The sequence below is a fragment of the Pseudonaja textilis genome, chromosome 17, assembly GCF_049901715.1.
Source record: "Pseudonaja textilis isolate UNSWEBS1 chromosome 17, rPseTex1.2, whole genome shotgun sequence".
NCBI classification, from domain to species: domain Eukaryota; kingdom Metazoa; phylum Chordata; class Lepidosauria; order Squamata; family Elapidae; genus Pseudonaja; species Pseudonaja textilis.
Genome location: NC_142006.1, coordinates 2,998,515 through 3,275,916, shown reverse-complemented (window position 1 = coordinate 3,275,916; position 277,402 = coordinate 2,998,515). Strand labels below are relative to the sequence as shown.

At 46.7% G+C, this 277,402-nt stretch overlaps 12 protein-coding genes, 1 long non-coding RNA gene and 1 other non-coding gene across 51 annotated transcripts in view; 8 read left to right on the top strand and 6 right to left on the bottom strand.

The window, feature by feature from the left end:
- URM1 (ubiquitin related modifier 1) overlaps window positions 1–10,003 on the bottom strand; it is a 15,197-nt gene extending 5,194 nt beyond the window's left edge. Inside the window, exons 1-2 of the mRNA XM_087914734.1 lie at window positions 9,942–10,003; window positions 6,161–6,231 (exon numbers count right to left, since the gene is read on the bottom strand). Of these exons, the coding sequence (XP_087770860.1) occupies window positions 6,161–6,231; window positions 9,942–9,976 (106 nt within the window). The 5' untranslated portion in view covers window positions 9,977–10,003. The remainder of the gene's footprint in view (window positions 1–6,160; window positions 6,232–9,941) is intronic.
- A 2,901-nt stretch (window positions 10,004–12,904) lies between these two features.
- SLC27A4 (solute carrier family 27 member 4) lies at window positions 12,905–40,074 on the bottom strand. 4 transcript variants are annotated; one of them, XM_087914580.1, is made up of 14 exons: window positions 39,891–40,074; window positions 33,047–33,161; window positions 32,552–32,718; window positions 28,482–28,876; window positions 27,171–27,329; window positions 26,145–26,214; window positions 25,931–26,022; window positions 24,777–24,886; window positions 22,789–22,998; window positions 21,568–21,694; window positions 20,606–20,743; window positions 20,224–20,388; window positions 18,544–18,690; window positions 12,905–16,883 (listed from the first exon to the last, which is right to left on the bottom strand). In XM_087914580.1, the coding sequence occupies exons 3-14, from the start codon at window positions 32,710–32,712 to the stop codon at window positions 16,726–16,728; spliced, it is 1,932 nt and encodes a 643-aa protein (XP_087770706.1). In that variant the 5' UTR covers window positions 32,713–32,718; window positions 33,047–33,161; window positions 39,891–40,074; the 3' UTR covers window positions 12,905–16,725. The 4 variants fall into 4 exon arrangements, with proteins under 4 accessions (XP_087770706.1, XP_087770705.1, XP_087770709.1 ...); XM_087914579.1 differs by lacking the exon at window positions 39,891–40,074 and adding an exon at window positions 38,207–38,541; XM_087914583.1 differs by lacking the exon at window positions 39,891–40,074 and adding an exon at window positions 36,633–36,709.
- On the top strand, window positions 39,537–39,630 carry TRNAR-UCU (transfer RNA arginine (anticodon UCU)). The gene is made up of 2 exons: window positions 39,537–39,573; window positions 39,595–39,630. It is a non-coding gene; the product is annotated as a tRNA-Arg (tRNA).
- Window positions 40,075–43,646: 3,572 nt separating the features above from the next.
- Window positions 43,647–65,441, bottom strand: COQ4 (coenzyme Q4). Its single transcript, XM_087914586.1, has 8 exons — window positions 65,317–65,441; window positions 53,659–53,761; window positions 52,286–52,450; window positions 51,334–51,430; window positions 49,515–49,617; window positions 48,096–48,225; window positions 44,975–45,068; window positions 43,647–43,988 (listed from the first exon to the last, which is right to left on the bottom strand). The coding sequence occupies exons 2-8, from the start codon at window positions 53,744–53,746 to the stop codon at window positions 43,826–43,828; spliced, it is 840 nt and encodes a 279-aa protein (XP_087770712.1). The 5' UTR covers window positions 53,747–53,761; window positions 65,317–65,441; the 3' UTR covers window positions 43,647–43,825.
- TRUB2 (TruB pseudouridine synthase family member 2) lies at window positions 55,236–64,838 on the top strand. 2 transcript variants are annotated; one of them, XM_087914584.1, is made up of 8 exons: window positions 55,236–55,406; window positions 56,655–56,786; window positions 57,749–57,823; window positions 58,244–58,305; window positions 59,200–59,281; window positions 59,432–59,504; window positions 62,500–62,636; window positions 63,873–64,838. In XM_087914584.1, exons 1-8 carry the CDS (start codon window positions 55,277–55,279, stop codon window positions 64,139–64,141), a joined length of 960 nt encoding a protein of 319 aa, XP_087770710.1. In that variant the 5' UTR covers window positions 55,236–55,276; the 3' UTR covers window positions 64,142–64,838. The 2 variants fall into 2 exon arrangements, with proteins under 2 accessions (XP_087770710.1, XP_087770711.1); XM_087914585.1 differs by lacking the exons at window positions 62,500–62,636; window positions 63,873–64,838 and adding an exon at window positions 60,417–61,175.
- Window positions 59,055–71,495, bottom strand: SWI5 (SWI5 homologous recombination repair protein). 9 transcript variants are annotated; one of them, XR_015739763.1, is made up of 7 exons: window positions 71,410–71,495; window positions 69,524–69,832; window positions 69,346–69,394; window positions 67,989–68,104; window positions 67,013–67,107; window positions 65,317–65,450; window positions 59,055–59,259 (listed from the first exon to the last, which is right to left on the bottom strand). XR_015739763.1 is itself a non-coding variant. In XM_087914587.1 (6 exons), exons 2-6 carry the CDS (start codon window positions 69,739–69,741, stop codon window positions 65,386–65,388), a joined length of 543 nt encoding a protein of 180 aa, XP_087770713.1. In that variant the 5' UTR covers window positions 69,742–69,832; window positions 71,410–71,495; the 3' UTR covers window positions 65,038–65,385. The 9 variants fall into 9 exon arrangements, 8 of the variants coding, with proteins under 8 accessions (XP_087770713.1, XP_087770718.1, XP_087770715.1 ...); XM_087914587.1 differs by lacking the exon at window positions 59,055–59,259 and having other exon boundaries at window positions 65,038–65,450; XM_087914592.1 differs by lacking the exon at window positions 59,055–59,259 and having other exon boundaries at window positions 65,038–65,450; window positions 67,022–67,107.
- Window positions 71,496–71,725: 230 nt separating this feature from the next.
- On the top strand, window positions 71,726–104,022 carry GOLGA2 (golgin A2). 7 transcript variants are annotated; one of them, XM_026712416.2, is made up of 28 exons: window positions 71,726–71,798; window positions 75,894–76,016; window positions 78,150–78,230; window positions 82,192–82,290; window positions 84,138–84,178; window positions 84,303–84,366; window positions 85,182–85,241; window positions 85,727–85,807; window positions 87,436–87,474; window positions 88,637–88,699; window positions 88,852–88,945; window positions 89,274–89,380; window positions 90,658–90,716; window positions 90,863–91,004; window positions 92,258–92,350; window positions 92,482–92,589; window positions 92,678–92,768; window positions 93,496–93,845; window positions 95,119–95,232; window positions 96,264–96,488; window positions 97,475–97,574; window positions 97,668–97,753; window positions 98,041–98,194; window positions 98,543–98,610; window positions 99,725–99,827; window positions 100,766–100,872; window positions 101,434–101,605; window positions 102,256–104,022. In XM_026712416.2, the coding sequence occupies exons 1-28, from the start codon at window positions 71,751–71,753 to the stop codon at window positions 102,501–102,503; spliced, it is 3,120 nt and encodes a 1,039-aa protein (XP_026568201.2). In that variant the 5' UTR covers window positions 71,726–71,750; the 3' UTR covers window positions 102,504–104,022. The 7 variants fall into 7 exon arrangements, with proteins under 7 accessions (XP_026568201.2, XP_026568202.2, XP_026568205.2 ...); XM_026712417.2 differs by lacking the exon at window positions 78,150–78,230; XM_026712420.2 differs by lacking the exon at window positions 82,192–82,290.
- A 1,131-nt stretch (window positions 104,023–105,153) lies between these two features.
- On the bottom strand, window positions 105,154–186,277 carry DNM1 (dynamin 1). 15 transcript variants are annotated; one of them, XM_087914575.1, is made up of 23 exons: window positions 185,805–186,276; window positions 177,992–178,065; window positions 175,525–175,674; window positions 174,504–174,707; window positions 172,832–172,930; window positions 169,482–169,642; window positions 168,342–168,484; window positions 167,054–167,189; window positions 165,066–165,133; window positions 158,936–159,074; window positions 151,024–151,110; window positions 150,654–150,724; window positions 149,720–149,771; window positions 147,330–147,341; window positions 145,800–145,913; window positions 122,587–122,696; window positions 122,377–122,488; window positions 120,870–120,881; window positions 119,745–119,915; window positions 117,650–117,891; window positions 115,331–115,549; window positions 110,568–110,605; window positions 105,154–107,119 (listed from the first exon to the last, which is right to left on the bottom strand). In XM_087914575.1, exons 1-22 carry the CDS (start codon window positions 185,963–185,965, stop codon window positions 110,584–110,586), a joined length of 2,559 nt encoding a protein of 852 aa, XP_087770701.1. In that variant the 5' UTR covers window positions 185,966–186,276; the 3' UTR covers window positions 105,154–107,119; window positions 110,568–110,583. The 15 variants fall into 15 exon arrangements, 12 of the variants coding, with proteins under 12 accessions (XP_087770701.1, XP_087770700.1, XP_087770696.1 ...); XM_087914574.1 differs by lacking the exon at window positions 110,568–110,605 and having other exon boundaries at window positions 105,154–105,799; XM_087914570.1 differs by lacking the exons at window positions 120,870–120,881; window positions 158,936–159,074 and adding an exon at window positions 162,156–162,294 and having other exon boundaries at window positions 185,805–186,275.
- LOC148124517 (uncharacterized) lies at window positions 132,712–133,613 on the top strand. The gene is made up of 2 exons (XR_015739762.1): window positions 132,712–132,819; window positions 133,146–133,613. It is a non-coding gene; the product is annotated as an uncharacterized LOC148124517 (long non-coding RNA).
- A 7,341-nt stretch (window positions 186,278–193,618) lies between the features above and the next one.
- Window positions 193,619–215,183, top strand: CIZ1 (CDKN1A interacting zinc finger protein 1). The gene is made up of 15 exons (XM_087914564.1): window positions 193,619–193,964; window positions 197,487–197,593; window positions 201,211–201,374; window positions 202,433–202,550; window positions 203,431–203,485; window positions 204,528–204,625; window positions 205,566–205,633; window positions 207,883–208,059; window positions 209,276–209,400; window positions 209,505–209,589; window positions 210,282–210,395; window positions 210,521–210,685; window positions 211,965–212,034; window positions 212,715–212,836; window positions 214,539–215,183. Exons 1-15 carry the CDS (start codon window positions 193,858–193,860, stop codon window positions 215,022–215,024), a joined length of 2,061 nt encoding a protein of 686 aa, XP_087770690.1. The 5' UTR covers window positions 193,619–193,857; the 3' UTR covers window positions 215,025–215,183.
- A 549-nt stretch (window positions 215,184–215,732) lies between these two features.
- BBLN (bublin coiled coil protein) lies at window positions 215,733–218,478 on the bottom strand. The gene is made up of 2 exons (XM_026712508.2): window positions 218,224–218,478; window positions 215,733–216,760 (listed from the first exon to the last, which is right to left on the bottom strand). Exons 1-2 carry the CDS (start codon window positions 218,315–218,317, stop codon window positions 216,567–216,569), a joined length of 288 nt encoding a protein of 95 aa, XP_026568293.2. The 5' UTR covers window positions 218,318–218,478; the 3' UTR covers window positions 215,733–216,566.
- Window positions 218,479–219,608: 1,130 nt separating this feature from the next.
- PTGES2 (prostaglandin E synthase 2) lies at window positions 219,609–228,243 on the top strand. Its single transcript, XM_026712229.2, has 7 exons — window positions 219,609–219,877; window positions 221,305–221,502; window positions 222,909–222,964; window positions 224,474–224,623; window positions 225,380–225,580; window positions 226,004–226,121; window positions 226,611–228,243. The coding sequence occupies exons 1-7, from the start codon at window positions 219,635–219,637 to the stop codon at window positions 226,749–226,751; spliced, it is 1,107 nt and encodes a 368-aa protein (XP_026568014.2). The 5' UTR covers window positions 219,609–219,634; the 3' UTR covers window positions 226,752–228,243.
- Window positions 228,244–230,263: 2,020 nt separating this feature from the next.
- On the top strand, window positions 230,264–252,227 carry ODF2 (outer dense fiber of sperm tails 2). 3 transcript variants are annotated; one of them, XM_026712225.2, is made up of 21 exons: window positions 230,266–230,559; window positions 232,512–232,587; window positions 233,733–233,895; window positions 235,161–235,286; window positions 235,696–235,866; window positions 237,300–237,466; window positions 238,503–238,632; window positions 239,611–239,742; window positions 240,934–241,008; window positions 241,998–242,069; window positions 242,215–242,331; window positions 243,271–243,456; window positions 244,488–244,597; window positions 245,244–245,379; window positions 245,756–245,866; window positions 246,598–246,702; window positions 247,150–247,308; window positions 248,267–248,367; window positions 249,135–249,297; window positions 249,618–249,743; window positions 251,014–252,227. In XM_026712225.2, the coding sequence occupies exons 3-21, from the start codon at window positions 233,755–233,757 to the stop codon at window positions 251,185–251,187; spliced, it is 2,502 nt and encodes an 833-aa protein (XP_026568010.2). In that variant the 5' UTR covers window positions 230,266–230,559; window positions 232,512–232,587; window positions 233,733–233,754; the 3' UTR covers window positions 251,188–252,227. The 3 variants fall into 3 exon arrangements, with proteins under 3 accessions (XP_026568013.2, XP_026568010.2, XP_026568011.2); XM_026712226.2 differs by having other exon boundaries at window positions 230,313–230,559; window positions 235,164–235,286; XM_026712228.2 differs by lacking the exon at window positions 233,733–233,895 and having other exon boundaries at window positions 230,264–230,559.
- A 1,236-nt stretch (window positions 252,228–253,463) lies between these two features.
- Window positions 253,464–273,518, top strand: GLE1 (GLE1 RNA export mediator). Of its 4 annotated transcripts, XM_087914562.1 has the most exons (17): window positions 253,479–253,617; window positions 255,571–255,792; window positions 256,631–256,750; window positions 258,301–258,449; window positions 259,688–259,748; window positions 261,638–261,892; window positions 263,195–263,429; window positions 264,962–265,074; window positions 265,493–265,562; window positions 267,334–267,476; window positions 268,078–268,268; window positions 268,908–269,037; window positions 269,910–270,014; window positions 270,818–270,900; window positions 271,235–271,298; window positions 272,063–272,160; window positions 272,443–272,529. In XM_087914562.1, exons 1-16 carry the CDS (start codon window positions 253,519–253,521, stop codon window positions 272,129–272,131), a joined length of 2,109 nt encoding a protein of 702 aa, XP_087770688.1. In that variant the 5' UTR covers window positions 253,479–253,518; the 3' UTR covers window positions 272,132–272,160; window positions 272,443–272,529. The 4 variants fall into 4 exon arrangements, with proteins under 4 accessions (XP_026568270.1, XP_026568268.1, XP_087770688.1 ...); XM_026712485.2 differs by having other exon boundaries at window positions 253,464–253,617; window positions 263,198–263,429; window positions 272,063–273,518; XM_026712483.2 differs by having other exon boundaries at window positions 253,464–253,617; window positions 272,063–273,518.
- The last annotated feature ends 3,884 nt before the right edge of the window (window positions 273,519–277,402 follow it).

Sequence of the window (277,402 nt, the reverse complement as noted above, 5' to 3'; positions counted from 1 at the left end):
TCCATTTATTGTTTATCTATCATCTATCAATCAATCATCTATCATCCATCTATCTTCTATCATCTATTTATCTATCATCTATCATTTCTCATCCAATTATCTATCATCTATTTATCATTTTTCATCTATCTATCCATCTATTATCTATTTATCTATCATCTCTCTATCATTTCTCATCCATCTATCATCCATCTATCTTCTATCATTTATTTATCTATCATCTATCATTTTTCATTCACCTATCTAGGAAGGAGGAGGGGAGGAGGAAGAAGGAGGAGGGGAGGAAGAGGAGGAGAAGGAGGAAGAAGAGGAGGAGAAGAAGAAGGAGGGGAGGAGAAGGAGGAGGAAGTAGGAGGAGGGGAGGAGGAAGAGGAAGAGGAGGAGGAGGAGGAAGAAGAGGAGGAAGAAGGAGAAGAAAGAAGGAAGGAGAAGGAGAAGGAGGAGGAGGAGGAGGAGGAGGAGGAGGAGGAGGAGGAGGAGAAGAAGAAGAAGAAGAAGAAGAAGAAGAAGAAGAAGAAGAAGAAGAAGAAGAAGAAGAAGAAGAAGAAGAAGAAGAAGAAGATGTACCGCCTAGCTGGTGAGCAGGCCATTGGGAGGGGTGTTGACGCTTCCCTCCACTCTTGAATGGGCTGCTCAGACACTTTCCCTGGGGGTGGGATGGGGTGGGGCCCCTGGAGCCCTCCCCTAGGCCTTCCCCCCCTCCCCCCAGGAGAAGATCATTTGTCAAAGTGACCACAGCCAAGCTTCAATTTGCTGAGGTCACTACCTCCGACCAATTGTCATCCCGTCGCCATGACAAAGCGCCTCCCCCCCCCCGCCCCGCTCCACCCATTCTCCCTGAACGCTGTGGCTCCTCTTCGGATTGATAGATGACTTATTCTCCATGTTTAAAAAGTAATAATGGGGGGTGGGTGGGGGGGAGGAGGAGGAGGAGACGCACTCGGTCTGGGAGAAGCCAAATGTGGCATGGCTGGATGGAAGAGGAGGGCAGAAGGACGGGCTCAGGGAAGGTCAGAAGCCGAAATGAGGTAGCCCTGGGATGGTCTTTCTCATTTGTATCCCCCGCCATCCCCCCCACCCTCCAGAAACCTTAAATACATCATGCAGGGCTGGGGGAGGCCGTAGGCAGTGGGAAGAACCCACCCTAAGTGTCCTTTGATAGTGAGCTGGTCAGCGTATAAATTTAACAAATAAAACTTTGAAGAAAATCAGATTTGTTTTCTTAAGTTTTCGCGGGTACTTATAGGTCTGGTATTCAGCTTTGTTCGGGTATTTCCCACGTCATTCTAGTTGTGCTTTTAAAGTTGCAGCAACCTTTCGGCAGAATATCATCTGCCATCATTCAGGCTTCGGTATTGTGTTCGTCTTGTGAGTCAGACGTTGCTACAACTTTAAAAGCACAACTATAATGACGTGGGAAAATACCCGAACAAAGCTGAATGCCATACAAAATCAGATCTGTTTCAACTCTGAATCAAGGCTGCCAGGCCCTCTTCCTTAGGGGATCTCTGCGTAAATAAAATAACATCCATGTGAGCCGGAGGAGGAGGAGGAGGAGGAGGGAAGAGGAAAGAAGAAAGAGAAGAGGAAGAGGAGGAGAAAAGAAGAGGAGGAGGAGGAGGAGGAGAGGGGCAGGGGGAGAAAGAGAAGAGGAGGAGGGGGAAGACAGGAGGAGGAAAGAAGGAAAAGAAAGAGAAGGAGAAGGAAGAGGAGGATCAAAGAAGAAGAGAAGAGGGGGTGGAGGAAGAAAGAAGGAGAAGAAAGAGGAAGAGGAGGAGGAGGAGGAGAAAGGGGAAGAAAAGGAGGAGAGCCCAGGAGGATGTTTCGTCTTCCTTGAGTGCGCATCAAGAGGGACGAAGGAGAGCAAGAGAGCCGTCCAGCCAGTCTCAGCTGCCGCCTGATCTGGATTCAAATTCTCTCCAGGGAACGAAGCGAAATTTCGCGCCCTCGGCAAGCCAGCCAAGATGCCAAGTTGGGCATCTGTTACGTTTGTCAAGATAGGAGAGCTATGGAAATTAGAGGCAGCCCCCTGAGACCGGGGTTGTCCCTCCTTCCCTCCTGAGCTTACTCTCCCCCACGCTGGAAGCCTCAGCGGGGGTCTCCGAGGCTCAGCCACGGCAGCTCCGCCAAATTCAAGTCAGGGAAACGGCTCCGCCAAATTCAAGTCAGGGAAACGGCTCTGCATCCACGGAGCTCTGGGAACCAAGGGCGACCCTGTGAACTTTGATGGCTGGCCCTCTCAACTTCTATTCCCCCGTGCCGTAAAATGGGAATAAGGAATCTGGGATTGTTCTAAGGAAGACACCCAGCCGCTCCCCACCTTTCAATCGTGAAAAAGAAAAAAATCCAACAAAATGAGTGACATCCGTGCAAAAGAACCAGGAGGGTGGAGTCCTTGGTGCTCTTCTGAGCGTGGTTGTTTGCTTGCGGATGGTTCACACTGGCGCTGATGATGTTCTCTAGGTGGGTCATGAAACGTGTGCAAGAAAGCCACGCAGCTAAGAGAGCACCAAGGACCCCACAGTCCTCCTCCTCCTTTATTCCCCTTTCTTCCTTCTTTCCTTCCTTTTCTTCCTTCCTCCTCCCCACAAACATCTGGCACTGACGATGTTCCCTACTTGGATCATGGAACATCTGCAAGAGAACCACCAGGCTCAGAGAACACCAAGGACCTCTCAGTCCTCCTCCTTCCTTCTTCTTTGCTTCCTCTTCCTCCTCCTTCCCCTCCCCAAAACCCCACTCCCTTCTAGCATGAATGATGTTCCCTAGTTGGGTCGTGAAACGCCTGCAAGAAAACCACCAAGCTCAGAGAGCATCGAGGACCCCTCCTCTTCCTCTTCCTCCTCCCCTCCCCAAACCCTTCGAGCAAAATGAGGACAGTTCAACCCTGAGCTACCAACATTCTCTTCTATCAGAAACAGGGATGCTTTGGCTGGAGAAAGAAAAGCCTGCAATCAAGCCAATTTAATCCAGGTTGATAAAAACTTCTGAATCATTTCATTCAAGAAATCTGAGGGGGTTCAGCGAATTAAAAAAAAAAAAACCTCGATGCTTTTGCATGCATGAATTTAAAAATATCTATCTATCTATCTATCTATCTATATCTATCTATCTATCTATCTATCTGCAGTATCTATCTATCGATCGATCTATCAATCATCTATCAATCTATCTATCATCTATCTACAGTATCTATCTGTCTGTCTGTCTGTCTGTCTGTCTGTCTGTCTATCATCTATCTACTCTATCTATCTATCTATCTATCTATCTATCTATCTATCTATCATCTGCAGTATCTATCTATCTATCTATCTATCTATCTATCTATCTATCTATCTATCTATCTATCATCTATCTACAGTATCTGTCTGTCTGTCTGTCTGTCTGTCTATCATCTGTCTGTCTGTCTATCATCTGTCTGTCTGTCTGTCTATCTGTCTATCTATCTATCTATCTATCTATCTATCTATCTATCTATCTATCTATCTATCTATCTATCAACTATCTGCAGTATCTATCTATCTATCTATCTATCTATCTATCTATCTATCTATCTATCTATCTATCTATCTATCCATCCATCCATCCATCCATCCATCCATCCATCCATCTATCTAGCCATCGGTCTGTCTGTCAGTCCGTCCATCCATCCATCCATCTCTTGGCCCTGTCTTTAAAGAGAGTTCTTCTCCCGACAAGAGTCATGAATGCAGAAATGTCTCTCCTTGCTTCCGAGATCTAGCGGTGATGAGCGCTTTGAAATAAGATTTAGGATGATTAATCTGAGAGAGCAGCCGGCCAGCCCCAAACCCAATGTAGTCCACATTAAAGTCTCTCTTGGTTTCTCACAACTATGGAGTGGAGCGGGGAAGGATTTTGTGCGTCCGGGAGAAGCCCCTCCACAAAGCAAATTCCGCCTCACCCCAGCTTTGCAAGGGGTCAAATTTAAACTCTGACCATCCCAGAAGTTTCTACCCCTCTCTCTTGCACACGCACAGGCACACACCTCCCCTCTGCCGTGATCTTCAAGAAAAGACAAATGGGGGGCCTTTAAAGGCAAACAGCTCCATTCTGAAACTATTACCCCTCCTCCTTCCCCCCCCCCAAAAGTAAAATAATAATAATCAAAAAAAGATCAGGACAATGTCACCCAGCTTCTCAGCAGTCATCTGAAAAGGGGAGAGAAAGGCAAGGGAGAGGACTGGCGAAGGAGGGGAAGGGGGGAGGGGAGGGGAGAGAGAGAGAGAGAGAAAGGGGAAGGGAGATTTACAAATGAAAGGCATCAAGAATGGAGCAGTTTGTGGGATAAAGTTGGAGGGATAAAGCCGCAGGGCCCTTACAGATGTGCGCAGGGGGGCAGGGGCGGCCCATTGTTTAATTAAGCAGAAAGTAGCTCTTTTCAAAAGCAATTTTGCACAGGACACACACACACCCACACACACACCCTCCCTTCCACCCCCACTTTCTGCAAACACAGCTCCTGGGGAGGGAGGGAAGGCTGCCCGGGAGAAAGGAACAGCTGGCAGTGTGAACTGTGCAAACCCAAAAGTTGTGTAGTTTAAAGGTCTGCAGAAACCACCCGTCCCCTGTACTTTCAACTTTTCACTGGGGGGGAGGGTCACCCCTCCAAAGGGGTGCAGATTGGGGAGGGGGTTAAGGAAGGTGCGGGGAAGGGGGGGGAATTTTAATAGTTGGTCCCTTCCTTCTGCCTTGCGTTCTCCAGGCACAGGGCTGTGGATCTGTTCCTTCGTCCTCTGCTGGAGGGGAGAATCTCTCATAGGAACTTCCCAAGTTTTGTTTCGTTTTTAATCCTCCTCTGCCGCTCCACCCACTCCACCCCACTTCTCTTTTCCTGCTCCCTTCTCTATGCAGGGACATCCTGTCCTGAGCTGCCGCTTTCATTCGATACACCTTGCTGCTCGGGCAACTCCGGCGGGCCCAGCTCAGGAGATCTGGAAAAGGCCTGGATTTTTTTTTAAAAAAACCACAACAAACTGGATAAAAACCAGGATAACGAAGGGCACACGTGGTCTCTTTCTCCGCCAGCTATATGATACTTTACTGCCACAAACCATGGTTTGCAACCCAGAGTCCAGAAAACTCCCCTTGCGTGGTAACGGACCATGGTTTGCAACCCAGAGTCCAGAAAACTCCCCTTGCGTGTTAACGGACCATGGTTTGCAACCCAGAGTCCAGAAAACTCCCCTTGCATGGTAACGGACCATGGTTTGCAACCCACAGTCTAGAAAACTCCCCATGCATGTTAACAGACCATGGTTTGCAACCCACAGTCCAGAAAACTCCCCATGCATGTGTCGCTCAGCCGGAGAAAGCTGGAAGGTCCTGAATTCCTTCAGCGCTCTTGACCAGAAAACAGTCTAAACTAAAATCGGCTTCATATTTTTGTCAGAATTCAAGAATGAATTCTCTAAACATGATGAGAAGCAAACGGAAAATCTTTTTTAGGTAAGCTTTTACTACATCCCTGAAGGTTCCTCTGTGGAAAAAAAAGGATTCTCCCAGCAACTTCAAAATAATCTTCAGTTCAATCAATCAATCAATCAATTAGAACAGAGTTGGAAGGGACCTTGTAGGTCATCTAGTCTGGGATTATCAGAGAAAGTTTTCTACAGCATCTCAAGAACCCTCTGGGCATCTTAGAATCAGATTTTTTTTTAAAATCATTTCACTTTGTGAAGGATTGTCATTATGAACATGAAGATGGTAAAAGGTTAAAGGTTCCCCTCGCACATACATGCTAGTCGTTTCCGGTGCTCATCTCCATGACAAAGCCAAAGAAGAGCCAGCGCTGTCCGAAGACGTTTTCGAAGGCGCACGGAGGAACGCTGTTCCTTCCCACCAAAGGGGTCCCTATTTTTCTACTTGCATTTTTGACATGCTTTCAAACTGCTAGGTTGGCAGAAGCTGGGGCGAGGAACGGGAGCTCGCTCCGTGACGCGGCGCCGGGGGGGTGTCGAACCGCCGAACTGCCTGATCGACAAGCTCAGCGTCTGAAATTGTCTGTGTGGTTTCGAAAGGTGGCTTTCGTTCTGCTTTTCCAAGTGTTGGCATAAGTTTATGCGTTAAGGCTGCTGAGGGAGGTTGTTATTTAAATAAATAAGCATCTGCAAGGACTTGTTATCAGTCAGTCAATACTCACAAGGTTCAGACTGGCCGGGCAAAGTCACCTGATGTTTTCTTACCCCATCAAACAGGAGTTCTGCTCCACCTCTGAAATTCAAAGGGGTGGGGTGAGAGAGAAACATAATTGTACAAGGCTGGTTTGGGAAGCATTAACGTTTTTAAAACTAAAAATCCAGGAGGAACTTCCACACAGAGAGCCTGCGCTCCTGGAAAGCTGAAAGGAGAATTCACTGAGGCCCAGAATCCTTTGGTTCTTTCTTTGACCCTTGTGTTAATGGCTCCCATTTTCTCTATTCTGAGTTTAAACAGTTTGCTTGGGAGTCTCAGAAAGCCTAGGGCCTGGCTCAGCCTCAGTTTTGGGGCTCAGCTGTCAAAAACACCCCACTTCACATAGACAAGGATAGTGGCCAGGTTTTAAGATATTGTTGGGCCTATTTAAAATGTATTCCTTGAGCCAAGATTAACAGGAAGTAGGCATCACCCAAACCACAAAAGCACCACTACACAATAAGTTTCAAAGATGTCATTTCTTTTTCATTTCCCTGCTTCTTAAGCCGGGGGTTGGGCTAGATGACCTCCAAGGTCCCTACCCACTGTTCTTCTTTACACCCAAGCTTTTAGCTTCAACGTTTGCAGAAGACCCAGCTAAGGAATATGAAAACTTCAAAAGTGGAATAGTCTCAGTATCTTTAAACCCAGGGATGTGAAGGAAGAGTTTTGGCTGTATTTTTTCTGAGAACACAACACTTTCTTTGTGAGGCTATGATTTCTGGGTAGTTGCGCTCCTCAAAGAAAGCTGTTGGTCTTGTCCAATTTTTCTCCCCCACCCCACCCCCCAGCCCTCCAAATTGTTATCTGAAAACTGAAAATAGCAATTATTAAACGTTAAGACAAACCTAGAGATTCATGGCGAACGGCAGCTTGAGCAGTGGCTGCTTCCTTGCCGTGAAAACAAGCTCACACTTTGTGTGTTCCCACAAACAGTGAGATGGCAGATAAGGTCTTTTCTGTAACATGCTAGCGGGGAGAAACTCAGCTGCAACACTCACACATAGAGAGGCCATTTAGACTTTTCCAGGAAAGGAAGGGAGCGGGCGAGAGTGACTACACACAGGCCATTCTGGAGAGTAAGAAGGGTATCAGTGTCTCCAGGAGGAAGATGCAGGTGGGTTTATCTCAAAAGGAAGCCCTCTGTCTTTCCTACCCATCCTATGAGACTTATGGTCTAAGGCATCTAAGCCCTGATCTATGGACTGGCACCCATCCGCGGGATGCAGGCAGGATGCAAAACCTCACCCCCTCCGGTCCACGGAAAAACCTTTCTCCGTGGAACCAATCCCTGGTGCCCCAAAGGTTGCTTAAACCTGGGCTTTATATGAGATGAACATAGAAAGGTCGGATTTCAACTCACACCAGACCTAGCTTGACCTACAGGCGGGGATGATGGGTCGTGCAGTTCCACAGTCCCTGGAGGACAGGTTTCACAAAAGGGGAATCTGATTAACCCTATTTTATGACATTATTTTATAATGCTGAGAAGGTTAAACTCTTATCCAGGATTGCTTAAAAAACCAACACATTCCACATTCATAAATGTGAAAAGTACTATCTATCTATCTATCTATCTATCTATCTATCTATCTATCTATCTATCATCTATCTATCTATCTATCATCCATATTTCAAACATGCCTCTTTAGGTAGTAACAGCTTAAGATGTGCACAGCCCATATTTAATTAATTCTATACAGTAGAAGCAACAGAAGCAGTACTGGCCAACTGGGTGATTTAGAAAGAGCATGAATAAGAACTATAGTACCAAAGAGCTAATCTTGATATATACTGGTCTGCTTTATAAGGGATAATTCTCTATTCTGTGAAAGTCAACAGAGAGTCTGAAGGTCTAAATCTTTTAAATTATGTGTTCTTCTTTAAATGCCTATAATACTTTCTCATCGCTGTACATATCTGTTTCAAATACATTAAAATACATCTTGAATTTTGGGGCTTTTTGATATAAATTGCTGTTATTCTGAGGAAAGCACTGCATCTCACAAAAACTCTTAGTCAAAAATGTTCAATTCAATTCATTTTCAGTTCAACATAGTGCCTCTTTCTCTATTTAATATGAAGAGATTCCACCCGCACTATCTTCATAGTGGAAAGACTGAACGCTAAATACTAAAAGCAAATTCTTAAGCCTAGGTTTTTTTTTAAAGTATATCTATAGCTCAGAGAAAGGAACTTTTAGTGTGGGTCAACTATATATTACTGGTAATATGTACTATGGTGTCTATCTATTATTATATGAAAACTTTTGAATCTTAAAAGCCACATATAAAGGAACCAATGTGGATAATAATGAGAAAACAACATTCTCTGCACATTCGTATTTATTTTTTATGGCTACTTCAAACGTCCTGCTACTCTTTTAAAGAACCCTGAATTCTGGAGGCATGGACTAACTCTCAAGACAGAAAGTAAATAAATACATATGACGGTCCGTGTTTTTTTTAACAGTTTACCCAATTCTCCAAGATGTTCCACTGTAGCCAAAAATTCTTATCTTATCAAACCTTCCAACAAGATCTTGGAAAAATCTGACATTTCCAACCCAAAGACATGAAAACATATGCCATTTGGATCTGTTAACCTTGCCCTTACTTTTTTTTTTTAAAAAAATGGCACTTTATACATTATTTTATACAAAGTCTCTTTCCAGATTCTGGTTAGATCTAAATTTAAATCTAAAGGCAAATTAAACTCTCTTTGTCATTCTACTTGGGTAGGGGGTGGGTCCATTTCCCCCATCGCCTTTAAAGTTTTATAGCTGGAAGAGAATCACACAATCAGGAGGCTTGCGAGTTCGATCCTAGGTAGAGGCTAATATTTGGAATACACTCTCCTGCTCAAGCAGGGGGTTGGACTAGATGATTTCTCCAAGGTCCCTTCCAACTATGTTATTCTATGTGTCTATGACTTCCCACTCAGGCCTCCTTGGTTTCTAAAATGGCGAGGATGAAAACTACAAAATGGCTTGCAATGGAAGGGCAGTGGGTGTTTTATTTTTATTTTATTTTGCCTAGAAGGGACCCAGGCAGAATAACCTTCATATCACAACTCCCTCCTCCCCCTTTCTCCCATATCTTATTTCCGCCCCCCAAGAAAGAAAGGAAGTCAATACATTATCCCCTTACCCCTTTGGGCTGGACCACCCACCCACCTCTTTCTGATATCCTCAGGACTTTATCCCCTAAAGATGCTTTAAATATGAGGGGGAGGCAGGAACCCACCCACGAATATATTATTTATTTAATGAACTATATTTCTATGCCACCCTATAAGGTGGCGTTATTGTTGTTGTTATTATTATTATCGTTGTTGTTGTAACTTTATCGTTTTTTTGCAGGTGGGGGCAATCCACCCTCAATGAAAACCTTAGCCAGGCGACCAGCCTTGCCAACGCCCGTTGAGTTCTGGCTTGGCCTGGCTGGGAAGGATGGGACTTGTAATCCAAGACAGTCAAGAGGCCCTAGAAGAAGCCACATAGGGGGAGACATTAAAAGGGGGTGGTGGTGTTTTATTTCAGGGGGTCCCCCCAGGCCACCTCCCCCTTTCCTGGGTAATAAGAAGGGTTCAGCTACCCCCCCCACCTCACCCCCGCCCCTTTCCCAAGCTCCTCCCTCGCCCTCCAAGCCCCCCACTGCCCAAGCCCCCTCAATCCCACGAGTGACCCCCAAAAAATGCCGCCTCCCCCCTTGTTTTCTCCCACCCTCCAAGCCCGGGTCTTCCCTCACCCGAACTCCAGCTGGACAGACAAGGGCGCCGCCATCTTGCCTCAGGGAGCCACGCTGCCCACACCGGAAGCGTCGCTCCGCATCCGGGTTAGGCCGCGGTTGCCTGGCAACGCGGGCGAGGACGCGTGGAAGGGGGGGAAACCATAGAGAGGCCAAGGCGGCACTCAGTCTCTATGATCGGCTCTTTTCTCTCTCTTTCTCTCCCCCCGCCTTTCCCGCCCTTGGAGAAGTGATGGATTACAGCTCCCATGATACTGGGCAGACTGTGGGTGGATGATGGGGTTGCAGTCCAGCGCTTCTGGAAGGGAGAGTTTTAAATCGGCAAAGGGTCTCCCCCACCTTTGCAAGTGATTAATGGGGAAAAGAGCAATTCATAATACCCCTGATGGTGTTAAACTGGGACAGACAATACACATTTATTTGATAAATGTGCATAAACAATGAAAAATGCAGCACGCACCTTGATATATGTGGATTAAACTGATCTCCTGGTGTAATTTCTGTACATCTACGGCTCGTGGCTCATTCTCACTAAAAACCCAAGAAAGAGAAGGGAAAAGAGAAGGAAGAGAGGGAAGGAAAAAGAAAAGTGAACAAAGGAAGGAAGGAAGGAAGGGGAAGGGAAGGAAAGGGAAAGAAAAGGGAAGGAAGGGGAAGGGAAGGAAAAAGAAAAGTGAACAAATGAACGAAGGAAGAGGAAGGAAAGGGAAAGAAAAAGAAAAGTGAAGAAAGGGGAAGGGAAGGAAAAAGTAAAGTGAAGGAAGGAAGGAAAGAAGAGGAAGGGAAGTGAATGGAAGAAAAATGAAAAGTGAACGAATGAATCAATGAAGGGAGGAAGGGGAAGGAAAGGAAAGGAAAAAATGAATGAGTGAGTGAGTGAATGAATGAATAATGGAAGGAGGAAGGGAGGGAGGAGAAGGAAAGGAAAGGAAGAAGAAAACAGAGAAGGAAAGGAAAGGAGAAGGAAGGGAGGAAAAAGGAAGGGGAAAGAATGGAAGGGAAGAAAGAGAAGCAAGGAAAAAGGGAAGGAAGGGAGAAGTCCAGAGAGTTTACAAGGGAGCCCCCTCAGAAAAGGCCCAATTAATCTCCAATCAAGCTTCCACCCACAGCTGCCAGGGCCCTTCACCCCGACAAGCCAGCCCGCCAAGCCAGCCGTGGGGCAGGGGCGGAGGCCTCCAGAGCTCTTGCAGGAGCAGCCATGACAATGGGGGCTTCCTGGCCCCGGGGCGGGAGGATGGGCCGAAGAGGGAGGGGGAGCTTTGTTTCCTTTCGCCAGCCTCTCGGAGGATCTGCGCTCCCTTCTGCAACTCAGAACAAGGGGTGGGAGGAGAACCAGCCCAGCCACTGACGCTGCCCCCACCCGCCCCCAGGAGAAAGGTCAGAGGGAGTGAAGCTTTCTTCTCCCCATTCATGTGGAAATGGGGTGTCGCACAGAGATCAAGCAGGCAGAGGCCATCTCTGAGCTGGGGTTAAACTGCCACCAAGAAAAGAATGCAAGCTAGAGACCCTTGCCTGTCTATCACCCTCCCATGGCTTGCTAGAAAGAAAAAAAAACAACCCTTCCAGGTGCATTGGAGCTCCCTTGGCCTGGAAGGAGAGGGGACTGCACTGTGCACATACACACATACACACACACACTGGCAGCGTCCTCGGAAAGCCACCAAACAAAGGCCGGAGGGCGTCCAAACAATGCCAGACCCCTGCCTCAGCCTTCAATAGGCCCCTCTAAGTGAGCATTTAACCTTTGGAGTCCCTGAAAGTGATCTTTAAAAGATGTTGGCCTCCCTCATTATCCGTCTCGGCAAAGGCCATTTGGCTGGCTGCAGCCTCCCGAGGAACAACGCACCGAAACGAACTCAAAAGCCGCTTTCCTGATTCAAGGTTTGAGTCTTGGCCCAACGGCACGGAGAAATAAAGGAGGGGAGCTGGAGCACTTTAGGGGGTTCCCCGCCCCTCAAAACAAAAAACAAACAAACGAAAGCCTATCTACCAAAACATCCTGGCCGAAAAATGTACTGGTGGGACAGCTCAACTCCAGAAGCTGTGGGTGCTCCCATCACTGGAGGTTTTGAAGAAGAGATTGGACCACTATTTGTCTGAAATGGTGTCCGGTTGGACCTCCAAAGGTCCCTTCCAACTCTTTATATTCTATTTAAGAATATTCTGCTTTGAAAAGGCCTGGGGGCTCTACTGCTGATCTCCCAAGGCAGAGAAGAGCAACAAAGATGATTAAGGCTAAAACAGATGAAGGATGGTTGCAGGAATTGGCTATGCCCAGTCTCGTGAAAAGAAGGACTTGGGGGGGACAGGATAGCAGCCTTCCAATGTTTGAAGGGCTGTGAGAAAGAAGAGGGGGTCAAGCTCTTCTCCAAAGCACCTGAGGACAGGACAAGAAGCGATGGGTGGAAACCAATCCAAGATAGAAGAATTGAGGAGGCATTTCCTGATAGTTAGAACAACGAATCACCAATGGAATGGCTTGCCCTCAGCAGTTGTGGGTGCTCCATCGCTGGAGGTTTTGGGGAAAGAGACTGGATAAGCATTTTTCTGGGGTGCGGGGTTGGACTAGAAGACCTCCAAAGTCCCTTCCTGCTCTGTTATTCTGCATTCTGTAGGGGTGCAGTTTGTTTTTTTTCTTTACTTTGCAGAACGCCACCGCAGGTTTGATTGGTGGTTCCTTCCTGGTGCACACTCCCAATTTTTCCTGCCTGGCTTTTTAGGATGATGTCAGACCACCTCTAAGCAAACCGCGGGCAGGAAGGCACACAGGAATCCTCTCTGTGCATCTCAAACAGGGTGCGGGGACGAGTTTGTGCGTTTGCACGCACACAGGGCGCCAGGCATGGGGGTATCCCCTCTGTCCTCTCATCCTTCCATGACTGTCCACCCTGGTTTATTAGCAGCTTTTAGGACTTTGAGGCAAGGCAACGATCTGCAATAGAGGGGAAAACGGTACGAAAACCTCAACAGAAGGAAGCGCTCGTGTTTTATTAGACATTTGTCAGCCAACGGGCACGTTTTCCCCTCTCAATTCTTCTGCAGCCGCCCCAAATATTTTCAGACCTTTCCAGATTGTAATCAACACACCAAAGGAGATATACACACCCAGAACACAAGAAACAAAGAGGGGGCGGCGAGTTGTGCAGCAGTGCATAGAAACCAGGACCATGGACAGTAGTACATCTGGATGCCAGTTTGGTCCTCTGCAAAATGGTTTTAAAAAAATAATAATTAAAAAGCTGGGACAAACTGCAAACAGGGCTCCCCTCTCCTTGGGGGGGGGGGTGGTAATTAACCCCCCAAAAGACCCCCTTGGGGCAGCGTCCAGGGAGGGAAAGCACGGTCACTATACTGGCCAGCAAAACCAAAACCTTCTCTTCTTGGACAGGGGAAGATCCCTTTTGCAAGCCGTGAGGGTTGGATTCCCATGGAAAATGGACTTTTGCAGAGGAAGACCGCAGGGAGGTTGCGATCGGGCGATCGGTCATGCCTCCATTCAGAACATAATTAAGAGCTGTCTTGGAGCGGGGGGGGAGGTTGCAAGTGCCTCTTCCCCAAATACGTCCCTTCTTAGGCCCCCCTGCAACATTCCCTGAGTCGGTGCTGCAACAACACCCATTGAAAAAAAAAATATATAAAAAATCATTTGGCCGATAACACAGAACACAGATCGACGTAGAAAGACGACGAGGGTCGCTGGCCCAAAGCCAGGTCCTCCAAAGCCATTATTGCTTGCTTTTTGGGGGGGTGGGGTGGGGGGGGAAGGAAAGGGAGTTTTGAAATGACATGAGGCATCCTCAGGAAGGGAGGAGGGGTTTTTTTCCCCGCCCAGCCCACAACGCTATCCGCAGCATCTTTTCAAACCTCCTATCCTGCGTGGCTGCTAAGCCTTGTGGGAAATTCAGTTGGTGGGATGGTTTACAAAGAAACTGGGGAGGGATTTATGCGCCGGAAACAAAATTCCTTGGTGGCCAAGAAAGAATTCTATTCTATTCTATTTGCAAGGTTCGTGCGGACTTCATTTCCAGGAAGACCATAAGAGGGTGTCACACGCCTCTGGAAACAGAATGCTGCCTGCATAATTATTATTTTTTTTAAAAAAAAACCATTTATAGAAACCGGTTTGGCCAGTCTAGTCCTCTCCATTCCAAACCTGAAGCTGAGCAGAGACCTCCAAAATTGCAGAATATCAGGAGGGGCGCCTGTTTAGCGTCGGTTTCGCAGGGATTCGACTAGACACCCTATAATTCTGTTTCCTGATGCATTGGACCTGTGGCACTCTTCACAAAGCGCATGCTCTGTCTGTTGCTGCAGCTCGGAGTCTCCCTCATGCGAGCAAGCATGAGAGAGAGAGAGAGATCTCATCGCATTTTTTAAAAATACAGCAGGATCCTCCTCGAAAAGCTACCGATCTCAAAAGTTTGGGAAGCTTCTGGCGGAATATCATCAGTTCCAGCCTGAGTTTTCGCACCGCATCAAAAGGGAGGGGGGGAAAAAAGGAGAGGGGAAGCTAATTTGAGCTGGACTTTCAGACGGTTTAAGAGCAGTACAGAATATCAGATCATAAATCTCAAACTTCTGAAAAGCAGCAAGGCCGGAAGGTTCCCGCTAGGAAGGTTTGGAACGGGGAAAACTGGACAGGCAAGCAATTGCTCAGGGCACAATTAGCCCGTCATAGCATTTTGCTCCTGGTTTTTATTTTATTTTTTTAAAAAGCCCTTTTTGGTTTTTAAAAAGTCAAAGAACAGAAGAAACATGGGCGTGCATTAGAAACCAACCCGAGGCCAAACTGGATTCACGCGTCCAGGCCTGGGTGTATTTCTGTTCTGACTCCAAGGGGGAGGTCGAGCAGCTGACAGGGAGTGGGAGTGTGGCTCCGGCGGCTGTGGATGAAACTGGGGAAGGGCACAGTCTAGCTGGACATTCAGCCCAGGCCCATCCCCTCTTCATCCTTGGGCACCCAGGGAGGAACGGATAAGGGAGCAACATGGGTTATAGGGGAGAAAAGGGCCCTGATTCCCTTCATTAGCTGCAGCTGGGAAAACAGGATAAAAGGGGTGTTTGCGCACAGCACCTTGCTGGAAGCAAAGCGTGAATTATCTTTGTTTGTCGAGGCTTATCTGGGTTCTGGCATCCTCCCAACTGTGTGTGTTTTGTTATCTTTTGGAAGTCTGCAATTTCTTATCCTGCCCTGTCTCGTTAATTGCTGCAGCATGGTTTGTGTTGGTTTTTTATTTATAATCTATATGTACTTTGGGTTCGGACTGAATTTCTTCCCTTTAAAGACTGTTCTTGGGAGAGTTTTTTGCTCCAGCCGAATGATAACTGGACATTGGGGGCCAAGTTGGAGGAATTAAAGGGACTTTGCCTACTTTGGGGACTTTGTTCCTTTTTGTGCCACGCCCCTTTGGGTCATCCCAGTATTGCATTATTACACTGGGGGAAAAAAAACCCAATGCTTTTTGTTTGCTCTTTCAGCGAGTGTGTGAAGGTCTGACTTTGGAAGGCAAATCCACCCTCTTCCTCCATTTCGGAAGACAGCCCCGTGTGATTAAAAGGTGGATAAATTAAGTGCCAAAAATAAAATAAAATCATCCTGGGGAAAAAAAAACCAGAGTTAGGATGGATAAGCCAGGCTGGCCTGTTTTGTGCTTTTGCAAATAGCAACCCGTAAAAATGAAAAGGAAAAACTAGAGAAAACCCCTATAAAATAAATATAGGAATGGCTGATCAAGCAGAGAAAAGACAGTGCAAGGTCGCCCCCTGGAGGTAATTCCCAACACCGCAGTTCCTTGGTGGTTTAAGATGCTTGGTTGGGGGGAGGGTATCATCCCAACCATCATCCTAAGTCGGGGAGCGTGATGAGCTTTGGAGTCCGAGCTAAGGGATCAAGAAAGTTAGTCCTTGCAAGAAACCCCCCCCCCCCTTATTTTTCCAACATGAGAAAAGAAAGCCATATATCAGTGGTGGCTAACCTTTTGGGGCTCCTGTGCCCAAAATTGCACGTGCATTAGCGCGCGCACACTTGCATGCCAGCACCCAAAATGCAATGTGCCCCCCCCACGCCCCCTGCGCATGCACACACAAACCCCCCTGCCTGCACTGCACCTCACAGCTGATTTTTTTTTGGCTGGTTTGAGGCCTTTTTCGGCCTCCCAGAAGCTTGGAAAAAGCCTACGCAAAGGCTTTTCAGGCCGAATAATAGGCCCGTTTTGTCACTTCTGGAATTACAGTAAGTGACGAAACGGGCCTACCGTTTGTCCAGAAAAGCCTTGCAGAGGCTTTTTCCAAGCCTCTGGGAGGCCGGCAAAGGCCTCAAACCAACTGAAAAATCAGCTGTGAGGCACGCACATGCGCAGTGCGGTAAGTTTGGCTGCGGCTCGCATGCCAGCACAAATGGCACACGTGTCGTAGGTTCGCCATCACTGCCATATATCATCATCTGTGCTTCAGTAAAGATGACGCTAGGCAAAATCATCCTCACTGCTGGAAATCACACAATTAAAACAAAACAAAAAACCCCTAATTTTTGCCTTTTTCAGGAAACGCTAATGGTAATTTACCCGTTCCCCCCACCACCACCACACACACCTCTAGTTTGGCATCACATCAAGAGGTGATTGGTAACAAGGGCGGTGGGGGGGGACCCGAACCCAGAAACTGACTTGGTCATTTCCAGTTTTCCAACCCCGTTGTAATCCCAGTCCTCGTACCAAAGGATGTGATGAGTTTCCGAGAGGGAAGAGAAATGTCCTTTCGATGTCTCACACCCACCCGCCCCTTTTTACAGTTTGATTTGTCCCGACTGGATTTTTCCAAAGGTTTCTTCGTCCAAGGGCTTATACCGGCATTCTCGAGGGTCCAAGTAAAATAATTTATCTTTCACCACCGTGGGATCGTATCCTTCTTTCCGCAGTTCGACCTTCTGGAACTTGAAGGTGCCTAAGAGGAAAGTGGCAGGGGAAGGAGGAGGAGGAGGGGGAGAAAAAGAAAGACACAGACGCATTAAGGGATATAGCACCCTTTGGGTAAGTTTCCCTCTGCTTTTGGCAACGCGAAGAAAACTAAACTGACAATCTTTCCCCTGCTCACGATGTATCTTTTAAAGGGAAGTTGTTGGGGTTTTATCTTTCATCTAGCAGAGTGAGAAACGAAGGAAAGAAGAAAGAAAGAAAAAGAAAGAACAAAGGAGGAAGAAAGGAAGGAAGGAAGGAAGGAAAGAAGAAAGAAAGAAAGAAAGAAAGAAAGAAAGAAAGAAAGAAAGAAAGAAAGAAAGAAAGAAAGAAAGAAAGAAGAAGGAAGGAAGGAAGGAAGGAAGGAAGAAAGAAAGAAAGAAGAAAAGAAAGAAAGAAAGAAAGAAAGAAAGAAAGAAAGAAAGAAAGAAAGAAAGAAAGAAAGAAAGAAAGAAAGGAAGGAAGGAAGAAGAAAGAAAGAAAGAAAGAAAGAAAGAAAGAAAGAAAGAAAGAAAGAAAGAAAGAAAGGAGGAAGGAAGGAAGGAAGGAAGGAAGAAAGAAAGAAAGGAGGAAGGAAGGAATGAACGAAGGAAGGAAGGAAGAAGAAAGAAAGAAAGAAAGAAAGAAAGAAAGAAAGAAAGAAAGAAAGAAAAAAAGAGGAATTATTCTGATGTTCTGGCCAGGGGAGGGATTCATATTTCTTAACAACTGGTTCTGGGGGTGTGGCTTGGTGGTCATGTGACTGGGTGGGCATGGCTTGTATGTAAATATTATAAATATTATAAATATTTATGTAAATATTGATTATTTTTTTTATAAAAAAGAGCAACTTTTATCCAAAAGCAGGCAAAGCAGGCAGGCAGATTGAGTTGCTTACAGAATCACAGATTCACTTAGAGATCTATCTATCTGCAATCGGCTACCTGAGTCTGTCACATAAAATTTACTTGCAAGCAAACTCACAAAATTAATTCACAACACACCATGTATGTAAATATTGAACTTTTTATAAAAACAAAAAAGAGCAACTTTTACCCAAAAGCAGGCAAAGCAGGCAGGCAGATTGAGTTGCTCACAGAATCACAGATTCACTTAGAGATCTATCTATCTGCAATCGGCTACCTGAGTCTGCACTGAAAAGCTTCAGTCCTAAGGAAGGTTCGGCTCTGCTTTTAGATTAGCTAGAAAGCAGTGAGTGGGTGGGGAGCGGCCAGCCAGTGGAGCGATTTGCCGGTTCTCCGAACTGGGGACAATCGTGTGTGTAGCGTTTGCAAGAAATCATCAGCTGTGCCGCCTGGACAGCTGACAAGCGCTGCGCTGGGGTGCGCAGCATTTGAAAATCCCCGTTTCCTGCTTTTTCAACCTCAGCTGTGCCGCGCAAAGAAGCTGAGGAGGGAAAAGCAAGGAATAAAGGACAGCCTAGAGCCCGGGCCGGCAGGTGGGCCAAACACCAAACCGGTTCGGCGTCAGCTGCCTCTTCACAACTCCAGGTTCTATAGAACCAGGCCGAACCAGTAGCATCCCACCCCTGGTTCTGGCCCTTAGGAGCAAACTAGCCATCTCCGTCATGCAACGCCCAATTGTACAACGGTGCACCTGATGCAAACCAACATGGGAGCTTGTTTCAACGGCCCGCGGAGGGGACTCACTTGTCTGGTGCACTTCCTTCAGCAACCGCAGGAACACCGGCCGGGCGTAAGCGGGCAGCGATTTCTTCATTTCTGCAGCAAAGCTCTCCAAGTTGCAGGTGTGCTCCTTATCTACCACGGCCGCCATGCCAGCTTTCCCTTCCGTGCCTAAAAAATAATAATAAAAAATACAATAAAACCCCCACCAGGCCGTCAAAATTCTCTTTGACTGAGGAAGGGGTCGATGGAGTAATAACCCAACCCGTCTTCCAGGGGGTGGGTGTAAAAAATATCAGCAAGGGGTGCTCTGCTCAGTTGCTGTGTAGGCAGGGCCATGGTGGGTGTGGCCTAGTCGGCCTCCTGCACCGTGGTGGTGGGGGGGGGGGGCATTTTTTTTCCTCCCCGGACTCCGGAGGCTTTCCTTGAATCTCTGGGAGGATGAAAATGGCCTCCCCGGGCTCCGGAGGCCCATTTCCAGCCTCCCCAAACTTCCGGGGGGGCTGTTTTTCACCCTCCCCCAGTCTCCGTGCGTACCTGCACTTACTTGCACCCAAAACAGGCCACGTGGGGACTCCTTGGAGGGGTGGGTGTGGGCCCACCCAGGAGTGGGATTTCGGGGTTCTCTGAACTGCGCAGAATCTTAGCTAGGGGCTCCCTGAACCCCCCGCAAACCGCCAGCAGCCCCCTCCACCACCTCCCAATCCACCCCCCAACTCCGTCCCTCCCTGTGAGTCTTGGGGTTTTCAGGTTTGATTTTAACATTTTTTTTTGGTTTTGTTTTCACAAAGATGTAACCCTAGGGTGAGGCGGGCGGCCCCAATAAATTTTTTATAAATAGATAAATGAACGAATGACTCAATAAATACATCAGTCAATCAATAAGTCAGCAAGCAAAAAGTAAGTAAATCAATAACAAACAATTAAAGAAATGAAGAAGCGAATAAGTAAATCAATAAGCAAGTAAAAAGCAGGTAAATCAATAAGCGAATGAATAATTCAATAAATGGATCAATAAATAAGGACAAGTAAATCAGTGAATAAATGAATTAGTATAAGTAAATAAATGAATGAATAAGTAAATCCAAAAGCAAGTAAAAAGGAAGTAAATAAATAAATAGTATAAGTAAATAAATAAATTAAAGAAAGAAAGAAAAAATAAATGAATTAGAAATCAATAAGCAAGTAAAAAGTAAATAAATAAGTAAATCAATAAATTAGTGTAAGAAAATAAATAAGCTAATTCATTAATTAAATAAAGAAAATAAATGAATAAGGAAATTAATAAGCAAGTAAAAATAAATAAATAAATAAATAAATGAATAATTGAATAAGTAAATTAATTAAAGAAATATGTAAAGAGTAAGTAAATAAATAAATAATAAGCAACTAAATAATTAAACAATTGAATAAACAAAGTAAATGCTAAGTAAGTAAATAATTAAATGGACAATTAAATAAATAAGTAAATTGTTAAATAAATAATTGAATACATAAATAAAGTAAATACTAAGTAAATAAATAAACAGACAATTAAATAAGTCAGTGAGTAAGTAAATAAAGTAAGTAAGAAAGAAATAAAATATATATTTGGGAGGTCTCTTATGTGAGGTGAGACCGATTGTGAGGGTGTGTGTGTGAAAAACCGCCATTCCTCACTTCCAATCCACCCCGCCCCGGTTGTCCTTGGTGGTCCCCACTGACCTGGCACGGCCACGCCGTACACCACCACGTCCGCCATGTTGAGGAGGCGGCTGAGGGTGCCCTCCACCTCCGTCGTGGAGACGTTCTCGCCCTTCCAGCGGAAAGTGTCCCCGGTCCGGTCTCGGAAATACAGGTAGCCCAGTTCGTCCATCACCAGGACGTCACCTGAGGGACGACACCCACGAGGGCCGCGTTGGAAAGCGCACAGCAGGCCTCGCCTTCTTGATCACTGGGGCGTCCTCGGCTTATGGCCACAAGGGAGCCCAACTGTGGCTGAGTGGGCCTGGTTGTGGAGGGAACCTGGCCTGCCATTTTACCACCTTTTTTTTTCCCGTCTAGTGAGAATTATTATACCCCAAAAGAAGAACAGAGGAAGGTTCACCTGAGAGGTAGGCAGAGTCGCCTTTGGTGAAGACATCTCGGGCTATTTTCTTGTTGTTGGCCTCGTGGTTGAGGTAGCCATCAAAACGCTGCAACGGGTCGCTTTGGACGATGCGCCCCACCAGCTGGCCGGGTTCCCCTGGGGACAAAGAGGAAGGAAGAAGGCTGGATTTGAGATTTTTTCGGGATTCTGGGGGTCCACCAGGCCCTTGGAGGTCTTCTGATGCTTGCAGCAGAACGTGAGGTTGAAGGCATCTAAGAAGCTTCCGCCATCAGCGTCAGCGTTCCAGAACGCCTCCACTCCAACAAATAACTCCGAGGCAGGCATCCTCTCAAAAGTTCTGTTTTATTTGGATAGTAAACTGTCACATCTGAGAAATACCGAATCTGAAAGTTCCGTGTTTCCTTGCAATAAGTAAAAAATTACAAATTCACCCCCTGCACCCATCATCGCATCACACGCCCCAATCACCATCCGTCCCAACTTGAGACGTCCTCTCACCCAGGTGCAGAAATAACATGACCTTGACGTAGAAGAAAAATGCTATTATGTCTAGCCACATACGCTCCAAGAAATTCCCCCCCTCCCATTCCCCTAGGCTCAAGAATTTAACTTCAGCTTCAAAACTTGGGGAGGACGCCACAAAAGAATACACACAAGAGGACTAACAATAGCATTCACAATACGAAGAAATAAAGAAAAAAAAAGGAAACAAGAATTCGCACTGCAAGACAAACTTAAGAATTTGGAAATGAAGTTACAAAAAAAGATCCACAAGATAAAAAATAAAAAATAAATAAAAGGAGAAAGAGCTTTGATCGTATCTTCCGGATTATCTTCCTCATTCATGGGGTGTTCTCTCATTTTTCCAATACTGTGCAAAGACCATCCTTGCAGCTCTCAAGACTAAGCAGACACTCCATTTATCATAGTCCTCCATCGCCTCCACTTCCTGGTCTCACCTGGTTTACACCTCACGCAGAGCCCATCTGGTCCCCGGATCAGCTCCATGGTGTCTTCGTTGACTTGCACCAACTTGATGGGGTAAACGTGGGGCAAGATTCTGCTGTTGAAGCCACAGGCCCCCAACTGCAGAGGGGAGAAATGTGGAGAAACGGGCTCAGAAGAAGAACAGGGAGGACTAGTGTTGTCCCCCTGGGCACAACTTCTCCTGTGGAGCCCTTGGTGCTCTCTGAGCTGGGTGGTTGGCTTTTCATGACCCAACGAGGGAAAATCCACTTCATCCTCAATGTCATTTGACTGCTCCCCTTCCTTCTCCTCCACTCCACAAAGCCTGCTTCCATCTAGCACTGATGATGTTCCCTAGTTGGGCAACGAAATGTCTGCAAGTAAACTACCAAGGTCAGAGAGCATCAAGGACCCCACAGTCCTCCTCTTCCTCCCCTCTCCCTTCTAGCACTGATGATGTTCCCTAGTTGGGTCATGAAATGTCTGTAAGAAAGCCACCCAGCTCAGAGAACACCAAGGACCCCATAGTCCTCCTCTTTCTCCCTGCAAAACCCATTCCCTTCTAGCACTGATAATGTTCCCTAGTTGGGTAATGAAACGACTACAAGAAAACCACCAAACTCAGAGAGCATCAAAGACCTCACAGTCTCCCCTCCTCCCCCCACACCTCTCCCTTCTACCACTGATGATGTTCCCTAGTAGGGCAATGAAATGTCTGCAAGAAAGCCATGCAGCTCAGAAAACACCAAGGACCTCACAGTCCTCCTCCTCTTCCTCCTCCCCCTTCCTCCTCCATTCTACGAACCCCACTCCCTTCTAGCACTGATGATGTTCCCTAGTTGGGTCATGAAATGTCTGTAAGAAAGCCACCCAGCTCAGAGAACAGCAAGGACCCCATAGTCCTCCTCTTTCTCCTCCTCTTCTCTTTCTCCTCCTCTTTCATTCTGCAAAACCCACTCCCTTCTAGCACAGATGATGTTCCCTAGTTGGGTAATGAAACGTCTACAAGAAAACCACCAAACTCAGAGAGCACCAAGGACCTCACAGTCCCCCCCTCCTCCTCCCCACCTCTTCCTTCTAGCACTGAGGATGTTACTCAGCTGGGTCATGAAACGTCTGCAAGAAAGCCACCCAGCTCAGAGAGCCCACCAAGAGCTCCCCAATTCAGCCCTGAACTCCAGAGGTTTTTTTCCTCTCTTCCTTGCTTCTCCTACCTTGTTGTCAAAGTTCCCCACGCTGCAATTGCACTCGGTGGAGCCATAAAACTCGGCAATCTGAGGGATGCCAAAACGTTCGCTGAACTCCTTCCAGATGGAGGCCCGCAGGCCGTTCCCCAGCGCCATTCGAACTCGGTGCTGACGCTCCACCTCTTTGGACGGCTGGTTCAGCAAGTACCGGCAAATCTCTCCGATGTACTGTACAATCTGAAAGGCACAAGATGCCTTCAGAAGATGCTTTCACAAGGTGGGACTTTCACGTTGCAGACGGATTGTCCTTTGGCAACACAACATGCCAGATATCGCAGTTGTCGAAAACCGAAGCATACAATTTATTGATATCATGGTATCGGGAGACACCAGAGTCGAAGAAAAAGAAGTGGGGGGAAAAAAATTCACAAAATATTGAAACTACACGATTGTGACAATGATACCCATGGTTCTCGGGGCACTTGGTACCATGTCCAAGAATTTTATAAAGCACATCAAGAAATTGCAGCAATAACACCAGCCGAACTGCAAAAAAACCTGCGCTACTCGGAACATTGTACATCTTAAGAAGATACTTGGTCGACACCTAGGATGCTGTCAGCAACTCGTATCAACCATCAGCCCCAGTCAATGATATTTGTGATCTATTTTTAAATGTTCAGTTGGCTGAGTTTCATGTTTAAAAGAATAAAAGTTTATAATAATAATTTATTGTTGGCAGCAATCCGTATCAATAATCAGCACCAGTCAATGATATCTGTGATATATTTTTAAATGTTCAGTTGACTGAGTTTCATGTTAAATAATAATAATAATAATAATAATAATAATAATAATAATAATAATAATCCCAATTGTAATTGGAGCCCTTGGTGCAATGCCTGTTTCTTTTTTCTCTTAACCTCCTGAAGTGGAGATTGCAGAGGAAGGGATTACAAGAGAGTAAAATATGCTGGCTGGGGAATTCTGGGAGTTGAAGTCCACAAGTCTTAAAGTTGTCAAGTCTGGAGACCTCTGAATTAGGATGTTTGTCTTTTAAGATTGTGTCTTAATATTTGTCTTTTAAGATTGGGCTTAGATTTATGGCTTGGATTTGTGTTTAGAAACCGCAACCCATGTCTAAACCTTTGCATAAATTTTGGAGATCAGAGACATCGGCGTGTTCCTTCAACTCGTTTGAATCTTGCATAAAACTGATTAAATTCCCCCCCACCCCACCCCGACATGACTTATTTGTTCTAGAAGCCTTGGTCTGCTTAGGTGCCTAAATAAAAAATAAAAAAATAAAATAATAAAATAAATAAAATAAAATAAAATAAAATAATTTTTAATAATAATTTTTTTTAAAAAAAGAAGTCCATGTCGGGTGAGAATTTCCCAATCATGAATGATCCGAGGTGCCAATTCTACATCAGTTCTGTCTGTTTTTGATTTAAAATTTTAAAAACCACCAAAGGGGGGGGAAACGGAGCCCGTTTATTAAATGTTTACCTTCCTTTGGGTGCCTACACCCCGGGGATATTTAAAAATCTGAACAGGAAGAAAAGCCAGGATTAAGCCGGAAGGCAAACAAGGGTCTGATGTGGCATTTGATGAACTAAGCTGCTGTTTTGCACAGCTATTAAACAGAATCTCTCTCTCTCTCCTCTCTGTTTTTTGTCTTTCTCTTTCTCTCCTCTCTCTCTCTCTCTCTCCCTCTCTCTCCTTTCTTTCTCCCTCTTTCTCCTCTGTTTTCTGTCTTTCTCTCATTCCCCCCCTCCTTTCTCTCTCTCTCCTGTTTTCTGTCTTTCTCTTTCTCCCTCTCTCTCCCTCCCCTCTGTTTCTCTCTCTGTTTCTGTCTTTCTTTCTCTCTCCTACTCCCTTCCCTTCTCTCCCTCTCTCTCCTTTCTTTCTCCTCTCTGTTTTCTCTCTCCCTCCCTCTCTCTCTCTCTCACACACACACAAATAGACCTGTGATCCCTCTTCCCTCCCGCTGAGGGTCCACCCTGCCTCACCGTGCAGTTGTACTTGACACAATCGTCCCAAAAATGAGAGGCCGAAAACTTCCTCCGGATCACCACCGTCATTCCGTGCAGGAGGCACTGCCCGACTCCGACAATGTTTCCTAAGGGAAGAATACAAGGGGATAAAAATAAATAGGGAGGAAGGGAGCAATGGATGGATGGATGGATGACGGAAGGAAGGGAGGGAGAGTGAGAGGGAGGGAGGGAGGGAGAAGAGGGAGGAAAGGAAGGAAGGAAGGAAGGAAGGAAGGAAGGAAGGAAGGAAGGAAGGAAGGAAGGAAGGAAGGAAAGAAAGGATGGATGGATGGATGGATGGATGATGGAAGGAAGGGAGGGAGAGTGAGAGGGAGGGAGGGAGGGAGAAGAGGGAGGAAAGGAAGGAAGGAAGGAAGGAAAGGATGGATGGATGATGGAAGTAAGGGAGGGAGAGTGAGAGGGAGGGAGGGAGAAGAGGAGGAAAGGAAGGAAGGAAGGAAAGGATGGATGGATGATGGAAGGAAGGGAGGGAGAGTGAGAGGGAGGGAGGGAGAAGAGGGAGGAAAGGAAGGAAGGAAGAAAAGGATGGATGGATGATGGAAGGAAGGGAGAGAGGGAGGGAGAAGAGGGAGGAGAAGGAGGGAGGAGAGGAAAGGAAGGGAGGAAAGGAGAGAGAAGAAGGAAGGAAGAAAAGGGAGGGAGGGAAGGAAAGGAAGGAGAGAAAGAAGGGAAGAAGATGGACAGAGGGAAGGATGAGATGGATGATAGATAGGTAGACAGACAGACAGACAGACAGACACGGTAGATGGATCCTTGGATCGATTTTGTATTGCAATGCTTCGGACCAAAGATCTGAGCAACCTTCCCTTCCCACCAAACATCTCTCCCTGCAAGGAGAAACCTAGCTACTCAAGGGGCAGCTTCCTCCTGCTTTAGTGGCGGCCAATTGATTTGCTCTTTCACCTTTTCAGCCCAATTCAAGGCCAGTCCGACCCTCCACCCCTCCGGCTTAGAAGGCCCAACGGAGAGATGAAGAAACATCGCAGGAGACGGACTGGCTATCAGGCCAAAATCTGACATGCACACAGCCCCCTTCCCCCCATTTTTAAAAAATTATTATTATGATGCCTTACTTGGGGGGAGCTATTTCGGGGAGGGAGGGGATTTACCTGCTGCGTGGTAGAGAGGGAGGGTGTCATAAACCACGTCGTCGGGCGTCATGCGGAAGCCGCCGTGGACCAGAGTCGCCATCCGGAAATACCTGCTCCGAGAAAGGAGAGCTCCGAGTCAGTTTGGGTGGGGGGCCAGCCCGTCTTGAGGGGGTTCTTGAGGAAACGGGGAGGCCTGAACCATGGGAGAAATCCCTTTTTTCTTTTCACTGACCTGCTGTGGACGATGATGGCTGCCTTGGGCAAGCCGGTCGTTCCGGAAGTGTAAATGTAGAAGAGTTTATCTGGAAAGAAAAAAAGAACACCATGGAGATTTTCAGGGAAGTGGGCAAAGAACATGGAGAACTTCAGGAGTTTACAAGGAAAACACGAAGAACCTCAGGAGATTAAAAGAACATGGAGAACTTTGGGAGTCTCAAAGAACATGGAGAACTTCAGGAGTTTACAAGGAAAACACGAAGAACCTCAGGAGATTAAAAGAACGTGGAGAACTTCCGAGACGTTCAGGGATTTGCAAAGGACAAGGAGTTTTTCAGAAATCTGCCTTTTGCAACCAGAATTATCTCTGGAGCACCAACTCTCCGTTGTCCCAGCCTTTCCCTTTCCCGAGCCTCGGTGGTGCAGTGGTTGAGTGCAGTACTGCAGGCCGTTTCTGCCGACTGCCAGCTGCCTGCAATTTGGCAGTTCGAACCTCACCGGGTTCAAGGTTGACTCAGCCTTCCATCCCCCCCGAGGTGGGTAAAAACCTATCATCTATCTAGCTAACTAGCTATCATCTAGCTAGCGATCCATCCATTATCTATCTCTCCATCCCTCCAGCCATCCTATATTTTATCTAAGAGCCGTGGTAGTACCATGGTTAGAATGCGGTATTGCCGTCTAACTCTGTCCACTGCCTGCAGTTCGATCCCGATTGGCTCAAGGTTGACTCATCCTTTCATCCCTCCAAGGCGGGTAAAATGTGGACCCAGGTTGTTGGGGGGACAAATAGGCTGACTCTGTAAACCGCTTAGAGAGGGCTGTGAAGCGCTGTGAAGCGGTGTATGAGTCTAAGGGCTACGGCTATTTTTTCTCTGCAGGCTGAGCAGGATCTGGGCTCTTCATGGCTCCCACCTTCATCCTCCTTTAGGGAGGGAGGACTGCATGGGACAACAATCTCCCCTCCCCCTGAATTCCAGGCTGAAGGGTGGTGCCAGGCTGGCCGTGGGGATAGAGCCACAGGTGGGCCCAGAGACCATACCTAGGAATCCCTTGTCCGGTGGGTTGGGCGGCTGGCGCTGGGCCTTCTCAACCAGAGGGTCGAGATCTTCCACCCCAGGCAAGGAGTTGACGGCCTGCCGATCGCCGGAGCAGAAGAGACGGATGGATTTCTCCAAGCAGGGCTGGATTTCCTTCAAGGCTAGGAGAAGAGACAAAAAAGAGAATTGTGGTCAGTTTGTCTGGCTACGTTTGGGAGCTCGTGGGGCATCTTGGGAGGTTTCTTGTTCTAACAACGACCCTCAAATATTGGAAGACTGCTATCCTGTCTCCCCTGGTCCTTCTCTTCTGGATGCAGTACTCTAGGTGTGATCTTACTAAGGCTTTATAGAGTGGTATTAGTACCTCCCTTGATCTTGATTATATCCCTCTGTTAATGCAACTTAGGATTGCATTGGCTTTTTTTGCCTGCCGCTGCAAACGGTTGGCTCATATTTAGCTGGTTGTCCACTACGACTCCAAGATCCCTCTCACAGTTACTGCTATTAAGCCTGCTGTCAGGATTCCAGCAGTTACCCCAATTAAATCATGAGTCTCGATCCGAACTTCCAAAACTTCAAAAGGATTTATTGGGAGTTCACATCTCCGGCACTGCCTGGGTGTAGCCGACTCTGAGACACATCATTCATTGTCACCCTTGACCCTGGTTTTCCCCCACCCCCTGGGTGTATTGTAATTCATATTCTCCAATGGGACACATCCATAGCCCAGAGTCATCGATCATGCTCTCCAGTTAGATTTTTGCGTGGCAGAAACTTCAGTCACCTAGTTACAACCTCTGAAAAACTATACATGGAATGCATTTCCGATTCCCAGCTGCCGCATTGCTCTTTCAAATCGCTTTCCCCCAGAGATGGTATTCAGCAGGTTCTGAGCGGTTCTGGAGAACCGGTAGCGGAAATTTTGAGTAGTTCAGAAAACTGGCAAAAACCACCTCTGACTGGAGATTTTACAGTATCCTTCCCCTGCCACGCCCACCAAGCCCACAGAACCATTAGTAAAAAAATTTGAATCCCACCATTGCTTTCCCCCCTCCCTTTCTGTTGGGAACTATAAAATGGCCATAAAAATGCTTTATGAGTTGACATTCGGCTCCCCTCACTTCTTGAAGGTGACCTGTACAACATAAAATGTTTCTCCTAAGTATGTGTACTTTTGATTATTCTTGCCTAAATGTAAGACTTTACTTTTCTCTACAAGAAAAGAGTCAACCAACTCTGGTTGACCATTCAGGACCAATCCAACCTCTGGTTTCTCCTTTTTTTCCCTCTTCCCCACCCTGTGGTCACCTTACCTTCAGCCAGCTCACTTCCAAATATGACCGCCTTGGCATGGGAGATTTTGATGCAGTGGACCAAGGATTCTTGCCGCACGTTGGAGTTTAGGAGAGCCGCCTCCACCCCGATCTTGGCCAGTCCGAGCCACAGGCCAACGTACTGGTTGCAGGACTCCATGAAGAGGGCAATAGCATCCCCCGAGCGGAAGCCCTGCTCGTAGAAGAAGTTGGCCACCTGGTTGGAGTAGTCATCCAGCTGGCGGAAAGTCCACGTTTCTCCCGTGCCTTGGAAGATGAGGGCTACCTTCTCCGGATGTCTCTGCACCGTCTGCTGGAAGATCTTGGGGATGGTGGTGCGGTGTTTCACATACCACCAGATCTTCAGGCGGGTTGACAGGACGGTCCTGGCGGTCCTACCAAAAACAGGACAAGGTGCTGAAGCGTCAAGGTAAACCTCTGTGGAGATTCTCAGTCATCCAGGTCACGGTTGTCCCAAAAGTGCTTTTTGAAAAGGACTTGGTTTTTCCTTGAAGAGGTGTCGCTTCTCATCCCAGAAGCTTCTTCCATTCTTCAGAAGGCAAATTGGACTTGCTTTTTCCTGGAAGAGGTTTCGCTTCTCATCCCAGAAGCTTCTTCAGTTCTTCATTAAGCTACTTGGATGAGAAGCAAAAAACGTCTTCCTGGAAAAGCCAAGAAATCTCAGTTGCCTTTTCAAGAAGCACCTTTGGGACAAGCGTCAAGGTAGACTCGAGACACCTGCATGCTAATGCAACTTTAATGCGCTGCAGTGAAGCAGTGAGCGCAGGACTGCGGGCTCCTTCTGCTGACTGCCGGCTGCCTGCAATTTGGCAGTTGGAATCTCACCAGGCTCCAGGTTGACTCAGCCTCCTCATCCTTCCCAGGTGGGTCAAATGAGGACCCAGATTGTTGGGGGGCCAGAGGCTGTGTAAACCGCTTAGAGAGGGCTGTAAAGCACTGTAAAGCGGTATATAAGTCTAAGTGCTACAGCTATTGCTATTGTTATGCAATTACAGTCAGAGAATGTTGTCAAAACATGGTAAGTTTTAAGTCTGAGATGCTTTTTCAGTTGACAGTTCTGGCCTGAACTCCGGTTTCTCTTCTTTTGCCTTGGTTATGTCTCTTTTTCAAGATTAATCCTTCTGGCCATCCTGAGAAGAGGAAGGGATGTCTCCTAGTCTTTTTCAGGTGAGAGGGGCAGGGATGGCACGGAGTCTTTTCAGACCGTCCTTCGTAGTTGGTGGTGGAAGGAGAGATTATGTTTTGTTTTGTTTCCAATATAAGGGAATCAATCTCTGTAGCTCAGGGTTGGACGGAAGAGTCCTTGAAGCTCTCTGAGTTGGGATATCTGCTTGCAAAGGTTTCACTACCCAGCTAGATAATTAGCAACTCGATAACCGGCCTAAACTAAGAAGGAATCTAAAAGAATAGAAACACCTCCTGCCTCCCTGGCAACCAAAACCCAGATAAGCAGGGACGAACCCCAGGCAAACAACCAAACAGAAAACAATTCCCTAATCAGAGAACGGCTGAGGGGAAAACTCCATGGCCACTAATCCCGGCAGGGCAGGCTGCTGTATATAAACACGGAGGAAACTCCACACTCACTGGCGCTGATGATGTTACCTAGCTGGGTCATGAAACAAGAAAGCCATCCAGCTCAGGGAGCACCAAGGACTCTACAGCCCTCCTCCTCCTCCTCCTCCTCCCCCGCTTCTCCCCAAATCTCATTCCCTTCTAGCACTGACGATACTACTTAGTTGGGTCATGAAACGTCTGCAAGAAAACAGCCAAGCTCAGAGAGCAACAAGGTTCCACAATCATTCTCATTCCTCCTCCTCCTCCCTCCTCCTCCTCTTCCTCCTCTTCCCCCCCAAACTTCTTCCATTTCTAGCACTGATGCTGCCACTTAGCTGGGTTATGAAATGTCAGCTACAGAAAGACAGATTTAGATTAAAGCCTATCTCGAAACGAAGGAAGGGTCAAGGACTTTCAACAGGACCTGGGCCAGAAAGAGTCTCGTTCTGGATTTCTCGCCTTAGCCAGGGGGTGAGTCTAGACAGCCTCAAAGGAGCCTCCCCCTCCCCCTCCAGCCTTTTTAGGGTTCAGTGAATGCAATCCTTTATTATCAACTTTGGACGAGATTGTCTCCAGATGCTGGAAACTCTGCAGAGGAAGTCACTCATCGCCAACCCCGCCAGACCTGCACCTCCAACCACAGCTTAGCAACTGTGCAACCGCGCTGCACAATCACACACAGACACATATACAGAAACCCAGACGTCTGGTTCCATGTCCAAAGCGGGTGGGGCAGCCTCGGCGGAGGAGGAGCCGTGGCAAACGCAACCTTCAGCTGCTTGATGGAGTTAAAAACGCCCTGCACAAACCCTGCCCGGCCTACACAATTTTGATTGCTGTTGTCGGCCTCCCCTGGCGTCCGCCCAACAAGAGTCAGCATGCCTTTTGCGGCGTCTGCCGATTCCCAGGGTTCAACCTCTGCAAGCGTTGCAAATTCTTGGCTTTTATTCTTCTTCTCTTTTTTTGATTTGCTGGAAAAACTGGTCGGGCCAGAAGGACGCAACGCCTTGGCATCATCGGCTTTAAGAGGGTTGTGGTGGAAATCTGGCACGCCGGGGAGAAAGATGGCCAGGGAGGGAGACTTTAATTCCTGGAAGGGACACAACACAGGTCTTCCGGGAAGATTTGGTAGCTGTCTCGAGAACGAATCCCCAGCCACATTTATTAAAAAAAAATAAAAATTGTTTAGCCGCGACAAATGAAGCCGTCGGTTCTTTCGGCTTCTCAGTCCCACCTTCCGTTTTCTGCCAAGTCTACCTCGCATGTCGGGCAGAGAGGAAAGGTTCGTATCTGCGAGCCCGTGGAACTCCCTGCCTCATGAAATCAGGTTGTCCGCCTTTTCTGACGTGCTTTGCTAACTGATTAAGACACTCCTGAAACTGTGAAGGCGTTCGACGCACCGGCGGCCCACAGTGGGGCTGATGCAATCTGCCGGCGTTTCCCGAATCAGCCTTCTGGTTTTTCCTTTTCCACTTTGCATATATTTCCCCTCCCAAATCCGAGTGTTCCCTTTGCGGAGGGAGAGTTAATCAATAAACAAAATAACCCCTGAACAGCAGGACACCGTGCTGAAGGTTTACGAGGGTGCAAAAATAAATAGCGTTTTCTCTTCTTTGCTCTTTTCCAGCAGCCAGTTGGAAAGACAGAAATAAAATGAAAAAAATGCGACCAAACAAGGGAAAGGAATGCCCCAAAGTTTAGGAGCCTGGTTTCTTTTTCAAAGTTAAATCAAGATTGTTATTACGATTATTTTTTGTCACTTTGTGCCAATTTTCTAACCCCTAATAGGGTTAGGGTTATTTTTGCTTTAACCCAGTTATCGAACAAGCTGAGTTTTTGCTTTAACCTGGTTATCGAACAAGCTAATTTTTGCTTTAACCTGGTTATTGAATAAGCTCATTTTTTGCCTTAACCTGGTTATCGAACAAGCTAATTTTTGCTTTAACCTGGTTATCAAACAAGCTAATTTTTGCCTTAACCTGATTTTCGAACAAGCTCGTTTTTTTGCTTTAACTTGGTTATCGAACAAGCTCATTTTTGCCTTAACCTGGTTATCAAACAAGTCCATTTTACGGCGCAGAAAGAATGCCGTGAAAGTTTGGCTTACAGATAGAACTTGACAGTTCATTTAGTGACCGTTCCAAGTTAGAACGGCACCGGAAAAAAGTGACTTATGACCATTTTTCACACTTACGACTGCTGCGGCAACCCCAACGTGGTCACATGGTCCAAAATTCAGCCTCTCGTATTTATAACGGTTATAGGTCACACGATCCTCTTTTTGCAACCTTCTGGCAAGCAAAGTCTACAGCAAAGCTGACAAGCGCGGGACTAGCTGAACCATGGCAGGGATTTCGTTTAACAATGGCGGAAGATCATAGGAAGGTCGTAGAACGGGGCAAAGCTGCCTTAACTGCTTCCCTTAGCCACAGAAATTTTGGGGATCCACCTGTATCCCAAAGGGAAAGGAAGGAAGAAATGCTGTGACTTACGTGGCATCTCGTTTGATGGTCTTGGCGAAAATACGGAGGAACTTCCATCCACCGGAGCCCAAGTAGAATATGAAAAGGGCTGGCACGATTTGAACCCAGGGCAGGTCAAAAAACAGGCGGAAAATGACCGAGAATGAAAGGAGGGTCACCCAACGCATCATATTGGCCTGAAAGAAAAAGGAAGTGGGGGGAAAAAAACAACAGGAAAATAAAAATCCCATTTGAAGTCGCCGGAGGTTTTCAAGAACAAACTAGGCAGCTGTTTATCTGGAGTGGTTTGAGATCTCCTGGGTGGACTAGTGGATCTCAGAGGCCCCTTTTCCAAACCCTGCTATTCTATGTTCTAAGTAAAGCCCCAAAGAGATGCAGAGAGAATAAATCCTGCGCAAATATTTATTTAAGCTGGACGAATTCATCTCTCTTTGCTACATTTGTGCCTTAAATTAATTTTAGGAAGAAGAAGAAAAAAAGTGTATTTAATTGGATCCAACGTACTGTGAGAAATGCAGCCTCCTGATCTTGGTTAATCTTCCGATTATTGAAAGTTTTCCCTCGCTTCTTTCTTCCCTTCCCTTTCTCCAAATAGAGAGGACGCTGTTCGGAGCATCACCTGATTAAAAACAAGAGTTAAAAAAAGTCCAAAGAGTTAGGCTAAAAGTCCAAAGGCATTCCAGGACACAGTTGCTGCTATTACAATAATTACAATATTTTAATTATTGTAACTCCAGTCTTCTTTGATGAGGGGAGATTCTATGCAAGATATGATCCCTCTTGAGTTTTCCCTTGGTTGCTCATCTCTGAAATAGCTACTTTTATCTCCAATCTTTATGCTGGTTATGACCGTAATAAAGATTGAGTCAAATCAATCTTTCTAATCTCAGGAGCTTCAGAAAATAGCACTGGTAAAACCTTTGGTCCCAAGCTGGGCTCAGTTCAATTTTCTGAACAGCAGATACTCACCCGTCTATTATTTACTTAGTCAAGGCCAAAAGAATTTTATTTTAAATAAAGCAGATTCAGCATACAATTCTACCTTTCCCAGCTGAACATTAACACCAAATCCACCAAGTTGGAAGTTACTGAGACTTCAGGTCAGCCAGGAAATTTTAAAATGCACAGACAGCAGAAGAAACTGGCTATGAAATTAAAGACTTTAACTTAAAAGTGTTAAGTTAAGCTATTATAGTTTAACTAAAACTATTAATGACTAAAACTACCGAGTTAAACTATTGGAATTAAGTTAAGACCGGAATAAAAAAAAAACATTTCACTGCATTTATTTGCAGTTCATTTGACTGTAAATCAAATCGAATGCTTTCCAGCACCTTCCAGAAGAAATAATGCTGCTGGAAGCCAACTTTCTGCTCCTAGAGCGGAAATTTTCAAATAATGAGTCTTCAGGTGGTTTGCAAAAAGGACAGGTAGGTGAGGTTTAATTCCAAAAGGTAAAGAATAGTACAGAATAGAATAGAAAAGAACTTGGAATAGAATAGAAACTAGAATAGAATAGAAATTGGGATAGAATAGAAATTGGAATAGAATAGAACAAGAATAGAATAGAGTAAGTATAGAAGAAACATCAAAATAGAATATAGAATAAAATAGAAATTGGAATAGACTAGAACAAGAATAGAATAGAGTAGAGTAAGTATAAGTAGAGTAGAGTAGAGTAGAAGAGACATCAAAATAGACTATAGAATGGAAGGGAAGGGAAGAGAAGAGATTACAAGAATAGAGTGGAATGAACAAAACTGAACGGAACAGAACAGAACAGAACACAACTATATTGTCACTTTAAATGTACACTAATCAGTATACGTTAAAATGAAATGTTGTTGCATTCAGCTCTCAAAAGATAACCATTACGCATATACCCACACCCACACATAGGTATAAGCAGGAAAAATGCAGAATTTAACCCTAAGTTGGAAAAAAAAATTCCACCCTGTCCAGGCTTATAACTCACATGCCCTTACAGGGAAGTCAAAAGTTCTTTACAGGATGAAAACATTTTAAAGAAAAGCGAAGGGGTGCTAGAAACTAATTGAGTATCACAGCTCTTTAGATGCCGCTAGAAAAAGTCGCATTTATAAGCAATTGGCCTGGAAGTCCCTCTTTTTGGATAAAGTCACTTTGGGCTTTGCAATCCAGCTTTCCATGGTCCTGAGAAAGGTTCCTTAATGTTTTGGGGCACCTTCCTCGCCTCGTTCTGTCTTGCAACCCGTTGCGGAGATAGGACCCAGAAGCACGCACGAAAGTCCCAATGGCAAAGGTAGGAAGGCGCCAGCTAAAATTGTGTGCCACCCACCCTAAAAAATAATTTTGCCCGGGAGGAAGAATTTTGGAGCAAAGGGGAGAAGGATTTGCAAACCTACAAAAGAGATTACAGACTTCAGCCTACGTCTGCTGGAATCTAGAGAAAAAAGATTCGCCTATCCAAAAGGGCCTTCTGATCTCCTCAGCTTCACATCTCACCACAAGAGTTTCCAGGCCAATGTTATGGATAAATAAAGAAATAAAGATTCTTTGACCCAGGACGTTCTAAAACCAAACGTTTGGGGAAATGGGTCCTCTTTTGCTGCCAATCCCAACTTGATGAAGGTTCTCAGTCATCCAGGTCATGGTTGGCCCCCAAAATGCTCTTTTCCCCCGCCCCCAACTGTACTTTTCTTTGAAGATGTTTCACTTCTCATCCAAGAAGCTTCTTCAGTTCTGACCGAAGAAGCTTCTTCTGGGGTGAGAACTGAAGAAGCTTCTTGGATGAGAAGTGAAACATCTCCAAGGAAGAACGAAGTCCAGTTGTCTTCTGAAGAACTAAAGAAGCTTCTTGGATGAGAAGCGAAACGTCTTCAACGGGAAACCAAGCCCGATTGCCTTTGGAAAATGCACTTTGGGGAGAACCCAAGCTTGAGGATGGCAGTTAGAAATCGTTTCCTTTCCTCCTCCCGAAAGAGGAACATCGAGACGGTTTTCCTCATCCCAGACTTTCTTTTTTCATCTAACATCTACCTTCCCACCTCTATGGTTTCCAACCATCTCTAGTGAGTTTTGAATCTCTCTCTCTCTCTCTCTCTCCCTCTCTTTCTCTCTCCCTCCCTCCCTCTCTCTCTCTCTCACCTGTTCACTTAGGCCACCTCAGGACCTAATCCGTAGCCACGTCCTCATCTCTGCTGCTCCCTTCAGGAATATGCTCAGGGGTTGTGATCCTTCCTCGCTTCCTTCCTTTGCATATGCTAACCAGGCGACTCGTTTTCAGCTGATTATTATTACTTTTTTCTTGCAGGATTGCTTTTGACACGGCCCGGCCGTGCCCTCCTCTCCAGATTAGATGGCTGAGGCCTTCCCATCACGCCTTCAGGCGGCGTTTCACTCTTGGGCAATCCTACCCCGTGGGCCCTTTTCATAAAACCTCCCTACTTGGCTAAGCAGAAAATTATGCCCTCTCCTACAACCCCGGCTTTCGCCAACCTCACCTGCTAACCGACTCCGAAAGCACAGTAACATCTGGTGTCTCCCACAGAGACAAATGGATCCAGGTGAAATTCTTCGCTGCTGGAAACTAAATTTTAAAATATTCTCTCCTCTCCCAGTTTGCCTCCCTTCGTACCTAGGACTCTTCGACTGCTGCTTTGAAACTGGATTTTCTGCACGTTCGTTTGCGAGCAAGGCCGGTTTCCCCTTTTAGAAATGCTTTACCGATGCATTATCTTTTAAAAATGGCAAGCGGCAAAATTGCAGTTCCTTCCCTTCCTTCTCTCAGCCCATCTTCTGGATCACCCTGCTACTATCCAGCTGTGTTCACACAACCTCCTGACCCTTTTAGCAAGAGCTAAACTTTTTTTTGAATTCATTCAACTGCCTGTTTTTCCTCCCTGTATACAACGAGCCCTAAATTCACCACCCAGACAGAGATTTTTGAAATCCACAAGGCAAGAGTCAAGTTTTCTCCGGATTCAAATGGGATCCAAACGTTTTAGCCTTGCCTGACCTGAAAAAACAACAATGACTTCGCCATGGATTCACCAAGGAAAATCTTCTGGAATTTCAAGAAGTTTTTTTTTTTTTAAACTTACTATTTTACCTGCCGTCACATTCGCCAAATAATAAGAGGAAGAAAACCCCCAGCCCCAAATCCCTCTCTCTGACCTTGCAAAAACCACAAAGAGAAGTTTGCGCTACCAACCGGCGGAAATTAGAAGCACGAGAAGCGGAATGGCTCAGAATACTTGCAAAACGTGATCTGAACTATTGAAGTGTGTTGGCCAAGACCTTCCCACTCCTTACCCTGTGCCAATTATTACTATTATTATTATTATCATTATTTTAAAGAAATCGTGGCGAGAGGAGGGGGGAAGGAAATGTCCATTTGAAGTCGCCGGAGGTTTTCAAGAAGAAACTGGACAGCCACTTATCCAGAACGGTTTGGTGGGGGGGTCTCCTGTTTGAGTAGGGGTTGGACTAGAAGACCTTGGAGGCCCCTTGCCAAACACTGTTATTCTATGTTCTGAGTCAGGCACCGAAGCGATACAGCTAGAATGAATCCAGCACCGTTTTATAACCACAAACATTCGTAACGATCTCTCTCTCTCTCTCTCTCTCCCTCTCTCTCTCTCCCCGCTTAACTAGCAAACTGGCTGGGAGGCGATGGGCTTTTTAGTCCAAGCCCGTTCAGAAGGACTGCGGAGTCAATGCTGGCTAAGCCAGGGTTGAGGGTGGGGGGGACAAGGGGCTATTTTTTTGTTTTTTTTTGCAAGCTCACCCTGCATCTTCTACTGCAGGGGTGGAGAAGCGCTTCGGTTGCCTCTTCCAGCCGTCTGATCACACCGTTTGATGCTCTGTGGCTTAAAGATGATTTAAACCCACGGGGGTGTGTGTGTGTGTGTGTGGAGAAGGTGGGGAGGTGTTTCTCCCCCCCCCCCCCGTCCCCGTTCCTTAACATATAATCCGTCCCTTTCTCCTTTCCTTCTGCCCATATTGTGGACTTGCTGGCAAAAGCTCCACGCATGGAACATTATTAACATGCACCCACAATAAATAATAATAATAATAACCACACTCTTTGCCTATGGCACTGGCAGGCAAAAACGTCCCGCCAGCTCCCGTATACATAAGAGAAACCCCTATATAGTCATCCCAATTTTTTGGGGTGGTGGTTTAGTTTTGAGGTAACCAGGGCCGGGCCAGAGGGCAGGGATTTTGCTGCAATGTTTGGAAAGAGGCAGTGTGTGTGTGTGTGTGTGTGGGGGGATTTTGGATTGTTGACTTGCCCCCAAACCCCACCCAGCTGGGACTGGGAGGACCCCTGGCCCCATTGGGGAAGGTGGGCTGATGGGGGGGACGCAACCCCAACCCAGGAAGGAGAGTCTCATTTCCTTGGAGGGGGGGGATGAAGTGAAGAGCCAGGCTGGCAGGGGTTTGACTATAAAGACTCCCCCCACCCCAATTTCAAAGAGGGGGGGGGCTTCTCCTCTTCCACCCCGTCCCCTCTTTCCAATTATACTGGGAGGAGGGAAGATAGAAGTCGGATGGAAAGGGGGGAGGGGCTTGGAGGAAATGGGGAGGGGGAGCACCCCTCCCCCTTTTGTTCCCCATGATCGTATCCTCCTGGCAGCCGGGACACCCCCCTCCCTGTGCCCTCTTCCCGCCGCCACCCACCTGCAGCCAGGGTCGGGCGTTCCCCGCATCCCGTTTGGAGGCGAATTGGGCTGCTGCTCGCCCCGATCCAGCCCCTGCGTGGCAGCGCGCCCCCCACTCCTCCCCCCAAGCTCAGGATCGGGCGCTCCTTCCTCCTCCTCCTCTTCCTCCTCCTCCTCCTCCTCCAGCTGCTTGGCAGAGCCGAAATCCGCTGAGCCACCGGCGTTTCCTTCCCGTCCCGGCTTGCACCTGCTTGGCCCAGCCTTGCCCATGCGAAGGGCGGCAGCGGCAGCGGGAGAAGGAGGAGGCGTAATTCCGAAGCAGCCTCCGAAGAGATGCTGGAAAAAGAGCCGCTCCGGCTCGGCAGAGCCCAGAGGACCCTCCAGGGGGCGCCCGCGGACCTCGCCTTCTCCCCGCAAGGCACGGCGGGAGTTGTAGTTCCTCGCCGCGTTCCCGGCCACGGGACCCTGGCGTAAAGGGGTTGGGGGCGTTAAGGGGGAGTGGGGTCTGATTGCTCCGTTTCTTCTCTTTATCTCTGTGGAAATTGTTCCGGACTTGGCGGGGCGATGCAGAATTGCACGCAGGAGGAGGGGGGAGAAACCCCTCCCCAAAGATCCCTGCTCAGGTGAGTGGGGGTGGGATGGATGATCTCTCGGTTTCTTCTCTCTCTCTCTCTGTAAATTGTTCCAGACTTGGCGGGGCGATGCAGAATTGCACGCAGGAGGAGGGGGAAGAAACCCTCCCCAAAGACCCCTGCTCAGGTGAGTGGGGGTGAGGATGGATGATCTCTCGGTTTCTTCCCCCCTCTCTCTCTCTATCTGCAAATTGTTCCGGACTTGGCGTGGCGATGCAGAATTGCACGCAGGAGGAGGGGGAGAACCCCTCCCCAAAGACCCCTGCCCAGGTGAGTGGGGGTGGGGTGGATGATCTCTCGGTTTCTTCCCCCGTGCAAATTGTTCCGGACTTGGCGGAGCGATGCAGAATTGCACGCAGGAGGATGGGGGAGAACCCCCCTCCCCAAAGACCCCCGCCCAGGCGTTTGCACCCGTGCAACGCACCGTGCACACAGCGCCCCAAGTTGCACGCGAAAAGCAACGCGGGGGTGGGTGGGTGGCAATGCATTTGGGGTCGGGGGAGAGACAGAGAGACCCTCCTTCTGCAAACGGGAAGGGGGGCGCGGCTGGCGCTGGTCCCGCGGACCCCATCGCTTCCCACGGACGCCTCCCACCCTTCCAACCCCCCCAAACTCCAGCGAGGCCAATGCAAAGCAAGGGAATGGGAAGGAAGCAGCTCCGCCGGGGCTTATGGGCCGGAGCAGAGGGCGGGCAGGCTGCGCTGCGAGACCGCGTGGGGCTCTGTGGCGCAATGGATAGCGCATTGGACTTCTAGATCAATGACGGGACGGAGTCATTCAAAGGTTGTGGGTTCGAGTCCCACCAGAGTCGGTCTTTTTTTTTTTAATATTTTATTTTATTTTTGCAGCGTTTAAAAAAAAGAAGAAAGCAAAAAAGGAAAAAAAAAAGCGCCCCGCGTTTGGGAAAGAACTTTGGGGAGGAGAAAAAGAAAACTTTGGGGAAAGTTTCCTCCTCCAGATGGCACGCTTTCTCACGGGAAGAGAAAGAGAGCTAGACCTAGACCAACCTAGCACTACGCCGCCGGTCCGATCTAAATACAGTATATAAAATCATGCATTGCAATGTCCTACCTGTCAGTGACTACTTCAGCCTCAACCACAACAACACAAGAGCACACACTAGGTACAAACTCAAGGTTAACCGCACCAGACTGGATGGCAGGAAAGACGACTTCAGCCACAGAGAGGTCGATGCCTGCAAGGCTCCATTTCATGTATTCATAACCATGTTTATACTTATACCTTGTAAGCGACTGACACATCATATAAATGAGAGAAAGAGAGCGAAAGAGAGAGAGAGAGAGAGGGAAGTAAGGTCCTCCTGACCCACTTTTTTTGCCTCTTTCTCTGCCTCCTTTTCTCCCCCCCGCGCTCCCCCACCCTCAAAGACAGGGTGGGTTGCACTACGCCAGCCGGGCACACAGAGGCAGCACCAATTGCAAGCGCTTAAAAAGCACAAATCAAAAACAGAATCAGAATAAAGCTGGAAGGGACCCTGGAGGTCTTCTAGTCCAGCCCCCTGCTCAAACAGGAAATGATCCTGTACTATTTCAGACAAAAGGCCGTCCAGTCTCTTCTTAAAAACCTCCAGTGATCCACAACTTCTTATGGCGAACTATTCCACTGGTTGATTGTCCTCCCAGTTACGACGTTTCTCCTTAATTCCAGGTGGCTTCTCTCCTAGATTAGTTTCCATCCGTTTGTTTCTTGTCCTGCCTTCTGGTGCTTTGGAGAATAACTTGACCCTCCCTCTTTCTTTGTGGCAGCCCCTCAAATACTATCCTGAGCCACAGTGACCCCAGGATTGCAGGCCCTTCTGCTGACTGTCTGTCTGTCTCTATCAACTATCTGCAGTATCTATCTATCTATCTATCTATCTATCTATCTATCTATCTATCTATCTATCTATCTACTATCTGCAGTATCTATCTATCTATCTATCTATCTATCTATCTATCTATCTATCTATCTACCTATCTACTATCTGCAGTATCTATCTATCTATCTATCTATCTATCTATCTATCTATCTATCTATCTATCTATCTATCTATCTATCTATCTATCTATCTATCTATCTATCTATCTATCTATCTATCTATCTTACTATCTGCAGTATCTATCCATCCATCCATCCATCCATCCATCCATCCATCTATCTGCTCTGGTGGCGCAGTGGTTAGAATGCAGTATTGAAGGCTAAATCTGCCCAGAACCAAGAGTTTAATCTTGACCGGTTCAAAGTTGACTCAGCCTTCCGTCCTTCCGAGGTGGGTAAAATGAGGACCCAGATTGTTGAGGGCATATAGGCTGACTCTGTAAACCGCTTAGAGAGGGCTGTAAAGCACTGTAAAGCAGTATATAAGTCTAAGGGCTATTTCTTTCTTTTTTTCTTTCTATCTACCTTTCTACCTTTCTACCGATCTTGTCTGCCTGTCTACCTACCTACCTACATGTCTGTTTGTCTATATCTATCTCTGTGTCCATCTCTGTCTCTATGTCCGTCTCTCTTTCTCTGTCTCTCTTATCAACTGTGATGGCGCAGTGGTTAGAACGCAGACTTGCAGGCTAATTCTGCTCACTGCCAGCAGTTCGATCCTGAGCGGCTTCAAGGTTGACTCAGCCTTCCGTCCTTCCGAGGTGGGTAAAATGAGGACCCAGATGGTTGTGGGGGGGCGATGGGCTGGCTCTGCAAACCGCTTAGGAAGAGCTGTGAAGTGGCACACAAGTCTAAGTGCGATGGCTATCACGTCCCCGCTAGTCCTTCTCGGCTAGCCAAACCCAAATCCTGCAACCGTTCTTCCTTAGGTTTTAGTCTCCCAGGCCTTTAATTGACCCCTTTCCCAGCATGAGAAAGGACCCAAAGCAACGGGGGAGACCCAGGTAGCGTCTAGGGAAGTTGGATGAGGGGAAGACCCTCAAGGAAGACCCCCCCAAACTGCCCATGGGGGTTTGTGGAAAAGAGAAAATTGGAAGGACGGGCATTGAGGTGGTGGTGGTGGTGGTGAGGTTGCCAACTTGCATGGCAGCCGGCAACACATACAAGGCATCAAGTTGCTTCTTCTGCATGCTGGCTGGGTTAAAAAAACATAAATACAGATAGTCCTCGACGTACAACGATTCATTTAGTGACCATTCGAAGGTACAACGGCACTAGGAAAAAAGGGACCTGGGACCCGTTTTCCACACTTAGGACCATGGCAGCATTCCCCGTGGTGACCTGATTTTCCTTTGGATCCCCAACAACTGGTTCGTTCTTACGACGGTTGTCACGCAATCCCATTTTGTGACCTTCCGGACAAGCCAATTCAACGGGATGCCAGATTCAGTGAACAACCAGGTGACCGACTTAATCGCTGCAGTGATTCACTTAGCAAATGTGTGATTCACTTAACAAACATGGCAAAAAATAGTGGTAAAACGGGGCAAAACTCACTTAACCGATTTCTCACTTAGCAACATCAATTTTAAGCTCAGTTTTGGTCATTAAGTCGAGGACTACCCGTATTGTGCTGCTACAAGGAAGAGGAAACAGTTTCACGGCTACCAGCCTACCTCTGTGTAATTACGGCCTTATGTGCAAGTATTTTGCATAGCATTTTTTAACCTTATCTAAGATTGGAATATATAATAGATTCCTTCCTGACTGAAATGCCTAAGATTGTATTCATACTCCCAAGGAAAAAAAATGTGTTTCGCTTAGGCTCACTAAAATATTTAATATTACATTAAAGTTGTCTTTGTCCCACAAAGCCAAGATTGGTTGCTGAATAAACCCCAGTGGGCTGAGTTCCCCAAACGTACAAAATTGTACAGCAAGCTACCACGGCTGGCTTTGAACTTGCGTTTTTTTTTTTAGCCCGGTGTTTGAATTTAGACGAAACTTTAATGTCTGTAAAACAACATTTCCCATGAATAAAACCATTGTTAACCAGATTATTCATAACAAAACGGACATTGTGCTCAGTTAGCCCGTTGTTTATAAAACCGTGGTTTGTTGAACGAGCACCAATGGCTTGATTCACAAGAAACAAGCCAGGTTGTTGGTTTAAAGTACGTTGTGTGAACCGGGCGTGTATAAACCATAGTTTAAAAACACAAAAACCTGTGACTTTGCTCTTTTCCAATGGAAATGGAACCAAGAGGTGCAACAGGAATCATTTCGCATTTATTTAAAAACTGGAATGAGAAACCATATATAAAGATATTTAAGAAGAAAGTTTGGAACCAGAAACCCTGCGACATAAGGTAAAATCTATTAAGTATCACCACCCTATCGCGAATATGAAAGAGAAAATACACCCCTGTTCAGAAGCAAGTGATTAGCTCTGCATATACGTACCTGCCCTATAATACAAGGGCTTGTGTAATCCAATTTATCGCTTCAATCTGCTTTACAGAGGGGATTTCTTGTAAACAACTCAAGGCAGAAATAAGGTGACTTCTGTCCTTTTCTCTAGGCTGGCCATCAAAAAAATCATCTTCACAGGAGTTTGAGCAACAAGAAGGAACGAAAATCGTTGGAAAAAGATTCAGGATCGATGGGTTGGAAGTAAGCATCCTAGACGTTGAAGGAATCTCCAATCCAAACCCACAATTGTGCGAATGAACTGTGCTAAAAGACGTCACATTATCCCTGTTTGACTTGTGAAAACTCAGCCATAAAAAACAACAACCCAAAACTCTTATGTATCTAAAGGAGCTGAGATCTACTTTCGACAGTTGTTTTTCATTGTTCGATCTTCCCCGCATTGGTGCCATCGATATCTTCTCCATTTGTTAGCGTCAAGGTTGTGATATTTCTGGGTTTGGTACTGATGCTTTTGGCTTTTTCCTTTTCTCCTTTTAAACTTTTTCTGAACAGTCCAGGGACCACTGATGAAGAAGGCAGGGCCCCAAACCCCCTAGGCTTTGTCAAGGGAGGGTTAATTCCCGGAATTTTTAATTCTGGGCTTTCCTGAAAGCGGTGGCTTCTGTCAGGTGTTCCCCTGTTCCAGCCATGGGAGCTCACACCTGGATCCCAGGAGGTGGCAGAATGCCGATTTCACGGCGAAGAGACTCTACTGTTTGTTCCCAACGCTTCTCATAATAAAAATTCAAGATGCAGGTCGCGTTTTGTCCGCTCTCAACGGCCCATGGGATGAGCTCCGCAGACAAAAGGTGCCACTTTCTGGGGAAAGGAAGGAAGGAAGGAAATAAAAAAACGGGGAAGTGGTTTATTTTATTTATTTATTTCAAAATGGGGGAGGGGGGGATTAGAAAAACTAAAGCTGCTGCGTTTTAGATTCAAAAGGTCGCCTTCGCTCCTGGAGAAGCGACCTATATAAAATCTTCTAACAGGTGGCAGCGTGTTTAATCCAATTTAATCCTAGCGATTTAACAGAGCCCTGTATTAAAATTTAGGCATTGGATGAAGATTGCAGTTGTCTAGTCTATTTTCCCAGATTGTTTTTAGGCCTGGATGGTTTAAAAACAAACAAACAGACAAACCAACTCAAACAATATTCTTTCCTCTGTTTAACTTTTGCCATGGATTGCACAGCTGCTATGATCTTACGTTTCCCCCTCCCCTACAAAGCAGTTATTAATTCTTATGCTTTTTACACAAAGCATACAGCTGCAGAAACTCCAAGATAAAAGAAGAGATAGATGGAAGATAGACAGAATTCTTTCTTGGCCAAGTGTGGCTGGACACACAAGGAACTTGTCTTGGTGCAAATGCTCTCAGTGTACATAAAAGAAAAGATACAATCGTCAAGAATCATAAGGTGCAACACTTAATGATACTCATAGAGACAGAACATCCTCATATATATTTGGGACATTCCTCATTAAGGATGCTTTTGAACCAAAACAAGGTCTTCGCAAGACTTTGCAAATTCCCATCTTTTATGCAACCTTTAATCCTCTCGGATATGTTTTTTTAAGAGTAAACCAAAACGATAATTAGAAGTTACAGTAGGCTGCTGACACCTTGAAAAAGGCAAGGCAGTAATTTTCAAGGAGCAATTGGCGAACCCGATTGATCAGTCGAGGATAAAAGTTTCATTCAAGCTCCCTTATGCAACAGGGGTGTATATGTGTCAATGGGTATCAAGGCCCAAACTGGAAGATATGCCAGCCAGCAAGCTTGCCTTTGTAAAATTCTCGACTGACCTGGTATTTAAGCGTAAAGGACCGAAGAGGGCTCCCAGAATGCACATGGGCAGGCCAGTCTGGACAGCTTCAAACCACTTCACCACCACTTCCCCTGAGAAAGAGGATCAGACAAGCAATCAGAGATCCATCTTGGAGAACAGTCGTTAAGAGAAGAACGTGGTTTGCGCCCAGCACAGGAAGAAAACGCCAGAAACTTTTAAGTCTTTGCTTTGTCTCTTTTTAGGGATAAGGAGAAGGAGGCAAAATGCTTTTGAGATTTGGGTTCTTTGGCCTGGATTGGGAAAGGAGAGGTGCTGACACAGCCATGTTGAAGACTGACTCCGAGGGAGAGGAGGAACAGCTTGACAAGGAGTGGAAGTGTGGCTCCGGAGGTTGTGGAGGAGGCTGGGGAAGGCAGAGGAAGACCCAGGCCCATCCCCTCTCCATCCTAGGGCACGTAGGGAGGAATGGAGAAGGGAGAAATGTGAATGGCATGGTCTACGGGGGAGGAAAGGGCCTTGATCCCCTTCATGGTCTGTGAGAAGTGGTTAAAAGGACGGACATGCGTATGGGCCAGTGCTGGAAACAAAGCGTGGAAACATTTCTAGTCTGTCGTTCCTCTTTGAGTTTGCTGTCCTTCCCAGGGTGTGTTCCGATATCTGCGGACATCTTCAAGCCCTTATCTCGCCTGGTTCCCTTAACTGCTTCTGTGTGGTTTGTGTGGGGTTTTTTACTTTTTATAATTTATAGGCATTTTTAGTTTAAACGGCATTTCCTCCTTTTTGTAACTGCTCGTGGGGGAATTTTTTTGTCAAGGATATTTGGAGCTTGGAAGCAAAGTGAAGGAATAAAAGGGGCTTCGCCTGTTTTCGTGGCTGTGTTTATTTTGTATCCTACCCGGGGTCATCACACATGCATAGTCCTCGCCTTAACAACGGTTCGAGGTTACAATGGCACTGAAAAAAGGGACTTACTACCATTTTTCATGGTTTCATGATTCGGTTAACAAATGGGGCCAGGAAAGTCATAAAAATGGGGCAAAAAAAGAGAGAAATTTCTCACTTAGCAACATAAAAAATTGGGCTCAACTGTGATCGTAAGTAGAGGATTTCCCATATTATCTCTTCTGGAGTCTCGTTTTCCTGGCCTAGCCTAGCTTGGAGGACCCATATTCAGTAGCCACGTTGCTGGTCAGCGTCAAAAGAATGATATAAATCTGGATTTTAATGGGGCAGAATTCTCCGTCTTCCAAGTCTCAAAGAATTATGGGAGTTGTATGCGAATACGTACAACGTTTGTAACCTTTGAGTATTGGTTGAAAATCCAGAACTCACTAGCTTCCCAAGTTTGGACCTTGAAATGTTGGTGAACTTCAACCCAGCTTCCTCTTTGGGTCTAAATTTTGCTGCCCGCACACGAAGCTCAGCTGAGTCGCGCTGTTGCCACACCTCAGCTGAGCTTCAAAACACTCCCAGCAGCTATCCAGCCTTGACTTGAGGTCAGTATCCGAGCCCTGCGCGAAGCGCACGCACACACATAAGGGCAAAATTTGGAAACCCAGCACAGGTTAACATCCAAGAGGCTAAAAAAGAGAGACTCTTAAACTGAGATAGCAAAGGGGAGCCGCCTGAAGAGGACTGGTCTCCTCGGAGACCAAGGAGAAACGAAATGGGTGTGCGTGTGAGAGAGAAAATGCCCGTGTAACAGAAAGAGGAAGGGAATGTGTGTAGAAGGGCACAAAAGATCTCACACCACCCCCATTGATCTAAAAATAAGGCATATCGAAAACCCTGCTACGAGAGAGAGACCGGGAGTGATTCATCCGCTCCGCTTTAAAAATGGCAAAGCTTTCTTGCTCCAGACTCGGCATGGATTGCTCAAAACCGTTTGGGAAAGCCCAAATCCCAGTGAGTCACAACCTTGGGCAGAGCTCGGAAGTAGGCTAAAGGTGGCTGGGCCCGAATTTCAACTCCCTCAGCCGCGGTTATCTGCAGCCCATCAGCAGTTTTCCGAAAGGGAAGGGAGAACGGCTCCGGTGGTTTACAGCAATTATAAAAGGTACCATCCTTTTCATTGGGAATTAAGGAGGAGGAAGTCATTAAGCCACCTGAAGAGGTGAAGTGGAGGAGGAGGGAGGAGAGGAGAGGAAAGGAAAGGAAAGGAAAGGAAAGGAAAGGAAAGGAAAGGAAAGGAAAGGAAAGGAAAGGAAAGGAAAGGAAAGGAAAAGGAAAGAAAAATAAGAAAAGAGAAGGAAGGAAGGAAGGAAGTTGGAAGAGAGGAAGAAAAAGGAAAGGAAGAAAGGAAGGAAGGAAGGAAGAAAGGAAAGAAAAGAGAAGAGAAGGAAGGAAGGAGTTGGAAAAGAGAGGAAGGAAAGGAAAGGAACAAGGAAAGGAAAGGAAAAGGGGAAGGAAGGAAGAGAGAGAGGGAGGGAAGGAAGGAAGGAAGAAAGAAAGGAGAGAAAAGAAAGAGAAGAAGAAGGAAGGAGTTGGAAAAGAGAGGAAGGAAAGGAAAGGAAAAGGGAAAGGAAAAAAGGAAATAAAAGAGAAAGAAAAGAGAAAGAAGGAAGGAAGGAGTTGGAAAAGAGAGGAAGGAAAGGAAAGGAAAAAGGAAAGGAAAGGAAGTAAAGAGAAAGAAAGGAAAGAAGGAAGGAAGAAGTTTGAAAGAGAGAGAGAAGGAAGGAAAAGGAAAGGAAGGAAGGAAGGAAGGAAGAGAAAAGAGAAAAGGAAAGAAGGAAGGAAGGAAGGAAGAACTTGGAAATGAGAGAAAGGAAAGGAAAAGGAGAAAGGAAAGAAAAAGAACTGTAGGGATCCAAAGATTTTGATAAGAATTGGGAAAAATAGAACCTCACATGTATTTAGAAGACAAGACTACTGGCGTTTCCAGAGAAGGGACACAACAATTGTGCAATTGTGCAAATGAAAACCGACACCACCTTGAGTATTTTAATCCAAGTCCTGAACCTGAACCTATTCTCCCTTTCGGCAAACCTCAATCCCCAGCCAGGAATGGATGCGGTCCTTTCGCAGGCGCTCCCGCTTCTCGCACCCTGCGGCTCAGGCCTCCCCAAATCCCTCGCGGAGTGAAGGCCGCAAGACGTACACCCCCTCCCCCCCCGGCTGTGAGTTAAAAGACAACTCACCAAGCATGTTGGTGGGCATGCCAAGGAGGGTGTGTAGCAGGTCGTGGACTTCCCGGTAACGCTGGATGACATAGGCCAGGTCTTCGTCGTCTATGAACCGGGCTGGCATCCTTGTGTCCGGAGAAACCCTCTGCCCGTTGGGACATTTAAAAAAAAAATAGAAAAGCAACTGTTAATTTCCTAGACGGGGAAATGTGACGACCCAGGGTGGGATACAAAAGCAACAAAGTCACACAAAAAAAACAGGTGAAGTCCCTTTAATTCCTTCGGCTTGGCTTCAAAACTCCGAATATCCTTGACCGGAGACAAAAAAAAACTCCCTCACAAAAAGGAATACATGCCATTTAAACTAAAAATACATATAAATTATAACTAGAAAAAAACACAACACAAACCACACAGAAACAATTAAGGGAACCAGGCAAGATAAGGGCTTGAAGACGTCCACAGATAGTGGAATACACACAGTGGGAAGGACAACAGAACTCGAGTAAGAACGGACAGAGTAGAAATATTTCCACACTTCGTTTCCAGCACTGGCCCATACGCATGTCCGTCCTTTTAACCAGTTCTCACAGCTGCAGCCCATGAAGGGGATCAAGGCCCTTTCCTCCCCTATAGACCACGCCATTGACGTTTCTCCTTATGCTCTTCTCCTGCGTGCCCAAGGATGGAGCGGAATGGGCCTGGGTCCTCCTCTGACTGCCCAGCCAGTCTGTGTCCTTCCCCAGCCTCCTCCACAACCTCAGGTGCCACACTTCCACTCCCTGTCGGCTGTTCCTCCTCTCCACCAAAATTTTCTCGCAGCCCACCAGTTGGCGACCGCTGGACTAGAAGACCTTTAAGTTTCTATCCCATTCTGCTAGTCTGTATTTTCTTTTTGGTACCAGTGGTTCATTTTTCAAATGTGGGGTTGCAGTGCCATCTAGTGGTTCTGAGTGGAAATTTCCCATCAAGGCAATGATTCCCACACGTTTTTGATTTTAATCACCATCCGATGAAACCACAACACTGGATTTGGGTCCCCAGTTTATGGGCCGTCCCGGTGCTGTTTTTGCAGCCGGGGGAGATCTCAATAACATCAGAACAAGTTTCGCGTGAAAGGGATGCGAAGTACTTATTTGGGGATCCCTGGCGCTCTCTGAGTTGGGTTTTTTTTTCCCCTGCAGAAGTTTCATTACCCAACTAGGTCACTTCACTAGGGCCAAAAGGGAGAGAGAACTAACTCCCCCATTTCTTCTAGCACTGATGATGTTACCTAGTTTAGGTAATGCAACGTCTGCAAGAAAACAACCCAGCTCAGAGAGGACCAAAGACCCCACATTCCTCCTCCCCCTCCTCCCTTCTAGCGTTGATGAAAACAGAAATTCACAACGCATCATAGGACAAACGCTCTTTGTAAGCTGTCACGATACCCACATTATCATCCAAAAAACGAATGTATTCTCGGCCGAAGGTCCCGTCCGGAAGCCCCCGAAGGCCAACCACATCCAGGGTGGAAAGGCGGATCCGAGGCCGTTCTCTGCAAAGGAAACCAACAGAATGAAAGGCAGCAGCTCAGCTCATGAAAGGGGATCGTGAGTATCATCTTTAGGGATGGTTCGATCTCACGGAGGCGAGATCCACTGGCCCCGATCCAGCTGAATGTCAGCTTCCCTTGGTTTTGTCGGATCTCTAGACTTAACTAGGGCAGCTGGTAAACTGCCAGCTCGATGGGGGATTTCTCAACAAATGGTTGGTTAAGCGCACGGTGCAAAGCCCACTAATATCACGAGAGCGGCCTTGGTGGTGCTGGACTTCCTACTGGGCTGGTTTTTGACCTATTCCATTTTAAATCATCCTCATCCTCATTTAATGACCCCATAATCCCTTGCCAGGTGGAGTCTGGGCAACTAAATGAAGCTGAGTGTTTACTGGCCAGATGCCCTTCCTGTTGCCAGGGCGGAGTTTTGTTCAGCAGATGTATTCTCATCCTGCCCAAGAGAGAGAGAGAAATATCTGCCTCTACCTCGGTTTGAACTCACCGCCTCCTGACTGCCATCGCACCACTAACATATACCACTTTAAATAAAAACTATAAATAAAATCCTCAGCTTTCTGCTCCCAACGGTGTAAGACGTACAACCTCGACGTACAACCACAATTGAATCCAATATTTCTGTTCCAATTGAGAGATTTTTGTCATGCCCCTGGTGGAGACTGACTCTGAGGGAGGGGAGGAACAGCTGACAGGGAGTGGAAGTGTGGCTCCGGAGGTTGTGGAGGAGGCTGGGGAAGGGCAGAGGCTGGCTGAGCAGTCAGAGGAGGACCCAGGCCCATCCCCCCTCCATCCTAGGACACACAGGGAGGAGAGGATAAGGGAGAGACGTGGTCTACTGGGGAGGAGAGGGCCTTGATCCTCTTCATGGGCTGCAGCTGTGACAATCGGATAAGAGGACTGACCTGCGTACAGGCCAGTGCTGGAAACAAAGCATGGAAATATTTCTAGTTTATTGTTCCTCTCTGAGTTTGGCATCCTTCCCAGTGTGTGTCCTGATATCTGTGGACGTCTTCCAGCCCTTATCTTGCCTGGTTTGTGTTGTTTTTTACTCTTTATAATTTAAACAGCATTTCCTCCTTCTTGTAACTGTTTGTGTGGGAGTTTTTTGTCTCCAGTATATTTGGAGCTTGGAAGAAAAGTGAAGGAATAAAAGGGGCTTCACCTATTTTTGTGACTGTGTTTATTTTGTATCCCACCCTGGATCATCACAGATTTGTTAAAGTGAGTTTTGCCCCCATTTTGTGACCTCTCTGCCAGAGAGGTTAAGTGAATCACTGCATTTGCTCAGTTAATAACCCAGTTGTTAAGTGAATCTGGCCTCCCAGATGGACTTGGCTTGTCATATAGTCGCAATGATAGATCTCATGACCCCAGGACCGGTCGTAAATATAAGTCAATAGCCAAATGGCTACAATGGTCATAAGTGTGACAAACAGTCCTAAGTCACTTTTCCCCCAATGCCTTTGTAACTTTGAACGTTCGCTAAATGAACTGTTGTAAGTCAAGGAGCCAAACCTTCGCTGGCATTCTTTTGTAAAACGATCTCATTCGATAACTAGGTTAAAGCAAAAAAAAATATGACTACCTGTAGTGAGAATGGATTCACTAATTCACACAGGGGGGCTTTTTAGGTTTATCTCCTCAAAAATCATTCATTTATCCAGGCTGCAGGTTAAAAGAAAAGAGGAACTCACTTACTGTAAGACCTGCCTTCCTTCTGGGTCGCTCTTCATCTGTTCCCAGAGATTTTGTAAAGCTATCGAACCCGTTGTCTCTCCAAGGACAGCTATCATATCTGGAAGAAGGAAGAAAAAAGGAAAGAAAAAGGAGAGAGAGAGAGAGAGAGAGAGAGTGATACAACACGGCCCTAATAGCAATAGCAATTGAGCCATGGTGATGCAGTGGTTAGAGTGCAGTACTGCAGGCTACTTTTGCTGACTGCTGTCTGCAATTTGGCAGTTCAAATCTCAATAGGCTTGAGGCTGACTCAGCCATCCATCCCTCCGAGGTGGGTAAAATGAGGATCCAGATTGTTGGGGGCAAGAGGATGATATTTTAAACTGCTTAGATAGATCGATGTAAGAGGATAGATGATAGATAGATAGATAGATAGATAGATAGATAGATAGATAGATAGTTGTAAAGGGATAGATAGATGTAAAGGGATAGATAGATGTAAGAGGATAGATGATAGATAGATAAATTTAAAAGGATAGATAGATGATAGATAGATAGATAGATAGGCAGGCAGGCAGGCAGGCAGGCAGCAATAGCACTTAGACCAGGGATGTCAAACATTGAGGGCGACATCAGGGTTGTGTTTGATTTTGGGGTGTGGGGGTGTGGCCGGGGGCATGGCCAACTTGACGTCACTCATCAAGGCTCTATTTTCAGCCGTGACGGCCTCCTGCAGCCCTCTGCCAGCAAACACAAAGCTTAGGGAGGCCACGCACAGCCCTCCCGAGCTCCATTTTCGCTGGCAGAGGCACCGCGGGCTGGTCCTTGGCTGTTTCCAGGGTAAGACCCCCCACCACGGGCCAGATCTGGCCCGCGGGCCTTGAGTTTGGCTGTAAATCAGGCCAGGTAGCTGGAAGGTGGTGGTGGAGGGAATCTTCACCATTGCCGCAACCCCGCAACCCCCGAAGCTCACCGTGGCGATAGGGGTTGTAGAGAGACATGAAGGCCGATCCGGCGGTCAGCAGGCATTTCTGCAAGAGGCTGGTGGGGATGTGGTTTGGATAGAGGGGGAAATTGTTCGCTTCAGCCAGGGGGCGCAGGAAGGCCAGGAGGGGGCTGGTGTGGCCAATTGTGCGTCCTGTACAGGGAAAACAAAGGGTTAAAGTTGAGAGGATCAGAAATAAGGTACTTCAAGACAACGGCTTGCATTTGGAAGTGGTGGGAGCTTCATCCCTGGAGGCTTTCGAGAAGAGACTGGACTGGCATCTGTCAGAAACGGGATAGGGTCTCCTGCTTGGGTGGGGGGTTGGACTAGATGACCTACAAGGTCCCTTCCGGCTCTATTCTGATTGATTGATTCAACCTAGAAATAAAAAGGAATTTTCTGACAATCAAGCCAAGGAATAGAAGTTGCCTTCGGAAGTTGTGGGAGTTTCACCACTTGAGACTTTTAAGAAGATATTAGACTGCCTTTTGTCAGACAGGGTGTAGGGTTTCTTGCCAGAGAAGAGGGTTGGACTAGAAGACCTCCAAGGTCCCTCCCAATTTGGTTAATCTGATAGACAGATAGGGAGGGAGGGGGAGAGAGAGAGAGAGAGAGAGAGAGAGAAAGAAAGAAAGGAAGGAAGGAAGGAAGGAAGGAAGGAAGGAAGGAAGGAAAGAAGGAAAGAAGGAAAGAAGGAAAGAAGTAAGTAAGTTGTGGGAGCTTCATCCCTGGAAGAAGAGACTGGACTGCCATCTGCCAGAAATTGGTATAGGGTCTCCTGCTTGGAAGGGGGGTTGGACTAGATGACCTACTGCAACAGTCGTAAGTGTGAAAAACGGTCATAAGTCACATTTTTCAATGGTCCCTCCACACAAGCAAAGTACCAGCAAAGGAGAGGAAAAAAAAAAAACTCCAGAAGTTCCAGAGACAGGAAGTCTAGTCCTCCCAAGAACGTAATAAGCGTTAACAGAGAGGCAGTTTCTGTAAGCAACACCAGAATGTTTCCTTCCTGCCTTCCTTACAGGATTAGACCAGTAATTTCTTTTAACAACCGGTTCTCCGAACTACTTAGAATGTTAACAACTGGTTCTAGCGAACTGGTAAAATCTCACCCCTGGCGTGACAGCCTCTCGAATACTGGAAGAATGCCATCATGTCATTAAAATTAAACTCCTTTAAAACGCAGCACTGCTAATGTTAACGAGTATGGGTAAGAATGCGTGACTCCTGCACAATCCGTTCCCCTGCAACCAAAGAGCATTACAAACTGCACGACAGCAAGGTGAGGGCATATCAATGTATTATTATTTTTTAAATCAGAAAGGGAGGCGTTTTGAGAACGAGGATCTGGGAAAACTTGCCTGTGAGCCAGCGGGACTCGAAAACGTTCCCCACGTTCCCCATCCAAGGCAGGAATCTCAGAGCCCCTCTGGACAGCAGCCTGTGCATGGTTGGGATTGTCCTCTGTGAGGGCAAAATTATACAAAACGAGATTTGTTGTTGTTGTTTTAAAAGCATTTTTTTTCCAGAGCAGGGCAGGTAAAGGCATTGTTGCAAGCGAAGGATGGGAATAATAAGACGTTTTTGCCAAGTTTGGACAGCGCCACCATCTGGCCAAGAAGAGCAAAAGAGAAAAGTGGAGGAAAGCGCCCTCTAGCGGCGACTTCAAAACAACCCCCTGCTCCCTGCCTTCCAAAGAAGCATTTCTGTTATTTAGTTTGTCAAGCGATTATAAGATAACAGGTATAAGTCTAAACATAGTTATAAGTATATGGAATGGATACATATAAGAAAAAATATAAAAGAAACAATAGGACAGGGACAGTAGGCACGTTGGGGGCCTTATGCACGCCCCCTACAGACCTCTTAGGAAAGGGGTGAGGTCAATAGTAGACGGTCTAAGGTTAAAGTTTTGGGGGTTTGGGGATGCAAAGCATACAAAGCAGGGAAGGAGGGTTTCGCTTGGGATTTAAGGAACGAATTGCTCCGGATTGGGATGGTGGAGTGGTGGAATCCCTTACCCCTATTTTGCAAGGCAAGAGGGAGAAAGGAGAGGGGGGGACACACAGGCATACAGGACCCCAAAAAACTGTTGCATTCAGCTGTGACAACCAACTGGGTCATCTTTCCCAGCCAGCAGAAATAAATCGGTAAAGCACTTTGTACCCCAGAAAGTAACCAGAACTTGATTATAATTTTAACTTTATTATTAAAATTATCCCGTAGATGAACACGCGGCAAGGCTCCACCTTGGACCCTTTAAGCCCGGTGGGCTTCCAACTCCCAGGTGTGGGGAGAGGGGGTGGATTCTGGGAGTTGAAGCCCTCCCCTGCCCATCTTTCAAGGGAGGGGGGAGGGCAAGGTCGAGCCTTGGGTGCCGACGGATCTGTACGCCTTTGGTGGAGGGAAGAGCTGGCGGCTCCCCACCGTTGCGTTCCAAAGCCCATCCTCCGCAGCCGTGCAAAGGCAACGGGGAGGGAGGGAACCTCGAGGGACCCGCAACGCCCCCCCCCCCCCCCCCTTTTTTTTAATGCCCGAGCCACTGACCTCCAAGGCGCCTTGCGCACCGATTCTCCGCACCGCGGAGTATTCTGGATGTAGGGACCGGTCTGTGTCTGTGTCTGTGTGTCTGTGTGTGTGTGTGTGTGTGTGTGTGTGTGTGTGTGTGTGTGTATGTCTGTGTGCGTGTGTTGGAGTTGCCCACCCGTTGCAAAGACCCCCTCCCCAACCCCGGTCTTCCAAGCAGCCCCCACTCTCGCCGCCCCCCCCACAACCCTCTTGGCACGTTGCTCCCGGGCGTTGCGCGCAGCAACCGCTTTGCGCTTTTGGCGCTTGCCTCGGCTCGTGTTCCCGGCGGGACTCTATTTGCAGTAGGGCCGAACCCGGCAGTGCTAAGCCGGGGAGGGACCGGAGAGGCGGTTGCGCCGGCCGAGGACGGGGCGGAGGTGGAGGGGGAGAGAGAGAGACAGGACGGGCGCCATGCGGGCGGCGGCGGCTGCAGCTGCGGCGGCGGCGGGCACGGCGTTGCAAGGGCTCTTCGCGGTCTACAAGCCGCCGGGCATGCACTGGAGAGCCGTCAGGGACACGGTGGAGAGGCATCTGGTAAAGGGTGAGCCGCTTTCTCTCCCCCACCCCACACCCCAAACGGCCACAGGCTTCTGCCACTCCGACCCCACCACCCCCGCTCCACACCGGTGCAGGTTCTGCAAGCGCGACGCCCGCGGGCGCCTCCTCGCCGGTGGGTGGTTTCCCCCCGCTTTTTTGCGCTTTTTGCCAAGCGCGGAGCGAGATGCCCGAGGGCGCAAATGGGCTCCTCCGCGGGGCTGGATTTCCGTTCCAGCTCCTACACACACACACACGTTACACACTAGTTACACACGCGCGCAGGATTTCTAGCTTTGGAAGGAGTAGGGGCTGCGCTGGAGGGCCACCAGCGACCCTGGTTTAGCTAGGAAGCCCGCTATAGATACATGATCAATAAAGGAGAATATGTGTAGGGCTGGGTTGAAATGAGGGGGAGTCCTTGGTTCTCTTTGAGCTGGGTGGGTTTCTCGCTGACTGTTTCATGACCCAACTAGGGAACATCATCAGTGTTACAAGGGAGTGGGTGTTTGTGGAGAGAGAGGAGGAAGGAGGGAGAAGAAAGGGAGGAGGACTGTGGGGTTTTCTCTCTGAGCTTGGTGGGTTTCTTGCAGACGTTTCAACACCCAACTAGGGAACATCATCAGTGCTAGAAGGGAGAGGGCTTTGTAGAGAGGAATGCAGACGTTTCATGACCCAACTAGGGATCATCATCAGTGCTAGAAGGGAGTGGGCTTTGTAGAGAGGAATGCAGACGTTTCATGACCCAACTAGGGATCATCATCAGTGCTAGAAGGGAGAGGGCTTTGTAGAGAGGAATGCAGATGTTTCATGACCCAAACTAGGGTACATCATCAGAAGCAGCACTAATGATGTTCTAGTTTGAGTAATGAAACATCTGCAGGAAACAACTGCAGGAAAACAACCCAGCTCAGAGAGCACCATGGTCCCCCGAGGTACAGAATCACCCTTTCCCAGAGGTTGAGAACATCTGGAGGGCTCCAAAGAAGCAGAATGGGTGGCTGTAAACTTATCGGGGAAAGCTTTGTCCAGCCAGTTGGCAGCAAGCCCTTCCTTCCCAAGAGGCATTTAGCAAAATGGAACGAGTTTCCAGAAACAGAACTGAGTTGGAAGCATCCTTAGGGGGTGTTCTAGCGAAGCCCAACCTCAAATGCCAATTCCTGGGGTCTCGAATCGGAAGAAAGTTTTGAGCAGTTCAGACCTTACAGGTTGGGATAAGAGGGGAAAAAAACATGGTTTTGTTTGCTGCTTTCAGGCTTAAACTCCTTACAGCGCCCAGAACCGCGTCAACAAATATGCTTTCAGCCCACCGTGGCTGAAAAGGAGACCGGGAAGGAATTGACCCTAACCGTTAGCCAGGTTCCGATGCTGGCTGACCATCCTCTAGGTAAGATGGCCTTGAAGAGAATTTGTGTTCTGACCCGGCCTTAGCAGAAGCGAGGAACAGAATCCTGGCCACAGAAAAAAAACCCTTTATTTACCTCTTGTGAATTAATTGCATCCACCTGCAGAAAAGTCCAGGTAAGAGTCCTTCCAAGAGTTAATGGCAGCAACAGACCTTATCAATTCCTTGCGATAATTCCTGGCCCAAAGGTTGCAAATTAAGTTCTGGCAAGCAGCGTCTGTGGCACGAAACACAAGGAAGCAAAATCTCCAGAAAGACAAAACTGTTGTCTCCTACTTATTTTCTATTTATTCCTCCAGCCAGGGAGGAGCCATTCAGTGTCCATGTGTGTTTTGCCTGAGTCTAGCTCCTTGTCCTCCGATGTTCCCCTCTCCTAACAGCTCTGTGCATACGCGCATCTGGAACAGGCTCCATCTGTTCTTCCTCCTCACTCATATCAGCCTCCAAAGGCAGCTGCCTCTCTGGTGGCTGGGAAATGTCGGGCGGCCCTGGCTCTGTCTCTGCAGTCCGATGCAGAGCCTCCATGAGAGCCTTCCCCGGTCTCCAGAACTGGCCTCCCCGACCTCCTCGTGGTCCGATTCTGCCACCAGCTCCGCCGGCAGCTGGCAAGCCACAACAGTTTGTAGAAATCGAGATCCAGACAAAACTCGGACCAGCAACGCAACCAGCCGGAAGGAGAAACATGTACCCTTTCCGGTCGTGTTTTGTTAAGTAATGTTTGCTGAATATTTTCAGTGTGTGAAATCAACCTAGCCAAACATTTTCAAAATTTGCGCTTTTTGGGCTGAACGGCGTGGTTGAGATCATCTGGCATCTTTAAAAAATACTAGCTTGGGCACTTCAAGAAAAAAAAAGAACAATTAAAGGAGGTGTTTGGGTTTTTTTTGCTTTGCACAATGGAAGCGTCCTTTCACTGTTAAAATCCACACTGGTTTTCTGTTCAGTTTCAGGACCAGTTTTTACGGAATTAAAAATTGGGGTGGGTGATCGTCTGGATATGCAATCCTCGGGAGTTTTCGGTAAGTAAAAGAAACTCTAGGTATTAAAATTCCTCAAGTGGGGAAGGAGGGGCTTGGTCAAATGTACCAGCCAGCTTTTAACAGAGCATCACTATTCTCCTGCAATTCGTTGGGCTTTTAGAAAATGTTTCCGTTAACCTGTTAAGAAGAGTTTATTCCGCTTCATTGGATTGGAGTTTTTTTTTTTAGCTTCTCCCATCTGGGGCTGATCCGGAATTTTTCTAGGATGGGGAAATTACAATTTTGCACAATTTTTTTAAAAAAATTCTTGGTCCACTTTGACTATCCAGTGCTCTGTGTTATTCTTCCTACCCGGATGAATTTAAAGTCAATTTGATCTGGCTGCTAGAATCTATTGATAGGAAGTAATGGGATTTTTTAAATTCTCAGCTGTTTGCGTTTTGTGTTTTATTCCACCAGTGCTCGGTGTTGGTTATGGCACCAAGTTGCTCAGAAAATGGTACAACGCACATCTTACCAAGGTAAGCCATTCCCTTCCATTTCTGATGTTTAGGGTTAGGATGAGGATATGAGCTGTGGTGGTGCGCAGTGGTTAGAATGCAGTATTGGCTGCCAGAAATTTGGTAGTTTGATCCTGGCTGGCTCAAAGTTGACTCAGCCTTCCATCCTTGTGAGGTGGGTAAAATGAGGACCCAGATTCTTGGGGGCAAGAGGCTGACTCTGTAAACAACTTAGAGAGGGCTGTAAAGCACTATAAAGCGGTATATAAGTCTAAGCGCTATTACTATTGCTAAAAACCTCCAGTGTTGGAGCACCCACAAATTGTGGAGGGAAGTCATTCTACTGGTTAATTGTTCTCACTGAAATTCTAAGTGTTATTGCTATCTCTCTTTCTCTCTTTTATCTCTCTCTATATATCTTTATTTTTATTTCTTATCTATCTTTATATCTATCTACCGTGTTTCCCCGAAAATAAGACCCTGTCTTATATTTTTTTGGCCACCCAAAAAGGCACCAGGTCTTATTTTCGGGGGATGTCATCCAGTAATCTCACTTTACCCATGCGCTCTGGAATTTTTTTGGAGGGGGGATGTACGGCTTATATTGGGCACACGTGTAAAAATCAAGCTAAGACTTACTTTCAGGGCAGTCGTATTTTCTACGAAACAGGGTATCTATCTACCTTTCTCTCTCTCTGTCTCTCTCCATCCATCCACTCACCCATCCAGGTAACGTCAGCAGCGCTAGAAGGGAGTGGGGTTTTCTTGCCATTTATATAAAGAAGAACAATTTCTGGCCAAAACAATAGGTTGGGCTGTTTGTCTTTTCCTGGATGACATTCCGCTTTTAGGAACTGTTGCCCTGGGTTTTTGCAATCCGCTGTGTTTGCAATCAGGATGTTTTCCTTTTCAAAGGCATACACTGTCACCGGCTTGTTCGGCAAAGCCACCGACGATTTCTCAGACACCGGCAAACTGATTGAGAGAAGCACATTCGGTAAGTGATTTGTCCAGAGGACCTAAGGTGACAGTTGGTGATTTTTTTTCTTCAGGATTGCAACTTTCTGAATTGCTTTGGGAAAAGATGGGGGAAACCAAAGGAAGGGGAAACTTAACACTTGCTTTGTCGTCTTCTTCTTCCTTGGAGATCACGTAACGCAGGAGAAGCTGGAGCGGATTGTTTCGGTGATCCAGGGATCCAATCACAAAGCTTTACTACAGTGAGTATCAAAATTGCAATTGACCGTGGGGTGGTATGCAAGCGGGCTGCCCAGAGGTAGGAACATCCAGGAAGAGAAAGGATTAAATGAAGGAGAATATTTGTAGCTCAGGGTTGAAAGGAGGGAGGTCCTTGGTGCTCTCTGAGCTTGCTGGTTTTCTGGCAGACGTTTCATGACCCAACTAGGTTATTGCATCAGTGCTAGCGATGATGATACCTAGTTAGTGTTATGAAGCGTCTGCGAGAAAAGCAAAGGATCTAGATTGGGGGGGAAACTCTCTAAAATCTCCTTTCTACCTGAGGATCGTTAACACAAAATAAGCCCACTGTGAGCAGCTTTCGAAACCGAAGACTTGAGGTGTGGTGGACTTCTTAGCGAAAGAATCTATATTGTGCACGCAAGTTTTAGACCACGTCAATTTCCCGCTGCTGGCCACTTGGGAGTTCTTCATTTATGACCATAACTGAGCCAGGAATTCACGGCTGTCAGTCACTGCAGTCGTACGAGTGAGGCCTCGCGGGATCAGATCGGAAGCCACCACTGTTTTGTTTACAACGGTCATTAAGTGAACGAATGCAGCAGCCGCTGACCGAACGCATTTCTGGGCCGGAAAGAAGGGAAAAAAAAAACACTGGAAATGGGCAAAAGCTGATGGAAAAATTGGCGAGCCGGGTGCTGAGTGCCCAAAATGCGTACCCGGGACCATGGGTGTGTACCCGTGCAGAGGTCGTAACTCTGAAAGAGTCGTTAAGTAGCTCTGAGGTAACTTCAAACATTCGTTAAGTGACCGTTCGTAAGTCGAGGACTCCCTGTCTTGAAATCCACAAACTCTGGCTGGAGAGGCAGGAAGAAGGTTGGCCTGGCGAGGTGGCAACAGCGGCTCTCACCAACCTCCTTCTGTTTTCTTCGCAGGCCGCCTCCACCCCGCGGCTTCCTCCTGCGGCGTTGCTACCGCCCGCCCAAAGAGAGCGAGGAGCCTGAGAACGAGGAGCCGCTGCGCTTCACCAAGAGCCCTGCCAATCCCCGCCACTGGACCACGCGGCAATCCATGGGCAGCGACCACCAGCAGCCCCTCTGGCGGGCCATGCTGATCAGCCTGACCTTTGCGGCTATCCTCCTCTGGTGCTTTTTGCGCTCCGAGACCGAGGCAGATCGGCGGGCCGAAGAGTTCTTGCAATTCCTGCAGAACATGCCCCAGCAGGAACTACCGCCTTCCGTCCCTTTGGGAGAGGACGAGAAGAAGCCTTAAAACTCGGGACGCGGGGGAAATCGGGAAGGAGTGCCGTTCTGCACCAAGTCAGGGATGGGCAGGGTTTCGCAAATCCCTCCTGGCAGGGCCGAAGAGGAAAAACGATCAAGAGAAACGATGGATAAAGAGTGAAGGCCGAGCTCAGAAAACGGCTCTTAAAACTAAAATAAAACGAACTGTGCCCAAGTTGGCGACAGCTGGGAATTGAAGTGGTCTTATCCCCTGCGTGGGTCCCAATTTATTTTTTTAAAAAATGTGATTTAGTTCCCCCAGATTGCAAAATTTTCTCAGTTGGGAGATGAGGCTGAACGGTGGCAAAACATCGTTTTTTTGGGAGGGGTGGATTGGGTGGGAAATGTGGTTTCAGGCCAGGAGTGACTTTCGCAGCATGTAGCAGAAATTAAAATATTCCTATGTTCGAACCGAGCGTGGAGTCTTGTAAAAAAGTTTTTAAAAAAGGTGAAACACAGGGCCAGGTGGTAACCTGTAAAGTTGCAACCGTGCCAACTTGAATTAGAATAGAATACTGCTGGAAGGGACCTTGAAGGTCATCCAGTCCAGCCCCCTGCTCAAGCAGGAAAACCTATATAACACTGCAGACTTTATAACTCGGATCGTTTTAACTGGCGGCCACTCGACAGTCGTGGCTGCCATCACCCTTTCCACAGCAAAATGTGCAGCCTGGGACTGATGGGGAAAAACAGAAGTCCAACATACACCTGGGGCACACCAGGTTAGGGAAAGCTGGCTTCTCGCAACCATAGCACACACCCTTGTTGCAACCCTTGTCGCTCTTGGCTCTCCTCCAAAAAAATTCCAGTAGCTAATTCCAATTCTAACCGCGGCTTCGCTGTTGCACTCAAAACTTGGCACGGTAAATAAAGGAAATCATGATTATTGGGGTTGTTGGGTTAAGTTAACCGGAGTTTTCCAGCAGGGAATCCAGAATCTGGGTTTGGGGGGTTGGGGAGGAGATGTGCATATTTATTTAGGGATATAAATATTGCAGATAGCCTTTGCAAACAATGCAGATGGTCTTTGACATGGGGCCAGAATTTCCGCTGGTAAATAAGGTGGCTAAGAATCCCTTTGATGTCCTTTTAGCCAGAATTGCTAAGCGAACCACTGCATTTGTTAACCGCTGTCCTCTTTAAATCCAGAAGTTTGGGGGGAAAGTGCAGAGAACAGCAACACCCAAATCCTGCAACCATTCTTCGTATGTTTTAGTCTCCAGGCCTAGAAGAAGATTAAAGCCCTGGAGACTAAAACATACGAAGCACAGGTGCGGGATTTGGGTTTGGCTAGCCTAAAGAAGAATTAGGGGTGACGCGATAGCGGTATTCCAGTATTTGAGGGGCTGCCCCCAAGAAAATGGGATCAAATTATTCTCCAAAGCACCACAGGGCAAGAAACAATGGATAGAAACTAATCGAAGAGAGAAGCAACCCGGAAGAACTTCCTAATAATGACGATTAACCAACAGCTTTGCCGTAAGAAGTTGTGGATGACTGGAGGTTTTTCAAGAAGAGACTGAACAGTTATGTGTCTGAACTGGTATAGGATCGCCTGCTTCAGCAGGGGGTTGGACTATAAGACCTCCAAGGCCGAAGGGGGAAAAGTCCCGATATGTCATGTGACACCGTGAGTTTGACCCCCCTGCTGTCAAAGGACACCGGTCCCGCATCCCGGATTGGTCTGTTCCCAAATAATTCTGCTGCTGTTTTTTTTATCTCCATCCTTTTCCAGGTGGGCTAACCTCGACCTGAAAACTCAAGAATCCTATGAGCTGGCGGTGAAAGGCCTAATTCGGCCGATGAACAAAAGTCCCCCTTTGATCACGGCAGTGCGATGCCTCCGTTTTGAACCGCCTGAATTCCAGCTGGGTATGGCCTTCTCTCTTAGTGGCGCGGTGGCCTAGAGGTGGGAGCTCTTTTGCCTCTCACAATCAGAAGGCTGTGAGTTCAATCCTAGATAGAGGCAGATATTTTCTCTCTCTGGGCACAATGAGAATTGATCAGCTGAATGTATAACTCCACCCTGGCGACAGGAAGGGCATCCGGCCAGAAAACACTCAGCTTCATTCGGTTTGCCCAGACTCCACTCCACAAGAGACTATGGGGTCATTAAAGGATGATGATGATGATTACTCTTAAGAGTAAGGCAGACTGGTGCCCTTGTTTTATTTAAAAATAGGAAATTTAAGTTCCGGAACCCTCTTTAAATCTTTAAACTTTGTTCTTGTTCACTTCAAACTGAAAAAAAAAAGATGGCTTTGGAAGGAAGGAACGAGCGGGGGGGTGGATTGCTAGCGGGGTTGCTGCAAAAATAGTCAGCATTGCTTTAGAGTTAATCAGCTTTTCTCAACCTTGGCCAACTTTAAAATGTCTGCACTTCAATTCCCAGAATTCCCCAGGCTGGGGAATTTGGGAAATTGAAGTCCAGACATTTTAAAGAAGCCAAAGTTGGGAAACGTTGAACTTAAATGATGGATACCTGGTGATTCTTCACTTTGTCCACCGTACTGAATTTTCAGCAACATCAAAGGAAGGTGAAAATACTGCAGTTATAGGCAGAACCTACGTTCTGCTAAAATTCCTGATTCATCTAGTCAAAGAAATAAAAAGGAGGCCAATAAGAATGTTTTTTTAACTCAAGAGCGAGTATTAAACCTGATTTACCAGAATTGGGCTAAAAAAGACAAAAGAATGGGAAGTTTTCCGTAAAATGCCTAAATGGCTCAGAGGTTATTTCTTTCTTAGCCAGGCCAGCCTGAAATTATTATTTTAGACAACTGGAGGGAGAGGGACACATGGCTTTTAGGGCAGAGGTCTCCAAACTTGGCAACTTTTAAGACTTGTGGACTTCAACTCCCAGAATTCTCCAGCCAGCATAGTTTACTCCCTTGTAATCCCTTCCTCTGCAATCTGCACTTTAGGAGGTTAAGAGAAAAAAGAAACAGGCACGGCTGGCTGGGGAATTCTGGGAGTTCACAAGTCTTAAAGTTGCCAAGTTTGGGGATCCCCGCTTTAAAGACACAGTCAACTCTCCAAGTGGTAATTACGAATGTACAACTTTTAAGTTTGGCTGAGCGACTGGCTTTCCTTTCCTGCCTTCCTCAGAAATTCACTGCTTGCACGAGAACCAACAGTATCTCCGCAAGATAGTTCACGAGATCGGGTTGGAGCTGAAGACCACGGCGGTGTGCAGCCAAGTGAGGCGGGTACGTGACGGTGTCTTTGTGCTGGATGATGCCCTGCTGAGGACGGAGTGGGACCTCCCGAACATCCAGAGGGCAATTTTGCAAGCCAAACAGAAAGTAGAAGCTGAACTTCACAACAGTTTTGCGCACCTGAACGCCAGGGTGGGTGGTGAAAGGGAACGGACCTGACCCAAACCTCAAAAATATTGGGAAAAGCCGTGCGAAACATCCCAGAATTCCAATGTTTAGCCTGGATGAGGAGGTTCCAAGTTGGCTCCTCTCTAAAACTGTGCACAACGTACCAAGGATATTGCAATTTAAGGGGAAGGAAGGAAGATGAGAGAAGGGAACGATGGAAGGAAGGAGATGAGAAAAGGGAAGGATGGATGGAAGGAAAGAAGATTAGAGAAGGGGTGGATGGATGGAAGGAGATGAGAGAAGGGATGGATGGAAGCAAGGAAGAAAGAGAGGATGGATGGATGGAAGGAGATGAGAGAAGGCAAGGATGGATGGAAGAAAGGAAGGAAGATGAGAGAAGGGATGGATGTATGGAAGGAGATGAGAGAAGGGATGGATGGAAGCAAGGAAGGAAGAGAGGATGGATGGATGGAAGGAGATGAGAGAAGGCAAGGATGGATGGAAGAAAGGAAGGAAAATAAGAGAAGGGATGGATGGATGGATAGAAGGAAGGAAGGGATACTGTACCCAGATCCAGCACAGTAAAATTAGTTGTGGCTGAAATTGGGTATTTCAAAGTAACAGATTGTTACTACTGTTGTATATTTCAAACACCAACCGAATTTCTATTGAAATAAGCTATCTTGTTTCTTCCTCGCACAGAAATAAACCTTCTTAGCAGATATTGATTACTAAATGGAACTCAAAAGGTTTGATCTGGTTTTTCAGTTTATGCCCACATCTGTGGAATGCAGTGTCTGGATTTGAACGCAAAAACACATCCCTTTATTTCAGCGACGGAGCTAAACCATCTCACAAATGCTCTTGAAATTTCACTTCCAAGCAAAAAAAATGCACTGTTTTTATAGACAATGTTGTTTTCTGTTCCAAAAGAGCAAAGTCCCTCACTCTTTTCAAAAGCTGTATTTGAAGAAACCTACATTTCAGAACATAGTTAAATTAACAATTCGTGATAATTTTTATGGTTTTACATTTTAGCCTGGTCAATTCTCGCAACAAGTAAGACCATTAACAATTCCTCAAGCCAGTGCAGAAAATTCTATTCTGTCCATCTCCAAATGGCAGTAGTCAATTCAACAGCTTCTTCATTAAATGGGTTTTTTTTTTGCCACCCCCAAATTAAAGCTATAGTTTCGTTAACATTTCTGGGGGAATAATGAACTTACAGTGGTTGCCTTTTTACCACGTATTATATTTCCGCTGTCTAGGTGGTGTGTCAATGTTTTACATTCCTCCTAATCATTAAGGTCCAGGTCAAATTCGGGGTAGAGGTCTTTGGTGGTGACGCCCCTGATCGCAGCTAGGAGAAAAAAACACACAAAGAAGATTGTGTAAATGACGTGGAAAGAGAAAACACAAACAAGGCAGCAATTGCTTCCACAAACTCTCTGGAATTGGAAAGTTAGTCATATTAACAGTGTTGGAAGGGATCATCTAGTCCACCCAGGCAAGAGACCATTATTAATTTATATTAAATAATAGTAATAGTAATAATAATAATAATAATAGGAAATCCTGAATTTATCAGACTTGAATACCCTGATTCTCCAAAATCCACCCTACTTGGAACAGCTTATATCCTCCGATGCTACCTGAACAGTTCCTGGGTCCTTGGTTAGGACTCGAGCTGTTGAGCTACTAACCAGCCCCAAAGTCTGTGAATCTCACTAAAGATTAAATCATCATCATCTACAAATAGAAATAGAATGACTGTGGCAAAAGCAAGCGAGGGTAGTACCAATGGTAAAAGGTGCCTTGGGTGCAGTCCCGAAACAACTGGAGCACCCCTGGAACACCATCAGTGGCATTGACAAATTTGCCATCGGTCAATTGCAGAAGGCAGCTTTGCTTGGAACAGCTTCCATCCGGCGGCGATCTCTATGACACCATCAAACATCCAGATTTGCCTATCCCAGGTTCTTGGCAAGGACTTGATAGGTAGACAAAAATGCCAAACCCAGTCTGAACATCTGGCTGACTGTGCAATGAATAATAATAATCCACCGAAACTACACAATTATGGATGAAGCATATAACAGTGATACCCATTGTCCTCGGGCCACTTGGCACCATGTCCAAAATTTTTTCCAAAACACATCAAGAAAGTGCAGCTTTCTGCAATAACACCAGCGGAACGGCAAAGAAACTGTGCTACTCGGAACATTGTATATTTTAAGAAGATATTTAGGATGCTGGCAGCAACCCGTATCAACTGTTAGCGCCAGTCAATGATATTTGTGATACATTTTTAAATGTTCAGTTGACCGGGTTTCATGTCTAATGAATAATGATAATGATAACAAAACTCTGTCTTGACCGGGTTCGTAGATTTTTGTGCATTTTCTTTTGCCCCGGGCTAATTTTTGCGACCTCGGACAGTCAGTAGAGTTCTGCACCTTTTTTTTATTTTTGTTTCCTTTGCCTTCTTTCTCCTAGACTGAGAGTATGACTGACCTGGCCCCATGCAGAACTAACACACACCGTTTCTTAGTTTGTAGCTCAGTGCTTTTAACAAGTCCACCAAACTCTCTCTCATCAAACTCAACTTTTGTTTAAAGACTAGCGTCTCTGCAACTCAGTTTTATGATTTCATGTCCCAGATTATTTTCCTTTCATTAATCCTATTATGTAAATCACTGATGTTAAAGTTGCTTAAATTTGCCCTATGAGTCTGGAGAAATTGAGAAAACCCCGACTGCTTTAAGTTACTTTTCCCCAACAGCTGCAAGTCCAGGTGTTGGTGTGCACCTTAGAGGCACCAGGAGGTGAAAGACAATGCTAAGTTATCTAAAGGAGAATGTTTAAAGTTTTTTTTAAAAATGTACCTACACCCACCCAGTACGATTCTATATTAGTCCTTACCCAATCTACCTAAAAGCATTTGTCCAGTGTCTTTGATCTCGTTGTATTCATGGAGCAGAGTAATGTGATTTTCCAGTTCCTCCAGGCTGTATCCTCTGGAAAGAAAAACCCAAGATCAGGAAAATTCAAGACAAACCAGATGTGTGATTCTTAAGAGCTGCTGGAGAAGGAACAGGATTCGAGAAAAAAATATTTATGACTCTATTTTATATGCATTCTCCCGCTTTCTAGTAACCCCAGCCTTGCTTAAATTAATAACGTGTCAACCCCATTCCTGAGGTACTGTAATTTTAAAATAGTCCACTTCATTCACTAATCTCTGGCAATCAGGCTGTGCTGGGATCAGTCAATGGTTTTCCATTCAATGGTTCCCCAGAGGCTAAAACATACGATGAATGGTTGCAGGAACTGGGCATGGCTAGTCTAGTATAGAGAAACATCAGGGGAGACATGATAGCAGTCTTCCAATATTTGAGGGGCTGCCACAGAGAGGACGAGGGGTCAAGTTATTTTCCAAAGCACCTGAAGGCCAGACAAGGAACAATGGATGGAAACTGAACAAGAGACATTCAACCTGGAAATAAGGAGAAATTTTCTTCTGACAGTGAGGACAATCAAGGACAATAGAACAGAAGTTGCCTTCGGAAGTTGTGGGAGCTTCATTCCTGGAAGCTTTCAGAAATGGTGAAGGGTCTCCTGCTTGGGTGGGGGGGTTGGACTAGATGGCCTACAAGGTCCTTTCCAACTCTTGTTCATCTATATCTGTATCTTTGTGGAAAAACAGCCTCATAAAAACACAAAACTACAGAAGAAAAAGAGGGCTTTGGAGTTGTCCAGAGCACTCCATTCTCCAAACAGTAGGTCTGGCCCACGTAAATGAACTCAACGTTCCTCTCAAGCTGCCACTCCCCACCCATGCAATACAGCAAGCTGAAACAGATCTCTTAGCGTACATAAAACATGTATAAATACACACTCGGTCTTGATCTGTGCTATTTCCTGATCTACAGCAAGTTCCTTGCGTTTTAGCTCTTCAATTTCGTGCTGCAAAATGTCCTTATCAGCAGGCGGGCAGCTCCTTGGAGAAAGAACCTGTTGGAAGAGAGAAAGACAGATAACGTGAAATGTTTTTATGATTTCAGCACTGGGGTTGATGCCAAGAGATTTTACAATCGCTTCAGAGCTATTGTGTTTCCCCTAAATAAGACCCTGTCTTATATTTTTTGCCATAAAAAAAGCACCAGGTCTTATTTTCGGGGGATGTCCTCCCGCCACTGAATAACTTCACTTGCATGGGTTGCCCCAGCCTCCTTTTCACTGTCAGGCCTTCAGGAATTTTTTTTCTGCAGCCGGCAAGGCTTCCTAAAGGCCTCTGAGGCCGATAACAGAACTCTGGATCAACCCAGAGCTTTGTTATCAGCTACGAAGGCCTTCAGGAAAGCTTGACCAACCTTGCCGGCTGCAGCACGGCAGGTATCAGGGTGGGCGAGGCCTGGCTCCAACTGTCCAAAGGTAAGTAGTAGGGCAGCTCCACCCCCTTTCCCCACCCTAGCTTAATTTTTACCTGTGCACTCGAGTGGGCGGGATCTTAATTAGGGCTTATTTTGGGGGTAGGGCTTATATTGGGCGCAAGTGTAAAAATCAAGCGAGGACTTACTTTCAGGGTAGGTTGTATTTTCGGGGAAACGGTATCGGGGTAGGGTGGGGAATGAACACCATGAAAAGCCAAAATCTACTCAGCCCTTTGTAGCATATATCTCTTGCCAAAAAAAATAGATGTTTACTCTGAAAAATGTTATTGCACCATTTCTCCAGTTTTCCTGACAATGAGACTGTCAAAATAATCATCTTTGGTTTATAAAAAAATAAGTTGAGATTCCAAGCCAACCTATTTATAAGCAAAAGATTTGCATATCTTGCAAAAAGGCTCTTAGGTTGCAACCTGTCCCACTCGCTAAAAATCCAACCCAACCAATATATCATGGGTTTATAGCTTAGCGTTTTCTAAGAAAATTAAATCAAGAGTCTCCAAAAACGTTGATTTACCTTTAAAAAATTGATACAATTCAGTTTTATGATTGCAAATAGTGATATTGAGCCAGTCAACAGGCATACTCTTATTTTGACCTGTTGAATTTAACTTTTAGTCCCACTTGGTTTACAGCCCAGTGGATCCTGGCCACGTATCAAAATCACCTACAGAAGTTTTTCTCCAGGAATCTGGGCTACAATTGTGGCTGCCAAAACTGCCTCCTACATTCCTGGAGTGTCAGACCCATCTATCAATGCACATAATATAGAGGGATAAGAAATTTGATTTTATACACACTTACAGGAGATTTAAAGCTTGCATTACAACTTCTACGGACTGTTTGAGGTGTCCTGAATTTAAAAAGAAAGAAAGAAAGGTCAAGAAAAGAATTTAAAAGTTCTTCAGATGAGTCAGAACAAACCTGAATCCTCAGGTTAGCCAAGAAATGAATTAAAGTGCAAGATTTAAACCGCTCTTACCTCCATATTAAAGGTTTGGGGGAGATTTTCCCCCTTAATCCTAGGTTATGCTTGCCCCCTTGAGTCAAAGGGGATTCATGTTCTTGTTTAGCCAGACTATTTTCCAAGCTGGTGGTAGAACTGCAATCTGGAACACCTTCCTTTTCCTTCTGCATCTGACGATTCATACAGTCGTTGGGAACAGAAAGAATAAATGGATTTTTGCAGCTCACAGTCATGCATAATTCATAAGCATCTTGTTTTGCTGGGTTGCAGTCCAGAAACTGGAGACTGTTGGCTTATTCCTTGCAGGGATGCATCTCCTCTGTTCTGTCAAAGCGGTGACATAAAAAGATCACAATTTTAAAAAAATTGGAACGATTCAAAAGTAAAACATCAGAAAACCATGGCCAACGTACAAGGGGCTAAGACATAATAGTGAAAAGGGACCGGCAAGGCAAACAGATTAAAAACCATAAACAGAAAGGTTTGTAGGAAATTGCAAGGCAAGCATTATACTAAAAACCAAATTTAGACTTTTGTTAAAACTAGGAGTTAGTGTTAGGAATAACAGAAGTTTTGGAATAGCACTGACATCCATGATAAGATGGTGCTTTAAAAGTCAATGAAGGATTTCATGGGGTTAAATCAATATTGCGGATTCCTCAACTGTTAGGCAAAAATGTTGCACCCTTACAATAAAAAATAATTTATTCGATGTATTTGCTGCCCAACTTCCACCTTTTCCATCTAAAATAGAGCTAGAAAGGACCGTAGAGGTCTTCTAGTCCAGCCCCCTGCCTCAAACAGGAGACCCTTACAGACAAGTGGCTGTCCAGTCTCTTAACACAGACCCTGCCTTTCTCGGGTTTTTCCCAGCACTTTCCTTTGTATTTGGCAAAGCACCTTGGAGATTCAACCCAGCAAGATCCAAATATTCTGCCACGCTCCATTAAGACAAGCAACCTGCAGGATAGTGCAACTTGGATTGGGGCTTTGCAAACTTGGGGAGGCTCAACTCTCGGAGGAAAAACATGTTCTTTGGTGAGGTCCCTTCCTATTCCTGTTCTTTGTGAGCCAACCTGATTGCAGAATGACTCAGTGGGAAGGAACCTGAAATACCAGCTTTGATCGCAGCCATCTGGCAGAGGTTGCCTTGCCTTGGTTAGCTAAGCCAGCTTTCAAAAGGATTGCCCCAATCATTTATTGGGGATCTCGAGCCTTTTGGGGAGCGGGGGAAAAGGTTAAAAAAGGGCATCTGCAATGCTGTGAAGATACATCTTTAGGCTGGCTTGCCCTTTGGAAAACAAAAACCACCCGTCAGATGATTCGGCAAAACCACATGCATTTAAAATAATAATATAATAATAAAATTGTGGAAAGCAACCCAACAGGTTGGACCTGATACCATTCCAAGGGAAGCCTAAAAATGAGATTTTCCCAGTCCAGCTCAGCAAGCAGCTTTCTTCACAAAAAGCTCCTGGTTTTTTGGGAAGGAGGGTATCGCAAAGCTGCAACCCCTCTCCCCTAACATTAGTCCCCCGACCTTTTCAGGGCAAGGGGACTCCAGCTCCCATCTTTCTCCTGGGGATGATGGGAGCTGGGAGTCAGACTGGGGATGATGGGAGCTGGAGTGGGAGAAACCAGAAACCAGCACAGCCTCAGAAAAAGCTCTGCTGAGTCTCTAAGCTGCTGCTCTGAGGATGATGGGCGTGGTGGCTCCAGGCAGCTAGCGGTCCCCCACCCACTACCCACCAACCCCAGGTCCCATCATCCACAGCCTGATTCTGTTGGACTTCCCCCGCCTTTTCCCTTGAGACTTTTTAAATCCTTTTTTTTTTTAAAAAAAGCCCTTTCTCATTGCATCACTATACACCAGAAGAAAGAAGAAGCACAGATTCGCGTACGTCGTTGACAAAGAAAAACGAAAAGAGCAGAAACGCCACAGAAGGTCGGCCATTAAGAGGCTGAAAGCAGAGAGGGCGCATGCGCCTCCGCCGCGCATGCGCGGAGCCATACAGACGCGTCTCCGGCCAGCTCAGCCTCGGCGGGGGGCGGCAAGGGCGGGGCTTCCTTCCCATTGGCCCAACGGCGGCGGCGCCCCGTCCCCTCTCAGCCCCCCCCCGCGCGCGTGCGCAGTAACCGCGGTGGCCGACCTGGCCCGGTTTGCGGGTGGAGCCTCGGGCCGACCCAGCCGCGTCGCGTCGCGCCGCCTGCCGGGTTGACGTGGCTGGGTCCGGGCGGGGAGATGGCGGACGACAGCAGGCGGAACAAGCTGGCGGCGGCCAAGAAGAAGGTACAAAGCGGGGGACGACAGCGGGAGGGGTGAGCGGCCGGGCCCGAGCGTCCTGAGGCGGCGAGGCCTAGTCCGGGCCGGGCCTGGCCTGGCTTCGTCGGGGACCGCCCTCCGCCTCGGGGCCCCGTGGAGGGACGCCGCCGCCCCGCACCCCTCCTGCCTTGCCTCTCTCACCGCCCTCGCTGCCAGCCCCATCCTCCTCAGACCTCCCGGCTTCCGGGGACTACAACTCCCAACCTCCCCTCCCCGCGGCCTTGATCGCTTCTGGGACCCGGGGGCGGGTGGGTGGGGCGCAGGGCCAGGCGAATGGTCCCGGAGGTCTTCTGGGGAGGGTTAGCAGTAGGGTCATCTCTCTTCCCGGAGAGCGCGGCCTTTGGAGAGGTGGGGGCTGATGGGATTTGTAGTCAAAGGTGGGGAGACCTGGGGTGGGGAGGGAAGATGTTTGGGGTAAAGGCGGGGTGTGTGTGTTAAATCAGCCCCCCGGGATCCAGGAGATCCCTTTGCAAACCAGGGAGAAAAACCACTGAAGGGGGGGAGCCTGATGGGAGTTGTAGTCAAAGGGGTGGGGGGGGCGAGTCCCGAGTTTGGGGGGGGCTTCTGTGGGTGCTTGCAGAAGTTACATTGGGGTAACGCTATCTTGTAATGGAGGCTTGCAACGAGGGAGACCCTCCCCATAAATCAGCCCCCCCCCTCTGGGATTTTAGTACATCCTTTTGCAAATCTGGGAGAAAAGAGGGGCTTGGAAAAGAGGGGAGGGGGCTTTTTTGCAAAGACACTTCCGTGCCTTCTTGGGGGACTAAAAGTTGGATGCACCCCTTCCCTTTATTTGCCCCTTTGCAAAGATGTGCCCTCGTCCCCCGTCCCCCCCCCCAACAGAGGAGGAGGAGGACAACAAACCCTAAACGTGATTTAGTAGAAGGGGTGGAATCCAAGTGGGTAGTTTGGGGGTGGGGGGTGGGGGTAAATCTGCTTTTGCTTAAAATATTTCCTTTGTTGTGGGGATTTGGGGTGAGGCCACAGAATGGCAGCTTTTTAAGCATCAGACAGAGGTAATCCTCAGCTTACGACCACATTTGACACCAGCATTCCCATGGCTAAACAAGGGGGTTGCTGAGTGAGTCACGTACAGTTTTAAGAACTTTTTTTTTTTTTTTTGCCAAGGTTGTTAATCAAATCGCTGCTTTTAAGTGAATCCGGTGGTTCCCCCATTGACTTTGATTCTGGGAAGGTATTTTAAAGTTTAGAATCTGTCCCCAAATTCCCCCACCCCTTCCCAGGCCTGAATTATTATAATTTTTGAGGGGCAGATGTTGTTTCTTCCCCCCCCCCCCCTTACATATAACCATCTCCTATACAGGTAGTCCTGGACTTATCACAGTTTGTTTACCATTCAAAGTTACAACGGCACTGAAAAAAAAGGGACTTTTAAGGGCGTTTTTTCACAGTTACGACCCTTTGCAGCATCTCTTGTGGGATCAAAATCAGGTGATTGGCAACTGGTTCATAGTTATGACCGTTGCTGTGTCCTAGGGCCATGTGACCCCCTTTTGTGACCATCTGACATGCAAAATCAATGGGGAAGCCACATTCACTTAACACCCATGTTACTAACTTATCAGCTGCCGTGATTCACTTAACAGCGGTAAGAAAAGTTGTAAAAATGTTGCAAAACTCACTTAACAAAGGTCTCACTTAGCAATGTAAATAAATGTTGGCCTCAATTTTGTGGGTCATAAGTCAGTTTTAGCTCTTGAAGATGTTCGTGGTCAAATCAGCATACCCTGAAACCTAAATGGCTTGTAAGCCAGGTGAAACGTCTTATCAGGTGAGAGTTTTGCATACCGAAAACTCCAGGCGTTTTTTCCAAATTTCCTGGATAAATGAGACGCCTGTCCATGGCACGTGCTGACTTTGTGGCGTTTAGGAAGAATGCTGCTTTCGTGAGGTGCCTTTTGGGCGGCGCTTTCTTTCTGAAATAAAGGCAGGATCATCTGGAATGCCTTGAAAACCAACCCTAGCGTGTGGTTCTAAAAACTAGCCATTGAAATTGGTTACTATAACACCGAGATAGTAAAATTTTCTCCTAGTGTGGAGATCAACTAAGATTAGCTCCCAAGCTGTTTAATCATGTGTGACCTGCGTGGGTGGCTGACTTGTCTATGCAGGGCAGCGGATTTTAGGAAATAATGAATATTTTGGCCTGGTTTTATAGAGTAGAACTCTAAAAAGCCTGGAATATTTATTTTGTTGAAGGTACAGTATGAAAAGTAGAGACTTTTTGATTCGACTCTCTGTGGGTCATAGTGAATTTCTTAACTTGCTGCCTGGCTATTGAATGTAGCTGGTGAATTTCATTCAGCTTGGTGGGTAACAACTTACCCCAATGCAAAATTATCACTGGAGGTTTTAAAGAAGAGATTGGACAGCCATTTGCTTGGAATGGTATAGGGTTGCCTGCTTGAGCCGGACTAGAAGACCTCTAAGGTCCCTTCCAACTCTGCCGTTCTGTGTTCTAACATAGGGAAGGACTAGGGGTGACATGATAGTAGCATTCTGATATTTGAGGGGCTGTCACAGAGAATAAGGGGTCAACGTAATTTTCCAAAGCACCCAAAGGCAGAATAAGAAGCATTGCATGGAAACTAATCAAGGAGAGATCCAATCTAGAACTATGGAGAACATTTCTGACAGAACAATTAACCAGTGGAACAGCTTGCCTGCAGAAGTTGTATATGTTCCAAAAGTGGAGGCTTTTATGAAGAGATTGGATAAATGTTTGTCTCAAGTGGCACAGGGTTTTCTGCTTGAGCAGCGGGTTGGACTACAAGACCTCCAAGGTCCCTTCCAACTCTGTTATTCTGTTGAGCAGTGGAACAGCTTCCCTGCAGAAGTTGTGAGCGCTCCCAGCACTGGAGCCTTTTAGAAGAGATTGGACAACATTCAGATATAGGCTCGCCTGTTGAGCAGTGGGCTGGTCTAGAAGACCTCCAAGGTCCCTTCCAACTCTGTTGTTAGGTCTGGTAAAGTTGGTGGTAAATGGAAAGAGCCCTGTCTTTTTTTCCTGTCTTGTATCAATGAAAGAGTTTAAAGTCAGCTTCAGCAAAAATTTCAAGGACAAGTTTGGTACAAGGACTTCAGACCAAAACCTTGGCTTCAAACCAAAATAAGTAAATCAGATAACAAGATAGACTATTGGGGCTCTAAGTTTAATATTTGGTTGTTGTCTGTGGCTGTGTTGCAACCTTCAGTCAAACAATGTATGAGAAATAGGTCAACAGAAGAAACCTATTAACTCTTTCATTTGGGTTTTAATTTCAGTTCAAATCTGAATTGATTGAAGGTAGAAATTGCTTCATTGTTTTAAGAACAGTAGGTTTTGATTAATTTTTGTAATTATATATAAAGAAAGATTGCACATAGAACTGGAAAAATGATTCAAATAGATATCTAGATATCTGGATGTGATTGTTTAAATACTTCTTTAAAATGTTGCTATGTGGGTTTTATCCAATCTTCAACAGACTGGTTACTGTTGGTTCCAACTATACAATACTGTATATTACAGTCTTTTGGAGTGTATGAACATAATCTAATAGCTAACAAAAAGGTTATATGAGAATATGAAGTAAATGCTTGCAAAATTTGGATTGAATCGTAGTTTCACATGTTGGGGGAAAAAAGGCTGTTTGAAGACTTATGTTGATTCCTCTATAAGCCTATTTTATAAGTTTCCAAAATATATATGGGTGTTTTTTCCTTGCCATTTTTGCTAGGAATGAAACAGGAAACTAGCTTGTGAAAGGGTGCAACCACATCAGTAGAAATGTTAAAATGTCACCTAACCGAAACTAACGGATCAGGGGATCTAACATTACAAGCAGTTTTTCAAACCGTAGGGACCCTGTAGTATCAACTCAGGGAAAATCACCTGAATAATCAGTCGATTCAATCCATTTCCTCCTCTTCCTGAGGGTACCATTTTATTTTATTTTTTTAAAAAAATACCTTTCTTTGCCATCTTTTACTTTTGCATGGAGACTGTTCCAACTTCAGCTTAGATTAATTTCAAACCTTTCAACCTTTTTTTTTCCTCAGCTGAAAGAATATCAGCAGAAAAACAGCCCTGTGTCCACAGCGGGGGCCAAAAAGAAACGGAGAGGCAAAGAAGCAAGCCGCCCAGAGACGCCTGTTAGTGATGGAGTACAGTCTCCTGAAAACGTAAGTATTCTCTTCTGCCACGTCCTCCAGTGTCTGTTGCTTCCTGGATTCTTCTTCAAGCAGAGCATGGCTGGTGCAGGAATTCTGGGAGCTGACGTCCATAGGTGATAAACGGGCTGTAATTACCTTTCTCCTGCTGCACCATAGAGAGTATCTTAGCTTACTGCACCTGTGTAGGATTTGCCACTTGCACAGTGGCGATAGGACAGCGCTCCAGAGGGTGAATATCATTGCCCAGAGGATCATGGGTTGCCCTCTCCCCTCTTTGGAAGAGCTTTATAGCTCCCGCTGCCTTAAGGAAGTTCACAACATCCTCAAAGATCCATCTCATCCTAGGCACCCTTTTTTTGAACTATTACCATCTGGCAGACGGTACAGGAGAATAATAATAAAAAAAAAAAACAAGGACAAAATAGGCTGAAAAACAGCTTCTACCCCAGGGCAGTAACTCTGTTGAATTCTACTGTATAGTGCAATATTAATGCAATATCGGGGTTTTTCAATTCAATGTATAGAATGTGAAGGATGTGTGTTTATGTTTATTTTCATAGTCATAATGTACACTGAAGGTGGTGTTTGATTTCATTGTACGAGGTGCAATGACAATAAAGTAAGCTAAACTAAACTCAGCTACCAATGCTAAGCTGCAGATTTCCAGATCTCCCCTCTACCTGTCTTGGATACCTGCTGAGATCTTGGCCATCTAGCCTTCTTCCAGATGGGAGTTTTTAACCCTGTGTTAAAATTGGATTGTAATTTTAGTATAGTTAGACCAGATGTCTCCAAACTTGGCAACTTTAAGACTTGTGGACTTCCACCTGTGCTGGCTGAGGAATTCTGGGAGTTGAAGTTCACAAGTCTTAAAAGTTGCCAAGTTTGAGGATCCCTGAGTTAGACCATGTATAATTGACAGACTGGATTTTATCATAGATTTTAGATATTTATTATTTTATACTAGAATTTTTAGTTGTATGTTTACTGAGCGTTTTTATTTGTTCTGGTCTCTGGATGTAGTAAGCTGAATGGATTGGTTGAACCTTGTGCAATCGACCCAAGGACAGGTAGTCCTCAGTTTGCAGCCACAAATAAAAGCCCCAAATTTCTGTGGCTCAGCTTTTTACGACTTTCCTCGCCACACTCGTTAAGTGCATCACTGCAGTCGTTAAGCTAGGAACGTGGTTGTTAAGGGAATCTGGCTGCCCCACTGAGTTTGCTTGTCGGAGAGTTTCAAGAGGTTGGTCACATGACCCCGGGGATGCTGCCACCGTCATAAATATGAGCCAGTTGCCAAGCGCCTGAGTTTTGACCGTGTGGCCACGGGGATGCTGGAATGGTCGTAGGTGTGAAAAATGGTCAGAGGTCACCTTTTTCAGTGCCGTGGTAGCTTAGAACAGTCACTAATGAACTGTTGTAAGTTGAGAACTACATATATGTGTTTTCTCTCTCTCCTTCTCTCTGTTTTCTGTCCCTCCTCTCTTTTCTCTCTCCTCTGTTTTCCTGTCTTTCTCCTTCCTTTCTCTCCACCCTCTCTCCTTACTTTCTGTCTTTCTTCTCCCTCTCTCCACTCCCTCTTTCTCCTCTCTCTCCTTACTTTCTGTCTTTCTCCTCCCTCCCTCTTTTCCTCCCTTCCTCTTTTTTATTTCTCCACTCCTGTTTTCTGTCTTTCTCCTCCCTCTCTCTCCACTCACTCTCTCCTCTCCCTCTTTCTTTTCTCCTGTTTTCTGTCTTTCTCGTCCCTCTCTCTCTCTACTTTCTTCTCTCTTTCTCTCTCTGTCCTCCCTCCTTCCCTCCCTCTCCTTCCCTCTCTCTCTCTCTCTCTCGTGTTAAGAAACTACATGCAAAACTATAAGAACGAACCTTTGATTTTAGAGTTGCGTCCTGGCAAGTCAGAATAAAAATGCTTCCCCTTTGAATTTGCCCTCCTAAAACGGAAAGAAATCCCCTGCCAGCGAGTTCCAACGTCTCCAGGGGCCCTTGCTTGTCCTCTTCACTTTTCCTGCCGGGCTTCTTGGTCTCGTTCCTTTCGCTTCGGGGGGACTCGACGTTCTGTCCTCTCTCTTTTTTTTTTCTTTTCTCCCATTTTTCCTTTTTCTCAGCTCTTTCTCTTCCCCCTTTTCTCTTTTGCTCCTGTAGATTGAGAACCTTCTGAAGGTGCTGGTGTCCGACTTTAACGGCTCCAATGGGGTAGCCATACCTTCCTTGGACAAGTGGAAGGTGAGGCAGCTTCCAGAATCCGTCCGGCTGGGCTTACTCTCCAATCCCTACCGCCTGCTTCCAAGCGGGGCTGAGCCCGTCGGGCCGTGTTTGGGGGCGGGTTGGTAGGCTGCAGAGCCTCTGGGAATGTCCTCGTGGCCTCGTTCGTGCAGCGTTATTTTTAACCTCCTGCTTTCCCCCTCTGTTCCTCTGTGCATGCCGTTGTTCCTTAACCAGGTTCAGATTACCAGGCCAAATGTCCCCCTGGGTTTTCCAGGCAGAGCAGCTGCTTTGAAGCACGCGCCGTCCTTGACTTATGTCCGCAGTTGAGTCCGTTAGGGGAAACATTTGTTAAGGGAATTCTGCCCTGTTTTGCTATTTCTCTTGCTGTAGTTCTTAAGTCAAGGGTCTTCAAACGTGACAGCTCTCAGGCTTGTGGATGTCAACTCCCAGAATTCCTCCTCCTCCTCCAGTCATGTTAGCTCAGGAATTCTGGGAGTTGAAGTCCACAAGTCTTGCCAAGTTTGAAGACCCTTGTGATAGATGATAGATAGATGGTAGATACATACATAGATGATTGATAGATGATAGATTGATTGATTGATAGGTAAAGAGGTAGGTACGGGGAGAGGGAGAGAAAAGATAGACAGACAGACAGACAGACAGACAGACAGATGATAGAACAGGGGTCTCCAGACTTGGCAGGTTTAAGACTTGTGGACTTCAACTCCCAGAATTCCTCCTCCTCCAGTCATGTTAGCTCAGGAATTCTGGGAGTTGAAGTCCACAAGCCTTGCCAAGTTTGAAGACCCTTGTCGTAAGTGAATGGCTCCAGCTGTCAGTCACCCAGTTAAGTGGGTGAATCCTGTGGCCCCACAACCGTCATAAATACGAACCAGTTACGAAGCCTCTGAATGTAAACCACGTGACTCTGGGGATGCTAGAACAGTTGTTGGTCTGGAAAAAATGGTCCTGATTCACTTTTTTCAATCCCGTTGTGACTCCCGATGGGGGTCACTAAACCGTTGTGAGCTGAGGACTACCTGTAAATAGCAGGAGGCATCTTGGCCAGGGAGAAACCCGCCCGCCATCCCCACCACTTTTCCAATCAACTTCCCTTCCCAGGGCGAGGTTCTCCTTAAGGAAGTGGTGTTGGTCACCGTGAGTCACCAAAAGGGCTGGAGATTCTTGCCTACCCCTCCCCTTCCCTAGAAACACCTCCCTAAAATGGGTCCATTCCTGTATATCTGGAATTCGGATTGTTCACAGGAGGGAGGGAAGAAGGATGCGTGTTTCCCATAACTCCCTACATAGGAGCCGGTTGCCAGGCACCTGAATTTTGAGCCAGTGACCTTGAGGACGTTGCAACGGCCGTAAGTGTGAAAAAAAAAAGATCCTAAGTCCCTTTTTTCCAGCAGTGTGGCAACTTTGGCCGCTCAACAAACTGAACGTCAAGGATTACCTGCGCATGTGCCAGAGGAGTAGCTTGTGTAGAGTCAATTTCCTTTTTTTTTTTCTTCAGACTTCTCTCCTTCCGGATAGAATAGAATAGAGCAGAGAAGAATAGAATAGAGAAGAATAGAATAGAATAGAATAGAATAGAATAGAATAGAATAGAATAGAATAGAATAGAATAGAATAGAATATAGGAATAGAATACAAAATAGGATAATATAGGAGTAGAAAGTAATAGAATAAAAGATAGGATAATATTAGAATAGAATAGAAGATAGGATAACATAGGAATGAATGGAATGGAAGAGAAGAGAAGATAGGATAATATAGGAATGGAATAGAATAAAAGGATAATATAAGAATGGAATCGAATCGAATGGAATGGAATAGAATAGAAGATAGGATAATATAGGAATGAAATAGAATAAAAGGATAATATAGGAATGGAATGGAATGGAATGGAATGGAATGGAATGGAATAGAAGATAGGATAATATAGGAATGGAATGGAATAGAATTCTTTATTGGCCAAGTGTTACTGGACACACAAGGAATTTGTCTTTGGGTGCATATGCTCTCAGGGTACATAAAAAGAAATAAAATATCAAGAGTCATAAGATACAACACTTAGTGATAGTCATAGGATATTAAAAAAGCAATCAAATCATACTCGGGAACAAAAACAATTACAAAAATGAAACAAAACAATCATTCCTAGCAGGTATGTGACTGTAGTAGGCGTAGCTTTCATTCCCCATGCAAATATTGCAAGACGGGGCCTGCCCCGTAAAGAGTGTGTTGGCTGCAGAGCATTCCTCTCTTCAGGAGGACAGAGCAGCTACCAGCACCATCTCCTTCCGAGAAAACACGGTTCCGGATAGCATTGATTGATGGCTGGACAACTGACCCCCTGATAGCTGATCTAACCCTCTTGTTTCGTTTTACAGTGGGGGCGGGAAGGAGCAGCTTCCTGCCTCTTCTTCCCTTGGTGATAGGCCTGCCCTAAACAGTCCAAACAGACAGTGAGGGAAGTGCAAGTAAGCCTCAACTTACAACAGTTCGTTTAGCGACCGTTCAAAGTTACGATGGCACCGGGGAAAAACTGCCCTAGGACCATTTCTCACACTTATGGCCGTTGTAGCATTCTCCTGTGGTCCCCGTGATCCAAATGTGGACACCTGACAACCGGTTCATATTTATGATGGTTGCAGCATTCCGGGGTCATGGGATGCGACCCTTTCCCAAGGGAAGTCAGGTTCATTAAACTATCAGGTGCAACAATTTGCTTAACAATTCACTTCACCAACAGTCTCGCTTAGCCATGGGAATTTTTTGGCTCGGTTATGGTCGTTAAGTCGAGGACTACCTCTTATTAGAATTGGTTAAAACAGAGAAGCTGCTGACATACAGTCTTGTTTTTTTTTTAACCAGGGAGCTATTGGCCCTGGCATTCTGTTTGAGATTGTTTCTTGCCTTGGGTCATCCGTTGAAAGACCCTGTCCAAAAGAGCATGAAACGGAGCAACATTTTCAAATCAGGAAGTCTGTGATTTTGGCAGTGTGGGATTAAATGCTCCACATTATTTTAATGGCAAACTTCATGATAGCAATATTCCAGGATTTGAGGGGCTGCCACAAAGAGGGGGGGGGTCAACTTAATTTCCAAAGCACCAAAAGGCAAGATAAGAAACAACGGGTGGAAACTCACCAAGGAGAGAAGCAACCTGGAATTAAGGAGGAATTTCCTGACAGTGAGGAGGACAGTGAACCAGTGGAACTACTTGCCACCGGAAATGGTGGGTGTTCCATCACTGGAGGTTTTTAAGAAGGGACTGGACAGCCACGTGTCTGAGATGGTATAGGGTCTCCAGCTTGAGCAGGGGGCTGGACTAGAAGACCTCCAAGGTCCCTTCCAGCTCTATTTTGATCGATTGATTCACCTGCATGATAGCAATGTCCTGTAAAGAAGGGAACGTTCTCCATTCAGGCCCCTCTCCAATTCACTCCTCCTTTTGTTCATTTAAGTGGAATTTTGTTCGTGAGTTTGTTGAGGCTGAATGCCGTTCCCCCTCCTGCGAGTTCCTTTATTGAATTCCCTGTTCATAAAATTCAGGTTTCCAGCTAGGTCTAACAGCCCAGATTCCTGGGGATTGTCCACTTAGGTTGCTTTGACAGGCAATTCTGGCAATTCCCCACCCACTTCCATGCAGGCTACTGAATCACTGATGAATTATCTTCCTTCTTTTTTTTTTTTTTTTGCTTGTTGCTGTTAAAATAAAAGGAGCAATTTTAGCCACATTTCACTTCCGCCTAACTTAGCAGCCCTCCGAAGCGGCAGGCTTAGTCTGTGGAACCTTAGCTTGGGGCATTAAGAGGATTGGGGTTTTGGGTTGGTTTTTTTTTAATATATTAGGATAATCTTTTGTGGGACAGGTTCCCAAGCGAAGCCATGCATCGCTGCCCTCATCCGCTTCCTCCCCACCCGCCCGGTGGGTTTAATCCTTGTGGTGTTGTGTGTTTTCTGACAGGCCCATAACGATGGCGACTTAGCTGCTGGCGTCTCCTTGCTGTCTAACAGCAAAGACATGTCCGCTTGTGTTGCTCCAAACCTCGAGCAGCTGTCACAGGTTGGTGAACATCCACTTCTCCCCGGTAGTCCTCGACTTACACAGTCGAGCCCAAACTTTCTTTTCCGAAGTTCTAAGGGAGATTTGCGTCCCATTTTGAAATCTTCCTTGCCACAGTCATTCAGTGAATCCCTGCAGTGGTTAACTTAGTCACCTGGTTGTTAAATGAATCGGGATACTGCAACAGTCATAAATATGAGTCAGTTGCCAAGAGTCTGAATTTCGATCCCCTGACCACGGGGATGCTGCAACTGTTGTAAGTGTGAAGATTGGACATAAATCACTTTTTTTCCAGGGCCCTTGTAATGTCGAATGGTCAATAAACGAACTGCTGTAAATTAGGGCTACCTGTCATGCCCCAGTTGTTGTCCGATTCCGAGGGAAAGGTGGAACAGCTGACAGGGAGTGGGAGTGTGGCTCGGGTGGCTGTGGAGGAAACGGGGAAGGGCACAGTCCGGCTGGGCATTCAGAGGAAGACCCAGGCCCACCTCCTCTTCATCCTAGGCCATGCAGGGAGGAATGGAGAAGGGAGCAACATGGGTTACGGGGGAGAAAAAGGCCCTGATTCCCTTCATTAGCTGCAGCTGGGGCAACAGGATAAAAGGGGCATTTGTGCACAGAATCTTCCTGGAAGCAAAGCATGCGTTATGTTTGTTTATCAAGTCTTATCTGGGATCTGGCGTCTTCCCAACTTTGTGTGTTTGTTATCTTTTGAGTTCTGCAATTCCTTATCCTGCCCTGTCTCGTTAATTGCTGCAGCGTGGTTTGTGTTGGTTTTTATTTATAAGTTATATGTACTTTGGATTCAGACTAAATTTCTTCCCTTTAAAAACTCTTGTTGGGAGAGTTTTTTCTCCAGCCAATGATAACTGGACATTGGGGGCCAAGTTGGAGGAATTAAAGGGGCTTTTGTGACTTTGTTGCTTTTGTGCCACGCCCTTTGGGTCGTCACACTACCTGTACTTGATAAGCTAGAGACAAGTTCCCCGAGGATGGGCTCCGAAAGCTTGGAAGACTAAACCTCTGGTCCCAGGGACCGACCCAGATTGGGTCCTGCAACGTTATCCTGGGAGACCACCCGCCTTCTTTTGTGAAGGTCTCTGTGATGACCTGGGGCACAGAGGCAGCAAAGGCAGCTGACAGTTCAGGCCTCCCCTTCATTGCTCCAAATTGCCCCAAATGCTCCCCATCCCAGAGCAAAGTAATCACACACACACCTCCAGCAGCCCCTGGCTGCAAGTAATCCAGCACCAAGTGGTGAGCACAACAGCTGCAAAGCAAGAAACCCAACAGGGCAAGTTGGGGAGTCCAGGAAGCAAAGGAGCAAGGCAGTTATTCCAGAAAGCCGGAAAGAATGCAAGGAATCCAGGAAAATTCAAACGTCGGCACTCAACACTCTTATGAATTCAGCGTTGGTTCCCTCCCCGCAGCGTCTCCTCAAGTCTCAGTCCCCAAGTGTGCTTTGTGAAGAGGGGCAGGGTGCTCTTCTCCCGAGTAGTTCTCGCCTTCTCTCTCAGGAGGGGATGGTCCTTGCTCATCACCTGAGCTCTGTCTCGTGTTCACTGTTTAACTTCTCTTGGTCATTCTGCCCCGCTTCCTCCCTGCCTATAAGCCGTCCCAATCCTGAAAGGCTCTGGCCTGACTGGGCCTGCTTTTCCCCATTTTCCTCCGAAGCCAACAAAGCCGCCCTCTCGGTCTCCATCGGCTCATCTTCCTCCGATTCAAGCTCTGACATGGGCATGACAGTCTCTCTGCGTCTACCTGTATTTGTTACCTGTATTTACCTCTTTGAAGTATAATCTCGTGGCTTAATCGCGCGTCTCTCTCTCTCTCTCTCTCTTCCACAGATCGGTGACACTGATCATAACACTGTGTTGGATGAAAATAGGTGAGAGATGTTTCTTTGGTTTCACTTTCTACAACAGAAAGACTTTCTCTCCGCTCTTTTCCTGGCCACCGAATAACAGACGAGCGATCCCACCTTCCTTATTAATTCCTCGTCTCTCCTTTAGGTCCCTCTCAACGACGGAGAGTCTCCGCAAACTCTCTGAGCAGTTGAATGGCATGGTCAGCCAGGTAAGAAGCCATCTTTGACTTTTGAGCTTATTTCTTTTATGTAGAATGACATCTCAGAAACAAAGCTTGGAGTTTGGGGTCTTTGGTGCCCTCCAAGCCGGGTTTGTTTCCTTGCAGACGTTTCACAACCCAACTAGGGAACATCATCAGTGCTAGAAGGTAGCACTGGGTAGAAACTTGCTCCCCTCCAGCACTGATGATGTCATCTAGTTGGGTCGTGAAACGCCTGCAAGGAAACAGCCCAGCTCACAAAGCACCAAGGACCCTAGTTCAAGTCCAGTATTCTCTTTTCTTGAAACTTATAAGGATTCCAGATGATCAGAGTTAGGGCAGCTTGACGGTGAAACAATAAAGCAGTTTTGCCATGGGGGTCTGTGGGAAACGTGGGTGAAAAACATTTTCAAAGCTTATCTCAGGGGTCTTCAAACGTGACAGCTTGAAGACTTGTGGACTTCAACTCCCAGAATTCCTCCTCCGGTCATTTTTAGCTCTGGAATTCTGGGAGTTGAAATCCGCAAGGCTTAAAACTTGCCAAGTTTGAAGACTCTTGGCTTATTCCTTTTCAGAAAAGAAAAAAAAGCATTTAAGTAGAGATTGGATCCATGAAAATAGAACGATATTGGAAGGAGAAGGGAATTGGCACAATCAGTCTGTCTGTCTTCAGGGCTCTGAAATGTCCTTCGGCTTATTATTATTATTATTATTTTTATTCTTCAATGGGCTAGAAACAGTCGTGCTCCCATACAAATTGCCTCGATCAGCCTGTGGAAACAGAATCCAGATCCTCACTGCGACCCTTAACCTTTCTTTTGCAGACTACGACTTACATCAACGGAGAAAGCATCTTGCCGCCTGCAGACATGAAAGAGATGGCGGTAGGTCCCCCCTTCCCGCTGGCCCGTTAGCCATTATTTCGTCACCAATCCCTCCAACGATGTGTCGGCCACATACTGCAGCTCCTACAATGCCTTTAAGGAACATGCCGGTTTGTGGGAATTCTGGGTTTTTCCTTCCCTGCTAGGAGAGCTTGGCTTTGAGTTCAAGAGATGTGTCCCCCTTGGCAGGGGAAAAGGCGTAGAATTTGGGCCAACATTTCAGCCCAGTCTCACAAACCGGACTTTTCAAGGTTGCATAGCTTGGTTGACTGCCTTGACGTTGAAATAGGAGTGAAGTTTTTAGGGGGGGCAGTATGTGTTTCAGAGGAAGATGGGTTTGGGGTTCATTTGTTGAGGAGAGGTTGCAGAAAACTACTGAATTTTTCCCTCTTTTTTTTAAAAAAAAACTGTTTTGCCTTTTTTCTCTCTCTCTCCTTTTCTTCTCTTCCTCTTCCACCTCTGGCTGTCTGCATGTGCCCCATCAGGCTCGTTACCAGGAGCTGGCAATAGCTTTTGACTCCAGCAATTTAACAAACAAACAACTCAGTGCAGAGATAGAGGAATTGGTAAGGAACCTAACTAGATCGACTGATTTGGCTTTGGCTGGCTGCTCTTCTCTGCTCTCTGGGCTCCTGTAAGGTCCTCCATCCTTTCGCTGTGCCACAAGACAAGGTGTGCAGTGTGCGTTACTATGAATCAATTAATTGGCATCCTTCAACAGTCACTGTCCTGTTTGGAATTCAGGAATCCCAATTAAAACTTCCGTTCAGGGTTATGTTTCCACACCCAGCCTGTGTGTGAAAAGTTCATTGGCTAATTGCTGACTGAGTATCTCCCCATTAGGTCCTACCGGGCCTAATTTGACATGGAAGTCAGCAAGCAATTCGTTCAGCCCCCACCCCCGGTTGGAGATCAAGTTGACAGGTTAATACTACTAAGAGTTTCATCATCCCTGGAAGTCAGCTCTTCAGCCCTTTAGTAGCAGAGCTGTCAGAAAGGGCCAGCTTGGAAGACAGGCAGAGATTTGCCAGGAGAGAAATTTGCCACAAAATGAAGAAGGATGGGCTGAAGAGAAGCAGCCAAGTAACTTAAGAAACCGCAGGGTTACGCCCACAAGGGGCTTTGGGGGAGAGGGAGAAGTTGTCGGTAAAAAGATCAAAGGAATCCTCGCAGATTTTAATCCTCTAGTCGTCACCGACTCGAGGGGCTGGTGCTCATCTCCCTTTCAAGGCCATCGAGCCAGTGCAGTCCAAAGACATTCCTGCGTTCACGTGGCCAGCATGATGTCTCAGAGTGCTGTTACCTTCCCACCCAAGTGGTACCTATTTATCTACTCGCCTTTGCCTGCTTTTGAACTGCTAGTTTGGGAGGAGCTGAGCCGAGGACGGGAACTCACCCCGTCGCACGGCACTCGGGTCTCAAACCTGGACTGCTAAGTTTTCCAGCCGGAAACCCAGCATCTTAACCCGCTGAGCCACCACGCCGCCCTCGAACCTATAGGCGTAAACTCAATTCATCCCCTCAAATCGGGGAGAGTGGAAACGGGTTCAGATCCTGAAACCCAAGCTCACCCCAAGATAACAGTCCCGGCTCTCCCTCATTTATCCAGTGTCGACTCTTTTCGGCAAGAGCAGATCTTTCTAGGCCCAAATGTAAGATGAGCCCGGCTTCCTGTCCTTCTCTTGTGGCACCGTGAGGAAGCCCACGTGGCTCATCTTGTCTCATGGCTTCTTGCGGCTTCTCTTCCTTCCGTGCAACTAAGGGCTGTTTTCGGGTAGCAAAAGGGGCCTTGCTGTGTTTGAAACCTTCCTCCTTGTCATGTCGCTCTCTCCAGCTTGTCTGCATGCCTTGTTTTTTATTTCCCCCCCCCCTCATTTTTTTCCCTTTGACTTCTCATTCCACCCCCCCCCCCCACTCTGCTGGGTCATGTGTCATACGCTGCCTGTATGTGGAAGTCCCAAAGTCACGTCTTTTCAGGGCCCTTGTGCTGGTCGCTAAACGAATGGTTGTAAGTGGAGGACCCCTGTACCCCCCTCCCCCGAAAGCAGTTCCGTTACAACACGGCAGAGGTTGCGATGCTTCTGCTGGTCCTGGTTTCGACACCCGAGCTGTGTTGCTCCCCACAAAAGCCTTAACACCGCATTGCCTAGCTTCAGAAGTGATCCTCGTTGTCTCCATTTTGTTCCTTGTGCAGAAACAGCAGAACCAAGACGTTGTGAACGAGTTGGAGAAGGTAATGGAGAAAGATATATTCCAGAGATACCAAAAAAATAAAATAAAAATGTTTTATTTTGCTTGCCCCCTGCCTTCTAAACATTGTTGGGAGGGTTTCAACTGCCTTACCTCTAGTTAATTTGAAGACCCTCTAACCCTGCGGACAAGTGAAATTGCATTTACCCTCCGGGGTAGAGGTGTAAAAATTGCAACCTAATTTATACGGATTGGTTTCCCTCCAGTTGTCAATCTGAACAGGTCTTTGAGGCGTGCAGAACAAAACACACTTTTGGGGGGGATTCTTCAATTCCTCACAGTTGTGCGGCTTACCATCAACTCATAGTCATCCTGTTGTTTGCATTCATTTCCTTAACGTAAAAGCTGCTGTTTGCGGCTGTATCAGCTTCTTCAAGATGCAGATAGTTCTGCATTTCTTTTGAACATCGACCGGTTAGTCTGATCAGCTGAGGGGTTTTCTCTTTCTCTTTTGAAAACCTTGTGACTTTTCATTTAGGTTTTTTTTTTTAAATTAGCACAATGTTAGCATGCATTTCCAGGCCAGATATGGATTAGCATGGAAGTGGCGCGGTGGCCTAGAGGCGCAGCTCTCACCTCGCAATCAGGAGGCTGTGAGTTCGATCCTAGGTAGAGACAGATATTTCTTTCCCTGGGGACAATGAGAATATATCTGCTGAACAAAAACTCCGCATTGGCAACAGGGAGGGCATCCAGCCAGTAAACACTCAGCTCCATTTAGTTGCCCAAACTCTACTTGGTAAGGGATTATGGGGTTGTTAAATGATGATATGGGTTAGCATGCCAGCTTAGTAGTAAAAATACAGTGGAACAGAGGCCACTTTCCAAGGATAGTTTCTCAGCCGCTTCACCAGCGTTTCTGAAAAGTTGTTTGTGGAAAGACCGTAGAAAGCTTTGAAATGCTGTGTCTGGGCCAAAGCAGTTCTAGCAATATCTGGATATAACAAAGCAGCGTTTCTCAACCGTGGCAGTTTGAAAATGGGAGGACTTCCAACTCCCTCTGTCTTCAAACTGCCAAGGTTTGAAAGGAAGCCCGTCCATCTCCAAACTGCCACGGTTGAGAAACATGGCGCTAAAGACCGGACAACAGCACGCTAAATTGACCGCCGGTCTGGCTGAAGCATAAATAAATCGTGTTTCCACAGGAGAAGAGGAGCTTTGAGCAGAAGTTTGCGAAGGAGCAAGCCACCCTACGAGAACAATTACAGGTAGGTGCCATATCACCCTCCCCTCCCTGTCCTGGCGGCCTTCTCCAACCCCCAGGAGGAAGCACCTGGTTTTGTGGGAAGCGGTGTTCCGTCACCTGCTGGCTCTCTCAATGTTCCTCGGCTCATCCCGCTCTCCCGGGCTTCCTTTAAAGGTCCACATCCAGACCATTGGCATCCTGGTCTCTGAGAAGTCCGAACTGCAGACAGCCCTCAGCCACACACAGCAGGCCGCCCGACAGAAAGCAGGTGAGCGCTCCTCTCCTGGCCGCCTTCCTTATTCAGTCACCTGGTGGCATTAGAGACCCGGCGTTCTTTTCTTTTTTCCACCTCCTGGGATCCCTTTGTCCCATCTTCAGAGAAATCCAGTCCGACAGGCTTGAATTTAAATGTATCCCAGCTGCATTTCTTTTCCTTTTTGATCCTGGGGTTAGTTGGCTATCAAATCGGGCCCACTTCTGCTTTTCTTAGCAGCCCCGGTGGTAGCTACCAAGCCTCCGGTTGGCATTATGGGGTCGACGTGCGCTTGGATGCCAGCAGCCCTAATCTTGGTTTTTTGTTTTTTTTTCCGGGACAGGGGAAGCTGAGGACCTGGCCGCCCGGCTGCAGTCATCCCGCCAGAGGATCTCAGAAGTAGAATACACCCTCTCCTCTCTCTCCCTTCAGCAGAAGCAGACCGAGAAAGTAAGCGTAGGGCCTTCCCCTCTTCTCTCCTTGCCTTCTTTGACACCGTGGCTTCCTTTTTGGTGAAGTAAGGCCTAGTTCCCTGCCCCAGATGCTTGCAAAGCAAGTAGAAATAAGCTATTATGGTCTGTTGGCCCCTCTGGCAGCCGAATCGGAGGAGGAGGAGGCGTGGAAGTCATGATCCGCATTAGGGCAACCTGAGAGCTCCAAGGGGGAAGAGAGAATGGAGCTGTCAGAGATAGAGATAGAGGCAGAGCCTGGGCTGTCAATCAGTCCTCAGATGGCGAGTCAACAGCCCCCAGGTGGCTGATGAGGAAGAGGAGGAACAGCTGGGTTCAGTGCCTGACATGCAGATGCGCAGAAGGCAGAGGAGAGGAGAGCAGTGGAAATCTATGGGCCGGTCCTTGGGAAGGAAGAGCAGCCGCAACTAGCGCGGCCCCACCCTAGCTAGGGGTTAAAAGGCAGGGGGCAGAGATGAATAGATGTGGCAGACAACTCAGACTTGTTAGCCTGCTGTGAGTAATAAAGGAAACATTTCGTTAACTGCAGAGGGTTTGTCGTGTTTGAGAGCTGTGTGTGAACATAAAGGATTATTTTTTTAAAAAAAAGCTCCGTGGATCACACACACACTTTGCCTTGCCTTTGTCAATCAGCACTCAGATCAGGATAGATTAACTCCAAGGTTAATTTCACACTAGCAATCAAGCAGTAAACAATACCCCAATCAAGAGATCTTAGTCAAAAAAAAACTTCCTTCTCCAGCTAAGACCCTTGTTTGACTCTTTAAGGACAAACGAAAGGGGCATTTAATGCAGACGGAGCTGTTAGCATCTTAGTTGCTCTGGCTATACAAGGCAAAACATTTCCATGGTGGATGAATACTGGTGAATATTCAGCTTTTCCTAGCTGAATTTTGCTTTGGCAGAAGTCAACAGGCTAACGTGCTGTCGGACTATGCATAGCAGTTTATGGGGTCTTGTTTTAATCCACCACCACCACCAAATCCATACTTTTCATTTTTTTCAAAGCAGTTAAGGGAATTGGACCAGCCAGCCAATCTGAATTATTTTATCTAACAACAACAGATGCTGGACAATTTATACAGAATCCATCATTTTGGCCGTTAAGTGCCCATCACAGGAGTGAGAATACCGCAAACTTTTGCAAACTTTCTCATTTAGAGACATTTGTTCCAGTGAAATATTTTTCTCTTTCTCTCTCTTTTTTTTAAAAAAAAAATTGCCTGTTTTGATTGGCTTTTCCTTCTTTGCCCGCAGCACAACAAAGAGCTAGCAAAGGAACGAGATAACCTCAAACTGGAAATGTATAAGCAGGGGTAAGATTCATCTGTCTTTACTTTAGCGTTTAGAGGTGAGATTTGTCGTTTTTTTTTTTTTTTTTGCTTTAGTGTGATTGTTTGCGGTATTGATAGAAATGAAGGAAGGTTTCATTTTGCTCTCTTGGGCTGCTGTCTCTCCCTAGTAAAATCAACGAAGAACTCAAACAGCAGACTTCGGAATTGTCCGAGAAACTGCGCAACCTGATCTCTGAAAATTCAGCCATGAAACTGGATGTAGAAGATTTGCACAAGAAACTGGAAATGGCAGAACTGGTGATTCAGCAGGTATCGGCGTTGTTGTGACTGCAAGTACTCTTTCAGCCATTTTGTTTATAGAGACCGTTCAAAGTTACGATGACCCCTGGGGGGGAAAAATGACTCACAGCCGGTTCTCGCACTGTGAAAACAGTTGCATCATTCGCACGATCACGGAATCCAAAACTTGTGAACTTGACAAGGGGGAAGCTGTATTTCCTTTGTGACTGTGGTGACCCAGGGTGGGATTACAAAACAAACACAGTCACAGAAAACAGGTGAAGCCCCTTTTATTCCTTCACCTTGCTTCCAAGCTCCGAATATTCTTGCCAAAAAAACTCCCACACGGTTACAAGACGAAGGGAAAAAGCAACACAAACCAGGCACGATAAGGGCTGGAGGACGTCCACAGATAACACACACTGGGAAGGACGGCAAAGTCAGAGAGGAACTATAAACTAGAGATATTTACACGCTTTGTTTCCAGCGTTCACCCGTATGCATGTCTGTCCTCTTATTCAGTTGTCACAGTTGCAGTCCATGAAGAGGATCAAGGCCCTGTCCTCCCGAGTAGACGATGTCTCTCCCTTATCCTCTCCTCCCTGCGTGCCCTAGGATGGAGAAGGGATGGGCCTGGGTCCTCCTCTGACTGCCCAGCCGGCCTCTGCCCTTCCCCAGCCTCTTCCACAACCTCCGGAGCCACACTTCCACTCCCTGTCGGTTGTTCCTCCTCTCCCTCAGAGTCAGTCTCCACCAGGGGCATCACAATGACCATTTGATGCAATTCACAAATGCAACAATTTGTTTAATAACCGTGGCAAAAAAGATAAAAATAAAATAAAATAAGGTGCGACTCATTTAACAACTGCCTTACTTAGCAATGAAGTTCTGATCCCAACTGTGCTCGTAAGTGAAGAGCTAATTTGTATTTGTACCTTTGTTTTTTCCTGCCTGGGTGTAAAACCTTGCTTTGCCACATTAAATTTTTGTGTTGTTGGATAGAGCCCATTGTTCAAGTCTGTCAAGATCTTTTTGGATCCTGATTTTTTTTTTCCTGGGGCGTTGACTCCTTGTAGTCTCCCCCCCCCCAAAAAAAAAACACACCCCTGTATGAAATAGGCTATGCTAAGCCACCTGAGTCTCCCTAATTCACTACTGTAATTAATGCACCACCTGGAGCCCACCTTGACAAATCTCTCCTGGACAAGGGGAGGAGAAGAAGGTGGATCAAAAAGGACTTGGATAATTGTGTGGTGTTGTTGTTTTTTAAACCCCTCTGCTAGTTTTCAAGCCAGCCAGGGATCTCAGATGCTACTGCTCAGCAGTTGCAGGCCGCACTGGAGGAAAGAGCCAACTTAGAAAGCCAAATAGCCCAGGTAAGGTGGATGTCCAGAGGGGATGCCTTCAAAAGAAGGCTGTGGGATTTGGCCTTGATGGCAGCTGTCAGTCATCCATCTGACTCGCACTGCCCGACTCTTATTCTCTTTCCTTCTTCCTGGCGGAGCAGCTGTCAGAATCCTTGCAGAAACTGCAGGCCGAACGAGATCAATACGTCCTGCGTCTGAAGGAGGAAGGGAACATCTGGCAGCAGCGGGTTGAGCTCCTCTCCGAGCAGGTAAGGACTATACCTGTGAGATTCTTTGGGGGATCTCTAATGGTTTTGGAGGTTGCCCTTCAAGCTGGTACACCTGGGCTTCCCGCAGGTCCGGACTCTGATGGGAGAGAAAGAAGTCAGTGAGACTCGGATTGGGGAGTTGGAGACGAACCTCTCGGAGCTGCTCAGCAGTCAGTCAGGTAAATGCCAGCGTTCGCAACTGCCTCCTTTCGGTCACCCGACTCGCCCCACCCATTTTCTAAAATTGGGGCGTGGCGGCTCAGTGACTTAATGACGCTGGAGATGGTCTTTGCTCCAAGCAGTTCAAGTCCCAGCACCGTGTGAGTTCCCGTCACTCACCTCCGCTCCTGCCCAGCTAGCCGTTCGAAAGCGTGTTCTGTGCGAGTAGATAAATAGGTACCCGTTCAGCAGGGAGAGAAGCCGGCGCTTTATGCGGATGGTTAGAATCCTGCCGGCTCTGGACCTTCTCCGTTGCAAGGCCCGTTTGCATGGCGGCTTTGGCCTCAGAGGACGCTGCAGGAAAGCCGTTCCGTTTTTCTTTCTGGTGCGGAACTAGCTTGCCCCGCTCTGGCGCACCTTGGGAAAGGCGCCAGCGTGAACCAAACAGATAGCAGCCTTAGGCAGCCGAACTACTACTCTGCACTAGCGCTGTAGTCTCCTGAGAAACGTATCATTGCCATATGCTAAAATAAATCTTCTAAATCCAGCAGTCTTTCCTTCATACGTCCCTAGCTCGGTGGAAAGATCCCTCCGCTGCAGCATGTTGGGTGCTTGCTCCTAGATGGTGCTCAGGGACCGGAGGGTGGGAAGCTCTAGAGAACCATCTAGGCTTGCCGTTAGAGTTGGCTTGATCCTAGGATGTTCGCCGTAAATAAGCCACCTTTCTTCCCCCACCGGGTTCCATAGCGGTGAAAGCCCAGGAAACTCCGCCTGCTCCTGCCACCCCGGGGCCCTCGCCAACGGAAGCGCGCCTTCAAGAGGAGTTGGCTCAACTGGAGAAGGAGAAGGAGGAGCTACTGGACCGATGGCAGACCCAGGTGCGAGACAATGGGCAGCTTAGCCAGCTCAACCAGGAGCAGGAGGAGCGGCTCCAAGAGCTGGAGAAGGCCCTACAGCGCTACAGCGAGGAGGCCGTGGACAAGCAGCAGATCCTGGAGAACATGCAGAGCGACAAAGCTACCATCAGCCGGGCCTTGACGCAGAACCGGGAGCTGAAGGAGCAGCTGGCGGAGCTGCAGAACGGATTCGTCAAACTGGTGCGTTTCTCCCTCGTCATCTCCCGAAGGCCAAGGCATAGTCCTCGGGTTATGACCGTAATTGGAGCCTCATGCCCAAAACTCCAGACAGCAGAGAGCAGGGGTAGTTTTGAGCCTTCCAAATTTAAACCCTGAATTTTGATCCCGGGGACTGTGTTTTATAACTCTGCCCGCCTATTTATAGAGGGGAAGTCTAAAAGATTCTTGCTTAGGTGTGTTACGTTTCTTCACTCCCCCCACCCCCACCCCACCAAAAAATCCCTCAAGGTAGCCACTAAATAGCAACAGCAATAGCACTTAGACTCATATACCACTTCACGGGGCTTTTACCGCCCTCCATAAGCGCTTTAACAGAGTCAGCCTCTTGCCCGCAACAATCTGGGTTCTCATTTTACTTACTTTGGAAGGATGGAAGGCTGAGTCAACCTTGAGTTGGTTAGGATGAAACTGCTGGCTAGGGGCAGAGCCTGCAATACTGCATTCTAACTACTGTACCACCACGGCTCTTAGATAAATACTAGATGGATGGATGGATGGATGGACGGGCAGACAGATGATAGATATAGACAGACAGAAAGACTGACATAGAGATAGATCAACAGCAATAGCATTTAGACTTATATACCACTTCACAGTGCCCTCTCCAAGTGATTTGCAGAGTCAGCCTTTTGCCCTCAACAATCTGGGTCCTCATTTTACCCACCTTGGAAAGATGGAAGGCTGAGTCACCCTGGAGCTGGTCGGGATTCAATCTGCCAAATTGCAGGCAGCCGGCAGGCAGCAGAAGGAGCCCGCAGTACTGCCTTCTAACCACTGCGCCACCGAGGCTCTTAAACATCTCTCATTGGTTTGATTTGGGTACAGGTAGTCCTCGACTTAACAACAGTTTGCTTAATGACCGTTCGAAATTACGACGGCATTGAAAAAAAAGTGACTTGTGACTGTTTTTCACGCTTATGACCGTTATAGCACCCCCACGGTCACGGGATGCTTGGCAACTGACTCATGTTTGTGACGGTTTCGGTGTCCTGGCGTCACAGTGATCCCTTTTTGCGACCGTCAGACAAGCCAAGTCCATGGGGGAAGTCAGGTTCACTTAACAACCACGTTACTAATTTAACAGTTGCAGCGATTCACTTAACGAATGGGACAAGAAAAGTCGTAAAACGGGGCGAAGCTCCCTTAAACACATTTTTCACTCGGCAGCATAACCTTTTTGGCTCAACGGGGGTCGTAAGTATTTCCCTCAAACCTTCCTTCCTTCTGCTTTCAGACCAACGAGAACATGGAGATCACAAGCGCCTTGCAGTCTGAACAGCACGTGAAGAAGCAGCTGGCCAAGAAATTGGGCGAACTCCAGGAGAAGCTGGTGGACTTTAAGGAGAAGGCAAGGCTCTTTGGACTTCAGAGTCCAGTCCGGCTCTTCCGCTTTTATCCTGGGAGCAAAATTATCTTCCACAGGTGGCTCTTGATTTTGGGGGGAGGGGGGGCGGGTTAGGCTGCTTAGCGCAGCTTCCTGACACGGGAATTTGGAATTTCTTGACTAAGCGGGACTCTAGCTCCTTGCTCTCAAGCCATTGGTTTCAAAAGCACCCTTGGTCGATTGTCACTGCAACCCTCCGTCTTAAATAAAGAAATAACTATTACAGAGTTGGAAGGGACCTTGGAGGTCTTCTAGTCCAACCCAGGAGACCCTATCACATTTTAGACAAATGTTTATCCAACCTCTTCTTAAAAACTTCCAGCATTGGAGCATTTACAACTTCTGGAGGCAAGTGGTTCCACTGATTAATTGTTCTAAGGGTGAGCAAATTCTACCTTAGTTCTAAGTTGCTTCTCTCCTTGATGAGTTTCCATCCGTGGCTTCTTGTCCTGCCTTCTGGTGCTTTGGAGAATAGCTTGACTCCCTCTTCTTTGGGGCAGCCCCTCAAATATTGGAACACTGCTATCATGTCACCCCCCCTGGTCCTTTCAATCAATCTAGACCTACCCAATTCCTGCAACTGTTGAGTCATCCAATTCAACTTTTGCAATGGGCCTCAGTGTTGGCCCCTTTAAGATAGGTGGGCTTCAACTCCCAGAGTTCCATGGTGGCTGGGAAGCCCTGGGAATTGAAGTCCACCTCTCTTAAAGTCGCCAAGGCTGAGCCACTCTGGTCTAGATTTTGAGGGGAAGCAAAATTGATCACCTTCAACACGAAATCGTGGCTGAGACGCCCTCAAACTGGGGAGAACTGGTTTTTTGGGGGGGGGGAAGAAGCTTGGGGAGGCAATAGGTCACCCCTTCCTTAATCAGGTTTAAGATTGATCTTAGTGATGCTGTCAGGAGAGCTTGGCCTTCTGTCCATAGTTATGGGAGATGGTGGGAAGGCGTGTTGTTGGAGTAGATCTTCGTTCACTGGGCCTTGTTCCGTCCAAGATGGATCAGAAGACCCACGAAGCTCAGGACTTCCAGGACCAGAGGGATCAGTATTTGGCCCACCTCCAGCAGTACATCGCAGCCTATCAGCTACTCACCGTTGAGAAGGAGGAGCTGCACAAGAAGTACCTCCTGCAGACCCAGCTGATGGACCGACTGCAGCACGAGGAAGTTCAAGGCAAGGTGAATGCCGAGATGCACTTCAAAGAGCTTCAGAAAGCTAAGGTGAGCCCTGCAGGTTTGACCTCTGGATTCTCTTTCGGGAAAGCCAACAGAGAGATCTGGCTAGCACTGATGAAGTTCCCTAGTTGGGTCATGAAACGTCTGCACGAAAGCAGCCAAGCTCAGAAAGCACCAAGGACCCCCATACTCCTCCTCCTCCTTTTTCCTTTCTCCTCCTCTTCCTCCCCACAAACCCCACCCCCTTCTAGTACTGATGAGGTTCCCTAGTTGGGTCATGAAACGTCTGCACGAAAGCAGCCAAGCTCAGAAAGCACCAAGGACCTCCACGGTTAGATCTAAGCTTGACAGCATCTGCACTATCCAGATTCTCTCTTAACAAGTGGAAGTTGATGGTTGCAAAGGGTTGACGTGCCTTCAGATGGCGCTCTCCGTCTTTTCTTCAGTGCAGGGATATTATTGGGCCTTTGCCAGCCATCATCTCGTGTAGGAAGTCAACCTGAGAAAGGGCTGCTAGGTTGAAAAAAAGCAATCAACTTCCAGCTTGAGTATCCAAATAAAAATCCAGTTCTGAAAAGCTTACTGTCTATTGAAAACATAGCATAGGAATGGTGAGGTAAAACTGTGAATTTCGAAGGCACTAGTTCACAGTATTATACAATGAATTTCCCAAGCCAATTCCGTAGACGGTATAAAAAGGTTCTGGTTGTTATGAGAACCATCCGCCGCCTTCTGCACACCTGTCAATCTGACCTTGGAATGTTTCCTGAGTCTGCCAAGCTCTGGTGGAACTGCAGAAGTCTCGTTTCTTCAAATTAATCCGCTCGTAGTCAACATCCCTCTTACTCCAATGACAGGTTGGAACAAAGAGGCCCGTAGCTGTCCACGCCTCTTTGACACCGACTTTGGTGAAAACAGGAAAATTTTTAGAGATTCCTAGTTTTCCTTCAGAAATGTTGCGGGAGTCATTTTTGACCTCCTGATGCGAAGTTGGAGCCGTTGTTGAAAAAGTCCTTCCTTGTCCCCAACAGAAAACCCTGGAATCCTTTTCTAAGGAGAACAAGGAGCTTCAAGCCCAGGTCACCCAACTCATGGCTGAACTGGACGAAAGGATGCTGCCCAGGGCCCAAGGTGAGTAAGGTTGGGATGGGGAAACCAAGGCCGGACCGTCCGATCCCAGCTAAGGTCATCATCCCTGCCCTCTTCTCTCGTGCGGCTTTGCAGGGGATGGCGTGGAAGCAGCCGAGTTCGTGGACTCGAGGACTTCTCAGCTCAGCATTCCGGAGGATTTTGAGAGTAAAGAGGAAATGGTGAGCCCCTCCGTTCTCCTCCCTCGCCGCTCGCGCTCACTCGGTTGCCTGGTTGGCCATCTCGAGAGCGGTGCAACAGGCACGAGGGCCACTCCAAGCCATAAGTTGCTTTTTCCAAGGCTGTCGTAATTACGGCCCGTTAAACCAACGGTTGTAAGTCGAGACGAGGACAGCCTGGGCTGGAAGGTAGCCTGGTCCTCAATCCCTGCCCCCTCGGGGCCGCAGAGTTTGAAGTGTGAAATTTAGTCGTGCCGCCCCACTCAAATCGCCTAGCCTTCCTTTCCTAGGTGGCTTTCTTGACCTCCGCCGTGTCCCAAGCGGAGGGCGAGCGCGAAGAGATCAGACACCAGCTGATGGAAAAGAAAAGGCAATGCAGAGAGCTGCTGCAGCAGATAGCTAGCCTCAAGAAGGAGCATCAGCTGCAGCTCACATCCACAGGAGGTAAGAGACCCGCACTTGGGAGGCCCACAACGGCCACTCCAGCTGGGGGAGAAGGTCTGCCTCCCCGCAAAATATCTGAGGCTAAAATTCCATAGCAAGAAGACGGGGGGCCAGAGTTTATGAGACCATTCCCCCATCCACCCCAGTCATGGTGCAATCCTGGCACACGTATTTAATGCCGGCATGTTGCTCCTAAGCTTGGGCCGAGGCTCGTGAGGAGGGGAATTAGGGGAATCACCGGAACCCTGACAGGAGACCCCACTCCCCCCTTCCCCGCCCACCTGCCTCCTCGGGCTGTGGTTCGGCGTGCTCCTGTGGCACTCTCAACTCTGCGTCTCACCCTTTCAGGCTCCGATGCTGATTCGGTTCCAGGAGAGGTTCACGAAGCCTTAAAAACCGCCATGGAGAAGCTGCAGGTGAGCCTTTCCGGGGGTGGGGAGGGGGGACCAGGACTCCGGATATTGACATTAGGGTAACTCTGGGGCCTGTGATGCTCTCTGAGCTGGGTGGGTTTTCTTGCCGACATTTCATGACCCGACTAGGTAACGCTATCAAAAGCTAGAAGGGAAGAGAGAACAAACGCCACGTCTTTCTAACATTGATGCTGTTACCCAGTTGGCGAATGAAATGTTTTCAAGAAAAACAATCAAGCTCCGCGAGCGTGAAGGACCACACAGTCGTCATTGTCCTCCTCTTCCTCCCACACCCCCCATTCCCTCCTAGTACTGATGATGTTCCCTACTTACTGTCTAACTCGTAAAACATTCCTATGCCCGTTTTCAAGTTGCCATAAACAAGGGTGGGGGGAGAGAAACCTGAAGAAGCAACAGGGCAGTTTAAAACCAGAAGTACATTCCACCCTTATCTTACAAAGGTTGTAGCCTAGGCTACCGGATCTTCTGCCTGCAAAAGTCTTTAATTGGAGAACATGATTGATGACACCCAGCAGGTGATTGTGCTCCATTGGAGAATCTGATTTATGATACACCTAGGGAGGGGGGGGGGGAGACAGGGTCACAGGTGACTCTGAATTACGTATGTCAGAGTTGGCTTCATTTAGGTCAATGCCGACATGTTGCTCCTAATAAATCCTTGGAGGTTTTTTTTTAATCTTGGCTCGAGGCTCATGATTTAATTAGGGCAATCGCCGGAACCCTGACAGCAAGGGTCACGAGACAGACCACCAAGCTCAGAGAACCCCTCAGTTCAACCGCTGAGCTACAAATATTCTTTTCTGTTATGATAACTGAATTATCTTCGCCCAGGATAAATTCCATGTGCTAGAAAGCTCCCATTTTTAAATAATCACAACTCATTGTCATTGTCCCCTGTTACCTTTCAAGAACCGCTGGGTCTCTGCTTGAAGGCCCGTTTCGAAAACCTGCTTCTCAGTGAAAGCGACGGAAGCGCTTTCCCTCCCGTAATTGATCTGTTCCCGGAAGGAAGCTCCCAGAGAAGGGTTCAAAGAACAGCTTCCTCAATTAGCATCCTTCACCCACGCAGTCTCCTTTCTCTTGCTCCACCTTGTAGCTCCGATTCACGGACCTGATGCGTGAGAAGGCAGAGCTGAAAGAGCGCGTGGAAGAACTGGAGCACCACTGTATCCAGCTGTCCGGAGAAACAGACACCATAGGTAACCCTGAAACATCTGTGCGACCGTTTTAGCCGTTAACTAAAACTAGCGTGATATCATTTTTGTTTGAACTTGGGGCCCTATCTAACACAACGAAACTCAGTGGTGAAACAAAAAGGAAGGTTCTACGTTTCGGCAAGGAAAATCAAATGCGCCGGTGTAATATAGGTGGTACTGGCCTCAATAGCAGTAACTGCTAGAGCGACCTTAAGAATCCTAGCGGGCAACCATTTAAATATGAGCCAGCCATGTGGAGCAGCCACCGCCAAAAAAGCCAAGGCAGTTCCAGGCTGCATAAACAGCAAGATGCAATCAAGATCACGTGAAGGGTTGACGCCAATTTATAAGGCCTTCATAAGGCCACACTGCATTCGATACCGCATTTTGGTCGCCATGATGTAAAGATGTTGAGACTCTAGAAAGAGTGCAGAGAAGAGCAACCCAAGATGACTAGGGGACTGGAGGCTAAAACTTATGAAGAACTTAGAGTTGAAGGAACTGGGTATGTCTAGTTTATTGAAAAGAAGGACTGGGGGTGACATGATAGCAGCCTTCCACTATCTCAGGGGGCTGCCCCAAAGAAGAGGGAGCCAAGCTATACTCCAAAGCACCTGAAGGCAGGACAAGAAGCAACAGGTGGAAATTAATCAAGGAGAGAAGCAACCTATAACTAAGGAAAAATTTCCTGGCAGAACAATTAATCAGTGGAACAATTTGCTTCCAGAAGTTGTGAATGCTCCAACACTGGAAGTTTTTAAGACGAGATTGGACAAGCATTTATCTGAAATGGTCTGCCCGAGCAAGGGGTTGGACTAGAAGACCTCCAACTCTGTTATTCTGTTCAAAGTGTTGGCCCAAGTTGGAATGGATGAAGGGAACCCCTCAGCTCTGGGCTTGTATATTTATTCCCACCCTGGTTGTCTCTCCTAACCCTGCAGGTGAATACATTGCCCTGTACCAGAGTCAGCGAGCGATTCTCAAACAGCGCCACCGGGAAAAAGAAGACTACATCAACCGCCTGGCTCAAGACAAGGAGGACATGAAGGTCAGGCCAAAATCCACGAAACCCGGGCCGTTCCCATCAGGATTGGGACCCTGTCAAGTCGAGCGCAACCCAGGCGATACCTAGACTGCATCCATCTCTCCTTTTGCCACCGTCGGTCCTTATTTAAAGCATGGTGTCTCAGTTCGGGGCTACGGACAGTAACCCCTGGAGGGCTGTGAGTCTCTGCTTTGAAGAGCTGGCCTGCTAAGGGAGAAATTAGTTCCTTTGGAGTTCTCTGTGTGTGTGTGTGTGTGTGTGTGTCCCTGTGTATCACTGTTGTGTACGTGGGTGGGTGCGTATTGCTGCTGTCTTTCTACTCCTAGAATGAAGGCCCCCTGTTCCTTCCCCAAGTAGCTTTTCGAGCGACTTAGCAGATATGCCAAGAGAAGTGCGATAGACGGTGAAGCGGAAGACTCACGAGGACTAGCCCCTTAGCATTCCTAGCTCAGCTACAGGAAGTGGGGGAAGGGGACTTCCTCACAGGGCGAAGGAAGCCTTTGGTGCACTGGGAGGCCCCCTGTGCTCTTCTCCATTTAGGCTCCTTGTTTCTTTTGGTTGCAGATGAAGTTACAGGAGCTGCACGAACTGGTGATGCGCTTGGTGGGCGAGCGGAACGATTGGTACACCAAGTACATGATAGCCACACAGGCTGGGGAGCTCCAGCCCGGGCACAAGAGGGAGGCCAGCGCTCAGGCAGATGGCGTCTTCGAACCCAACGCTCCCAGGGTGGCAGGTGAGAGGCAGGAAACCGGGGAGGGGGAAGGATTCCTTGGAAGGGCCCAATCCTGGTAAAGACCCTGCTGTAGCCCCCATACCTGGGCTCCTGTCCGCTACCCCTTCCTCCTCCCGCTCTATCATTACCTGGCAGGGGGAATTCTGGGAGTTGAAGTCCACACGTCTTAAAAGCGGCTCAGGTTGAGAAGTGCAACTTTTAAGGTGCTCAGGTCATCCTTGACTTAGACACTTTTTTTAGCGACTGTTCAAAAGGCGCTGAAAAAAACGAATCAGGACTGTTTTTCACACTTAACGACCATTGCAGTGTTCCTGCGGTCACATGATCCAAATTCAGGCGCTTGGTTCACATTTATGCCAGTCGTAACATCCCGGGGGAGGGGTGTGTCACGTGATCCCCTTTGGTGGCCTTCTAGCGATCAGAATCCACGGGGAAGCCGCATCCTCTTCGCAACCGTGAACCACAGCGACTCGCTCAACCACTGTGGCGAGAAAGGCCGTAAAGCGGGGCAAAACCCCCTTAACCGAGATCTCCTTTGCCAACCTTAAATTCTGGGGTCGTAAGTCAAGGGTTATCTGGTCAACTCCACCGCTGAAGCCCCATTTCTCTCCTCCCTCTCACTCCCCCGCCCCCCCTTTTCTGCCTTCCAGACCTGCGAGAAGTGAGCCTGGCGGACGAGGCCGAACTGGACGCCGTCCCTTCACAACCCCACCCATCCCATGGCGACCCCCAGGGCCCCCAGCCCGCTCCTCGGGACCCCACGGCCCAGCAGATCCTGCGGCTCCTCCGCGAAATCCAAAACCCGCAGAATCGGGCGGGGCCCCTCTCGGAAAGCCCGTGCATCCCCTTTTTCTATCGGGTGGACGAAAACGACGAAGTGAAACTCCTGGTGGTTTAACCGGGAAGGGACGTCAAGGGCTCCAGGGGAGTCGGGTGGGGTGGCCGGACACGTCTTGGGTGGGCCGCGCTTTTTGCGCTGGCTGCGATTCACGCCATCATCCAGTAAAGCTCAGAGTTTTACGCCACCCAACCGCCCATTGGTTCCTCCCGTTCACGGCCTGCGAAGTTTAATTCTCTCTACCAACGGTTGCGTAGCCTCTTCCCCCCCCCCACCTTCGGTTATTTCGTCTTTCTTTAGATCCGATTTTACGCCCTTCTTCTGAAATCGTCCTCTCCCTTTTAACTCGCACGATCCACTTATCCGCCCCCTGTCCTTGCCCTTCCCAAGAGTTATCCGGCTGCCTTTCTAGCGAAACACCGTCTCTTCCCCCTTGTCCCAAATCCCCTTGTTCAGTTACCACATTTGGAGGGTCTCCAGGTCTGCTTGGAGCCGGACGGTTTTTGCGGGGAGGGGAATAAAAGCTGCGGGGTTTTTTTGTGTTTTTTTTTTAAACTGGACGTACGTTTGCATTAAGAGGTGGAGGGTTTTATTTATTCTTCAAAGATGCAGTAGGCGAGCTCAGAAAAAGGAATAGACTTATTTCAACCGTCTAGATACTTTTAAATATATTTTGATGGTTGTCGGTTTCTCTCTTCTCCATGTGGAGCTAGACGAAGAATTCACTTTATTGTGAGAGTGTGAAGCAGTGAAGCGGTTTGGTTGAAGTTGGTGGTGACTTGGTGCGCGTGGCGCAAGATCCCGTTTTAGAAGGACAACGGCACGTGTGTAACCAAAAAGAAAGAAAGGATTAGGCGGCGACCCAGCGGTCTCGATTTTAGCGTGGGTTTCTGCTCCCGGGAAAGAGGCACCAGTGAAGTTGCGTTTTGCACAAGTTTTCCTCCTGGGACAGCTTGCTAGGAAAGAGTTTTTTAGGAAAGGAGTTTGAAAACCATAAGAAATTTCCGCTCCAATTTTCTAGCAAAACCGCACGTAGACTACCCACCCTCTTTCCAGGTTGTAAGGCAGAAGGAACTGGACCACCCATAAAACCTGGACAATTTTCCACCATCAGTGTTACAATTCTTCCCTCGGTGCGTGTTAGGTCAGGAGGCTGGCAAAAGTGGGCTTGCGAGCCGCTGTTGGCACAAGTGTACATATTGTATCTGTGTAATATTTTGTACATACCTTGAATAATAATAATAATAATAATAAAAAGAGAGAGAATAAAGCCACAGGCAGCATTTTTCTGGCTGCCGGAAGACTACCCTAGTAATCTTGTATGATATTTGGAAAAAATAAAATAAAATAAAATAAGAAATTAACTTTAGTTGATGTGGGTGGGGCAAAGCAGGACAGGAATGTGATTTACTGTAGAATATTATTCCATATTTATTAGGTGTGGGGTTTTCGGCGGGAAATGGGGAAAAGCAAAGCGAAGGAAGGAAAAACAAAGTGAACTCTCGCGTTCTGTTGCCGAGACAAATTATATCCTGTTATTAAAGAAATTGATCTTTCTGAATAAATCCGTTTCACTTCATCGACGTTGTATGTTGCTCTTCTGTCCATCAGAAGCATCGGAGGGGGGTGGGGGTCGTGCATCCGGAAGGGCATTATCATTTAGTGACTGTTTGAAATTACAAGGGCGCTGAAAAAAAAAAGGGTGATTTATGATCAGTCTTCTCACTTCACAGCCGTTGCAGCATCCCCATGGTCCGGGGGATCAAAATTCAGTCTTTCGGAAACTGGTTCATATTTATGACGGTCGCAGCGTCGCAAAGTCACGCGATCCCCTTTTGCCACCTTTCAAGAAGCAAAAGTCAACGAGGAAGCCGGATTCGCTTAACAACGGGGTTACTAATTTATCGACCGGGGCGATTCACTTAACAACTGCGGCAAGAAAAGTGGAGCAAAACTCACTGAACCAATGTCTGTCTTAACAACAGAAATGTTGGGCCCAATTGTCGTAATTCGAGGACTACATTATCCCCCCCCTTTTTTTTTGAAGGAAAAGAAAAAGAAAAAATTAAGTGGAAAAAAGTGGTGTTTGTGTTCATACATTCCCTTTGAGATTTTAAAGAACCATCTGTTCCTTCGGTTGTGTTACTTATGGTTGTGAAATCGCTTTAGTTGTGTGTTTGGCTGCTGTGTGCGGTGTGGGTTTTGTTTTGTTTTCCTCAAGACTGGATCTGGTGTAATTTTGGCTTGTTATTTTTTGGCATGAGAACTACTGAAAAAGGAAACTTCGGTTTAACCCACGGGAATGTGAACTGAAGTGACCCCGAGTTAATTTAGATTGATCCTCAGATCTTTGCAACTTTTATTTTGCAATCTGGCTTGTTGTAGTTAAGCTACTCCCATTAATGGCTGTGTTCACGCAACATGTTTGGTCCAGTTGCCAAGTTAAACTGCTTTGCAACGATTGCACAATGCCCCAAGTCCTACGAGCCCCCGTTAAAACGAACCAAGTTGGTCTCCTGGAACAAACTCACACGTGGTGTGAAAGACCACCGAAATGTGTTGCAAGAAAGGGACGGCAAAGAAATTGAATCAATAATAAAATAAGTGAGCAACGTGTGTTGGATTCCTGCAGTGAAGACTTTCCCCATCAAATATGACATGCGAAAGAACCGAGAGAGGATTTTATTGAAACCATGACGTCTCTCTGTTATACAGAAATAATTTATTTCAGCCAGTGAACAAGAGATGATAGGTCACACACGGCATTACAAGTACTATCAGGACTGCAAAAAAAAAAAAAATCACCCACGATTTGGGATCAATAACCCAGCTGCAGCGACTGAATTACATTTTTATTAGGTGCGTGCCTGTGTGTAACCCACACCCACACCCACAAACACACATTCTTCCTACTCGAGTATTTGCTAAAATCCAACTGGAGGCATTTAAAGGCTTTAAAACATCTGGACACCATATAGATTTAGATCTTTATATATATATGTATATATTTATAGATATTTATATAACAGTAAAGATGTGTTTCATTACTACAATATAACTCATTGGCTTTGTTTAAAGTTCCTTTTAAGCAACCAGGAAGAAAGACGGAAAAAAAAGGACCAAAAATAAAAATAAAAATACAGTTTCACTAGAGTCGTATCTGATATGTGCAAGCCACAAGCTACGACAGAACAAAGCTGTGGGGTTTTTTTTGTGTTTTTTGTTTTTAAGATGTGCGTTCGATCATTCCAGGACAGGACAGCTAAGAGGCAGATAAAAGGATGGATGAGCAGAGTTACATGTCAAACGGTGCCTTTGGACTCTCCGGACGAGAGGGACTGGCTTTGCTAGGCCGGCTGGAATTTAAAAGAAAGAAAAGAAGAAAGACAAGGGGAACAAAAAGAAGGAGAAGGATACGGGGAGGAACAAAAGAATTAAAACAACAGTTAAAATACAGAAAGGAACAGACATCAAAACTCAACTCAAACTGCTCGGATCAAGGAACGTAAATTGGAAACGGGGTTGGACTTAAATTGTGGCTTTTAGAAGGAGGAGGAAAGTGGGAGAGTTTTGTTTTTTTTCCACATTTATTCCTAAACAGGTAGGTCACAGAACCGGTGCCGAGGGATGTCCAAGTTGGTGATAAAAATGTGTATTTTCTGCCCCCCCCGTAATGAAATACGTACATCCTGCATGCAAGGAAGTGAATGGAATCACCAGAATACTCAAAGACATCAACACACGTTTGAAGAGGTCCTTGTTTTGATTTTTTTTTTTTTGTCGGAAGCCAAGCTCAAAACATTTACACAGCAAACTCTCTTTTTTTGGAAAATATCAGCTGGTCCGTTCTGGCTGAGAAGGAACTAGATCAAAGCTCGGTCTCTCGGTTGGAAGGTATCATGCCAGAAAAACTAGCTGAAGCCACCAAGTCTCCTGTTGGGTCTCTCCGAGAACGGAGGGTGACCTCTGAACGTTGGTTTTGATCGATCCGATCCGATCCTCTGGAAGTCTGCGCCATCCAGGAAGCCCTCCCAGGCCACCAAAACAGTTGGCCCTGCTTGAAAAAAAGGGGGGATCAGCCCCCCATCGGGCCCCCGTGGCTGCACCTTGAATTCAATCCCACTTCTCAAGAACATGAGAGCATTCCAGTCCAGGTCCTCTCGCTGAGTGTGGTCCTTCTCAAAAGAGTTTGCAGTACAAGACCATGGGTTTCTGTCTCTACTACGGTAAAGGGGACGAAATGGGTTACGTTGCTACGGATTAAGGGCTACAGCTGACCCAGGCAGGCAGGACACCGAACCCAAGACGAGTTGGGTACGTCGAGGCACGGATGCTCCTGTTAAGTCTGCGCTGCGGAGAACTCAACGGCATCCACGATTCATGCCCTTTGACTAGGAGGACTACTCTAGGCTCACAAGCAATACGGACGCACACTAATAGACAAAGGGCTCAATTCACTAAACGAGCATGTTGTTGTTTCTTTTTTAAAACCACATGGAGGAAGGGGCAGAAGAGCCGAGGGGATGCTGGGTTGGCAGAGTAGAGGGGAAACCCAGGCACAACAAAAACATGGGCTTGTCACCAGCTGTCTACAGGCCTTGGGTTATAAATCTAAGAGGGAAGATTCAGCTGGTCGGATTAATGTGGCTCGTGTAGGTGAAGAAGGGCCCTTCCGGCTGTGAAGGCAGAAGAGATAAAAAGAAAGCGAGAAGAGAAACACACAGACGGAGATTAGCATGGTGGCCAACTGCAATTGGTCATGCTTCTCACCACCTCATCTTGGCCAGGACCACGGATATTGTGTCCATGTCCCTGACGGCGGCGACTCATTTTAACCCCCTTTTCGCATCCAAATTGCTGATTAAAGAGAGGACGTTCTGGTGACCCTTGGATGGAATCTGGTGGTTGGTCTTCTGGATGGAATCCATCCAGGCTTTCCCAAGCCCCACCACTGGATGGTGGTCCTGGCCCCTAGATGGCTGTTGAGAAGCATGAAGCACAACAATGGCGATGTTTGTCCAAGCGCATGAAGAAAAATGTTATTTGAGATGGAGGTACCCTCTGTGAAGGCCTGTTTTTGAAGTTGACAGCTAGTCATCAACCTGATTGCTGGTCTGCACCCTCTAGGAGCTTCACCCATTCACCTGGCCCCACATGGGATTCCCCCCACACCCTCTTCAAGCCTTCCGAGCTGTGAGGACCACTCCAAGGGCATGAATGGAGTGAGATCTTTCCTGGAGGGAGAAGCAACCATCAATTATGCTTTCAACTCAAGTACAACTTGATTGGATTCACTGATGGACTGGATTCAACGTGAAATGTTGGAAAATCCAAACAGCATATTTTAGAAAGAATTATGGAAGAAAGTTAAGGCTATCTGCCTGAACAAGCCTTGACCCCCATCTCTGAAGGCTTCCAAGGCCATCTTCATTAACAAAGTGCCTCTGTCACCAATTTCCTGAAGTTGCAAAGAACTTCATGGCAATGACCATGTAATTTTCATAGGTGCAATATGAAGAGGTCTTCTGGTGTGTTTTTCAACTTCCCAGCCTAGGCTACAACCTTGGTCTTCCAAGATCAACCAAGGTTGGCTGGATGCTGTGGCCTTCATGGGCATTTCTGGTCCATCAACCTCAATTTACTTTGGGAGATGACAAATGGATTAAACGTGAACTACTTCTTCCAATGCAGCTCTGTGGACTTATAGAAGTGACCATGTGGCCTTTTCCAAGTCACCTCTAACTGATTTTCTCAGGGCTTCCCACAATCTTTGGTGGTTTTTTTTAACAGTAGGTCCCAAAAGGGCCACAGCGGAGCTTCTTCAGAAAGACCAGCTCTTATAAGGAGTCCAACAAAAACTGAGTAGCCATGCCTGAATTGAATTGGATGGACCAGAAGCCACGAATTCAAAAAGACCCTTTAGGAGAAAGACCAACTTTCACCTATTGGTGGGTTGTCATGTTGCCAGTTGAGCTACAAGCCTCTGATGTAAGATAAGGAAGGATCTAACCAGAGTTCTGGATGGTGGAATGAGATACATTGGAGATTAATGTGCCCAACCATAAACCATTGGACTCACTCTGGTTTTTTTTTTTAAACACAAGAACAAAATCTCACGCCTCCATTAAGGTCTGGAGTGCACCTGGTACGGTTTGGGCCTCTTAAAGAGGACTTTATCAGAATTTCTATGAAGGGTTTTCTTATTTCATTCCAAGCCCACTGCTTCCTTATCCAATCTCTCTCTCTTTCTCTCTCTCTCTCTCTCTCTCTCTCTGTTTTTCAAGAACTAGTTAGAAAGAACATCAACAGCAAATGCAGGTTTTATGTCATGGTATTCCTTATCCAGTTTAAAAGGAAGCGAGTGTGTTAATATTGGGGAAGATGGGGTAAATCCCTTCTCTTATTTATTTTTCTTTTGGCACATAGACATTCCAGGCACGCACACTCTCACACACAAAGATTGGGCAGGGATTTGGCAATGTGAAAATGTTCCAGTAGAGGAACACGTTCATGCAACCCTAAGCAGAAATAGATGAACCCTCTTGATGCATAACATTTATGCTGGTCATAAATGTTGACCTTGGCTGCCAATGCTACAACTGTTTGGTTGACTGTCCATATTCATTTTTCAATGCCAATTTGGACCTCCCGTTTGTAGAAAGGAGGCGCTTACGTTCTTCCCAATGTCGATGGGCTATGGTCCTTAGAGGCTCCAGCTAGTCAAACAGATAACAGGGCATGTTAGGAGCTGAAATTCATGACTAATCTGGAATAATTCTCTGTTTCTTAACTGCAGTGTTGATTGTTGGGACTTTGAGAGGGAAAAGCCGCAGCAAAGGTGAGGCTCCCAGCATCAACAAACCACATTACAAAAGAGAGAAACATTCTCAAAGATCGGAATCTTGCAACTGCCCTACCTTAAATTCACATAAATGTATGAGGTCTATTCAAGGTTTTTCCCACCATCTGTTATTCTTTCCCTCAAATTAAGTGAGAACGGTGGAGTAAGTCCCTGAAACTTTTTGAGGGTGTTAGGGTGGGGTGTCCGGAAGGCTATGCAGAAAAAATAAATAAATACAGAGTGGGGGCAGGCTCTACAGTAGAGAAAATGAAGTTGGGTATAGGAGATGTCGGAAGAAAACTCACGAGGGGAACTGTCATTGGAGGCATCGTCTATGTCTTGTGTGTGATGAACAGGGATGATGGGATATATAACTGGACAGCACCTGAGTTAGGAAAGCATCGAACCCTTATAACAGATGACACTTCCGTTAGGGAAATATCACATTGTCATCTGCAAGCCCTGGAGTTGGTGGGATTCAACTGGCCGCCTTCTTGTTCTACGTAACATTGCCACACCACGGACAAACATGGACTTGATGCTGAAGACACGACAAACTTCAGCGTTTTTAGTGATGAGAAGATACACAAGAACAGCAAAGGACCTTACGGTTCTAAAGTTCTGCCTCAGTCCTTCAAATGCCGAGACGATGGCTCTCCATCCTTCTTAAAAAGAGGAGTTGAGACCCAAACTGCCCTGGAGTGCAATCTAGAGGAATGTTCTTCCACAAATGTCACTAAAACATACATAACCCAATGTTGCTACTCTACTGCAGTCTGGGTGTACAATTAGGAGATGAATGCTGGGAAAGGCTTTAAATAAACAGAGTACACACCAGGAATCAAAGTTGTAGGAACCTAGGTTGTAGTTTTGCAATTTGGGACCCCAGAAAGCAATACTCCAGGCTGAGACAACAATAGGTGGATCAAAACTGGGGACGTCACCCATGTCTGTCTCTTCTCTGTCCCACTGCCCAGTTTTGTGGGATCTAATAGGTACCCACCACCATGGTTCTTCGTCTCCTTCCTACAAACGACGTCTTTGTGCTGCTGAAGGTTTCCCCGGTCCTCCCAACAGCCAAGAGGTTTGCAGGCCGGGTGGAGAAAGCAAGGCTATCCCCTACAGACCCCCCCACCCCCATGCTGTTCTAGGAGAGGCAGGTGTGGCACAAGGGCGAACTGGGTGGGGCGAGATGGAGAGGAAATGGGACGAGGAGACAGAAAGGTTAACCACACCGACTCGTGCATCAGCGGAGGCCGGGGTGAACACAGCGAAGAACGTACCGGTTTCTGCCAGTCCTCAAGGATCAGTGATAGTGATTCTGAAAAGACAACATGAGAGCAACAGGGCAGTTCAGACACGAAGGCAGAAGGGCGGAGAGCTTGGAGAAAAACGCAGGGACTCGCGTACCCCAACACAGAGGCCGGTGAGAAGACGCGAGCTGAGACCCATGCTGGCACTTGCCCCAAGCGCACAGAGAAGACAAAGCAGGTGGCAGTCAGAAGACACGGCTATGAACCACTGCGCAGCGGACACAGAAAGAGACAAAGGGTTCCACGCAGTTGTTGGGACTCAACACTCCCTGGGAGCATGTCAAGAGTGCACCCTCAGGCCACAAAGAGGCAACCAGCAGTGGGGTAAATGCACACACTGCATACCACAACCCTGCTTGACAAAGGCCTCATCATAGTCAAGAAGGTGACGTCTCTTGCTGTGACCCCTCAATTTGGTGTCAGCTCGGCATGGGGGTGACAGCTCACATAACCCAATGCACTTTGAGGGTCTTGGTTGTGTCGATGGAAGGGGGTAGGTCTACCCTGTGAGGGCAGTCCTTCAAAATACTCATCCCAAGTATTCCAAAACGGGAAGGCAGAAGGATCCTTCTTGGATACAGACAGATTCACACACAAACACACTGCGAAGTTTGATGTGCTTCTTCTCCATCCCACTCCGGGCGGCCATTTTTTTTTCCTCCCACAACGGGAAGAAAAAGAAGCGGGGGAGGGGAGAGAAAGAAGGACAAACAATGACAAAAATGAAGATGGTGGACTCCTAGCAAGAGGACAAGGCCATCTGGCAAGGGTGAGCCAACTTATTCTATATACAAGAGATGGCCTAAGGAGCCTTGGTGTGCCATCTCAGAGGTTGGGTTGTGGTGGTGAAGGGACGCCATATAGGAAAGGAATTACACTGGTAGTGGAGGAGGAAGAGAGAGAGAGAGAGAGAGAGAGATTCTGCTCCTACTTGATTTGGGAGATAAATCTTAAAGGTGAATTTCTTTTAGTAGATCCCTTGTGAGATAGAGTAGGCCGCAACCTCTACTGAAGGGCTTCCATCTGAGGAAAGCGGATGGAAAGCTGACTCTACTTCTCATGGAATGCCCTACCTTGGTGAAATGTTTAATCTCGTGATGACCAGCTGCAATACAATTACCTCTTGAAGCTTGTTCTACATATCTTACAAGGAGTGATTTGACCATTTGGATAAAAAATAAAATCAGCACAAAGCTGGAAGGAACCTTGGAGGTCTTCTAGTCCAGCCCCCTGCTCAAGCAGGAGACCCTATGTCATTTGAGACAAGTGACTGTCCAATCGCTTCTTCAAAACCTCCAGTGATCGAGCACCCACAACGTCTGAAGGCAAAGCTGTTCCACCGGTTGATTGTCCTCACTGTCAGGAAGTTCTCCTCAATTCCAGGTTGCTTCTCTCGTTGGTTAGTTTCCATCCCTAGTTTCTTGTCTGGTGCTTTGGAGAATAATTTGTCCCCCTCTTCTTTGGGGCAGCCCCTCAAATACTGGAAGACTGCTATCAAGACACCCCTAGTTCTTCTTTTCTCTAGACTAGCCCAACCCAAATCCTGCAAATATGGGAGGGGACCTGCAAATTCTTTTTCCATACTAGCTGGAATGTAGAGGTTCCAGAACATCTCTAGAGCCCAACGACAGAGTGACCCCCTCACATTTCTTTCATGGTACGTGGGAGAATTCGGGGAGAGGAGGATCAAGCTAACGGCAACTTCTGACATGTGACCCAAACTTTCATGGCGGGTTGTGGGGCTACAGAATGGGGCAGTTGGTTTATGTGCCTGGAGGGAGGGAGACCCATTGATTTCAGCCCCTCTGGAGTCTCCTGCCTGTATATAGAATATATAATCTGAATGAAGGGATGGAAAACAGAGAAATTGAGGAAGAGAATGGAAACAGACCCCGGAGAGGACGGACACTGAAATTCAGCCCAAATGGAAATAAAGGATTGTCCACAAGAAAGGATGAAAGGAAGAAAAAAAAAAAAAGGAACCGGAAAATGAGGTGAGATGGAGGAAAAATCAAAACAAAGCTTGCACGAAAGTAGCAGGACAAGCAAACAACCAGAGAGACGGACAAAGCAAAAGAACAAAGGAACAGAATAATCCTCTAGGCATCTGGAAAAACAAGGCACCAAATGGGAGTGCTGTGGGTTGAAACAACCATTAGCCCAACACAACGCAGCTTGTTCAGCATAAACCAGCATCTTGTTCCATTTCTAACTCATCCCCTTCTGTGCTATGGAACGTCAGGCAAAACCTCAGGCAGCCTAAGATTTGAGTATATATATAAAAAACATTTGGGAATGTTTCTACCTATTATGTATTGTAAACATTCCCAGTTGGGTACTTATATTGTTAAGTTTTAAGTTGAAAGCAAAGCTAGCCCCCATTCCCAGTTACCATGATGGTGAAAAAGTAACCCATTGCCACCACTCCTCGCATTGACGGAGCAAAGGAAACTGAAATAAGGTGACAAGAGCAGTTGGGGTCCAACTTGGTGCCTGTTTCGTTGCCAGTCCCAACTCTGGTCGCTAAGCGAGGACTCCCTCTAGTCTTCATACAGCTGATCAAAGAAGCAGCAATCAGAAAGATGCGCCTCCTTGAGATAACCCCAAACTTTGTAAGCGAGGGCAAAGAGGGAAAGGGAAACAGAAAAATTGGACGTTTGAGGCCGTGGCCTCGTTCTCTTGACTTTTCTAAAATCGCATAAGCATCGGAAGCGTTTACAAATTCTGGAGAATCCATGGCTAACTATGAGGAATAAGCAAGAGGTATGAAATTTCCCTCCTCGAGAACCAGGAAACGTTGAATTCTGCACTTACCTCTAGGAGTTTTTCTTTGCAACCAAATTATCAAAAGTGCAAAACACAGATATTGCTTTACAAAACCCTGCTTCGTCTCGGTACAGTTCAACTGAACAGCAAACCAAAAACAATTTGATGCATGTAAAGGCAAAAATCCCACCGCAAAGAGGCCTTGTTGCCACTGGATCTAGAACAATTGACTTCTCTTAAATGTGCCTGATTCCCCGGAATTGGATTACTATTTTAATTCAGCAGGACATCTGTACTCCAAGACTACAGACTTTGGGCTGTTCCCACAAAGAAACATGTCGCGGTAATACAAGGCCATTCCTGTTTTGCAGGACAGAATTCTTCTACACTTCATTGTACAATAACATATTTGGCTTTGTGTATGTGTGTGTGTATATCTTTGGCTTTTGTGTTTTTCCAGGTGGAAGTTTGCAAGATTTTCCCCAAGAAGAAAGGGTGGATCTCATCTGAAGATGAGATCATCCCACTTTAGATTCTGCCTTCTGCTTAAAACCTGACAGTTTTTTGTGGCCCGCCAGCTGCCAGCAGAGCTGGCGGCAGATTCGGAGGTGGGGGAAGAACTTGGGCCAGCTCTGGAACCTGGGGAAGGTTCTGATGGATGCTCAGCATCGAACACAGAGATAGAGCCAGGGTCGTCCAGCATTTCCCAGCCACCAGAGAGGCAACTGCCTTTGGAGTCAGAGTTGAGTGAGGAGGAGGAATAGCTGGGGCCTGTTCCAGATGCGTGTATGCGCAGAGCTGTTAGGAGAGGGGAACAACGGAGGACAATGAGCTAGACTCAGGAAACGAAACAAATGTGGACGCTGACTGGCCCTTCCCTGGCTGGGGAATAACTAGGAGGAAAGGGGAGTGGTTTCATTGTCACAGACAACCATTCGCATTTCTGGGAAGTTTGCTCCTTGTCTGTTTTGTGTGACAAAGACTGCCTTGCCAGAACTGAGGTTTGTCTATTTCTCTGTGTGAACTGACTTAATTTGCAGCCTCCCGGCTGGGAGCTAGCAATCTTGCATTTATCATAATGAGCTGATATGGACTATTGTTTCAGTTAACTTCTTGCAGGACTCTTGCCTGCACTTTCTGTTGGTGAATGCAGCTATTGTTGTGGTTAGCTGGCAGCAGATGGGGACAGCTGAGGAGAGCGAGGACTCAGATGAGGAGCCAGGACCATTAGGGACTGGACTGCTGCCTTCCAAGATTGTGGGGGCTGGCAGCAGTGATGAGGTTCCCGAGGAACCTGTGCCAAGTGCACGCAGGGCTGCTCGCAGGAAAGAGCAGCTGCAGCAGCACAGGCGATTCAGGAGTAAGGCTGCAAGGTAACGTCCCCTCCTTCAAGAAGATAAAAGCCAGCTGTGAATCGGACGTTCTTTGCAGGAAGCAAAGACGTTTTGAAACTCCAGCCTTTACAGTACATTACAGTATCTTAAGTTGGTATTTGAAGACTCTTCTGTTGTGAAATATTTCTTATCTGTGATTCTTGCACAGTTTTGGTGAGGTTTGTGTTTATCAAAGTTCATTAGTTTGCAGCAGCCTTTTAACCGGGGATTCGTAAGACTCATTAAAAGGTTTCTGTTCCCTTTGGTTCATGTTTGTTTTGTTGGAAAAGTGTTTGGGTCACAAGAGCGATTCCCAATGTGTAAATAAAGAAGGGGTGTTTTTTTTTGGTGGGGAGTCTGACTTCCTGCTTCTGTGAAGCCTGGGCCAAATGGGAAATCCTTTTGTCATTCAACAACACAACTCACCCACTTCCCAAAGGATCCTATAAGTACCCAGGACAGCAAGCATTGGCCCCCGTTGTTTACAAGTGATGCAACACAACAATTTGGTTAAAGGACGCCCATTCTAAAACTCCCGGAAATAAAGTTGGTTTGAGTTCCCCTGCCTATCGTGCGTGGCCTGGTCTCACCTACCTTGGGACCCCTGGGGGCGCGCGGTTGGGCCGCGAGGGGACTTGCGGGGGTGGCCCAAAAGGATCAGGAGAGGCCCCCGGCCTGGAAGGCACAGGGGGGGCACCACCGAGGCTGGGTCCACCAGCAGGCGGAGGTCCAGGAGCTGGTCCCCGCGATCCAGGTCTGGCGGGAGGGACTGCCGGCGCTCTTCTCTGCGGCGTTGGGCTGGAGGTGGGAGACCTGCCAAGGGAGAGAACGGGTCAGCTGGCGGGGTCCTCAGCGGAGACGCCCCGGATTCCGGGAACGGGTGGTCCTCGGCTTGCAACGGTTTGAAAAAGGTGACTTATACTTATGGCTGTTTTTCACACGGACGACCCAAATAGCATTCAAGGGAGGTGAAGGCGGTCGGATTCCGGGAACGGGTGGTCCTCAGCTTGCAACGGTTCGAAAAGGGTGACTTATACTTATGACCCTTTTTCACACTGATGACCGTTGCAGCCTCCCCGTCATCACAGTGGAGACGTTTGGCAGCTGATGCGTATTTGTGACGGCCACAGCGTCCGCAATCCTCCCCTTTGTGACCTCCTGACAACAAGGGAGCCAGATTCGCTTAACAAATGGGTTACTCATTTTAACAACCGCAGGGATTCGCTTAATAAACTGTTTCAAGAGAGGTCGCAAAATGGGTGGCAAAACTCACTTAAGAAATGTCTCACTCAGCAACAGAATCCAGATTCGCTTCCCAACCGGGTTACTCGCCGACCAGCTGCAGTGACTCACTTAAGGACGGCGGCAAAGAAAGCTTGCGCCACAGGGCCAAATGAACATCTCACTTAACAACATAAGTTTGTGGTGGTAAGTCGAGGACTACCTGTATTTGCGTCTGCTGGTGCAACGGTCCCTTCTTGTTTGCCACCATTGGTCGCCCAAAGAAGCCAAATTAAATCCTGTCCACCCATATATGAGCTTGGATGTGGCATGTGCATACAGGTTATCCCGGACTTACAACCGCAATTGAGCCCCCAATTTTCCGTTAAGTGAGTTTTACACCATTTTACCACCTTTTCTTGCCGCAGTTGCTCCGTGAACTCCCTGCAGTCGATAAATCGTGAAGTCAACCTGGCTTCTACTTTACTTGTCAGAAGGTTGAAGAAAAGGGGGATTGGATGTGACACACACAGAGACACACGGTCAGTTTTGGAAGCCATATTGAGACAGCCACGCGGCCACGTTTTGAGCCTGGGAACATGAGAGTTTCTTGGAGTGTATGTAGTTCCAACAGGGGATTCGGAATAATGTCACCGTTCCACAAAACCTCCACTCCAACAAATAACTCTGAGACAGACATCTTCTCAAAAGTTTTAAACTGGCACAACTGGGGAATCCCAAATCTGAAAGTCTTGGGTTTCCTCGCAATAAGTCCAAAACTACAAATCCACCCCCTGCACCCATCGTCGCATCACATGCCCCGATCACCATCTGTCCCAACTTGAGACTTCCCCTCACTTAGGTGCAAAACAACATGACCTTGAATTAGAAAAAGAATTTTATTATGTCTTAACTACATACACTCCAAGAAATTCCCACCTCCCATTTTCCCAGGTTGAAAATGTGGCAGCGTGGGAGCATCTGGCCTCAAGATGGCTTCCAAAGCTGACGCACACACACCCCGGAACGCTGCCACCCGTCCTAAGTAGGAGTCGGTTGCCAAGCGGCTGAATTTCGATCGCGTGACCGTGGTGGATGCCACGGCGGTCATAAGTGTGAAAAACGGTGCGGGGTCCCTTTTTTCCCCCAGGCCTGTAATGGGGCCTCCCAGTGGGCTCTCCAAATCTCACACTGGGTGAACAATTTTTCCAGCAATCTGTAAGCTACTGCGAAATGGCCAAGGAAAAACCCACTCTGAAGGATTCAAATGGACTCCTATCAAAAAAAAGGCAGGAAGACAACATGGTCTTCTACTTCTAAGGTGGCCAAGCTGGAAGAGAGTTCGGAGAACTGGCCAATGCCACCTCTGAACTGGCCCCGCCCCCATCTATTCTCTGATCGGCTGTGTCTCCTTTTGTTGGAGGAGAACGGAGAACGGAGGAGAGGAGGAGAACGGAGCTGGAAAGCAGGTTAGTGGGGTGGGGAGGGAATGGGGATTTTGCAACGTATCCTTCCACCAGGAGTGGGGAGGGAATGGGGATTTTGCAGTAACCTTCCCCTGCCACGCCCACCAAGCCACGCCCACAGAACCGGTAGTAAAAAAAAACTTGAATCCCACCACTGCGGCCACCTATCCGGCTGGGCAGAGGCGCCAGGAAGGTCAGCGGGGCCTCCCCCCTGCGCCTCGGGTACCTGCGTCCGGACGGTATGTTCTGCACCTGCAGCCAAGAGTCGTCCACCGGCGGAGGCAGCGGGGTGCTAATGGTTGTGGTGTTGATGTCTCCGATGATGTTCAGGGCCTCTCTCAGGGCGTGGTACATGCGCAGCATCTCGTCGCGATGCTGGGCTTGTTCGACCGACTCCTCCATGAGGGTGTTCTGGTCACCGCAGGAGTAGAGGTTGGCAAGGAGCTCGGAGTGGATGAACTCCTTGGTCTGCCAGGGAGGAGGAAGAAGACAGAGGTCATGGTCTGTGTCAACTGCTGATTTGGTTCTACAGAGGAACGACTGAGTCTGTCATCTGCACCTCTGTGACTGTCTGGTTTGGCTCTGCAACCCAACAGGACAGACCCAGACTCCAGAGAGGAATTAGGACTGCAGAACAAAACAACGGCTACCAACCTGCCTTCCATGGAGGGCCCGTCTACTGCACGAGTCCCAAAGAGGGCCATGAAAACATCTACGGACCCCTCACATCTTGGACATAAATTGTTTCAACGTCTACCCTCAAAATAATGCTATAGAGCACTGCACACCCGAACAACTAGACACAAGGACAGTTTCCCCCCCCATGCCATCATTCTGCTAAACAACGAATTCCTACAACACTGTCAAACTATTTACTAAGACTGTATTGCTACTATTCTTCTCATACTTCCTATTACCTACCTCCTCCCACTTATGACTATAACCATGTTGCTTGTATCTTTACAATTTATATTGTTCTATTTGTTTTCTCCTATGATTTGATTGCTTATTTAGTAACCTATGGCTATCATTCAGTGTTCTATCTGATGATTCTTGATGAATGTATCTTTTCTTTTTATGTACACTGAGAGCATATGCACCAAAGACAAACTCCTTGTGTGTCCAATCACACTTGGCCAATAGAGAATTCTCTTCTCTTCTCTTCATCTGTACAGCTCTACGACGGTTCCTTCTTTTAGGTTAATGTCATCGCTTACTTTTTCTCTAGGCGCAACTTCTCTCTACTTCCAACATCCCAAAATAATCACTCCAAGAGATTATTGATGGCCCCAACTCACCCAGGGACCTTAGATGGTGATGGTGGGATTGACTGGTTTCCTTCACCCAACCATCTGAATTATCTTATCATTCCCTTTGAGGATCACCTCTGGTGACCGCTCGTCATCCCTACCCAGAGAAAAATTATCGGAGTTCTGGATTCCTCAATGGTTGCCCACTCCTGATTTAAATCTGAGAATTGATCACGCTTTGTCATCAATAGAAGTCTGTGAAACTGGATTTTGGCTTCACTTTGTGCGTGGGGGTGTGTCTTAGATTGAAAGGTTGAGTAGGTACAAAGGCTTTAAACCAATGAGTAAAGGAAACCAATGCAGTAACAATCCTCCCTACACAAGGACATCTTTGTGATTTAAAGTAGGCTGATAGAGAGGTCTTTCATCATATCTCCTAGCCAGGACTAAGTTCACTCCAACCCCATTCGATCGTGTCTCTCTCTTTTGTTTTCTGCCAATCTTCTAGGCTCTGGTGGATCACGAGATAATATATTCTTATTTGCCTGTTCCTTCATCATCAGTTTTCCTCACTCCTCATGTCAGATTAACAGAGTTGGAAGCGACCTTCTAAGTCATCTAGTCCAACCCCACCCACTCGCCCAGGCAGGAGACCCTACACCATTTCTGACCGAGGGCAGTCCAGTCTCTTCTTGAAAGCCTCCAGTGATGAAGCTCCCACAACTTCCGAAGGCAACTTCTGTTCCAAGGGTTGATTATTCTCCCCGTCAGAAAATTCCTCCATATTTCTCATTTGAATCTCTCCTTGATCAGTTTCCATCCATTATTCCTTGTCTGGCCTTCAGGTTGACCCTTTCTGTGTCAGCCCTTCAAACTCTGGTATCATGTTTCCCCTGGTCCTTCTCTCCACTAGACTAGTCTGTTGGGAACCCCAAAGCCAACAGTTGACTTCGTTTCCGGTCAATCAACATGCTACTCCAGAACCTTCTCCTTTGAACTCAAAGAGGTGGCTCTAGGCCACCCATAAAACGCCATGCAATTCATATACATCATCTGGTGCGTCATACGTACATTGTTTATCATAAGGTGCATGATTGTCTTGGGCATCAGATCACGGATGGTTTTGTTGACGATGGCCATGTAGGAATCAACAAGGTTCCGGATCGTTTCCACTTGCCTCTCCAACTGGGGATCCATTGAATGCATTAAGCTGTCCGAGCCATTCTCTTCAGACTCCCCAGACTGCAGAAGACCGACGGGGGGATAAAGCAAGCCATTAACCATCAAAAGCCAAAGAGGTCCACGTTTTAAAACCTACCACCTCCTACTTTCCATGGAGCTCCTCTGATGCTCCTCTGAACTTCTAGATAACAAGCTTCATTAAGGAGGTTAGTATCAGATCCAAGGCTTAATCTGGACCTTCGTTGCCTACCCTTGCTTTGAGGAACCATCATCTTCCCATGCAGCTCATCTAAATAATTTACGGAAGAAAACGGAGACTTGTTCTCCCGAGATATGAAACTTGATTTTGTAGGAGGACGAGTTTGATCCGGTTGATCAGTTTCATCTGATCACCATCATTACCTGCTTACACTGGAGCCCTCTAAAACACTTCTGCACCCAAGGTCTGCAAAATCAAATTCAGGTCCAGAATTAGGTTTCGGGTTTTTGGTGTTGATTTGAAAAACCAGAAAACCAATTCAGAACCAAGTTTACGTGTGAGGGGTAAAATCCACCTTGCAATTTGACGTGCAATTGTGACTCAATCCCTCAATCCCATGATGTTTGGATTTAATCTCTAAACCTATAATAATTTACGTTAAAATGTACATACCTGGCAGGCCCCGGGGACCAATGATTGGGAAACTAAATATTATATGCAGTATATATAAAAAATTACGTGTTTTTTTTTCTTTCTGATATAACTTATGAATTGGGGAGAGGGGGAATACGTTCCAGAGAAGATGAAAACAGGCAGAAAGGCATATTCTAGAAAAGAGATAAGAAACCAAACCAAGCAGGCAACGTAGTATGAAGTGGAGAGAAAAAAAAGGTGAAGGACAAAGTTTCTCTTAGAATATAGGGATAAAAGTTTAAATTAACGAAAAAAAGGAGTTTAAAAATGCGTCCAATGGGGAAAAAAAAAAGTATAATTGAAAGGAAAATGGCACAGGAAAAGAAGGGTCCGTCACTTACTTTATCTTTGTCCTGTGAGGCCAGTTTGAGCACACACGCACAAAAAAAAACAACAAGAAAAAAATGTGATTTTTAAAAAAGAAGGTAGGTATATTTCCCGGCTAAGTATTCAGTGTATTCATGGATATAATTGGAACGGGATCTTTACACAAAGTCAAAAGGCAACCAATTAAAAATAAAATTGGCTTAAGGGCAACATTGAAAGACCTTCTGAATGAGGTTGGAGATGGATCCTTATGGGGAAAAAAATGTATTTCGGTGATCTTTAAGCACCGGGAATGATTTGCTAACACGTCACCGATCTGTCAGTCTTAAACATCACTTCTTAAAACAAGCGATTTGCCAGCAAAGCCATTTTTTCTCAGCGTTGGTGCAGGATTGAATGGCGAGCGGACGAAACTCGAGGGATTAGCACCCATAAAATGTAACACTTGGATGGGGAGTGCAAAGGAAGAAAAATTAAAAACAAAAACAAAAGGAGACAACAGAAAATTGGTTGAAAACTGAAATCTTAACAGAACACAATGTATGGTGGAGCCAATGAAGGTGCTGTTGTTACAGAGCCTCGCCAAGAGATGGCGCCATTGTCCTTCTGGTGGACCATTCAACATGGCAGCCCACCAGTTAGGATCAAAAGCTCATATTGGGGTCTCTTTCCTTTCTGGCCTCCTCTGCACATTTACGAACAATCTTGGAAAACGATGTTTGCAAGAGTCTATTTCATGTTGTCGTTCCCTGGCTTCTCCTCCTGGGGGATACTGCAGTTTAGGAATGTCCAAACCTTGGGAATTTGAAGACTTGTGGACTTCAACTCCCAGATTCTGGGAGTTGAAGTCCACAAGTCTTCAAATTCCCAAGGTTGGACACCCCTGCTGTAAGGTTCCCCTCGCACATACGTGCCAGTCGTTTTCGGCTCTGGGGGCAGTGCTCATCTCCGTTACAAAGCCGAAGAGCCAGCGCTGTCCCAAGACACCTCCGTGGTCATGTGGCCGGCAGGACTAAACGCCGAAGGCGCGCGGAATGTTGTTCCCTTCCCACCAAAGGGGTCCCTATTTTTCTACTTGCAATTTTTTTTTACATGCTTTCCAACTGCTTGGTTGGCAGAAGCTGGGACAAGTAACGGGAGCTCACTCCGTGATGCGGCGCCAGGGATTCGAACCACCAAACTGCTGACCTTTCCAATTGACAAGCTCAGCATCTTAGCCCCTGAGCCACCGCTTGTCCCTTTACACTCCTTTACACCCCTGCTGTAGATGCTCCCAATTTTAAACCGAGGGGGCCCTCTTTGATAAAATTAAGACTTCTCCACCACGCATTGCATCCTGCAAAGAACACGACTTCTGTTTAAAGTAGGGGAAAGGAAGAAGTTTAGAATTCTTCCTCCTCTTCTTGATTTCCACCCAAATCGGTGATCTAAACAAACGCAAGAACTAAGTCTCAGTGAGATGGTTCCATTTCCAACTTTCACTCCTGCTCATGTTTCATTTTCCGCCGCTCCTCAACTCACCGCAACGCGTTCTGGGTAAACTCCAGCCCGCAGGAAGGACGCCTTCCAACTATCTACCTCCTCCTGGGTTTCACACGCCAGCTCCAGTTGTCGGTAATCTTTGTAAACATTCCTGGGTGGTGGCGGGGGAAGGAAAGAAGGTGAAACCTTTCGTAGACTTGCCTACTTGCGGAGGTCATCCTCTTGAGCTGGTCCAGAAGAAGATCCTACCTTTGCTCTGTATTGAAGAGGGCAAAGATGTGCTTGCTGGACATGAAACTTTTCTCGATGTCGCGCACCTTCAAGTTGTCCACCGGCAGCATGTACTTCTTCTCTTTCTCCTAGAAGACAAAAGCCATGGACGGCATGTTATCTCAAAGCTAGTTCTACCAAGACACTCTATAGACGCTCTCCTTGTCTCGCGATTGACGATTCAGGCAGCTGTGGTCCCAAACATCTGGTGACTTTTTTTTTTTTTTTACAAGGGGTGGAATGGACACTGTGAAGAACACAAATAGAAAGTAACAATTATGGGATCTGGATAAAATCAGAATAGAGCTGGAAGGGGCCTTGAAGGTCTTCTAGTCCAGCCCCCTGCTCAAGCAGGGGATCCTATATTATTTCAGACAAGTGACTGTCCAGTCTCTTCTTAAAAACCTCCAGAACAACTTCTGGAGGGAAACAACTGTTCCACTGGTCAATTGTCCTCACTATTAATTCCAGGCTGATTCTATCTTTGATTAGCTCCCAACCATTGTTTCTTATCTTTCTTTCTGGTGCTTTGGAAAATAAGTTGACCTCCCCCCTTCTTTGTGGCAGCCCCTCAAATATTGGAATATTGCTATCATGTCCCCCGCTAGTCCTTTTCTCTAGACCAGCCAAACCCAAATCCTGCAACTGTTCTTCATAGGTTTTTATTGCCAGGCCCTTAATCATCTTAATTGCTGCTCTCTGCACTTTTTGCAAAGTCTCAACATCTTTTTTGTAGTGTGGTGACCAAACTTGGATGCAGTATTCCAGGTGTGGCCTTACTGAGGCTTTATCAAGCGGAACTAATACTTTGCGTGATTTGGATTCGATGCCTCTGTTTATACAACCAAAGATTGTCTTTGCCTTTTCGGCTGCTGCCGCACACGGCTGGCTCACGTTTAAGGGATAGGGATCGCACACTAGAAGTCCAAGGTCCCTCTCACAGCCACAGTTTTTGAGCCAGGTTTCACCTAATCTGTGCTTGTACCTTTGGCTTTTCCTGCCCAGGTGTAAAAACCTTGCTTTCGTCCACATGAACTTTCATGTCGTTGGATAGAACCCATTAACTTTATCTCAATGGGACTTCCACCCCCAATCCTTGTTATGGTCCACTGGCAGCCTGCGGAGACGGCAGCAGAATTGGACAGTGGGGAAGAACGGGGACCAGTCCAGGAGTCTGGAGAGGACTCGGACAAGGGTCCTGCATCCGATATAGAGATGGGGCCAGAGCCATCGGGAGTTATGTGCTGACTCCGGAGCCTCCAGAATCTGACAAAAGTGAGGCATAGGAACGAAGGGAGCCTGTTCCCAGTGTGTGCTTGCGCAGAGCTGCTAGAAGGCAAGAGCAGCTAAGACAAAAGGGGCAACTCAGGAGTAGGGCTTGGAGGTGATTGGCCCCTCCCATAAGACATAAAGGAGGAGCAAAGGGACATGAGCCTTTGCAGGAAGCAACATTGTTCGTTCTGGTCAGTTTGGAACCTGAAAGCTCCGTGGTGAATTTGTGCTCAGTTTGGTTTGTGAAAGACTAAAGTACTTTAGTTGTTGGCAGCACTTCAAGTAAGATAAAGGTGCGTCCTTATCAGACTTCTCCCGAAGGACTTTGGCAGACTTCCATGGGACTGATTATAACCGGTGAAGACTCATTCTGGGCTGTGAATGACGATAATTCTCAGCTGTTGAACTAAAATCAAAGGGGTTTGGATTTAACGTGTGCTTGTTGTTATCCCTCGTTTGTCTGACTTCTAGAAGTCTTCCATCAACCCTGAAGCTAATCTGACCATAGCCATTTTGATCCCCCACTGGAGATGAGAGATAGGGATGCGGGGAATAGAGAGAGCTGTGAGTTTTGCAGCCAAAATAAAATGCTTTCCTTTGGGAACCAAGGACAGTCTAACACCTGCCCAGAGAGAGAGGAGGAGCGATGTTACCAGGCAACTGGAGAGCACCTTGATTGGACCATGCGACCTGACTGTTTGGGGGAAGGGGAAAAACTTTTACTTTTAATGAGGTGAAAACGCGGAAATCTTCAGAGTCGGTTTTCACCAGAACTGTGCCAATAGGATACACGCAATAGAACGATTCTTTGAGGAACCGATTTGTCTCGGAGGTTTACTTGCTACGGGTATATTACCCCAACACCTTTTCTAATTAAGAGAGGCCGAGCACTATTGCAAGTATCCTAAAGGGGGATCTCTTTTTCTACCAAGACCATCCTGGACTCTTGGAATCAACTCTTGGCAGGGCGTTTTATGCATCACGGGCCTTGACTGGAAAAAGTGAAGAGCTGCAGTTGCTCACAGCCAAAAAACGAATGGAACGAAGAAAGAAAACCACATGAAACGCCCCAAATGGGTCCCGGAAGGTCCATTTGGAATGGTGGCCTCCAACTTAAGGTAGTCCTGCTGGCCATGAGCTTGTCTACTCCTCCATTAAAAAGTCTCCAAGTATGCCATGTGCCCACCACCCCAAAGATAGCATGCCCCAAATTTGCTGTGATTGCATTTTATTTTTAGAGTCATGGAGGAATTTTTCTTCTGGTGTTTTAAAAGACGCAACTTCTTGCAAAGGAAGCGTGCGAGCATGGAAAAATGGATGCCTTATTTTTCTTCAAGAAAAAAAAAAAAAACCCCAACCCCGCCCCTCCCCAGAGTCAGGTTTTCAAGTCTCTTCCAGATGTTTGAGGCCATGACCCCTTCAAAATCTTGGAAATGGGGCTGAGGGCTGCAGAGCCTCAATTGCTTAGAAGGGGCCAGGCTGCTCTGGTCATTGTGGTGCATACAGTGCGTAGAACTGAAGCCCAAATGTAAAATGATTTCATTAGCAGAAAGGACTTACACCAACCGATCTAGGCATTGCTCAGCGGAGAAATCTTACAGAAATACCAGTGAACCAAAACTTGAATTAAAAGGGGACGGGAGGCTAAAACATACGAAGAACGGTTGCAGGAACTGGATACGTCTAGTCTAATAAAAAGAAGGACTAGGGGTGACATGACAGCAGTGTTCCAATATCTCAGGGGCTGCCAGAAAGAAGAGGCAGTCAAGCTATTCTCCAAAGCATCAGAAGGCATCACAAGAAGCAACGGATGGAAACGAATCAAGGAGAGAAGCAACTTAGAACTAAGGAGAAATTTCCTCTGACAGTTAGAACAATTAATCAGTGGGACAAGTTGCCTCCCGAAGTTGTGAATGCTCCAACACTGGAGGTTTTTAAGACGAGATTGGATAAGCATTTGTCTGAAATGGTGCAGGGTTTCCTGCCTACGCAGTGGGTTGGACTAGAAGACCTCCAAGGTCCCTTCCAACTCTGTTATTCTATTCTATTCTAAAATGTACATTTAAAAAATGGTAATCGTGTTGAACTGGACGTTGGAAAGTGAAGGAAGACCAAGAAAACAACGAAGAGAGATTTTTTTCCAAAGTTATTTCCCTTATTTTGCATCGTCTAAAGATTTCTTCTATCTTGGTTATCTCAAACAGTTTATCTTCCTCCTTAAGAGGACGGGAGGTTATGTCTTCCTTTCCCAGGACCAATTTGCTAGAAGTCTCCCTGCTCAGAAGAGTCTCCAAAACCCCAAATATTTAGCTGAGCTTCGTGGCAGCTCTGACTTTGTCTGCCCGATGATTAAGAACCCAACCGAGGTGTTGCAAGCGATGGTCATTTAAATGCTTCCAGATGGGATGGAAGCTTTATGGCTCTCTCATCAAGAGATCTGGCAGGCAGGAGAGCAGACAGCTGGATCGCACCCTTGGCTGGCCCATATTTAGGGTTCCTCCACCTTGTTTTGGGTCAGCCATGAGGTTGTAGCCTTATTGTCTGGACCTGGGTGTCAAGGAAAGACCCTCCTAGACACCAGATTCATCATTTTGAGCAAAGTCGAATGGTTTGGCTAAACCCGATGCCTTGGAAGAGAACTTAGGGTGCCCCAAGGAAAGTCAAGAGAAGAAGAAGAAGAAGCCAACAGGTCTTCTTCTGGAACAGAGGTCACCAACCTTTTGGACCTCAGGGACCACCAAACTCATAATTTTAAATCCCGCAGACCAGAGGCCCCAGGAAAATCCCCCCAAAAAGTCTGCAGGAAAATTCCCCACCCTGTTTTCCTACCGATCGATCATTCTTTATTGGGGATCGCAGGATAGCGTCTCCAGCTCTGTTCTCAGGGAGAGAGAGAGACTTTTGGCTCCATGCAAGGAAAACAGCAGAAGCAGCCAAAGTCTTTCTTTCTCTCCCCCAAACTCCACCAGAAAGGAGTCTTTGCAGCCTCTTGGAAATAGGAGGCCTTGCAGGGTCCCAAAGACTCATTTCTGGTGGAGTTTGGGGGAGAGAAAGAAAGACTTTGGCTGCTTTCCTTGCGTGCAGCCAAAAGCAGAAGAAGAAAGAAGCGGAAAGAAGCAGGCTGGTGGCCAGGCGAGATGCGTGGGGCGCGTGGGGCAATTTCCCACCTCCACCCTTTCCCCCCTCCCCTCACTAGCTTGTGTTGTTCGCAATGCAAGCAACGCAAGCCTTGTGTTCCCGCAGGTCATGCGGGCGACCTTGTGTTCCCGCCCAGCCTGGATTAATTGCTTTGGGGGTGACATTTCTCTGCGGACCACCAAAATTTTCTCACAGACCACCAGTGGCCCCCGGAAGATACCCAGATGGTCCCGCTCCTTGCTAGAGCCTCCGGTAACAGAAACTCAGAGTTGGAAGGGACCTTGTAGGTCATCTAGTCCAACCCGCTGCCCCAAGCCTCACTCCGACCTTGAGGGAGGAGAGACACCTTCAAAAACCCACCCTCCAGAAGGCGAACGGAAGGAGTTGAAAATGTTTAGCATCTTGGCTTTGTCGATTTTTTTTTTCCTCTCTGGGTTGCAGCTAAGAGGTTGCAACAAGTCAGGTTCTGGGCCGCCGCCACCCCTTCGTCTCTGCTTCTCATTTTCTGGAGGCCCAGAGGCGTTCTTCAAAATAACAGCAATGCTGGCATTTGGCTTCCCAGCCGGCCCGACTTCCCATTTCAATGTTTTTTTCCTCCTCCTCCTCCTGCTCCAAACTAAACATCGCGTTGCTGATTAATTTCAACCCTTTTGTCAGTTTTGGCTTGCCCACCCGGCCGCCGGCGGGGTAGCTCGGCATCCTAAAGCTTCTTTCTAACAAACCGAGCTAACTGTGAGCGACGCGCGGAGAAGCAAAAAGCCTCCCTGGAATTGGAATTGCACCCAGTTGCTGGTGGGGGGTGGGGAAGCGGCTCCGCTCCAGGCATTAAAACTCCGCAGACATGCATGTCATCACGAAGGAAATCTCTCCGCGTGGAGCCGCTAAGAGTCCATCAAGGCTGGGTGGCGTGTAATCCATCCGTTAATACGGAAAACTAATGCCACAAGTCAGATTGTACAGGAATTTTATGTAGACTTGTGTTTTTGAGTGTGTGTGTGTGGGGGGGGGGTTGTGTGTAGCTTTGGTGTGGTTTCTCAAAATTTAAGGGAGGAAAAAAAGAGGACATCTCCAGTATGACTGGAGAGAAGAGAATAGAATAAAATAGAATCTGGAATGCAATGGAATGGAATAGAATAGAATAGAATAGAATAGAATAGAATAGAATAGAATAGAATAGAATAGAATAGAATAGAATCTGGAATGCAATGGAATAGAAATCAGAATAGAATAGAATAGAATAGAATAGAATAGAATCTGGAATGCAATGGAATAGAAATCAGAATAGAATAGAATAGAATCTGGAATGCAGTGGAATAGAAATAAGAATAGAATCAGAATAGAATAGAATATGGAATGTAATGGAATAGAAATCAGAATAGAATAGAATTAGAGTGGAGTGGAGTGGAGTGGAATGGAATGGAATAGAATAGAATAGAATAGAATAACAGAAGGGACCTTGGAGGTCTTCTAGTCCAACCCCCTGCCTAGGCAGGAAACCCTACACCCCTTCAGACAAATGGTTATCCAACCTCTTCTTAAAAACCTCCAGTGTTGGAGCATTCACAACTTTTGGCGACAAGTTGTTTCCCTGGTTAATTGTCCTCCCTGATAGGAAGTTTCTCCTTAATTCCAGGTTGCTTCTCTCCTTGTTTAGTTTCCATCCATTTTTTTCTTGTCTTGCTTTCTGGTGCTTTGGAGAATAGCTTGACTCCCCCTTCTTGAGATATTGGAACACTGCTATCGTGTCTCCCCTAATCCTTCTTTTCATCCAAGAAGACATACCCAATTCTAGCAACCGTTCTTTATATGTTTTAGCCTCCAGTCCCCTAATCATCCTTGTTGCTCTTCTCTGCGCTCTTTGTAGAGTCTCAACATCTTTTTTACATCCTAGCAACCAAAACTGGACGCAGTATTCCAAGTGTGGCCTTAACCAAGGCCTTATAAATTGGCATCAACACTTCATGGGATCTTGATTCCATCTCTCTATGAATGCAGCCTAGGACTGCATTGGCTTTTTAGGCAGATGCTGCACACAGCTGGCTCCTATTTCAATGGTTGTCCATTAGGACTCTGAGATTGAACAAGTTACCACATATATTGTACCTGTGCATGTAATTTTTCTTGCCTTAAATGTAGAAACTTACTTTTTTCAGCCTTAAATTTCATTTTGTTAGATAGCGCCCAAGGTTCAACTCTCCCAAATCTCTTTCAAGGAATTAAATATTTCCTCCTCTCCCAATATAAACCGGCATTTAAACTTTGATGGCATTTTTAACAGAAATGCCATCAGACTCTAACAGAACATTCAACTCTTGACATTAACAGGAAAAAATATTAAGGCAGCATGCAGATTTTTAAAGCAGAACTATCTTTTTGTGAGGCATAGTACCAGACAAGTACGATGAACGGGGATGTATATTTGATATTGCATGTTTTAACAGCAGCACGAATTGTAATTGCACCACGTTGGAAAAGCGAGCAAACACCTACAGAAGAAGTTAGAATTAAAAAAAAAATATTGGACTGTGCAGAAATGGACAGATTAACATGGAAGATAAAAGAAAACACTGAATATTTTTGAACTTGGGACTTATTTTATCAATAGTTGGATAAAAGGGATAGAAATTAGGAACTTAGTAAGTATTACTATGTACACAAATTGACCCAGACAGCTCCAACATCAATCTCCCCATCATTTTATTTTTTTTTAAGCTCCAGGGTTGCCACTCCAGTTTTGGGGCACACTGAGGAGGCCCCTCTCTGCAACCCCACCCCCGCCCCGCCAGCCTCCCCAGTCTCTTTTCAGCCCAGCCTGTTTTATATCAATTCTCTGACTTCATTTCCTAACAACTGAGACAAGAAAAAAAACACAAAAAAGCGACGGTTGCAAGCAGAGTTATGGAGAGGCCGGGGGTTTTTTTTGTCAAAGAGGGGGTGGTAGCGGGCTGGCCGCCAGCCTTCTGCCCATGTGTTAGCAATCAGGCTGCGTGTCTGTGGTGGGGCAGTCCCGCCAAGGATGGAGAGGGGTAGGAGAGAGTTTGCAGGCAGGATTAGGGCCAACGAGAAGGGAGGAGGCCTTCCCGCTTCTTGGACGAGGACCAAAAAGCCACACTTCGTTTTTCATGCTACAGGACGATGTTCCCAGCGTTGGAGGTTCTGAAAGACGGGATTTGGGCGAAGTGAGATATGTAAGAAGAGTTGTTGTCTCCTAGGACCAAGAGGTGTGTGTGTGTGTATGTGTGTGTGTCTCACCTAGGACCGAGAAGGGACAATAAGACAAAGGCAACGTGAAGTCTGGACTCCATGGTGTATTTGTGGAGTACAAGAGGGGCTCCTGAGGCCAAAATGAACCTCCGTTTATTCTACATTTCACACCTCAAGAATACCACCATAGCTCACATCACTGCCCCCTTTCTAATGATAGGGGTCTTTCCAGTTAGAATGAGGCCAAGTCCAGTCCAGATGGCCAAAACAAGGCTGAGAGGCCAAGTCAACGTCCAGAAGTCTCCAGAATCAAGAAAAAGCACCTAGAAGTCATTTCCCTAATTAATTGCGTCTGACAGTGCGAACAGTTATTCAGTGGAACAACTTGCCTCCAGAACCGATAACAGATAATCAGAGTGGGAAGGGACCTAGTAGGTCATCTAGTCCAACCCCCTGCCCAAGCAGGAGATCCTACCCCGTTTCTGACAGATGGCAGTCCAGTCTCTTCTTGAAAGCCTCGTCCTTCCACAAAAGAGAGCGAGTGACTCTGTGGGCCCCAGGAGGGTCTGGAAGGGAGGCGAAGAAGGAAGGACATCTTGGTCTCCCTCTCTAATTTATGGGAGTTTGCGAAATATAACGACCGCATTAAGAAGAAAAAAAACGGGTCCCACCCATCTCTTCCTCGGATCCTGGTGGATAATTTTCTTCCCTTCCTCTGCAATGAGTCACTTACTCATGAGATGGATGACTATATCAAGGAGATAAATAAACACATAAATAAAGGAGAAGAATGGCTGAACGTGATGACCCTGAATCTGCTCGTATAATGTGTCTGGGCTACTGTGTTTCCCAAAAATAAGACCCTGTCTTATATGTTTTTTGGTCACCCAAAAAGGCACCAGGTCTTATTTTCGGGGGATGTTCCCCACTGACTAACCTCATTTGCGCATATCGCCCCCCCGGCCTCCTTTTCACTGTCAGAGGCCTTCAGAAACTTCTTCTGTGGCCGGCATGGCTATCCTGATCAATCCAGAGCTTTGTTCTCAGCTCCAGAGGCCTTCAGGAAAGCTTTGCCAGCCTTGCCGGCTGCAGAAGAAATGGGCCGGCAAGGCAGGTGTCGGGGTGTGTGAGGCCTGGCTACAACTGTCCAAAGGAAAGTAGTAGGGCAGCTCCATACACCCCTATCCCCACCCTAGATAATTTTACCTGTCCACTCTGGAGTGGGCAGGATCTTAATTAGGGCTTATTTTGGAAGTAGGGCTTATATTGGGCACATGTGTAAAAATCAAGCTAGGACTTATTTTCAGGGTAGGTCGTATTTTCAGGGAAACAGGGTAATTCCTGGCCCAGAATAAGCAAGATGCCTGCTGGAAGTCAAACCAGACTCTCTTCATGTTGGCCATCTTGAAGAAGGTCAACCCAACTATGGGCCAAGCCAAAGAAAGGGCCTTCTAAGTGTCCTGGACAGACACTTCCATGCTGCTTCAGATGTCTTTCAGGACGGGGGAAGAGAAAGTTAGGTCTCATCTGAGAAAGCTCTCAACTTCTTGGTGGACTTTCCAAGGGAATAAAGGTGTGTGAGGCAGGAATGTTCTCCTCTTGTGAGTTCACAAAAGCTCCCGGGAAGTCCAACAAAGAAATTGATGGAAGGTGGTCAGTCGTCTCTAAGGTTGTCTTAGCAAAATATTCCCTGGGGGGTGGGTGGGAAACTTGTCGACCCCCAGATGTCGTTCATGGGAGGCCACGCTGACCTTCAACAGGTCTAGATTTCTGAATGGATCGGTCTCTTTCTTCCCTTCCCACCCCAGCATGTTTCAATCTGCTAAACATCTTCCGATCCCACCTCCTCCAAAGTCAAGGAGCATTAAAAAAAGAAAAAGAAAAAGAAAAAAAAAGGAATGTGAAGACGGAACCAGCCAGCAGTCCCCAGCGGAGGGCAAGCGAATCAACGACATCCTTCCAAGACACTCTATTTATTTGGTTTCTTTTTCCATTTTTTGGGCTGATTGGCGTGCTCTGCTTTTCCCCTTCTGGCCTCTCTCTCTCCCTCTCTCTCTCTCCCTCTCTCTCACTCTCTGGCGCACGCTGTTGAGTCTGTGCATCAGACATAAAGCCCTCTTTATCCCTGACAGCCTCGGAGAGGAAGCAGAGTGCATGGCCCAAGGAACATCTGGAATCATTACATGGAAGCTATGCACCAGAAAGGGGAGGATGACATCCCACAAGGCTCCCCCCCCCCAAGGTGGGGAGGCTTTCTCTTCTTCTCCTTCCCACCCCACCCCACCCCTCCCACCAACCTTCTCCACCAGACGGCTCGGTCCTTCTCGAACTCTGACCTTCTCGGCGTTTGACAAGCTCCTCCTTGGAGGCAAGGAAACCCTTGCCACGTCAAGTCAGGCAGAATCCGAGGAGAAGCAAGAGGGAAGGAAGGAGGGAGGGTGCGAAAGGCTGGAGGGAGGGGAGGAGGCACGAGTGCCAGATGCTGGGGGGGGGTGGGGTGGGGAGGAGAGGGGGGGTGCACTTGGGAGGCCACAAAGGAGGGGGAGGCAGATCGCTCGCGTGGTCGCCAGAGGCGAACGGCACAGGCTACCGGCCAAGGTGGGTCAACAAACCTTGCGGCCAGCTTGAGAACCGAACAGCGGGATCTCTTGACCAGCTGCTTGGGATGCCAAGTGAAATGGCGGGGGTCTTCAGGACAACCCCCTCCTCCTCCTCCTCTCAAAATTTCCCCAAACATCTCCAAGCTTTGGGGGTGGGGGGTAACGTGATGTGGATAGTTGGGGCCCAAAAGAATTGGCCAGAGACCAATTGGTGCCCAAGAAGTAGCCTACCTTTGAGGATGTATTTACTGGTTTCATTTGAAGGATATATTTTTTTTTAAACGTTATTTATCTGTTGCATTCTCCTTCCAACCTTCTTCTTAGGAGCTTGGGGGAAGAAGAAGAAAAAGAAGAAGAGGAAGAAGAAGAGGAAGAGAAAGAGGAAGAAGAAGAAGAAGAAGAAGAAGAAGAAGAAGAAGAAGAAGAAGAAGAAGAAGAAGAAGAAGAAGAAGAAGAAGAAGAAGAAGAAGAAGAAGAAGAAGAAGAAGAAGAAGAAGAAGAAGCATCTAGAGAGAGAGAGAGAGCTGAAGATCTCAAAAAGTGAAAGTGGAAAGAACCTTCTTAAACTTCTTCATTGCCAAAGTAAGTCTTCGTCCCTGGATGCAAGATTCGATCTCTCTATCCCTTCTATCCCTTTTCTACCTCTCTAGGACTATTTTGATGCCTCTCCGTGTTCTCTTTCCCTCCCCGCACCCTTGGTTTCTTGCAAAGGGGCGAAGGGGTTGGAGGGAAGGAGACCCCAGCGCTCCGTTCTCCATCCAAAGCCTCGACTGAGAAGATCCACTCCGTCTGCCCAGTGTTCGGACTACCTGTTCAGGACTACGAGATTGTACAGTAGTCTGCACATTGGTTAGGCTGGGCTGGGATATGCAGCAGCTTTTGGTGCCACCAAGCCGGGACCAGGGAGGAGAAGTTTGCGTTGGCCAAGGAACGCCACACAACTGCATGTCGGCTCCCCCAAAGACCCCTCTTCTCCTGTCTCAACTTTGTCTCTTGTCTTTCCCCGTTCGTTTCCTTCTCTCTCTCTCTCTCTCTCTCTCTCTCTCTCTCTCTCTCTCCCCCCCCCCCCCCTCTCTCCTGCTGTTGTGCTTCTCCATTCTTCCAAAGTCAGGTCTCTCGAATCACCTGGGCAGCTTTGAAGTCAACCTGAGATATTGTCCAGGGTGAGATCATTTTCTGATATAAGTAGCAGAAGGACGTTGGAAAGGATTCGGGAGCTTTTGGGGCTAGGGGAAAAGCCTGGGAGGATCACGGGGTGCATTGATGAAAAATATCAGGGTTCCCCCCCTCTCCCCTTCAAAGGTGCTTTTTCAAGAGGCAACTGGACTTTCTGGTTTTTCTTTGAAGACATTTCGCTTCTTCTCCAAGAAGCTTCTTCAGCTCCGAAGAAGAGAGAAGAGGAGCCGGAGAAGCTTCTTGGACGAGAAGCGACACGTCTTCGAAGAACAACCAGAAAAATCCCGTTGCCTCTTGACAAAAAATAAAATAAAAAAGCACTTTTGGGGACAACTCTGACTTGGGGGACTTGGCAAATCTCTGCAGACATCGGGGTGGGGTTGTAAAAATTTAAAGACTCGATTATAGCTTGCTCAGCTCTTGGGATGGAGGGACAGCGAAAGAGGCGAGGGAGGGGAGAGAGGAAGGGAGAAAGGGGGGAGGGAGACGAAGTGGTGATGGAGGGGGGGAAGAACACAGAAAGACATATGGAGGATAATCCATGAGGTTGGGAAGAAGAGTTGAAAGCTTCCCCCCGCCAAAAAAAAAAGGGAAAAAAATGTGGAATGGATTTGTTGACTCTTTGGTGGGTTGACTTGCATCACCCCAAGTCATGTGGCCGGGCAAGGCGACTATCAACGCCGCAGCTCCAGCTAGCATCCTCCAACGGGGCTGGGTTGCTTGTGTGGGTTGTGGGTCACTTGCTTGCTGGCTTGTGGATGGTTTTCAAAGCGGACAAAGGAAAGGAACCAGAGGAACAGGAGGGAAAAATTGAAGGGCAACTTTCTCCTGCTATTAACCGAGGCGTCTTCATTTCTACTTGGCCATCCCGAGCGAGGGAGGAGGAGTGTAAGATAGAAGAAGGGAAGGATTCTTGGCCATCCACCCATGGTTATTTGATCTTTGCTATCTAAGCATCTCTCGTCCTTCTTTTCCTTTCTTGGGGTGGGGGTTATTCAAGCCTGAGAGCAAACAGCAAGGATTTTCTTGAGGGGACTGTCCATCTTCAAAGCTACAGCGAAATCTGCAGTCCTACCTAGAAGGACGAGAAGAGAAGATCCCCAAATCCCACCAAGCTTGCGTGTCTTGAGCAAACACCTCCAGAAGGTACCTTCTCATGAGAGGCCATTGAAGCTAGACATCAAAGTTAGATAATATTGATGGGCCTTTACCGACAAATTGGACTTCTTTGTCCCCTCTATCTATGATCTTCAAGGTAGGTAGAAGCACAAGATGTCTCCCTGGTTTAATTTAAACCGGGAAATCTTCCCTTAAAGATCTTCTCTATTTGAAAAGATAATACAGAGACTAGAAAAGCCAGGAGAACAGAACCCAGCATCAACTGAATGAGAACCTGGAGAAGAAAGATGGGATGATTGGAATGAATTTGGTTTGACTCCCCCCCCCTTTTTTTAAATAATTGCCTGGAATAAATTGGATTTTGATTTCCATTTTTTTTTTTAAAAAAGGCGTTGGGTTTCCTTTAAAAAATGTCAGTTGTGTTGTTCTTTTTTTAAACAAAATTGGTACACAAAAAAGGAGATGTTCTTTGGCCTTCTGATTTCCAAACGGTGCCTGCCCTGAAATGTTCCATGATCTGATTCGTTTATTTTAATCTCCGTTTTTAAACTCTAGAATAATTTAAAAGTCCTGGGTTAGAAAAAGCACCCGCAACCAGGTCGCAGAGGTTTTGAAGGACAGTTCCTACAATGGCGTCAATGTGAGAGCAGAGGAGAAATGAAGTCCAAACTATTTAACGGGCCAGTCACTTGGTTGTTTTCCCCTCTGTTATCACAATCGTATATGAGCCTATCCAGAAATAAGCCTCTTTCAATACAATGGAACTTAATCCCAGAGGATAAAATGGATGCTCTTGTTTAGGACGTGACAGGTTGGTTCCATTTCAAGTTAGCCTCAGAAGAGATTTCCTGGACCTTAGCAAAGACCAACCTTCTGGGTCACCCAACTCATCAGTGGAACATGATGATGTTAATATTCCTGTCCATCTGTCCCAGTGACTGCTCTTCAAGAGGACTCCATCCCTGAGAAGACTCCATCATAACCAACTTCTTTCTTGACTTGAATCCCACAAACCCATCCCTCTGGTTGTCCTTTTCCCCCTCCCAACCCACAATCTCTGGCAAGTTTGGCTGTTCTACGTGTTGAAGACGTCAACGAAAGAAATAGCGACCGAGGTCCATTAGATGTCCTACAACTTGATCACACGTCCCTCTTTGCATTTCCTGCATCGTGCACACGCCCCCTCTGCAAGGAAGGCTTTCTATTTTATGAATTAATTAAATTTCTAGGTCTTTCTACCTCGGAATCTTACATTTATTTCCAAACTTAAAAATCCAGAAAACCCTAGCCATCAAAGCGACAGTTTTCCAACTCACCAAGGACAACTTTCATAGACCGGGCCATCCAACCATGTGTAACCCAACAAGGCATGGACAGAATTGCTACAGAAGGGTATGCCTCCTGCTTTAGTGAGTTTAACATGTTGGTTATTTATGATTTCCAGGTCTCTTTTTTTCATCCCTCCCACGCGGAAGGCTCTGGCAAACATCTCGGTTTGTTACATCACCTGGTTTGAAACGCCATCCTACAAGACGATTAGTTAGTTCTCGGGAAATGACTCCTTAGTTCTAGGAGAGAAACAACTTAGAACTAAGGAGAAATTTCCTGACAGTGCGAACAATTAAATCAGTACAACGGGTTGCCTTCAGAAGTTGTGGGTGATCCATCACCGGAGGTTTTTAAGAAGGGACTGGACAACCACCCCTTGAGCAAGGGGTCAGACTAGAAGACCTTCAAAGTCCCTTCCAATTCTGTCATTCTGCTAAGAAAGATAATAAGCAGGTTCCCCTGATAAGTCAGATGGTCCCCTGGGATGGGGGCAGTGGAAAACACCCCCACCACCCTCTTTAGATCTCCAAACCATGAGCAGATTGTCAGCCGGTGGGGAAGTTGAGCCTCAAGGAAGCCATTTCTCATTGCAGCCCCTAAAAAAAATCACCATCGGAGGGGCAGATCAAGGCTACCATGGGCTCTCCACAAATCAAACCTCTTTCCACCCCTTGGAGAAATGGTGCGGGGGGAACAGGACAGTAAAGAAAACAGAAATAATTCCAAAAATAAGATGGGTTTTGGATCCAGGGGTTGAATGGGGAGTCATTTTTCCACCCCCACATGGGGAGAGAAAATCCTTCCATGCGCTGGGGCCCTTTAAGGTCCGTTTGCATTTCATGTCTTCTTTTAAGAATGAAGGGGGGGGAGGAGGAGAAAGAGGGAGGGGAGAAGGGGGGGGTAACAGTTTTTGTGGGAAACGGCTGGTATTTCGCTAATGTTCCCCAGATGTGTCTCCTTCGACCGAGCCAATTTTTCCGCAATGGGGTGAGCAGGAGAAACGGAGCCCCAAACCAAATGTTTGGAAAAAAATATATATATTCCCAGTCCTTCAAAAAAAAAAAAGTGTGTGTGTGTGTGTGTGTGTGAATATATATACACCAGTCCTATTTTTCGCTATCCTTCGGTTTAGTGTGTAAACCTTTCCACTCTCTGATGATGTTATAGAATTGAATAGAATGACGGAGTTGGAAGGGACCTTTGAGGTCTTCTAGTCCGACCCCTATCTAGTTGGATAATGAAACATCTGCAAGGAAACAAGTCAGCTCAGAGAGCACCAAGGATCCCTAAGTCATCATCGTCTCCTCCTCCTCCTCCTCCTCCTCCCACTCCACTCTCTTCTAGCACTGTTGTTACCTAGCTAAGTAATACTTAGCTAAGTGATACCGCTAAGTAAGACGACTGCAAGAAAACAACCTAGGTCAGAGAGTGCGGAGGGCCCAACATTTCAACCCTGAGCTACACATGCTTTCCTCTGTCTTTCCACTTTCGTTTTCCTTTTTTGCTATTCGAAACTCTGACCCTAGAAAGACACCACCTCTTTAGGAAAAAAAAAAAAGGATTGAAAAAGGACCATCGTTGGATGCTTGCCAAAGGCAGATCCTGTCCGGTTGCCTCCACTTAAAATCCTATTTTTATGTCAGGGACGAACAGGGGAATAAAAATTGTTGATTGAGGTAGAGTAACTTGCGGAGTGAAGGAGAGCAAGCAATGATTGTAGAGGAGGAGGAGGAGGAAAAGGAGGAGGAGGAAGAAGAAGAGGAGAAGGAAGAGGAAGAAGAAGAAGAAGAAGAGGAGGAGGAAGAAGAGGAAGAGGAAGAGGAAGAGGAAGAAGAAGAAGAAGAAGAAGAAGAAGAAGAAGAAGAAGAAGAAGAAGAAGAAGAAGAAGAAGGGGAGAAGAAGGAGAAGGAGGAGGAGGAGGAGGAGGAGGAGGAGGAGGAACAAGAAGAAGCTTGAATGTTGAGGTTCTTGTGTGGGGTGCAGGAAGATCCTGCAAGATTCGTACCCCACATAAGAGGCAGGAAGAGAGTCGGACTGAGGACAGCCAAAGGAAAAAAAAAGAGGACTCCAAGCTTTTAATTTTTCCCAGTTGGCTCCTTAGGGTGCCAAGGTTGGCCAACACAAACACCAACTCTGGCCCGTTGGGCAGAGGTTGGAAAGAGACTTCTGTCAACAGAGAAAAAATGTCCCTATTGATTGGCGGTTGAAAGCTAAGAGAGGCTCAAGAAAACACTAATTTTGTTTGCTTTGTGCCTGAAGGAAGAAAAAAAACCCCTGCGGGACGCTGCCTTCGTTTAAAAAGCTATTCCATCAAGTAGGAGAATCACCTACACGAGGAAGGCAGAGGTTTAGCAAATATCCTCAAAAAAAAAATGGATTTTTTAAAAAGTCCATATTGATTCTCAATTCTGTCAATTCCTGAACCAATTAGCTTTTAATTTATTGGGAATTAATCTGTTCACATGAACAGAAAAGGATGCAATCAAGATCAAGGGAGGTACTAATACCACTCTATAAAGCCTTAGTAAGGCCACACCTAGAGTACTGCATCCACTTTTGGTCACCACACTATAAAAAAAGAGGTTGAGACTCTAGAAAGAGTGAAGAGAAGAGCAACCAGGATGATGAGGGGACTGGAGGCTGAAACATATGAAGAACAGTTGCAGGAACCAGGCCTGGCTAGTCTAGCGAAGAGAAGGACCAGGGGAGACAGGAGAGCATCTTCCAATATTTGAGGGGCTGCTACAGAGAGGAGGAAGGGGTCAGGCTATTTTCTAAAGCACCTGTAGGCCAGACAAGGAATAATGGATGGAAACTGAACAAGGAGAGAGATTCAACCTGGAAATAAGAATTTCCTGACAGTGAGAGCAATCAACCCGTGGAACAGAAATTGCCTTCAGAAGTTGTGGGAGCTTCATCCCTGGAGGCTTTCAGGAAGAGACTGGATTGCCATCTGTCAGAAATGGTGTTGGGCCTCCTGCTAGGGCGGGGGGGTTGGACTAGATGACCTACAAGGTCCCTTCTCACTCTGTTAATCTGACATGGGGAGTGAGGAAAACTGATGGCAAAGGAACAGGAAAATAAGAATATATTATCTCGTGATGCACCAGAGCCTAGAAGATTGGGCAGAAAAGGAAAAAATGAAACTCATAAGATGGTGGACTGGGGTTGGAGAGAACTTAGTCCTGGGTAGTAGATGTGATGAAAGTCCTATCGGTCTAAGATGTTCTTGTGTAGGGAGGATTGGGTTCCTTTACTCATTGGTTTAAAGCCTTTGTACCTACTCAACCTTTCAATCTAAGTCACACAAAGCGAAGCCAAAAGCCAGCTTCGCGGACTTGTTCTGAAAGTTCCTTTGTAGGGTCTGCTCGGGTGGGTTGGACTAGATGACCTCCAAGGTCTCTCCCAGCTCTGTTTAATCCGTATAGGGCGAGAAAGGTGGTTTGTTTTTTTTAACCCTCTGCTAGTGTTTGGGGTTTGTAAGCCCCCAGCTATGGCTTCTACCTAAAAAAAAATAACCCCATTGCAAGAAACAGAGCTGCAAACGCCAACAAGCTTCCAAAATTTGGACAGAAGCGAAGCCTTCCATCTGTGGAGGAGCAGAACATTTTAGCATTTTAAGAGGCTTTATTCCTCCTCCCCTTTGCTGCGGAGGAGGCCCGGGGGGAGAGGGGGGGATGCTGAAGGAGTGGGATTTGTGGAAAGGGTGGGTGTTGGGGTGGGGGTTTTACTGGAAATGTGGAAGAGGAGGGGAGGAAAGAGGAACACACACAACTGCACACCGCTTTCCTTTCCTTGGGGTGGGAAACAAAGACTCCTTTCTTTGGGGGTTCCCCCCCCCCGTGCTATACCAGCCCAGGGGTCTCGGTGCTGTTATTTATTATTTCGGCTGGCAGGTAGCAGTTTTTCTTTCAGTCGGCTCTCCCCCATCGAATGGGGGCCGAAGACATCTACAGCTGGCTCCCCACCCCCCAACAGCCTCCCCTTGCCCCCCAGGACTGAAGGAAGCCCCAGTGCCACCCCCTTCCCTTCTCTCTCCCAATCCCCACAGCTGGAAGTGGTTAGAGCGGCTTATGCTATTTCACTGAAGTCCTTCCAGGCACCTTTGAGCAACTGCAGTCAAGGATAAAGTGGAGCTGAGATTCAGGCCACTTCTGGAATCCAGATGCGGAGGCCAATCTGAAATCTAAAACGCCTGTTTGCTTTTGAGCTGGCAAGGAGGAGGAGGAGGAGGAGGAGGAGGGTGCAGGAGAAGAAGAGGAGGCAGAGGGGGAGGGGAGGAGGAGGAGAAGAGGAGGAGGAGAGGAGAAGGAGGAGAAAAGAAGAAGAGAAGGAAGGAGGGGGAGGAAAAAGAAGAGGAGAAAGAGAAGAGAAGGAGGAGAAAAGAAGAGGAGGAGGAAGGAAGATGAGAAAGAACAAGAGGAGGAAGAGAAGAAGAGGAGGGAGAGAGAGAAAGGAGGAGGAGGAGATGAGAAAGAACAAGAGAAGGAGGAGAAAGAGAAGAGAGAGGAGGAGAGAAAAGAAAAGGAGAAGGAAGATGAGAAAGAACAAGAGGAGGAGGGGAGGAGAGAAAGAGAAGGAGGAGAAAAGAAGAGGAAGGAAGGAGAGGGGAAAGAAGAGAAAGAGAAGAAGAGGAGGAAGAGAAAAGAAAAGGAGGAGGAAGATGAGAAAGAACAAGAGGAGGAGGGGAGGGGAGAGAGAAGAAGAGGAGGAGGAAGAAGGGGAGGAAAAGAAGAGGAGAAAGAGAAGAAGAGGAGGAGGAAAAGAAAGGAGAAGGAAGAAGAAGAGGAGGAAGGAGGGGAGGAGGAGAAAAGAAGAGGAGAAAGAGAAGAAGAGGAGGAAGAGAAAAGAAAAGGAGGAGGAAGATGAGAAAGAACAAGAGGAGGAGGGGGAGGAGGAGAGAAGAAGAGGAGGAGGAGGAGGAGGAGAAAGAGAAGAGAAGGAGGAGAAAGAGAAGAAGAGGAGGAAGAGAAAAGAAAAGGAGGAGGAAGACGAGAAAGAACAAGAGGAGGGGAGGAGGAGGAGAGAGAAGAAGAGGAGGAAGAGGAGAAAGAGAAGAGAAGGAGGAGAAAGAAGAAGAAAGGGATTGGGAGGAGAAAGAGAACAAGAGGAGGAGGAGAGGGGGAGGAGGAGGAAGAAGAAGAAGGTTCGGGAAACTTTAGCGGCTGAGGACAGCGGGGCGATTTTAGTCCAGATGAGGCAGAGGCCAGTGGAGAGTAATATGGAGTCATTTAATCTTAGGAATCATCTCTTGCAGTTTGAGTCCCCTTCCAAGATTTTTGGATGGCTTTCAAAAACCTCTGAGAGGAGAAGCATCTGGAAATCTTTTTAACCCCTTGGAACTCCGGAGCGGTTTAACTCGGAAAAACCCAGCCCTCGTGGTGCAAACAGACTTAAAGACTTTGTAACGGCCTTTTCCCACCGGTGTCTCCCAGACGATTCAGGCTCCAAATGATAACTCTACAACTCCAAGGTCAGCAGAAATCCTTTCCCAAACCAACTTAGTGGAATAAGCCATGATGACCTCTATCAACGATTGCACTGTTTCTCGACCTTGGAGGCTTAAGACGGGTGGACTTCAACTCCCAGAATGTTTTTCCGCAGCCTGTTGAATTCTGGGAGTTGAAATCCACCCATCTTAAGCCTCTAAGGTTGAGAAACACTTGGTTAATCCAAACACCTATCCATTAAATACCTTGAAGCTGTCCTCATCACCTTCCTGTGACCACCTTTATTTATTGACTTAACTTCTCAACTGCTCCAGTCTCAAAAGATCTTCCAAGACTTCCTTCCTAGCAAAACCCTTTACCATCCTTTTTTTTTTAAAAAAATGTTTTACTGATACATTTTCCTCTTAAAAAAACAACATGTCTACCTGAACAGCGTGTTGTCTGGGCACAATTTTAACTAAAGATACAACAATAACCAAAGTCATATTCGTAATCTTAATAAACATATCAATATTAATCACGACATCATAATACCGTTAGTTTATCCATCTAGCCAAATTTCCAATACACATTCTTATTATCTTTTAAAATTCTGTTTAGTTTCTAACTTCTGTTTCTGTTAGTTAACCATTGGTAGAATAAATCCCAGGTTAAAAAATATTCTTTTTTTTTCCTTTTTCTTTATCTTAAGTGTCAATCTGTCCATCTCAGCACATTCTAATATTTTTTATTACACTTTCATCTCATCCTTTTTTCATTGTTGTACAAACACTATTCTTACTGCCATTACTACATGCAAAATTAAATATGTATTCACTTTATTATACTGTTCTGGTAGTATACCCAGCAGGAATGTTTCTGGTTTCAAATCGATATATTGCTTTTATCATTTTTTTCTAACCAAGTATGTATTTTTGTCCAATATTTTACTTGCCTTTGGACATGTCCACCACATATGATAATATGAACCTAGTATCTGATGAAATTTCCAACATTTAGCTGATAGATTTTTCAAACATCTTTGCCAACCTCTCTGGTGGCAAATACTACCACCTATAAAACATTTTGTATTAAGTTTTCCTTATAGGCAGTTGACATGGTTAGCTTACAATTTCTATCCCACAATTTCTGCCATTTGCCATCCTTTTTGTGTTGACTTCAAATTGCCATCGCTGCCTTTTGCCATAAATGCCAGGTCAGACATAGCTACTCTGAAAGATTGTTTTTTAAACTCTCCTGGCAGGAAACGAAAAGTTGATGTTAAAAAAAAAAAAAAACACCCACTTTTTTTTTACAACTGCCTCGATTTCAACCCAAGGCGAAAGAAACCTCGGTGGGCTCTGATTTATGTGGGGAGGGGGGCACACCGTTGGATTTATTAGCCAGATGCTAGCTAGGAAGTTTGCCAAGGAGAAGGAAGTATTATATTTTCCCTCTCCCAAACCTAGAATACTTGGTGAGCTTGAATATCACAAATCATCTGTGGATTTTTGTTTTAGACAAATGCATAGCAAACAGCACAGATGTTTTTCACATAAAGCAACTGTAAAAACAAAACCAAAAAAAAAGGAGACGTCTGTGGAGAGTCTCAATCATCCAATCGGAATAGAGCTAGAAGGGACTTTGGAGGTCATCTAGTCCAACCCCCTGCTCTTGCAGGAGACCTACGCTATTTCTGATAGATGGCAGCCCATTGTTTTTTAAAAAGGCTCCACTGTTACGGCACCTACAACTTCTGAAGGCAAGCTATTCCACTGGTTAACTGTCCTCACTATTAGGAATTCCAGGTTGCTTAACTCTGTGATTATTTCTCGTCTTGCCTTCTGATGCTTTGAAAAATAGGTTGGACCCCCTCTTCTTTGGGGCAGCCTCTCAAATATTGAAATACTGCTATCATGTCACCTCCTAGTTTTTCCGGCCATATCGAATTCCTGCCACTGTTCTTTCATATGTTTTTTGTCTGCAGGCTTTTAATCATCTTAGCTGCTCTTCTCTGCGCATTTTTTTTTTCCAAAGGCTCAACATCTGTTTTTGTATTGTGGTGACCAAAACTGGATACAGTATATTCCAGGTGCGGCCTTACTAAAGGCTTTAATAAAGCGGTACTAATACTTCACATGATTTCGATCCTGGGCCTCTTGTTTATACAACCAAGGATTGTGTTAGCCTTTCCGTAAACTGCTGTGTCTCATCTTTAAGTGATCGTCCAAGTACGACTCCAGTTTCCTTTTCACAGTGACTGTTTTTGAGCCAGGTTTTGTCTAATCTGCAGTTGTACCTTTTGGTTTTTCCTGGCCAGGTGTAAAAAAAACCTTGCTTTTCATTCAACAACATTAAATTCCATGTTGTTGGATAGGGTCCGTTGTTCAAGTCTGTTAAGATCTTTTTGGATCCTGAGATTGTCTTTTCCCAGCCTCAGCCCGCCGAGAATTGCATGAAGTAGGCTATTTTAAGCCTGCTGAGTCTTCCTAATTCACTGCTGTAACCATTGCACCACCCTGGAGTTCAACAAATCTCTCCTGAAGAAGGGCAGGGAAGAAGATGGAACAAGAAGGACTATACTAACTGTGTGGGCTTGTGTTTTTTTTTAACCTCTCTGCTAGTTTTCAAGACAGCCAGGCACGTAATTCTTCGACATTGGAAACTTTGAGAAAACACCGTAGGCCAGATTGCAATTTGCCCAGGCATTAAACAAGAGGAAATGCCACTGACCAACTGCCATGTCCAATATTCTTGGCGTTAGTAACCTCTCTCCACTCCCTGGTGTATGATCCGCCTTACAAATTATGGCTCATTTCTCAGAGGCACAACCCCAATAGGGGTGATTCACGACATAACTCAAACAGCCGGCCATCCCTCCCAGAAACAAGTCACCAATAAGTAAACAAGGAAGAGGAAGGCAGTTTAAGGAAATCCCCAAGGCAGTTGGATGGCAATATCAGCTTGAAATTAGCTTAAGAGCTCGTAGGACACTGGATATATCTCTGTGGACCACCTGGAGATGACCAAAGCCTATAAAGCAAACTCACCTCTAAAGGAGAGATCTCCAACCTTGGCCAATTGAACACTTGTGAGCTTCAACTTTCAGAATTCTGGGGGTTGAAGTTCACCCATCTTCAAATGTGATGGGTTGAACGGCTGCTGCGGGCTCGTAGGGTCTCAGAAGAGCCACTAGCTAAGACTCTGCTTGGAGAGCCCCCAATAACGTCAGAAAGACAAGCTGCAAGGGAAAGCTCTTAATAGGCTTAACTGAACTTCTGGGCTTTCCGCCAAGAGCATTTCACACCTCGTAAAAGTGTGGCAAGCTAGATAAACAATCCACTAAGCGCTTGCAGGGGAGAGCCATGGAGAAAATGAGATCACCTAGCCACTAGCCTCCGAGGGGATTAATTCACAAATAATAAGAATCACGCCACTCACCAGAAACTTCACTAAAACTCCCAAGATCCCTCCTCACAGTCACTGCTGTTAAGCCTGGTTTCACCCAGTCCTTTATTCAAGTTATTAAATTAAATGCACAAAATAGTAAACAACTTTTTGGTATATAACCTTTTTTTTTTTAGGGAATTAGGGCAAAGAAGCAACGTCGAGTTGGCCACACACACCCAGTCCCATGACCACCAACCACACCCTGGCACCCAGTCATGAGGGCAGAGAGCCCCTTGCTAAAAAATGTGATGCCCGCCCTTGCAGCGAGGAATTGTGGGAGTTGGAGCCCACAAATCTTAAAAGTTGCCAAGGTTGGAGACCCCCTGCTCTAAAGGATTAGATAATTAAGCAAGGACTGGTCTTGCGGTCTGATACGCTCCACGGACAGCAAAGGATCCCAAGAACTAATTTCAGCAGGTTGAGAATGTATTTTTCATTTGTGGCAGCCAAATGGAGATCATCTCAGAGTCCTTACCTCATCATCTTTGTACCACGAGAGGTTTTCGGCAGTCAGGACAAACCAGTATTCTTTGGCGCCTCCTTTCATGATGCCAATGTTGTTGATCGTGAGCCAACCTTTGCGGATCACCTGTGGACGCCAAAACGCACCAGAGTCACGAATGCCAGGTCCAGGATCCGGATAAATGCAAACACAACTGCACCACAGCAAACACAACGAGCGGCAGGATTGGCTGAGAAGCTGCTCCGTGGAGCATACAACTCAAGCCAACGATCTGCGATTAGTGATGTGAAGTCTCGGGGCGGGGGGGGGGGGGAATGTGGAAAAACTTTAGAAAATAACATTCCCCCGCCGCCCCCAGTTTAAAAAATGGAATTATTTTGCAAAACTACGCAATGCATGCAGCCGTCTTTGCATGGTTGGGATTACTGATTAAGCAGGGAAAGGAAGAGATGAGAAACAAAGGAGTTAATAAGCATTTAACAATGGAGCGAGAAACTGATGTCCTTTAATTGTGTTTGCGCTGTGTGAGCCTGTCAAGCATCTTCACAGCTGCGCCCTTGACATGTTAACTCCACGGACCTCAGACTAGGACCTTTAAAAGTTCTCCACCTCTCTAAAGAACGATCAGTTGGGTTCACCACTTTCCACAACCTCCACAAACCCCTGGAACAGGGTCCAATTCAAGAAGGCCCCCCCACGTTCCTAAGATGGTGGCCTTTGAAAGGTTGGAGCTCTGCAACTAGGAGCTCCAGAAAAGATGGTTATGGACCATGCTCACTGGAAGGAGTGGCAACCGTACACCGCATCTCCAGAACATCAGATTGGAGGACTCTACTGAAGAAGTCCCATCTCAAACTACTAGAGGTTCACGTTTAGTGAACTGGGTGGTCCCATTGACATATAGATCTTTGCATCTGCTCACATCCTTTGCAGAGTGACATCAGGACACACTTGTGTTGGGTGCCAGCACACAAATGACATTGTTTTGGGAATGTGTTCTCTTGCTTTCCATGTCTCTCATCCTAAGTTCCGGTCAACTGATGACCATTGTCCCTTTTCTCCCCTCTACCCTCATCTATTGGGCATTTCATTCTTCTCCTCAGGCTTGGAATCTGCCTGTTGAGTTTCAGGCATGTTTAAAAGGTTTGCACGTCCTGTTCCTTAAAGGAGCATCTTCCAGTTATAGCAATAGGTGTAGTAACCACATTCCCCAAAGCACCAGATAATCTAGATGGGTGGATTTTGCAATATGAAACCTCTGGGATGTTGGAAAGGTGAAATTTTAAACTCTTAATTTTACAATTCCCTCCACGTTTCTCTGACCTGCCTGCAGTATCCAAAATGAATAACCCCATGTTCCAATTTCGAATCTTTTCGCTTCCTTGTTTCTCTTTCCCCCCAAAAAACCTGATTTGACTTCTTTCTCCTCCTTGCTTTGTCTGCGCACCTCCCAGAGGTTCTAAAATTAGTAATTTTTTTCAGACATGCCACAAACAATGAGTGGCTATTTTATTTCTCCCACCCACCCCCCCTCTTACTCACCAGGATCTCATCCTGAAAAAACAGAGCAGCACCAGCAGAGACAACAGGAGCAAAGAAAGGAAAAATTATTACTCAAAAAACAAAAAAGAAAGCAATTGGAAGGAAGAAGCTGCGCGCACCAAAAGTGTGTGTGTGTGTGTGTGTGGAGAGAGAGAGACACACACAAATGCATAAATGTATGTACACACGTATATAGCCTTCCCGATTTGATTCCACCAAATGCGGACATCACAATGTCCAGATTTCCACGGTGCCCAACGAAGGATAATGGGAACTGTAGTCATAAACTATCCCATTAAATTATTAAATTATCCCATTAAAGGATAATGGGAACTGTAGTCATAAACATAACTGTAGTCCAAGTGGAGGACACTAACTTTGGGAAGACCGGTAGATGATCTTCCACCCATCCATCCACCCCCAAATATTTGTGACTGAAGATGTTTGCTCAAACTAACACCTGGATAACACTAAAAAAAAAAAAAAAAGCTCACGCCGCCAAAGAAAATTCTGCTTAAATAAAAAGGAGGGGAAAAAAAGAAGAAAGGGGGAAATTAAGCACCGGCTGGTCTTGAAGGACCCCTGAATCGAGATTATGGGCCACTCAATTATGGAGGTTTGGCGTTTCAACTCAAACCTCAAGTCAGTTTAGGAGTTGGGAGTCCAAAACTATTGGAGAAGGAAGGAAAAAGCAGATTTTAGAGTACATCTTTCCTAAGACGTGTTGATGAGAAACACAGATATCTCAAAATGGGAGGGCCTTCCTTGTTTGGGTTACTCGTTTCGATTTACTACAGACAGCCTGTCCCCTGTTTCTATGGCAGCCAGAAAGACAAGCAGAAAAAGGATTCTTGGAGGCTGACATAGTCCTTGACTTCCAACAGTTCATTTAGTGACCATTTGAAGTGGCAACAGAATTGAAAATAGTGACTTGTGGCCATTTTTCACACTTACAACTATTGCGGTATCCCCATAAATCACCTGATCCAAATTTGGATGTTTGGCTGCAGCTAATGAAGGGAATCAGGGCCTTTTTCTCCCCCGTAACCCATGTTGCTCCCTTCTCCGTTCCTCCCTGCGTGCCCTAGGAGGAAGAGAGGGTGGGCCTGGGTCTTCCTCTGAATGCCTAGACAGACTATGCCCTTCCCCAGTTTCCTCCACAGCCACCGGAGTCACAATCCCACTTCCTGTCAGCTGTTCGACCTCCTCCTCGGAATCAGACTCCAACAGGGGCATGACAGGTTTCACCGTTGACTTTACTTGTCAGAAGATTGCAAAAGACGATCCCACTGCAACTGTCATGAACATGAGTCAGTTGTCAATCATACGAACATAAACCTTGTGATTGTGCGGAGGCTGCAAAGGTCGTAAGTGTGAAAAATGGTCCTAAATTTCCTTCTTTTTCAGTGCCATTGTAACTTCAAATGGTCACTCTATGAACTGTGGTAAGTCGAGGACTACCTATAGAGGTAAGCAGCACCTAGGTTGGTAGGTAGGACAAGAGATGAATTCCAACCTTGGTCGTAACCATCAGATTTTTACCGATCGGTCTGCTAATTTCAATCAATATCTCAATTTTTCTTTTCCCAAGACTACGGAGTGGGTTTTTTTGAGCATGATGGATTGGGAGAAGTGTCAGGATTCCAGCAATCGCCCAAATTCAATCATGATTCTCGAGCCAAACTTCAATAAACTGCAAAGGATTTAATTGAGGTGACATACTGGCCCTGCCCTGTATTAAGCCAACTCTGGCATACGTAATTTACAGTCATCTATGGCCCTGTTTCCCACCTTCCCCCTGGGTGTCTCATAAACCAGATTCTCCAATTGAGGCCGTTCACAGGCTGGGTGTCATCAATCATGTTCTCCAATTATGGGCCGGGTGACATCAATCACATTCTCCAAATTAAATATATTCGCAGGCAAAAGCTCTGATAGTTTAGTTACAATCTTTTAAAGGTAAGAGTTGGAATGGACCTTCACTTCCAAACTTCTTCACTGCTCTTCCAGATTTGCTTCCTCCCCACCCACCCTTTATAATGGCAACTACTAAACGAGGCATACGAATGGTTTATGAGTTGACAAGAAGGTAAGAAGGCCATCCAAACTTCTTCCGTCTTCACAACACTGCTAACAAACCTTCTACTTCCAAATCTTATCTACCTATCTGGGGGTTGAAAAATGGAGCGAAAATGGGAGCCAATGGAAGGCCAACGTACAGAAATCGAATTTATCTCCATAGATGACATGGTCCACATCACCCACAATGCATCCACAATGCACATTAATGAAAGCATCCACCATAAATCATGCCAAATGACAGGGAAGACCACTGACATCCGTTCATTGCATGGGACCCCCCTCACTTTCAATTGTTGAGGGATTCTTACCTGATTCCCAGCTGTTTTTTTCTTACTCATTTGGCTGCTCCTCTGCTGGGCACTGCAAAAGAGAAATGTTTAGATAGCTATATAGATACTGTAGATAGATAGATAGATAGATAGATAGATAGATAGATAGATAGATAGATAGATAGATAGAGAGATAAATACTGTAGATAGATACTGTAGATAGATAGATACTATAGATGGATAGATAGATAGATAGATAGATAGATAGATAGATAGATAGATAGATAGATAGATAGATATAGAAAGATAGATACTGTAGATAGATAGATACTGTAGATAGGTAGATACTGTAGATAGGTAGATAGATATAGATAGATACTTTAGATAGAGATAGATAGGTAGGTAGATAGGTAGGTAGGTAGATAGATAGATAGATAGATAGATAGATAGATAGATAGATAAATGATAGATATTTAGATGATAGATAGATGATAGATAGATATGCCTCTCTCTTTCTTACAATAGTTACACTTTTCTTTCTAGGATCTCCCAACAGGAGATGGACTGTGAAATATCTAAAAAGCTTTCATTCCAATATACTTTGCAACATTAAATTTTCGAGCAATCACCCAATCAGAAGAGAGCTGGAAGGAACCTTGAAGATCTTCTAGTTTCGCTTCTCATCCAAGAAGCTTCTTCCGTTCTGACTGAAGAAGCTTCTTGGATGAGAAGCGAAACATCTTCGAGGAAAAACAAAGTCCAGCCGCCTTTTGAAAAAGCCTCTCTGGGACCACCATGACCTGGATGACTGAGAATCTCTGTAGCCCTCTGGGAAAGCAGTGTTTTCAACTTTTCCCAGAAGGCAGATAACAAAATAAGAGTTAATGGCTGGGTGAAATTTGTCAAGAGGAACAAGCTCAACATCGAAAAGATGGGCTGCCTCAAGTCATCTCATAAGTAAATTTTGACTTACTTGGCAAATCCAATGAAGTCTTCATGATTGGTGTTCATGTAGGCCAACTCAATGTCTATCAGGAGCATGACCTGGGAACGAAAACCATGACAAGAGAGAGTTGAACCATTTGAGAGCCCTCAAAACGACCTCCATCAACATCTCCACACTAAGCTTATGGTTACTAACACTACGATACTGCACCGGGGCCTCCAAAACTGGGTTTTCTGCTCCTATAACCCTCCGAGAGGTGGATTCTCCTGATGAAGAAGGCTGGGATTCGTTGGGGGGAGAAGCGTGGACTCCAAATGAAAAACTGCCCAAGGGGTCCCTCTGGAAGGGGATGGTTGGGTAGCTACAGAAATGGGAAGCTTCTCCAAATAGAACATACCTGGTCTTTGGTCCTTCCCTCTCTCTCCCGGATGTAAGTAGTCACGATACGCTCCATCTCCTCCCGCAGGTGGGGATATTGGCTTAGCTGTATGGGGAGGGAAAATAAGAGAGGGAAGAATGTCCAGACAGAGAAGAAGGTGGAAAACATACCCCAACACACTCCAGGAGTATCTGGCCAGGTTGTTGGGGAATGAGAAAGCAAAAGGGAAGAATATGGGAAAAGGGAAAGCTGCGAAGATGTTTTCCAACATTCAACCAAGTTTGGAAGTTCTTCCTTAAGGCATGTTGTAAGCCTGCTGTCAATCCCAGAGGGCTTTCTTTCCAGTGGAGAACAAATCCATCCATGGTGGCTTGCAAATCGTGACTTAGGAAGTCAGTATGTGGAGTGAGTCACACTAACCGGGCCTTAACCAATCAACCATGATTCAAGGAACCATGGCTTGGGGTGACGCCGACAACAACATCTCCCCTGCGAGGAGGAGGATGTTGAAGATGAGTTATGGAATGAACGATAGCCACCCCTTCAGAAGACCCTGGGTGGGTTTAACAAGAAAGCCATCCTTAACCATCATTTGACAAGGGGTAAGGAGACTATTTATGATGCCAGAGTTGGCTTCATTTAGGTTAATGCCGGCATATTGCTCCTAATAAATTTTTTCAATTTTTTTGAAGCTTGGCTTGAGGCTCATGATTTAACGAGGGCAATCGCCGGAACCCTGACAGTTTGCTGTTGTTCTAGAGCAGGGTTTCTTGACCTTGGCCCCCTTGAAGACATGTGCACTTCAGCTCCCAGAATTCAGCTGGCTGGGGAATTCTGGGAGTTGAAGTCCATACATCTTCAAGTAGCCAAGGTTGAAGAACACCGCTCTGGAGAACATCTACTTTCTCGCTGGAGACAGCAAAAACCAGATAGGTAAACCAAAATCCAGTTTGGAAATTGGAAAACACTTTCCCAACTCTTCTTATCCAAAACAGACCCCACCTCATTCCTCTCCCTACCCCCCACCCCACCCTTAAAAATTGCAAAAAAGATTTCACAAAGTCTATGTCACATTTTGACCGTCGCCATTTAGCACAACCTCATGCGGGGTAAGCAGCATCCAACGTTTTGGGAAAGAGAGGACATGCGTGACAAGGACAGTGGCGGGCCACGAGCGACTCACAACACAGGAACATTCATTTCCCACTCCACACCAAAAAAATGGATCATGCGTTGGGGTGCACAGCGGCGGGAAGAGGGGGCTGTAAGATAAGCAGCACCCAGAAAATGCCATCCTTTTGAACAAGAGAACGGGCAAACTGGAGGAGGGGGCTGGTGGGCGCCTTAAAAATTAGGGGTGCCATCAAATTCAACCTCGATGGACACTGTTTCCTGCTCCTAAATCTTTCTAACCATGATCCTGGAGGAAGTCAAGGGAGAGGAGATGGCTCACCCTGCGTGTTCTGATCAAGGCTTCCTCGACTGTAAATAGGCACACGCTTATTTTAAAAACAAGTCTTATTTTCTTGCAATGCTGGGAATCGTTTTCATTCCCAGCCAGAATTAATCTTAAAAAAGTCCCTTGAGATAAGCACTCACCTTTCTTTCCTGTGAAGTGCTGCCAATAACAGAAGTGTCAAATGAACTAGAAAATAACCCAGCCAAAGTACAAAGAGCTTCACGGATTAATCTGAACCGAACAAGTGACTTTGCTTCCTGCAAAGGTTTCTTCACCTTTGTCTATCCGTTATACCTTATGGGAGGGGCAATCACCTCCAAGCCTTACTCCTGAATCTCCCCTTTTGTTTCAGCTGCTCTCGACTTCTAGCAGCTCTGCGCACATGCGCTCTGGGAACAGGCTCCTGCTGTTCTTCTGCCTCGCTTCTGCCAGACTCCAGGGGCTCCGGAGTCAGCACCCCACTCCCAGATGATCCTGGCCCCATCCCTGCATCAGACACGTGACCCTCATCTGAGGCCTCTCCAGATTCCTGGACTGGTCCCCGTTCTTCCCCACTGTCCGATTCCACTGCCATCTGCACCGGCTGCCGGCAAACCACAACACTGCAAACCGTCGGATCCCCTGATCCATCGCTAACCTACATCTCCAAACTGGCTGCATCCCTGGAATGAATGCAGCCAGTCGCCCTCTTCCTATCCATGACCACCATCCAGGGGGGATATCCTAACCCTGACGTGGAATTAAGGATTTCATGATAGGCCGGCGGGATGTTGACAAGTTTTGCTCCGCTGGTGGAGACCGGTTTTGACTCACACGTGAAAGAAGCCGTGGAAAAAGAGCCCTAGCCAGTTGCTCGTTGGTTAGTCTGTGGCTGAACACCCTGTACGGACCTAGAATATGGCCTTTGGGGTCAGGAAGTCAGGGAAATGAAATTGGTGAATCCTGGAGAGCGAGGCTCCGCCACGACAAATCCTCCTTTGCCAAATTCATGCTTCACTGGCTTGGATTCCGTGACTCCCATCATTCTTGACAGCTTCCCAAACCTAACCTCATTTCCCAAGTGTCCTCATATTTTTCCTTGCTTCGAGAAGGCCAGGATGCTTTTACGCTACAGAATCCAGAATACAGAGCTTGTACTCCGGATTTTTTCAACCCCTCCACGCTCAGGCAGGAAAACCTAGACCGTTTCAGACAAATGGTTGCCCAGCCTCTTCTTCAAAGCCTGCAGTGTTGGAGCATGCACAACTTTTGGCGACAAGTCGTTTCTTCTGGTTTATTGTTCTCGCTGTCAGAAAATTCCTCCTTAGTTCTAGGTCACTTCACTCTTTGATTAGTTTCCATCCGTTGCTTCTTGTTTTGCCTTCAGGTGCTTTGGAGAATAGCTTGACCCCTTCCACTTCTTTGGGGCAGCCCATTGGAAAACTGCTTATCATGTCACCCCTAGTCCTTCTCTTCATTATACTGGACACACCCAGTTCCTGCCACCATCCTTCACATGTCCCAAAGGTGCTTTTTTTCCCAAGAGGCAACTGGACTTTCTGGTTTTCCTTTGAAGAGGGTTTCGCTCCTCATCCAAGAAGCTTCATCAGCTCTGACTGGACGCTGGTGAGGAATGGAAGGATTTATAGACAGCTGTTCATTTGCATCCTTTTAGAGAGAACCGTTGAGGCCACTTAGAAGATTATCTGGGTCGCCTGAGCGGTGCAAAAGGATGCGTGCAGCCTTCTTGGAAGTGCTGGAAGTAGCCTCAACGGCCGTCTCAAAGGATGCAAATGACCGGCTGTCTATAAATCCCTTCCAGGACAGCCATGACCTGGATGACTGAGAATCTCCATCGATATCCTTTTAGCCTTCTTTGTTGCTCTTCTCTGCAACAGTTTTCAGAATCACAACATCTTCTTTTTATAGCGTGGTGACCAAAAGCAGACGCGGCATTCCAAGTGCATAATGCATTCTAAAGTGGCACAAACACTTCAAGCGATCTTGATTTTATTATCCTTAAATTCCTGATTCTATGCCTTTCTATTCCACCCCCTTCTCCGAAAGTTTTTTTTTGATTTCTCTTTCAGGCAGATCTGTCATCCCTTCTCCATTCTTCACCGACACCCACACAAGGGCTCTTGGAAAAACAGATGGGTTCATTTCCTGTCTCGTTTAGCAATCCTTAGGCGTGATTTTCCTCTTTTTTTTTTTTCCTCCCCCTTTCCCCTCCTCTCTCACAGGCAGGATTTTTAAAATGGAATTTTTTTTTCTTCTTCTCCTTCTTTTTTCTTTTTGCAGTCAGGGGAGGGCTTTGCTTGTAGTGAGTTCACCATTGAGGAATTTGGGGAGCAGAAAGAGGAAAATTTTAAAAAAATAAAATGTGAAGGTATTGTTTAAACAGCTCGAGTTTTGTTTTTTTTTCATCCGAATGCAGGGCATCCTCGGTTTGCAACCATTTGTTTAGCAATCGTTGGAAGTTTCAATGGCCTGAAAAGGTCACCTCTTTCATTGAACATCCCATGTTCACAGATCGAGGTTGACTCGTCTTATCCTTCAAGGTTGGTCAAAAGAGGGGTTGGGGGCAAAGGTTGCTTGACGCAGAAGGGTGGAAGCACGAGCTGAATAAATCTAAGGGCTGGCTTGCTGTAGCTGTCGGAGGTTGCTTAGGAGCGTGGTGGCGAGTGGTTAGATGGATGCAGGCCTCGCCAACGCCAGGTTCGTCGACGCTTAAGGTTGACTCAACCTTCCATCCTTCCGAGGTCAGTAAAATGAAGACCCAGATTGTTGGGGGCAAGAGGCTGACTCTATAAATCACTTAGAGAAGGCTGTAAAAGCACTGTGAAGCGGGATATAAGTCTTAAGCGCTATTGCTATTGATCTATCTCTATGTCTGCCTGCCTGTCTGCCTCTCTATCTGTGTCTGACTATCTGTCTATCCGTATCTGTCTATCTATCAGCCGTGATGGCGCAGTGGTTAGAATGCAGTATTGCAGGCTACTTCTGCTGACTGTCAAATTGCTGGCAGTTTGATCCTGACTGGCTCAACGTTGACTCACCCTTCCATCCTCCTGAGGTGGGTAAAATGAGGACCCAGATTGTTGGGGACGGACTCTGTAAACAGCTTAGAGAGGGCTGTGAAGCGGTATATAAGTCTAAGTGTTATTGCTATTGATCTATCTCTATGTCTGCCTGTCTGTCTGTCTATCTATCTATCTATCTATCTATCTATCTATCTATCTATCTATCTATCTATCTATCTATCTATCATCTACAGTGTCTGTCTATCTATCTATCTATCTATCTATCTATCTATCTATCTATCTATCTATCTATCTATCATCTACAGTGTCTGTCTATCTATCTATCTATCTATCTATCTATCTATCATCTATCTATCTATCTATCTATCTATCTATCTATCTATCTATCTATCTATCTATCATCTACAGTGTCTGTCTATCTATCTATCTATCTATCTATCTATCTATCTATCTATCTATCTATCTATCTATCTATCTATCTATCTATCTATCTATCATCTATCTGCCATGGTGGCGCAGTGGTTAGAATGCAATATTGCAGGCTAACTCTGCCAACTGCCAGCAGTTTGATTCTAACCGCTCAAGGTTGACTCAGCCTCCCATCCTTCCGAAAGGGGTAAAATGAGGCCCCAGATTGTTGGGTGGGGGCAAGAGGCCGACTCTCTAAACCATTTAGACTGGGCCGGAAAACACTCTGAAGCGGTATATAAGTCTAAGTGCTATTGCTGTCAAAATGTCAAGTACAGCTGGCATGTATTTACTATGGTTGCAGCATCCCGGGGTCAAATGATCGCTGTATGCAACCTTGTGACAAGCAGAGTCAGTGGAGGAAGCTGTCTTCCTTAACGACCGTGTGATTCAGCTAATAACTGCAGTGATCCCTTAAACAATAATGGTAAAATCAGGCACAATTCACTGAACAAGTCTTTGCTTAACCATGGACATTCTGGACTCAATTGTCACTTTAAGTCAAGGACTATCTGTAGGCACATGGGATAACAACATTACAACACTTACCCCACCCAACCCAATTGGAATAGAGCTGGAAGGGACCTTGGAGGTCTTCTAGTCCAGCCCTCTGCTCAAGCAGGAGACCCTATACCCGTGATGGTGAACCTATGGCACTTGTGCCACAAGTGGCATGCAGAACCATTTGTGCTGGCACGCGAGCCGCAGGCAAACTTATTCCACTGCGCATGCATGCGCCTCACAGCTGTTTTTTTTTTATTGGTTTGAGGCCTTTTTCAGCCTCCTGGAGGCTTGGAAAAAGCCCCCGCAAAGCTTTTCAGGACCAATTATAGGCCCGTTTCATCGCTTCCTATAATACTGGAAGTGACGAAACAGGCCTATCATTCGGCCTGAAAAGCCTCAGCGGGCTTTTTCCAAGCCTCAGGAGGCCAAAAGAGGGCCTCAAACCAGCCGAAAAAAAATCAGCCGTGAGGCACAGTGCAGGTAAGGGGGTGAGATGGGGATTGTGCGCACATGCACAGGGGGGCACGCATTGCATTCTGGCTGGTGGTACATGAGTGCATGTGCGCTGGTGCGCCCAATTTTTGGCACACAACGCCCAAAAGGTTAGCCACCACTGCCCTATACATTGCGGTCCAGGGGGCTGTCCAGTCTCTTTTTAAAAACCTCCAGTGGAGCATCCATAACTTCTGTAGAGAAGCTGTTCCACGGGTTGATCGTTCGTGCAGTTAGAAAGTTTCTCCTTCCTCATTTCTATCTTCACTCCATTGGATACAGATGCTCAAGGAAGGCTTTTGTCTGCAGAAGGACCCAAAACACAAGCTAACCACAAACTCCGAACAAAGCGTTTTCGAGCAACTCTTCCAAAGACAAAATGCAGAGAGAGAGAGAGAGAGGAAGGAAGGAAGAACCAGCCTTGTGGCTTCCCTCCACCATCCCAGGGAAGTTGCCCATGGGAAGGAATTCCGCGGGGCAGGAATTGAGAAGGGACGAGAAAGATCATCCTTTAATCACCCAGGAATCCTCTTGGCTGGCTATTGTTTTAAGTGAACTTCAGAGAATCAGCAGCAGAACATTTAAATCCCTCCCTGGCTTCTCTTACGATCCTCCTTGGGGCAACCACGTCTAAGGAGGTTGCTTGCAGCCACGTTGTTGCAACAACACAGAGCTGCTTTTTTAGGACTGTTGCAGCTTCGCCCAGCTGACCAGCAAACCTTCACCAAGCCTGACCTCCCCTTTTGCTATTGCATGGGGAAAAAAAAAACCACATCCGTCCTCTTTTTTTTTTCCTTCTCAAATAAGGATGTTAAGTTCCCTTTCTTTTCTCATTCTTGGTTCCGCCCAAAAGTCTTCCTTGCCCTGCCTAGATCCAGTCGTGAAATGCATCCGAGAATCTAACCTTCCAAAGCTTTTGTCTTCGTTACAGATCAAAATCAAAGCTTTGAGAATCTGAAGTTTGCTCCACTGGTTTGTTCGCCGGGTAAATCGAGAGCCAAGAATGCCGTATGGATTCAAGAGGTGTGTGGCGCCATCTAACGGTGTCCAGATGTCCTAAAAACTGTACCTCATAGTGTGGACTCGAATGGTGTTTTTGGAAAAGAATTTCCGCAGTTTTCCAGTGTTTGATGAGCGTGGTTCTCTCCTATTTAACGCTTTTTGTGTGTGTAAAATTAATGGAATGCCAACGCGAGGAGAAGAAAGGTTAAGAAGTGAGATTTTAAGAGAAATCGAATTTCAGATGGGTGCCAACAGGAAGAAATCTGGCAGACAGATTTTGTCTTCGCGGGCATCAGGGTGAAATCCTGGCTAGACCTGAACTGAAGAAGCTTCTTGGATGAGAAGCGAAACGTCTTCAAGGAAAAACCAAGGAAGTCCAGTTGCCTCTTGAACATTTAGCTGTGCCAGAGCTGAAGAAGCCTCTTGGATGAGAAGCGAAACGTCTTCAAAGAAAAACCAGAAAGACCAACTGCCTCTTGAAAAAAAAGTAACTTTGGAACAACCATGACCTGGAGGACTGAGAATCTGCATAGACGTTCAGACCAAGGCTTTGCTCCAGATGACCAGTAGGACATATCAAGAACACCTCAGACTAGTTTTCTCCTTGAGTGGCCAATCTAGGACTTTGAAGCACTCAGAAGAAGGAGAAGATAGAAGTCCTACCACCTCCTCCCTTCTCCTTCAGAGCTAGAACCTGTCTACTTACGGCCCAACAAGCATCTTCACCCCATCACCTCTTGATCTCCAAAGACCGTTCCTTCTCTTCTATCCCCATTCTCTCTGACAACTGTCCTTACTCTGAGGGAGAAAATCACCTCATGGAACCTTCTCGTTCTCCCACCTTCGACTGTTGTCTCCTCAAAACAGGCACAGGGGCTCATCTTGTGGGTTCATCTCTGTGTGCCCGCAAAATGGCATTGGGTTTTTGTTTTTAAAATGGAGGCAGGTAGGGAAGTAGCTCTGTCCTTTGCAGGATCTTTACCTTGCTGCTACACTTTCTGATGGTGGACGTGAGTTCACTCACTACCATGTCCACACACTTCAGACAGGGCTCCTTCAGTTTTTGCATCTGTTTTTTCACTATGGCTTCGAAAGCGAGGTCAGGCGTGAAGAGACCCGTTCTGCACGATGGACAGGAGCAGGGGAGGTAAGTGGGTGGGCGGGAAAGAGGGAGAAGAAGCGATGAGGAGGGGAGGAAGGCGTGAAGCAGACGGAGGGAGGAGAGAATCAAAGAGAGAGAGAGAGAAAGAGAGAAGGGGGGAAAGAAAAGAAGAAGAGAAAAAAACACAAGGTAAACAGAGAGAGAAGCTAGTTCTCTTTTCTCTTCTGGATCACTCTCTCCACAGACAGAGGTTCTCAATCATCACTAGTAGATTCCATGTGCTGCCAAGCATCGAGTGAATACTCCAGGTTAGAAGAAAGGAAAATGAGAAATGGCAAGCTATGGGATGAGTTTTTTTAAAAAAAGGATGAAGGGTAACACGCAGAGATGGATCTTCCCGTTCCTTTCCTCCTTTCCTCTCTCCAACCAAGACTGGGAACCAGCTTGGTTTTCCTTCTTCTCTTAACATGGTGGGCCGCCTCCCTTAGGGTGACATTTCGAGGGAACAAGTCAAGTGTGGCATCTTGAGAACTTGAAGAAGATAGCTATGCATGTGTTGGCAAACGCACCTATCTCCCTAAGGGGTTTAAACTTTGGAAAATGAGTTAAAACTTCCCATCTTCTTAAAATCGTTGAGTTATGAAGACAAGGCTAGGCCACCGGAGCCAAACTATACTCAATCCAACATCTACCAGATCAATGTTTCTCAATGTTTCTCTCTTTAAGGTGCGTGGGTTTCAACTCCCAGAATTCCCCCAGCCAGCATGCTGCAATCAGCCTTCCTTCCTTCCTTCCTTCCTTCCTTCCTTCCTTCCTTCCTTCCTTCCTTCCTTCCTTCCTTCCTTCCTTCCTTCCTTCCTTCTTTTTCGTTCTCCCTTCTCCTGTCCTTCAGAACAGGTCAGCTACAAAAGGACTCTCTTAGAGGCATGGATTTGTCTGCTCTTTGGAGTGGGTGAGGGAGACGGAAAGAGAGGGCAAAAAAAAAAATAACGGAGAAAGGAGGTGGAGGAAAAGGAGGGAAGAAATAAGTTCAGAAGCAGGAAAGGGGCTTAAAGAAAAGCAAAGAATGTGGATTTGACTCATAGGGAAATTAACCGAGACCGCACAATGAGGACGATCGGTCCAATTGTTCATATGACACTCTATACTTGGCAGCCCAAGGGATAGTGATTATCAGGAGCGAATGGCAAATTTCTGGGTGCTCCTCATACAGGAAGCCCCCCCCTCTCCCCAAGATAGCAGGATAGAAAAAGAAAACTCCTCCCAGCATTCTAGAACCTTGAGGAACCTGCGACAGGTACGCCCGTTTCGTCAAAAGGACCCTAACCCAACTTTGCTGCGGTTCCTTGCCAAAGTAGACATCGCTCTTGCCCTTTGCTGGGACCTGTCTACCAAAAAGAGCTTTTTCAGGCTCCGTCCATCTCTTCCCCATCCCCTTACCTGCTCCCTACTGGCCAACAGGTTGTCCGAGATGGGTAAAGTTCCAGCTTCCCACACTATGAGTCAAATGCCTTTTCATTTTGAAGGAAGAACTTCGACCACTGTCTCGCTTGAAGTCCTGGCCTTCCCTCGGCCCTGTCCCATTCTTATTTTTCTTCAGCTTTGGGAAACAAATAGCTGAGATGGGAACCCTTCTACGTGTTCCTCTGAATCCATACGTTAACGTATCTTTCAAGGTCGCCCTTTTTTATGAGTGACAGGGAGGTGTTTCTAAACGGATGATCTTCAACCCTTGGCTCCTCTTTGGAGCAGGACCCAGACCAAGCCAATCAGAAAACCAGGCCAATCTCTGAAGATATAAAAACAGATCCCTACGATACCATTGTTTGAGATCTTCTGTCTCTGAAGACTCAGCCCGTGTGGATATTTCAGAGAGGAAGACAGACGTAGGATTTTAAGAGTGGTAGAGTTGAGTTCAGCAATTCCAAAATGGAACTGTTGAATTGTGGGTTGTTATGGGTTGATATGTACGGTTCCAAAAATGTGTGACTTGATTGTTCCAAAATGTATGTATGTATGTATCTATGCATGGATAGATAGACATAGATAGATAGATAGATAGATAGATAGATAGATAGATAGATAGATAGATAGATAGATAGATTTGGGATGAATTCTGGAGGGGAAAAATGAGTGAGACCCAACTAACTATGTGAGAGAGTACTAACTTCACCACCAAGTTGTGGAACGATTCTGCCAACATGGATCAAATACTTCCAAGAACACTTGGGCAAAGGGAAGGATCATTCCTGGATTTTCAGTTGAATAGCCCAATTTTGGGGGGGGAGAAGAAGAAGAAGAAGAAGAAGAAGAAGAAGAAGAAGAAGAAGAAGAAGAAGAAGAGGAGGAGGAGGAGGAGGAGGAGGAGGAGGAGGAGGAGGAGGAGGAGGAGGAGGAGGAGGAGGAGGAGGAGGAGAAAAGAAGAAGAAGAAGAAGAAGAAGAAGAAGAAGAAGAAGAAGAAGAAGAAGAAGAAGAAGAAGAAGAAGAAGAAGAAGAAGAAGAAGAAGAAGAAGAAGAAGAAGAAACAACCAACCCAGGTGAAGGAAAGCACTAGCAGATTTCATTTTACGATGATCTGCTCTTATCAAATCTCAGAAAAGCACAGTGACGTGGCAGGGATTGTACCCACTCTTAAAACCCTACCTCCGTTTTTGCCTTATAAATTTGGTTTCTCCAAACTGTAGGACTCCTGGGCATTAAATGGAAACATTGGCCGGCCAAGAGACAAAATGGCCATTTTTTTTTCTTTTCTTTTGGGGAACCCCAAAAACAACAACTCTAAAGTGGACAGAAAGCAATTACACCTCCACACCTCTGTCCGACCTTGCAGAATCCCAGAATCATTCCAACCCCAAAACTTCGACTGGAGAAACATTTAAAGCTTTTAAGCTTTGCCATGGTTTTTCTGACGGGCAAGGAAACGTCACGCCGCGTTCACTCAAGTCTAGGCATGCTGTGAAGAAGGGCAACCCAGAAGGAAACCACAAGAGGTTTGCACCAGGCAGGGTCAGCCCCCCAGATCAGAAATGCTGTGCTTCAGCTGGGGAGGAGGGGGTCACGAGCACGTCGGGGTCTCATGCCCCGCCTTTCCAGGTTTACCTTCTTGGTGCACTGTCTAACCGTATTGATTAACTCCGAAATGACCATGTCCACGCATTTCAAGCAAGGCTCTTTAATCTTCTTGACTTGCTTCTTCACGATGGTCTCAAAAGCCATGTCAGGCGTGAAGAGACCAGTTCTACACACGGAGTGAGGGTTGTTGTTGGTGGTGGTGGAGGAGGAGGACAAGAGCAGAAGGAGATAGTAGGGCGAGGAGAACGTCATCGCATTGCATAAAAGGACCAAAGGGGTTGCCCTATTACACAGGAAGTCAGCCGCCCTTTGAGGAGGGAAGCGTGAAGCCCAGAAGGACAAGCCATGTGCCATGCCCATGTTGGAGTTTGATTCCGAGGGAGAGGTGGCACAGCTGACAGGGAGTGGGAGTGTGGCTCTGGTGGCTGTGGAGGAAACTGGGGAAGGGTACAGTCCGGCTGGGCATTCAGAGGAAGACCCAGGCCCACCCTCTCTTCATCCTAGGGCATGCAGGGAGGAACGGAGAAGGGAGCAACGTGGGTTATGGGGGAGAAAAAGGCCCTGATTCCCTTCATTAGCTGCAGCTGGGGAAACAGGATAAAAGGGGCATTTGTGCACAGAATCTTGTGGAAGCAAAGCGTGCATTATCTTTGTTTATCGGGGTTCTGGCGTCCTCCCAACCGTGTGTGTTTCGTTATCTTTTGAGTTCTGCAATTCCTTATCCTGCCCTGTCCCGTTAATTGCTGCAGTGTGGTTTGTGTTGGTTTTTTATTTATAATTTATATGTTCTTTGGGTTTAGACTGAATTTCTTCCCTTCAAAGACTGTTCTTGGGAGAGTTTTTTTTCTCTCCAGCCAAACATAACTGGACATTGAGGGCCAAGTTGGAGGAATGAAAGGGACTTTGCCTACTTTTGTGACTTTGTTCCTTTTGTGCCACGCCCTTTGGGTTATCACATCATGAGTCAACTAGAATTCTCTAAGTTCTCAATAGAAGAGAACATTGGTAGCTCAGGGTTGAATGGAGGAGGGAAGAGTCCATGGTTTTCTCTGAGCTTGGTGGCTTTCTTGGAGACATTTCATTAATGATGATGTTCCAGAGTTCGGTAACGAAACGTCTGCAAGAAGACCACCAAGTTCAGAGAGCACCAAGGATCAACACCATCAAGGAGAGGGCTGCTGGGGATTCGCAGGGTGGGTTGGGAGAGCCCCTAGCTAAGAACCTGTGCAGTTTGGAGAACCTCCAAATCCCACTCTTGGTTGGCCTTGCCCGCCATGTCCCTCCCCTCCAGGAGTCCCCACGTGACCTGTTTTGGATGCAGGTGAGTGCAGGTGCGTGTGGAGACTTGGGGAGGGTGAACAATGGGGCTCCTGGAAGTTTGGAAAGGCTGGAAATGATCCCATTTCCAGCTTCCAGAGAGTCTCTGGAGCCCATGGAGACTGTTTTTGTCCTCCCAGAGGCCTGAGGAAAGCTTCCAGAGTCCGGGGAGGGAAAAACGTCCCCCCATGGTGTAGGAGGCAACTAGGCCACCCCCACCCTACAACCGGGCAGAGAACCCTTGGCTAAAATTTTTGAAGCCCACCCCTGCCACCATCTCTAAGGTCTATCCAACCAGCTTCCTGACCGCCATCCTTCAGGGATCCAACTCCATTCACAAAGGACAACCGGCAAACCTGCTGGTCTTCGTCTAGTTCTGGAACAACTTATGTTTTCCAGGATTTTTAAGAGATGTTGGATGGTCAATTTGGGAATTGAGATCCTGCCACATTGTCTGGGGCTTGAGGCTGGTGGAGAAGTCCTGCCCAACATGAGCCTGTCCAAGAGACACTCTGGACCTCAGGGTTGTACTGTGGGTGCCTTGTCAAGGTTTATGGAGAAGTCCTGCTCAGACATGAGCCTGTCCAAGGGAAGAGAATCTCTGGAGCTCAGGATTACATTGTGGAGTCCTTGACGGTCTCTGGGCTTCAACCAAGCTCAGAAAGCACCCAGAACTCCCCAGGAACCTGTCCCTTGTGGGAAAATTAAGTGTCTGAGGACCATCCAGACCTCTGAAGAAGAGAGTTGGGGAAAAGAAGAGATCTTGGAGCCGGTCTCCTAAACACACTTTCTTTTTATGGCTTTCTGCAGTGCAAGCCAATCCAATTTTGATGGCAAAGCTCCTTAGATACAGATGGCCATCAACATCTATTTTGGGCAATTTCATTCCTAAAGCCCACACCATCTCAGGTCTACCTGTACTGGCATATGAAGAAATTTAAAATTAAATGATTAAGCATCATACATCTCATGCTGTACCTCTTCTGGTAAGTTTCTGTAACCACCGGGCTCAACCATGTCTCCTGTACATCATATATTATATTAAAGCACATTTCAACATTCATTTAACCTGGTCGCTCATCTGAGAAGAGTAGAATCCAAAAGTTGTGTCTCCTTTTGAACCCTAGTTTGGATGGGGCCAACCTGGTTCATTGGGCTCCAAGATCAAATTCTACCAAATGATAAAACATCGCATCCTTGAGGGACATCTAGATTAACAACTGTGTTGGCTCAGCTCTCCAGTCTACGGACAGTGGGGAGTCTAACTCATGGAAGTATCGGAGAAGCTTCAGACAATATTCCATCTCTATTGGATTATGAAGCTGAGCTTCGGCCACTATTCAGAAAAGTAACCTGAAATTATCCATGAGTAAGTGATCCTATTTTCACCACCTTCTTGTCCTCTTCAGGACAACATATGTTCCCAACATAGAGATGAAGACTTTATCTCGGGAGGAAGAACGTGTGGCCACGAATAAGTAATAGCAGAACCTGCCAAACTCTTGCAAAGTGAGTGGTCTGGGCAGGTATTTTGAGCCAACCTACCCTACCTCTGACATCTTCCGGCATGAGAATTCTAGAGTTATGCTCAGAAGAAGTTAGGAGACCATCAATACGTACCTGATACCATGGATGTTCTTAATCGCGTAGCTGATCTCTCTTCGGAGTTCTTTCTCGTCAAATTCCATCTGCACCAGGAAAAAGAGACACAGATGAGGAACCCCAAGAGAAGAACACCCCAAATTCCTTTATGGACTCAAGGGATCCACAAAGAAAGAGGTAGATTTAACCTTCTTTAATCTGGAGCGGTGATGGGACAACATCTTCTGACATTCCTAGAAACATCACCTAATTTTTTTAAAATTGGGTAGTCCTACAGGAGCACCCTTGTCCTACTATTCATCTTCCAGATGTTCCTCTCTAATCACCCCAGGAGATGGTTATTTATTTATTTTTGTTTGTCATATTTATATAGCCATCCAAATTTATTTATTTTAATTATTTATTTATTTTTGTCAATTAATAGGTATAAGCAAAAACATAGGATGCATAGAAGAAAAATTAAAAAATATTAAAGAAACAATAGGACAGGGACGGTAGGCACATTGGTGCACTTATGCACGCCCCCTACAGACCTCTTAGGAAAGGGGTGAGGTCAATAGTAGACAGTGTAAGGTTAAAGTTTTTGGGGTTTGGGGAAGAAACCACAGAGTAGGGTAGAATATTCCAGACATTGACCACTTTGTTGCTGAAGGCGTATTTCCTGCAATCAAGTTTGGTGCAGTTAACCTTGAGTTTGTATCTATTGTGTGCTCTTGTGTTGTTATGGTTGAAGCTGAAGTATTCATTGACAGGTAGGACATTGCAATATATGATTTTATATATTATACTTAGATCGGACCGAAGGCGGCGTAGTTATAGGTTTTCTAGGTCTAGAATTTCAAGTCTGGTGGCATAAGGTATTCTGCAACGAGTAGAGGAGTGGAGAACTCTTCTTGTGAAATATTTCTGGACTTTCTCAACTGTGTTAATATCAGATATGTAATGTGAGTTCCAGACTGTTGAGCTGTATTCAAGTATTGGTCTGGCAAATGTTTTGTATGCTCTAGTTAGTAGTGTGATATTACCAGAGAAAAAGCTACGTAGGGTTAGGTTAACAACTCTTAATGCCTTTTTGGCTATGTAGTTACAGTGGGCTCTGGCACTTAGATCATTAGAGATGAGTATTCCAAGGTCCTTTAGAGAGCTTGGATCATCAACAAGATCTTGACTATTCAGCTTGTATTTTATTTTCTATTTTTTTTTGCCAATATGTAAGACAGAGCATTTATTTGTTGTGGGGGACAACAAATTGGGGGACCATTATTGACAGGTACAGAATTTGATAGGATGCTCCCAATTTTGACCATTTGTTGTCTGTTTGACAGGAATGCTTCTATACAGTTATGCAGTTGTCCAGAGATACCGTAAGATTTTAGTTTTAAGAGTAGTTTGTCATGTACCACTGAATCAAAGGCTTTACAGGAGTCTATGTAGATTGTGTCTATTGCTTTGCCCTGATCGAGCTGTGCCGTCCATATGTTTCTGCAGTGTAAGAGTTGCAGATTACAGAATAGAGCTGGAAGGAACTCTGGAGGTCTTCTAGTCCAGCCCCCGGCTCAAGCAGGAGAACCTATACTACTTCAGACAAGTGGCTGTCCAATCTCTTCTTAAAAACCTCCAGTGATGAAGCACCCACCATTTCTGGTGGCAAGTAGTTCCACTGGTTAATTGTCCTCACTGTTAGGAAGTTTCTCCTTAATTCCAGGTTGTTTCTCTTCCTTGTTTAGTTTCCACCCATTGTTTCTTGTCCTGCCCTCTGGCGCTTTGGAGAATAATTTCACACACACACACACACCTTCTTCTTTGTGGCACCCCTCAAACACTGGAATACTTCATATTTAAATGTTATTGACCATTAAAACTGAATAGTTTTCTAGCGCTGTCGTGAGTTAGAACCTAGAAGTTCCGGACTTACAGGTCTAAATTTATATTTTAGGTCTTAAGGCTGACCTAAAGAGACAACCTGGGAGATATGAGGATAACAGTCAACGGAGGCTTAGTGTTACCTTCACAAGCTCAAATGGGAACCGTTCATGAAAGATACGATTGATCCGAGCACCACCGGAGAGTTCATAGGTATCGATCTGATCTCCAGAACCTTCGATGCGTTTCTCAAAGTCCACAGCAAATTGCTGGACCATCCTGGAGGAAAGAGAGAGAGAAATAGGGTTATGGTGGAAACATCTACTCTAGCTTCCACTTGATTTCCAAGAACATTGGAGAACCTTAACAGATGAACAGAGTTGGAAGGGACCTTATAGGTCATCTAGTCCAACTCTCCACCCAAGCAGGAAATCCTACACCATTTCTGACATATTGTTGTTCAGTCTTTTCTTGAAAGTGTCCAGGGATGAAGCTCCCACAATCTCTGAAGGCAATTTCTGTTCCATTGGTTGATTGCTTTCACTGTCAGAAAAATTCTCCTTATTTCCAGGTTGAATCTCTCCTTGGTCAGTGTCCATCCAATTATTCCTTATCTGGCCTTCAGGGGCTTTGGAAAATAGCTTGACCCCTTTCTCCTCTCTGTGGCAGCCCCTAAAATACTGGAAGACTGCTATCCTGTCTCCCCTGGTCCTTCTCTTCCCCAGACTAGCCAGGCCCAGTTCCTGCAACCGTTCTTCGTATGTTTCAGCCTCCAGTCCCCTCATCCTCCTGGTTGCTCTTCTCTGCACCCTTTCTAGAGTCTCAACATCTTTTTGATAGTGTGGTGACCAAACATTGGACCAACATTGAAGGACCTACTGCTCATAATCCATAGTCTGAGCTGCTGGAACTTTAATGGAACATCCTTGTGTCAACTCATAAAACATTCCTATGCCTGTTTTAGTAGTTGCCATTAAGAAAAAACAAGAGGGAGGGAAGGAAATCTGGAAGAGCAGTTGAAAGCAAAAGTACATTCCAACTCTTATCTTCAAAAGATTGTAACTAAACTACCAAAGCTTTTGCCCACAAATATATTTAATTGGAGAATATGATTGATGACACACCCAGTGAGAGGGAGGAAACAGGGTCACAGTGGACTTTAAATTACGTATGCCAGAGTTGGCTTCATACAGGGCTGTGCTAGTAGGTCGCCTCTACTCTGTTCTCATAAATGTTTCCATGTGCATATCCTTGTTACTCAAGAGTTACTCTGCACATATCATAACAAAATCCTTTGAACTTTTTGAAGTTTGGCTCAAGAATCATGATTTAATTAGAGTGATTGCTGAAATCCTGACACCTTGACTGTTTTGCCTACAAAGTTCCTACTTTGTCCCGTCTTCCCACATATCAAGACGACGTAGGACTTACTGGAGCAAAGCTTTGGTTTTGCGGGCTGGATCATCCGGACGGAAGTTCTTGTATTCTTCTACTTCTTTCTCAATAGATAGCAGCTGACTCTGGAGTTTGTTCCTCAGGCCTGGGAGTGTGTCGCGGATGTGATTGGTCAGTTGCTGCACAGAACAGAAGCAAACATGGGGATCAGAACACGAGCCAAATTCTAGTTTTATATGCTCCTCCTTTCTTTCAGTAGCTTCCCACTTTGGGCAAGTCTTCCTCCTCTTAGACCTTTTCCGCAGCGATCATTACTCAAACGTCACATTAAGTAAACTCCATGGTCATTGAGTGAGTCTATTTCATCTAACAGGAGCCATGGTGGCGCAGTGGTTAGAGTGCAGTACTGCAGGCTACTTCTGCTGACTGCCAGATGCCAGCAGTTTGGCAGTTTGAATCTCACCAGGCTCAAAGTTGACTCAGCCTTCCGTCCTTCTGAGGTCATTAAAATGAGGACCCCGATTGTTGGGGTCCATAGGCTGACTCTGTAAACTGCTTAAAGAGGGCTGTAAAAAGCACTGTGATCTATATAAGTGTTATTGCTATTGATCTATCTATCTATCTATCTGTCTATCTATCTATCTATCTATCCTCTCGTGGTTGCACAGTAGTTAGAATGCAGTATAACAGGCTAACACACTGCCCACTGCTAGCAGTTCAATCCTAACTAGCTCAAGGTTTGACTTAGCCTCCCATCTTTCCGGTCTAATGAGGACCTAGATTACTGGGGGCAAGAGGCTGGCTCTGTAAACTGCTTAGAGAGGGCTGTAAGGCACTGTGAAGCGGTATATAAGTCTAAGTGCCATTGCTGTTGCTAACAGGTGAGCTTTTTTGCTGGAAACTGGACGTAAATGCTGAAAAGTCACGGACAGGTGACCGTGGGATGATGCAAGCAGTTATAAAGGTGAGCTGATTGGCAAGCTCCCCCAAATGCGATCATGTGACCATGGGGCGAGGAGGGGCCTGTGGCCACCATAACTTTGAAATCTGGTTGTAAATAGCTTTGGGAGGAGTGGGGAGGAGGTCTGTCATAACTTTGAATGGTTGTAAATTGAGGACTATGAATCCAATGGGCAGATTTCTGTGCCTCGGGGCAGCGCTGCAGGTAAACGTTACCTGATTCAAAGTTTTCTGCAAGTAGGGAGTGCCCATACGGTCAGCCATGTGCCGGTACGCCGGGTGGGAGAGGAAGAACTTGCGTTCGGCCGCTAAAGCCGCCTGGATGTCCTTCTTCCCATCAATGTCTTTCTGGCTACGGTTCACCACTCCGATGTAACCTACAGAAGGACACCAGACATCAGAGGATAAACACCTGGAAAGGCTACCTTCCAAAATTACAAAACAGAGAAGGGTCTAAGAAGTGTCATTGTTATTATTATTGTTATTATAATAATAATCATCATCATCAAATTATACTTTTTTCGAGAGGCAACTGGACTTTCTGGTTTTTCTTTGAAGACGTTTCATTCCTCATCCAAGTAGCTTCTTCAGCTGTGATGACCCAGGATGGGATACAAAAGCAACCAAGTCCCCAAAATAGGTGACGTTCCTTTAAGTCCTTCAACTTGGCCTCCAAGGTCCAATTATCACTGACTGGAGAAAAAAACTCCCCCACAAACAGTTGTGAAAAGGAAGAAATTCTGTTCAAACTCAAAATGCATATAAATTATAAATAGGAAAAAACAACAACACACTGGAGCAATTAATGAGGCAAAGCAGGATAAGGGCTTGAAGACGTCCTCAGTAGTCAGATAAGAACTGACCGATTAGAATTATTTCACACTTTGCTTCCAGCACTGCCCCGTGTGCAGTTTGTTCTTTTAAACAGTCCTCCCAGCTGCAGCCCATGAAGGGGATCAGGGCCCTTTCCTCCCCCATAGACCACGCCATTGACGTTTCTCCCTTACCCTCTTCTCCCTGCGTGCCCTAGGGTGGAGCGGAAATGGGCCTGGGTCTTCCTCTGAATGCCCAGCTAGCCTCTGCCCTTCCCCAGTTTCCTCCACAACCTCTGGAGCCACACTCGCACTCCCTGTCAGCTGATCCTCCTCTCCCTCAGTGTCAGACTCCAACAGGGGCATGACATCAGCTCTGACTGGATGGTAGGGAATGGAAGGATTTCTGCTCTTTGCAGACAGCTGGTCATTTGCATCCTTTTAGCAAGTCATTAAGGGCACTTGGAGGTTTATCTCAGGGTACCCTGGGTGATGCAATTGGGAACTGTTCTTCCAAGAAGAACGGTTCCAAGAAGACTCCACACCCATTTGTACCTCTCAGGTGACCCTGAGGACACAGATAAACCTCCAAGTGGCCTCAACAACCGTCTAAAAGGATGCAAATGACCAGCTATGTGCAAGGAATATAAATCCCTTCCATTCCCCACCACTATCCAGTCAGACTTTAAGAAGCTTCTTGGATGAGAACATCTTCAAAGAAAAGCCAGAAAACCTGGTAGCCTCTTGAAAAAACACCTTTTGGACAACCATGACCTGGAGGACTGGGAATCTCCATAGATATCAAATGATCGTTCATCACACTCAGCTAGATGTTCAGACGGGATCTGGTATTTATGACCACCTATTGTATCTTTCTTGAAGAGGTGGGATAGACAGATGTGGATATTTAACGGGATTAAAGATCTCCTCGCAGGATGTAAGCTGTTCCAAACAAAACTGCCTTCTGCAATTGACCAATGGGGATTCTGTCAATGCCGAGAGTGCTCTGTTGGTCAAATTTATTTCGCAGCTCATTTTGCTCAAGTTTGAATCTCTCCAGCGTTTTTTAAAGATGTCATGTTCTCAACGCTCCAGTAAAAAAGTACAACATCTTTGAGACGGTCCCAAGTTTGCCTAAATCCAATAAATCAGAATAATTTGGGTGCTAAGGTTGTATGAACCCTAGCAGCAGGAAGGCTGGGGAGAAAAGGGGAGTGTTTGAGACTAGAATTTGAGGCCCCACACACACAATGGCTGAGTGTTTCCCCTCTTTAACAATGGACAGGATGCCTCGGCAAATCATTTCCTTCCTCTTAGCATCTATCAGAGAACGAAGAGAGAAGCCATCCAGGAAATTCTGCTACCTTCCTTCAACTGTAATTCTATCAGGGAAAATGAGAACATGGCTTTTTTTTCCCCCACTTCCTCAAAACAACAGGATGCTAATCAAAGAATTCCCAGATTCCTAGAAATAGACGGCATTGAAGAATCGAGACATCTAAGAAGAAATGACAACTATCCGTCTTTTATATATACACAGAGAGAGAGAGAGATAGGCATAAGGAATTTGACAAGCTTGTTGGGAGTCAATTCTCGTTGGAATCTGGCCTGATTTTTTACAAGCTGGAATTATGGTTTTTTGGGGAGGAAGAAGAGCAAAAGAAAGTTTTCAGCAAGATTTGGCAGAGAAATGGAACAGAAATGCGGCGTTGAAGTCAAAGGTTTTAAATCAGATCATTCCAGTGAGGTATTTTTCCTTGATATTTTTGTGATATTACTAACCCAGATGCTACTATAAGGAAAAATACTATAAGGAAAAAGCCACACACCCCTGATAGTTCTCAACTTACAGCAGTACCTTTTGTGGCCGTTTGAAGTTAGAACATCATTTTTAAAAAAGGGGACTTACAACCGTTTTTCACACTTACGACCGTTGCAGCATCTCAAGGGGTCCCGTGATTAAAATTCAGAGGCTCGGCAACTCATATTTATGGCGCACTGTCCCAAGGTCACATGATCAGCTTCTGCGACCTGATAAAGCGAAGTCCACGGGGAAGCCGGATTCACTCAACAACCATGCTACTCACTTAACAACCGGGGCAAAAAGCAGCCTTCCAATGGGGCAAAACTCTTTGAACAGATGTCTCACTTAGTGACAGAAATGTTGGTCTCAATTGGGTCATAAGCCGAGGACCACCTGAATTGAGGTTGTAATGGTAATGCTGACCTTCTGAGATTCCTATACCCCAGAAGGTCTACATTACCATTACAACATCATTACTACCCCCTCCAAAAAAGTATTTTTCATCCCATATTACTGGCTGTACCCTGGGCTGCCAGGGTGATTATCTAGGCACTTGAGGAATGAACTGTTTTTTCTCACTCCTTTTCTGCTGGCAGCTAAAAAGACCAAAGGACCAAAGGACAAAGGCCTGAAAATGGCCTGGGTTTTTTGGCCATTTTCAGGGCATTGTCCAGCGCTCTGGAGCCCACGAAAACCAGCTGGCTGGAGCGCAGGTGTGCGCCAGAAACCAGAAGACAGCAGCCGGCGATGGTGTGCGTGCCCACCGAGAGGGCTCTGTGCGCCCTCTCTGGCACGCGTGTCACAGTTTCGCCCTCACGGATCTAGATCTTTCCTCAAGCCAAGGAGAAACATCTCCCCGTGAAGCGTGATAGCGTTGTTGAGATGGCTGGTCAAAGGTGGACTTCAAAAGAAAGCGAGGCTTGTGAAGATAACAAGGCAAGGACCCTTACCTCTCCTTAGTGGAAGCAGCTTGTTCTCCAGAACATCTCGGGCATCGGTTCCTTCATCCATGAGGTCCAATTTGGTGATGACCCCAATGGTACGTTGGCCTGTTGGGTCACAAGCAGATAACTTTTTTTAAAAAAATTATTTATACCTTTTTTTTTTTTACATTATACATTTTTGGTGTACACAAAATCTCAATATTCACATTGACAGGGTGTTGTCTGGATTTTGAATAATGATAAACAAACATTTTAATGATGCTCTTTATAACAATTATCATCTAAACGTATTAGTAGCAATATTTGCTTCTCCTTAATGATTCATCTTACGTTATTTAATTAAACATTCTTTTCAATTGTAAGTTTCTAACTTCTGCTTCTATTTTCTAGCCATTGATAAAATGTCTCCCATATTAATAAAAAGGATTCTGTTATACTATGAAATTTGGAACTTATGGTACAGTTGGCTAGAAGATAGACAAGAAAGGAATAAAAAGTCAAATAAAAGGGTATGATGGAAATTCATAAAATTATATGTAAATTTATTTTGTGATAAATAATTTGAATGAAATTTAGTATGACATCTAAGTTAATCAATATTTGATACAATGAGAGAGTTGTCAATTAGAGTGAACACTGTATTTGCTCGTGTTGCGATAAATGGAATGTTTTGATTTTAATGTATGTATATAAATTTATTTAATAAAGTATTTTTAAAAAGTATTCCGTTTACACCCTATCCTTAATTTTCATTGTTAAGCTATCCATCTTAGCACATTCTAATATTTTCTTTATTACACTTTCCTCTGTAGGAAGGTCGTTAAAATGAGGACCCAGATTGTTGGGGGCAAGAGGCTGACTCTGTAAACCACTTACAGAGGGCCGTAAAGCACTGCGAAGCAGTATATGTGTAAGTGCTATTGCTTGCTTCCTTTCCTTCTTTCTCTCCCTCTCATTTCTCCTTCCTTCCTTCCTTCCTTCCTTCCTTCCTTCCTTCCTTCCTTCCTTCCTTCCTTCCTCCCTCCCTCCCTCCCTCCCTCCCTCCCTCCCTCCCTTGCCATGATGGCAAAGTGATTAGAATGCAGTATTGCATGCTAACTCTGCCCACTGCCAACAGTTCGATCCTGACCAGCTCCAGGCTGACTCAGCCTTCCATCCTTCTGAGCTCGTTAAAATGAGGACCCAGATTGTTGGGGGCCCTAGGCTGACTCTGTAAACCACTTAGAGGGGGCCACAAAGCACTGCAAAGTGGCATATAAGTCTAAGTGCTGCGGTTATTGCTATTTCCATTGCTGAATTTCAGCTCAAAGGTTCGACTTTATACAAGATATATAAATCTGATGAATTAATACATTCGAATATAACCTCTTTTCTTCCTGTTTCTGGATCCCTTTGTAACCATCCATAATTCAGGAGACAAAAAAGAAACTGGTTTGCAGAAACTGACAGACTAGAGGTGGTATTCAGCAGGTTCTGACCAGTTCTGGAGAACCGGCAGCGGAAATGTTGAGTAGTTTGGAGAACCGGCCAATCCCACCTCTGACTGGAGATTTTACAGTATCTTTCCCCTGCCACGCCCACCAAGCCACGCCCACAGAACCAGTAGTAAAAAAAAATTGAATCCCACCACTGCGACAGACCCCACCCCCCGAGGCCAAAAACCTAACATGGGCCTTACCTTGAGGGTCAACTTCTTTGGCAATCTTAAGAGCATCGGAGTTGGCCAGATCGCTGTTGGCTGGAGAGACCGCAAGGATAAGGCAGTTTTCTTTGGTGACAAACTGCATCAACATGTCACGGATCTGGAACTCAATGTCCGCTGGCTGGTCTCCAACTGGAACCTTGGTCATCCCAGGAAGATCCACTAGGGTCAGGCTTAGGACTAAAGAAAGAAGTGGAAGAGTTTTGTGGCCTATCAGCTGCCGGCCTCTCCAGCAGCCGAATCAAAGGAGGAGGAGGAAGAAGAGGAGGCATGAGAGTTAGGGTCAGCATCAAGGCAGCCTGAGAGTTTCGAGGGGGAAGAGAGAATGGAGGTGGCAGAGAGAGACAGGCAGAGGCGGAGCCTGGGCCGTCCGTCAGCCCTCAGGTGGAGAGTCAACAGCCCCCAGGTCTGGAGGTGGCTGATGAGGAAGAGGAGGAACTGCTGGGTCCAGTGCCTGATGCACAGATATGAAAAAGGCAGAGGAGAGGAGAGCAGTGGAAATCTATGGGCCGGTCCTTGGGACGGAAGAGCCACCACTGCTAGCGAAGCCCCACCCTAGCTCTGGGGATCAAAGGCAGGTGGCAGAGATTAATAGATGTGGCAGACAATATTAATAGAAACTTTTGAGTTCACGTCAGAGAGTTTGTTGTGTTTTGGGGGAGCTGGGTCAGAACAAAGAGATACAAGACTCAGAAGGACTCACGGATGGACAGCCGCGTGAAGCTGGAAAGAAACCTCAAGTAGAATAACTGGCTATCAAGATGGGGGTCAACTCATAAAACATCCCTGTGCCTGGCAGTAGGATGGGGAATTAAGAATTAAAAATTACAAAACTACGCCAGCCATATCACGCTAAGCTTCAATGGGAGGCTCCTTCCCCTGTTAAGTTTTGTTTCCAACTTATATACAAATTCTCAACATCCGAGAGCTTCTCGCCATCACCCGAAATGGGGTTCTGGAGTTCTGCTCCTCGCTCTCGGTACGTTCCACGACTCACCATGGGGGGAATAAACTCGCAGGTTGATCGGGATGGAGGAGATGCCCTTGTTGGAGCCGGTGACTCTGTCGGTCTCGTTTTCGATCTCCATACGTATCTCCTCAAAGTCCATGAACTTCTTCCCTTTGCAGTGCAGGAATTCGCCATATTCTGGAACAGGAAAGAGATGGTTAGAAGACGATGGGAACAAGGAAAGTGGCCACTCCTGGGGGAGCAAAGAAGAGGTCCCAACTCATGGATGGGGAGATCTTAAATCAAGATGTTCTCTTGGCCACCATTATTTGGGTTGGTTTTCAACTTGGGAGAGAGGCAACTAACTTCTGCTCTCTGGAATTATCTTCATTTTCCCCCCCCTCCCCTTACTCCTCCTTGCGGGCGAAGCAAATTGGCTTGGAGTAACACAGGAGGAAGTGTTGTGGTTAGCCGGCAGCAGGTGCGGACGGCGGAGGAGAGCGAGGACTCAGATGAGGGGCCAGGACCATCAGGGAGTGGACAGTTGCCTTCAGAGTTTGTGGGGGCTGGCAGCAGTGATGAGGAGGTTCCCGAGGAGCCTGTGCCAAGTGCACGTAAGTGCAGGGCTGCTCGTAGAAGAGAGCAGTTACAGCAGCACGGGTGACTCAGGCGTAAGGCTTCAAGGTAATGGCCCCTCGCTCAAGAGGATAAAAGCCAGGTGTGAAGAAGCGTTCTTTGCAGAAGGCAAAGACATTCTGAAACTCAGCCTCGTGGACATTATAGTCGGTGTTTGAAAACTCTTGTAAACTATTTCTTATCTGTGGGGTTTTGGCAGCCTTGACAAACAACTTGGCAAGGCTCTTTCTCGTCGGAGCTAATTAGTTGGAAGCAGCCTTTTATCTGGGAAGAAACCGGATTCGTAGATGAAACCTTAAAAGGCGGGGGCTGCTGCCTTTGTCTTGTGTTTGCTCTCTTGGGACCAGGTTGGGTCAGAACAGGAAGATCCCACATCAGATCGTAATTCCCACAGTTGTGCTCTCAATCAATCGAACATTTGGAAATGGTCTTAGACTTCCGGAAGAAGAGAGAGGAACCCGCCTCACTATACATCGAGGGGGCTATGTGGAGAGAGTTTCCTCCTTTAAATTCCTGGGAGTCTACCTGAGCGAAAATCTCACCTGGAAAATCAACACAACTCAGGTGGCCAGAAAGGCCCAATGGAGTCTCCATTTCCTTAGGGTCTTGCGAAAGAATAAAGGGGAACAACGACGGATGAGACCTCCTTTTACCCATCCACCATAGAAACCGTCCTCACATATTGCATGACGGTGTGGTGCGCCGGCTTGACAGCCATGGATTGAAAAACACCACAGAGGGGGGTGAATGCAGCACAAAACACCTTGGGCTGCTCCCTTATACGGCTAGATGACCTCGCTAGGGCTCGCTGCCTGAGAAGAGTGAGGAAAATTCTCAGGGCAGACCCGCACCAGCGCGTCAGCCCTTCTTCACTCTCTTACCATCGGGTGGGAGATAGAGAAGCGTAGCCAGCTGCAACAACAAGCTAAAGAGCAGCTTCTACCTGTGGACTGGATGGAAAATAACTTGATGTCAACGCAGTATGACCGCCTTGCAGGGCTGGCGCATTGTGCAACAAGATCACACCGTGTAATAAGACTGAGACTGGGTTCGGGACTTCTGTCCTCACTGTGAGTTGTGTTGGGTGTGTGTGTGTGTGTGTGCACGAAGGGAGGCTCAGCCAATCTCATTGTACACCTAAATAAAGGTAAGAATAAATGTTTATCGTCGATGCACAACATGAGTACAATGACATTGAAATGAGCCTCCCCTGCAAAGTCTTATCCTATTAAACCTAATTGTGGTGTTTATGTTGCGTTCAGAAGTCTGACAGACCACGGATAAAAGTTTATTTTCCAGACTATTCATTTCGCTGGCTCTGCTTCTATTATCTCCTGCTCGATGGTAGGGAGAGGAAAGAAGTGCTGACCAGGGTGTGAATCGTCCCTGAGGATTTCTCATCTCCTCCTCTCCCACCCTGGACTTAAATTATTATTTTTTTAAAAAAATAATTGTTATTGCATTTTCCACCAATGCAAACCGTATTCGCAGTTCCCACGGCAGGTTGACATCTACACGCTTTATTATTTTATAGTTTCTACAATATTTTGCACATATCATATCAACCAACCACTGTTATCTCCATCTATCCTAATTCATCCATTTGTATATTTTACATATTTACATATCTACGCACCATTCTTTTAAGGTCTCTTCTAGCTAACCTTCACTTCTTGTTTCTTATCTCCGTTTCCAAACCATTCGTACCCCTTGTGCCAAGTCGAGTAATAATCGGAATCCTCCTTTTCTTTCATTTTTAAGGTGAGCATATCCATTCCCGCACGTTCTATAATTTTTGTATGACTGTGGACTTGAATGTTTTGGTTGTGTCAGGATGAAGAAGAGAGAGGATTTAAAAAAGAGAAAAAAATTCACATACCCGTCGTGGCATTAACCAGTTGCAGAACCAAAGGGCGTCGGGTGACGATTCCCGATCCACGGGGCAGGAAGTCCCTAAAATTAAAAGGAAGAAAATTAAAAACCTTGCTCGGGGATTCTTTCCTTCCTTCCTTCCTTCCTTCCTTCCTTCCTTCCTTCCTTCCTTCCTTCCTTCCTTCCTTCTGAACTGTGGCCAAAATGCTCCGGGTAGCTCAACTCAGCCTGACCCTCAAATCTGAAAAGCTCTCTGCAAGTTGATGGGCTTTCTTCTCCTCCTCCATCTTTCTAGCAATTCCACCGTTTCTTCTTCCCCACTCCATCGTCCGGGAGGGAATCGCCAGTTTCCATGGCAACCGGGCAAGAGGATGTTTATGCTAGCTACAAGCACTGCAGTGGCCAGCATGAGAAGGATGGATGGAGGGATGGAAAGAGAGGAGAGGAGAGATGGATAGATGGGTGGGTGGATGGATGGATGGATGGATGGAAGGAAGGAAAACAGACTAAAATTCAGTAAAAGTGTTCACCATAGAACCAATCAGCTTTTTAAAAAGATTCATTTTAGAAAGGAAGGAAGGAAATGAGGGAAGAGAAGGATGAATGGATGGAAGAAGAGGAGAGAAGAGAAGGATGGATGGAGATAAGAGGAGAGATGGATAGATGGATGGATGGATGGAAGGAGATAAGAGGAGAAATGAATGGATGGATGGATGGATGGATGGATGGATGGATGGATGGAAGGAGATAAGAGGAGAAATGAATGGATGGATGGATGGGTGCGTGGGTGAGTGGATGGAAGGAAGGAAGGAAAACAGATTGAAATTCAGTAAAAGTGTTTACCTTAGAACCAAAGAAGGTTCATGGAAGAAAGGAAGGAAGGAAGGAAGGAAGGAAGGAAGGAAGGAAGGAAGGAAGGAAGGAAGGAAGGAAGGAAATGAGGAAAGAGAAGGATGGGTGGGTGGGTGGGTGGATGGATGGAAGGAAGAAAGAAGGAAATAAATGAGCAAAGAGAAGGATGGAATGATGGATGGATAGATGGAAGGAAGAAGGAGATGAGAGAAGAGAAGGATGAATGGGTGTGCGGGAGGAAGGAAGGATGGAAGGAAGAAAGAAAAACAGACTGAAATTCAGTAAAAGTGTTCACCTTAGAACCAATCGGCCTTAAAAGAAGGTTTATTTTAGGAAAGAAGGGAAGAAGGAGCCGCGTGGCCTTCAATGCCCAGAATTCCCCAGCCAGCCATTGCAACGTGACGCATTCAGACGCCATTTGTAACTGCACATGAGAACAGGGGAAAGGCTCCAACCCCGAGCAAGCCAACCCAGGCCTGCCCATCCCAGTTTGTGTCAGGTGGGAGGTGTACCACCAGTGTGCAGGATGACAATTTTGCCGTCAGCCTCTGCAAACAAACGCAACCCAGCATCTCCAGACGCGGACGGCGAAGAAGGAGGCAGCTGATCGTGACTCATCAGAACTCTGGATCCGTCACACGACGGAGGCTGGGAGCATTTGGCGCATGACTCCTGGACCAGGAGGAAGGGATAAAAAGAGAGAAACCTTCCTCCGTGGAGGCCTCGAGGCCTTGGGAAACGCCACCTTTCAAGGCCGCTGGATGCCAGGCTCACATCTCCTCCGTCTCCCGGGGTAACAACCTTGTAACCACCGGATGATCTTAATTGCTTCTGAAAAGGCAGCTAGGGCTCATGGCAGCCGCACGAGGGATCCATCCCGAGAACCTGCTGTTCTAAGATCACTTCTTGACCTCATTTTTGGCTCTTCTTGGTTGAATGGCCTTCACTTAGCTAGGGAGCCCCTTCCATAGCTTTGCCCCCAAAGGCCCAAGCCAGCATTGTTGGAAAGCAACCAGAAAGGTATTTGCAGACACAGACACACAGACACACACACAAGAGCCCCCTCCAGGAAAGAAAGCGGCGTTCCGTCTCTTCTTGCAAAAAGAGAACTAAAAAAAACCCCAAACCATGGTGAATTTCCCACAATTCTCACAGGGATGGTTAAAAAGGATGCATGTCCTTCATTCTATCTACATTCCTGTTTGTTTGTTTTCATCCTGGCTTCTCGTAGGGCGGGGGAAAGACATCTAAAGGGCCACTCGCTCAAAATAGCGGGGAAAAGGGAGGAAAAAATCTGGAAATATGAAGACTGGTGTCAGTACCATGGTAACACGACAATGCCCTTTGCAGAATATTTGCAGGCAAAACAAAAATAAAATAAAATTCAGAACAGCAAAGCATGGGCTAATATCCCTCTGCTTTTCTTCGATTTTCGTTCGAAGATCTGTGGAACTCCTTGCCCCAAGGATGTTCCTCTTTAAACCCTTCTTTCAGACACCTGACCGGCATGAAAAACAGGCTGGATTTTAGCTATCATAAGATGCTTCCAATTTCTCTCTCTTTTTGTTATACATTTATATTTCTTTTTTTTTTTAAACAAGTTTTATTGATTTTACAAACAAACAAACAAAACAAAACATCATTAAACATTAAAAACATAAAACCTCTTTCCACTGTAGATCCTTACAAGGCAGGTAACATATTGCTTTATATCACGTACTTATAATTTATCCCATTTCCATATAAACACGTAAATTCCCTTTACCAAATTCCACATTGTTTCTCTTTAATCATTATTCAATCATATTTCCTTTCTGATTTATCTGCTATCCAGTCATCAACGAATACCTTTCTATTTCTTGAATGGGGCATTTCGTTGTAAGCTATCCTTTTTCTATCCCCTCACTGCTTTCAGCACCATTTTGGAGTGGAAAGCTGGTGGGGAGGGTACCAATGTGAGAAGCCAAAGACATCCTTGGAGAGGTTTTGCAAAAGTGAGGATTTGGGTGAACCTGTCCTGAGAGTCAAAATGTTAGGATTTACAAACCAGCTTTAACGATTTAGTGTAACTAAACTTGGGGTTTGGGTTGATTTGATCACAATTAACCATAAACTAACTTAGCCATCCCCAACATTGGCCTCCATCTCTCTCTCTCTCTCAGTTTCTGGGGAGGAAAATAAGGAGGAAAAAAATTGTGCCTCTGCCTAGCAGCATCCATCGGTATTCATCTGGCTAGCATCTTGTCAGTGTGTGAGAGCGTTGAGGGCTGTTTGGAAACCGAAGTGATATTTGCTGAAAGAGACAGCAAGGAGCCTGGGCATGGCTTAGCTCAACTGTTCTGTAGTAAAGCTGCTTGGTGTTGTGAAACTAAAATTGAAACTCCTCTCCTCTGCTTGTGTTTTGCATTTGGATCAGATTTCTTTTCAGGTGAGGAGGGAGAGTAGAACTCCTTAGCATCAGAGTATGTTAATAATAATAATAATAATAATAATAATAATAATAATAATAATAATAATAATAATAATATAGGGAATACTCTACTCCTTCCTTCCTTCCTTCCTTCCTTCCTTCCTTCCTTCCTTCCTTCCTTCCTCCCTCCCTCCCTTCCTTCCTTTCCTTCTTTCCTTGGTAAAATTTTTGACCAGGCCAAAACCACTTGGGCAGGAGTGACCGACTTCTTCACTCACTCACTCACTCACTCACTCACTCCATCTTCCTTTCTCTCTACCAATTTTCTGCTGATTACACAACAGCAGTTTTTTGGGGGGGCGGGGGGGGGGAGAGAGAAACCACGCTTTCTCTTAGATGCATCTCACATCTTTTAGAAGAAGATGCAAGAACAGCCAATTCATCGTGGGAGAGAAAGGAAGAAGGAAAACCAAATGGCTCCCCGATTCCCCCATGGCTGCCCCGCACCCCCAAAAAAGCATCTTGGATGTTTTGCTCTTTCAGCCCATCGCAAAGGCAGAGCGCCAGCATACCTCTGGCCTGAACCCCCAAATCCTGCTTTGAAGTTTATAAGACCCTCTGCTCTTAAACCAGGTCAGATCTAGAATTCTTTTCCAGGAGCCTTGTGAACTTCAATCTCATTTTAAGGAGGAGGCGGGAAGAATCCGGGGATCAGAACATTTTTTTGGGGGGTGGGGGGGTTGATCAAAGAAATCCCAGTTCCATTTCCCATTTATTTCTCTAGGGGGAAGTCAGGGGGTGACCCCAGAGGAAAGGGGGCCCAGCACAGCCTTCCCCCGCATCAGGAGTCTACGGCCAGCCATCTGCTCAGCCTTGCACGTAATCTGCTATTTGCAGAGGCTTCCACAGAGGCGTGTGTGTGTGTGTGTGTGTGCGCGCATGCACGCACACACACACACACACACAGAGAGATAGACACATACATACATACATACAAACATCCATATATATTCGCTCCGTACCCTTGCTTCGCTACAAAACTATGTGGTCAAGCTTAGTTTTTGTGGAGGAAAATACAGGAGGGGAATTTCTGCCTCGGCCTACCAGCATCCATCGGTATTCATCTGGCTAGAGTACTGTCTGTATGTGTGTGTGTGTGTGTGAGTGAGAGAGGGGAGGGCTGTTTGGAAACTGAAACTGTATTTGCTGTGCGAGTGAGGAGACAGCAAGGAGCCTGGGCGTGGCTTAGCTCAACTGTTCGGGTACTAAAGCTGCTTCGTGCTGTGGAACTAAAACTGAAATTCTTCTCTGCTTGTGTTTTGCATTTGGAAGAGATTTCTTTTCGGGTGGGGAGGGGGAGTAGAACTCCTTAGCATCAGAGCGTGTTAATAATAATAATATAGGAAATACTCTAAATGCTCTGATGGTCATTTCACAAAATCCTTTCTTAGTGAGCCCCTAGAAGCCAAGAGGAACATACAGGCCAAATTTCACATTTGTGGGCTTTACCGTTCTGGAGATTTTGTGATGATGCGTGAGTGGCATTTCGCTTTTATATATGGAGATATATTTAATATCCGCAGCTTTGCTGGCATTTTCTGAGCAGGTCGTGGGGAGGGAATGTCCCCAACTTGGAGGACGAGAAACTCCCCGAACCATTTGCAGGAGATTTGGGTCCCCTGCTCCTTGCATCCCTCACCTCCACCTGGGCAGGCCTGGCTGGCACCGGGCATTGGAGGGGCCAGCTCCAGGTGAGACAGGTAAACAGAGAGGAGGAGGAAGCAGAGGAAAAGTGGGAAAGTTCTGCCACGCGGTGGGTTTCTGGATGTGGATACCGTCCAGCTCCCACCCCGTTAAGACCCCCCCCAAAATTTGATGCACGGACGGATGCCCGTCTCCGTTGCCCCTGCTCCTTCCCCCTGCTGTTGCTCTCCCCTCCCCCCCCAAAAAGCAGTATTTCGGCGCATCCTTGAGATGACATAACGGTCCGAGGCTTCTGCCCGGCCTTTGGCAGGAGGCCCCATTGGGCAAAGTGCCTTCGCACCATCACCAGGTCTGGCCCTCTGGCCAAAACATCTCTCTACTCTCCCTCCCCCAAAAGGCAGCAACAGCAGGACGGGAAGGAGGGAGAGAGGAAGAAAGAGAGAGAAACAGAGAAGGAGGGAGGGAGGGAGGGAGAGAGAGAAGGGAGGGAGGCAGGCAGGCTAAAAAGAAGGGAGAGGGAGGGAAGGAGGAAGGAGGAATGGAAGGAAGGAAGTGGGAGAGAAGGATAGTGGAAGGAAGGAAGGAAAGAAGGAGGGAGGGAGGGAAGGAAGGAAAGGAAGGAGAGGAAAAAGGGAAGGAAGGAAGATATGGAAAATATTCTGAGAAAGAAGGAAGGGAGTGGGAGTGGGGAGGGAGGAGGAATGGAAGGAAGGAAACGCCAGAGAGGGATAGTGGAAGGAAGAAAGGAAGGAAGGAGAAGAAAAAAAGAGAAGGAAGGAAGATGTGGAAAACATTTTGAGAAGGAAGGAAGGGAGTGGGAGGGAGGGAGGAAGAGAGGGAGGGAGGGAGAGAGGGAGAGGGAGGGAGGAGGAATGGAAGGAAGCCAGAGAGGATAGTGGAAGGAAGGAAGGAAGGAGGAGTGCGGGAGGGAAGGAAGGAAGGAAAGAAAGGAGAAGAAAGAGAGAGAAGGAAGGAAGATATGGAAAATATTTTGAGAAGGAAGGAAGGGAGTGGGAGGGAGGAGGGAGGAAGAGAGGAGAGAGGGAAAGAGGAAAGAAAGAAGGAAAGGAGAGGGAGGGAGGCGGAACGGAAGGAAGGAAGGGGGAGAGAGGGACAGTGGAAGGAAGGAGGGAGTGCAGGAAGGAGGGAGAGAAAGAAAGGAGAGGAAAAAGAGAGGAAGATATAGAAAATATTCTGAGAAAGAAGAAAGGAGCGGAGGGAGAGAAAGGGAGAGAGGGAGGAAGGGAAGAAGAAGGAAAGGAGAGGGAGGGTTAGGGTTAGGGAAGGAGGGAGGGAGGGAGTGCGGGAAGGAAGGAGAGAAAGGAGAGGAAAAAGAGAGAAGGAAGGAAGAGATGGAAAATATTCTGGGAAGGAAGGAAGGAAGGAAGGAAGGAAGGAAGGAAGGAAGGAAGGAGAAAAAGACAGAAAACAGGTTTTCCTGCAGCTCCAGCGTGGGCAGCCTGCCCCCCTCCACCGCTGCAGAGAGATCAAGCATTAAGGATTAGGACGGTTAACCCTCTTGCGCCAAACGCGTTCGTGTGTGTGTGCGCGCGCGCGTGCGTTCGTGTGTTTCTCTCTCTCCCTCTCCGCGCGCGTGCCCGGCAAATGCCCTCCGAAGGAGAGAGAGAGAGAGAGAGAGAAAGAAAAAGAGGAAGAGAGGAATGGTGAGCACGGCTGAGGCTGGCTGCCGCCCCCCGTCCCCGCCTTGCCCACTGCCCGAAAGATGCCCCGGTGAAGCCCCCGGTTTGTCCCCGGCCGCGCAAATCCAAGCTTAGCCTGCGCATTTCATCATCTCGCGCGCCTTTCGCCTGCACCGATCCATAACATAACCTCCGTCTAGCCGTATATTGAATTATACATTTTAGGCATCGGAAGGGAAGGCGGGGGGGGGGGGGGGTGATGGGTTGTCGGGTCGAGGGGAGAACGTCAGCTGTCAATCAAGCGCTTCCCTCCCCCCACCCCCCTGCGCTCCCCTCCCCCTGCAAGCATCTGCAATGTGTCAATCGGAGGGCGGGGGGAAAAGATGGAATCCTGGCCGGGGCGCGCTGGGGTGGGGGGAGGAAAGGAGAACGGCCCCTCCCGATGCGCCTCTTTGCATAGCATCTCGGGGAGGGGGGCGGAGGTTTTTTCCCGGGGAGGGGGGAAGGGAGAATCAGCCATTAAGCCTCCTGACTCGAAAGGCGCATTCCCCGAGGGTTTCTCTCTCTCTCCTTCCTCTCTCTCTCCCCTTCTTTCTCTCCCTCTCCTCTTTCTCTCTCTCTCCCCTCTCTCTCTCTCCTTCTCTTCTCTCTCCCTCTCCTCTCTCTCTCTCTCCTTCCTCTCTCTCTCCTCTCTCTCTCTCTCTCCTTCTTTCTCTCTCTCCTTCTTTCTCTCTCTCTCCTTCATCTCTCTCTCTCTCTCTTTCTCTCTCTCTCCTTCTTTCTCTCTCCTTCTTCTCTCTTCTCTCTCTCTCCTTCATCTCTCTCTCTCTTTCTCTCCCTCTCCCTTCTCTCTCTCCTCTCCTCTCTCTCTCTCTCTCTCTCTTCTTCTCTCTCTCTCTCTCTTCCTTCTCTCTCTTTTCCCTCTCTCCTTCCTCTCTCTCTCTCTCTCTCCTTCTCTCTCTCTCCCTCTCTCTCTCTCTCTCTCTCCTTCCTCTCTCCCCTCTCCTCTCTCTCACCCCCCCTCTCTTTCTCTCTTTCTTCTCCACCCTCTCTCCTTTTTATTCCGCCTTTCTCCTCTCTCTCTCTCTCCCCACCCCCAAACAAGCACTAAGCCATAAGACGTGAAAGGGAGAGGGGAGGGGGCTTTCCTGCAAGCCGAGAGACACCCCCCCCGCACCTCCCTTGCTCCCCCCCCACCGCCCGCCGCAATTTACCTCCCCACGAAATTCTCCAGCACGGAGCTCTTGCCGGCGCTCTGGCCCCCGACCACGGCGATCTGGGGCAGGTCGAGGTTGGCGTTCTGGCCGATGGCGGAGAAGGCATCCTGGAGGCGGTTGACCAAGGGGATGAGGTCTTCCATGCCCCGGTTGCCCATGATGATGGCGGCGCTGCTGGTGCTGGTGCTGGAGGGGTGGAGGTGGCGGGGTCGCCTCTGCGGATGGATGACCTCAAGGAGCCTCCGGGATGCTCATCGGAGGGGCGGGCGGGCGGAGGGGGGTGTCAAGTCCGCGCCTCCCCTGAGCCCCTTTCTTCGGAAGGACACCCACAGCTCCTCCCCGGCCAACGGGCCCGGCCTTCCAGCCAGCTGCGCTTCCTTCCTCCGCCTGGCTCTCGGGGAGCTCTGCGGCAGCCGAAGACAGCCGGCTGGCACCTCCGTCGCTACCTGGATCCTCGGCGGGCTGGGAGCGCGCGTTCCCGCGGCCGCCGCTAGCGGGCAGGCGGGAGCCTAGTCCCGGAGAGCATCATGGGCGTTGTAGTTCTGGCTCGCCCTCCCCTCCCCCCCGCGTCACACATACACACACAGCGGGACCGGCCTTTCAACCGAAGCATCCCTCCCTCCACCCACACACACGCCCCCACCACCACCACGGCGTTGAGACGTGGCAGGATTCGAACCGGCGTCTCCCCGGGATGCGCCCGTCGTCAGGGACGGGCAGGATGGGCTTGAGGGTGGAGAATCCCCTTTGGCGGGGGCAGGAGAGCGATGGGTGTGTGTGTGTGTGTGTCTTGGTGTACGGTTTTATCGAGTTTATAGAATAACGGAGTGGGAAGGGACCTTGAAGGTCATCTAGTCCAAACCCCCCCCTCAAGCAGGAGACCCTAAACCGTTTCAGACAAGCGACCGTCCAGTCTCTTCTTGAAAACCTCCAGTGATGATGATGGTCACAGATAACACATAATCAGAGTTGGAAGGGACCTTATAGGTCATCTAGTCCAACCCCCCCTCCACACCAAACAAGACCCTACACCATTTCTGACAAATGGCAGTCCAGTCTCTTCTTGAAAACTTCCAGTGATGATGATGATTATTATTCTTATTCTTATTATTATTTGTGGAGAAGAAAAAAGTGTGGATCGTGGACATTGCCATACCTGGTGAAAGCAGAATCAATGAGAAACAACTTCAAACAATCACCACATATCGGGACTTGAGAATCGAATTGCAGAGACTCTGGCATAAACCAGTGCAGGTGGTTCCAATGGTACTGGGCGCACTGGGTGCTGTGCCTAAAGACCTAGGCGCTGACCAGATCACCATTGGTCAGCTGCAGAACCTTCCTGGGATCTGCTTGCGTAATCCGCCGATACATCATGCAGTCCTAAATGCTTGGGAAGGGTTCAAATAATGATTTGTGATACGAAACCCAGCATAGTTATCTCATCTGCTTTGTATATTGTCATTTTTGTGTACAACAACAATAATAATTTATTGTCATTGTACATATATACACAGTATACACATACAACGAAATTCACATAACACCCAGAGACCAGACCCTACACGCACGCACATACCCATGACAATCTCCAAACGCCCTCCCACCCGCCAAAATTCCCTGCCCCCTAAAGCACACAAGCACCCACCCAACAGACCCACAACTTCTGGTGGCAAGGTGTTCCACTGGTTAATGGTCCTCACTGTTAGGAAAGCTTCTCCTTCATTCCAAGTTGCTTTTCTCCTTGATTAGTTTTCATCCACTGTTTCTTGTCTGTCCTTCTGGTGCTTTGGAAAATGCCTTCCGGTTTCCAAGGAGATGGAATCAATGAATCGGAATAGAGCTGGAAGGAACCGTAGAGGTCTTATAGTCCAACCCCATGCTCAAGAAGGAGACCCTAGATCAAAGGATAAAGGATAAATTTATTGTACTCAGAAACCTGAGAACAACGAAATAAAGGTGCTCTTCCACAACATACAACTGAACAACACCAAAAGACATATACAAATAACAATGTAAAACAAATTAAAACAAATTAAAACATTCAAATCAATTCAAACAAATGAGGGTTCAATCTCTTCTTAAAAGCCTTGGAGGTCTTCTAGTCCAGCCCCCTGCTCAAGCAGGAGAATCTATACCATTTCAGACAGGTGGCTGTCCCGTCTCTTCTTAAAAACCTCCAGTGATGGAACGTCCACAACTTCTGGTGGCAAGCAGTTCCACTGGCTAACTGTTCTCACTGTTAGAAAGCTTCTCCTTAATTCCAAGTTGCTTCTCTCCTGGCTTAGTTTCCATCCATTGTTTCTTATCCTGCCTTCGGGTGCTTTGCAGAATAAGCGGACCCCCTCCTCTTTGGGGCTGCCCACCCCAATATCGGAACGCTCCCCTCGTGTCCCTCCTAGTCCTTCTTTTCTCTAGACCGGCCAAACTGAAATCCTGCAACTGCTCTTTATTATCCTTTTTTCCTCCAGGCCTTTAATCCTCCCAGTTGCTCTTCTCTGCACTTTCCCCCAAAGTCGCAATATCTTTGCGGTCACCCAAAAACACTGGACACACGATTCCAGCCAGGGTCTTATTATTATTTTTAATTCATGTGACTTAACCCGGGTTCCTGGTTGATAGAGCAGCTGCACACGATTCCAGCCGGGGTCTTATTATTGTTTTTAATTCATGTGACTTAACCCGGGTTCTTGGTTGATAGCGCAGCTGCACATGTGAACGCATCCCAGAGGGGGGAGAGGCATGGAGGGGAAAGAGCGGAAAGGGTGCCCTTCGATTTAAATGTATACTCATATTATGTTAATCAACTTTCCATACCATGTTATATTATGATTATATCATCATTAGACCCTTCCAACTGTATTCTGATTGATCGATTCAACCTAGAAATAAATAGGTATTTCCTGACAGTGAGAGCAATCAACCCATGGAACAGAAGTTGCCTTCACAAGATTCATCCCTGGAGGCTTTCAAGAAGAGACTGGACTGCCATCTGTTTGAAATGGTGCAGGGTTATCTGCTTGGGCAGGGGGTTGGACTAGATGACCTACAAGGTCCCTTCCAAATCTGTTGTTCTATATTCAATGGAACAGAAGTTGCCTTCGGAAGTTGTGGGAGCTTCATCCCTGGAAGCTTCCAAGAAGAGACTGGACTACCATCTGTCAGAAATGGTGTAAGGTCTCCTGCTTGGGCAGGGGGTGGGACTAGATGACCTACAAGGTCCCTTACAAATCTATTATTCTATATTTAATGGAACAGAAATTGCCTTCAGAAGTTGTGGGTGCTTCATCCCTGGAAGCTTCCAAGAAGAGACTGGACTGCTATCTGTCAGAAATGGTGTAAGGTCTCCTCCTTGGGCAGGGGGTGGGACTAGATGACCTCCAGGATCTCTTCCAACTGTGTTATTCTGTTCTTTTTTTGAAACAGAGGGATAAATATCAGTTCTGCAACCACCGTGCCCCCCCGCTACTGGTTCTCTTTATTCGTGTTCCTGCCTTGAATAATCGTTTGCCTAAATTGGAATCTGTGTTAAAACTGTGTAATGGCAAGGGACTAGAAACTTACGCAGACAAACGAAACGAACAGAAATGCGTCGACTTGCTATCGGTTATCTCGGTAAAAAGGAAGCAAGTTCCCCCACGTGGTTGAGATCAGTATTACAAAACATTGCACCGTTTGCCATTGTTTGTTTCTCTTTGTTTTAATCTGCTTTTAACCCGCACAATTTGCCTCCGATTTCCGTCTTTTCCATGCTCGGGTGTCCCTTTGGCTGCGCCGAACGGGGAGCTTTGGGGTGGGAATTATCTTTCCGTGCGACAGCCCCCCCCTGACTCATCTTGGCTCGCTGGGAGCCATCTGCCAGGATCGTTCTGTCCTTTTGTGTGGTTATATAAAAAAAGAAGGACAAAAAAAAAATAGAAAAAAGGACAGCCCAGATGGAGCCCTCCAAACCCTGCCGGGAAGACCCCGGGAGGCAGAGAGTCCCGGGATGCCAAAACGGGGGTGCCTGGGGATCAGCGGAAGCCCCCCACCCCCCGCCCGAATTAAAACAGGGTCCAGTTTCAGGGCCTTTAAGCCCCGATGAGAAACCAGGGAACGGCAGAAGCAGAGAGGTGGTTTGGTAATCTTAGGCCCTGGGTGGATGTTTCTTAATCTTGCCAACTTCAACAGAATAACAGAGTTGGAAGGGATCTTGGAGGTCTTCTAGTCCAACCCTCCTCTTGCGCAGGAGACCCTGTAAGAGACTCACTAGAGTTCCAAAATCATCATCTTCCTCTTCTTGTCCTCCTCCTCCTCCTCTTCCTCCTCCGGTTCCTCTTCTCCTCCTCCTCCTCCTCCTGCAGTTCCTTTTCTTCTTCTCCTCTTCCTCTTCTTGTTCTCCTCCTGCTGTTCCTCTCCTCCTCCTCCTCTTTCTCTTCTCTTCCTCCTCTTGTCTTCTTCCTCTTCTTGTCCTTAACCTCCTGCTGTTCCTTCTCTTCTCTTCCTCCTCTTCCTCTTGTCTTCCTCCTCTTCTTCTCCTCTTCATCTTTTGTCCTCCTCCTCTTCTTGTCCTCCTCCTCGTCCTGTTCCTTCTTCTTCTCCGTTTCTCTTCTTGTTTTCCTCTCCTCCTCCTCCTCCTCCTCCTCCTGTCCTCCTCCTCTTCTCCTTTTCTGCCATTATCTATTTCCTCCTCCTTCTTCTGGTCTTCGTCCTTTTTCGTCTCCCCCCATGTGTAAAATAATATGCAATCCATAAGGGAGCCCCGCCATACCCAAGAGTAAAGTCAGCCCTGACTCTGCCCTACGACAACTGCCAGGCACAAGAAGATCCAACGTTTTGCCATAATCAGAGTTTGCAGCAGCTTCTCCAAGCAAGGATGCAAGATCTGTTGACATAGCAACAACCATGATTTTTTTTAAAATTTGTTTTAACTTTTGCGGCAAACCGGTTCTGCTTTCACTCGGGCTGGGCATCAGCTAGTGGCAGCTGGCAAGGTCCAGGTGTAGGTGTAGGAGGGGGAGCTGGTCTGCGTGGGTCCCCAGCCGTTCTACCTTCTGCCAAGGTAGTTCTTTAAAAAGCACCTTGACGCACATTTGTTCTTGCAGGTAGCCTGTGGGCAGTGACCGAATCTCAGCTCTCAAGGTGTAAAGAAGAACATCAGATCCTGTTTAGGCAGCTGCTTCAAAAGCAAAACCCAAAAGGAACCAATTTACTTAAGATTAGAATTTAATTAGTAAAAACGTACAGTCACAATGGCTATGAAATTGTGTCAGATAAATAGACAGACATGGTAGACACGATAGACAGATTAGGTAGATGAAATAGATAGTTAGGTAAGTAAATAGATAGAGGATAGATTAGACAGAGGCAGACATATATAGATATATATATGATAAATTATATAGCTAGATGGATGAGATAGAGAGATGACATAGAGAGGTAGGCTGGCAGGCAGATATGATATAGATATAGATAGATAGATGGATAGATAGATAGATACCGTAGATAGATAAAAAGATAGATAGATAAAAAGAAAGGTAGATACCGTAGATAGATACTGTAGATAAAGATAGAAAGAAAAAGAAAGAAAATAGCTAGATAGCTAGATACTGTAGATAGATAGTTAAGAAGATAAAAAGAAAAAAAATAGATAGAAAAAGATATAAATAGAAAGATAGAAAGAAAGAAAAAAGAAAAACAGCTAGAAAGATAGGAAGGAAGGAAGAAAGATACCAAAGATACTGTAGATAGATAGAAAGAAAGAAAAAGAAATAGATAAAGATATAAATAAAAAAGGTAACTAGAAAGAAAAAGAAAGATAACTAGAAAAAAAAGAAAGATAACTAGAAAAAAGAAAGAAAAATAGCTATAGATAGATAGATTGGAAGAAAGATAGATACCATAGATAGATACTGTAGATAGAAAGATAGCTAGAAAAAGATATAAATAGAAAGAAAGATAGATACTGTAGATATAGATTAGATAGATAGATAGATAGATAGATAGATAGATAGATAGACAGACAGACAGAAAAAGATTTCTGTCTATATAAATAGAAAGAAGGAAAGATAGATACTGTAGATAGATATAGATTAGATGGATAGATTAGATAGATAGATAGGCAGAAAAAGATATAAATAGAAAGAAAGATACTGTAGATATAGATTAGATAGATAGATAGATAGACAGACAGACAGAAAAAGATTTCTGTCTATATAAATAGAAAGAAGGAAAGATAGATACTGTAGATAGATATAGATTAGATGGATAGATTAGATAGATAGATAGGCAGAAAAAGATATAAATAGAAAGAAAGATAGATACTGTAGATATAGATTAGATAGATAGATAGATAGATAGATAGATAGATAGATAGATAGATAGATAGACAGACAGAAAAAGATTTCTGTCTATATAAATAGAAAGAAGGAAAGATAGATACTGTAGATAGATATAGATTAGATGGATAGATTAGATAGATAGATAGGCAGAAAAGATATAAATAGAAAGAAAGATAGATACTGTAGATATAGATTAGATAGATAGATAGATAGATAGATAGATAGATAGATAGATAGATAAAAAGATTTCTGTCTATATAAATAGAAAGAAGGAAAGATAGATACTGTAGATAGATATAGATTAGATGGATAGATTGATAGATAGATAGATAGGCAGAAAAAGATATAAATAGAAAGAAAGATAGATACTGTAGATATAGATTAGATAGATAGATAGATAGATAGAAGATAGATAGTATAGATAGACAGACAGAAAAAGATTTCTGTCTATATAAATAGAAAGAAGGAAAGATAGATACTGTAGATAGATATAGATTAGATGGATAGATTAGATAGATAGATAGGCAGAAAAAGATATAAATAGAAAGAAAGATAGATACTGTAGATATAGATTAGATAGATAGATAGATAGATGATAGATAGATAGATAGATAGATAGATAGATAGATAGATAGATAGATAGATAGATAAAAAGATTTCTGTCTATATAAATAGAAAGAAGGAAAGATAGATACTGTAGATAGATATAGATTAGATGGATAGATTAGATAGATAGATAGGCAGAAAAGATATAAATAGAAAGAAAGATAGATACTGTAGATATAGATTAGATAGATAGATAGATAGATAGATAGAAGATAGATAGATAGATAGACAGAAAAGATTTCTGTCTATATAAATAGAAAGAAGGAAGATAGATACTGTAGATAGATATAGATTAGATGGATAGATTAGATAGATAGATAGGCAGAAAAGATATAAATAGAAAGAAAGATGATACTGTAGATATAGATTAGATAGATAGATAGATAGATAGATAGATAGATAGATAGATAGATAGAAGACAGAAAAAGATTTCTGTCTATATAAATAGAAAGAAGGAAGATAGATACTGTAGATAGATATAGATTAGATGGATAGATTAGATAGATAGATAGGCAGAAAAGATATAAATAGAAAGAAAGATAGATACTGTAGATAGATATAGATTAGATGGATAGATTAGATAGATAGATAGGCAGAAAAAGATATAAATAGAAAGAAAGAAACTGTAGAGAGATAGAGATAGATTAGATAGATAGATTGGATAGATAGACAGAAAAAGATATAAATAGAAAGAAAGAAAGAAAAATGACTGAGCGGGAGCTGAAGCCCCCAACTCTTTCGAACCTTCCTCAGAGGGCGGGGCCATCGCATCCCCCCGCCCCCCGCCTAGGCTCCTCCCTCTGCTTGCCCCCCCCTCCCCAGGGGACTTGGGTGGGGGGTGGGGGGGGCTGCGAGGGGCGCCCCGAAAGAGCCTCGGAGCGGGGGAGGCGGTGGGGGGCGCGGAGAAGCGAAAGCGGCGCCCAGCCCGAGACGCGCCCGCGGAGCGCAGGGCCGGAGCCGCGCGCTCTCCCGCTCTCCCCTCCCCGCCACCCGCTCCGTCCTCCGCCAGGCGCGCTCCCGAGCCGGCCGAGCCAGGAAGAGCCGCCGGCGCCTCCGCCTCCTCCTCCTCCTCCGCCAGCCGAGGCCGGATTCCCGCCCGGCGCCTTCCTCTCCTTCCCCCAGCCATGTTCGGCCAGCAGCATCTGCTCCGCTTGCAGCACCTCTTGCAACAGCAGCAGCAGCAGCAGCAGCAGCAACAGACCCCGGCGCCTCCCCAAGCGACCCCCAGCCGGTAAGCCCCCGCTCAGGGCCGGCCCGGCGGCCCGGGTTGGATCCCCGGCCGGTGGGGAGGGGAGGGGAAGAGTCAGGGGGGAGGGGGGGGAGGCCCCGCCGCGCCCCCTTCCCTGCGCCCCGAGCCGGCCGGCGCCCCGCCCGCCTCCCCTGGCCCGTGCGTAACGGTGCCAAAAGCGCCCCGCGCCCCGGTGGGGAGATCTGGGGGAGGGGGGAGTGCCGCGCCTTTGGGGGTGTGGGGGTGTCACACGGGGTTCCTCTGCCTGCCCCCCCACACACACACCCCAAAGACAAGGGGAGGCGCCGCCCAGCCCGAAGGAAGCGACTGTCTTCCTTGGAGAGCTCCCCAAACTTCCTGAAGACTCATCCACTCCTCTTCCCATCCTCCCCAGCCTGCCTGGAGCTGCCCCCCCCTCTCCTTACTGAAGGAGGATAGCCCCATGACCCATAAGCAGGGCTTGCAAACTCTTGACACCCCCACCTTAAAAAAGAACAGACCTCCCCAGAAAGAATGAAGTCACAATACCGTTAAGATTAAGATTGGTAAAATGTGAAACAGAAGGACAACAATAGCAAAACAATAATAATAATACTAGTAATAATAAGGATGATGAATAGACCTCCCTCCCACCCTTGCCTCTCTCTTGTCTTTGGGATTACAATGCCCATCGCTCCCACCCACCCTTCTCCAGGGAGTTAGTGTTGGAAGCTGGCTGAGGAGGATGGGTACGTGTGGGCTTTCTTTTTCACTCGTGCCCAGACACACACAGACACACAGACACACAGACACACACAGACACAGACACACACACACACACATTCCTTTGTGTTTGGGCAAAGGATGAACTTTTGCGGGAGAGGCTGTAGAGGGGGTGAGTGGGGTCCTCATTTGGCGACCGCAGGTGGAGACCCAGTTGTTAAGCAAGAGCGGTCGCTGGGAGAGAAACGCTCACGGCCCACAAGTGGCCTCCAGCTAGGATGCTTGCCCACCCTGGAGGTTATTGCCAGGGCTGTGGGAACGCACGGGCCTGATGGGCATTTGCCTGTGGACCCCACGAGCATCGGAGCCCCCATGGTGATCTGTGTATTTTACTGCATTTTGTATTAATTATTAATAAATTATTAATAATTTATAATGATAAAACCATCTTTATATTTAAGTTATACACAGTTACAATCTTTCTTCACCTAATTTCCCCTTCTTCTCGCTAACCCCTCGTAAAATCTATTCCATGTTAGGTAATATTCTATGTCTTCTTTGTCCTTTATTTGTAATGTCAATCTATCCATCTCTGCACAGTCTTAATATTTTCCTCGTCTTGATGGAGCGTTCTCATTTTCCCAATATGGTGCAAATACAACCCTTGGCAGCTGTCAATACAGTGCAAAACGAGAAATATAGTCCCTTTATCGTAGCCCTCCGGGATTATACCCAACAAAAAATATTTCTGGTTTCAGATCTGTAACGTTGCTTCATCGTCTTTTCCAACCACGCATGTATTTTCGTCCCAATATTTTCTTGCTTTCATACCAGTCCATCACATATGGTAATAAATCCCTGGGATCCGATTACACTTCCAACACTTGGTGGATACGTTGCTAAACATTTTTGCTAATCTAAACATTTTATAGAGATTTTCCTTATATGCAGTAGAAACGTTGCCAATCGCAGCTGGATACTGTTTGTTTGTTTATTTATGATGAATTTCTTATTTATTATTTGCTGTCCATCTCGTTTCCAAGCGACTCTGACTTCTGCTTACAACATATCATGTCACTGTTGGAGTCAGACTCTGAGGGAGAGGAGGAACAGCTGACAGGGAGTGGAGGTGTGACTCCGGAGGTTGTGGAGGAGGCTGGGGAAGGGCAGAGACTGGCTGGGCAGTCAGAGGAAGAACCAGGCCCATCCCTTCTGCATCCTAGGGCACGCAGGAACGGAGAAGGGAACAACTTGGCTTACGAGAGAGGAAGCGGCCATGATCCCCCTCATTGGTTGCAGCTGGGGAGAATAGTATATTAGGGAGCATTGCCAGAAGCAAAGTGTGTGTTATTTTGGGCTGAAGTTATCTTGGTTGCCATCCTTCCAACAGACTGTGCCGTGTTATCTCCTTGAAGTTGGTAATTACTTATCCTGGTCCATTGTGGAAATTCCTTCATTGTAGTTTGTTTTAGTTTTTTATTTCTCCTTCATCTGCTCATTAAGTTTGGACATTTGTAATCTGCATTAAACTGAAATAGTTGCAATTTAATCAGTTTTGGGCCTATTTTGGACACGACCACCTGGGACATTATAAGAATACAGAACCGAAAGTGCAGATGGCAAGAGTTTTTTCAGATAAGCACGTCGAAGTACCAAACAGCAGGATGGCACAGTGAAATAGGGAAGTTACCCTGGTAAGAGATGAGAGAAAAAGGGTATATAAGAAGGGGTTATAATCCAGGAATTAAAAGATAAAGAAATATCAATGTATTATGAGAGCTGGAACTGCTGGTATGAATGATTAGATCAAAGATGAGCTACATAACATTGTAAAAGAGGATAAGTTATAATTGTAGGGGTAATTATATATTCGCATTAAGGATTACTTGTAAACATGGCATAAAATAAGGGTAGAAATAATGACCCACAAACTGTCAAAGATGAAATTGTTTTTAATCACTTTTTGATTTCTTTTTACTTCTTCTTTTTTCTTTTTCCCTCTTCTCTCTTTTACTTCTCAACCCTGTTTCGCTTCTTCTTTTCTACATTTGTGTATGCGTTGTTTGTTTACTTTAATTGTAAAATTAGTAAAGGTCGTTTAAAAAAAAAAAGAAGGGGTTTTATCTCAGATCATGGCCACTTGGTGGTAGCTGCTCCTTGCTGGACCTGGCTATTATCTCTGGACCTCATTGCAATGAGTTGTTGATGTACGTATCATCTTGCGGAAAAGGCTGTTTGTACCACGATGGCTTTCACGTTCCAGATTGCTCACAAAAAAAGCTTTTGATTCAAAGCAGAAATGAGGTTGCATGCTTGTATTTCTTGTTCCGCTTGTCTCGTTTTATGACACTCGGATCGAACTCACAGCTTGCTGATTGTGAGGCGAGAGCTCTACCAGGGGAACAGGGGTCGCCAACCTTTTGGACCTCAGGGACCACCAAACTCATAATTTTAAATCCCACGGATCAGAGACCCTGGGAAAATCCCCCCCAAAAAGTCTGTGGGAAAACTCCCCACCCCGTTTTCCTACCGATCGATCGTTCTTTATTTGGGATCGCAGGATACTGTCTCCAGCTCTGTTCTCAGGGGGAGAGAAGAGGGAGGGAGAGACTTTTGGCTTCATGCAAGGAAAGCAGCAGAAGCAGCAGAAGTCTTTCTTTCTCTCCCCCAAACTCTGCCAGAAATGAGTCTTTGGTTGGCCCACTGGTTGGTGACCACTGCTCTAGACTACTGCACCACTCCACCCAAATGGTCACTAAATGAATTTGTTATAAATCGAGGAATACTTATATTCTGGTCCTTCCCACCCCCCCTCCCTCCCAGGACACCATCTCAGCAACAGATGTTAACTCTGCAGGCACCCAGTCCAGCATCGCTACTCAACACCAACCCCGTGTTCCAACGAGCGCTTCTCCTGCACCAAATGCAAGGTACAATCTCTTCCACATTTCTCCCTCCGTCCCTTCCTTCCGGCCTGATCCGGACCAACACCTCTACCCGAGTTTTACACAGCGTTCCCGACAACCTTGGTTTTAATTTTGGGATGGTATCTTCAATATCCAGTTTTTAAGTCGAGGAAGCCTAAAACTGTCCTGGATTTGTTCGGTTTGACCATGAAAGGGAAGAAGCTCCACCCTGTAATTTCTAAATCCTGGTTTATAGCTCCATTTTTCTTTGGCCAACGATTCAGAAAACCTGGGTGATCTATAGATACAAATACGGATGAGGCGAAACGTGGCTCAAAAGAGAGAGAAATTGGAGTCCTAGTGGACAATCCCTTAAATATGAGGTAGTCACGTGCGGTGGCAGCCAAAAAAGCTAACACCAGTTACATAAACAGAGACATAGAATCAAGATCACATAAAGTATTAGTTCTGCTTTATTAAAGCCTTTAGTAAGGCCACACCTGGGATTCTGTATCCAGTTTTGGTCACCACATTACAAAAAAAAGATGTTGAGACTTTGGAAAAAAGTGTAGAGAAGAGCAACGAAGAGGATCAAAAGCCCGGAAATTAAAACATATGAAGAATGGCTGAAGGTAGAGAAAAAAAAGAATTGGAGGGACATGATAGCAGTATTCCAGTATTTGAGGAGCTCCACAAAGAAGAGGAGGGGGTGTCAACTTATTCTCCAAAGCACTAGAAGACAGGACAAAAAAATAGAAACTGAACAAGGAGAGAAGCAACCTGGAATTAAGGAGAAACTTCCAAACAGGGAGAACAATTAACCAGTGGAACAGTTTGCCACCAGAAGTTGTGGGTGGCTCCATCCCTGGAGGTTTTTAGAAGAGACTGGACAGCCACTTATATAGGGTCTCCTGCTTGAGCAGGCGGCTGGACTAGATGACCTTCAAGGTCCCTTCCAACTCTCATCTATTCTAATCTTCTGGCTGCCACTTTTTGGTTTCTACCCTGTGTAAGTTGCAAGGTTTTTTCAGGGAGCCAAATAATAAGGATCTTTGGGATCCTTTTTCAGTTCTCGGTGTTAGGTGAGGTTTCTACCTCGGTGAACTGAACCCTGAGCCGCCTCTGGGCACCGGCGGTTTACATTTCGGAGTATTGGATGCCGAGACATTTGAGAAAAGGGCCCCGTAGCTGAATAATTCAAGAGTTGCTCCATTTATGGCCCTTTCAAACGTCTTCCTTGGCAGAAGCAGATGTGCTTCCTGCCATCCGGATATCGGCTCAGGGTTGTTTCAGCAAATTGCAGGTATGACTCTTAAAAGCGTCTGGATGGATCTGCAATAAAACCAGAGGAAATGGATATATTTTATGGAATTGGTCACCATTAGAACCGGTTGCTCCAGATGCAGGGGGGGCGAACTCCAGTTGTGTCCACCGCACTCTGCTTTTCTTGCCAGCCTCCTGACCTGACCCGTTTTCGCTATTATTATTTATTAGATTTTTAAGAACAGATTAACAGAGTTGGAAGAGACCTTGTAGGTCATCTAGTCCAACCCTCTGCTCAGGAAGGAAACCCTATACCATTTCAGACAAATGGCTTTCCAATTTCCTCTTAAAAACCTCCGGAAAGGAAGCACCCACAACTTCCGAAGGCAAAGCTGTTCCACTGGTTAATTGTGCTCCCCGTAAGGAAGTTAATTCCAGGTTGCTTCTCTCCTTCATAAGTTTCCATCAGTCGTTTCTCATCCTGCCTTCTGGTGCTTTGGAAAATAATTTGACCCTTTCTTCTTTGTGGCAGCCTCTCAAATACTGGAATATTGCTATATCACTCCTAATCCTTCTTTTCTTTTTATTATCCCATCGTTATTAATTTTTAATTGTTCATTTTATATAACTCAAGGCAGAGAACACCCTTAACATTTCTTCCTCCTCCTATTTTCCCCACAACAGCAACAAACAAAGTCACCCAGCCAGCTTTCACACCTTAGGCAGGGCTATAACACTCACTTATCTCCTGGTTTCTAGGCCGGGCTCCTGAACGAATAGAATAGAATTGGAATTGGGAATGGAATTGGGAATGGAATTAGAATTAAAATTAGAATAGAATAATATAGAATAGAGTAGAGTAGAGTAGAGTAAAGTAAAGTAGAGTAGAATAGAATAGAATAGAATAGAATAGAATAGAATAGAATAGAATAGAATAGAATAGAATAGAATAGAATAGAATTCTTTATTAGCCAAGTGTGATTGGACACACAAGGAATTGGTCTTGGTGCAAAGGCTCTCAGTGTCCATAAAGAAAAGATACACTCGTCATGAGTCAAGAATCATCAGGTACAATACTTAATAATAGTCATAGAGTACAATAAGAATAGAATAGAATAGAATAGAATAGAATAGAATAGAATAGAATTCTTTATTAGCCAAGTGTGATTGGACACACAAGGAATTGGTCTTGGTGCAAAGGCTCTCAGTGTCCATAAAAGAAAAGATACACTCGTCATGATTCAAGAATCATCAGGTACAATACTTAACAAGAGTCATAGAGTACAATAAGAATAGAATAGAATAGAATAGAATAGAATAGAATAGAATAGAATAGAATAGAATAGAATAGAATAGAATAGAATAGAATAGAATTCTTTATTGGCCAAGTGTGGTTGGACACACAAGGAATTTGTCTTTGGTGCATGTGCTCTCAGCGTATATAAGAAAAAATAAAATACATTCATCAAGAATCATAAGATACAACACTTAGTGATAGTCATAGGTTACTAATAAGCAATCAAATCACACTAGGGAACAAACAACATAGATTGTAAAGGTACAAGCAAAAAGATTATAGTCACAAGTGGGAGGAGATAGGTACTAGGAAGTGTTATTATAATCTAGTAGTAGAGGAATGATAGTAATACAGTCTTAGTAAATAATCTGACAGTGTTGAGGGAATTATTTCTTTAGCAGAGCGATGGCGTTCAGGTAAAAACTCCCCTTGTGTCTAGTTGTTGTGGTGCGCAGGGCTCTATAGTGTTGTTTTGAGGGAAGGAGTTGAAACTGTTTAATGTCCGGGATGTGAGGGGTCCGTAGATATTTTCACAGCCCTCTTTTTGACTCGTGCAGTATATACAGGTCCTCCGCGGAAGGCAGGTTGGTAGCCATTGTTTTTTTTCCGCGGTCCTAACTATCTTCTGAAGTCTGTGTCTGTCCTGTTGGGTTGCAGAACCAACTCGCCGTCCATTATGTTTCCAATGCCATCCTAAAATTTGTTTCCTTTGCATTGTCTTTTCTGGGGTTTGGTCCTTCCCACCCAAGGTGATTGGGCTAACAGCCCAAGCCTTGCTTAAGTTAATGCCCTGGGTCCTGGGTTCGAAACGCACCCTGAAATGGTAGCCCCTGTGCCAACCGATCCCCCGTAACCATCAGAATCCAGATTCAGTGCAAAGTTGGGTTCGTTCGGAAAAGCCATGGTTGAGCAGCGGCTGGAAATTCCTTTGGGAGACAGGAAGCCTGGGAGGCAGCCAGCCACCTTTGGAAGGCCCCAAATCTTGTACAATGTCTGATGTGCTTTCTCTCTCTCTCTCTCTCTCTTCCTTTCCTGGCTGTTTGTTTTTTTGGGGGTGGTGGTGTTTGCGGGGGTCTTACAGGTAACCTAAGAGGCTTCAATGTGGCCACCGCTCCTGTATTACAGCAGTTCTTCCCTCAAGCAACCCGACATTCTCTCCTGGGGCCCCCACCTGTCTCCCTCAAGCCCCCCCAGCTGGGGTTCCCAGCCCTCCCATTTCATCGCCAAAACCGGCCCTTCCGTAAGGTGAGTTCGCTCTTCGATCTGGATTGCTACCTTGTGTTTACGTCTCACTGATCCTCGCAGAGACCTGCCCTGGTGTGAACAACACCCCTGCCAGGTAGGCAGGGTCCAGAGGGAGCCCTTAGCAGTCCCGGGGTGAACGGATCCTCTGTGTTTCTGGTCTAAAATTGTGAGGGCCCAAAGGGGCGTGGCACAAAGACAACACGGATAATCAGTAGGAGTCCCTTTATTAGCTCCAACTTTGCCCCCCAATGTCCTGGTTACCTTCTGGCTGGAGAAAAACTGTCCCAGGAAACAGCCTTTGATGGCAAAGAATCAAGTCCAAAATATGGTCAGCAAAAACTGTAACTATAAGTCCAATCAAGTCAAGATGAGGTCATTAGTCCAGCAGGAATTCCAGACGTGAAGGAACGGCAAGAACTCAACACGGTTGGGGAGATGCCAGGAACACAAATAACCAAAAATCAACACAAGATAAACTCACATTTGTTCCCAGTAGCTGCTGCACTCAGCGTGCATCTCTTTTAAACTCTCATTCCCAGGTGTGGCTAATGAAGGGAATCAGGGCCCATTCCTCCCCCGTAAGCCATGCAACCCATGTTGCTCTCTTCTCCGTTCCTCCCCGCGTGTCCTAGGATGAAGAGGGGGTGGGCCTGGGTCTTCCTCTGCCTCCGTAGCCTGGCTATTTTTCGCCCTCCCAGAGGCTCGAGGAAAACCTCCGGAGCCCGAGGAGGGCGAAATGGCTCCCCGCTGTGGTACAGGAGGCCAACTAAGCCACACCCACCATGGCTACATCTACCCAGCAACCGGGCAAAAAAAACCTGTTGCTAAAATTTTTTGAAGCCCACCCCTGGTTCCCCTCATCCTCTTTCCGTCCCACGTGCCCGACTGGAAGTGTTTAGCTCCTGCTCTGGGTTATTAATTGCTCTTCCTCAGCTTTTCTGGATCCTGCTCCCCAGAAGTGTCCTGCAAAAGGAGTTATGAAAAGCTGTCCTTGCAATTCACCTCTTCTGTGTTTTTTTTTTGCTTTTGTTAAAAAAAAACACTCTTTTATCCTGCAGGATTTTCCCAGGGTCGCCGAGAGGAAGCGAGAGGCAGATGGCACCTCATCATCCATACAAGGGCCAGGCGAGGAAGGGGCTACACCAGTGGGAAAGCAGTCCGGCTCTCCCACTTCAGGTAAGTCAAGCCCTCTCTTGGTATCTCAGAAAGAATCGGGAGGGTCTTCAGAGGCTGGTGTCAGCTAAAAAAATACTCCTTTGGTGTTTTAGTTGCCAGCAGAAAGGGAGTGCGGGAAAGCAGTGCATTCCTTAAATGCCTCAGATAATCGCCTTGGCAGCCGAAGCTGTTGGCGCGCTAGATTATTACTGGAGAGCATGATTGATGACTCTTGGCTATGGATGTGTCCCATTGGAGCATACACATCCAGGGTGGGGGGAAGGCCTTAGTCAAAAGGGGAAATGAATGATGCATTTTAGTGCCGGCTGCATCCAGCTAACGCCAACATGGCCGCTCCTAATAAATCAAAAAAAATTTTAAACTCTGATTGATGCAGCTAGAGACTTATGATTTGAACGGGGGTAGATCTGTTGGGAGCCCTGACAGCTGGTTTGTCTGGCAGATGAATTACTGGATGAGGGAGGAGACCGAGTCGATTCGTTTTAAATCCAGTCGATTGAAATCGCTCGTAAAAGGGCTGGATGGAAACCAACTCAATTTAAACCATAATTTTTTTAAAGAGCAACTGTGTCATCTCTGTCCCTCAGCAGCTCCTCTGACCCACTGTTGAACTCACCAACGGTCCCCATATTGTAGAATCTACAGCCTTGCGCTACATAACTAAGTTCCATTTCATGCTGAAATTATTCTTGTGTCTTAAATAGAAAACTATTGTTCTGACCGAGGCTTCCCAAGATCATGGAAGCAGACTCCTCGTCCCGGTAAAACCTCTTTTATTTAGGTTAAAGGGAATTCCCCTCCAGCCAAGTCCCGTCAAACAGTCTTTTGTGAGATTTTGGGCTCGACTGGGGCTCATCAAATCTATTTTTCTGCTTTGCAGAGAGCCTCGCGGAGCCTCCTCAAGATGGCGAACCGGTGGCCAAGGTGCCCCGAAGGTAACCATTATTCCTGCAAGGGTCGTCTGAAACTACTTTCTTGGAACGAAATGGAATGGATTAGAACAGAACAGAACAGAACAGGAAGGAATAGAATTAGAATTAGAATTAGAATAGAATAATAATAGAACAGAACAGGCAAGATTAGAATAGAACTAGAATAGAATTAAAATAGAATTAGAATTAGAATAGAGTAAGAATTAGAATTAGAGTAGAATTAGAATAGGATTAGAATAGAAAGAATAGAATTAGAATAGGATTAGAATAACATTAGAATAGAATTAGAATAGAATAGGATTAGAATTAGAATAGAAAAATAATAGAACAGGAAAGACTAGACTAGACTAGAATAGGGAAGGGAAGGGAAGAGAAAGAATTAGGATTAGAATAGGATTAGAATAGAATTAGAATAGGATTAGAATTAGAATAGAAAAATAATAGAACAGGAAAGAATAGAATGGAGTGGAATGGAATGGAATGGAATGGAATGGAATGGAATAGAATAGAATAGAATAGAATAGAATAGAATAGAATAGAATAGAATAGAATAGAATTCTTTATTGGCCAAGTGTGATTTGACACACAAGGAATTTGTCTTGGTGCAAATGCTCTCAGGGTACATAAAAGATATAAGTGATAAATCATGATCATAGTGATAAAATACATTCATCACGAATCATGGGATGCGACACTTAGTGATAGTCATAGGATACTAAATAAGCAATCAACCTAAATCATACAAGGAAATTAAATAAAACAATATAAAGCGTAAAGATACAAGCAACAAAGTTGTAGCCATAAGTAGAAAAGGAGGTAGGTAATATAGGAAGGGTGAGAAGAATAGTAACAATGCAGTCTTAGTAAATAGTTTGACAGTGTTGTGGGAATTAGTTGTTCAACAGAGGAATGACACAGAGGGGAAAAGCCTGAGAGCTTTGAATTCCTTCTGTGTCCAGTCACACTTGGCCTGTAAAGAATTTTATTCTGTTCTCTTTTTTTTATTCCATTCCTTTCTTCTTCTTCTTCTTCCTCGCCCCGCTAGTGAAGTGGAGATCTCGGACGCTGAAGATGCGCCAGGCCTTCCCAAAACTGAAGAGGCTCAGGCAGGAGGAGAGTCAGAATTCGTGGCAACAGGAACAGGTAGGATGGCCGTGGCAACATTTTGGTGGCCCACGGTCGCCGTCGGCCAGCTTCCGACAAGCAGATTCGAAAAGGGAAGATGGAACTGCCTGATTCGCTTCATGACTGTGGCAAAAAGGTCATAAATCAAGCAAGCGATGGCTCCACTAATGATTACATCCTTTAGGGAAGGAAATTGCAGCCTCAGTTGTGGTCATAAGTCAAGGACCATCGATACAGTTAGTCCACAACTTACAGAAATTCATTTTAGGGGCCGCTCAAAGTTACGACGAGGCTGAAAAAGCTTTTTCACTTACGACCGCTCCAACGTTGCGGCATCCCCATGTGACTGGGATCAAAATCTACACCCTTGGCAAGTGATTCATATTTATGACCATTGCTGTGCCCCAAGGCGACCTGATAAGCAAAACCAGTGGGAGAAGCCAGATCCACTTAACAACCGTGTTACTAACTTAACAACTGCAGCGATTCGCTTAACAACGGTGGCAAGAAAGGTGGTAAAATGGAGGCCAAGCTCACTTCACAAAGGTCTCACTTAACGACATAAATATTGGGCTGTATTGTAGTGACATGTTGAGGACTACAGCCAGGATAAAGCGTTTTTCAAAAGGCAAGCCTTGGCATGCTAAAGAAATAAAAGTTAGATATTCTTACGAGTTCTTTGTGTCCCCTAGAAAAAGGAATAAATGCTGCTTGGCTGGAGGCCAAGCCAAATATTTTGGGAAAGCTTTTCTGCACGAGCAGTGACTGGACTGGATGACCTCCAGGGACCTTCTATAGCTCAACTTTCTATAGCTCAATAAGCAGGGGTCATGAAGGCCATGGAATCCAGCCAGCATTCAGTGGATATACAGCCAAAGAGAGTCCACCTTCCCTTCTTCCGTCTCCGAGGAGCTGAGTTCAAATCCAAACCCCCAGACTTCCCCTCTCTGTTTCCTAGACACTGGGGAAGGGGACGTCCCCGCGGAGGCTTTGGAGGAGAGCTTTGAAGAGGAGAAGACCTCAGAGGTGAGCCAAAAGGGGTGGGGGAGAGTGAATGTAGGTGGCCCTGAGCTCTTTTGCTGCTAGGACCATCCCCAGAGGGTCTGTGACAATTCACCACAGCCAACTCATCATGGCCAACTCACCACATGCAACTTGCCCTGGCCAACTCATTATGGCCAATTTGCCATGGCCAACTCATTGATGAGTTGGATGTGGTGGATTGGCCATGATGAGTTGGCCATGGCAAATTGGCCACAATGAGTTGGCCATGATGAGTAGGCCATGAGTTGGCCAGGGCAAATTGGATGTGGTGAGTTGGCCATGATGAGTTGGATGTGGCCAACTCACCACATCCAACTCTGCCATGGCCAACTCATCATGACCAACCCACCACATCCAACTCATCATGGCCATGATGTAACTCATCATGAGTTGGCCATGGCAAGTTGGCCATCATGAGTAGGCCATGAGTTGGCCAGGGCAAATGGATGTGGTGAGTTGGCCATGATGAGTTGGATGTGGCTCACCACATCCACCTGCCATGGCCAACTCATCATGACCAACCCACCACATCCAACTCATCATGGCCATGATGTAACTCATTATGAGTTGGCCAGGCCATCATGAGTTGGCCATGATGAATTGGCTATGAGTTGGCCTTGATGAGTGGCCATGAGTTGGCCAGGCAAGTTGGATGTGGTGAGTTGGCCATGATGAGTTGGATGTGGCCAACTCACCACATCCAACCTGCCATGGCCAACTCATCATGACCAACCCACCACATCCAACTCATCATGGCCATGATGTAACTCATCATGAGTTGGCCATGGCAAGTTGGCCATCATGAGTAGGCCATGATTGGCCAGGGCAATTGGATGTGGTGAGTTGGCCATGATGAGTTGGCCTCACCACATCCAACCTGATGGCCAACTCATCATGACCAACCCACACATCCAACTCATCATGGCCATGATGTAGAGTTGCCTAGCCAGGAGTAGGCCATGAGTTGGCCAGGGCAAATGTGTGGTGAGTTGGCCATGATGAGTTGGATGTGGCCAACTCACCACATCCAACCTGCCATGGCCAACTCATCATGACCAACCCACCACATCCAACTCATCATGGCCATGATGTAACTCATCATGAGTTGGCCATGGCAAGTTGGCCATCAGAGTTGGCATGATGCCATCATGAGTAGGCCATGAGTTGGCCAGGGCAAGTTGGATGTGGTGAGTTGGCCATGATGAGTTGGATGTGGCCAACTCACCACATCCAACCTGCCATGGCCAACTCATCATGACCAACCCACCACATCCAACTCATCATGGCCATGATGTAACTCATCATGAGTTGGCCATGGCAAGTTGGCCATCATGAGTAGGCCATGAGTTGGCCAGGGCAAATTGGATGTGGTGAGTTGGCCATGATGAGTTGGATGTGGCCAACTCACCACATCCAACCTGCCATGGCCAACTCATCATGACCAACCCACCACATCCAACTCATCATGGCCATGATGTAACTCATTATGAGTTGGCCATGGCAAGTTGGCCATCATGAGTTGGCCATGATGAATTGGCTATGAGTTGGCCTTGATGAGTAGGCCATGAGTTGGCCAGGGCAAGTTGGATGTGGTGAGTTGGCCATGATGAGTTGGATGTGGCCAACTCACCACATCCAACCTGCCATGGCCAACTCATCATGACCAACCCACCACATCCAACTCATCATGGCCATGATGTAACTCATCATGAGTTGGCCATGGCAAGTTGGCCATCATGAGTAGGCCATGAGTTGGCCAGGGCAAATTGGATGTGGTGAGTTGGCCATGATGAGTTGGATGTGGCCAACTCACCACATCCAATTTGCCATGGCCAACTCCTTATGGCCAACTCCTCATGGCCAACTTGCCACATCCAACTGGGACAGCTCGCCATGGCCAACTGGTTGCAGGGCAATTGGCGGCGGGACAAGAGTTACACTCATATGAAGGAAATGGCGGAGCAGAAGGACTAAAGAAAGGATGCAGAAGGAGGGACAGAATGAAATGGCAAACCCGGAAATATTTTGTATGTGTTTCCAAGAATTAAGCGGAAATGGTTACATTGTCCTGCGGCAAGTTGGCCGTGGCAAGTTGTCCCATTCCGATTCCCCCCGATGCCAGAGGGGCCCAAAACAGCTGCCCAGATGTGGCCGGACTGGGGACCTCTTCCTTGCCCGCCAGGCCCAGAGGGTTGAGCCGTGCCCCTCTCCCATTCGCCCCTCTGTGCCAGGTGCTGAGCAATGCGGGTGCCTTGAAGGTGACCATCCAGCAGAGCAGCGAGAGCCGGGCCATCAGCACCACGCCGGCCATCAAGCCGGGCCCCTCCGGGCCCCCCCTGCCAGCCCCTCCCGGGGCCGCCCTGAACTACTTCTGCTACGTCTGCAGAACCAACTGCTCCAACCAACAGGTGCAGAGCGGAGGGGGCAGAAGGAAAGGGGAGGGAAGGTGTTTCCCAAGGTGGGGGAGGGCAGTGGGGGACGGAAGGATCGTGGGTTCTGCCAGTGCATCCCTCTGGGGATTCCACTCCGGGGGTTTTGTTGAAGAAGGAAATGCTGGAATCCTTTGAGAATGAGAACAAAGCTGGTTTGTCCCTGGAAGGAAGAAAAACAGACAGCAAAAACCTACCAATCGTGGCTCCTTGTCTGCATGTACAATGGCCCTCCCTCTCATCTTCCTTCCTTCCTTCCTCCCTCCCTCTTCCCTTCCTTCCTTCCTTCCTTTCCCCCTCTCCTTCCTTCTTTCCCTCCCTTCCTCTCCTCCCTCCCTCCCTCCCCTATTCCCTTTCTTCCTCTCCTTCCCCCCTCCCTTCCTTCTTTTCCTCCTTCATCCCTTTCTTCCTCTCATCTTCCTTCCTTCCTTCCTTCCTTCCTTCCTTCCTTCCTTCCTTCCTTCCATCCATCCTTCCTTCCTTCCTTCCTCTCTCTCTTCTCCCTTCCCCTTCCCCCAATTTCCTTCCATTCAAAAGCCACTTCACAACGGGCTTACATAGCAGTGGAAATAGTGGTTCCAATTATGTGGTCATAATTCGAGGACTATCTGTGTCACCAGGCTGGCCTTCCTCCCTTTAGCTCTTGGTAAAATATGATTTGGTTTTCTTGCTTGCTTTGCAAAGGTCAGCTAACCAATCCATCCTTCCTTCCTTCCTTCCTTCCTTCCTTCCTTCCTTCCTTCCTTCCTTCCTTCCTTCCTTCCTTCCCTTCCTCATCTCCTTCCCTTCCTCATCTCCTTCCTTCCTTCCTTCCTTCCTTCCTTTCTTCCTCCTTTCCTTCCCTTCCCCATCCTTCCCATCTCCTTCCTTCCTCTTTCTTCCTTTCTTTTTTCTTCATTTCTCTCTACTTCTTTCCTTTCCTTTCCTTCCCTCCCTTCCTTTCATTTCCTTCCCCATCCTTCCGTTCTCTTTCCTCCCCCTTTCTTCCTCTGTTTTTTCTTCCTTTATCTCTACTTCATCCTTTTCTTTTCCTTTCCTTTTCCTTTCCTTTCCTTTCCTTTTCCTTTCCTTTTCCTTCTTTTTCCTTTCCTTTCCTTCCCCATCCTTCCCTTCTCCTTCCTCCTCCTTTCTTCCTTTCTTTTTTCTTCCTTTCTCTCTCCTTCCCTTCCCTTCCCTTGCACTTGTCTTGCTCCAGAGTTTCCAGGCTCACCTGTCAGGGGAGCCACACCAGCAGCGGCTCCAGGAAGTCCAGGAAAGAAGTAAACTTTGTCTCGTCCCCAAGCAGCTGCCTTTGGGAAAGGAGTCGGCGGAGAGAGACGGGTAGGTGTGTGTGTGAGGGGGGGGGAAGCTTTGCAATTTAGGGACCTCCACACACAGGTCCTTCTGGGTTTTCTGGTCTCCTTGAGAGGTTCCCTTCCTTGCAGGGAGAGCCAGCAGCGCTGGTGCAATACCTGCCAGGTGAACTTCAGCGGTGACCTCATCAAGCACCGGAGGACCCAGGAGCACAAGGTAAAGAGCCTCCGGGCTCAGCACCCGCTCGGGGAATGGCAGAAAATGGTTCAGCTGGCCTAAACATCCTTCCTTCCTTCCCTCCCTCCTCTCTCCCTCCCTTTCCTTCCTTTCTGCCCTCCCACACTCACTCCTTTTCCCAATAATCCCTCCCTCCCTCCCTTCCTCCCTCCCTCGCTCCTATTCCCAAACCTTTCCTTCCTTCCTTTCTTTCTGCCTCCCTCACTTATTCCAATCCCTCCTTCCCTCCTTTCTTCCATTCCTTTCTTCCTTCCTCATTCAATCACTCACTCCTTTTCCCAATAATCCCTCCCTCCCTTCTCTCCCTCCCTCCAATCCCCAATCCCTCCCTTCCTAACTCACTCACTTGCTCCTATTCCCAATCCTTTCCTTCCTTCCTTCCTTCCTTCCTTCCTTCCTTCCTTCCTTCCTTCCTTCCTTCCTTCCTTCCTTCCTTCCTTCCTTCCTTCCTTCCTTCCTTCCTTCCTCACTCACTTATTCCAATCCCTCCTTCCCTCCCTTCTTCCTTCCTTCCTTCCTTCCTTCCTTCCTTCCTTCCTTCCTTCCTTCCTTCCTTCCTTCCTTCCTTCCTTCCTTCTCCTTCCTTCCTCCCCTTCCTTCCTTCCTTCCTTCTTCTCCCTTCCTTCCTCCCTCCCTCCCTCCCTCTCCCTCCTTCCCCCCTCTCTTTCCAGCTGGCCAAACGCTTCCTGCGCCCCTTCTGCACCGTCTGCAGCCGCTACTTCAAAACGCCACGCAAGTTTGTGGAGCACATGAAATCCTTGGAGCACAAGCAGAAGAACAGAGAGGTCAGAGGCTTTAAAAATAAGGGGGTGGGTGGTGGGTGGGCAGGGGGTGGCAGTCCAGTCTTGCCCCTCTGCCTGCCTGACCGTCCCTTCCTCCTGACCCCCTCTTTTCCCCTGCACCTGCCCAGGTGAGGCTGGGCGAGAAAGACCTGGGCGGCCCCGAGGACTCCGAGGAGCTGATCACGGTGGACGCCGTGGGATGCTTCGAAGAGCAGGATGAGGATGAGGATGAGGAAGAGGAGGAAGCAGGGGAGGGGCCCCAGCTGGACCCAGTGGAGGCCGTGAATCAACAGGTAAGGGCAGCTCCCGTTTCTTCACGAAGAGGCAGAGCAGAGCCGAAGGGGCTGGCCGGGAAACGCTAAAAATCCGCTTTATTCAGATAGGCTGCAGTGATTGCATTTTGCAAGCCCGATTGTGTTTTTCCTGCCTCCTCTGAGACCCCCCTGAGTCTGGGGGGCGGGGGTCCTACATCATGCCTCTTCCTCCGTCTCCCTCTTTCCCGTGACTTAAGGGATGTTGTTTGCTTTTATTTTATTTTTTTTGCAATCCCTTCTGTTCTAACCTAGGCTTCCCCAACAGCACGAAGCCGACTCCTCGTCCCAGTCAAACCTCTTTTTATTTAGTTTACGGTGAATTCCTCTCCAGCCAAGTCCCGGCCAACAGTCTTTCAAGAGGTTTCTCAATTGCCGACCTTGATCAGGCTCGGAGAGTTGCCAGGCCGATCGCTTCCAAATGCCACGCTGTAGCAGACGATACTTGGCAAGAAGTCAGGGACAGATCTTCACACTAATTAAATGAACTAATTGTCTCCTGCAAACACCACACCTCTTTATTCCCTATGGGAGGGGACATTCATGTCCACCTATGGCTTTACTCCCAAGTTGACCCTTGTTCCTTAGCTGTTCCCTTCTCCTGGCAGCTCTGCGCATGTGCACACTGGGAACAGGCTTCAGCTGTTCTTCTTCCCCACTGTTTTTTTTATTTATTTTTGCAATACTTTTTTTATTTTGTGTTTCAACAAGCATATATTTGTGTGAACAGTGTGATTCCAGAGTGTCTTACATTTTAAAACCATTACAACAATATTCTTCATACTAAAATACAATTAACAATCTTATAAAATTTGATATTGATACACATATTGTCGATCTTGATTATTTGATATTACAGTATGTTATTTTTATGCCAATCTCTATGTTCTTAACATCACTCCTTTTACCACAGATATTACATTAATAATCATATTTGCGGTGTTTAACAAATTATAGATTTCTAATAGCAATTCATAAATTTATATTAAATTATAATTTTCCATTGTTTATCCCCTTGGTAATTTTCAATTATGCCACTATTATATGTTTTTAAAAAAATCCCCTTTCTGATCATACTTCGATACAAATAAAATCATATTCATATTTACATTAAAGCCGTTATGCCATTCTAATAATAATAGTAGTAGTTGCTTTTATTAAATTATAATCTTTCATTTAAAAAAGTCCTCTTTATTTGGTGAACTTCGAAGTCAAAGGTGGGCGTTTAAATCCTCCCCTCCCCTACTCATTCCCCTCCCAGGTTGGGCAGAGAGAAACGTCTGTGGAAGACCCTGGAGGAAACGCCGAGTATTGTCCGGATACGGTCTACGGTAAGAGAAGCAAGTTGCTACACCGTGTTGTATCTTTGCGCGGGGGTGTGTATTTTTTCTTTCCTCTTTCTCTTGCTTCCTCTCTCGATTTTCCCTCTGCAGAAGCTCAACAGGTAGACAAACATCTTCTGGTTTGAAAAGATTCCCCCTTGCCCACCCCACCCACCCAAAAAAATTCCCAGAAGTGCAGCCACCAAACCGCCCCTCAAATCCTGCCCACCTCCCACAATGCCTTAACATCGTCCTCCTTTTGGTCGTCCTCGGACTTACGGCCACAATTTTGAGCCCAGGGTCTCTGGTTGCTAAGGGAGACGTGTCTTCAGTGGGTTTTGGCCCGTTTTACGACTGCTCTTGCCGCCTTCGTTGAGCAAATCACGGTGGTGGTTCAGTTGAGTAACACGGCTGTACAGCCAATCTGGCTTCCCCATTCACTAAGGGACCGTCGTAAGTACGAGCCGGGTGTCAAGCATCCGAATGTAAGCCACGTGACCGTGGGGAATGCTGCGACGGTTGTAAGGCTGAATAGCGGCCCTTAGTCACTTTTTTTCAGTGCCGTTGTCACTTTGGTTGTGAACTGTTGTAAGTGGAGGATTACCGGGGATAAGATTCTCTCCTCCTGTGGATTTTATACTTTCTTGATCCGTGCCCTTCCCTTCTCTTCCTCCTCCTCCCTCTGCCAGGCCTGGATTTCCTGGTGCCCGTGGCAGGATTCCTGTGCCGGCTGTGCCACAAATTCTACTCCAGCGACTCAGCCACGCGGCTCACCCACTGCAAGTCCAGGATGCATTTTGAGAACCTGCAGGTTAGTCCTTCTTTCTTCTCCCTCTTCCTCCCCTCTCTCTTCCTTCCTCCTCTTTCTCTGTCTTCTTCCACCATTCCTTACTCTTCTCCTTCCCTTCCTTTCTCCCTCCTTCGTCTTCCTTAACCTTCTCCTTCACTCCCTTCCTTCCCTACTCTTCTCCTTCCTTCCCTTCCTTTCTCTTCCTTACTCTTCTCCTCCCTCCCTCCACTCTTCTTCCTTCCTTTTCTCCTCTCTCCCTCCTTCCCTTTCTCCTTCCCCTTTCTCCCTTCCTTACTCTTCTCCTCCCTTCCTATTCTTTCTCCCTTCCTTCCTTTTCTCCCTCTCCTCCCTCTTCTCCTTCCTTCCTCTCCTCCCCTAAAGGAATTCCGTTGCTCACAATGGGACTTTCTTTTCTTTTTTCTTTTTTTGCAAGAAACTGGAAGTCAGTACTTCCAGTATTCCACAAAAAAAAAAAGTTGTAAATTGTGGTCATGTGACCACAGGTTGCTGCAAATGACCACGGGATAAACATACAAACTGAATAAATAAATAAGCCCAGAAATGTAATAAATAAAGATAAATACATGCACAAAATAGGGTTCTGCAACTGCATTACTTCTGAGGTCCAAACTTCAAATTTGGATCATAAGTCCCATTTTGGGGGGTGTGTGTGTGCAAGATCAAATGGTCACTAAGCAACCAGTTGTAAATCAAGGACTCACTGAATTTGATTTTGCTTTGTTTTACCTTTTGGGAAAAAAAACGCTCCCAGGAAACAAATTTCTCTGTGCCTGGACAGGCTTGTTGCAGCGCCTTCCTTAATCCGAACAGAGCAAACGACTTTGCTTCCCGCAAAGGTTTCTCTACCTTTGCCTGTCCTTTATCCCTTATGGGAGGGGCAATGACCTCCAAGCCTTACTCCCGAGTCGCCCCTTTTGTCTCAGCTGCTCTTGCCTCCTAGCACAGTGATGGCAAACCTTTTTGTTGTGGTGTCACAATGCAATGCCCTTCACACACCCCTGCGCATGCGCATGCAACACCCCCCCTGCTGCCCCATTACCTGCCCTGCACGTGCCTCCCATCTGATTTTCAGCCTGGTTGAGGCCTTTTTCGGCCTCCCAGAGGCTCGAGAGAAGCCTCTGCAGCCTTTGGAGGCTGAAAAACGGGCCCATTTTTCGGCCTCCAAAATACCGGAAGTGACGAAAACCGGAAGTGATGAAATGGGCCTGTTTTTCGGCTTCCAAAGGCTGCAGAGGCTTCCCCCGAGCCTCTGGGAGGCCGAAAAAGGCCTCAAATGGGACGAAAACCAGCTGGGAGGCGCGCACATGCGCACAGCAGTTAAGTTTGGGTGTGGCTTGCATGACTGCGCAAATGTCTCTGCATGCCACCTGTGGCACGTGTGCCATAGGTTTGCCATCACAGTTCTAGCAGCTCTGTGCATACGCTGGCCCTGGGAACAGGCTCCCCTGGTTCCTCTGCCTTGCTGCTGCCAGACTCCGGAGGCTCCGGAGTCAGCGCCCCACTCCCAGATGGTCCTGGCCCCATCTCTGCAGCGGACGCAGGACCCTCGTCCAACGTCCTCCCCAGACTCCCGGACTGGTTTGTGTTCTTCTCCACTGTCCAATTCCGCTGCCATCTTCACAGCCATTTTATGGGGCCATTTTGTTTTTTTGTTTTTTAAAAAAGAGAGATCCCATCATGGTTTGTTCTTTTCTGCCCGCAGAGATACAGGGCCTCCCGGCTCCAGGCCACGGCCAGACATACGGAGACCCCCTCACAGCTGACCGACCCCCAACCCCCCTCTGCGACCCAAACGCCCGGTCCCGAAGAAGCCGTTGCCGGACACCGGAGGATCCCACCCGCTTGCGAGTCCCCCGAGGTCATCCAGACGTGCTCAGGATACTTTGAAGCGGAGGATATCTGCGGAGTCCTGGTCATCGACGAGAGAAGCGAGCCCTCCTCGCCAAGGAGCGAGAGCTCCGCGGGGCCAGGCGCCGAGGAGTCAGGGGAAGGGGCCGGACTGCACCCCCTGGAAAAGCAGCCAAGCCTGGAAATTCAGCAAAAACTGGCCGGAGATTCTGCATCAACTGTGCCAGGCGAAGACAAAGCGAGGGAAGGTCCGGCCAGCCAGGATGGGGCGCCTTCCACGCCGGCTGAAGAGCCGACGGTCTCTGGCCCCCGGCGGTCCAGCCGTCGCAAGGCGAGATGAGAGCGGAGGCAAAAGATATTTCCCCCCCACCCCTGTAGTTTTTCCCCCCTGAGAGTTTTCTTCCCTCCCTTCTTCACCTTTTAGTGAAAAGAGAAACGTTCTAGTTTTCTTAGTTGGTTGTTTTAAAAATAAAATTAAAAAAAGAAAAAGAAAATAAAACACCCCCGGCAGGTTTTTTTTCTGTCTTCAGTGCAGGGCTTACTGTAATTTTTCAAAGGAAGGAAGGAAGAAAAAGAAAGGGAGGAAGGAAGGAAAAGAAAAAGGAAGAGAAAGAAAGAAAAAGAAAAGAAAGAAGGAAAAGAAAAACAAAGAAGGAAGGAAAAGGAAGAAAGGAAAAAAGGGAGGAAGGAAGGAAAAGAAAAAGGAAGAGAAAGAAAAGGAAGGAAGGAAAGAAGGAAAGAAGGAAAAAGAAAGGAAGAAAGGAAAAGGAAGAAAAAGGAAGGAAGGAAAGAAAAGGAAGGAAGAGAAAAATGAAGGAAAAGAAAAAGGAAGGAAAAGAAAAAGGAAGTAAGAGAAAAAGGAAGGAAATGAAAACCAAGAAAAAGGAAGGAAGGAAGAAAAAAGAAAGGAAGGAAAAGAAACAAAAGAACAAAGGGAGGGAGGAAGAGAAAACAAAAAAGGAAGGAAAAGAAAGGAAAAGAAAAAAGGAAGGAAAAAAAGAAAGGTAAGAAAAAGAAAACTTTGAAACACGAAAGACAATCTGAGACATTTTGTACACTGTTCATTGTTTAATTAGTGACCAAGCTCAGGCCATGATTTAACTAAGTTAATTGCAAGAAAGTGTTTTCCAGGGTTTGTGCAACAGACTCAGCTGGGAGTGGTAAACCATGGTTAAAGAAACAGAATGTTTTGCAAACATTCAGGGGCAGAAGGTAGCTTGTTTTGCCTCTCAACGTTGGTCTTTTGAATCAGACCCATTCTGGTTTAAGCTATGCTAGACATTCCCAGCAATGCTAGCATTCTATCCAATTATCCAAATAAAGAGAGGTTTGCAATTACAGGGCTTACGACCACAACAAAATTTCCGTTGCTAAGCGAGACAGCTCAGAATATTTTACCCCATTTTTCCGATCTTTTTTGCCAAGTTATTACATGAATCACTGCCGCTGTTAAGTCAGTAACCAGATTCTAAAGTGGCTTCCCCCGCCGACTTTGTTTCAAACGGGGATCAACATGTCAGACTCTGCGACCAAGCCTCTGAATTTTAATCTCCTAACTACTGCAGTGGTCGTAAGGGTGGAAAAAATGGTCGTAAATCAGATTTTTACACCCCAAAATGGCCGCTCAATGGAAGTCAATGGAAAACACTCACTACCTCTTCCCGTGACAATTCCCACAACCACAGCATATTTTTTTTTTAAAAAAAAAACCTTGCTTAGATGCACGAACAAGATTTGCAGTATGGGGATCTCCCCGATCAGCCACGAGATTTTGCAATTATTATTTTTAAAGCCGGATTTAAGAGGATCTGGTCGCAAACCTCATTGGCCAGAGAAGCTGCAACCTCCTAATTTAAAAGTCTCAAAAGTTGATTTTCGACCCTTAAGAATCCGGCTGGTCTTTCCGGGGTTTTCCATCCTGGCCGAGTTGTTGCTGCTGCTGTTGGAACTCCAGGCGAGTTTGCCGGTTCGATTCCAGCAGCTCCTTCAGCCGGGTGTTCAGGTGATCGTTTTTCTCCTCCAAGTGATCCAGGCAGGAGTTGATCTGGTCCAGCATGTGGTTGATGGCGGCGTATTCTGTCCAGGGAAGGGAAGGAGGGGGAAAAAAGAAAAAAATCCAAAGTGCTTTCAAAAAGATCCAAAGGGAAGCCACCCATTTCTTCCCTGGTTCTTTTAATTCATCAAGGAGGGTTATTCGTAGCTGGGGGTTGAAATGAGAGGGAGTCCTTGGGGCTCTGAGCTGGGGCTTTTTTTTTCTTGCAGACGTTTTATGACCCAACTAGAGAACATCTTCAGTGCTAGAAGGAGTGTGGGAAGGAGGAGGAGGAAGGGTAGAGGAGGAAGAGGCAGAGAAGGAGGGCTGTGGGGCCCTTGGTTCTCTCTGAGTGAGGGGTTTCCTTGCAGACGTTTGATTACCCAACTAGGGAACATCTTCAGTGCTAGAAGGGGGTGAGGAGGAGGAGAAAGGGGGGAAGAGGAGGAAGGGGAGAGGAGGAAGAGGCGGAGAAGGAGGACAGTGGGGTTCTGGGTTCTGAGTGAAGGGTTTTCTTGCAGATGTTTGATTACCCAACTAGGGAACATCTTCAGTGCTAGAAGGGGTGTGGGGAGGAGGAAGAAGAGAAGGGGGACTGTAGGGAGCTTGGGGGTTTTCTTGTGGACGTTTTATGAGCCAACTAGGGAACATCTTCAGTGCCAGAAGGGGTGTGGGGAGGAGGAGGAAGAGGAGGAGGACTGTAGGGTCCTTGGGGCTCTGTGGGGATTTTCTTGCAGATGTTTTTATGACCCAAACTAGGGAACATAATCTATGCCACTTAATTATTAATTCTTTTAATTAATTATTTCATTCTTAAGTTTATTGGCCTCCCATCTCCTTACAAACAACCCCTGGCCATGCTTACAGCATAGTAAACATTAAAAACCACACATTAAAAACAGGGTATAAAATAACCAGAGAAGTCACTGCAATAAATAAATCAGTATATTTATTTTAACCTTGCTACCTGGGGTTGGGGCAGAGGTTTTCAAAAAGAAGACCGGACGGACACTCATTTGACCAGGACAGTAGGAAGGTTCCCCAGTTTGAACAGGGGCTGGACTAGACGACCTCCGAGGTCCCTTCTGACCAGATGATTCCATTTTTAAAGCCTCTCTCTTAGCTTGCAATCTTTTGAGATGATCTCCCCCTTGCCAGGTTCAAGGCTCACGCCCCCAGCCCCTTCCACAGGTTGAAGAGGCCGAAACCCAGGTCCGTTCATTCATTCATTCCCGTTGCAAACCTCTCCTGCTCGAGCAAGAGGGGGTGGGACTAGATGACCTCCAAGGGTCCCTTCCAACTCCTGTTATCCCTTCGGAAGCTGCCAGGCAGGTTGCAAAAGCTGCAGCTCCCTCCCGGCTTTGATCCCCAGCGATCCCCGCCCCCCCGGGGGGGGGGAGAAAAGCAAAGGGAGATCCACCGCCTCTCCCCCCCACCCGCCTTAGAGAGGGATCCACTGGGGGGAGGGGGGGGGAGATCTGCCCTTGCAAAGGGACCTCAAGGTTACCTGCCTCTCCGAAGCCTTCCTCCTCTTCCCCGTCCTCCTCTTCCTCGCCGCCCCGCCCCAGATGGAGCTGCGGCTCCCCGTTCGGTCCCGACATCCCAGCTGGGGAAGAGCCAGCTAAGCCCCGCCCCCGGATGGAAGGCGGAGACAAGGCCCCGCCCCCTGCCGGCTAAGCCCCGCCCCCCGCTTCCCGGATGGAGCGCAGAGACAAGACTGCAAAGGGCCAGGCCCCGCCCCTCCCGGCTAAGCCCCGCCCCCTGGCCCCAGGTTATTTTTTTGGGGGGGCCAAACCACCTCCAGATATTTAATAACCGCGACCCTTCAACCCAAGACATTATTAATTTAATGTTAAAAGGCAGCAATGCCTCCATTGCATTCATAGTGGTTGATTATGCACAACGATCTGTAGAATTTAATTGGAGGGGGGAAGATTTATTCAACCCCCTCTAATTAATGAAGGATCATCGATGACCCTCTTTAAATTTAAATTAATTTTTACTTATTAATTGGGGGAAAGGGTGGGGTTAATTTAGGGAGGAAGCACCCAGCAAGCAAAAAAGACTTAGTCAAACCCCCTCCCTTTAATTAATGAAGGATCGTCGATGACCCTTTTTAAATTAATTTAAATTAATTTTTATTTGTTAATTGGGGGGAAATAATTGGGGGAATTTAGGGAGGAAGCACCCAGCAAGCAAAAGATTTATTCAAACCCCCTCCCTTTAATTAATGAAGGATCATCAACGGCCCTTTTGCAAAGGAGCGGTGAAATTGACTAGCAATTGACCTCCTTCGAAGGTCAGGGCCTGCGCCTTTAAGAAACCCCGCCCCTTCGCTTGGTGTAAAGTTTATGGTTCCTAGGCAGGACGCTGGTCTGAAAGGACGCGGGCGGGCGATTTATATCTATGCTGCAGATGGAGGAATAAAAGCAAAAAATGGAGGGGGGGGAGCGGGTTTCCGCCGAGAAGGGGGAAAATCAAGGGAGGGAGCTTCTCCCTTCGAGGCTTCCTCCCTGCAAACCCGCTCGCTGGGCAAAGCTCCGACCCCAGGCAAGCCCTGGATACCAAGCGGGCCCGCGTTCACACGACAGCCTGGCTCAGCACGCACGCACACCCGTGCAAAACGGGGAAGCGTCGCTTTAGCGAAGGGAGGGGGCTCTTGCAGAGCACGCTTTGCATTAACCCCCCCAAAAAAACCAAAGGCGCAAGGGATCGACCCTCCAGCGCAAGAGAGCCGCTGCACGTGAGAATGCAAACGCGTGTCGGGTTACAATTCCCCGGGGCCGGCCGCTTTGCGGGGAAAGGGATCTCTAAACCCAACCGGGTTTTTGCATTGATTTTCAAAGCTCCCCTCCCATTCCCCCGTCAGCCGGGTTTCCCCTGGCGCCCGCCCGCTCCCTTTTTGCAAAAGGCGAAAGATGGCGTTGGCGCGGGTTGCCTGTAGCGGCTGGGCCGGCCTGGGGAGCAGAAACGCGTGGCGGCTGCCCCGGTCCGGCTTCTCCTCCTCCTCCTCCGGGAGCCCCGGGCGTGGCTGGAGCTGGCCTTCCTCCAGGGCCTTGCTGGGGGCCGCCTTCGCACTGGGAGCCGCGGTGGGCACCGGCCGGATTTTGCACCGCCGCTTCGGAGCCGAGGAACAGCTGGCCGACCAACACCGGGACGGGGTAAAAGCCAGGAAGAGGAAGGATTCTATGTGTGTGAAGCCAGATGTGCAAACCTCTGCTCTGCACTGGGATCGTTGCAATTTTGCAAATGCAACCATTGCAACACCCAACGGGGGGGCGGGAGCGGAGGAGAGGATTGCATGGGGCGCAACGGGTTGAGGACCCTCCTGGGTACTTGCGGAGGGAGGATTGGGGGGCCTTGCAACCCCTGGATCCCCAGGACCCCCCCAAAGCAGCCGCCACTAGTGGCTTTGTTCCTTAAGACCCTCCCCTCCAAATGCAATTTAATTTTAATTTAATTTTTTTTTTTGCTGAGCCTTGCTTCAAGGTTGAATCTCAAGCCGGCCCCTTTAAGCTGCCTGGACTTCAACTCCCAGAACTGCCGTGCATGCATGCAAGCGGAGGAATTCTGGGAGTTGAAGTCCACAGGGCTTTAAAACAAAAATTAAGTTTATTGTCATTGCATCTGGGACAAAATTAAACGCCACCCTCACTGTACATTATAAATTATATGTGTTGGGGATGTGTGTGCACGAAGGACGGCTCAGCCAATCTCATTGTATACATGTTCTACTCTTGACAATAAAGGTAATAATAAAAATAAAAATAAAACACAGACACACATCCTACATATAGGTATATGGCAAGGGTCTTCACATTTGGCAAGTTTTAAGACTGGTGGACTTCAACTCCCAGAATTTCTGAGCTAACATGACTGGAGGAGAAATTTTGGGAGTTGAAGTCCACAAGTCTTAAAGCGGTCAAGTTTCCCCTGGTATGTGGGAATGTGTGTTATTACTTATTTGGGTTTTTAGGGATTCTTTTGCAGTTATTTAGATGTATTTTGTGTTTGGGGTGAGGAGCTGCACCAAGGGAGGCTCGCTTAATTTCATTGTATACATATTGTGTATTAATAAAGGTTTGATTTGATTTGAATGGAAAACCCCTGATATTGCATTAACAATACAATATACAGTAGAATTCAATAGAGTTACTGGCCTGGGGTAGAAGCTGTTTTCAGCCTATTTGTCCTTGTTTTTGTTATTGTCCTGTACCGTCTGCCAGATGGTAATAGTTCAAAAACAGGGTTCCCAAGATGAAATGGATCTTTGAGAATGTTTTGAACTTTCTTAAGGCAGCGGGAGCTCTAAAGCTCTTCCAAAGAGGGGAGAGGGCAACCCGTGATCCTCTGAGCAATGACGTTCACCCTCTGGAGCAGGCGAGAAACTCTTAATGTCAGCTAATCAGAGCTTAGCTGACAGAATTTGCAAAAAGAGGTTTTTGAGGTTGGAATAGGGAAGGAGCAACTTGGGTGGTTGTGTGGTGGTGGTGTTTTTTCTCTCTCCTGGGCTGTTGTGTTTGCATTCTGGGGAGAAGGCTTGCCAGCAAATAGCCTGAAGCTGGATATATCTTGAATTCCCTTCTAGATCCTGCCGGATAGCCATCTCCACCTGACGCTCTACCAGTATAAAACCTGCCCATTCTGCAGCAAAGTCCGAGCTTTCCTGGATTACCACCGGCTGCCGTACGACATTGTGGAGGTGAACCCAGTCATGAGAAAAGAAATCAAATTTTCCTCCTACAGAAAGGTCCCCATTCTTCTCATCGATACGGAAAGTGCTCTGGTGAGTTTCCAAATTGGCCAATCCCTCTTTAAATAAGTAAACTTCTATTACGTTCACGTACCAGCAATAGACAGGAATTATCTCAGTTTACCATAGTGTTAAAAAATATTATTGCTACTAGTAGTAGTAAATAATAGCGTCCATAATAACAAAATGCTTAGTATGGAGCAGCTCTTGCCCTTGTTTACACGATGGGAGAGCAGGTAAGTGTGTGTGTGTGTGTGTACTGAAGGTGGCGTTTACAGATTCTCTGAAAGTTGTTAGAAATATCTACAATAATATTGGTGTATGTAAACAACTTTTGATTCTGTAATCGAATTTTTGAATCCTCTGACTGTTTTTTTATCTATTGTGTTTATTTACTTCACCCTGGTTTGTTTTGGTTTTCAATTTTGCTGACCTCAACCAAATAAATATGATTATATTGATTTCAGATTTATTCACCACCACCCCCATCTGATAGAGGTAAATATATTGTGTTTTGGGGGCACACAGGGCTTGCCTGCTCTTTAGTCAGATTATTTTAACAGAATAACAGAGTTGGAAGGGACCTTGGAGGTCTTCTAGTCCAACCCCTGCCTGTTCAAGGCAGGAGACATTTATACCATCCTGATCAAGTCCAGGCTCCTTTTAAAAGCCTCCAAGGACAGAGCACCCACAATCTCTGGAGAAAAGATATTCTACAGGTAGTCCTTGAGTTACAAGAGAGTAAGGCCGGGAGAGGGTTGCCCCTCCCATACGGGATAAAGGACAGGCAAAGGTAGAGAAACCTTTGCAGGAAGCAAAGTCGTTCGGTTCAGATTCATTCTTGAAGCTCTTTGTACTTCGGTGGGTTTTTTTTTTTCTAGTTCATTTGACACTTCTGCTATTGGCAGCACTTCACAGAAAAGAAAGGTGGGTGCTTATCTCGAGGGACTGTTTGAGACTCATTACCAGCACTTTTACACGCAGAGCTTCTAGGTTTAATCCAAACAGAGTGAACGATGTTGCTTCCTGCAAAGGTTCCTGTCCCTTTGCCCTGTCCTTTATACCTTATGGGAGGGGCAATCACCTCCCAGCCTTACTCCCGAGTCGCCCCTTTTGTTTCAGCTGCTGTCGCCTTCTGGCAGCTCTGTGCACACTGTCCAATTCCACTGCCGTCTGCATAGGCTACCTGCGAGCCACAACAGTCAAGCACTACCTGTATTGATTAATTGTTCTCACGCTTAACAAATTTCTCCAGGTCGTCCGAATGATTTCACGTTGGCAGCTTCCCCTCCTCCCACATTTCATCAGGCCGCGTTTAAATGAATTTAACCCATGACGGTGTAGATCAAAACAAAACATTAAAGCTGAGCTTAGTGTGAGAAAAAGGTTTTGCATTCTGCTTTATTGATGCTTAACCACTAATTCTCTTTTTTCCCCAGCAACTGAATGACTCTTCCGTGATCATCAGCGCCATTAAAAGCTACCTTATATCCAGGTAAACGATCATTTTTCTGCCTTTTTTTAGGGGGGGGGGAGGAGGAAAATCCTTCCTCTTATTGTCCTCCCACCCCCAATGAGTTTCGGTTTCTATTTTCACGTTGAGAGGTTTTAAGGAGTCGGCAACTCGACTTGTTTCCTGGTCTTGCAGTTGGTATTCCAGAAAAAAGAGAAATGCGTAGGAAGTGGAAAGAAAGGGGAAACTAGGAAGCTGGTTACCTTTTTGGCCCATCTCTTTTCTCTTCATTTAATTGCGGTTTTGGGTTGTAGGGATTTCCTGTTTGGGATTTGCAAAACAAAAACGGTGCAACAGAAAATGTATGTATTTCTGGCTACCTGGTCTTTCAAAAAATTATTTATACTTTTTTCCCTTTAATATACATAAGTGCTTAATCAACAGTGTAGTGCCGAGTCCATTTTCTTATACAGAATCATCATAATTATGCTAGTGAAAATAATGATGATGATGATAATGGTAATATTTGCTTATATATAATAATAACCTTTCATCATTTACTTTTACATAACAGTAATCAGTTATCTTCTAACTTCTACCTGTTTTATCCAGCCACTGATAAAGCAAGTCCCATGTTATAAAATATTCTGTTTGTTCCTTGTCTTTGATTTATAATGTCAATCTATCCTTCTCTGCACAATCTTTAAGATTTTTCTAATTATCTTTTCACCTGTAGGAGTATCTTCATTTTTCCAATATTGTGCAAATACAATTCCCACTGCTGTTAACACATGTAATATTAGACGTGTATTCCCTTTATTATAAATTTCTGCAGTTGTACCTAACAGGAATATTTCTGGCTATATGTTGATGGGGTTTCAGCACAGTTTTTAAGGCTGTTTTAATCTTTCGACAGCTTTTTGCTTGTTCCTATAATTTGTAAACTGCCCAGTTACCTTGTTGGGGAGATGGATGGGAGAGAAATATAATAAAATAAAATAAACCGGTGTCTCTAGACAATTCTTGTTACTTTACTTTACTTTACTTTACTTTACTTTACTTTACTTTACTTTACTTAACTTAACTTAACTTAACTTAACTTAACTTAACTTAACTTAACTTAACTTAACTTAACTTAACTTAACTTAACTTAACTTAACTTATCTTATCTTATCTTATCTTATCTTATCTTATCTTATCTTATCTTATCTTATCTTATGTATGGTGGCCTAAATATGGAGTTCTCGCTTCACAATTGGAAGGCTGTGAGTTCAATCCCAGGTAGAGGCAGATATTGGTCTCTCTGGACACAATGAGAATTTATCTGCTGAAAAAAATACCCTCCTCATTGGGGACAGGAAGGGCATCCGGCTATTAAACGCTCAGCTCCATCCACTTGCCTAGACTCCACCTCTATGCAAGGGGTTATGTAGGGTTGTTAAAAGATGATGATCCGTGCCGTATACAGCGATTCTGGGCGGCTTACAAGTGTAACTGTTATTATGAAGGAAAGATCTGAGCCTGCAATTGACAGGGACATAATTCTTCTAGGAAGAGCTTGGAAGAAATTGCCTCTTACTACCCTTCCATAAAAGCCATAAATAGCGAAGGGAAGGAAGTGAACGACTTTGGGAACAAGTATTGGTTGATGCTGGACAGCAAGGAAGCTCTCTGCGTTTATCCTGTCGAGGAAGCAAGGAAGTAAGTGGATCTCACTTGGAGGGTTTTGGAGGGGCAGTGAAGTTTGCAAAGTTGAACTTAGGAGGAGGAAGGTGCAAAAAATCCAGAGGAACCCACTGTGGTTTTTAGATGCGTCTTTCTGCCCAGATTGCTGTTAAAAAAAGGCCTGTCTACCTTTTTTTAAAAAAAGAAATCTTTTTTTTTTTGATGGGGAGTCTTGTTGAGTCTTTCCAGGGTCTAATTATAAACACAGACCTTATCTAGCCTGGAGAACTGCCAAGTAAATATTTCCAAACGCAGTGCTGACAAGGAAGGACTCTGCACAGAGTCTCTGAGATGCACAGACAGATCTTCACACTGCGGCAACGAAGGAATTGTTTCCTGCAAAAGCCCCCTCCCCTTTTGCTCCTCTTTTAATCCCTCTGGGAGAGGCCATTCATTGTCCACCTGTGGCCTGATTCCCACGTCAACCCTTAGTTCGTATTTTTTCTTTTGACAGCTCTGTGCATGCGCAGGCTGGGAACCGGCTCCAGCTGTTCCTCTGCCTCACTGCTATCTGAGCCCGAAGGCAGCTGACGACTGCCAGCCTGCCCCGGCCCAATCTCTGCCTCTGACGCAGAGCCTTCCTCAGCCTCCAGGACTGGCCCTTGTTCCTCCCCAACCTTCTCACTGTCCCACTCTGTTGCCAGCTCCGCTAGCCGCTGGCGGGCCACAATATTCTTCCTGCTTGCCACGCAGGGGGGACTCTCTCACTTCCTGCTGTTTTTTTTTTCCCAGGGAAGAAATGAAATGGCGGAAGTGGGTGGACGATCGGCTGGTCCACTTGATCTCCCCCAACGTTTACCGCACGCCGGGGGAATCCCTGGCCTCCTTCGACTACATCGTGCGGGAAGGGAAGTTTGGCTTGGTGGAAGGCTTTTTTGCCAAATACGTGGGGGCGGCTGCCATGTTCTTTGTCAGCAAGAGGCTGAAGAAAAGGTTGGTGCTTCCTGAATGCCCAGGTCAGACTGCAGATCAGTAATGTCCAACTTGACCACTTGAAGACCTGTGGACCAACTCCCCAGAATTCCATGCTGCCTAGGGAATTCTGGGAGTTGGTCCATGTGTCTTAAGGTGGCCAAGGTTGGACACCCTGATATAGCTCCTAACCCAGCCCTTCCCAAGCCTTTTTCCTTCCTTCCATGCTGGCTGGGGGATTCTGGGAGTTGAAGTCCACGAGGTCTTAAGGTGGCCAAGGTTGGGCACCCCAAGATAGCCCCTAATGGAGCCCTTCCTAAACTTTTTCCTTCCTTCCATGCTGGCTGGGGGATTCTGGGAGTTGAAGTCCACGGGCCAAGGTTGGACGCTTCTTCTATAGATAGAAGAACAGATCTCTCACTCGGATCTTTGCTTTCGATCCAGACACCATATGCGGGACGATGTTCGGCAAGACTTGTATGAGGCGGTTGATGATTGGATGAAGGCTGTTGGCAAGCACCGGAAGTTCATGGGAGGAGACCACCCTAACCTCGCCGATTTGGTAAAGAGATGACGCCATGGCTGATTGAAACCGAGGGTGTCGCGGGGATTCGTGGCCTGGCCCGTTTGGAGCGCTCCTTTGGCTTTCCTAATTCACAAGTCTTGAGCCAAACTTCCAAAACTTCCAAAGGATTTATTGGGAGTTAACATGCCAGCACTGCCTGGGTGTAGCCGACTCTGATACACCTCATTCATTGTCACCCTTGACCCTGGTTTTCCCCCGTATCCTAATTCATATTCTCCAATGGGACACATCCATAGCCCAAAATCATCAATCATGCTCTCCCGTTAGAATTTTGCACGGCAGAAACTTCGGTCACCTAGTTACCATCTTTGAAAACATTTATGGAATTGCAGTTTCGGTTTGCAAGCTGCTGAATACTGCTCCCCCCTCCCATTCTAATGGCAACTCTAAAAGGACCATAGAAATATCTTACGAGTTGATATTGTGCTTTGCTGCTGATTTTCTGCTTTTTTTTTCTCTACCCAGGCAGTCTATGGAGTCCTAAGGGTCATGGAAGGCTTGGAGGCTTTTGGAGATGTGATGGAGCATACCAAGATCCAGCCTTGGTACCGGCGCGTGGAGGATGCCATCGGGCAGGGGGAGGCAGCCAGCTGGGCACGGTGCTGAGTCTCGGGGGCGGGGGGAGGGATCAAGGTTTTGCCTCGCCTAGGAAAAGCTGTTTTGATTTAAAGCAGTGTAGTTCTGCGCGTTGGACTGGAATAGAACCAAATCACGAATCTCAAAGCAGCAAGATGGAGATACGGATTTATTTTGATTTTAGAAAAGAGGTTCGAAGAGCCAGGGACGAGGCTGTGTTCTTTGGAGGCTGGACTTTGAGTTAAAAGCAACTTGTCTTTCTGGTCACTTTCAAAAACACGAAATTCAAGCCTGAAACGAATGCTCGGACGCTAAGCTACGAAGCCACTTCTGCCCCAGGCAAGAAAACATTTTGAATTGGCCTGACCGCTGCCTCGTTGCAAGCCTGATGAATTTAATTTTAGTACCAGCTTACGAAAGGAAATGTTTGTTTTTCGTGTTTGGTTTTAATGGTTATATATACAGTATATATATATATATATTCTGGGATGCCTGTTAAACCAGGTTTGACTTGCATTGGAGGCAGGTTTTCTCTTCGAATTGCAATTCCTTTTTTAGAAGCCTCTGAGTTGCTTATAGGTAGCCATTATAGGCACATACAATGCTTTTACAATGATATTCCTGTACAGTTTTGAAGAGTGCAATAGTCTTATTTGGGAGGGCACCTCTATTCTGATTCAAATAGGAAATTGGGAGCAGATATTTGGGGATAAGGATATAAGATCCTGACCTTAGAACTTTACGGAGAAACTTGGATTTAGCTAAGCTTAAAAAATGGGTCCTTGGTACCAATACCAGAATAGCTCAGGTGTGATTCATGTGCACTAATTTATAGCCTATACATTTATTTACTGTGGCTATGATACGTCAAAGGGTGCTTCGTCATGAATGAAATAACCTGCCAGGTTGATACAGCTTTATGTTTCAGAGTTTTAGAAGAGGGTTATAGACGTATTTAAGAACTGGCAACTAAAATGATTCTCATGAAATTAAATGCTATTTTGCTCAGAGGGATTTGCATTTACCTAAACAGGTCCCAAGCTGTTCCTGTTGGTGGTTTTAGTGAAACAGCCCTTTACTTACCATCCCTGATTTAAGCATAACGTTTGAGAAGTAAATTGAGGTTAAATGAGTGATTGATTTGGGTATGAAATAACAAATGCAGACTTATATTTGAGAAATAGTGAGATACAGGTTTCTCAAACTGGCTTTTTTGATCTGCCAGCAGAAGCCAGTCCCTTTTTGAGAGGCAAATTTTGAAGCAAAAAAAAAATCTTTACCATTTTCTGGGTGATCCCTAAACCGGTTGTGTGATGTTCAGCTTAAGAGGCAAAACTTTCACAAAGTTCTTCCAACTCAGGAAAGTAAGAATTAACAATAAAATGGATTTTTTTTTTTGCTGCTGTGACTTGGTAGTTTCCTATTGCAAAGCATTTCTATGAATACCTAAATAGTTTTTGGAGCCAAGTCTTATATTGAGCTTTATGGGAGTTCTAAAGGACACGTGTGTGTGTGTGTGTGTGTGTGTAAAAAAACCAGTGGGAAAAAAGACTTAGAAACTTTTTCAGAAATTTGTAAACTTATGGGGCTGATGTAGAAATAATGCCTTGTTTTCCCTCCTTTAGAAAAACCCTTACTGGATATAAAAAGGTCACAATTTGTTCATCTTTTCCACTTTGATCTCTCCTTGTACCCACCACTAATACAAAATACATTTTCTTAGCGTGACTTTTTATTTCACTAAAACTTATAGAGGAAAAAATGGGACTTCAAAGAAGAATAGATGGCCAGTTTATGGTAATAGGAGCAGAGGCATTTAAGCTTTAAAAAGCTGAGCCAATGAGATGTTCCCCTAGTCAAGTTTTCCTTCTGGTCCTCACAGTAGCCAATGCTCCTCTTATCAGCTCCAGGCCAAGTTTAAAATGGAGCTCAAACACCTAGAGTGACTTCTCCCCTTTCTTCAGGGATTAGAGTTGGTGGTGTTGCTTTGCCTTCTTCCCATTCTTCCTCAGCATTGCCACAGATGACCCATAGGTCCCTTCTTATTGTTCAGCTCCAGAGCTTCCTCTTCTCTAAGTCCTCTTCTGCCTTCTAGTCTTCCCTTGTCTTCCCTCTTCTTCTGACTTCCAGCTCTTCTGAGGCTCCTGCAGGCAAGCTGACCCCTTTATATACCATCTCCCCCACCTACCCCCCCCACCTACCCCACGCCAGCAACTTACCTAATTGGTGGCCCGGGTTCAGACTTCTCTTCTCCATTGGCTCTCTTATCTGGCGAGACGATTGGCCCTTGGGCCCCCAGAAAGACCAATAGCCACCTGGTTGCCCAAGGCCGCCTTCCCATTGGCTGAAAGCGAAAGGCATTCAACCCTCACAGATCATATAAAAGGGCGTTCTACCAACCTGGTACCTCAGAGATGGTTGTTAGGTCTGAAGGTGCTTTTTTTCAATTGCACTTTCTGGTTTTTGTTTTGAAGATGTTTTGCTTCTCATCCAAGAAGCTTCCTCAGCTCTATGTTAAAGCTCTTATCTAAGTTATGGACTGAACCATAATCGGGGCCTACAGTGGATTTCCTTGTCATGTTGAACTCAAACCATCACAATCAGGCTTGAACTTAAGGTGGTTTCTTCACAGGTCCATTGTCGGCACCACCAAAGGAGCTGAGGGAGACATTTTGTTATAATTCTGATTAAAATCACCCCCTTAAACCGCTTAGAAAGTGAAGAATTGGCAAAGCCAGTTTTTGTGTGATGCTTTTGTGTATTTTTTTGCAGTTTAATTCTACACATTTAACACGTGTGAAGCCTTTAAAAAAAAAACGCCCCCCCAAAGCAAATTAAAATACTGCGGATAGAAAGGATCTGATGCTGAAGATGTAATTTTATCTATTTTTATTTATTAAATTCATATATTGCCCATCTCGCCATTCAAACCTGTGGGTGGCTTTACACTATAGTCAAAACAGAAATCTAATATATATATCCATATAAATTCCTTGTTTTGATATAATGCATATAAAGCCAGGGGATGATGGGAACTATAGTCCCAAACCCAGAAGGGTCTTGATTCCCTCAGGGCCCAGCATGAAGGAAGTCCAATCCAAACCGAAATATCCAGGTCCAGTATTCCCCCCCACCTCCCGAGCCATGATCCGATTTAATGGAGCCAAGGTGGTAGGGGATGATGGGAACTAGAGTCTCTAAACCCAGGAAGATTGCAGTAGATTTTCCCCACCACCCCTCATCCGACGGCCGGATTCCAGTTCCAGGTTTTCCCCAGAGCCCTTAGACAACCTAGGCCTGTCATTTTTTTTTTCCCCCTCTTCCCGCCCCTCCTTCCGTTCCCCCGGCAACGGCGCCGCGGCGTCCCCCTATCTCCGGACGCGCCTTGTGACGCCCCGCGCGGCGTCTCCTGGCAACGGAAGGGCGGGACTAAGGGCGAGAGCCGGGCGGCGGGCGGCAGGCGCGGGGGGCCAGCCGGAAGCGGAGGCGGTCACGAGGGCGCGCGGGAGGGGCGCCGTTTGGCGTGGGGTTTGAACGGTCCAATGGGGGAGCGGCGGGCGGTGTCTCGGAGGCCGCGCCGGAAGTTGCTCTGCGGGTCGTGGAGCGGCGGCTGTTCGGCGGCGGCGGCGGCGGCGGGGGGAGCCTGCCGGTGCTACAGCAGCAGCGGGAGCGGCGGCTGCTGCGGCAGCGGGGGAGGCGGCGGCGGCGGCTTCTGGCCGCGGCCGCCGACGCCCCGGCTCCCGTGTCTCCATGGTAGCGTGGGCAGCTACCGCCGCCTCATCCACGGCTTCGAGGACGTGCTGAGGCGGAGGCTCCGGGGTCATCTCCGAACCTCACGGTGAGACGCGGCGCCGGAGATGGGCGGCGGCGGTGGGACGGGGGGGGCGGGGGGAGGGAGGAATGTCAGCGACGGGAAGCCGCGTGCGCCAAACCGCCCCTTTGCTTTCCTCGGGTAGACTGCCCCTGCACAGGGAGGCTCTGCTTTTGAATCTGAAGTCTGTCTGGGAGGTTTCTGGACTCGGTCTGACCGGGAATGACTGACCGACCCCCCCCCTCATGTCTATATCTGGTCTCTTCTCTCTTATGTCTCTCTAATGTCTCCCTCTCTGTGTCTGTCTGTCTGTCAATCTAGATCTATATCATATCTATCTCTAACCTCTTCTAACATTTCTATTTAATCTCTGTATATCATCTATATGTAATACCTTGTATCTGTCTTCTGTCTATTCTTTGTATATCTATTCTATCTATATCTATCTACCCACCCATCCACCCACCCATCCATCCATTTATATCTATCCATATATATCATATATCTATCTCTATCGTTTTGTAACTTTTGTGTTAAGGTCTATTAAGATCTCTGTATGTCATCTATCTCTACCTAATGTCTTGTATCTGTCTTCTATCTCTTCTCTTTCTCTCTGTAAATCTATCCTGTCTGTCTGTCTGTCTATCTATCTATATATCTATCCATATCATCTTCTAACTTTTCTATTTAATCTCTGTATATCATCTATATATAATGTCTTGTATCTGTCTTCTATCTATTCTCTTTGTATATCTATCCTATCTATTGTATCCATCTATATCATGTATATATCTGTTTATCTCTATTGTCTTGTAACTTTTCTATTAAGATCTATTAAGATCTTAATAGATAGAAGGCAGATACAAGACATTACATAGAAATAGAGGATATCATAGATCTTAATAGATAAGATCTATGATATCATCTATTTCTACGTAATGTCTTGTATCTGTCTTCTATCTATTCTCTTTCTCTTTGTAAATCTATTCTATCTATCTATCTATCTATCTATCTATCTATCTATCTATCGTCTTGTAACTGTTTTCTGTCTAATTTTTGTATATCATTTATCTAATCTCTTATCTACATTTATTTGCATCTACCTATTAGTTTATATTTAATGTCTTGTAACTTTTCTATCTAATCTCTGTATATCATCTATCTCTAACGTCTTGTATCTGTCTTTTATCTAATCTCTGTCTGTCTGTCTAGCTAATCTCTTAGCTATATCTTTATTATATTTTTTAAATTTATTGGCTGCCGATCTTACCACGAGGTAACTCTGGGTGGCTTACAATCCTAAAAACAACAACAACTATCCATATTCATTAAAACATAAGTTAAAACGAACCATTGAAATTGAATTACACATGGGGCGGTTGGAGGGAACATGGGATCAGTTGTTAATTCGATTTTAAAGGCAGGATGGCATTGCGAAAAATCTGTGGGATGGGTGTGTGCTTGAAATAGAAATACAGGCAGTCCTCAACTTAAGGCCACAATTGAGCCCAAAATCTCTTGCTAAGGAAGATAGCAGTTAAGTGAGTTTTGCTGTTTTACGACTGACCCTGCCCCAGTTGTTAATCAATGCAATTGTTAAGTTAGTAAACTCTGTTGTTAAGTGACTCTAGCTTCCCTGTTGACTTTGCTTGTCAGAAAGTCACAAAAGAGGATCACATGACCCTGGAGCCGTTATAAATAAGAGGCAATTAACAGGTGCCTGAATTTTGATCCCATTATTATGGGGATGCTGCAGTGGTTGTAAATGTGGGGGAAAAAAAAAGGCATAAGTTGCTTTTTTCAGTGCTGTTGTAACGTTGTACAGTCACTAAACAAGCTGCTGTAAGTCGAGGATTACCTGTAAACATTGCCAATTGTCAACAGCAACAAAAAAAGGCCTCTGTGGAAAAAGAAATCCTGAATTTCCTTGAAAAGCGCTAACTTCTTTTTTCTTTTCGTTTTTCCCCCTCTGCTTCCAGACTGTCCCCATCGATCAAGAGTGGAATAATCATCACAACCCAGAAACCCTCCACGCAAGACAGCGAAGCGCTATCTGTAGGTTACTGCGCCCACTGGGGCTCCCGTGAAGTCCCTTTTGACCCTTGAAATAACCGCACTAACCTTCATTTCAGGGGCGACATGGAGTTGCTTATAAGTGGTTGGATGGTGTCCAGGAAGCTTTGTGATAACCAATGAGCTGGGGAGAAATCTACATTTGTTGGCGTGTCTAGGGACAAATGATAAAAGGCAGGAGGGTGTTGCCAAAAGTCTATGGCAGGCGTCAGCAATCCACGGCTCTGGAGCTGCATGTGGCTCATCCCTCTGCTGCGGCTCCCTGTCGCTGGTTGGCTCCAACATTGATAGGGCTTTCGGTTAGGACCGGTAGAGGAAAAAGGACGCTGTGCTAGGAGGAGACTCTATGGTGGGGGAACCAGACTTCCAGCTGGCTCCAGAATTAAACAGTGAGCTTCCAGTTAGGGCTTTTGTGGCTCATGAATGCTTAAGGCTGCCGACCCCTCGTCTATGGGTTAGTGTACACATGAACCTGTCGAAGTAATTCTTCATGTAAACGAACTATTAGTTGGTGTTTTATGAAGTACGTGGGGGTCCTGAAATTCAGCGGATTCCACAAGGGTTTTGGGTTTCCACACTGCATCGTCGTGCATCATTCTGACAGGCCAGTAAAAGAGAACGTGATTTGCTTCTGATACAGCTCTTAAAGTCACAATTTAGCTGGAGGGGGACGCCTTTTTCTTTAGGTGGAGGGACTTGGAAAGCTTTAAAAAAAAGAAAGAAAAAGAAAATGACATTGATTTTAAAGCGCTTTTATTTGAACTGGTTCAAACAAGAAACATCAGCTGCCGGAGAGGATTCAGGTAACATTTTTTAATCCGTGCTTAATGAGAACGGGAAGCCAAGGTTTCCCAATTCCTCCCGGGAAGGCTGCTGCAGTTCTCCAGGGTTGGTTCTGCTTGCGCTCCTCGGTGATCAGAACCAGGCTCCTTTAGAGACAGAAGCGTGGCTCTTCGGTAGGCTGTGGCTCTGTGGCAGGTTAAATTTGTGGAACGGGGATAGTTTAGGTCCTAAGGCTAAGAGTTGTTCCCTTCTGAGAGAGGCCGACGGGCCCGGGTTTTCTGTTTTGTCGTTGTTTTGTTCTGCCTCGATGGCCCCCGTGTTATTTCCAGTCTACTTATCCACAGGTTTCCCTTGCCACCCTGTTGAATGCCCTTTCCTGTTTGCCCGAGAAGAAGCATGAAGAGCCGTTCCACCACTCCCCCCTTGCACGTCCACGTGGATGAAAGTACCCCTGTCCATGTCCATATTAAAAAGGGTCAGAAAACGCCACCGCCGGCAAAAACCCAGGTATGAAGGGGCAGCCGGGGCGCCTTCCCGAGCTCTGCTCCCTCTGCAAGGCCAGTGTCTGCTTTGTGGCTGCTCCTCGGTCTCCGTGCCACCTTAACTCGCTCTACTGCTGCTGTTGCTTGAAGCTTCCCCTCTGTCTCTCTCTGCTGGGAATTGTCCATAACTGTATAAAATCACGGCTAGTGTTTCGGATCGGTTTGGTAGTTGTGGTCCCAATTTCCTCCATCCAAAATACCTTGCGTGGGAATTTTGCTCAGAATCAGCTCTGCTCCGGCAGGAGGACGGATCTTGGCTCGTTCCCTTCTGTAGCCCCTTCCAAGGGGAGGTTTGTCACAGAAGTAACAGAGGACAAAATTGCGAGGAGGAGGAGGAAGAGGAAGAGGAGAAGAAACTGTAATTTTTTCTTAGCAGGGTTGTGTGAATTTCCTATCGATCAGCTTAGCTCCTGGGCAATGGAGGAAAAAGGCAAACTGCTCCTTGGAGGAGGGAAGGGATAAAATTCTGTTTCAAAGGTCCACGTGTGAAGAGCTCCAAAACCGATGAAAGTGGTTAGGAAGGAGTTATTTCGGGGTCTCCGGGTTTTTTTTCCCCACGCTTCCAGTCCCTCGACCGGCTCATTGGGTTGGTGTCCCTTAAAAGTCACGATTTGTGTGGCTGTGCTTAACTGAATTGCCTGCACGGTTGGGAAGGCCCCCAAGGCCTCCCGGATCCCCCTTGGGAAACCAGGGCCGCCCCCTGGCCTCAGTGATGCAGGGAGGGGTGTCCTACCCCTTGAGCTCCCCCGGGCCACTTTTGGAAGAGCCCCAGGGACTGTGGTTCTCGGCTGCCAGGCCCCAAATCGCCCCCCCCCCCAATCTAAGCTTCCCAGGGTAACTAAGGGCCTGCTTTGCATCACAAGAGGCTGGGCAGCCTGAGTGATGTCACAATGGCCCTGGCTAACCCAGCCCCGATGCTCCTGCCAGTCTGTCCCCATACTCTCCTAGCTATGCGGTACCTATATTTCTTTTTCCTGAGTGTGGTTACTGAGACTGATCTGTGATGTAGAATGTGACGCTTTTTCTGTGGTACAACCTCTTGGCATGCCTCCGGGGGCGGCGGGCTGGGGGTGTGTGTCGAGGGGGCGGGGGGAAGAAGCCTCCGTTTGCTTTGCAGAGTCTCGCCCCGCGGTCGCCGGTCGGGGAGGGGGAGATCGAGGCTCAAAAGCTGTTCTCCTCCTCTTCCTCTTCCTCCTCCTTCCTCTCTCCCCCTCTCCCCCCCACCCACAGCAGAGGCACAAGCAGAAAATGAAAGGGGATACCGTGAATGTGCGCCGCAGTGTCCGAGTAAAAACTAAAGTCCCCTGGATGCCCCCAGGCAAAACATCTTGCAGAGAATCATCGTACAAGTGGGAGGTAGGCAAAAGGCGTGGGGATTGGCCGCGGGGACGCGACCGTTGTTAAGTGTGAAAAACAGTCCCGGATCCCTTTTTTCTGGCGCCGTCACAACTTTGAACAGTCACTAAACAAACCGTTGTACGTCTGTATTTCCGTGGCAGAAGGTCCCACAGGGGGGGCTCCTGGTCTGTCCTAAGTCATCCCAACGCTCTTCCGGTGTGCTTAGCACACCTCCTTCCATGGACGGGGCGAGCGGTGGCTGCTGCCTCCCCGCTCGGCCTCGCCCTCCACCCTCCTCTTTCCCCGGCAGACTTCCCTTTTTCCACCCTCTTCCCCACCGCTTTGGTTTCTGGAAGGCAGCCGGCTTAGGGGAGGCTGCTCCGGGGTTTGGGCTCTATCCTGTTTCGCTCTTGCCACCCTTAATCAGGGACCGACCCATCGCCTGGAAATCACCCCTCCAGATTCCGACAAGTTGCTGTCTGTGCTTCGCTTGAGTGATCTCTCCACCGACGAGGAGGACGCCATTCACTGCAAGATGAACAAATACGAGAAGAAGATCGACAGCTTACTCAATGTCGTGGGAACATTGAAAAACGAGGTGGGGGAAACTGCACTTGAATTGTCCCAAAGGGGCCTTATTTTATATTTATTTTTTTTCTCTTTCCCGCAAGAGGCGACGGGATTTTCTGTCGGTTTGTTTTTTTTTCCTTCAAAGACATTTCGCTTCTCTTCGTTCCAGCTCTGACTGGAGGGTGGGGGAATGGAAGGATTTATATTCCTTGTTGGTCATTTGCATCCTTCTAGTTGAGGCCACCTCGTCAGGGTCACCTGAGTGGCGTAGATGGGTGTGGAGTCCTTCATCAGTTTCAAGAAGGCTCCACACCCCATTTGCGCCACCCGGGTGGCCCCGAGGACGCACATAAACCCCCAAGTGGCCTCAACGACTCTGAAAGAACGCAAACGACCAGCAGTCTGCATGGAGTACAACGCCTTCCATTCCCCACCATCCAGTCAGAGCTGAAGAAGCTTCTCGGATGAGAAGTGAAACGTCTTCAAAGAAAAAAAACAACAAACCCAGAATCTCCAGTTGCCTCTTGAAAAAAAAAACAGCACCTTTGGGACAACCCTGACCTGGATGGCTGAGAATCTCCATCGACATTACGCTTGAATCGTACCGCTCCTCCCTTTTCACACACACGAGCCCGACATACCTGGAAAGAACCATACCTGAGGACCCAGCATCGTATGAGCTTTTGAAAGAAATTTAACAAAGTGGCTCTTCCCCCCAATCCTCCCCACCCCCCACCAAAGAAAAGGAACAGCAGTAAGACAAAGAAATTATTATTTTTTTCAATATTTTTATTGTGGCCTTTGACCAGCCCTGACTTAATGTTTCCTTCCTGCACAAGTCTTTGTTTTTACTGCTAGGCAGCTAGTAAGAATTAAGTAGAATTTGCTTTTTTTTTTTCCCCCCGCCTGCTTATTTGGAGCTGCCTCCTTAGAAAAGAGCAAAGGAAGAATAAAATGGCCTCTGGTTTATCTTTCCAAAAATACAGTTTAACATCGATGTCCAAGAAAGTCCTCTTGTTTACTCAACCTATACAGGTGCTGATAAGTCAGATTAGAGTCTGTTGATTTGTGTCTGTGATTATGAGCCACGGTGGTGCAGTGGTTAGAGTGCAGTACTGCTGGCTCCTGCCGGCTGCCTGCAATTTGGCAGTTCAAATCTCACCAGGCTCAAGGTCGACTCAGTCTTCCGTCCTTCCGAGGTGGGTCAAATGAGGACACACAAAAAACAGGCACTATAAAGCGGTATATAAGTCTAAGTGCTATTGCTATAACCCGCTCGCTGATAAGGAAAAATGTTGAAGCCCTGAAGGTTGGCATTCAGGAAATTTAGGATTGACGACTGGAGCGGATTGACTAAACCAGAACTCATTCATATGACGTGGCCCCACATTCCCTGAGAGTGACCTAGGGGTTGCCCTGGATGAAACTCTCACGCGTTGACCCCGTTCCGCTTGTCCTCAGGTCAAGATGCCAAAGGCTGTTGGGACAGGCTGTGTGGCCAAGCGTCTTCTGGAGGAGCAGAAGGACGAGTTGGACGAGGTCACTCAGGAGCTGGTGGAGACTGAACACGAGAACACGGTCCTCCGTCGCAACATTGAAAGGATGAAGGAGGAAAAAGATCTCAGCATGTAAGGGAAGGTTGGCCAACTTGGGGTGGGGGAAGGGAACCACTAAGCAATGGTCTTCTCCTAAAGAAGTTCTGTAGAAGAAGCTCCAACCTTGGCGACTTTATGACGTGTGGACTCCCGACTCCCAGAAATCCTCAGCCAGCCATGATGTGGATTCGACGCCGTGCTGGCTGGCTGAAGAATTCTGGGAGTTGGAGTCCACAAGGCCTAAAGTCGCCACAGTTACGAGCCCCCTGCTGTGGAGTATTATAAGCCCATTTCTTTTGGCTTTCGCTCCGTCTCCCAAAGGTGCATTTTCATGGGGGCAACAGGAGTTGCTTGTTCCTTTTGAAGACGTTTTGCTTCTTATCCAAGGAGCTTCTTCAGCTCTGACTGGATGGTGGGGAAGGGAAGGATTTATATTCCTTGCAGACATAGCAGCTCGCTTGCATTGTTTTTGAGAGCCAAGAAGGCCACTTGGAAGGATTGATCCTCCTTGCAGGCAGCTGGTCATTTGCCTCCTTTGAGAGGGTCGTTGAGGCCACTTGGAGGTTTGTCAGTGTCCTCAGGGTCACCCGAGTAGTCAACAGTGAAGGGACACAGGGCAGAAAACATCCTGCGGTGAAGAAGGCTGCCCACCCATTTGCACCACTCAGGTGACCCTGAGGACACAGACAAACCTCCAAGTGGCCTCAACGACCCTCTCAAAGGAGGCAAATGACCAGCTGCCTGCAAGGAGGATCAATCCTTCCATTCCCCACCATCCAGTCAGAGCTGGAGAAGCTTCTCGGAGGAGAAGCGAAGCGTCTTCAGAGGAAAAACCAGAAAGTCCAGTTGAGGAAAAAAAGGCATCTTTGGGACGACAATCCGTTGTGCGTGCATGAGTTGTGTAGGCCAAGCTTTTGGCCTCGGGGATCGAGGTGGGAACTTTTTAGCTTTTTAGCTAGAGAGACCCGCCGAGTAAAAGAGACGTTTGGGGGTCCCCCGCCCCCTCTTTGTGATCTTGCAACCCTTCCCTTCGCCTCTTCCTCCGGGATTGACGCGTTCTCCTTTCCAGACTCCAGAAACGGCATCTGTTGCACGAGAAGGAGTGTTTGATGTCCAAACTGGTGGAGGCCGAACTGGATGGGGCAGCTGCTGCCAAACAGATCCAGGCCTTGAAGGACGTGATTGGGAAGCTGAAAACGGTACGGGGAAGAGCTGGGGGGTGGGGGGGTGCAGTGATCTCCTCTCTTGGGGAGGGACGCAAACGGAGGTTACAGGCCGTCCTCGGTTTACGACTGCAGTGAAGGCCAGACTTTCCGCCGATAGGCGTGAGTTGCTAAACGAGCCGTGCCCGATTCTACAACCCTTTTTGGGCCCCCCCTCCCCTCCGAATCACAGTGCAGGTCGTTCCTGACTTACAACAGTTTTCATTGAGTGATGACGTTGGGAAAAGGGGGACCCACGGCTGTTTTTCCACACTTTACGACCTTCGTAGCCTCCCCCGTGACAACGCAATCAGAATTCAGGCGCGTGGGCAACTGGTTCATACTTAACGGCTGTCGCTGTGTCCCAAGGCCATGGTAATCCGCTTTTGTGGCCGTCGGACAAGCAAAAATCGGAGGGGGAAGCTGGATTTGCTTCACAGCCGTGATATCAGCCTGGAGCGGTTCACTTAACAACGTCAAGAAAGTTCGTGAAACGGAGCAAAACCCCATTTGAACAAAGGTCTTGCTTAACAACAGAAATGTTGTGGGCTCCCAACGCGGTCGTTAAAGCGTTCAGTGGATGGCGCAGTTGTTCAGCAAATCCGGCTTCCTTCCCTGGCTTGGCTTTGTCACGGGAAAAGCCGCCTAGAGCGATCGCGTGAATCGGGGGCCTGGCAACCGTTCTAAATAGCTGCCAAGCGCCCAAATGCGAATCCCAGGCCATCTTTACAAAGCGCCAGAACTGGTCGTAGAAGTCTCTTTTCATTCCGGCTGCTGTACCTTTGGACGGTCGCTAAACAAACAGTTGTACCCCGAAGGGCTACTTGTGTCATCGGGGGCCCATAGAAGAAGAGGGGTCCCTTCGAAATAGTCTTGGGAGCGTGTCAGATTCAGAGAAGAGCAATTTTGACACGTTACCTTTCTTCCCTTCCCGTGGCATCTCCTGTGAAACCTTGACCGCCTCCCGAATCGCAGGAGAAGAATATGACCGTTTCGGACATCAACACCCTGACTAGGCAGAAGGAATTGTTGCTGCAGAAACTGAGCACTTTCGAAGACACCAACCGGACCCTTCGAGATTTGCTCAGAGAGCAACACAACCGGGAGGTGAGTTTGGCTCGAGAAGATCCTGGTCCAGCGGGATTCCTCCAACCCCAAAGCAGGCCCAGCCTTTTCATTTTAAACCTTTAAAATTTAATAATCAGCCTGTCTGTGTCCTGACCAAGGCTTCCCTGAAGACACCAGCAAACACACCTCAAATCCAAAACCCTTTGATTTTAATTCAATGGCTGTGGAATTATCATCATTCACAGCCCGTAATGAGCCTCAACCGGTTATAAATAGTCCCATGGAAGTCGGCCAAGGCCCTTTGGGAGAAGTCTGATAAGGACGCACCTTTATGTGCTGCCGACGACTAAAGTACCAATTAGTCTTTCAAAATCAAACGGAGCACAAATTCCCCAATGGAGCTTTCAGGTTTCAAACTGATCAGAACGAACAAAGTTGCTTCCTGCAAAGGCTCCTGTCCCTTTGCTCCTCCTTCATGTCTTATGAGAGGGGCCAATCAACTCCAAGCCCTACTCCCAAGTCACCCCTTTCGTCTTAACTGTTCTTGCCTTCCGGCAGCTCTGCGCAAGCGCGCACTGGAAACAGGCTCCCGCTGTTCCTCTGCCTCACTGGTGTCAGATTCTGGAGGCTCCAGAGTCAACACATAACTCCCAGGTGGCCCTAGCCCCATCTCTCTGTCGGACACAGAGTTCTCTCCAGACTCCCAGACTGGCCCCTGTTTTTCCCCACTGTCCGATTCTGCTGCTGTCTCCGCAGGCCGCCAGTCTGATGAAAATATCGGGATCAGCGTTCTGGTGAACGCTCACCAGATCCACTCCTGCAAATCCTTTTCCAGATATCCCCCAGGAGATCTATAACCTCTGACCTTCTAAGGCATTGCCAACCTCTGCCCCGCCCACCCCCAATACAGATCCCAGAAGCATGGAGAAGTTGACAGGAAGCATTAAGTAAATTATTTCACAGTGGGCACATTTTGGTGAGACGCTCTGGGCCGTTCAGGTTTTGCCCCGAACCGATCTGTACTTCGTCATTGCAAGGGTTTGCACGGCGGAGAGGTATCAGTGACCCCTAAAGTAGGAGTCTAAAAGTATTTCAGGGACCACCTAAAAAAAAAACTTCTCCAAGCCAGAAGGCCCAAGAAGAACCTCTTCCTTAAAATCGATGTGTCATTCCCACTGGATCACCTGACCTGAATATTACCTGAATTTTTTTCCCCCTTCTCTTTTACAGAAAGATGCGCAAAAGTTGACAGAGCAGCAGACTACCCTGATGAAAAGGCTGACTGACTCCGATACAGAGAAGGCGGTAAGTAAACACAGCGAATTTACTATATGCATATTCGTACATCTACCTACATGCATACCTACCTAGAGTAAATATATAGAAGCAAGATCACATGAAATGATAACACTTTGTAATGTTTTGGTCAGACCACACCTGGAATACCACATCCAGTTTTGGTTGCCACAATATAAAAAAGATGTTGAGATTCTGGAAAAAGTGAAAAAAGCAACTAAGATGATTAAAGGCCAGGAGACTAAAACATGTGAAGAACAGTTGCAGGAACTGAGTATGGCCAGCCTAGAAAAAAGAAGGACTAGCGGGGACATGATGAGCAGTCTTCTAATATTTGAGGGGCTGCTATAAAGAAGGGAGGGGGCTGTTCAACTTATCCTCCAAAGCACCAGAAGGCAGGACAAGAACCAATGGAAACTAATCAAGGAGAAATCCAACCTAGAACTAAGGAGAAATTTCCAGACAGGGAAGACAATCAGTGGAACGGCTTGTCTCAGAAGTTGTGAGTGCTTGAGCCATCACTGGAGGCTTTGAAGAAGAGACTGGACAACCGTTTGTCTGGAATTGTGTAGTGTCCTGCTTGAGCAGGGGGTTGGACTAGAAGACCTCCAAAGTCCCTTCCAACTCTGTTATTCTGTTTACGTTACTCAAGACGTTGAGTTTTCTTGCCCGCGTATCAGTAACACTTCAGTTAGAACTTTCTTTTTTCATCATTTTAAATTGGGAGTGGCAGGTGGTGCTCTAGACCCAGGGAAATCCCCGTCCGTACGTGATCTGATCGAAATAATCTGCTTAAATATTTTTTAAGTTATTTTTTTTCCCAGTCTGCTTTTGCAAGGAACGTAACCTGTGTTTTCAGTGGCCATGTTCTCACAGAGCAAATTACCTGTCGCTTTGTACACCGAGGGCTGCATTTTCCGAGTCCCCTCCTCTCTGTTGTTAACTTGGCTATCCTGTTTCATTACGCCCGCAATTTTACCCCTTCTCTGATTTTGCAGCAATTGGTCAAGAAACTACAAGAAAAAGAAAAGGAAGTGGATGATTTATTGATTCAGATACAGACCGAAAAGGTACGTACTCCCCGTGTGGGGTGTGTAGAAGGGGAGAGTGGGGGGTGGAATGAATAATGCAAAGGAGCTTTTGTGCGGTTGTGTCGGTCGCAACGTGGACAATTCTAAGTTCTTTGTGTTTTGCTTTTACACTTTTGGCTTCTAGGACCAAGCCAAGACGGCCGCTGAGCTCTCCAAGTCTATGGAAGCCGTGAGGGGTCACTTACAAGCCCAACTGCGGAATAAAGAAGCCGAGAATCACCGCCTGGGTATCCAGATCCGGGTACGGGGCCTTGTCCTTGTTTGCAGAGAGGGGACCTGGGGATGCCAGCGTAACAATAGCTTGTCACATCAAGCTATAGAGCACAGGTGCCCAACCGTGGCAACTTTTAAGACTTCTGGACTTCAACTCCCAGGATTCCCTCCTAGCCAGCCAGGAAGTCTCTTAAAGTTGCCACGGGTCGGACATCCCTGCTGTAGAGCCTATTTTTAAACACTTCTCTAGTTGTTTACTTGAAGTCATAAAAGACAATGATAACGACGAGCCTCTCTCTGGCTTGTTAGCTTGCTCGACCCTCGGGGAGATTTTAACTTAGGAGGATTGTTGAAAAGTCATCTTTTGCCTACAGGTAGGATCCAGTCAGGTTGCTGCATGGGTAGACCAACTCCCAGCCTTTGAATTTTGGGTTTTTTGGGGGGAGGAGTGGTGGATCCAATTATGGAACAATTGGGATCAGAAGCCGTCTTCCAGTAAGACGAGAAGGTCTTACTTCAGAATAAGTGGTTGGATTGGGATCAATCTCCAATTGCTGCCTAGAAATAACCACCTAGATCTGGTTTCTCTATTCTCTTGGCCATCCTCTCCAACCTTCTCCTCTTCTGGAAGAAGTCTGAGATACCGTCTGTCCCAAGGAACGGTGGGTTTTACAGGACATATATTTGACCTCTCTTGCTATTAGGCAGGTCTTATCTCTGCAGACCCCGCCCCCCACCAAAAAAAGATTGTTCTTATTAAGGAGTCCAGTTCTGGAGCAGTCATGACCACAGCAAACGCAGCTTTGTAGTTGTGTCTGCTTTGGCTAAACATTGTTCAACTGATTAAAAGAGGGCTATGAGGCAGCCTCTTGCGTTTCTGCTGCCTCTGCCCTGAGGACCCGAAGCTCTGACCATCCTTTTGGGCACCCTGATGGCCTGCCTTCCCTCCCTCCCTCCCTCTCCACAGAATCTGGAGCGGGTAGCAGCTCAGCACAAGGCCGAAGTGGAGAACATCATGGAACAATTGAAGGAGCTGAAGGCCAAAGGAGATCGGGACAAGGAAGCCCTGAAGAAAGCCATCAAGGCACAGAAGGAACGAGCAGAGCGGGCTGAGGAGTTTGCCGATCAACTGAACGTCCAGTTAGCTGAAAAGGTGAAAGCTGGGCGTTTCAGGGTCTCAGGCCACAGCTGGGAAAGGACCTCCTGAAGCCACCCCAAAAAAGGGGGGCATTGATTGAGAGAGGTGCCTCAGAGTAGGGAGAAGGAGAAAGGTTTGGGGCGCAGAAGAAGAAGGGCAGTCTTGACTGTAGAGTTGCCAAAAGAAGATGGTCTGGTAGTCAAAGGGTATTTAATAGGCTTGAAGGTCTCTGAAGATGCTTTGAAGGTATCTAATGATACTTTGAAGTTATCTAAAGATACATTGCGTGTCTCTGAAGATACATTTAAGGTATCTAATGATATCTTGAAGGTATCTGAAGATCCTTTGAAAGTCTATGAAGATATCTTGGAGATATCTAATGATACCTTGAAGGTATCTGAAGATACTTTGAAACTCTATGAAGATATCTTGGTGATATCTAATGATACCTTGAAGGTATCTGAAGATCCTTTGAAAGTCTATGAAGATATCTTGGAGATATCTAATGATACCTTGAAGGTATCTGAAGATGGTTTGAAAGTCTGTGAAGATATCTTGGAGATATCTAATGATACCTTGAAGGTATCTGAAGATACTTTGAAACTCTATGAAGATACCTTGGTGATATCTAATGATACCTTGAAAGTATCTGAAGATACTTTGAAAGTCTATGAAGAACTTGAAGGTATCTAATGATACCTTGAAGGTATCTGAAGATCCTTTGAAGGTCTATGAAGAACTTGAAGATATCTAATGATACCTTCAAAGTATCTTCAGATACTTTGAAAGTCTATGAAGATATCTTGAAGGTATCTGATAGAAGGTATCTGAAGAGCAGTTGGCCTGGAGGAAGCATCTTTGACGTTTTCCCAAAATTAAATTTCTTTTGGGAGTTCTCTGCCTTCCATCCTCTTGCTTCCATTATTATCCCTCTCTTCCTCTTCAGTAACATTCCCCTGTCCTAGATGAAGAGTGGCTTAGCACGGCCATCACTGGCTCCCAAACTCACCCTCATCTTTCCCTATGTCTCCCGCCTTACGTGGTAGGATGCCTACGTGGCCGAAGCACTGTCCACCCTAGAATCCTGGCGGAATCGTTACAACCAAGTTGTGAAAGACAAAAGTGACCTCGAGGTGGAGATTGTGATGCTGAACAGGTGAGAACCACGAGGGGGGTGGCGGCGGCAGAGGAACGGGCTCTTGCAGTAACCCCAAACCTCAGCCGGTAAGACCATCTCCGCCTCATCGCTGCAGGGCATTAATTTCAGCCAATGGAAATTGGTCTCTCTGGCTGTGAGGTTTTGTGGTTGTGAAGGACGGCGCCTTCTCAGTAACGGCCCCAACTTCTTGGAATGGCACCTGATTTGGGGGGGCGGTGTCCCCCTTTGGGTGGATGCCAAATTCAATACATTTTAGTTGCAATTCAGCTCACGTTGAATGCGTTACTAAAGCAGTTCCTTACTTAACAAGGAAAATGTTGGGCTTTGAGTTAGCGTCTTGTCTGCCGTTCCTAATTTCCTTCATTGCTTTCACGAGACCCGGATTGAGTATTGAATCTGAATTTTAATCCACTCTCGGATTCGGGTTTTGTTTTTTTTTAAGCCAGAAAACAGCTCGTAAATCTTACTAGTGGTACCAGGTAGCAAGAAAGCAAGATGGGTTCATCCCCCCCCGCCCCCTCAATCCCTGTCACTCCTGTGGAAGCTTGCAGCCTTCCCCGCCTTGTGAGATTCTGCATCGCGAGGCCGCTGCTTGCTTTCCCCCCTCACCGGTAACGCTTGATTCCCCTTTGCTGTGCGGCAGCCGTATTTCCGAGCTCCTGGAACAGCAGAACACCATGGAAGAAAAAATGCGGGAAGACCGAGATATCTTGGTCGATAAACTGCACAAGCAGGTCACCGAAAGCACCGCTTGCAAACTGGAGAACGAGAGGCTGAAGGTGAGTAGAGAGGAACGGGTGCTAGAGCGGGATTGGACGTCGATTGCTTGCGTCCTCACAAACGCATCTAACTCTTACGGGCTGGACACAGATTTGACTCTAGTCTACTTCTTGTAATTTCTCCAGAACTGGCCGAGATGCTCTTCATAGTCTCTGCCAAAACCGGGGAATCTCCTCATGTATAAACTAACTTTTTGCAACTTGGGAGTTGTTCTCAGGGGAGCTGGCAGACGTCAACTAAAGCAGATCCTGGATTATTTAGCCTCAAACCTATGGGGCCCTTGATAGCAAGAGAATTCCCTTATCCTGGGCGAACCTAGTTAGGGAAGTCCTCCTTTCCGGAATAAACCCAAGTTTATTTTTGTGGTCCCTGCAGACTAGCTTGATTCCAGTGGAGGAGCGGCTAAACCAGGCGCAGCAGGAAGTGGCGAAGTTGAAGGGTTCCCTCAAGAACTACGAAGGCCTGATTGAAACCTACAAGAATCAGGTAGAGGATTTCACCCTCCTCCAGAAGTAGCACGGTCAATCGGGGCCTGAGCTCTGTTCGCTCTTCAGGTTTTCTCGCATTCCACACGATGCTCTTCCATTCTGGGTGTTCGTTGAGAGCCCCGCGTCCAAACTAGAACCTGCTTGGGTTAGGGTTAAACAGAACAGGACCACCCTCAAGTATTTCCTGGTCCAAGAAATAGCAGCTCTTGGGGGTTTTTTAAGAGGATTTTCTGCCAGGGCCAAGTCTCCCCAAGCCTCAAACATAGAAAAATTCCCCGTTGCAGGAGAAGTTGAAGTGTAGGAACCCCGCTAGGCCAAAATGTAGAAAAAAAACCCTCAGAGGTCCTCGTTTCATTCTGGCATCTCCCCAAGTTTTCCATGATTTGAAGGTGGAGGGCATGACATAACCTAAGCCAGTGGTTCTCAGCCTGTGGACCACAAACCCCTTGAGGAGGTTTAAGAAAAGGTTATTATTGTGGTTCTGGAAATGCTGGGCTGCCATGCCCGTCATCCTGCCTGTTCCCATACTACCGTGACATGAATTGATGGGGTTTATAGCTGGATACGCCTTACAGGCTCTTGGTTGACTCTCTTAATCCCAGGAGGTGCTGAGATAAGCAAGTGTTGGCCTTGCCTAAATTTATCCTGGGGGTTCCCGGATTACCTTCCACGTTGTCTTATTTCTCTTCCCCCTCCCCCCAGTTTTTAACTTTTATTTCTTTTATCCAGGTGGTGAAAACTCGCATGGAAGCCGATGAGGTGACAGTGAAATTGGAACTCTGCGACAAAGAGAACAAAGCGCTGAAGGAAGAGATGGCCAAGGAGATTGAAAATGCAAGTGTCTGGCTCCTTTTTTCTTGAAAGCTCTCCGGGGGCCTGTTCAGTTCCTCCTTTTTTTTTGGAAAAGGGCTGAACAGGAGCACACACACCCCTTGCATTCACTCCCCTTTAAAGGGGAAAAATTCTGCCTGAATTAGACCTGCTGGCAGTTCACTTCTAATTGCTGCTTTTTTTAAAAAAAAAAAAAAGACGACCATTTGGACAAGCTGTAGCTCAAGAGGGGATCGTGCGGAAAATGATCCAGCCCACCTCTGAGTGCCTGGCTTCTCAAATTTATTTCGGCCTTCTTCCCATCGTTCTAGGCCAGGACATAGCCAATGGAGAATTAGCACAATTAACCCTCCAAGAAGACAGTGGCGTATATAATACCCATTGGGGTTGGGGTCTCCCAACATCCAAGGGACCCCTCTTCACTCCCACCGGTCTTCCTTCTGCCCACAGGCTCGCAAGCAGTTCCAGAGCCAAGTGGCCGAGCTGGAGAAACTTCCTGAGATCCTGAAGATGACCGAGACCAAGCTGGCTGAGTGTCAGGAGCAGCTTAAGAGTTATGAGAAGAAAAATATGGATCTGTCTGCCATGATTACAGACCTCCGTCAGCGGGTAAGGGATTGGCAGAAGGCGCCCACGCGAACCTCCAGCCGGGGACCAAAATGAGCTTCTAAGGCATCAGGAAGGTGCAATCTTTGTCTCTTGTCTCTTTTTGAAATGATTAAAACAGCTGCACGGCAGAATAAACAGAACCCTGGCGTGCCTGTGTTTCATTTGTGTTGTGCTGTCTCCTTTTAAGCCGTGTGGAGTTGGCTCTGTCCCTCTCTCGTTTGTCTTTCCCGGGCCGACGGTCAGAATGCCTCCCTCTCGTGTGCTTCGCTTTGCTTGCAGGTAGCTGGGGGATCCCCTGGGGCCATGGCGAGGAGAAGCCCTTCCGCGCCGGATCAAACTAGCGTCTGAAAAGGCGGAGGGGTTTTGATGCACCGTGGGGAAGAGGCTCGCCTCCCCACTCGGAAGGTTGAGAGTTCAATCCTAGGTAGTAGCGGCAGATCTTTCTCCTAGGACGCCAAGAGAAAAGATCTGCTGTGAACTCCCGCGAGGCGTCAGGAAGGGCATCCAGCCAGTAAACGCTCAGCTCTATCCAGTCACCCCAGCTTCAGTGATTACAGGGCTGTAAAAAGGAATTTATATATATATATATATTTATTTATATATACTTTCCCGTTTTGTGATCCTTCCCCACTATTCAAAGAAGCTATTTGTGGTTATTTAATGGCGGGGTAAAGATGGTAGCGATCAAAAGCTACTTTTTCTTGTTCCGTGCCTCCCAGAAACTTGCCCGCCCTGGAACAGATCCCAGCACTCAACTCCCATTGGCTGTATTTCTACAAAAGCTGCTCTCTTTTCCTATGTCTTTGCACTCAAGCTGGTTTGATCTCCTCGCTCGCTTTCTGTTTCCAAAGCAAGTTTTGTTTCCGTATAGGAAAAAGAGCAGCACCTGTATCCTAAATTCTCCGTGTTGTCTTTCCCCCACACCCCCTCTCTTTCCTTTTAAATCCCTTCTTTTTAGATTGAGCTTCAGGGGGACAAGATGGAATTGACAAGAGAAAAGTATCAGTCGGCCCAGGAAGAGAATAAACAGCTGGCCCTCAAGTTGGAAGAGATGGAGAGGTTTGTAAGACTGGGGTGATACTTGAGGGGGGAGGAACATATCGCGCTGGTTTAACTGGCAGCTTCTTAGGAAATTCTGTGTTCTTGACAAACAGCATTTGGTGTCTTCAGTCGTTTGAATTATTGGGATCAAAAAAATCAAATTAAGTCCTCACAATCCATCAAGACCCACTTCTTTGGGTCCATCCAGAGGTCTCCAAATTTTGCAATTTTAAGACTTGTTTAGTTTACTTTATTGTCACCGCACCTTGTATAATGAAATTAAATACCATCTTCAGTGTACATTATGACTCTGAAAATAAACACACACCTCCTTCACGTTCTGTACATTGAATTGAAAGCCCCTGATGTTGCATTCATATTGCACTATGCGGTAGAATTCAATACAGTTACTATTCTGGGATAGAAGCTGTTTTATCAGCCTATTTGTCCTTGTTTTTATTATCCTGTACCGTCTGCTAGATGGTAATAGTTCAAAAAAAGAAAAAGGGTGCCCAGGATGAGATGGATCTTTGAAAATGTTTTGAACTTTAACCCTCTGGAATTGAATTGAGGAACTCAAATCCCAGAATTCCTCAACCTCCACGCCGACTGAGGAATTCTGGGAGTTGAAGCCCACAAGTCTTTAAAAGTTGCCAAGTTTGGAGGCTCCTGGCTTTAGTCAGTCAAAGAAAACTTATTGATCCGTCCACTGATAACCATGTTGGAGCTCTTTTATTCTGAAAAGGCCTCAGATGACCATAAATCACGGTGTGGTTGCACTTTAGGAAACTTGAAGCGACCAGCGGGCAGAACGTAGAGTTCCTCCAGATCATTGCGAAAAGGGAAGAGTCCATCCACCAGGCCCAGCTCCGGCTAGAGGAGAAGACCAGGGAGTGTGGCTCCTTAGCACGCCAGCTGGAGATGGCCTTGGACGACGCCAAGAAGCAGGTTGGTCCCTCCTTGGGCGTTGGGTGGGATAGCTGGGCCTTCTCCCAAGTCACTTGAAGAGCCAACTGTAGAAGACTTAAGGAGGAGGAGACTGGTGATTACTCCATCACGTCTTCCAGAAAACTCTGGAGCTTGGATCCTTCCAACCCCTTTTGAGGGTAGCATTGGCCTTTGAGAGAAAAACCAACAACTCTTAAGATGTATCATAATGAAGCCAAGATCCTCATTGGAAGATGAAAAGAGACCAGGCAGCAGCCCTCCTTCCTGGGATGGAGATTGGCCCTTGCTTACCCCCATCGCTCTCTTTCTGCCTTCTTCAGTTGGAGCAAACGAGGGACCGTGCGGCTGTAAGAGAGAGGACAGCCCAGTCAAAGATGCTGGACCTGGAAACCCAGCTGAGCAAGACGAAAACCGAGCTGAACCAGCTACGACGCAGTAAAGATGATGTAAGGAGACTACAACAGTAGACCACCTCCATTTTAGGAAACCTAGCCTGGCTGTTTTTATGTGGGGAAGACCTACGGGTTCATTGGTGGTTTCCGTTGATCATGCACAAGAGCGGATTTTTTTTTATTATCTTGGAGCAGGGAGGGAACAGTTGGAGGTCTTCAAGAGGTTCTCCACTTGAGTGGCGCGGTGGCCTAGCGCTGGAGCTCTTGCCTCACAGTCAGGAGGCTGTGAGTTTGATCCTAGGTAGAAGCAGATATGTCTCTGGGCACAATGAGAATATATATATCTGCTGAACAAAAACTCCGCATTGGCAACAGGAAGGGCATCTGGCCAGTAAATACTCAGCCCCATCCAGTGGCCCAAGACTCCACCCCGCAAAAGAGATTACGGGGTCTTTAAAAGATGATGATGATGGCTTATCATTGATCAGAGCCAAAGGGGGTTGTGGGAGTTGTAGCTCAGCTCATCATGGAGTCAGAGAGCTTTCGAAGTCCTAGAACAGTCCACCCAAAGCAGTGGTTGCCAACAGAAATGTCCGTCTCCGCCCCAAAGCAATTAATCCAGGCTGCGCAGAAACACAAGGCTGCACCGCCCACAGGGCCTGCGGGAACACAAGGCTTGCGTCGCTTGCATTGCAGACAACACGAGGTAGTGAGGGGCAGAGGGGAAAGGGCGGAGTGGGGGGGAACTTGCCCCACTCGCCCCACTTGACTGGCCTGGCCACCGGGCTGCTTCTTTCTGCTCCTTTCTTCTGCTTTTGGCTGCATGCAAGGAAAGCAGCCAAAGTCTGTCTTTCTCTCCCCCAAACTCCGCCAGAAATGAGTCTTTGGGACCCTGCAAGGCCTCCTGCTCCAAGAGGCTGCGCCAGCAAAGACTCATTTCTGGCGGAGTTTGGGGGAAAGAAAGACTTCTGCTTCTGCTGCTTTCCTTGCATGAAGCCAAAAGTCTCTCCCTCCCTCTCTCTCCACCCGAGAACGGAGCTGGAGACGGTATCCTGCGATCCCAAATAAAGAATGATTGATCGGTAGGAAAACGGGGTAGGGAATTTTCCTGTAGACATTTTGGGGGGATTTTCCCAGGGTCTCCGGTCCGCGAGATTTAAAAGTATGAGTTTGGTGGTCCCTGAGGTCCAAAAGGTTGGCGACCCGACCTGATCCAAAGGATGTCTCCGTCGAATTCTTTTGCCGGAAATGCAAGAGGCCGAGGAACGGCTTTTGGGCTCTTCCGTTTGTTTGAATACGCAACCCCTTTCTTTCCTCCCCACAGGCAGAGCGCCGGTACCAAAGCCGCCTCCAGGACCTGAAAGATCGCCTCGAGCAGTCCGAGAGCACCAACCGCAGCATGCAAAACTACGTGCAGTTCCTCAAGTCGTCGTACGCCAACGTCTTCGGAGACAGCATCTTGTCCAGTTCTCCCATTCGTCCCCGGTCTCCTCTGTAGCCCGCCCGTCGTCCCTTGCACCAGGCTCCGTCGGAGGGAGCGGGTACGAAGCCATAATCTGATTCTGGAATCTGCCTCTCTCGGAATCCAGCTCCGGGGAGGAGGGGCCTTGCACAGGGGTGGAGGGAGGGCACTCCGAGCCTTTTTCCTCCCCCAGCGTTGTCAGGACTTTCTAGTGCCTTTAACCCGGCTTCCATCGTTTTGCAGCACCCTGTGTGGTTTTTTTTCTCCATCCACTTTTTTTAAAAATCTTTTCTAAAGTTTTTTTTAAAAATTTGTATTCCTGTTTGGGAAATCGCTTTACTCGCTGATTCCCTCAGGTTTCAACGATCATGTGGTAGGACATCAAAACCAATGGGAAGTTTACTTGGCAATTGTGCGCTAACATTTTCTCCCTTGTGCCAGATGTGCATAGGCCTGTGCGTTGCGTGAGAAAGGAAATAATTTCTTCCCCCAATTTTTTATTTCAACAAGTGACACATTTGGAACTGCAATTTCAAGAGAAATGTATGTTAAATATCCCAATTTAATGACACAGTTCTTAAATCTTCCCCTTAGGTTTATTCTGTGCAAGTTACTAGGGTCTGCGTTTACAGAGCCACGTATATTTTATTTCATGTAAAGCAATGATTATCCTGTTTGTTGTATATCATTCTAATCAGTTTTTTCTCCAAATGGGCGAAATTGCAAATGTTCGGGATAATATCTTAACTTTTATTATATTATAACCAGGAGATTTCAAATCTGGAGCAAGCTCTATTGTCTTCCCCCTCGACTGAATTAGAGAAGCCATTTTGCTTTGCAGAATGTAAAACACGGCGTTTCCACCTCACCAGTTCTGTGCTTTTATCACATTTCTTCGTTGTGTGGGTTGAGGGTGCGAGGAATCAACCAACAGAGTCAATATTTTTGGATTTTTAATATTTATGTGTGAGACCATAACTTTGCCTTGAAAAGTTTTAAGAGATTCGAATTGATGTGTGACTTTTTTAAAATGTGAAAAGATGCTATGATAAAGCTTTTTTTCCCCTCTCTTAAAATATCTTAGTTTTAATTTTTTTTGTTTGTGGGCGTGCTTTTATTGTTTTTAATAAAAAAAACAACCCTTTTGCACAAAATACAACTATCATAGATGCTTGGCTGAGCCTCTGGGTTTTCCATTTAGAAATACACCTTTTGTGGTGCATTTTTCTGAATAATGGATTAAATGTGGCTCTTCAGGAAAAAAAAATCCATCTACCTCCTTGATAGATGGATCCTTTTCCTACCACACTTAATCCAACTCACAAAACTAAACCATTTGCAGTCTCCATTTATCATCCCATTTCATCATTCATCCATTGATCCAGGATGGATAATCACCATTCCGTATCCATTTCCTTCCAATCCACTTTATAACAAAACCTGGTTGAGGGCGACGGGAGTTAATGTCAGCTCTTAGATGGATGTTCCTTCATGAAGTGGAAACTTAGAGTCAAGCTAACTCTTTTGCAGAATTAAACTGGATTCCAGACACACAGAAAAGGATGAATTCTGAATTTGCTTAAAACATCCCTAAAGAGAAATCAGATTGGAAACAGTTTTGGACAAGATAGCTGGGATTCTCTGTGATTTTTTTTTTCTCTCCAAATGGCAACTGGACTTGGCTTTTTTTCTTCTTCTTCTTCGTTGAAAACATTTTGCTTCTCATCCAAGAAGCTTCCGTTCTAACCAACTGGTGGGGGAACTGGAAGAATCAGAATCAGAATAGCAGAGCTGGAAGGCACCTTGGAGGTCTTTTAGTCCAGCCCCTTGCTCAAGCAGGAGGCCCTATACCATTTCAGACAAATGTTTATCCAATCTTTTTAAAAATATCCACTGATGGAGCACCCACAACTTCTGGTGGCAAACTGTTCCACTGGTTAATTGTCCTCACTGTTAAAGAAGTTTCTCCTTAGTTCCGTGTTGCTTCTCTGCTTGATCAATTCCCATCCATTGTTTTTTTGTCATTAATTGGAAGGATTTAATTTTACATGAACTGAAGAAGCTCCTTGGATGAGAAGCGAAACGTTATCAAAGGAAAACACACAAAATCCAGTTACCTTTTTTGGGTGTGTGTGTGTGTGTGAAGCACCTTTTGCACAATTGTGATTGAGAAAATCCATAGAAAGAGACTCAGAATTGTCTACGCGAAGGGTCCCTCTATCCCGTCGCGAGTCTATATTCCACCCAGGGGAAATGGCCGTTCGTAGCTCTATGGGGATTTCTTAACGCTTCCTTTCCCCCCCTCCGGAACCGGAAGTGACGTTGCGGCGCCGGCGTTGCTCGGCGCGACCGTTTTCATTCGGCGCGATGCCGTCGGAGCAATTTCGGATGGAGACCGTCGAGGCCCTGCGGAACACCCGCAAAGGGCGGCTGCGCTACTGCCGCCACTGGAACCCGCTCGAGGAGGTGCGAGGCCGCGCCTTGGCTCCCCTCTCTCCCCGTCTCTCTCTCTCTCTCTCTCTCTCTCTCTTTTCCCGGGCTGGAGGACTACAACTCCCATCCGGCTGCACCATGGAGGGGAAGAGCGTGATGGGAGTTGGGATTCCTCACGCACATACACCAACGTCTTGGGGGGGAGAGCTGGTAGCGGGGGTGGCCGGCCTCGAGACATCCCCCCCGCTCCCCCCCCCCGTTGCGGGCAGCGATACTGCTGCTGCTTATCCTAGCTGGGGATGATGGGCAGGGTGGTCCAAGCAGGCGGGAGGAAGGCGCCCTTTTGTTCCCCACCCCCCTCTTTTCTTTTAATCACTTGAGACTTTCAAGAAGAGATTGGACCGCCATTTGTCAGAAATGGCGCAAGGTCTCCTGCTGGGGGTGGGTGGGTTGAACTAGATGACCTCCAAGGTCCCTTCCAACTCTGATTATCTGTTACATCTGTTATATTTGCAACAAAAGGTGGGGGGTTCTCCTTGCAGTCCCCAACCACAATTTTGCTTCCCAGGGTTGCCCCCACTCAGGCGGCATATAAATTTAATCAATTTTGACAACATTTTTATTATCACACCTAAAGGCCTTGCATTATGACCACAATTGAGCCCCCGTCATTTACATCGCTAAGTGAGACATTTGTTAAATGAGGTTTTTGCTCTCGTTTTTCAACCTTTCTGGCCCACGGTCCTTAAGCGAATCACTGCACTTGTTCAATTAGTCACCCGGTTGTTAAGCGAACCCGGCTTTCCCTTGTTGACTTTGGTTCTAAAAAGGTCGTAAATGGGGGTCAGGTGATCAAGCATCCATCAAGAGACTGTGGGGATGCTGTAATGGTCATAAGTTTGGGGAAAGGGTCATAAGTCACATTTTCCAGTGCCATCGTAACTTTGGTCACTAAATGAACAACAAAACGTTCCAAGTTAAGGACCAGCTGTAGTGCTGTATCTATGATTTATGATGATTGCATTTTATGATTATGATTATCACCTGTTTGTATGTACACAGCTTCTGCATTGCAGACATTCCTTATTGTGTGTCCAATCACACTTGGCCAATAAAGAATTCTATTCTATTCCTGATTTTCCCCCGAAATTGAATTAGAATTCTAGATTACACAGTGGTGAGCCTTTTTTTATACAGATTGGGGCCTTCTCCCCAGGTAGACCAGCCCAGGAATCCCACCCACCAGAAAGACTAAAATTCCTTGCTTTGAAATTGGCCCTAATAAACAGCATTTTAGCAAGTCTGATTCGCAAAATGTATTCATTTATTTTAATTGCTTAATGAAATGGGCTTCCTGTGAATATAAATCAGGAAGGTGTCAATCTGAGCCCTTTTGACCTATTATTCCATTTATTGTGGGTTCTGTTTTGGGAGCAAATTTAAATGTGTGGAGGTTGCAGGGAGGAAGAAGAGGAGGAAGACTGGGGTCCTTGGTGTTCTCTGAGCTTGGCTGTTTTCTTGCAGACATTTCATGACCTAACTAAGTAGCATTATCAGTGATGGTAAGGAGTGCTGTCAGTTTATATTCTCCTGACTTGCCCCCACCTCATTTCCTTCTTGCACTGATAACTTCCCCTAGTTTGGGTAATGAAAGGTCTGCAAGAAAACAGCCAAATTCAGAGAGCACCAAGGATCCCACAGTCCTACTCCTCCTCCCTTCTACCACTGATGATACTCCCTATTTAGGGTCACGAAAAGTCTGCAAGAAAACCCCCATGCTCAGAGAAACACCAGGGACACCTCATTTCAACCCTGAGCTACAAATACTCTCCTTTAAATTCAGATGTTCCCCATTCATTATCATCTTCCCTGCTTCCTTCATCTTAAACGGATGCGCCTTCCGGAGAGCAACAAAAGGAGGCGTGGATTAAGGTGTATGTACAGCCCTTGCCTCCCTGTCTTATACATCATGTTGTTCTTTTTCAGAGCCTCTTAGAAGAGGATAAATCCCCTCCGGTGCTGTCCCCCTACACAGGTTGGGTGCTTGAAAAAATCATCTCCTGTTCTCCAAACTCAGATCCTCTCCTGGCAAAATCCACACCTGAAGGAGCATCCCTTTTCCATGGTTTATCTTTAAAGACCGAGGCCTCTCCTGCCAATCAGCAGAGCCCCCTACCCTCGTTAACAGAAGCCTCTGCTGGTGCCCAGGTAATGCCTTTTTCTTTTTCTTTTTTACAGTAACTATTGTGAGGACCCGGGGTGTGGCACAAAGGCAGCCCAGTCAGATAATCAGTAGTAGTCCCTTTATTAAGCTCCAACTTTGCCCCCAATGTCCTGGTTATCTTCTGGGCTGGAGAAAAACTCCCAGGAACGGCCTTTGGCTGCAGAGAATCAAGTCCAAAACATGATCAACTAAAACTGTAACTATAAGTCCAATCAAGGCAAGATGAGGTAATGAGTTTGGGAAGGCAGGAGCAAGAACTCCAGGCGTGAAGGAACGGCAGTAACTCAGCACGGTTGGGGAGATGCCAGGAACGCAGATAACCAAAGTCAACACAAGATAAACTCACATTTGCTCCCAGCAGCTTCCGTACTCAGCATGCATCTCTTTTAAACTCTCTTCCCAACTGTGGCCAATGAAGGGAATCAGGGCCCTTTCCTCCCCTGTAAGCCACGCAATCCCATGTTGCTCTCTCCTCTGCAACAGTCGTAAATATGAAAAACTGGCCATAAGTCACTTTTCCGTGCCATTGTAACTTTGAATGGTCCTAAATGAACTGTTGTAAGTTGAGAACCGCCAGTGTAAGCTTAAAACATTCGTGTTCTTTGTTCCAAAGCTTTATAACTTCATTCCTGTAGTCTTTTTGGTTCCGTTTTTTGAGTGACACTGAGATGTTGTCCTAGAAGGTGGCAGACTGAGATCTCACTTTAGAGCTGCCTCAGAGGACATTAGATCTCACCCGCCTTCAACAAACCTGTGTTTTCCTACCACCTGGTTGTGAGTCCAGCCTCTCACTTGCTCTTCTTCTGTTTCACATGGGCCCAGAGGAAATGGAGCACCCCGGGGAGCAACCAGGAACCTCTCCTCCTGGCCCCTCCATCCAAAAGCACAGGAGTCGAAGGCCTCATACATTTGCACAGGGAGATCCAGAAGCTGAAAGGGAAGGTGAGCACAGAGGCCTGGTGGGCGTGATATCGGATGAGGCAGCGGGAGCTTATTTGACTGTACAATGTCGTCTTCTTCTTCTTCTTCTTCTTCTTCTTCTTCTTCTTCTTCTTCTTCTTCTTCTTCTTCTTCTTCTTCTTCTTCTTCTTCTTCTTCTTCTAATTCTTCTTCTCCTCCTCCTCCTCCTCCTCCTCCTCCTCCTCTTCCACTCCTTCCCCCACTCATTCTCTCCATTTTCTCCTCCTGTTCCTCCTCCTCCTTCCCCTCCTCCTACTCTTTCCCTGACTCCTCCTCCTTCTTCTCCTCTTTCTCTGACTCCTCCTCCTCTACTCCTTCCCCCACTCCTCCTCTCCATTTTCTCCTGTTCCTCCTCCTACTCTTCCCCTGACTCCTCCTTCTCGTCCTTCCCCTTCCCCTTCTCTTTTCCCTCCATCTTCTCCTCCTTCCCCTCCTCCTCCTCTTCTTGTTTCCTACTTTCCTTTTTCTTTCCTTCTGTCCTTCCTCTTGTACTACTCCAGGTATCAAGGGAGATATAAGGATCTGGCTCGTTTGGTGTTCTTAATTGATGCTGTCTCTCCATCTTCTTCTGGGTCTGCATCTTCTTCTTCTGGGTCTGCATCTTCTTCTTCTTCTTCTTCTTCTTCTTCTTCTTCTTCTTCTCCTTCTCCTCCTCCTCCTCCTCCTCCTCCCTCCTCCTCCTCCTCCTCCTCCTCCTCTTCCTCCTCCTCCTCCTCCTTCTCCTTCTCCTCTTCCTCCTCCTCCTTCTAATTCTTCTTCTTCTTTTTCTCCTTCTCCTCCTCCTCCTCCTTCTCCTCCCCTCCTCCCCCCTCCTCTTCTCCTCCTCCTCCTCCTCCTCCTCCTCCTCCTCCTCCTCCTCTTCTTCTTCTCCTTCTCCTTCTCCTTCCTTATTATTATTATATTATTATTATTATTATTATTATTTCTATATGCCCTTTATGGTATGAGAACCCAAGACATACTTTCCACATGGGCAAAAACACTGTTTGCTGTTCTTATATGTAGTTTGGTTCTTGGGCAGAGGTGGCATTCAGCCGGTTCTGACCAGTTCTGGAGAACCGGTAGCGGAAATGTTGAGTAGTTTGCAGAACCGGCCAATCCCGCCTCTGACTGGCCCCGCCAACCCTGTCTCTTCTCCGCCTCCCATCGAGTCCCAGCTGATCGGCTGGGTCTTCTTTGGTTGCCCTGCCCAGGAGAACGGATCTGGAAAGCAGGTTAGTAGGGTGGGGAAAGAATGGGAATTTTGCAGTATATCCTTCCCCTGCCACGCCCGCCACGCCACGCCCACAGAACCGGTAGTAAAATAAAAATATTGAATCCAACCTCTGTTCTTGGGGTGTCACCATCATCGATAAAGTTTGGATAGAGAGAAAACCTGGGTGCAAGAGCCGTTAAAGCAGCATCCCCTCTCTGTTTCCAGCGGATTGGATCACGGCAGCCAGGTGAGCAGGGACAGAAAACAGAAACGCCCGCCTGCCCTGCGGTGTTGGTGAGCACAGGAGCCTGAGGCTTTCTCCCTTGTTTTCCCGCAGGAGCAGCTGAAGCAGCGCTTGGAGCAGCAGGAGCAGGCGGTGAAGGCCGCCTCCGAGGAGGCCAGCGAGCTGCTGAAACGCTTCGATGAACTGAAGGAGCTGAAGCAGCACCAGGACTACCAGCACCTGCAGCAGGAGATCGAGAACAGGTGAGCATCCGGGGCCTCTCCTGGTGGAGAAACCGCCCGAGCCTCGATTGCCGTCTGATCCTGTTTGGATCTTGCGTCGGTGTCTGTAGAGATTCTCCATCCTCCCGCCCAGGGTTGTAACCCCAGAATGCTTTTTTTCCAAGAGGCAGCTGGACTTTCTGTTTTTTTCCCTTGAAGACGTTTCGCTTCTCATCCAAGGAGCTTCTTCAGCTCTGACCGGATGGTGGGGAATGGAAGGATTTATGCTCCTTGCAGGCAGCTGGTCATTTGCCTCCTTTGAGAGGGTCGTTGAGGCCACTTGGAGGTTTGTCTGTCTCCTCAGGGTCACCTGAGCGGTGCAAATGGTTCCTGTATTCTGCAATTCCCACACACCCCCTCTGGAAATCCATTCCTATTCCCACACCAGTCAAAGGATGTTCATCCCAAACTGTATAGCTAGAAGTCTGTAGAGCTTCTCAGTCATCCAGGCCGTTGTCCCAAAGGTGCTTTTTTCAGGAGGCAACTGGATTTGTGTGTGTGTGTTTTTTTATTTTGAAGAGATTTCGCTCTTCATCCAAGAAGCTTCTTCCGTTCTGACTGGATGGTGGGGAATAGAAGGATTTATCCTCCTTGCAGGCAGCTGGTAGTCTGCATCCTTTTAGAGCAGGGGACTTCAAACATGACAGCTTTAAGACCGGTGGACTTCAGCTGCCAGAATTCCTCCTCCAGTCATGCTAACTCAGGAATTCTGGGAGTTGAAGTCCACCAGTCTTAAAACTCGCCAAGTTTGAAGAGCCGTGTGCTAGAGTCTCAAGTGTTTCTCCACCTTGCCAAGTTTAAGATGGACCTCAACTCCCAGAATTCCCCTGAGATACTTCTTGAGAAGGTTTGAGGTTGAGAAAGACTGCCGTAAGACCTATAACCCTTAAAGCAAGGGTCTTCAAACTTGACAGCTTTAAGACTTGTGGACTTCAACTCCCAGAATTCCTCCTCCAGCCCTGTTAGCTCAGGAATCCTGGGAGTCGAAGTCCATAAACCTTAAAAACTTGCCAAGGTTTGAAGAGCCTTGTTTGAGAGGGTTGTTGAAGCACGTGAAAGTTTACCTGTGTCCTCGGGGTCACCTGTGTGGTGCTCCTGGTTCCTGAAGCCTGCAATTTCCCCCCCCCCCTCTTGAAATCCATTCCCACACCAGTCAAAGGGTGTCCCTCCCAGATGGTATAGCTAAAAGTCTCTCTCTGTGCGTGTCTGTTTCGTTCCAGCTCCAAAGAAGCTCAAGGCCAACAGGAGAAACTGAAGGAGGAGCATCGCCGCAGAGCCAAAGTAAGCAGAGAAATGGGCCAGGCAGGGGGGGAAAAGGGGGGGGGGTGTCTTGCAGTTCAGCCTTTTGCCCCCTCAACTAACCCCTCTTCAGCTACAAGGATGCCCGGTGTTTCCTATCCATACCTGGAGAGGGTCACGCCATCCACGCCTCCTCTGTTTCTTCTCTCTTTACATTTTTAAAGCGATGGGAAAGGAAGGACAAAGAGACAGAAAGAGGGAAGGAAGAACTGAGGAGAAGAAGAGAGATGGGTGTTCATAGTGTAGCCGCGTGAACGCTTATAAGGACTATGTGCTTTGTGGATCAGGGAACGCAACGTAGGCCCTGCTGCCGTTTTTAATCTGATCGGAGAAAAATAAATAAAACGGAAGGCCACCTGTTCAGCAGGTGGGGCCATCAGCCAGGCAGAAGCTCCCCCTTGGTGGAAGGGGTGTCCTTTCTGCCCAGGGATGTTCCACCAAGAAAGGGAAGTATGTGTAGTTCAGGTTTGAAATGAGGAGTCCTTGGCGCTCTCTTGAATTTTGGTGGTTTTCCTTGCAGACGTTTCATTACCCGACTAGGTAACTCCGTCAGGGCTGGGAGGGGGTAGGGTTTTTCTCTCAGTTTATCTTCTAGTGTTGGTGGGAGTCTTGGAAGTTCTTTGGTTGGGCTGTTTACGGTCAGGGCAAGCCCCCACAGTATATAAAATAAGAGCAAACCCCACTCCCTTCAAGCACTGATGAGGTTACCTAGTTGGGTAATGAAACGTCTTCAAGAACACAACCCAAGTCCAGAGAGCAGTGTTCCAATACCTCAAGGGCTACCCCAAAGAAGAGGGAGTCAAGCTATTCTCCAAGGTAATTGGACACCAAGTGGTGGGCCGGGGACAAACTGGTGGTCCGCGAGAAGATTCGGGTGGTCCGCGGAGAAGTGTTCCCTCCCCCAAAGCAATTAATCCAGGCAGGGGCCGCCCAACCTGCTGTCTCCCCCCCACCTTTCGGCCGAGCGCAAACCTTACCTTGAGTAGAGCCACGTGAGCTGAAACTGGAAGGTAAGACCAACGGCAGGGGAGGGAAATCCGCCCCGGGGTGGCTTCCTGACGTTGGTGGGAGAGTCGGTCCCATATTCCAGAGCTGCCGTAGTCACAGGACTGGCCCTTTGGTCACCCCGGAGCAGCTCCTCCAGCCCATAGCAGGCCGGTGCACCCAGGTGGAGGAGTACCTGCTCCAGGATGACCAAAGGGCCAGTCCTGTGACTACTGCACCTCTGGAAATGGGGACCGACTTTCCCACCAGCGTCAGCAAGCCAGCATCCGTCAAAATCCCTATTGGTGGTCTGCGGGATTGAAAATTATGGGTTTGGTGGTCCCTGAGGTACCAAAAGGTTCCTGCTCCAAAGCACCAAAGGGCAGGACAAGAAACCACGGGTGGAAACTCATCAAGGACAGAAGCAACCTAGAACTAAGGAGGCATTTCCTGACGGTTGGAACGATTAATCAGTGGGACAAGTAAATGCTCCAACACTGGAAGTTTTTTAAAAAGATGTTGGATATCTATTTGTCTGAAGTGGTGTAGGGTTTCCTGCCTAGGCAGGGGGTTGGACTAGAAGACCTCCAAGGTCCCTTCCAGGTCTGTTATTCTATTCTAAATCGTAAAGCTCTAAGGATCCCACAATTTTCCTCCTCCTCCTCCCCCCCACCCATAAATCCCGCTCCCTTCTACCACTGATGATGCTACCTAGTCCGGTAATGAAAAGTCTGCAAGGGAAACCGCCAAATTCAAGAGAGTGCCAAGGACCTTCTGCCTGTCTTGGTGCTCCTTAACATTACCTGGGCGTAGGTGAGACGAAGCCTTAGCCTTTGAGCTGGCATTGCCCTTTCCCCAAACGGAAACTCTCTCCTTCCCTCCCGAAGCTTTTGAGCCGGAAGCTCCGTGAGGCCGAGCAGCAGCGGCAGCGGCAGGAAGACCTGGAGCGCCAGCGGCGGGAGGAGAGCCAGGAACGCCTGCGCCGCCTCTATGCCATCCAGGAGGAGGTTTTGCAGATCCACCAACAGATCGGCCTCAACGCCAGGCACAAAGACCTGCCCACCGTCGACTTCTCGCTCTACAACAACCGTGGCAATCAGCTCTGTGGGGAGGTGTCGGCCTTAGTCCGGATGGCCAATGAGGTAATAGCCATAGCCCTTATGTGCTGCTTTCCAGAGCCAGCCTGTTTCCCCCAACGATCTGGGTCCTCCTTTTACCCACCTTGGAAGGGTGGAAAATCAAGCTTAAGCTGGTGAGAATTGAACTGCTGGCAGTCGGCAGAATTAGCCTGCAATACCGCATTCTAACCACTGCTCCACTATGGCTTCCTTCCTTCTTCTCATCTTCCTTCTTTCTCATCTTCCTTCCTTCCTTCCTTCCTTCCTTCCTTCCTTCCTTCCTTCCTTCCTTCCTTCCTTCCTATCTTCCTTCCTACCTTCCTTTCTTCCTTCCTACCTTCCTTCCTTCCTTCTCATTTGCTTTCCTTCTTTCTCATCTTCCTTCCTTCCTTCCTTCCTTCCTTAATCTCCTTCCTTCCTTCCTTCCTTAATCTCCTTCCTTCCTTCCTACCTACCTTCCTTTCTTCCTTCCTACCTTCCTTCCTTCCTTCCTTCCTTCTCATTTGCTTTCCTTCTTTCTCATCTTCCTTCCTTCCTTCCTTCCTTCCTTCCTTCCTTCCTTCCTTCCTTCCTTCCTTCCTTCCTTCCTTCCTTCTCATTTACTTTCCTTCTTTCTCATCTTCCTTCCTTCTCATTTGCTTTCCTTCTTTCTCATCTTCCTTCCTTCCTTCCTTCCTTCCTTCCTTCCTTCCTTCCTTCCTTCCTCCTTTTCTTCCTTCCCAACAGCACTAAGACTCATATACCTCTTCACCGTGCTTTACAGCCCTCTCTGAGCAAGTTTACAGAGTCAGCCTCTTGCCCCCCAACAATCTAGGTCTCCATTTTACCGATCTCGGAAGGATGGAAAGCCAAATGAACTTTGAGCTGGTCAGGATCGAACTGATGGCAGTGGGCAAAATTAGCCTGTCATTCTCACCCCTGTACCCAACATGGCTCTTAAAATAACGAACTTCAGAGTTCAAGAGAATCCGTTTCACCTCCTGGGTCACTCTGCTCCAATATAGGCAGTCCTTGGCTTACAATAGTTTGCTTAATGACCATTCAAAGTTACAACAGCGCTGAAAACAGTGACTTATGACTGTTTTTCCACACTGATGACCGTTCCAGCGTCCCCGTGGGCCCACGATCAAAATGCAGATGTGCTTGGCAATTGGCTCCTAATTATGATGGCTGCAGTGCGTCCCTCTGGGCCACGCGATCTCTTTTTCCAACCTTCTGAAAGTGAAGTGTCCAATCACACTTGGCCAGTAAAGAATTCATTCCTTTATTCATTCAAACTGGTTTTTCTGATTTTTGGTTTGTTGGGTTTTTTCCCCCTCCCAAAAGCAGGCTTTCCCCAGCGAGGCAGATGTGTCTTCCGCTGAGCACACCCTTCTCAAAATGCACCAGCTGCTTTCTGACATGCAGCAAGAAATTGCGCTCGGCCTGGAGGAGAAGAAGCGGCAGGAGGAGAAATTGGCTGCGGCTGCGGCTGCAGCAGCCGAGGCCAAAAAAACAGAGGAACTGCAGAAACAGGAGCTGGCAAAATCCCAGACTTCGGATCCCGGCAAGCTTGCTGGAGGTAAAACCCCAAAATGCAGTCAATGTATCTGCTTTTCTAGCGTCTTCAAGATTTTGTGGGGTTACAGCTCCCATCGTCCTCTCCACGGTGGTGCTTTTTCTTAAATAATTAGTCCTCTTTCGAAGCCGCTTTTACCTGGGTGTAGCTGACTCTGAGACACATCATTCACCGTCACCCTTGACTCTGGTTTCCCCGCAGCCCCTGGGTGTATCATCATTCGTATCCTCCAATGGGACACCTCCCTAGCCCAAAGCCATCAATCAGGCTCTCCGGTTGGAATTTTGCAGAAACTTCGGTCACCTAGTTACAATCTCTGAAAAACTATGCACGGAAAGCACTTTGGATTCCAAGCGGCCGCACTGCTCTTTCAAACTGCCTTCCGCCCTCCCTTTCTGTTGTCAACTATAAAACGGCCACAGAAATGTTTCGCGAGTTGACAGCCGTTGTAACTGAAGGAACAGTTGTAATGAGGGGGTGTCCTTTCAGCTTGCTTGCTTTCTTGCAGACCTTTCGTTACCCAGCTAGGTAACTGTCAACTCATCCAACATTCCTATGCCTGTTTTAGGAGGGGGAGGAAGGAAATTTGGAAGAGCGGCTGCAGCAGTTTGAAATGGGAAGTATCACTCCAACTCTTTCTCTTTAAATGGCTGTAACTAAAATACCAGGGCTTTTACCCACAAATAGATTTCATTGGAGAACGTGAGCGACGACACCCAGCCTGTGCTCAATTGGAGAATCTGGTGGATGAGACACCCCCGGGGAGGGGGGAGGCAGGGAAACAGGGTCACAGGGGACTGTAAACTACGTATGCCAGAGTTGGCTTCGTGCAGGGCAGTGCCAGTATATCAATAGCACTTAGACTTATATACCGCCTCACAGTGCTTTCACAGCCCTCTCTAAGCACTTTACAAAGTCAGCCTCTTGCCCCCCAACAATCTGGGTCCTCGTTTTACCCACCTTGGAAGGACGGAAGACTGAGTCAACCTGGAGCCTGGTGGGATTCGATCTGCCAAATTGCAGTAGGAGCAGCTTGCAGAACTGCACTCTTAACCGCTGCGCCGCGGAAGCTCTATATGTTGCCTCTAATGAATCCTTTGAAGTTTTTCTTTTAAAGTTTGGCTCAAGAATCATTATTTAATTAGGGCAGTTGCCAGAATCCTGACAGTGCTAGTCAAGAGTGCTGTTTGCCGTCAGACTCTTCCCCTGTCTGTGTGGGTGAGGGCAGAGATTAGAGATGGTTAGCTTGGGCCGTTTGCTGTTGGCTTCTTTGGCAGTTTCTTGACTGGGGTATGGCTTACTTGATTGTTGGTGTGATGTTAACCTTTGGAGTTAATCTATGCTGATCTGGGTGCTGATCGCTGGTGGAGTGATGCTGGAGTCCTTTTGTTCTCTTTTGGGCTGGTTTTATTGTCTCTTTTTGCAGAGTCTATAGATATTAACGTTTGCGTGTCCGTTGAATGGTTGTAAGCCAAGAACTACCGGCGCTAGTTTCCCACACTGCTCGTTTATCCGCTTGGCTGTCATGTCTCCAGGGCTTCAGGTAAAGGCAGACCCCTCCATCATGAAGTGGTACGAAGAGCTGCAGAAAGAATCGGAACGTTGTGTGGCTTCCTTCAGTCGCTTAGCCAACAGCAAAGACACGCAGGTAAGAATGTCGTAGAGCAGGCGTATATCCAACCTGGGCAACTTTTAAGGGTTCTAGACTACAACTCCCGGGGGCTGGACTAGAAGACCTCCAAGGCCCCTTCCAGCTCTATCCTATCCTATATCCTATCCTATCCTATCTTCTATCCTATCCTATCCTATTCTATTCCTATTTCTAATTATATAGTCTGTTGTGTTCTACTCTACTCTACTCTACTCTACTCCTGTAGTTGTTTTATTCTGTAACCTGTTCTGTGTTCTATGCTGTGTGACGCCATTTCTATTTCTATTCCATTTCTATTCTTATTTCATTTCTATTTCTATTCCTATTTCTATTCCTCAGCCACCACTTATACAAAACCATGACTTTTGAATACTGCACTAAGGTCATTCATTCTGAATGTTTTCCTCTTTTTCAGGAGAAAAAAATCAAAATGGAATTGCAGAAAGCCGCCACCATCCCTGTTAGCCAGATTTCTACCATTGCAGGTGAACCCTCACCTCTGCTTGTTCCTTGTAAGGCTTCTGGTCACAATATTAGCGGTTGATTAACTGCTAATCACTATTTTCTGTGCAGCAGCACTGGGGTTTCGTTGGAAACACACATCTAATGCCCCATAGTTATTTCACATAACAAATGTGGCAAACCCTTTGCACTACTCCTTATTCCTTTTTCTTTTAGTATCAAACTGACAACGGGCCACACAGTTTATGGACTGTAATTTTAGTATAGTTTAGACCATGTATAATTGACAGACTGGACTTTATCATAGATTTTAGTTGTTATTTATTATTTTATACTAGAATTTTTAATTGTATACTTACTGAGTGTTTTTATTTGTTCTGGTCTGTGACTGTAATAAACTGAATTGAACTATTCACTAGTCTAGGGAAGAGAAGGACCAGGGGAGACAGGATAGCAGTCTTCCAATATTTGAGGGGCTGCCACAGAGAGGAAGAAAGGGTCAAGCTATTTTCTAAAGTGCCTGTAGGCCAGACAAGGAATAATGGATGGTAACTGACCAAGGAGAGATTCAACCTGGAAATAAGGAGAAACTTTCTGACAGTGAGAACAATCAACCAATGGAACAGCTTGCCCTCAGAAGTTGTGGGAGCTTGAAAGTTTCAAGTGAGACTTTCAAGAAGAGATTGGACTGCCTTCTGTCAGAAATGGTGTAGGGACTCCCGCTTGGGCAGGAGGTTGGACTAGATGACCTATAAGGTCCCTTCCAACTCTGATTATCTGTTAGATCACTATTAAACTGTTTATCAATCCTGGGTGACAAACTCTACAGCAAGTGGAACAGATTCCTAACCAACTTAGGTGACAACTTTGTCATTGAAACAGTAGAAGAGGGAACTAGAGAAAAAGCTATATTGGACCTAATTCTTACTAATAGAGAAGAAGTGATAGAGGGAATTGAACTTGCTGGAACCTTGGGTGAGAGTGACCATGTCATGTTGGAATTTGATATAATGCAAACACCAATCAGTGCCTTAAACTTTAAAAGAGCCAATTTTAACAAACTCCGAGCCTTAGAAAAAAAATCCATGGATCCTAAAGAGGAAAACAACTCAAGAAGCATGGGAAACATTGAAAAATATGATAATAAAAGCCCAGTCCAACACAATACCATTGAAAAAGAAAAACAAGAAATCCAAGAAGAAACCAACATGGTTGCACAAAAAAAACTCTATCATAAACTGAAAGACAAAAAGGATAAGTACAAAAATGGAAAGAAGGATATATAACTAAGCCAGAATATCAGCAAATAGCCCGAATCTGCACAGATAAAGTCAGGAAAGCAAAGGCTCAGAATAAACCAAGGCTTGCAAAAAAAAAAGTCAAAGATAATTTTTAAAAAAAGTTTCTTTCAACATATAAATAGCAAGAAAAAAGTCAAGAAAACAGTTGGTCCCACTAAAGAGAGAAGGTGGGAAGGAAATAACAGGCAGTAGAGAGAAAGCGGAGTTGCTTAACTCATTCTTTGCATCAGTCTTCATGCAAAAAGAAACTGTAACCCAACCTACTAAAAACCTAACTGTAAAAGACTAGAAATAAAAATTAAAATAAGCAAGAAAATGATAAGAGAACACCTGTCTGACCTTGATGAATATATGTCAGATATAACACCAAAAGCCACTTTCTTCGCCCCAATGCTTGCTTACATAATGTCACTTATTTTGAACACCTAAAAACCTGCCTTCATGCGCCATCTGCTTCCTCATTGGTATCTTTTTCTTCTGCTGGTTTTCACAGGTTCTCAACTGAAGGAGATATTTGAAAAGATCAACGGCCTCCTTTCAGGAAAATACGTGCAGTGCGGCGGCCATAAAATATCCGTCACGCAGCACCCCGAAGGCCTAGAGTTTGTTTATTTCAAACTGGCTGAAAAGTTTGTGGTAAGAAGGTCATACTGGCAAAAAGTTTGCCTCCCTCCCTCCTTCCCTTCTCCAGATCAAAAAAATGATTCTGCAAAGGTGGTGTTTTTAAATCATCATTTAACTCTGGCTTCTTTTAAGCTGCTTTGGAAATAGCAATAGCGGTTAGACTTACATACCGCTTCATAGTGCTTCCCAGCCTCCTCTAAGCGGTTTACAGAGTCAGCCTCTTGCCCCTCCAATAATCTGGGTCCTCATTTTACTGACCTCGGAAGGATGGAAGGCCAAGTCAACGTTGAGCTGGTCAGGATCGAACTCCTGGCAGTGGACAGAATTAGCCCGCAATAGTGCATTCTAATCACCACACTATCACAACTCAATAATTCAGTAAACAGAAGGAAGGAAATCTGGACAATTCAGACTGGGGGTGAAAAGGAGCTTGGCATTACAATTTGCACACAGGCTGTGTTTGTACACCACCCTGCGCACAAGGCAGGATTTAGGAACTATTTTGAACCTATGTTTAGTGAGAGTGATAGGTGAAACTTCTCTTGTCCTTTCGAGCACTTAGCGCAGACTGAAAGATCTATATTTGGGTTTTTTTTTATTTTTTCCCCCCCAGAAACAAGGTGAAGAAGAAGTGGCCGCACACCACGAAGCGGCGTTCCCCATTGCCGTGGTGGCGTCTGGCATCTGGGAGCTGCACCCCAAGGTGGGGACCCTCACCTTGGCTCACTTGCACAAAAAGTGTCCTTACGCCGTGCCCTTCTACCCCGCGATGAAGGAAAGCACCCCACTGGAAGAGTATCAGAGGTGATTCCCCTCAGGTGGGCAGGATGGGCGGTTGGGGAGCTCTAGTGAGGCTGCAAAGGCGGTCCTCAATTGGTAACAGTTCAAAAGCATGTGAAAAAAAACCGCAAGTAGAAAAACAGGGACAACCTTGGGTGGGAAGGTAACAGCGTTCTGTGCGCCTTTGGTGTTCAGTTGTGCCAGCCACATGACCATGGAGACGTCTTCGGACAGCGCTGGCTCTTCTTTGGCTTTGTAACGGAGAGGATCACCACCCCCTAAAGCTGGAAACGATGAGCACATATGTGCAAAGGGGACTTTTACCTTTATACATTGACCTATAAACTCTGTGTAACTCCCAAGTACAATAAAACACATGCGATCTCTTTGACTTCTCCTTTACTACATATACATACTCGTTCTGCTATTGGGGTCTTCTTATACCTGCCCTGGGGGAGGATGTTAAATCTGGCTCTGAAGAATGCTATTCTATGTTTTGGGAAGATCAGGTCCTTTTTCCCACACGCCCTGTTTAATTCTGTTCCTACTGTGGAGGGGTATCCCCTTCAGTTCTAAGTGGAACTCCGTGTCTTTTATTCTGTGATCAGTAGCTACTTGCTTAGCTTGGTCAAAGCCTGAGGATCATCTCCACGTCTTCTTTAGGATACTTGGCTACCAAGTGAAGGATGGGAAAGTAGAGCCCCAGGATAACTTTCTCAAGCGGATGTCTGGAATGATCCGACTCTATGCGGCCATCCTGCAGCTTCAGTGGCCTTACCGAGATAAGCAAGGGGTGAGTAAGTGCGTCTTTCGTCATCGCTGATCAATCCAAAGTGGACTTTTCCGCCCTTCTGGCAGCCTCCGACCCCTTCCTTGCAAGCGGGCATCGTCCACTCCAACAGCCTCTGAATCTGTTCAGATATTTCACTCCCTCCGTTTAAGGTTGTAGTCTGAGTCTGATTCTGAGGAGGAGGTTGAGCAGCTGACAGGGAGTGGGAGTGTGGCTCCGGTGGTTGTGGAGGAAACTGGGGAAGGGCACATTCCGGCTGGGCATTCAGAGGAAGACCCAGGCCCACCCCTTCTTCATCCTAGGGCACGCAGGGAGGAACAGAAAAGGGAGCAATGTGGTTTACAGGGGAGGAAAGGGCTCTGATCTCCTTCATGGGCTGCAGCTGGGAGGACTGGTTAAAAGGACAAACCGCACATGGCAAAGTTGCTGGAAGCAAAGTGTGCATTATTCTTGTCAAAGCTTATCCGGGGGTTTGGCTTCCAACTGTGGTTGCTGCGTTATCTGGTGGAAGTCTGCAATTTATCATCCTGGCCTGCCCTATTAATTACTTTAGTGTGGTTTGTGTTGGTTTTTTTATTTCTAATTATCTTTACTTTGGGTTCGGCTGCATTTACTCCGTCCGTAGACTGTTTTTTTAAGAAAAGTTTGATGTCCAGCTGAGGACAATTGGACCTTGGGGCCAAGTTGGAGGCATTAAAAGGAATTTATTCTAAGTTTGTGACTTGGTTATTTTTGTGCCACGCCCCTTTGGGTCATCCCAGGTTGCTTCGGACGGAAGCCACCTACGGAAGGGAGCTTGAAACTAAAGTAGGGTGGGGTTTGGGGGGGGTTAAAATAGAGTAATTTAGGGGACTGGCCTTCCTTTTGTTCATTAGACTCACCCACATGGATTAAACCATGCATGGCGTTGGCTGGCACAGGTTTTGAACATGGAGCCGCTGGCAGATGTGACGGCAACGATTCTGTTTGATTTCCTGGAGGTAAGTGGAGCTCTTGTCTGCCTGTGGCTTTTTCCTTCTCCTTCCAGCTCATGAGTAGTTGTGCTCAGAATAGAAGAGGAGAGAATAGAATCGAAGGTAGAATAGAGCAGAGCTGGATGGGACCATAAAGGTCTTCTAGTCCAGCCCCCTGCTCAGGCAGGAGAACCTATATATACCATCTCATACAAATGACTGTCCAGACTCTTCTTAAAAACCTCCAGTGAATTAACATTACCCTGTTTCCCCGAAAATACGACCTACCCTGAAAGTAAGTCCTAGCTAGATTTTTACACGTGCACCCAATATAAGCCCCACCCCCAAAAATAAGCCCTAATTAAGACCCCACCCACTCCAGAGTGGATGGGGAAAAATTAAGCTAGGGTGAGGATGGGGGAGGGTGGAGCTACCCTACTACTTACCTTTGGACAGTTGTAGCCAGGCCTCGCACACCCCGACACCTGCCTTGCCGGCCCATTTCTTCTGCAGGGCCTCTGTAGCTGATAACAAAACTCTGGATCGATCCAGAAGAAGAAAAAGTTCCCAAGGCCTCCGATAGCGAAAAGGAGGCCAGGGGCGACGCGCGCAAGTGAGGTTATAGCGGATAACATCCCCCCAAAATAAGACCCGGGTCCTTTTTTTTGATGGCAAACCGTATAAGACAGGGTCTTATTTTCAGGGAAACCCGGAAACCTTCATATGAATTAGAACAGCTGCTCTCTCTTAACTTGGATAAGTTTGAGGGAGATTTTGTTCTTCCTTTCCCAATATTATGGCTTGAAATTCTTCTGTTTTGTGCTCCTCAGGTGTGCGGGAATGCTCTCATGAAGCAGTACCAGGGGCAATTTTGGAAGATGCTTCTTCTGATCCAGGAAGAGTACTTTCCCAGGTATGGCCTGGAATTTTGAGGCAGTTCTGAAACGCGTATACTATCCCTTTACATTTCTTCCGGCTCCGAGGAAGGGATTGTCATGCTTTTTCGTTCGTTTGCCTTCTTCCCTGCTCCCTCAATTACAACTATTTGAATAAACTGGGACAGAGAATCCCCTCTGGGATGCATCGTGACTCTCAAAAGTGCTTCGTTCTTCTTTTCAGTCCCGATTATTGGCCAAACTGGAAGAGGACAGACAAAATCAAAGCCCCGACAGTGTAGCATATAAGGCGGTAAAGCCACCTTTGAATATTTGAGTCAGTCCCAACCGCTCTTCTCTTCTGCCCTCCAGGATTGAATCAATTACCAGCCCTGGAGAAATGGGCTCCCTCATTCGATTCAAGCAATTTTTAAAGGTAAGTTGATGTTCTCTCAATCTAGGTTTCAAGCTAAGACAACGACGGCTGAGTTTGGCTGGTTGTTTCCTTCCTCCTCCTCCCCCCACACCCCAATTCCTTCTATAGCACTGATGATGTTACCTAGTTTGATAATAAAATGTCTGTAAGAAGGTCAGAGAGCACTAAGGGCCCCACAGTTGTTGTCATTCTCCTCCTCCTCCTCCTCCTCCTCCTCCTCCTCCTCCTCCTCCTGCTCCTCCTCCTCCTCCTCCTCCTCTCCACAAAGCCCACTCTCTTCTACCACTGATGATGTCACTAGTTTCCCTAATGAAACATTTGCAAGAAAACAACCAAGCTCAGGGAGCACCAAGGACCCCCTCAAATCCAGAATGGGAACAACTTTCAGAGGAGCATCAGATCAGCCTTTCACACACACACACACACACACACACACACACACACACACACACACACCCAGCCAACAGCCACCTTCTCTGTGGAACCTTTCCTAGTCTCCATTGTCATTCTGCTTTGCTATTTATTTATTTTGTCAGTCCTCTCTGTTCTCATCCCTCCCCGAGGCACCCCAAGTGTGTCCGATTCGCTCCGGCCGTTCCCTCAATCAATATTAACCCCCCTTAGCCTCATTTTCCCCCATCACACACAGCGCAAAACAGCTTTTTGCACCCTCATGCCTGTGTTGCCCCGCTTGCCTTGTCCTCGGGTTACGCATCTGTGTTTGATCGCCCGGCCTTTAAAAGAAATATTTTCTTCTCTCCCAGGAATGCTCGCAACAAAAGAACATTCCACTGCCCAAAGGATATTTGCCACCTTCTTTTTGGAAATCGTGAGGCTGGGATTCCTTGCACTTTTACAGAAGGTGAAAGAACAGATCGCTTCAGGGTGGTGGGTTGTTTTTTGGGGGGTTTTTTTGGTTATAAAAAAGTCTGTAGGCAGACATTTTTAAAAACAACAAAACCAAACAATGTTTGGATTCTCTGCAAGAATCCAGAATGGCTAGTCAGCTTTTATTCAGATTGTCAAAGGCAATCGTTTATCTCCCAAGATTTTCCGCTGGGATTTGCACTCGCATCATTGCACATGGGTGTGTCCTCCTGTTTTTCCTGCTGTGTCATACCCACTCAAATTGGTTTTTTTCCAGTGTCCTCCTGTGCTTTATTAATGTCAGAAGTTTAATGCACATCAAAAACCAAAGCATCACCACCTCAGGGTCTGAAACCCTGGGATTGAATTGGAAGAGAGGTTAATTCTTAATGAAAGTACTGCAGTCCTTTGCAGCAAAAAAAGCCTGGATTAATTGCCTTGAATTAAAAAAAAAAGCAGGCAGAGTGAAAACCTTTGAGCTAATCCAAGCAATGCTGAAAGAACATGAATTGATTTGTGGCGTTCATTCTTTTTTTTAAAAGGTTTTACAGAGCTTTGCATTTATTTAAGTAAGATCCATCCCCCTCCTCAAAATAGAAGCATGAATGGGAAAAGAAGATCCCTGCTGGCTGCTTAATTTTCATAAAATCAAGGGAAATTGCTTAAAATCAGTCTGGAAGGTTTTCTCTCTCTTGGATCCAAGCCTATACATGAGCAATAGGACTGTGGAATTTCCACTTTTTTTGCTATTTGAAAGCGATTGGTGGAAAATGAAGAGGAGTTTATATTTTTATGCATTGGTGCTAAACCGTGGAGTATTTCTGATCATATATGTGTGTGTGTGTGTGTGTTAAGTTTTTGCAGGTACTTATATGTGTGGTATTCAGCTTTGTTCGGGTATTTTCCCACGTCATTGTAGTTGTGCTTTTAAAGTTATAGCAATGTTTTGGCAGAATCTCATTTGCCATCATCAGGCTTCTGTATTGTTCTATACATATTGTTCTATACATATATTCTGTATTGTTCTGTACAATATTCTGTATTGTGAACACAATACCGAAGCCTGATGATGGCAGATGAGATTCTGCCGAAATGTTGCTACAACTTTAAAAGCACAACTATAATGACGTGGAAAAATACCCGAACAAAGCTGAATACTATACATAGATACATACATACATACATACATACATTACATACGACATGATCCGGCTTGCTGGCAGAGTAGAACTACAAGTCGACAGAGCAATGATGTCAGCTCAATCAAGCATGAAATGTTGAGCTTTTGTGTTATTTTGCTTTTGTGTCTTGTTTTACAATGATAAAGATAATAAAAGCTTGGGAAGAAGCTTCCTTGAATGCCATGAAAGCTTAAATGAACTTTATTTTAAAGACTTCATTGAGTAACTTATTTTAATGTATACGCACGCCTGTTTTCAAAGTAAAGGCTCGGAATTTATAATCTCAGGTTATTATTTTTTTACAACTTTGGTCTCTTTCTTATTGGCTTAGTTTCGAGATGGAACTCATAATGTGATCCAAATGGATCATAAACAGATCCAAATGGCTCTTTGAATGTTTAAGGTTGTTCTGACCAAGACTTCCTGAGACTGTAATTAAGCACATGCTTAGTTGAAACGATTCTGGTTTAATTTCAACACTGGGAATTATGTTCATTCCCAGCCCGTAATGAGTCCCAAACAGTCCCTCGAGATAAGCACCCACCTTTCTCTCCTTTGAATTGCTGCCAACAACTAAAGTGCCAAATTAACTATAAAAAACCAACTGAAGTACAAAGTCCACACAGCTTCAGGGTTTAATCCAAACAAGCGAACCTTTGCTTCCTGCAAAAGGTTTCTCTATCTTTGCACTTCCTTTATACCTTTTGAGGAGGAGCAATCACCTCCCAGCCTTACTCCCAAGTCGCCCCTTTTGTCTTAGCTGCTCTTGCCTTCTGGCAGCTCTGTGCATACGCGCCCTGGGAACAGGCTCCCCTTGTTCCTCTGCCTCGCTGCTGCCAGACTTCGGAGGCTCTGGAATTAGCACCCCATGGCCCTGACCCCATCTCTGCATCGGACACAAGGACCCTCGTCCAAGTCCTCTCCAGACTCCCGGACTGGTCCCCGTTCTTCCCCACTGTCCAATTCTGCTGCCGTCTGCACAGGCTGCTGGCAAACCACAACAAAGGTTGCTGACCCCTGCTTTAGACCAGCAGCTATCTTTTGAGCATCAGGGAACAGTTCCACCGAGAATTTTTTTTTCTTTTTCTGTGAGCCAGAGGGTGCGTGGTTTTGCGTGCTGCCTGCATCCGGAGAATGGGGCTTCTCTTGTTTTGCGTGGCCTGGTTGCTGGTATGCCGTGGCCCTGTGCCAGTCCCCAGTCCGGGGGAGTTTGGGACCCCTGCTTTAGACCATAATGGGAATAATAAAAGACTTGGGGAAATGACTCAGATCTTTCAAAAACCCTGGCAGCGATTTGTATGCGCTTAGAGAATAGAATTGAATTCTTTCTTGGCCAAGTGTGATTGGACACACAAGGAATTTGTCTTGGTGCAAATGCTCTCAGTGTACATAAAAGAAAAGAGACATTCGTCAAGAATCATAGTTACAGGGTTATATAGTAAATAAAATATCATCATAGGGTACAATAAGCAATCAAATCATACTAGGAAACAGTCAATATAAACCGTAAGGATACAAGCGACAAAATTACAGTCGTACAGTCACAAGTGGGAGGGAATGGGTGATAGGAACAATGAGAAGATTAATAGTAATAGTAGTGCAGACTTTGTAAATAGTTGGACAGTGTTGAGGGAATTATTTGTTTAACCTACATCCATATGTTTCCGGGAATCAGTCCTCTGGAGCAGGCTCACATAAGATTGTCAGGCCACTGTAAATCAATGAATTCAGTGCGTCCGTAGCTATCTAGAATATGAAACTTAACTCAGCAATCCTGGGCTTCTCCAGTCCGAAAGCCAGGTTGATGTTGAATTGGCGTTTTGCTGCATCCAAAGATGTCTGGGAAATTCATAATAACTATCTTGGCGTCCAAGCAAAACGCAGAACCTGGAGGAAGGAAGGCTCCCATCACCATCTCTTCCTCATCCAAATTGCGATAAGTTGTGTTCCTTCCAGACAATGCCAGTGCCGTTGCGGTCTCCTGCCTGTGGGTGTTTGCTGCAGCTGAATACTCTGCCGCTTGTCCTTTTAAAAAACATATATATATATTTAAATAAAAGAACGAAGGAAGCAAAGCTTGGCTCCAATTCTCCAGCATCTGTTCCAAGTTGATGCCAAGGGGGAATTGAGCGATCTTGCTTTGGACAATCAAGATGAAGAAAGTTAGGAAGCAGCAGCATTGGTCAATAATTGGTGTATTGGTCAATAATTCCCTTCTGTTGCTGTTGGGAGAGAGAAGGAACTGGCTAGAAGCTTCTTATTTTGGAGAGGAATGTCTGGAGATTCTCAGTCATCTAGGCCAGGATTGTCCCAAAGACGTTTTTTTCCAGAGGCAGCTAGACTTTCTGGGTTTTTCTTTGAAGACATTTCACTTCTCATCCAAGAAGCTTCTTCAGCTCTGACTGGATGGTGGGGAATAGAAGGATTTATACTTGCATTTACACCCCTTGAAGACGGAGCTGGTCACCTGCATCCTTTTAGAGAGCGGTTGAGGCAGCTTCAACAGTTCCAAGAAGGCTCCACACCCTTTTGCAACCACTCAGATAAACAGATCAAACCTCCAAGTGGCCTCAACGACCCTCTAAAAGGAGGCAAATGACCAGCTGTCTGCAAGGAGCATAAACCCTTCCATTCCCCACTATCCAGTCAGAGCTGAAGAAGTTTCCTGGATGAGAGGCGAAATGTCTTCAACGAAGAAACAGAAAGTCCAGTTGCCTCTTGAAGAAAAGACTGGGGACTTTGGAGTGGAAGGTGTGCAGATTTGCTTGGAAGAAACCCTACATAGACTCTGGCATTTAATCCTACCTGAGAGGCTGTAGGTGAGAATATAATAAGAATTAAAGGACCAGCCATCCCAAAATTTCCATTTGACTAAACTGGTCCAGGAGAACAACTGGTATTGAATTCCTACTTGTGGTTTTTGGTCCAGCTATTAAGCTCAATTTAGCCTTGATGAGAGGATAAAAGGCGGAGAGAAAGAAAACAGGGTTTGATTGATTGATTAACCGAGATAAATGCAGTCATGAGAATAGACTTAGGCCGTTTATCACTAGTTGCACCTTTGGTGCAGGCAAAAATCAAGTAATTATCATCCGAGGGTCTTATTTGAGTATTTGATATGATCGCTTATTGTACCCTGTGACTATTATTAAGTGTTGTACCTGATGATTGACTCTTGATGAATGTATCTTTTCTTTTATGTACACTGAGAGCATTTGCACCAAGGGAAATTCCTTGTGTGTCCAATCACACTTGGCCAATAAAGAATTCTATTCTATTCTATTCCATTCCATTCTTTCCTTATTCTATTCTATTCTATTCTATTCTATTCTATTCTATTCTATTCTATTCTATTCTATTCTCTGTTCTATTATTCTATTCTATTCTATTCTGTTCCTTTCCTATTCTATTCTGCATTCTATTCTATTCCTTCCCTAGTCTCTTCTCTTCTGTTCTCTGTTCTCTTATTCTATTCTGTTCTGTTTCTATTCTATTCTATTCTATTCTATTCTATTCTACCTGTGCAAGATTGACCAGGAAAAGCACAATCGCTGGGATCAAACGATGTGTGTGTGTGTGTGTGTGTGTGTGTGTGTGTGTGTGTGTGTGTGCATCCGCACGCATGTTATTTCTGGGCTTTGGGGTACAGAAAAGGAATGAGCTGAAATGTATTATGAGATCCCGCCCACATGTGGATTGAAGTGGGTGCAGAAAACTTGGGGGGGGGGATCTATTTTTGTGTTGGGTTTCGGGAGGACTCAGCTTACATAGGTGGGGGAGACCGATTTCCCCACCCCCCAAAAAATTATACAAAATTCAGTGCACCCCCCCCAAAGGTGCCTTTTGGATGTAGTAAAACAGAGCTGGAAGGGACCTTGGAGGTCTTCTAGTCCAGCCCCCTGCTCAAGGAGGAGAGCCTACCACACCATGCTTCAGTTTCCCTTCAAGGTGGTGCAAAGTGCAGCGCCAGGGTGGAGGACATCCGAATAAGCTTTTTAAAGTTTTTTTTATTATTATTATTCTGGCTGAGCAACAGAACGAAATGACGTCATGCGG

What these genes read in the sequence shown, in the direction of transcription:
- SLC27A4 (XM_087914580.1), bottom strand. Translation starts at nt 32,712, where the DNA reads ATGATGCGTTGGGTGACCCTCCTTTCATTCTCGGTCATTTTCCGCCTG. An exon ending in GTGTCAAGTACAACTGCACG is followed by an intron (nt 22,999 to 24,776) that starts GTGAGGCAGGGT and finishes TGTGCCTTTCAG; the next exon opens with ATTGTACAGTACATCGGAGA. An exon ending in TGGGGAACTTTGACAACAAG is followed by an intron (nt 21,695 to 22,788) that starts GTAGGAGAAGCA and finishes TCCCCTCTGCAG; the next exon opens with TTGGGGGCCTGTGGCTTCAA.
- COQ4 (XM_087914586.1), bottom strand. Translation starts at nt 53,746, where the DNA reads ATGCACAGGCTGCTGTCCAGAGGGGCTCTGAGATTCCTGCCTTGGATG. An exon ending in TTCGTTTTTTGGATGATAAT is followed by an intron (nt 48,226 to 49,514) that starts GTGGGTATCGTG and finishes CCCAACGGGCAG; the next exon opens with AGGGTTTCTCCGGACACAAG. An exon ending in CATGCCCACCAACATGCTTG is followed by an intron (nt 45,069 to 48,095) that starts GTGAGTTGTCTT and finishes CCTCTTTCTCAG; the next exon opens with GGGAAGTGGTGGTGAAGTGG.
- TRUB2 (XM_087914584.1), top strand. Translation starts at nt 55,277, where the DNA reads ATGCGGGCGGCGGCGGCTGCAGCTGCGGCGGCGGCGGGCACGGCGTTG. An exon ending in GCAATCCTCGGGAGTTTTCG is followed by an intron (nt 57,824 to 58,243) that starts GTAAGTAAAAGA and finishes TTATTCCACCAG; the next exon opens with TGCTCGGTGTTGGTTATGGC. An exon ending in AATCACAAAGCTTTACTACA is followed by an intron (nt 59,505 to 62,499) that starts GTGAGTATCAAA and finishes ATCCTTTTCCAG; the next exon opens with GTGGGCTAACCTCGACCTGA.
- SWI5 (XM_087914587.1), bottom strand. Translation starts at nt 69,741, where the DNA reads ATGACTGTGAGCTGCAAAAATCCATTTATTCTTTCTGTTCCCAACGAC. An exon ending in CCCAAACCTTTAATATGGAG is followed by an intron (nt 69,395 to 69,523) that starts GTAAGAGCGGTT and finishes TTTTAAATTCAG; the next exon opens with GACACCTCAAACAGTCCGTA. An exon ending in ATAGCACAGATCAAGACCGA is followed by an intron (nt 67,108 to 67,988) that starts GTGTGTATTTAT and finishes TTTTCTTTCCAG; the next exon opens with AGGATACAGCCTGGAGGAAC.
- GOLGA2 (XM_026712416.2), top strand. Translation starts at nt 71,751, where the DNA reads ATGGCGGACGACAGCAGGCGGAACAAGCTGGCGGCGGCCAAGAAGAAG. An exon ending in TGGCGGCGGCCAAGAAGAAG is followed by an intron (nt 71,799 to 75,893) that starts GTACAAAGCGGG and finishes TTTTTTCCTCAG; the next exon opens with CTGAAAGAATATCAGCAGAA. An exon ending in TAGAAAGCCAAATAGCCCAG is followed by an intron (nt 92,351 to 92,481) that starts GTAAGGTGGATG and finishes CTGGCGGAGCAG; the next exon opens with CTGTCAGAATCCTTGCAGAA.
- DNM1 (XM_087914574.1), bottom strand. Translation starts at nt 185,965, where the DNA reads ATGGGCAACCGGGGCATGGAAGACCTCATCCCCTTGGTCAACCGCCTC. An exon ending in GACTTCATTGGATTTGCCAA is followed by an intron (nt 149,772 to 150,653) that starts GTAAGTCAAAAT and finishes TCTCTTTTGCAG; the next exon opens with TGCCCAGCAGAGGAGCAGCC. An exon ending in CGTGGTACAAAGATGATGAG is followed by an intron (nt 122,697 to 145,799) that starts GTAAGGACTCTG and finishes TTTGTCTTCTAG; the next exon opens with GAGAAAGAGAAGAAGTACAT.
- CIZ1 (XM_087914564.1), top strand. Translation starts at nt 193,858, where the DNA reads ATGTTCGGCCAGCAGCATCTGCTCCGCTTGCAGCACCTCTTGCAACAG. An exon ending in CCCCAAGCGACCCCCAGCCG is followed by an intron (nt 193,965 to 197,486) that starts GTAAGCCCCCGC and finishes CCTCCCTCCCAG; the next exon opens with GACACCATCTCAGCAACAGA. An exon ending in GGAGGACCCAGGAGCACAAG is followed by an intron (nt 209,590 to 210,281) that starts GTAAAGAGCCTC and finishes CTCTCTTTCCAG; the next exon opens with CTGGCCAAACGCTTCCTGCG.
- BBLN (XM_026712508.2), bottom strand. Translation starts at nt 218,317, where the DNA reads ATGTCGGGACCGAACGGGGAGCCGCAGCTCCATCTGGGGCGGGGCGGC. An exon ending in GGAAGGCTTCGGAGAGGCAG is followed by an intron (nt 216,761 to 218,223) that starts GTAACCTTGAGG and finishes TTCCCTGGACAG; the next exon opens with AATACGCCGCCATCAACCAC.
- PTGES2 (XM_026712229.2), top strand. Translation starts at nt 219,635, where the DNA reads ATGGCGTTGGCGCGGGTTGCCTGTAGCGGCTGGGCCGGCCTGGGGAGC. An exon ending in CCTGTCGAGGAAGCAAGGAA is followed by an intron (nt 224,624 to 225,379) that starts GTAAGTGGATCT and finishes TTTTTTTCCCAG; the next exon opens with GGAAGAAATGAAATGGCGGA. An exon ending in ACCCTAACCTCGCCGATTTG is followed by an intron (nt 226,122 to 226,610) that starts GTAAAGAGATGA and finishes TTCTCTACCCAG; the next exon opens with GCAGTCTATGGAGTCCTAAG.
- ODF2 (XM_026712228.2), top strand. Translation starts at nt 230,264, where the DNA reads ATGGGGGAGCGGCGGGCGGTGTCTCGGAGGCCGCGCCGGAAGTTGCTC. An exon ending in ACTCCGATACAGAGAAGGCG is followed by an intron (nt 241,009 to 241,997) that starts GTAAGTAAACAC and finishes CTGATTTTGCAG; the next exon opens with CAATTGGTCAAGAAACTACA. An exon ending in TGGAGAACGAGAGGCTGAAG is followed by an intron (nt 245,380 to 245,755) that starts GTGAGTAGAGAG and finishes TGGTCCCTGCAG; the next exon opens with ACTAGCTTGATTCCAGTGGA.
- GLE1 (XM_026712483.2), top strand. Translation starts at nt 253,519, where the DNA reads ATGCCGTCGGAGCAATTTCGGATGGAGACCGTCGAGGCCCTGCGGAAC. An exon ending in ACTGGAACCCGCTCGAGGAG is followed by an intron (nt 253,618 to 255,570) that starts GTGCGAGGCCGC and finishes GTTCTTTTTCAG; the next exon opens with AGCCTCTTAGAAGAGGATAA. An exon ending in AAGCCTCTGCTGGTGCCCAG is followed by an intron (nt 255,793 to 256,630) that starts GTAATGCCTTTT and finishes ACATGGGCCCAG; the next exon opens with AGGAAATGGAGCACCCCGGG.